The sequence below is a fragment of the Trachurus trachurus genome (assembly GCF_905171665.1).
Source record: "Trachurus trachurus genome assembly, chromosome: 14".
Taxonomy (NCBI): Eukaryota; Metazoa; Chordata; class Actinopteri; order Carangiformes; family Carangidae; genus Trachurus; species Trachurus trachurus.
Window position 1 is genome coordinate 1,737,885 of NC_139903.1, and position 288,358 is coordinate 2,026,242.

Sequence of the window (288,358 nt, forward strand, 5' to 3'; positions counted from 1 at the left end):
AATCCATCTACAACAACAGTGCAGTTTGTACATCAGCATCGAAACACAACGCCCCCCCCCCCCCCCCCCCTCTTTTACCCCCCCACACTGATAATAGATGGTCTATTTTCCTAACTGTTCCTCTAAATGTCTAAAACGTCGACCGACCGTCGAGCGTATGGATTTTCAGCTGTTCTGTTCTGTTCTGCTCTCTGAATGGTACTCAACTCGTCCTTCCCTTTAGCGCATAACTCTGAATGAATGAATGAATGAATGAATGAACGAATGGGGCGGTTAACAGACCCAGGTAGCAGGTTGCCATAGAGACCGATCATTTGTGTGTTATTTACAGCTAACAGCACAGCAGCAGGCTCTGGACACACACACACACACACAGAGAGAGAGAGAGAGGGAGCGTGTTGTTAATCAGCAGCAGCTTTTTACAGAAAAACATGGGACTTGATGATGTCACTGGTTATTTCTGGGGGCAGATTGATTGATTGATTGATTGATTGATTGATTGATTGATTGATTGATTGATTGATTGATTGATTGATTGATTGATTGATTGATTTGTGTGTTTGGGTGACTTTGCATTCAGTATTACAGCTGTTTCCAGGTGGTGGTGCTTCTTCTTCTAATTCTTCTTCAGAAAACCAGCTTTAACGCGTAGATGTAACCACATCCCTGCTCATTTCTAAATCTAAAATGGCCATAGGTGTACATAGCGGCGCCGACAACATATCCAGTGCAACCTTAACAGTGTCTATTATTACATACAGAATATTTTTTACACAGACGTAACCTCTAATACTCCTCCACATTTTCTCTTTTGCCTTTCAGCTTCATGTTTGACTAAAGGCCTTGTGAAAGGGAGACAGAGAGCCATAGAAATAAGATTTCAAATCAGGAAATAGATTAAAACCCTCAACAAATATATATATATATATATATATATATATATATATATATATATATATATATATATATATATATATATATATATATATATATAAATATATATATATATCAATGCTTTTGGAGATTGATCTGTTGTAAAAAAGAAAAAAGAAGACAATATTTTCTGTGATTTTGAATACATCAGCTTATTGATCCTCTTTGATATAATAATTTTACTCGATCCTTTTTGTACATTGAACGAGTCAAGAAAGTAAATATTTTTCTGTTTGTTGGTTTGTGTTTGATAAAAAAAAGGTAGATGTGTTGATACATTTAGGAAGTGTTACACATGTTTGTCTTGTGAAGTAAATGTACAAATTTTACGAGTCAATGGGGGGTGGGGTTGGAGGGGGGGGGGAGTAGTATGGAGCTACATTTGTGTCTTTATTATTTAATCAAAAGAAAAGTTGATTTTTTTAATTGAAATGAAGTTTGTTTTGATTGAAGTGAGTTATTATTTGATTGAAAATAGCTTTTTTTGTTTAATCAACTTTTTTTGATTGAATAATAAAGACGCAAAAGACACAATAAAGCCATAATATGGCTTAAATACAAAAAAAATCCCCCCAAAATTTTTTCAGTCAAACAAAAACTCGCCTCAATCAAAAAGAAAAAAAACTTTTCAATCAAAGAAAAAAAGGGTTCAAATGCAATTTGTTTGGTCTCAAATATTTGGTAACACTTTACTTAAGTGACAGAACAGCTGTCATAAACATCAATGAATAGGCTACTTATGACAGCTGTCGTTAAGTGTCATTCGGTAAGTTATGTCACTTTTGATGCAAAGTTGACATTATTTGAGATGTTTTTGTTCTGATAACTTGACATAAAGACAATTTAAACTGTCATAGCAGACCTAATGGCCAAACTTTAAAAATCATGTCAAGTTCTCATAACAAAAACATCTCAAATAAGGTCAACTTTGCATCAAAAGTGACATAACTTACCGAATGACACTTAACCACAGCTGTCATAAGTATTCATTGATGTTTATGACAGCTGTTATGTCAATCTTATGAATACCTATTCAAGTAAAGTGTTACCAAATATTTTTTTTGCATTCAAACCCTTTTTTTCTTTGATTGAAAATAGCTTTTTTGTTTAGATCAACTTTTTTTTTTTTTAATTGAATAATAAAGACACAAATGTAGCTCCATAGGGGGAATCCACGCGAACGCTCACTGTGTTTTGAAGTTCTGTAAACGGAAAGCAGGAAGGGAGGGAGGGAGGGAGGGGGGAGTCAGGTGAGACAGGTGAGGGTCCGTGTGTCGTCTCAGAGTGACCAAAGCAGAGAGAGAGAGAGAGAGAGAGAGAGAGAGAAAGAAAAAAAAATGACAACAAGAAGTATTTTCAATTAGTTACATTTTCAGTAGCACTTGTTATCCAACTCATAGTACTTCTTCTTGTATTTGAAAGGTATCTTTTGTAAAGGTCAAGGCTTTGGATCCCGTGTATATTGCTGTGAGGATTTTACTGGTCACTTTAAAATAGAAACCAAAACACACACACACACACACAACTACAGACACACACACACACACACACACACACAGACACACACACACAGTAAAACAAAAAAAAAGTTGAATCTCTGCGTGAAAGTGAATCTGCCAGAGCCCGATGGAATTGCACTACCCTCCTACTGGTCGATAAAAAGTCTATTTTGTATAAAATACATGCAAATATTATCTTTAAAGATTAAGGGCAGATCATGTTTCACTGGTATACTATATGGCTATGGCTTTCATTGAAATCTGTTATGTTCGTATTTCAGTTATGTAAATGTAATCCAATGTAAAAAAAAAAAGAAAAACAAAAAAAAGAAGAAAGAAAGAAACAAAAAAAAGAAACAAAAACTAAACGAAAAACAGACAGAAACGCTGAAAATGTTTGTTTCAAAAAAAAAAAAAGCCAATAGTTTGTATTACTTCTGTATTACACCTCTTCTGTAGTCAGTGTCGATATTTTCACCTATTTGATTAAATGTTGAATTAAGTTATCTGTGTTGTTCTTCAGCATCCTGTTGGTAACATCTTGGTTGATGTTTTTTTTTGTCATCACTGGTTCAAAGTGGAAATTCGGAAGAACTGATTTCTCTTTAGTTCAGACATCTTACACAATAAAGTTTTCTGTTTTCCAACGCTCAGCTCCCCTGGCTTTTTATTTCATTACTTCATTTATTTCAATTAATTTAACATTGTTGCTTAGTGCACATTATGTAAAAAAAGAAAAGAAAAAAAGACTCATAACACTTCAGCCTGTGTTTCTGTGAAGTGTTTAGCAGCAATTAGCTTAGCTTAGCTTAGCATACAGAATTAGAGCAGAGGTGAAACGAGCACTAACACCTCCACAGCTCAGTGAATAACATCTTATATAACATGTTATATAGTCTATCCTTAACACAGACACATAACTGCCTCCAAGATTAACACACTAACACACACACTCATATAGCTGTGTGTGTGTGTGTGTTCAGCTAAAGCCGGGTGTCAATTAGCGTAGCTTAGCATAAAGAATTAAGGCAAGGAGGGGAATCACAAAGCTTAAAATTACACCCACAAGTGTAAAGCCGGTTAATGACCTGTTATATAGCATGTTAGAAATGTAACATGTTGACATTTTTAGATTTATTTACAACAGTTTATGATCTTTTTTTTATTGATTTATTGATTAAAGGGATAGTTCACCCAAAATTCAAATTGCACTCATTATCTACTCCCCCTCATGTGGACTAAGGGCTGGGAGAAGTTTCAGAGTCCTCCGTGTCTTCTCTGAGTTACAGGGGGTCTCGGCGTAGCAGTGCATGTCCATATAACGGTTGCAACTGGATACCAACTGTCTTCATAACAAAAAGACACACCAAAAAACATCCAACGACCAGGGTCCGCTACAAAACAAGCTTGAAATATAGACTTATTTAACTTTTTTCGGGACAATTTTGCATTTCGGACATTACATACGAGCAGCATGGAGGTATTTGGATGTTTTTTGGTGTGTCTTTTTGTTACCAAGACAGTTGGTATCCAGTTGCAACCGTCATATGGACATGCACTGCTACGCCGAGACCCCCTGTAACTCAGAGAAGCCACGGAGGACTCTGAAACTTCTCCCAGCCCTTAGTCCACATGAGGGGGAGGAGATAATGAGTGAAATTTCAATTTTGGGTGAACTATCCCTTTAAGGATTCACTACTACTTTTTTTTTTGTTCCAGTGCAATTCACAGGTCTCTGCTCCGCCCGGTCCGGTCCTTTCAGTTAATAACCTGTAATATATCATGTTAGAAATGTAACATGTTGGAATTTTTGATTTATTTATTACAGTTTATGATCTTTTTTATTGATTTATTGATTGATTGATTTGCAAAAACAGATGTAGGCTATGTACTGTTGGTGATGGAGTGATGAGTGAGTCAAAGATGCATATACAATACATATACAATAATAATAAGACATAAATGAGACTGACGGCTGCTGCTGGTCAACATTGATCTTTAATTCTGCACATGCTTATCAATTCAATTCACCAAAACATCTGAAGGAATATTTAAGGCTGTAGATAGAATAGAATTAAATGATACAAAAAATCTGGGCAACAAAGAGGGAATTAAGTTAGTATGCTAAAAAATACAAAATATAAAATTTCATACTTAAAAAAATTATACCTTATCAAATGTTGCGTATTTTTTTATATTTACAATGTCAATAAAACACCTCAGAAAAAGAAAACAGTTCAGAATTCGCCTTTAAGAAAAGTCTCATAAATAACAAGTTTAGATATGAACAAAGTAGTCTCATTTCACATTTGTTTTTTTTGTTTTTTTACACTCCCATTTGATTTTCCTGTTAAAAGAAGAAGCTCTAATATTCTTTCAATGTTCGGTCCTAAAAGAGAAAAATTCACCAAAAACCTTTTTTTTTTTTATTGTTTTGTTTCTATGAAGAGTCAATTCACCAAAGTGGTTCAAGGAGAAAAGATGAGGAGCCCCGAAGCCGACCAGCGTTCACATGACAAACTATTCACACACACACACACACACACACACACCTGCATTTCATTTTCTTATGTGGTCTGTAAATGTCTCCACTTCACACTGCTCCTCTGCGGTTGTTGTGCGTAATAACATCACACGCTACGACTCCACTCCACCGCTGCTGTTGGAGACTGAAGCAGCTTCAGAACTGGAGCCGACTGACGGAAAAAGACAAGAATGATGACGACGACACATTGGTTTGAAATAACTGAGGCCCAAAATATTTTACAGTATGGATGTGCCTTTGGTTTAGATGTTTAGAAGTTACGAGTGGCCGTTGTAGTGACTTTCACAGGTAAAACAGGTCGGAGAAACACGAGTGGGTTGCCTGGAACGCTACAAAGTCGTAAGTTGTGACTTGTAGCTGTAATTTACGGTTTCAAAATCCTCTGTCCAGACAAAATTATCAGTTTTTGTCTTCGCCATGTTTTGGTAGGAAGGTCCTACTGTATGCAGTGTGGCAGCCGCCTGGCGTGCATACAACACCGACTTCCACAAACTTTTGCATCAGCGTAGATTTGGGTCCGTGCCGATGTTCCCACATTTCTAAGATTTTCCTCTAAATGAGTCCCTAACATGTGTCTAACCCTAACTCTAACCGCCTGAATGTGTCTGAACTGCACCAACCGACCGGAGGTTCGTCAACGCGAGGCCTCTGTGCTACTGGATAAAAGGTTGGTTTGAGGTGTAACTGGCTACCAAACAGGGAGAAAGGGGATGAAATTGATTGCAAATTCATGAAAAAGGATATGTGGAAGCATAGAAATGACCCCGTAGATTTCTCCCCCAAAACGCTTGTCTAACACGGAATAAAAAGTGAGAACACAACACCACTTTTGTGTTTTCAGTTCAGATGGTTTCCGTGTCAACAGCCTCAGTCTCAGAGCGGAGGCGGAGCAGTGAAGCTTCAGTGGTGTGTGTGATGTGGGAAACACAACTTCCTGTTTCATGAGAATTCCCCAAACAAACTGAAATAGTGCAAGAAAGAAAAAAAAAGAAAAGAAAAAAAGAAGAAGCTGTGTTTGATAGAAGAAGGTCCCGTTCTGATCTAACAATCAGAGGATGTGAGGCGGTTCACAGCTGGGCCGCTTCTAGTTCTAGTTCTAGCTGAAGCTCCTTGTGGATCTGAAATGTTTCACATTTTTTTGCGAGGGCTTTGCAGGGAGAGGACGAACCCACGCCGACCTTTCAGCTGACTGATCTGATCTCCATGGCGACCTGCTGCTCCGCCGTCGTCGCGGCCGCCGCCTCAGGCTGCAGCAGCAACATCAGCCAGGTTCAGTCACTGGACACACACACACACAACATTTAGAGCCAAACCCAATCATTTAAATCTGGTTTAAAGGGATAGTTCAACATTTTGGCAAGTTGGCCCATTGCCATAATCCCTATAGTCATAGCAGTAGGTTCGTTACCTTTAATTGTCGGTGCAAGCTGTTTTTAGAACGGCGGAGCAGAGCCGTGAGCTGCTCAGAGCTACGCTACGGAGGCTCATTATGGGATTTCTTGGTTTCCCTCATCAAACTCATCAAATACACAATCCAACAACTCCACAACGCTCTGGTGGACAAGTTGTGACCTGCACATTCACCACGCTATGAGATAATAACACAACGTTACCACACAGAGTTGTTTTAGAGGGAAATTCATGCAAAACCTCTGATGCGCGTTGCCTTCAGGGACAGTTTTTCATCATCAGTCTCTGTATTTCCCTCTAAAACAACTCTGTGTGGTAACGTTGTGTTATTATCTCATAGCGTGGTGACAACTTGTCCACCAGAGCGTTGTGGAGTTGTTGGATTGTGTATTTGATGAGTTTGGTGATGAGGGAAACCAAGAAATCCCAACCATGCTATCATGAAGACACCGTCATCACGTGGTCGTCAGTGTTTCTATCTAAGGAGGAGCTGGAGTTCCACCAGTGCAGCTCAAAACGAAGAAGAAAAAGAAGAAGCTAAAAGATCCCAGCCCACCCCTCCCCCAACACACACACACACACACACACTGACACACACACATTCCTAGTTCATTACCACATCATCTTCACCAGGACCTGGGAATCCATCCACACTAACCCAGTTTCAGCCAGAACCAGGATTCACTTGGCTACCACTTTGTTTTTCCTTTTTTTTGTATGTTTTTTTTGTTCCAGTGCAATTCACGGGTCTCTGCTCCGCCCGGTCCGATCCGGTCTAGTCCGGTCCGGTCTAGTCCGGTCCGGTCTAGTCCGGTTTGGTCTGGTCCGGTCCGGTCTGGTCCGGTCTAGTCCGGTTCGGTCTGGTCCACACCTCCACTGTGTCTCTGCTTCACATCCGCTGGTCCAGTTTAAATTCTAGAGATTGGTCTCATCATCATCATCATCATTGGTCCGGTCCAGTTTTTTAACATAAACAGAGTCAGATCTAGTTCAGTCCAGTCCGCGGTTTGGTCATCTGTGGTCCAGTATCTTCATCATCATCCTCATCATCATCCTCATCATCATCCTCATCCTCGTCGTCATCGTCCAGTTCTGGTCTGGTCTGTTCTGGTCCGGTCTGGTCTGGTCTGGTTCTCAGGCCTGCGGACTATAAAAACTCCACATAGTTTTCCGGGATGAGTCCGGTGCGGCCGTCCAGCGTTCCCTCCAGCCAGCCCGGCTCCCTGGAGGCGTGGACTGGAACGACACAACGAGGAAACGTTCAATTAGAAAAAAAGCTGGAGACACACAGACACAAACAGACACACACACATGGTTTTCACAAGGAAGAGAAGGAGAAAGAGAAAGAGGAGGAGGAGGAGGAGGAGGAGGAGGAGGAGGAGGAGGAAGAGGAGGAGTGGGTGTGAAAACTGGACAAACTGAAAACCAGTTTATCAGCTGCTAAGAAGTGGACGACAGTCTGGACTCAGGTGAGTTTCCTGCGGCGTCGCCGAAGGCGACAACGATCTGACGACTTCATTTTATTAAAAGGAATAAAACACAAAGAGCTCAATGTTTAATTCCCTTAAAGGGATAGTATCATTTTAAAACAGCAGTGGTTTGGATGACGATCTTAACCCAAAATACTTTTTTTTTTTTTTTTTACTGTTTCTACATTTGCTGCTTTCTGATCAGACACTCAGGTTTAATTTAGTTTTATGTTTTATTTTCCTCTGGCACGACGGAGTATTAGGGCCACATTGAGGAAAAAAACACAGACTTAGAGAATAAAGTCGTAAATTTACAACTTTATTCTCTAAGTTTGTGATTTTTTTTATTTGTCAATGTGGCCCTAATACTCCGTCGTACTCTGTAACATGAAATAATAAAATAATAAAGTTGTATTAATTAGCATCTTAGCTCGTATTAGCTTTGTTTTGGTCTCCACCAGCTGTCTGCCTGTTTAGATGCTAATTACACATCAGACACATTATATACATAGATTATTGATTAGTTTATCTTTAAAGACAAACAAATGATCTACCTTATTAGTCTAGCTTTCAATTAAATCTCACTTATTTATCATTTTACTTTGCTTTACATAAAAGACACAAAGTAAATAATTATGATGAAAACATGGATGAATAAGTAAATAATAAAACCATAAAACATAATGAAACCATAAATAATAAAAGTGCTATAGAAATAAACATTGGTTGGTGTTAAAGGGATAGTAGCATTTTTTTTAAAGTGGGGTTGTATGATCTACAAATAGCCCCTAAGTACTTTAATTGCAGTAGAAGACTCTCTGCACTCCTCCCGTTAGCAACGTTTTACGGGAAAAAAATTACACAGTTCCATTGTTCACTATAATATAATTTTTTCCAGCCCTTCAAAGTGCAGGAAAAACACAGTTTTTATTTGGACCGAACCAACTGTTGATCGGCGGGCGCTAACCCTGGGCGGAGGGATACGTGAGTGCAATTAAAGTACCCCACTTTAAAAAAATGCTACTATCCCTTTAATGTTGTGTGAATTGTGTGCACTTGTTATCAAGTTGAGAAGGATAAGTAGTTCAGATGAGAAGTTGTAATTTCTAATCATGGAGGTGGTAACGAGTGGTTTGTTCTGCAGAGAGCTGGGATGTTAAACATGTTGAAGTGGAGGAGGAGAGGAGAGGAAAACACAACAAACAGGCAGTGGAGTTAAAGTATGTCGTGGTGTTGTTGTGTGGAGATCCACTAAAAAAAAAAAAACAGCAGGAAATTAAAGAGGAACATCTCAGCAGGAGTAAATAAAGAAACCACGGCTACCGCACATCAAAGAGAGGAAAACACACAAACTACAGTCAACTGAGCTGAACTTCATTGATTACGGAAGCGTATTACATTCACTTGAGTCATTTATTTTTTGGTTTTGATTTTTTGAATAATTTTTTCTGTTTTTCTGACTAATTATTTTCTCTTTTTCATGGTAATTTTTTTCCTCTTGTTTTTCGGGGTATTTTTTTTCTGACTTAGCTTCCCGATTTCAAAATCCCGTGAGAAGCTGTAACGTACAGTAAGGACTGATTTCAAAATAAAGGTGCTCCATCAGACTGTTCTGTAATAACAGGTCGTTTCCTTTCAATATAAATCAGAATTTACTGGGAACACAGTGACAATGAGACTGTATATTTTGTGGAGCATATCCATGGATGTACAGTATGTTAAACAATGTAAAAGAAAGCGCCTTTACTTTACGCCTCATTGTGTTATTATGAGTTGTTCTTTTATTTTGAAGGATGTTTGTTATACGCTCCCTGATGTGACGTGTGTAGCTAATGTCCCGGGAAAAGTTTGTTGATGCTTCTATGTGTTTGAGTCTGGAAAATAAACCAATGGTGGAACCTGAACCAAAGTGGAGTTTGAATAAAAATCCTTAACAAAGTATCTCATGGATCTAAGATGTAATAGATACGTGATGAAGTGGAGGTTTGACCGCAGCGGTTAAACGTTACTTGCAGGTGGAGGAGCTTCTCGCGGGATTTTGAAATCTCGTTAAGTCAGAAAAATATTACCCCGAGGAAAAAAATGGATGCAGATGAACTGACACACACAGAGACACACACACACACAGACACACAAACATACAGGGGTGTGTGGAGAGAGATGCCTCTGTGGGGATTACATGTCCCCAAGGTCACACTGTGACCCGCCGGGCTCAGGTGACACCGCTCCACATGACACAACTCAGTCTTTACCCCTGAGATCTCTATTTAGGGTCTGAGAGTCGGCGCACGACCAATCCTGAGTGTGCACTGCAAAAACTCACAATCTTTCCAAGAATATTTGTCTTATTTCTTGTCAAAATGTCTAATTTCTAGTCAAAACTAAACTCTTTTCACTTAAAATAAGATGCATTACCTAATAATGAACTTGTTTTTAGATCATTTCACTTGTTTCAAACAAATTTTCAATTGAAATAAGTAGAAACTTGCTCCACTATCCGATTTTTCTACTCATTTCAAGTGAAAATCTGCTTGAAAGAAGTAAAAAGTGTCTAAAAACAAGCTGCTTTTTAATGTGATGAGTCTTATTTTACGTATAATGAGATTTGTTTTGACTAGAAATAAGACAAATATTCTTGGTAAGATGTTTGAGTTTTTGCAGTGTGTGTGTGTGTGTGTGAGAGGGGAAACTACATTTTTCTGCAGGGATTTACAATGCACCACAACAGTTATTCACTTCAGCTGTTCAGCTGCCCTGGCATGATAACTCAGTGTTTAGCTGCTTAAGCGTTTTACACCGGTGCCAGTCGTCGGTTCCTCCGGTGGAAACATCAACATGATTCACAGTTTTAGGAGCTCACGAACGGAGAAAAGTGAAATTAGGCAGGGAGAGGTGATGAGCTTCGTATATTATGGAAAGGAAAATCTTTTTTTTTTTTAATCTAAAAGCGACTGAAAAATAGAAACAATATTTTCAACACTTTCCCTGAAACGAAGCAGCAAACGACTCCTCCATCTGAAAGATATTAAGTTCTTGCCTGCGTGCAAAAAAAAAAAAAAAAAAAAAGCAGCTCGTTGCACTCGGCTGCATCTGTTACAGTGCAGGCGTCTCGCCAAAGTCTAATGTGCAATAAAAGCAAGTGCATATCTGAGCTGGATAAAAACACACTTAGAAAACAAAACACACACACGATTTCTCCCTAAATATAAAAAAAAGAAGCTTCTGCTGCGTCTCATCTCTGTCTTGTTCCTCTGGAGGAGAAACTTTAGAAAGTGGGGGAGAAATGATGGGGAACCATTACATTTAAAAGTGCAGAGGAGGTGGCCAAGGGAAAATGGTGTTAAAAGCCTTTTAGTAATAACTTTTAGAGCCAAACCCATTGACCGATTGGACAACTTTTAACATATTTTCAACCCTGGCGATGAAATCTGGCAGCGAGGGCGAAATAAATTAACTCCAGCAAATTCCCCCCGAGCAGACTGACTTCTTCTTTCTTTTTTCTTCTTTTGGTTTCGACAGTTAATTGTTTGTTTTTACACAAACACACCGACCCACATTCTTTCCTCCTCCTCCTCCTCCTCCTTCCTCCTCCTCCTCCTCCTGACTGACTCACCGTTGTCGAAGACGGTCCCAGCGATGAAGGACAGCTCCGAGTCGTGCTCGGCCTTGCAGGCGTACAGCGCCCGAGCCTTCCTCCCCACCAGGCTGCACAACAGTCAAGACAAGACAAATGTTTTAGTTATACAAGTTCCTCTTTTAGATTTCACCTTTAGAAATAAAATACTAAACTGCACTTGAAGTTACAGCAGCCTTTAACTTTATATGTTGGATTAAATAGAAATAGAATTAAAGTTTAATTAAACAAAATCTCATTGTTAAGTTGTTTGTTTTTAATGTGTCTGATACATTGATCTGCTGTTCTAACTAATTCACCTTGTTAATGTGAGATTTCATTTATGAAATTGACCTTATTATGTGTATTTTTGCTTATTGATTGATTAATCAATCATGATTATGATTATGTGTCTCTCTTTATTTGATTGTTTCATGAGCACATATTCTGAGTATTTGTGTATTTACTTATTATATATTATTATTTTTTCTGTCACAACTCTTTGGAGCTATTATTATTATTATAAATAACAGTGGGAAGATTGAGGTTTAGGCACATTAAGCTCAACGGCTGCAGCCTATATCCTGTCAAATCATTCAAAAAGCAAAAGCAAATGAATGTACATGTCTGCTTGTAATATATGATCAAATAGATGTAATGAAAAACTACATAACCTACAGTCAATACAGCATTCAACGGTCTAAAAACAGGGAAAATGAACAAGAGTGATGTATTTATAGACAAAAAATGAAAGACAGATTAGACAGATTTCCTTGCAGCTCTGATAAAAGCGCCCGAGCCTTCCTCCCCACCAGGCTGCACAACAGTCACAAAGACAAATGTTTTAGTTTTACAAGTTCCTCTTTTAGATTTCACCTTTAGAAATAAAATAAAATACAATAAAAAAATAAAAAAACTGCACTTGAAGTTATACAGCAGCCTTTAACTTTATATGTTGGATGTAAAAAGCAGTTTTATTTTATAGGAGCAGAGCCACGTGGCTTCACTTCATACATGATAATGGATGTTGTCAGTGAGTCTCCAGTGATGTGATCCTCTTGGACTGTTATAGATTTCATGTTCTTTTTTTTTTATTGGACACACAGTGACCATGAAACTGACATTTAAAACCACACGGTTCTTCTCCTGCACGTCTTTGTTTTGTATCCTAGGACTCTGAACCTCTGAGTCTCCAGCTGCATCATGAACAGCGGCATCATGCAACAGTTTGGCCTCAAAAGGTCTGATAATGTGAACAGAAATGATCTCCAAAAGACATAAAGTTAAAGGGATAGTTCAACATTTTGGCAAATTGGCCCATTGCCATAATTGCTATAGTCATAGCAGTAGGTTCGTTACCTTTAATTGTAGGTGTAAGCTATTTTTAGTACAGCGGAGCGCAGCAGCAGGCTGCTCAGAGCTACGCTATGGAGGCTAAGGGAATTTCTTGGTTTCCCTCATCAAACTCATCAAATACAAAATCCCAAAACTCCACAGCGCTTTTGTAGACAAGTTGTGAGCTGCACAACCACCGCGCTATGAGATAATGACGGAACGATACGAAACGGAGCCGTTTTCGAGGTAAATTCATACAAAACCGCTGATGCGCGTTGCGTTCAGGGACAGTTTTTCAGCAAGCAGTCTCCGTATTTACCCTGTATTTACCTCGAAAACGGCTCCGTTTCGTATCGTTCCGTCATTATCTCATAGCGTGGTGGTTGTGCAGGTCACAACTTGTCTACAAAAGCGCTGTGGAGTTTTGGGATGTTGAATTTGATGAGTTTAATGAGGGAAACCAAGAAATTCCATTAGCCTCCATAGCGTAGCTCTGAGCAGCCAGCTGCTGCGCTCCGCCGTACTGAAAATAGCTTACACCTACAATTAAAGGTAACATTTCACTTAAAGGGATAGTTCAACATTTTGGCAAATTGGCAATGGGCCAATTTGCCAAAATGTTGAACTATCCCTTTAAACATGAAACACTCTTTTTCAATATTTTAATCAACCTCAGTGTATTATTGTAGTTTTCTACAGTTTCAGAGTGAAAAAGGGAAACAAAGCAGCAGCAGCAGAAGAATGGGAAACTAAGGAGACTTGAGCTCTCAGAGAACTTTGACCAAGGAATCAGACAAGAGATTTACTATTTACACACTGGGAGAGTTTCTAAAGGGGGAAATGAAAATGTAAAAGATGAAAATGTAAACATATAGGCTATATAAATTGTTTAAAATGTAAAGGGAATGTGTCATCTGTAACTTTTGCAGATCATTTCATCTTCCACTTGATGAACTGTTTAACACATTAACAGACATTTGGACCAAACCTTTGCATCCTGTATGTGTTCACTGCAAAAACTCAAACATCTTACCAAGAATATTTGTCTTATTTCTAGTCAAAACAAATCTCATTCTACTTAAAATAAGACTCATCGCATTAAAAAGTAGCTTGTTTTTAGACACTTTTTACTTCTTTCATGCAGATTTTCACTTGAAATAAGTAGAACAATCTGATAGTGGAGCAAGTTTTTCTTCTTTTTCAAAAAACTTGCTTTCACTGGCAGATTTTTCTACTTATTTCAAATAAAAATTAGTTTGAAACAAGTGAAATTATCTAAAAACAAGTTAATTTTTAGGTGAGGAGTCTTATTTTAAGTGAAAAGAGTTTAGTTTTGACTAGAAATGAGACATTTTGACAAGAAATAAGACAAATATTCTTAGAAAGATGTTGAGTTTTTGCAGTGTTTGGGTATAGAAGCGGTGTGAGCTTTTGCGGCTGCACAGTAGCGGCGGCGGCGTTGGAGACGAACCAGCTGTTAACGGCTTCTGCTGCTGCAGCTCCACCAACACGACGACGACGACACTTGAAGCTTGAAACCTGAAGCACTGAAATGTCGTGACAGACACGGTTCGTCTGCCAAGGCCGCGTTAGATGACCGACTGCACCCGAATACGCTACATTTTTATACCAATTTAAATAGAGGAGCTTATATAAGAAGAAGCTGGGGCTGTATAAATAGGGTTAGGGGTATATCGATCCCCCACGAGGAGCGGTTCGGCTTTTACACTCTCTCCTTTCACTAAGGGGAAGGTCAGAGGTCACGCTGCTCTACATGATCTACATGCTGCCTGCTGAGCCGCTGAAGGACTCTGCAGCTTCTAGGTTAAAGAGCTTTTTCTTCAATTACCTTGCTATTTCTAATGAGGGCTACTTGACTGAATAACTAGTGTATTAACATATTGCTACCAGCGTTCAGTAAATGACTAAACGGCACTTGACGAAGGCTTGATTTTAAATTCCCTGGCGCTGCTGCAGCCGCTCTGCAGAGGAGAGAGAGAGAAAGAGAGAAAACAAATACGTCGACTCTTTTCTGGTTCTTTTTCTTTCATTCTTTCTTCTCTCACATCAGCACCGTGTCGTCTGAGCAGAGTCACGCTGCACGCCAGCCAGGCTCTGCTCTTCATTTACAAAGCCTCCGTCTGTCTCATACGATCTCCTCTGTGGTTGTTGGAAACTCACATTCCTCACTTTCCTGTTTCAGCCGTGGAGCTCCTCAGGGTTCAGTCTGAGGATCCGTTACTAAGCCTCGTTTAGAAACTAGAACTAGAACCTCTCCTCGTTTCGCTGACGACACCTTATATATATATTTCTACACAGCGTTACAGGACGTTAAAGGGATAGTAGCATTTTTTTTAAAAAGTGGGGTTGTATGATCTACAAATAGCCCCTAAGTACTTTAATTGACCTCTGGCTAAGCCCCGCCCCCTCCACTCACTCGGACAAACAGTCAACATTGGGTGACAGTTGCTATGGCAACAGCTGTCACTAGGAGACATTTCACAGGAGGCAATTGATGATTTTTGGAGACAGAAAGATTAAATATCATCTGGAAGTCACCAAAACTTCACTTAGCTTTACTGCTATGGCTGCCGGTTGCTGCGAAACGCCGATAGCGACGGGCTAACTTCTGTTAGCCTGTCTATGGAGTTTTGCTTTATATGTTAGCATTAAGCTAGCGGGCTTTATGCTTAGTTGTGATACTGGCTAACATCTAAACATCTCTGACAATATGTTGCCTCAAATACGTTGTTGACTTAACTTAGAACAGATGTAGACATCCTTGTTAAGTTTATCCACGTTTAGTTGGTGTTGTGGTCTACTGCATAACTTTATCCAGAGCAGACACTTCTCTCGGTTGAGATGTGGCTGGGAAAAGGTAAAAAAATCCCCCCCGTGGCCTCTCAGGATACCTAGTGTCGGAGTTGCATGTGCCCCATGAACACCGTTTGACCATTTTAAACTTAAAATGTCAAGAAAAAACATATAAAAACGAATGAAAACTGACTAACTGCAATGCATTTCAATGGACGTGGAAGCAGAGAATGTCCGAGTGTATGGGCTAGCTATGCTCACTGTGATTGGCTCAACGTGTTTGGGGGCGTGGCTTAGCCATAGGTCAATTGCAGTAGAAGACTCTCTGCACTCCTCCCGTTAGCAACGCCAGCCCATAATAGCCCTGCCCAGAGATTTACAACATACAGTGTTGTGAACAGACCCAAAGAAACGGCCTATTTTCACGGCCTAAAAGAGGTTTTACCTGAAAAAAAAATACACAGTTCCATTGTTCTCTATAATATAATTTTTTCCAGCCCTTCAAAGTGCAGGAAAAACACAGTTTTTATTTGGACCTAACCAACTGCTGATCGGCGGGCGCTAACCCTGGGCGGAGGGATACGTGAGTTGGTTAGGTCCAAATAAAAACTGTGTTTTTCCTGCACTTTGAAGGGCTGGAAAAAATTATATTATAGCGAACAATGGAACTGTGTATTTTTTTTCAGGTAAAACCTCTTTTAGGACGTGAAAATCGGCCGTTTCTTTGGGTCTGTTCACAACACTGTATGTTGTAAATCTCTGGGCAGGGCTATTATGGGCTGGCGTTGCCAACAGGAGGAGTGCAGAGAGTCTTCTACTGCAATTAAAGTACTTAGGGGCTATTTGGAGATCATACAACCCCACTTAAAAAAAAAAATACTATCCCTTTAAGTCCAGGTAGGTCGGACACAGACTGCCTCAAATTTTACAATGAAAATCTGGTTTACTGACGGACTTCAGTCCATTTAAAAGAAATGAAATCTTTCTCATCATTTGAGGGTTTACTCGGAGGTTTCCAAACCTTTTTTGATTTCACAGCTCCAGTAGATCTCAGTAGCTCCTGCCTCTCTCTCTCTGCGCTGGCTTTGTTTTCATCTTTGTGTAAATTTAAACACAACCAAGCCGTAGCTCTGTAGAACTGTTGTGTGTATATCAAAGATAAACTAACTCCCTCTGAACCTCCGCGGCGTCTTAAAGGGAGCTGATAAAAGTCTTTGTGTTGTTGTCAAAGCCGGATGAGAAGCTTCATTCTCAGATCTGTCACTGCTGCTGCTTCTTCATCAATGTGAAGAACTGATCAAATACAGAGAAGATGAACACACAAAGCTTCTTCTCATCATTATAACTCATCACACATGTATGTGCATGTACATGTATGTATGTTCAGAGCACCAAATGACTGGAATCACCTCCCCATGTGTATCAGATCTTCTCCATCTCTCAATTGCTTTAATCATGCCCTGTCTTCACATCTTGGAATAACTTGCACTGCAAAAACTCAAAATCTTTCCAAGAATATTTGTCTTATTCATAGTCAAAATGTCTCATATCTAGTCAAAACAATCTCATTCTACTTAAAATAAGACTCATCACATTAAAAAGCAGCTTGTTTTTAGACACTTTTTACTTCTTTCAAGCAGATTTTCACTTGAAATAAGTAGAAAAATCTGATAGTGGAGCAAGTTTTTCTTTCTTATTACAAGCACAAAAAACTTGCTTTCACTGGCAGATTTTTCTACTTATTTCAAGTGAAAATTTGTTTGAAACAAATGAAAATGATCTAAAAACAAGTTAATTTTTAGGTGATGAGTCTTATAGAGATTAGTTTTGACTAGAAATGAGACATTTTTACAAGAAATAAGACAAAATATTCTTGGAAAGATTTTGAGTTTTTGCAGTGTGTTTATGTTTTCATTGAATCTGTCACCACATCTCACTGAATACCTGTCGTCCAAACCCGGTTGCAACTTGTCTGATTGATTTCTGTATGTCTGTCCTGTTTCCTTTTTTTGTATGTGTACTTTATTTTATTTTTTATTTTTTTATTGTATTGTTCTGTTTCCTTTTATTGTACTGTGATGAGTTGTGTTTTATGTTGATGTGAGGTGCGTACAGTAGGAATCCCTCGAAAACCAGTTGCGACAACTCAAGGGGTTTATCCTGCTGATAATAAACAACTTAAAGCAGAAGTAAGCGATCCGGTCGTTTTGGCTAATGCTGCGTTCCAGGTAGGCTTTTGAAACCGTAAATTACAGCTTCAAGTCACAACTTACGACTTTGTAGTGTTCCAGGCAACCCACTCGTGTTTTTCCGACCTGTTTTACCTGTGAAAGTCACTATAACGGCTAGGGGTGTCAACAATAATCGATTCGGCGATGCATTGCAATGCGGGACATGCACGATTCAGCATCGATGCGGCAACGTGCCATAATCGATTATGTCACTGTTTATTTTCTGGCCTCAAATAAAGTTGTGAAGTTTCAATTACCTCCGGGGGCGTTTCCGGAGCAACGACATGCGCAGCCTAGCTACAGGCTAAGCAGCAGCACCAGCAGTAGCAGTGTTGCCGCTGGCTTTCTTTTTCCTTTTTTTTTTTCACCCGCGGTCGGGTCGAGAATGAATTAATTAACGCTCGTGAGTCCGGCCGTGTTGGGTCCGAGACTCAACAAGCCGGTCGGGTTTTACCGTTACTACAGGCAGTAGCTACGCCCGTTTATCACCAATAAACACAGTAGAGGAGGGTGAGTGACTGAGCTCAGGCTGGGGGGTCTCTGATGCAGAGAGAGAGAGACCTGCCGTGCCGTGTAAAAACAACCACAACAGAAAGTGTCACGACTTCCTGTAACGGGCCCTTCAAAATAAAAGCCCCGTAGTCTTTCATATAGTTAAGTCATATTGATTTTGAGTTAATATTGACAAGACACGGCTCCAAAGGTTTGTTTGTTTTTTCCTGCGACCAATCGACCAATGAAATTTTGGTTTGAAAATCCCATATCCAATACCTGTACCATTCAATTTTATTTTATTTTATGACATTTATGTCAAAGATACAGGAGAGTGATAATACATAGCAGCCGATAAAATCTGTTGTTCAATATTTCATGACTGATGAAAAATTTGCCATGTTGTGTGCAGTAGAATTTTGATGCATTGCAATGCATCGCAATGCATCGGAGAATCGAATCGAATCGAATCGTTACCTGCTGAATCGTAATCGAATCGAATCGTGAGGGCAGTGCCAATGCACACCCCTAATAACGGCCACTCGTAACTTCCGACCCGTGAACTCGTACCAGATCGAACTGGTACGACTTCACAGGTCGGAAAAACACGAGTTACGGGCTGCCTTGAACGCACCATAACAGTCCTCGTCCCTACGTCACCACATTCACGGCGTCCCTTGGCTGCACACACAGCCCTGCATGCCGTTCTCTCTCCTCATTGGATAAAAATTGTAGGATACAAGGAAAGTTTTCTCCTGGGCTCAGAGCAGAGCAGAGTGACTGACAGACCCGTGTTTCAGACCAAACACTCTATAGAAGTGATTGCTGTCGGAAGATACAACTATTTAAGACTTATATTAACACAGGGTTCCTACAGCTTAAGCCAAGTTAAATTTAAGACTTTTTAAGACTTTTTTAAAGCCACTTGAAATGAAATTTAAGACCGACTTCACAATAAACACCAATGCAGAAAAAAAAAGAAAAACCCCACATCAATTACATAGGGTTAGGGACAATTTTACCCACTTTCCTATGTGATCGAAGGTAAAGTGACTGCTACATGAACATTGGATTGTGTCTCTTTCCAGCTGTCCTTTCAAAATAAATGCATAAAAAGTCCGAAAAAAAAAAGAAAACACTGACTCTGGAGCTGGTGGCGGTGAGAGATTTAGTGGTGACGGCCGCCACTAACTTCTCCATGTCTATGTTACCAATTATTTTGAGATTTGAGACCAATTACAATCATAAAATCCCACTTACCATGTGTTAACATTTTTAAGACCTTTGAAAAATTGATATTAGACATTTTAATGCCAATTAAGGCCTTGTTTTTAGATTAATGAATTCAATGCCTTTTAAGACTTTTTAAGGATCCGTAAGAACCCTGTAACACAAAAATATCGCTTACTTCTGCTTTAAACAACAACACGTAGAAACTGTGACCGACCTGATGGGAGACGAGTCGCTGGAGGCCGAGGACACCGGCTGAGGACTCGACGGAGCCGAGAACATCGGCCAGGAGGGGGAGCGAGGAGACGTGGGGCTGGGGGACGTCGCACTGACACACACAAACACACAAAGTCACACATGTGGTTTTATTATTATATGGTTAAAAAACGAAAAAATACACGTGCATATTACATTATAAAAGGGAAAGGTGAAATCCGGCGATCTGATTGGTTGTTAACCGTGGTATAATGAGCATATACCACGGCTACAATTCTAAAGCCTTATCACAGCGTAGGCTATCACTCCGCCTCAGGCACACTGCAAAAACTCAAAATCTTACCAAGAATATTTGTCTTATTTCTAGTCAAAACATATCTCATTCTACTTAAAATAAGACTCATCACATTAAAAAGCAGCTTGTTTTTAGACACTTTTTACTTCTTTCAAGCAGATTTTCACTTGAAATAAGTAGAAAAATCTGATAGTGGAGCAAGTTTTTATTTCTTATTACAAGCACAAAAAACTTGCTTTCACTGGCAGATTTTTCTACTTATTTCAAGTGAAAATTAGTTTGAAACAAGTGAAAATGATCTAAAAACAAGTAATTTTTAGGTGATGAGTCTTATTTTAAGTGAAAAGAGTTTAGTTTTGACTAGAAATAAGACAAATATTCTTGGAAAGATTTTGAGTTTTTGCAGTGCACGTATGACTGGTATGAATGGGAGTTTGTCATGTATCTATGACAACCGACTGTTGCAGTCCGTAGCAAAAGACAGTTGATGTTTTTACGATGTTAAAAAAGTAGTGTAATTGACATGTTGAAGGTGAACTTTCACCTCCAGAGGGTTAACAATGGTAGAGGGGACTGAGCAGTGACAGAGGAAAAGACCAGATGCAGAGCTACTTGGAGCTAACGGCTGGACAGCTGGGAACAGCTTTTTATTGGATAATATGTATTTCTGGTTGAATAAAACTACATGAAATTGATTGCGTATTCCTCTTTCATATTGACATTATTGTTAACCGTTTTATAAAAGCAATATATCACTCCAGTCCGTAGTATATTGCTTAATTATAGACATCTGGACAGACTGTAAGCAGCTGTGAAAAGTAAGACCTTGTTTTCTCACCTGGCCGGGATGCTGCCGCGACTCTTTGGGTTCAGCCTGCAAACGGAAAATTCAGACATTACAACATCTACAGTGAGAATAAACCAGCAAACTGCTTTACAATAGAATTAACGTTTAAAAAAAAACCCAGAGCATTTACATGTAGGTGGAAGGAGGAACTGAGCCGTGATGAGGATTCACTTCTCCCACTGACGTCTCACACCTGGTCTATACTGTAGATAAACTGATGTTTCTCTTTGTTAAGTTGTTTGTTTTAAGTGTCTGACACACTGATCACTCTGTTCTAACTCATTTACCTTGTTATTGTGAGATAAATTATGAAATTGACCTCATTATGTATATTTTTGATTATTCTGTCTCTGTTCTATTTATGGTTATGTGTTTCTCTTTATTTGATTGGTTTCAAAAGCACAAATTCTGAATATTTGTGTATTTACTTATATATATATATATTATTATTTTTCTGTCACAACTCTTTGGAGCTATTATTATTATTATTAAATAAATAAATAAGAGTGGGAAGATTCAGGTTTAGGCAGATTAAGCTCAACAGCTTCCGCCTATATTCTTTCAAATCATTCAAAAAGCAAAAGCAAATGAGTGTACATGTCTGCTGGTAATATTTTGCACGTATGATCAAATAGATGTAATGAAAAACGACATAAGCTACAGTCAATGCAGCATTCAACGGTCTAAAAACAGGGAAAATGAACAAGAGTGATGTATTTATACAGAAATAAAAAACAGACAGATTAGACAGATTTCCTTGCAGCTCTGATAAAACTCTTGTGCGTCGTGTTTCAAGCCCTGAGATATTTTCTTTCTTCTGCTTCTCTGTTAAATCTCCGTTCTGCACGACGTGAAGCAGAAAACCTGAGAAAACCTTAAAAGCCGAGAGCTCAGTGTTCGACACTCAGAGCATCTATTCATGCAGCCACTTGCCTCATTATAAAAACCTCTAATTGAAGACAATTACATCTGTAATTCTCCAAATGAAATCTACTGAACAGAACAGATTCTTTTTCCTCTTCATTGTCCAAATGCTTCAAAAACGACTTTTTCTCCCGACCATCAGGGTTTAATTTAAGACATAAAAGCAACACATCTCTGACCTGTGGATGTAATTAACTCATCAGTCTGTCCAGTTCAAAACGCACTCACACTTTCTCCTTTAATCTCTGACATTTGGTTATAAAACGTGAACTAAACGGTGCCGTTTGTTTGAGCTAAAGCTGCTAATGGAGGGGGTTTTTGCACTCAAGTCTTTCAACCAGATGCACAAATGAAAAGTTCGATCGAAGAATCCAAGAAATCAAGCTGTGTAAACACACCGACGTGTTTCCATCCAGTTGCAACTGCTTATTCAGCAACATCAGCATCCAGGCTAATGGCTGCAACTTCAACTCATACTGTATTCAGCTTTTTTCTTTTCTTTTTTTTGTTTAATCTGTTTTATTCTGCACCAACTGAGCGACGTATATGAAGCTGAAGGCTCCACTGTGTTCAGATCTGGCTGTAAATGCATCATTGAGTGAGTTTAGTGGAGCTGTTGTGTGAATAACTGGGTTACTGAAGCAAACGAGTGAAGCTTTGAGCCGTAAAAACTAAAATAATCATGAGCTGAAGGAGCTGCGGTGAGAAAACCACTCTGGAGATAAATACAGATATACAAAATCACACGTTAAATAACCACGTGATAAAGGACGGAGGAAGAAAATGATGTTTCTCAGTCAGTGTCACAGGCAAGATGATGCTGCGGATGTGGAATAATATGGTTGCCGTGGTGACAGCGTTACAGTATAGTGTATATCCTCAGATGGGATTTGTCAGAACGGTCACTTTACTTAAATAACCAGAGTTTATATTCAGTCACGAAGACGACGAGACGACGGCGATGAAACGTTTCCATCAGTCGACATCACAATGACTTTAACTTCACACGTTGCCGTGGCGACAAGCATAAACAGAGGAGGAGGAGGAGGAGGAGGAGTAGGAGGATGAAGTGTGTGTCTGAAGCCTTGAAGACCTTGGAGTTTCTCTACCACGAAGGACGAATTAAACGACGATGGAGTTCAGATTCTCAACGATTCAACAAATATATGAGGAAGAGTTCATTTGCAAAAGCAGATACGTAAGTGCCATTTTGAAAAAGATGAGCTGATGCTTTTGAATTATTCTTTGCATAGTGTTGTTTTCAATAAAGCTTTATTTTTTTGAGCTACGTATGTTTTGTTACGTCTCATCTCCTTGGTCAAAGCCAGTCAACTTTGGTTTGACTGATACTGTATCACCTGGTGTAAATAATGCAATAATTAAAAATTGTTTAGAAAATCTTTTAAAAATTGAGTTGTCTGCTTTTGCAAATGAAATTCTCATATTTAACTGATAAAAACAAAAAATAAATACTGTAAATTGTTATATAATATTGTTAGCTGCTTTCAAATGACCAGCAGGATCTCATGAATAAGACCGTCAGTCAATGAAGCTCATTAAAGACCTTTTCTCATCACTGTCTGACTCGTCGTTCACATTAACAGATTAAAGGATAATTTCCGTTTTTTAACAACCTGGACCTTATTTCTAGCATAAAATATGATCATTTTACTCACCCAGATAACTTTGGTGTCATTTGGAGTCGTTTTGACGAAATTAGCCCCAGTGGAGCGGCGCGTATATCCGTATAATGCGAGAACACGGGGCAGCGCAATGCAGCCTCTTAATAACACATTATCCGCCGCAAAACTCCTTCATTTCACCAATATTTAGTTGTGATAGGCTAGTGCTATTCCCCTCTGAGTCCGGGGTTAGCTGTTATCAACATCCGGGGTCAGTAGGTTGACCTACTGACCTCTGACCTGGATGATGTCATCTCTGAGCTTGTTGCTAGCACTAATGCTACGGTTGGTTTCTGCGTGTTTCTGACTTGTCAGAACAAAATGAGCAGCTGGATGAAGTTCAGCTTCCACAGGCTTCCTCTCCTCAACCTGGACTCACTAAAGCTCCGGCTAGTTGAGATAAAAATGGACCCGAATGCCGAAGCAGAATGATTATTATCAGAATGAGCCGCGCGGCGCTCAGAGATGACATCATCCAGGTCAGAGGTCAGTAGGTCAACCTACAGACCCCGGATGTTGATAACAGCTAACCCCGGACTCAGAGGGGAATAGCACTAGCCTATCAGAACTAAGTATTGGTGAAATGAAGGAGTTTCTCTGCAGATAATGTGTTATTTAGAGGCTGCATTCTGCTGCCCTGTAGACTCCATTATACAGATATACGCGCCGCTCCACTGGGGCTAATTTCGTCAAAACAACTCCAAATGACACCAAAGTTATCTGGGTGAGTAAAATGATCGTATTTTATGCTAGAAATAAGGTCCAGGTTGTAAAAAAACGGAAATTATCCTTTAAATCTCTTTGATTAGTGGGATTCTGTTTCCTTTCTTAAACTCAGCTTCAAGAAAACACAGTAAAATGTTGTTTTTATTATTATTATATTAAACTGTCATCTTGAATGATCCATCACCGCTCGCTGCTTCCTGTTTCTCCTCCTCCTCTAAACCACTCATCCTCTCTCCCTCCGTCCAGAGAGATCCAGCTGATAATAATCAATACCTGTTAACTACTCTGGCTCTTATGGTGTGAATCAAACACACACTCACACACACAAGCACGCACGCACACATACATGCACACACACACTTCCTGTTTGTCTCTTTATTCTCATGTGTTGGCAGTGGAAGCTGATCTCTCCTCCTGACAGGACGTTCATTCACTCTGTCATAATACACCTACAGTACCTAGTGTGTCTGTATTTACAGTATCTGACACACACACACACACACACACACACACACACACACACACACACACACACACACACACACACACACACACACACACACACACAACAATGGGAAGAGGCAGGTGTTGTCTGGGTGTTTTGCTTCTGTTGTTAATCACATCTGTTTCTACAGTTTCTCACTGTGCAGACACTAAAAGCAGGAATGCATCGCCGGCTGTTGGTTCACTCAACCTGCAGAGGAAACAAGTTCCATAATGATGAGCAGCTCTACCAACCCGTCATTATATTAAACTCCACTGACGAGTCGGGCTGGTTAATAAACTCAGCTGCTTCTCTACACAAACGAACATGTACACTGCAAAAACTCAAAATCTTTCCAAGAATATTTGTCTTATTTCTTGTCAAAATGTCTCATTTCTAGTTAAAACTAATCTCTTTCCACTTAAAATAAGACTCATCACCTAAAGAATTAACATATTTTTAGATAATTTTCACATTTTCACATTTCACATTAAAAAGCAGCTTGTTTTTAGACACTTTTTACTTCTTTCAAACGTATTCACTTCTTAATAAGAAAGAAAAACTTGCTCCACTGTCAGATTTTTCTACTTATTTCAAGTGAAAATCTGCTTGAAAGAAGTAAAAAGTGTCTAAAAACAAGCTACTTTTTATGTGATGAGTCTTATTTTACGTATAATGAGATTTGTTTTGACTAGAAATAAGACAAATATTCTTGGTAAGATTTTGAGTTTTTGCAGTGTAACTGTTTAAAGCCAACGGAGCGAGCAGCGCTGACATTTCCCGTTCTGTTACTTTACACCTGAACGCTACAGTACTACAGCCTCTTTTTTATTTTTTTTTATTTTATTTTATTCCCACTAATGCAAACACAGCATCTTTTGCAGCAGCGGTGCAACAACAGTTCAGCACCGAGCTGCTGCTGCTGCTGCTGCTGCTGCTGCAACAACACAAACCTCGTTTTCATTCACAAATTAACTCCAGTCCTTTTTTCTTCTCCTCCTGATCGATGTTGACCTGCTGCGAACGCTGCTGCAGCTTTTTCAAATTAAAAGCCTCTCTCTCTGTCTTTCCTTTTGTTATTGTAAAGTGATGCGGATAAAACTGGTATTTCTTCTTATTGAAGAGAAGAAAGCGAGAGTGGAAAAACAGTGAGTGTGGCCCCGCGTAGGAGTTTCAGTGGATTGTTGGTTTTTGTATTAGTGACTGGTTTTTATTTATTCCAGCTCTAATTCATCTGAAAACTGAGACTTTACTGAACCTTCAGCTGTTTTAGATGAAGATTAACAACTCATTTATCAGCTCGTTATGATCAGACCGACTGTTTATGTGGCTTTTATCCGTCTTCATGCAGACAAGTTGCATCGTGCAGCTGCACACGGTGGTGATGCAGCAGAATAATTGAAATGATATTTACAGGAGAAGGTTGAAGACGACGGGGAGCAGAAAAACTTTCTCAGGACTTAATGTCACCAAAACAAACCAATCAGAGAAGACGTAGAGCGTTGCCATGGCTGCAGCTTTAAGCGTTTTCCTACTAACCAAACCAACAAAAAGCAAAAAATAAACTAAAATGTGATTGAGAAACCCATTTGCAGAGGTCGTACACGTGAAACCTGGTGACTGGCACCGGTGTGTGTGTGTGAGAGAGAGAGAGAGAGAGAGGGTGTGTGTGTGTTATGTAAGTGTGTGAGTGTGTGAAGTCTTAAGTGTTACGCCGACGGGAGGAAATATTTCTATGACAGGTTTTCTACAAAACGTTCTCGTCACTCACTGCAAAAACTCAAACTCTTTGCAAGAATATTTGTCTAATTTCTAGTCAAAATGTCTCATTTCTAGTCAAAACTAATCTCTTTCCACTTAAAATAAGACTCGTCACATAAAAAATTATTTGTTTTTAGATCATTTTCACTTGTTTCAAACAAATTTTCACTTGAAATGAGTAGAAAAATCTGCCAGTGAAAGGAAGATTTTTGTGCTTGTAATAAGAAAGAAAAACTTGCTCCACTATCAGATTTTTCTACTTATTTCAAGCGAAAATCTGCTTGAAATTAGTAAAATGTGTCTTAAAAACAAGCTGCTTTTTATGTGATGAGTCTTATTTTAGGTAAAATTAGATTTGTTTAGACTAGAAATTACATTTTTGACTGGAAATAGGACAAATATTCTTGGTAAGATTTTGAGTTTTTGCAGTGCTGGAGGTTTTTTTTTTTTTAAATATCTTTTCTTCCGTGCAGCCGTTTATCTTTACAGATGTTTCTATCTCTTTATCTCTGCTTCATTCACCACTCGACTCGCTCTTCTTTTTTTTTTCTCTTCTCTCTTTTCAGTCGAAGGCCAAACAGACACGAGGGGTAAATTAAAAATAGTTCACTAACGAACACCGTGCAGCCAGGAGGAGGTGTTTAGGTGTTTAGGTACATCAGGTCAGAGGTGGAGTTCTGTCTGTTACTAGAAAGAGTCACGAGGACGCGGTCACGGTGTGTGTGCACGCGAACGTGAAGGAATGTTCAAGGTGTGAAAACCTCCAGGTATTTTCCACCTTCAAAAAAGAAAAAGTGCAGAAAAAAACCCATAAAAAGAAGCGTGAGCTGGAAAACACCACGTGACGATGAGGATCCTCCAGAGACTAAGTCGTTAACCTCTGATCTTTGTTCCTCTCCGGTGTCTGTGATGAAGGCCTGCACGCCGACGCCGGCTTTTCTTGGAAAACTATGTTTGGCTCAGGTCTGACTCTGCAGGACTGAGAAAACATGAGCTCAAGTCGGCAGCATTTTTTTTTTTTTTCTGCTGTAAATGGGCTTTAATACATCATCGTCTGCTTTTCCCCCCGAGACGCTCAGACCGAGACCTCAGCACGTTGGTATTCACTGTCGTCAGAAGCACGGATTTGGGATTTTGTGGGAATAAATCAGGAATCAAAAGCAGCAGAGGTCGAGTATGAGTTGAGTTTTAAAAACTTTTACATACTGCATTACCCACAATGCCACTGGACAGCGTCTCTGTCTTTCCTTTAACAGCATCAGCTGCTGTTCATGGTTAAACAACGACGTAGTGAAGCTTTAAATTGGAGCGAGGTGACAACAGGAGACTTTAACAACTCAAACTAATGCGCTCATAAAAACAACACAACTCTTTATTAGATTCACAACTGAACCTGAAGGAGACAAAGAACTCTTTGTCTGCATCTGTTGTTAGTCAACACTCACACACACAATCACTATCACCGTTTAGTTTTAACCTCAGTTAGGCTAATTATCATCAACACTTAAAAACCATCACTTCAGGTGATGCTGTGGTTTAATCTGATTTAAGCTACTGTAACACAATGTTACACAGTGTTAAAGGGATACACCAACATTTTTTTTTTGTGTCTTGCCTCACTCCCGAGTCCATGACCAGCAGATAGACACCATCCTTTCCACTGTGCGTGCAGTAACAAGGGAGATAGAGCCGTATCGCCGTAATTATCTTAGCTCAAACACTGGAAGTGTATGGGTAGTGTTAGCCTGCCTCCTACCTAAAGTCGCTAATTAGCTTAGCTCAAACACTGGAAGTGTATAGGTAGTGTTAGCTTACCTCCACCTAAAGTCGCTAATTAGCTTAGCTCAAACACTGGAAGTGTATGGGTAGTGTTAGCCTGCCTCCACCTAAAGTCACTAATTAGCTTAGCTCAAACACTGGAAGTGTATAGGTAGTGTTAGCTTACCTCCACCTAAAGTCGCTAATTAGCTTAGCTCAAACACTGGAAGTGTATGGGTAGTGTTAGCCTGCCTCCTACCTAAAGTCGCTAATTAGCTTAGCTCAAACACTGGAAGTGTATAGGTAGTGTTAGCCTGCCTCCACCTAAAGTTGCTAATTAGCTTAGCTCAAACACTGGAAGTGTATGGGTAGTGTTAGCCTGCCTCCACCTAAAGTCGCTAATTAGCTTAGCTCAAACGCTGGAAGTGTATAGGTAGTGTTAGCCTGCCTCCACCTAAAGTCGCTAATTAGCTTAGCTCAAACACTGGAAGTGTATAGGTAGTGTTAGCCTGCCTCCACCTAAAGTCATCAGAGAAACTCTTCAGCAACTCTAAAGGGAAACCGGCGGGCCGATCTTGGTCTCAGAGCTGACAAAACTCTCCGGTAAGGCATCTTGAGCGGTCAAATGCCGCTAACGGGACGAGATCGGTCAAAACGGAGGGTTCAAGCAAAGACGCTTTATTTTGGTTCTAGCTAGCTACATCGAGGGTAGGTTAGCTTCCTGTTTCAAAGTAAAAGCACAAATTCTATCGTCATGGTTTTCTCTATGTAAAGGGCAACGGGTGTTTTATTTTGTGAAAGTAACCGGAAGTGCGTTGGTCACAACGGCTAGCTTGAGTAGCGCCGAATTTGTCACACACGACACACTGTTGATCTAAACGGCTACTTTCTCACCTAAACATGTTTGAAATGTGGATAAAGTGATATATTTACAGAGTTTAGAGCTAAAATGAAATCAGCTTCTGACTGCTGATTTCAGCTCGGGTAGGAGGCAGGCTAACACTACCTATACACTTCCAGTGTTTGAGCTAAGCTAATTAGTGACTTTAGGTGGAGGCAGGCTAACACTACCTATACACTTCCAGTGTTTGAGCTAAGCTAATTAGTGACTTTAGGTGGAGGCAGGCTAACACTACCCATACACTTCCAGTGTTTGAGCTAAGCTAATTACGGGCGATACGGCTCTATCTCCCTTGTTACTGCACGCACAGTGGAAAGGATGGTGTCTATCTGCTGGTCATGGACTCGGGAGTAAAGCAAGACACGTTAAAAAAGAAAATGTTGGCGTATCCCTTTAATGTTGGATTCATCAGAGCGAATGTCTTAGTGACCTGTGGAGGTTCAGACTGGAGCTGATGTGGTTTCTGTCTTATCTGAGCTCTAGCAGAGCGTCTACGGGCCTTAAAGCATTTAAACACATCTGTTTCCATCAGTCCGTGACATCACCTCCTCACCTGTGAGTATATTCAGATTAGATACAGATGTCACAACACCTCTTCTTCTCCTTCTCCTTCTCCTTCTTCTTAAAAAACATTTAGTAAAGGCATGTTACGTAATAAAAACCACATTTGCTCCGGTTCAAAACAAAGCAACACGACTCCGTCCTCTCCTCTGCCCCAGATTCATCTTTTATTTAGTCACAGATTTCCTGGGACAACGTGGCTGTTTGTGCAGCAGAGAAGGATTCCTGCTGGAACGAGTCCTCATCTGATTTTTCTATTTTTGGATCCAAACAGAAGCAAAAAAAAAAAAAAAAATCCATCATGTGAAGGAACCACGCCAACCTTTTCAAGACCGTTGAGACTGAGCTCAAAGACACATCTCTATCTATCTATCTGACAGAGAGTCTGCTTCATTAACTCATCCTGGACCAGCTAGCGACTGACAGACGACGTCTCTCTGGTGCGTGAAAATAATAAAACGCAGCAAAGTGCAAAGAGCGCGCGGCTGCCTTCAGGGGTCTGTGACTCTCTGATCATCACACATAATGGACGGATAAGGAGATGTGTGTGTATAAAACACTCGACAGCACTCAGGCGTGACCTTCAGAGCAGAGGAAATAAAGCGAGAGCCTTGTGAACGTCTCATTTCACGCTCCACATGTGGGTTTTTCTTTTTTTCTTTTTTTTCATCATGACCAACAGGTTTCTCTCTGTAAAAGTCTGAACAGCTTCTCTCTCCTTCTCGACCTTCGTCTCATTTATTTATCTATGTGTCAGTCATCGGTAAATGTAAATACTGTACATGTTGGCTGATAAACACACATGTTTGAGTTGTCGATTCATTTAAGTGTGTGTGTGTCTGCTCTGTCAAGTCCTGGTTTTGCGAAACTTCATGTCTTGTTTTAACAGTAAAAGACGGTGGATTTTAAACTAACGAGACGTTTTTGAAGCAGCTGCATAGATGTGAACGTTTCCTTCCACTGCTTCAGCCTGCACCTTTTCAATCTTTTTTAATATTCATGAACTAAGTTTGAACTAAGGGATGCATTATTAATGATCGTTGATTGATTGTGATTCATGCTTGACTGTAAATAATTTGTGCTAAAGATTGAATAAAACTAACTAACTAACGTTTACTTCCTGTTCCTGAGTCATGACGCAGCACAAACACAGATACAGCTGAGTCATCTCTGCTACAATCAGTGCACGACTGTCTCTAGTGAAGGCAACGTGCACTCCTCATCTCTGCACTGCTAATATTACAATATAATATATGGAATCTTATATCATATAGAACAATAATATTATTATATACAATATATAAAAAACAGCAGATTCCTTGATGATCTTGATGTTATACAGAAACAAAAGTGAAAATGTCTTTTAGGTGCTTTAAAACATTGATCCTACACTGCAAAAACTCAAAATCTGACCAAGAATATTTGTCTCATTTCTAGTCAAAACAAATCTCATTCTACTTAAAATAAGACTCATTACATTAAAAAGCAGCTTGTTTTTAGACACTTTTTACTTCTTTGAAGCAGATTTTCACTTGAAATAAGTAGAAAAATCTGATAGTTGAGAAAGTTTTTCTTTCTTATTACAAGCACAAAAAACTTGCTTTCACTGGCAGATTTTTCTACTTATTTCAAGTGAAAATTTGTTTGAAACAAGTGAAAATGATCTAAAAACAAGTTCATTTTTAGGTGATGAGTCTTATTTTAAGTGGAAAGAGATTAGTTTTGACTAGAAATGAGACATTTTGACAAGAAATAAGACAAATATTCTTGGAAAGATTTTGAGTTTTTGCAGTGTATAATTCTGATCCAGTGTAAAAGGACTAAAACTGTACAACTGTGGTCTCTACTCCGTCATTAGAATCAGACTATGACCTGATAGAGACAAAGAATAAACGACTGACACAATATTCAATCAACGACTATGAGGAAGGAAGAGAAAGTAAAACAGGATGAGGAGGAGGAAGGAGAAGAGCAGTAATCAGTATTTAAGTGCAGCCATGTTGGTGACAGATTGTTCTAGTAGGACTGTTGAGCTCCTGTGTGTGTGTGTGTGTGTGTGTGTGTGTGTGTGTGTGTGTGTGTGTGTGTGTGTGTGTGTGTGTGTGTGTGTGTGTGTGTGTGTGTGTGTGTGTGTGTGTGTGTGTTGTGTGTGTGTGTGTTGTGTGTCTGGATGAAGACACATGTTGTCAGAGCAGGACGAGCTCAGACCTGTGAGTTATGTAAACTGCTCCTCAGACTGAAGAGAGAAATCAAAGACACGCAATTTGTGCAACTGATACTCAATAAGTGTGTATGTGTGTGTGTGTGTGTGTGTGTCTGTGTGTGTGTGTTTTGTGTACTTGCTTCCAGTCTGACCCGGGGGAGTTCAGCTCTGTGCTGCAGATATTTCACAGATACTTTTGGGATTTAAACCGACAACCTTCCAGTCATGAGACTCTTTCTGCTTAAGCTCTCAGCTGCCACATACTGTATGTGTGTGTGTGTGTGTGTGTGTGTGTGTGTGTGCGCGCTGACGTGTGTGTTACGTGCTGCAGCATTCCTGTGCCTCTGAGTATCTGTGTGCATGAAATAAAAAATGTGCGTGTGCATTCCTGAACCCGTGTGTGTCTGTGTGTGTGTGTGTGAGCACCTTTGAAGTTAATGTTTGCACATGTGAGTGCACACACACTACGCCTGTGCATGTGTGTGTGTGTGTGTGTGTCCACCCACATGTGTCCAAACTCCCGAACATCTGTCTCTCTCTCTGCAGCTTTGGTTTATTTTCTGACAGAGTTTCTTCTGTAAATACACAACTTTTTTTCTTTTTTATTGTTGATTTTATTTCCACAAATATCTGAAGGTTTTAATCTTTCTACATCTTTCACAGCAGCTCAAGGTTAATAAGTTTCAAACTATAAACTAAGGGTGTATTTGTATTCGGATTTGGATTCAGGCTTTTTAAAAAAACTTCAGATTCGTATTCGGGAAGAAACCGGAAGTGGGCGCACTGACTTCAGCCGAGCTAGCCGGTTAACTTCTGCTTTAGCTCTGGGCTAACTAGAACGGGAATAAAATTATTTAATCGTGCGGCTCTTCTAGACTTTCCAAACGTAATCGGACTGAATGGATCAAATTCTGGTAGAGAAACGAGTCGTTTCGCGGGGGTTGTGACACTCAAATAAAATGATCCACCGTTTTATAGCCGCTTCTTTTCCCATTATTGTCTATGAGAAAAATGCTAAGTTGTTGAACGGTGACCCTGGAAGTATTGGTGAGCACTTCCTGTCTACTGTGATGCAATGCATGCTGGGAGTTGCTGTTTCTTAGCAACCCTAACGTGAACTAGACACAGATGAAACAGGGTGACTCAGTGCTGCAGCTCGTGTTTGGCGCTCTACTGGTGTTGTGCTTCTAAGGCGGCGCACCAACGTTAAGGTGCATTAGCGCCAGAATCATCTGGTTATGAGCTGCTCCTGATCCAAACGTTTATTTTTCTTTAGGAAAAAGCTCCCGAATAATGAGGAGAAATTTCGGACAGCAAAACTATTCGGGATCAAAGAATTATTTGTGTACTTCCGAATACGTATTCGGGTTCAGGTACACCCCTATTCCACGGACTTTTGCGTCACCGCATGCACGCAGATTTCCTCCCCAAAAAGCTCATCTTAACGCAAAATAAAAAGTGAGAACGCAACGCCACTTTTGCGTTTTCTGTTCAGATCGTTTCCGTGTAAATGTAGCCTTAGTCTTTCTACATTTTTCACTGCAGTTCAAGGTTCATAAGTTTCAAACTATAAACATTAGCCTCTGATTGGTTAAACAATCTAGTTTTTTTAACCTATTATTTGCTCTAACTACTTCCTAATGAAGCTGTAACGCACAGCAGCGGTGTGTGTGGTGAGCTCTAGGTGTGTGTGTGTGTGTGGGACTCACAGCGAGCTGGGTCTGATCTGCCGGGGGTCCAGCTCCCCGTCGTTGCTGGTCAGACTGTGTCGGGGCGTGCGGCCTTGGCTTTGGCTGCTGCTGCTGCTGCTGCTGCTGCTGTTGCAGTTGGCCGAGGAGACGACGGGCGGCTGCAGCTCGCCCACCGAGGCGTTGACCACGCTGTTCCTCTTTTCACCTGCAAGAAGGAAACACAAACAGTACCACAAACATTTGTTTATTGCATCAAGGTTTTTTGACTTTGTCAGGAACTTCTATTTAAACAAATTAAAACCTTTTTTTCACTAAATTCTAAAACGCTCTGGTTAAAATTATTACATTTGTGTTGTTAGGGTCGGTTATAACGATAAGAACAATAATGAGCGAATTAAAGCAGAAGTAAGCGATCCGGTGGTTTTGTCTAACTTCCTGTCAGCAGATGGAGTTAGCAGTCCCCGCCCTCGTCCCTACGTCACCACATTCACGCGCATCCCTTGGCTGCACACACAGAGAGGACTGCCCCTTTATGCCGTTCTCTCTCCTCATTGGATAAAGGTTGTAGGATACAAGGAAAGTTTTCTCCTCGGCTCAGAGCAGAGCAGAGTGACTGACAGACCCGTGTTTCAGACCAAACACTCTATAGAAGTGATTGCTGTCGGAAGATACAACTATTTAAGACTTATATTAACACAAACATTCACCTTACTTCTGCTTTAAAACTGAAATCATAAGTGCATAACCAACCTTTTCATGGATAAGGAACCTAACAACGTAACCAAGAGATGAGAAACAAATGGGCAATAAATAATAGTTTTTACTGTGTTTTACAGCTGATTTAAGACTGGGGTCAGAAGAAGAGAGAGATGAGATGGCAGCAGAAAGCCGACACCAGAGGAAGGTTAATCCAGTGTGATGTGTTTGTTCTGCAAACGGCCACTTAGAGACAAGACGTGTCTCTGAACGCATCCACCTGCTGATCAGTGTGAACTCCCTCCTGTCATCATAGCTACAGTGCTGCTCCATGTTTCTGCTTTGCTCACTGCGTCGACCACATGGTGACCTAAGGTGTCGGCCGACTGTAACTGGAGGGGAAGGAGGAAACAGATCCCAGATCAGAGGCAGCGCTGCTCAGCTCAGCTCACCTTTCTGTGAATGTGTCGGCGTGTGGAAGAGTGTGAGAGGCCTCTCGCTGCAGGACGGCGCTTTGCTCTCGCTGCTTTTCCTCCTGGAGAGGTTGAGCTGCTGGTTGGTCGGAGCTGCTGCTGCAGAACTCGGCACATCCCTGAATATCTGCACAGATGTTGATGTTGAAGCAAAGCAAAGGTCAAGATATTAGTTTTTCATCTGTATCTGCAGGGTAATGTGGGTTTTATATCTTGAAGAGGAAATATTTTCTCTTCAGACTTTTCTATTAACTTTATACATCTCCATCTATTTTTGCAGAAAACTGAACTTATCCTAAAGAGGAGCTACAGTCAGTCCTGTCTCTCCTCCTCTGTGTCTCTAACCCTCCTCTCCTCCAAGTGCATTTGTTTTCAATGAAGACAAATGCACAGAAATCAATCCATGTAGCGGTGGATAATAATAATAATAATACAAAACCTCTGTGGTCAAAACATTAAATGTATGTATGAACAATTTGCAGGAATTCACTTTGTTTCATTCCAGATTGATCTGGACCAGTTTTTCAGGTATACTGTACATGTACAATAAATTATAGGGATGAATTTGTGAAATAAAGACAAAACTGTTCCCGGTTTCCAATTCACAAAATATAAACTCATGTTCTGTTCTCTTCAGACTTCTCTATTAACTTTATAAATGTCCTCTATTTTTGCAGAAAACTGAACTGTACTGTAGGTGGAATAGAAGGCAGAGAGCCTCCATTCTCCCTGGAACTAGTTACAAGTCATTGATTTAACCAGCACTACAGTAGGACTCTGGAGCTGGAGCTAAGGGCAAAGACAGTGACACACAGAGCTGTGCTTCAATGTTAAACACACACACACACACACACACACACACACACACACACACACACACACACACACACACACACACACACACACACACACACACACACACACACACACACACACACACACACACAGAGCGAGGCAACAATATGCCAGACTGTGATCTGATCCAGAAACAGAACTAAAAAAAGCAGCTTGACATGTTAAACCAGCTGCAGCATGAGCAGCTTGATGTCACTGCTGAATCATTCTTCTCTTCTCTCGCTCTCTGAGAAGAAAGAAAGAAAGAAACAAACTATATAACATATAAATTCTGTTTGAGTTTTCATGTTAATATTAATTCCAGGATTCAAGCAGCAGAACTTGGACCCAGACGTCCTTTCAACCTCACACCACGACGCCGTGGCGCTCTGAAATATACTTTATTTTTACTCCCTGAAGTGAGATTGTGTAAAAAAAGAAATGCTTTAAAACCTCAAGCTGTGATAAAAATGTACATGCACTGGATTTCCCCCCTCTCACTAATTATATATCTCAGCGTGGATATTTTACTGCACAACGAACACCGCTCGGTTCATTTCAGCCATCATCATCATCGTTGTCGTCTCCACATCCGTTCATCTATCTCTCAAATAAAAACAAAACGCTGCAGTAGGAACCACGCTTAAAAGCAGTTCACTTGTTACTCAGTTAGTCTCTTAAAAAATGTATTTCAGTGCCTCATTCAATCTATGGAATTATTCCTACTTTTCTATTATTATTACTCGTGAAATAGGAATTGGAGAATTTTAAAATGTTTAATCGTATTTTCAGATTTCAGATTTATTGGGAACAGTACATATTAATGAACAACTGTTGTGTAAATATGTGGGATTGTAGCCAAGTGGCTCATTTCCATCCCCAGTCCCATTGGCAGTTTGATGTGAAACATAAAAACAATGAAGAAAGAAGCACAAGAGGCAGGACTACTGTACGACAATAGACAATGCATCATGATGACACCTTGACATCTTACACACACATACATGAACAACACACGTATGTTAATTGGCCGAAAAAGCACCAAGGGAACAAGAGAGCACAGAACAGTCAGAAAGTGCTGCAGTGCTAATTAAAGTGCTATGTGCTAAAGTGACGAGTGCAAGATTAAATTAAAATTTTGTATCATGTATGACTTCGCTTTTCTTTCCATTGACCATATAGGACCTTTCTAAAACGTATTACACTTGACCTGGTCTATTTAGATGTGTGAACTGTGTTTCTGTGTTGTCTATTGTCTATTCTATGTATCACCCTTGTATAGTAGTTTGTGTGTCTGTGTTTCCTGTGTATTTTTTATATGTTATATGTTGTTGGGACTGCAGATGTAAATGAGCCGTGAGCTAAACCTGCTGCAACCATCTCTTCATTCTCTGCAAATGATTCATGTCATTGCACAACCGTCCCTTAATAAACTAAATAAACTAAATAAACTAAACTAAACCCGTTAAACACTCTGAGGTTGTTGCTGCTGCAGAAAAGCAAAAATAAAATGATATATATAAGTAGAGTCACATGAAAATATTTACTACTGCACATGAGCAGGAGGGAGGAAGGATAACACTTCTATAGGAGTGTGTGTGTGTGTGTGTGTGTGTGTGTGTGTGTGTGTGTGTGTGTGTGTGTGTGTGTGTGTGTGTGTGTGTGTGTGTGTGTGTGTGTGTGTGTGTGTGTGTGTGTGTGTGTGTGTGTGTGTGTGTGTGTGTGTGTGTGTGTGTGTGATGCTGGAGTCTCCGGTAGTAACGCTGATCTATCTGTTGCCATGGAGACATATGTAAGCAGCTTGACTGGGCCAATAAGCTGCTTGGATCTAAAGGAGGATGGAGGGTGAAAGTGGCTTTGAAGTGTAGGTACAGTATATAGAGCTGCAGTGTGTGTGTGTGTGTGTGTGTAGCAGGTGTTCAGATAGAAAGTGTTAGGTGCATTAATTGTTGGTTTAATGCGCATTTACACAAAAGTTAATCCCTTTGACAAAGCAGAGGGATTAATTCAAGCCTGTACCACGTCGCCACACACACACACACACACACACGACTGTGTTGTGTTTTTCATTATGAGACGTGTTCACTCACACACACACACACACACACACACTCTCGTACCCTCTCGTGGTGCTCGATGAGGATCTCCACCACGATGTTCTGGAACTTGATGTCCATGATGGCGGCCACGGTCTCCTCCTGCGGCCGCAGCAGCGTGGGGCCGAACACCACGCCCAGGTTGGCCACGGTCATCAGGTTCTGCTGGTGGTGACTGGCCACACTGTGGAGGGGGTGGGGGGGTGACAGAGAGACACACAGAGAGAGAGAGAGTGTTAATGTCGTTAATGTTTATCAATTATTATAAAACGGAAAGGTGAAATCCGGCGATCTGATTGGTTGTTAACCGTGGTATAATGAGCATATACCACGGCTACTATTCTAAAGCCTTATCACAGCGTAGGCTATCACTCCGCCTCAGGCACGTATGACTGGTATGAATGGAAGTTGTTGTCATGTATCCATGACAACGGGCTGTTGCAGTCCGTAGCCAAAGACAGTCAGTGTTTTTACAATAATGGACTAAAGTAGTGTAATTGACATGTTGAAGGTTTAAACTTTCACCTCCAGAGGGTTAACAATGGTAGAGGGGACTGAGCAGTGACAGAGGAAAAGACCAGATGCAGAGCTACTTGGAGCTAACGTCTGGAGACAAGGGACTAGTTTTTCACAGTGAGGCTATTTTATTGGATAATATGTATTTCTGGTTGAATAAAACTACATGAAATTGATTGCGTATTCCTCTTTCATATTGTCATTATTGGTAACCGTTTTATAAAAGCAATATATCACTCCAGGCCGCCAGGTGGTCTATGCTCATTATACCACGGCCTGTCGTGATATAATGTTTAAAAAATTAATTATGGACTTATTCTGTTCTCACCAACCTTCCATTAACCCACTTACTCTCATTGTGGTTTATGTTTCTACTGTTTATTGTTTGGGTGTCTATTTTGTTTTTAAAGGGACAACCAGGAGTTTTGTTAAAGCGAAGTGTCTTCACACTACATTTATGAGCCTCCGCACCGTGAAATTCTTTGACCGGCACAAGACAGACTCATGTTTTCATTCATCAAGAATTAAAGTCAGAGGTTGGAAGACGATCACATACCGTCGTAGTTCCCACCATAAACGGAGATTCGGCGGCGTTATTCTCATGACTCGCCACGAAACCGAAAGTAAAGAAACGCTGGTCGGCTCGCCCAGCATTTCCACCACCACTAATAATAACAAAATAACCATAGAGACAAAACCATAGATTTATCTAAAATGGACCATTAACAAGTGGTAACGTAGATTCATCCACATTAATATGAGACTTTTTTATAACCAAATAGAAACTCCTCGTTGTCGCTTTAATGTTTTATTTTGTTTGGAAAATGTAAAATTGGTATTTTCCATAGTCCTTTTACTTTTTTTTTTTTTTGCTTTCTTTTATGCAAACAGGTGAACAGGTGGTGCTTCCTGCAAACATGTCCTTATACAGTACACTCCACCAAATGTAAAAGGTTTGGCACATTTACACATAAAACAAAACTTTACTCTCTCTTCAACTGATCTGAAACTTTAATGCCAATAACTTTATTGAGAGAAAGACACCGAGAGAGAGAGAGAGAGAGAGAAGCATCTTCAGTCATTGAGATCTGTCTTCTTTCTTTCAATGACTGAGAGACATGAAATGAAATATCAAACTTTAATAAATGAGGGTGAAGATTTAAATCTATTGTCCAGGAGGATATACTGTATATCAGTGTTGTGTTTCATTAAAGACATTTACTCGAGACATTAATGATATAAACACAGGCGATGCTTCAGGTGTAATCCCATAATCGCCGTACAGTAGGTCACAGAGCACCTGCATCTGTGTTCACCTCCGTGTTGTATAAACATGGCCGACGTCCCGTTCCTCACACATTATTTCCTGCTGCCGCCGCCGCTACAGAAGAAAAGCCTGATAAAGCCACGGGGCTTAGATGTGGGTTTAGAGTGAAAACACAATGCCAGTTGGCTGCATTAGAGGAATTATTACCCATAAGCCAACACTGTCATCCTCTGTGTTTTTTTTTAATTTATGTATTATAACTCGAGGGGGTGCAGCAGCTCGTGGCGTCCAACTAAACAGTCAACCTGTTGGATTCTGAGCAACAATGGAGGCAGAGCAGAGAGAGAGAGGAAGCTGTTCTGGATTGGATTGGATCATATATATATATATATATATTAGGGGTGGGAGAAAAAATCGATTCACATAAATATTGCGATATCTTTTTTGCCGATTTAAAAAAAATAAAAAAATAAAAATTCCAATTTTTTTTTTTTTTGAATTTTTTTTAAATATTGTGCAATGTGCATTTGTTAGCCTTTTTTTTTTTTTTACATACAGAGAGTCCAGGTTTTGAAAAGGGTTATAAGGGTATAAAGTTCACTTTATAATGGAGTATGTTAATTTATAGGCTCCTACAATATTTGTGTACAGATAAATGTTAAAAATAGAGACTAAAAATCGAGAGAATCGGCAATATCCTAGAATCGCAATTTAAAATCGAATCGCCATCCAAAAAATCTTAGAAGAATCGAATCGGGAGAAAAGCGTATCGTCCCAGCCCTAATATATATTTCCCAATTGAGCAATGCATAATTCCACATACGTTTTACATCACCTTTGATTTTCTCTCTCTCTTTTTCTGGTTGTTTTATGTTGTTCTTCACATGACTGTAAACTGAATTTATGTTGAATGCTTATCTTAACAAATGTATGTTGAATGTTTATCCTGAATTTTCACACAATATTGATTTTCTCTCTTTTTTTTCTCTTTTTAATTGTTTTATGTTGTTTTTTTCATTCTGTAAATTAAATGTATGTTGAATGTTTGTCTTTAGGAGGACCACTTGACAAGCCCTTAGGGGTTTTTTGGTTTCTCCGGCACATTTGCTTTATCTACTGTATACTTTGTATGTCTTTTTGTTGTTGTTGTTCCACTTTTTTTAATATGCTGTTTTATACATCTTTTATGTGCTAATTAAAGCAGAAGTAAGCGATATTTTTGTGTTAATATAAGTCTTAAATAGTTGTATCTTCCGGCAGCAATCACTTCTATAGAGTGTTTGGACCAAAACACGGGTCTGTCAGTCACTCTGCTCTGCTCTGAGCCGAGGAGAAAACTTTCCTTGTATCCTACAACCTTTATCCAATGAGGAGAGAGAACGGCATAAAGGGGCAGTCCTCTCTGTGTGTGCAGCCAAGGGATGCGCCTGAATGTGGTGACGTAGGGACGAGGACCAATAGATCCATGACGAGGGCGGGGGCTGCTAACTCCATCGGCTGACAAGACGTTATGGTGCGTTCAAGGCAACTCGTAACTCGTGTTTTTCCGACCTGTGAAGTCGTACCAGTTCGATCTGGTACGAGTTCACCGGTCGGAAGTTACGAGTGGCCGTTATAGTGACTTTCACAGGTAAAACAGGTCGGAGAAACACGAGTGGGTTGCCTGGAACGCTACAAAGTCGTAAGTCGTGACTTGAAGCTGTAATTTACGGTTTCAAAAGCCTGCCTGGAACGCAGCATTAGCCAAAACGACCGGATCGCTTACTTCTGCTTTAACACTTTGGTGTTTACTACATAACTCCATATGTGCTCCTTCACAGTTTTGATGCCTTCAGTTTGAATCTACAATGTAGAAAGTAAAGAAACACCAGTGAATGAGACGGTGTGTCCAAACTTTTAGCCTATGTATAAACAAAGAGCTTGTTGGTGGAGTCGACTGCTACAACAGATTTATTGAACCTCTTCATCTGGAGAGCTCATCAACATCTGCGCTGAGGCTAAAAGGCCCTCGAGTAACAGAGTGAAAACCAATCAGCAGCCTCCTCTCGTCTCCTCAGGAGGAGGCAGTGATTTGGTGAATTACAGGTCAGTGGATCGAAACAGACGTAAAAAAACCCAAAAAAAACTGAGATGAACAAATCACTTAAAGGGATAGTTCAACATTTTGGCAAATTGGCCCATTGCCATAATCCCTATAGTCATAGCAGCAGGTTTGTTACCTTTAATTGTCGGTGCAAGCTGTTTTTAGAACGGCGGAGCAGAGCCGTGAGCTGCTCAGAGCTACGCTACGGAGGCTCATTATGGGATTTCTTGGTTTCCCTCATCAAACTCATCAAATACACAATCCAACAACTCCACAACGCTCTGGTGGACAAGTTGTGACCTGCACATTCACCACGCTATGAGATAATAACACAACGTTACCACACAGAGTTGTTTTAGAGGGAAATACAGAGACTGCTTGATGAAAAACTGTCCCTGAAGGCAACGCGCATCAGTGGTTTTGCATGAATTTACCTCTAAAACAACTCTGTGTGGTAACGTTGTGTTATTATCTCATAGCGTGGTGAATGTGCAGGTCACAACTTGTCCACCAGAGCGTTGTGGAGTTGTTGGATTGTGTATTTGATGAGTTTGATGAGGGAAACCAAGAAATCCCATAATGAGCCTCTGTAGCGTAGCTCTGAGCAGCTCACGGCTCTGCTCCGCTGTTCTAAAAACAGCTTGCACCGACAATTAAAGGTAACAAACCTACTGCTATGACTATAGGGATTATTATGGCAATGGGCCAATTTGCCAAAATGTTGAACTATCCCTTAACTTCCCACTGGAAACACTTAAGTCTTATGTCTGTGAACCTGTGCACTGACTCTGGGTCTGTAATTACAGCAGCTCCGACGACGTTGTTTCCTCCAGAAAAAGAGCTGAACCTGAACACCTCTCACCTCCGCTCCGCCTCCAGGGATCAGAACGACAAGAAGAGACGATCTGATCTGCTGCGTTTCTATTTTCAGGCTACGCTGCTTTAATGCATGTGGTCAAGAGATTATTACACTGTACAACTGTACATGGAGGGAGAACTAATCCTTTCTGCAGATGGACAACAACAGGAAGGAGGAGAGGAGGGGAGGAGAGGAGGGGAGGGGAGGAGAGGAGAGGAGAGGAGAGGAGAGGAGAGGAGGAAATAGGAAAGGTAGAGGAGAGGAGATGGGGAGAGAGGAGAAGAGAGAAAAGAGGAGAGGAGGAGAGAAGAGAAGGGAGGAGAAGAGAGGAAAGGAGAGGAGATGAGAAGAGAGGAAATAGGAAAGGTAGAGGTGAGGAGAGAAAAGAGGAGGATGAGAGAGGAGAGGAGATGAAATAGGAGAGGAGAGGAGGAGGAGAAGAGAGCAAAGAGAAGGGGGGAGAAGAGAGAAAAGGAGTGAAGAGGAAGAGGAGAGGAAATAGGAAAGGTAGAGGAGAGGAGAGAAAAGAGGAGGATGAGAGAGGAGAGGAGAGGAGAGGAGAGGAGAGGAGAGGAGAGGAAGAGAAGAGAAGAAATAGGAAAGGTAGAGGAGAGGAAAAGGAGAAGAGAGGAGATGAAATAGGAAAGGTAGAGGATAGGAGAAGAGAGGAGATAGGAGAGGAACAGGAGAGGAGAGAAGAGAAAGGAGGAGAAGAGGAGGAGGAAGAGAGGAGAGAAGAGGAAGAGAGGAGAACGATGAGCTCATGTATCTGTATCCAGATGTGTGACATGTTAACCTACGTGGCCAGATGTTTCATCAGCAGCTCCAACATCTGTCTGTTCTTCTCAGGCAGCCGATGAACCAGCGCGTGAATCTCTGTCACTCTGGCCTCGGGGTTGTCCAGCTCTGATCAGAGGGAAACACAGAGAGAAGAGGGTTCATCAGATAAAAGCTTTATATATAGAAAGATAAGAAGTGATACAGATTTTTCTCTTTTCTTTTCTTTTTTTTAAAGATGAAACTATTTATGTGACGTTGTGTTTTCATCCTCAGTGACGTCGTTGGAGCTGATAAACACAGACAGAGGAGTGGACCAAAAAAACAAACACTCTGTCTCTTTCCTTTTCCTTCGCTCCCGTCGTCACTTCACTTGGTTTGTTGGAAATAAGATAAATAAATAATAAAACATCATCATCATCAGCTGCTCTGAGTCTGGATGTGATTATCACCACCGTCACTTAGAAGACACAGACTGAGAGACAGACAGACTATACACAGACTAGGAGGGTTATTAGTCACAGAGCGATGGATTCAACAGCAGAGAGGAACAGACAGACAGACAGGTTACAGATTAGGGCTTTGACATCGAACTTCATTATTCGAATATAATTTGAATATTTAAAGGGATAGTTCAACATTTTGGCAAATTGGCCCATTGCCATAATCCCTATAGTCATAGCAGTAGGTTCGTTACCTTTATTTGTCGATGTAAGCTATTTTTAGAACGGAGGAGCGGAGCGGCAGGCTGTTCAGAGCTACACTATGGAGGCTAATGGAATTTCTTGGTTTCCCTCATCAAACTCATCAAATACAAAATCCCAACACTCCAAAACGCTTTCGTGGACAAGTTGTGAGCTGCACATTCACCACGCTATGAGATAATAATAGAACGTTACGAGACAGAGTTGTTTTAGAGGTAAATTCATGCAAAACCGCTGATGCACGTTGCGTTCAGGGACAGTTTTTCAGCAAGCAGTCTCTGTATTTACTCTGTATTTACCTCGAAAACGGCTCCGTTTCGTAACGTTCCATTATTATCTCATAGCGTGGTGATTGTGCAGGTCACAACTTGTCCACGAAAGCGTTTTGGAGTTTTGGGATTTTGTATTTGATGAGTTTGATGAGGGAAACCAAGAAATTCCATTAGCCTCCATAGTGTAGCTCTGAACAGCCTGCCGCTCCGCTCCTCCGTTCTAAAAATAGCTTACACCGACAAATAAAGGTAACGAACCTACTGCTATGACTATAGCGATTATGGCAATGGGCCAATTTGCCAAAATGTTGAACTATCCCTTTAAAAAAAAAAGATATTTGAATGAATATGGGGCAGCTCTAAATATTCGAACCTGTAATAATGTAATGTGTTTGCCTGAAAATGTAGTTTTCAACCCAGATTTGAGGCTTTTTTCAGCCTGTTGAAGTTGTGAAACGCAGCTCATTACCCTTGATCACCTAGGGCTCCTGTACTGATGTTACTACGTCGTTAGCACCTGACGCCTGTTCACACGTCTTAACTGAAAAACAATGGCGGAGCAAAAGGCTGCGAGTGCGACAACCACGGAGGGAGAAGTTGAAATATCCATTGTACATTCATTTAGGAGTGGCGGGCCGCCATGATCAAAATATTATCATAAATATTCAAATATTAATATTAATAAACATACAAAATTCGAATATGATTTTTTGGGCAAATGTCAAAGCCCTATTACAGACAGACAGGTTAGAGACAGACAGGTGAGTGAAGAACAGCTTCTCTCAGTCAGACCACAGTGGGTCGATACAGAGTCACAGCAGATCAACCCAGAGGCCCGACTGTCAGCACCAGCTAATACACTCACAACCACACACACACTCACACACACACAACCAGCACACACATAAATTCAGAGCGGACAGGCTCCAACATACACACACACAACACACACAACTGTATATAATCACACACACGTATATTAGTCCAGTAATTTTAAGCCAAAAAAGGGGTCAAAGGGAGAGCTGGCCAGCTCGATGGGAGGACTGGGTGGTAGACTGACTATATGAATGGGATATATTTGGGTCTTTTTCTAAACTTTTTCTTTTTCTAAAGGGCTTTTTTTCCCTCACTCAGGTCATGTTGAGGATACAAAATCAGTTGAGTTTGCTTCTGTTGCAATTTGTTCAACCTTTTTTCATAAAATGACTGGACTACATAGGCCTATACTACGCACAAACGTCTCCAGAAAGATGCAGGAGCATGAAGACAAGACAGCTCCACTCCACCATCGTCCACTGTAACGGATTCTCTGGTGTTCACCATTTCACACACACTTTACTGAAGCACACACTCCTCAACACACACACACACACACACACACACAGGCTGGGCTCTATCCAGCAGTGTAAAGTTTAGATATCAAACTAAATCTAACAGCATTGATCGAAAAGTTAATGATTATTTTCATTATCGATTAGTTGTTTGGTCAATAAAATGTTAAAAATGTTGAAAAACATCAACCAGTGTTTCTCAAACCACCAGACGACATCGTCCTCAAATGTCTTGTTTTGTCCACGAACCAAAGAGAGACTCAGTTTATTGTCATAAAGGAACAAAGAAACCAGAAATATTCACATTGAAGAAGCTGAATCAGAGAGTTTGGACTTTTTTTCTTTAAAAAAAACTACTCAAGCTGATTATTAGATGATCAAAATAGTTGTTCGATTAATTTAACAATCAATTATTGTTCGATTAATCGGGGAGAGAAAAAGTGTAAATAGAATATGAAGTTGCATTGATCCACTTTGTGTTGGATTCATCCAGTTGTTTCATTGTGTCTCATTCTGACGGTGTAAACATCTGGAGCTGACTGACACCAAGTCCAGGGCCGTTGTATAGGGGAGAAAGGTGATGATAACTCTAGGGGCCCAGCGCCCAGTGGGGCCCATAAAAAACCCCAGTAGTCTAATCTTTGTACGACTGATTTATTCTGCGTAAGACCCTGACTAATACTCATAGTACACTGTAAAAACTCAACATCTTTCCAAGAATATTTGTCTTATTTCTTGTCAAAATGTCTCATTTCTAGTCAAAACTAATCTCTTTCCACTTAAAATAAGACTCATTACCTAAAAATTAACTTGTTTTTAGATCATTTTCACTTAAATTCACAATAAATCTGCCAGTGAAAGCAAGTTTTTTGTGCTTGTAATAAGAAAGAAAAACTTGCTCCACTATCAGATTTTTTCTACTTATTCCAAGTGAAAATATGCTTGAAAGAAGTAAAAAGTGTCTAAAAACAAGCTACTTTTAATATGATGAGTCTTATTTTAAGTAGAATGAGATTTGTTTTGACTAGAAATGACATTTTGACTAGAAATAAGACAAATAATCTTGCTAAGATACTTGAGTTTTTGCAGTGTAATGCTGCATTAGCATCAAAACAAAGAAAGCTAAATAAAAAAACGATAATACATACGTAGTCTAAGAAAAAAAAAGGAAAAGTTAGGGGAGGGGCCCACTTTAGTATTCTTTAAGGGGGCACAGAATTCCTAGCAACGGCCCTGTCCAAGTCCATGAGAATGAAAGTGGACGGAGTGAAATGAGTTGTTCCATCAGTCATTGAACAGAAAGCTGAGTCTGCAGCCGCAGCACAGAGCTGCTCTTTGTCTCTGAAACGTCTTCCTCTCTTCTAACTTCCACACATTCGTCTTCCCTCATAATCATCACGCTTCCGCCGCCGCACGTCACAAAACGTCAAGATCTAATTTCATCTAATTCCATCCGTACCTGCATCAGAGGAGATTACTGCAAATGAATCGTGACGATACAAACGAGGACATTTGCTCTATTTCCTCAAAATTGATGATTAAACACAAACACAAACTCTGTAAACACACACCACCAGCCACTGTCTGTATGAGTCAAACACACATTCATAAAAACCCACAGTCTGAGTGTTGAGTTAATCCTGTGGTCAGCGGCCGCGCTGCAGACTCACAACTCCAACAAACCTGCGTTCATCACTTCTTTCCTCTTTTACCTTGAATTTCAGCTCCTTGGACCAAGAAATGAAATAAATAAACTGTGTGTGGCTTCATGCATCTGAATAGAATCCCCAATAGAGATGTCAGTCACCATTAGCCTTGTTTTCACAATTAATCGTGGTATTAAAGCCCCAGTGTGTAACTTATTTGGCTTTTTATTATCAAAAATCAAATATGTCTTTCATAAATACTGACATCTGCCCGATTTCACGTGAATGCAAAATCAAGAATACGTTCAGATATGCAACCGCACCGCTAGATGGGTGGGATTCCTACACGTTATACCTTTAAACACCACAATTAATTAATCAGAAAGGTTCCTAAATACCGTTACTTTCAAAAAAAAAAAAAAAGATGTTGGAACCATATCAGCAGATGTGGCGCCAAAATAAAAGTAAATGCACAGATACTGGTCAATTTAACTAACATAACATTGAATTGGTAGGAATTTAACTGTTAGCATGTCATTTGTAATTAAAAATAAATAAACATAATTATTTGGTATAAATGACAATTTATGTACAATTTACTGTATCAAACACTTCCCCTGGGGGATTAATAATTGGTCATATTTTAATACAGGGGTTCTCCACTAGTCTCACTCTGGGCTCCACATTTTCCCATGGTCATTAAGTCACGACCCACTTTTATAGAATTCAACCAAGATTTTTTTAAAGCCTTTAAAAACTCATTTATCTCTTTATTGAGCAAAGTGCATTTCAGGGCACATGAATGAAACTGAGGAGTTACCATGACAACTGCATGTACGGAAGTGAATAAAAAAATATCAAACTGCACAAAATGGAGACCAACAAAACGATATATTTGACTTCTAATGCATCTCTGCATTCAGAGCATATTCACAAAAGTGAATAAATATCAAATTGCACAAAATAAAGACCCACAAAACAAAACAAGATTCACTGCATTCAGGCCACATTAATAAGAAACTGATATCTTTGCATTCAGAGCAAATGGAGCAAATAATAAGAAACTGAGGAGGACCATTACAACTTGTCTCGTGTGCCTTTCAAAATAAGTTATTTTTCAAAATAAAAGACATGTCCAACATCAGATGTACATTAAATATTATTAACTTTTTTGACCAGCTGTCCGCGACCCATCCAGAACGGGTCTAGACCCACTTTTGGGTCCCGACCCACAGTTGAGAACCACTGTTTTAATAGATACTTGAGATATTTTGTGTAAACAGCGAAATATTTTGACTATATTTGATTTTACACATTCATAGTGTTAATAATAATACAATTATTAATAATCGTGATAATCGTAACACCGTGATTATTATTTCTCTGACAATAACCGTACCAATAAAATGTATAATGGTGACATCACTAGTCCCCAAATAAATCCTGTTAAACGACAATATTCCTTCTCCCTCCCTCTGCTTTGGGCTGAGGAGGAACCAGCTGCATCTCACTCAGGCTGAAGCTGCATAATGATTAAAAAGCAGCTCCGTTGTTCTGAGTTTATTGAGTTTTATATACGTATAATAAAAAACAACTAATCATAATTTAACCTAAAAATCAGATGTGAAACAGAAAAAAAAGGAGCTTGAAAGCATGGCTGTGTCTGACTTCATTAAAGTTTAATTTGTGCATCTCTCAGGGCGAAATGGGCTTTTGATTATGTATGGAGAACATACTTTTACAATCAGAGCCAGGAAAGCAAACAAACACACACACACACACACACATATAGAGTAAATGAAGCGTGCTCGTCACATCTGTGGAGCATCGGCTGATCTCCAGACAAACTGCAGCAGCACCGCCACCTGTTCTACTTTCTTATCATTCATTATTTATGTTTGACATCTCCTGGCCTGTGGAGCCTACAGAACAAACTGTACAAATATAAAATATCTACAGTAGCGATGTCACCATTATACATTATTTTGGTATGAATGTGTAAAATCAAATATAGTCAAAATATAACTACTCGCTGTTTACACAAAATATTTGAGGTATCTATTAATACATGACCAATTATTAATCCCCCAGGGGAAGTGTTTGAAATATTCATGTCATAAATTTAATCATTTTTTTGCTTTGAGTGGTCCAAGAGACTAGAAAAGCCTTACAGCCTAATTTACCAATTCCATGTTATGTTAGTTAAATGGACCAGTATCTGAGCATTTACCTTTATTTTGGCTCCACATCTGCCGATATGGTTCCTACATCATCTTGTTGGGGAATTTTTGGGTATTTAGGAATCTTTGCGATTAAAGCAGAAGTAAGCGATCCGGTCGTTTTGGCTAATGCTGCGTTCCAGGCAGGCTTTTGAAACCGTAAATTACAGCTTCAAGTCACAACTTACGACTTTGTAGCGTTCCAGGCAACCCACTCGTGTTTTTCCGACCTGTTTTACCTGTGAAAGTCACTATAACGGCCACTCGTAACTTCTGACCCGTGAACTCGTACCAGATCGAACTGGTACGACTTCACGGGTCGGAAATACACGAGTTACGAGTTGCCTTGAACGCACCATAACGTCTTGTCAGCCGATGGAGTTAGCAGCCCCCGCCCTCGTCATGGATCTATTGGTCCTCGTCCCTACGTCACCACATTCAGGCGCATCCCTTGGCTGCACACACAGCCCTTCATGCCGTTCTCTCTCCTCATTGGATAAAACTTGTAGGATACAAGGAAGGTTTTCTCCTGGGCTCAGAGCAGAGCAGAGTGACTGACAGACCCGTGTTTCAGACCAAACACTCTATAGAAGTGATTGCTGTCGGAAGATACAACTATTTAAGACTTATATTAACACAAACATTCACCTTACTTCTGCTTTAAATGGACCAGTATCTGAGCATTTACCTTTATTATGGCTACACATCTGCTGATATGGTTCCTACATAATCATTTTTGGGAAGTGACGGCATTTAGGAATCTTTACGATTAATTAATTTTGGTGTTTAATACCATGATTAATAGTGAAAACAAGTCATCGTGACATCCGTATAATCTACAGTTTTCACAAAGCAACTGAGTCAGTCTTCTGCTTCCTCCAGCTCTCTGCTGTTAATCTGCTGTGGTTTAATGTCACAGTGAAGCTGTTTCATACGAGACACAGTCCACAGCTTTCATCTCAGCTACAGGTGATCACAGATTACAGGCTGAGAGTCGAGGAAACAACGTGAGCCTGCAAGGCATCGCTCTGCAGAAACCTCCACAATCATAACGACGAATGCAACAACACAACACAACACAACACAACACAACACTGGCTGCTTCCATTCATGCACACAAAGCACTGAATTATTGACGCCAGTGTTTCCATCAATGGGAGCGAAGCAGCAGGTCTGTTGCTAAGTGGAGAGATGGAAGTCTGAACTGTTAACGTGCTGCTGCTGAACGATCGGTGTGTGTCACGGTGCACTGACCAACACCGACTTCCTCCTCTTTGCAGCTTAAAGGAGAATTCCGGTCATTTTTGACCCCTAAATCGTTGTCCTGATGGTCACCCAGTGTTGGTTGGAGCAAAAAACGCGACTAAAATTGATGCAGGCAAACCGGAGTTACACCATGAAAACATGGTATATTTATATGTATAATATGTTGTATACTTTTATAGATATATAGATATATATGGGTTATTATAATGTGTAAACTGCAGAATGAATCTATATGCTGTAGAATGAATGTATATGCAATATGATATGAAGTGTAAGTTGATTGTGAAATAATGTATACATATATAATATGTATATATGGATGCAATATGGTTTAGTATGTGATGACTTACTAACAAAAAAATGGATAAAGCACAGTAACAAAGTGGAAACGCTCACTCTGATTTTGTTTTGTTAGGTGAGGCGTATTGCTCACTTTTATTTTCTTTGTTTTTAATTTTAGTTTTTTTATATAATGTTTCTGTTTTTTCTGTATAATTTTTGTATAAACTTTGTGTTTTTGCATGTAGTCACTAGGGGTTGCATGACTTCAGATTTTTTAAAGTCGACTCTAATGTTATGAAAGTCGAGTCGACGTCGACTAGTCGCTGATGACGTCATTCATATTTTTCCCATCATAACTACACTGCAAAAACTCAAAATCTTTCCAAAAATATTTGTCTTATTTCTTGTCAAAACGTCTAATTTCTAGTCAAAACTAAACTCTTTTCACATAAAATAAGACTCGTCACCTAAAAATGAACTTGTTTTTAGATCATTTTCACTTGTTTCAAACAAATTTTCACTTGAAATAAGTAGAAAAATCTGCCAGTGAAAGCAAGTTTTTTGTGCTTGTAATAAGAAAGAAAAACTTGATCCACTATCAGATTTTTCTACTTATTTCAAGTGAAAATCTGCTTGAAAGGAGTAAAAAAAAGTGTCTAAAAACAAGCTAGTAGAATGAGATTTGTTTTGACTAGAAATAAGACAAATATTCTTGGTAAGATTTTTGAGTTTTTGCAGTGTAAAATCACAGGAGGAGGGAAATGCTCTGTATTCACTGACAGACAGCTCATGCACAGAAAAGTAAACGGTGGAGCAGTGCAGTGGTGATGTCCATAATATCTCCGACCGTTTATTTTAGTAAAGAAATCATCACAACCAGGACAAAGTGTTAGTTTCTCTCTGTGATGGGATAGTAATGTCTTTCTGGGATGTTTCAGAGTTGGGCTATCTGAGGTGATGGGCTACAGTACATGCAAAAACACAAAGTTTATACTGTTTCTACTCTACACTATATGAGTTCAGTGGTGTCTCTAAGGATTCCAGCCATGTACCATAGATATTTGATTGTTTTCTGAGTGTTTGTTGTGGTTGAAAGAATTGCCCCCATGGGTTAGCGTTGTTGCTATCCCTAGCGCCGGGTAGCCATGGTGTAACTTTTTTTTTTTCTTCAATGTTGTCGTCTATGTGCCTTAGTGTCTTTCTCCCATGTTTTTAGTCCATTTGTTGTGTGTTTGTCTTCCTTGTTTTTCAATTCATGTGACTGTCTACCATCAAATAGGACCACAGTGGAAAAAAGCCTTTAGGCTTTATTGTGTTTTTAAATCCTTTTGAACACTTGTCTAATGTTGTTCAATAAAGTTTTCAATCAATCAATCAAAAACTCCGATTTGCCTGCATCAATTTTAGTCGCTTTTTTGCTCCAACCAACACAAGGTGACCATCAGGACAACGATTTAGGGGTCAAAATGGCCGGAATTCTCCTTTAAGTTGCATGAAAGCAGCTCCAGTTCCTGATGAAAGCAGATCAACATGAGCACTGCAAAAATTCAAAATCTTACCAAGAATATTTGTCTTATTTCCAGTCAAAATGTCATTTCTAGTCAAAATAAATCTAATTCTACTTAAAATAAGACTCATCACATTACAAAGTAGCTTGTTTTTAGACACTTAAAGCAACTTTTCCACTTAAAATAAGTAGAAAAATCTGACAGTGGAGCAAGTTTTTCATTCTTATTACAAGCACAAAAAACTTGCTTTCACTGGCAGATTTTTCTACTTATTTTAAGTGGAAAATGTGCTTGAAAGAAGTGAAAATGATCTAAAAACAAGTACATTTTTAGGTGATGAGTCTTATTTTAAGTGAAAAGAGTTTAGTTTTGACTAGAAATTAGACATCTTGACAAGAAATAAGACAAATATTCTTGGAAAGATTTTGAGTTTTTGCAGCTCATCAGGGACGGTGGATCTGAGTGGATCTCTGCAGGATCTAAGTAAGCGGTGATGTGATGTGATGTGATGTGATGTGATGTGATGTGATGTGATGTGATGTGGGCGCCGCCGAGCCGCCGTCCGAGGTCAAAACAGAGTTTACTGCAGCACGACGAAGGCGAAACTTTCAGTTTACCGGTTTGTCCACATACCAGCCCTCATCCCATCCAGGGTCCGGGGCTCTGGAGAGTGGGAGGGAGATCATCAACACAAGATACTAAAATAAAAAAATAAAAAAGTAGTGTACAAAGGGTGTGACCTTAAAACCAGGGTGAGGAGGCGTCGCCCCCGTCTGCAGGCGAACAGCAGTAAATCTCCTCTATAAAAGGTTCAAACTCAGAGACAGAATGAAAACCAGAGACAATCAGGACATGATGAGGAACAGAAACTCACTGCAGCAGCACGGCAATCAGTGCATTTCCTGCTGGATTCTCAGTTTCCTAAACTTAAGAGTTTGACTTCAGGTCTAAATACTCAAAAATAAATAAATAAAAACCACACCGCAAAAACTACAAAATCTTACCAAGAATATTTGTCTTATTTCTAGTCAAAAATGTCATTTCGAGTCAAAACAAATCTCATTCTGCTTAGAATAAGACTCATCACGTTAAAAAGCAGCTTGTTTTTAGACACTTTTTACTTCTTTCAAGCAGATTTTCACTTGAAATAAGTAGAAAAATCTTTCTTATTACAAGCACAAAAAACTTGCTTTCACTGGCAGATTTTTCTACTTATTTCAAGTGAAAATGATCTAAAAACAAGTAAAGTTTTAGGTGTTGAGTCTTATGTAAGTGGAAAGAGATTAGTTTTGACTAGAAATCGGACATTTTGACAAGAAATAAGACAAATATTCTTGGAAAGATTTTGCAGTGCAACAGGTGAAGAAGGTAAAATGTCAAAACAGTAGTAGTGAAATAAAAAGTTGCAAGTTTTCAGATGGGATCGGCTCCATGTTGTAAAGAAGAGCACGCACGCACACACGCACCGCCGCACTGCTGTCAACTGTTTCAACTGATAACAGGAGATAAAGATGGTGTGTGGTGTTAAAGTTTGCTGAACCGGCCGCGTGACTTCTATACGAACCGCAACAAACACATCGCTCAATTATAGGTTGATACTTGTTGTTTACAGGGACTCAGGGAACTGGTTCTGGGACTTCGTCTGGTTGAAGTGTGGGAAACATAAACATGAGGTACAATAAGTTTAGACTAAACTTCATGTGTCACTGCTGCTGCTCGTCAACGTGCCGAGTCATGAAACAGAAACTAAAAACCTACACTGCAAAAACCCAAAATCTTACCAAGAATATTTGTCTTATTTCTAGTCAAAACAAATCTCATTCTACTTAGAATAAGACTCATCACATTAAAAAGCAGATTGTTTTTAGACACTTTTTTACTTTCAAGCAGATTTTCACTTGAAATAAGTAGAAAAATCTGATAGTGGAGCAAGTTTTTCTTTCTTATTACAAGCACAAAAAACTTGCTTTCACTGGCAGATTTTTCTACTTATTTCAATTGAAAATTTGTTTGAAACAAGTGAAAATGATCTGAAAACAAGTTAATTTGTAGGTGATGAGTCTTATTTTAAGCGGAAAGAGATTAGTTTTGACTAGAAATGAGACATTTTGACAAGAAATAAGACAAATATTCTTGGAAAGATTTTGAGTTTTTGCAGTGTAAAGGTGGACGCATGGATGGATGGATGGATGGATGGACGGAGGGATAGAAGTCTTTACAAGCAGAGAGAGTGAAAGATGAAAACAAGTGGAAACGTCGGAGCGGAGGATCGGAGGCGAGAGATAAGGAAAGATTTAATTAAGGAGGAGAAGGCAAGCAGAGAGCAACACTAATGATCTGAGACACGGTGATAATTACTGTATGTGTGTTTTTCCTGTTGCCACATGCCTGAGAGAGAGAGAGAGGAGGGGGGGGGGGGGGGGTCTTAAATCCAGGTGGCACCATCCTCCCTCCCTCCCTCCCTCCCTCCCTCATCTTCTCCCTTTCTTACATTCCTCGTTTTTCCACTCCATTTCCCCTCTCCTCTCCCCTCCTTTCTTTTTTTTTTTTTTTTACTACACTGCAAAAACTTAATATCTTACCAAGAATATTTGTCTTATTTCCAGTCAAAATAAATCTCATTATACGTAAACTAAGACTCATCACATTTAAAAACTAGCTTGTTTTTAGACACTTTTTTTTTTTTTTTTTTACATCTTTCAAGCAGATTTTCACTTAAAATAATCTGATAGTGGAGCAGGTTTTTCTTTCTTATTACAAGCACAAAAAAACTTGCTTTCACTGGCAGATTTTTCTGCTTATTTTGAGTGAAAATGAGTTTGAAACAAGTGAAAATGATCTAAAAACAAGTTCATTTTTAGGTGATGAGTCTTATTTTAAGTGGAAAGAGATTAGTTTTGACTAGAAATTAGACATTTTGACAAGAAATAAGACAAATATTCTTGGAAAGATTTTGAGTTTTTGCAGTGTATACCTCCGCCTCTGCTGCTGCTTCACGCTGCTGCTGCTTCACGCTGCTGCTGCTGCTCGCTGTTCAAAAGCAGGAGGAGAGATGAGGAGAGATTTGTGAGGGTGGAGCTGGACAGGATACGTGAAAGAGAGGAGGAGAGAGGGAGGAGGGAGAGAGGGAGGGAGAGAGGGAGGGGCTGAGAAAGAGAGTTCAAGCGAGGACAGTGTCCTCACAACACCTCGCTGCCTCGGCTCCATTCAGCCTCGTATAGGAAGACACACACACACACACACACACACACACACACACACACAAACTCAACACACTACAGTAGCTGCGTCCTCTGGCACGCAAACACACGCACACATTCTTGCACATATGCATTCACACACACACACACACACACACAGTTCATAAAGTTCACAATATGCAAATGCACACACCCACATACAACGATAGATAGTGATGAATGGTGGCGGGAAAGGAGAGGAAGGAGAGATGAGACACAGTAGATCTCTGTGATACACTTTATGATTATTACTAAACCATTATAGAATGAGCTGCTATCAAACCAGCTGCTTTGGCATTTCAAACCCCACACACACACACATGCACAGATGCACACATGCACACTTGCACACTTGCACACACACATTAAGACAGATTTTCTCCCTCTCCGTCCAGTTGGCTTCACTATGGGACACGCGGTCATTTCCTGCAGTTTCCTTCCCCCCGTCAGCTCTCAGCCCGTCTGCAGGCCGAGCCACTGACAAACAAAAGAAAACAGGTCACTGACACATCCTGTCAGACCGGACTAAACCGGACCGGACTAGACTGGACCGGATTGAACCAAACTGCACCTGAGCGGCAGGTTAACAAACCGAAAGTTCAAACTCTCTAAATAAAAACAGAGCAGAAACTAAAACCTACACTGCAAAAAATCAATATCTTACCAAGAATATTTGTCTTATTTCTGGTCAAAATGTCATTTCTAGTCAAAACAAATCTCATTCTACTTACAATAAGACTCATCACATTAAAAAGTAGCTTGTTTTTAGACACTTTTTACTTCTTTCAAGCAGATTTTCACTTGAAATAAGTAGAAAAATCTGATAGTGGAGCAAGTTTTTCTTTCTTATTACAAACACAAAAAACTTAGGTGATGAGTCTTATTTTAAGTGAAAAGAGTTTAGTTTTGGCTAGAAATAAGACAAATATTCTTAGAAAGATTTGAGTTTTTGCAGTGTATACACCGATCACATAGAGAGGAAGGCCTGTGGACGACACCGAGATGTAGAAACTCTTCATCCAAATAAAAAAAAAACAGCAGCTTGTGCTTGTGCAAAAGTTGATTTTGTTGCCTAGGAGCCACACGAGAGGAATCTAATACGCTGAAATGATTGCAGTTGGAGAGTTTAGGCAATCTGTCTTGAAGACAGCTGAATGTGGAGCGTTATGAAATTATTATTAATGGTGGTGGTGAATCGATCCGCCCATCAGCTGCTGCAAACCGCCCAACAACAGCTTCAGCTTCAGTTTATAAGTGTTGCAGCTCATAGGATCACATGAAGGTAAAAACATAAAACACAGAAACATATAGTGACATAGACACGCGTCAGTATAAATAACAATATAAAGTAAATAGCATGTGCATGGACTGTGATCATAGAAGAAATATGAAATATAAGAATGTTATCACTGCAAAAACTCAAAACCTTAACAAGAATATTTGTCTTATTTCTCATCAAAATGTCATTTCTAGTCAAAAGAAATCTTATTCTACTTAGAATAAGACTCATCACATAAAAAGTAGCTTGTTTTTAGACACTTTTTACTTCTTTCAAGCAGATTTTCACTTGGAATAAGTTGAAAAATCTGATAGTGGAGCAAGTTTTTCTTTCTTATTACAAGCACAAAAAACTTGCTTTCACTGGCAGATTTTTCTACTTATTTCAAGTGAAAAGTACATTTTTAGGTAATGAGTCTTATTTTAAGTGGAAAGAGATTCATTTTGACTAAAAATATGACAAATATTCTTGGAAAGATTTTGAGTTTTTGCAGTGATGGCACTGAATAAGATAAAAAAAAATCCAAGATAACACTGTTAAGAACACAGTGGTCAAGTGTAAAGTGCATCAGATAAAGTGCGTCAGTCTCACGAGGAGGAGAGTAAAGTGCTAACAACTTTAGACACTGAGGACAGAGCAGTGGCCGATACAGACTGAAACAACAACAAGAAGCTGCAAGCACTGCGCCGCCGCACTGCAAAAACTCTAAATCTTTCCAAGAATATTTGTCTTATTTCTTGTCAAAATGTCTCATTTCTAGTCAGAACTAATCTCTTTCCATTTAAAGCAGAAGTAAGCAATATTTTTGTGTTAATATAAGTCTTAAAGGGACAACGAGGAGTTTCTATTCGGTTATAAAAAAGTATCACGTTAATGTGGATGAATCTCCGCTACCACTTGTTAATGGTCCATTTTAGATAAATCTATGGTTTTGTCTCTATGGTTATTTTGTTATTATTAGTGGTGGTGGAAATGCTGGGCGAGCCGACCAGCGTTTCTTTACTTTCGGTTTCGCAACGAGTCATGAGAATAACGCAGCTGAATCTCCGTTTATGGTGGGAACTACGACGGTATGTGATCGTCTTCCAACCTCTGACTTTAATTCTTGATGAATGAAAACATGAGTCTGTCTTGCGCCTGTCAAAGAATTTCACGGTGCGGAGGCTCATAAATGTAGTGTGGAAACACTTCGCTTTTACAAAACTCCTCATTGTCCCTTTAAATAGTTGTATCTTCCCACAACAATCACTTCTATAGAGTGTTTGGTCTGAAACACGGGTCTGTCAGTCACTCTGCTCTGCTCTGAGCCGAGGAGAAAACTTTCCTTGTATCCTACAACCTTTATCCAATGAGGAGAGAGAACGGCATAAAGGGGCAGTCCTCTCTGTGTGTGCAGCCAAGGGATGCGCCTGAATGTGGTGACGTAGGGACGAGGACCAATAGATCCATGACGAGGGCGGGGGCTGCTAACTCCATCGGCTGACAAGAAGTTATGGTGCGTTCAAGGCAACTCGTAACTCGTGTTTTTCCGACCTGTGAAGTCGTACCAGTTCGATCTGGTACGACTTCACGGGTCAGAAGTTACGAGTGGCCGTTATAGTGACTTTCACAGGTAAAACAGGTCGGAAAAACACGAGTGTGTTGCCTGGAACGCTACAAAGTCGTAAGTTGTGACTTGAAGCTGTAATTTACGGTTTCAAAAGCCTGCCTGGAACGCAGCATTAGCCAAAACGAAGCTTACTTCTGCTTTAAAATAAGACTCATCACCTAAAAATTAACTTGTTTTTAGATCATTTTCACTTGTTTCAAACAAATTTTCACTTGAAATAAGTAGAAAAATCTGCCAGTGAAAGCTAGTTTTTTGTGCTTGTAATAAGAAAGAAAAACTTGCTCCACTATCAGATTTTTCTACTTATTTCAAGTGAAAATCTGCTTGAAAGAAGTAAAAAGTGTCTAAAAACAAGCTACTTTTTAATGTGATGAGTCTTATTTTAAGTAGAATTAGATTTGTTTAGACTAGAAATAAGACAAATATTCTTGGTAAGATTTTGAGTTTTTGCATTGCGTCGCCTCATCAGGTCAGACCAATGTGGAATATGAATCTATCGTATGAAAACCCTACACACACACACACACACACACACACACACACAGCAGGTGGGACACACACACACACACAGCAGGTGGGACACACACACACACACACACAGTGGTTTTGCTGCTCAGCAGGTGAAGCGTCTCTTGGCGACCGGCAGCTGCTTTAACAGCGAGTCGAGTCGTGACCTCGTCCACACGTGAGCGTTCATACGATGCTTTCATTATCACAACCGAGTCGTCTTCACAAAGAGGAGCCAGGATTAAAACTAAAATCATTTCTTAATCCATTTACAAACGGAGAGCTGTCAACCTGTCGTCTTAAACCAACAGCAGACAACAGACAACACGCCACCTGAGCATCCTGCTGCTGCTGACAGCTCCCCGGATGTCTGTCCAGATGTGTGTTAATGTGTTAAACAGTTCATCAAGTGGAAGATGAAATGATCTCCAAAAGACATGAAGTTAAACATGAAACACTCCTTTTATCAATATTTTAATCAATATCAGTGTATTATTTTAGTTTTCTACAGTGTCAGAGTGAATAAAAATATATATTATATAGTTTAAAGCAGAAGTAAGCAGAATGTTTGTGTTAATATAAGTCTTAAATAGTTGTATCTTCCGACAGCAATCACTTCTATAGAGTGTTTGGTCTGAAACACGGGTCTGTCAGTCACTCTGCTCTGCTCTGAGCCGAGGAGAAAACTTTCCTTGTATCCTACAACCTTTATCCAATGAGGAGAGAGAACGGCATAAAGGGGCAGTCCTCACTGTGTGTGCAGCCAATAAGGGATGCGTGTGAATGTGGTGACGTAGGGACGAGGGCGGGGACTGCTAACTCCATCTGCTGACAGGAAGTTAGACAAAACCACCGGATCGCTTACTGATAGCTTTAAAGTGTAAAGTGAATGTGTCGTCTGTAACTTTATGTCTTTTGGATCATTTCAACTTCCACTTGATGAACTGTTAAACACATTAACATTACGTGCAATTCACAAAGCACATAATCCTCTGTTTAGTCGCGACTGTTTATTCAACCTAAGGTGGCGTTAGTTAGAAATCCTGTTTGCAGTGTTGTTACCCAGGTGCAACACATGAGGAGAGTTAGTGTAGTGTGTTAGTGTGACACATGAACACATTAACAAATGAAGGAGAAAGACTCACTGGCAGCTTTGATGAAGCTCCTCTGGTACTGGTAGGTCATGAGAGGAGCGGGCAGCACCCTGCAGACACACAGAACAGTTTTACAGTCGTCTGCTTTATCCAATCCAATCCAATTTTATTTATATAGCACAATTTATACAAACACAAGGTTTCCAAAGTGCTGCACAGCAAGATAAAAATACAATAAGTAACACAACAGAAGCACAATAAAAGAATGGACACAATAAGATAAAATAAAATATGATAAAACAAAATTAACTTTACACACATAAATCAATCTAAAGTTTAACCAACGATTGTCAAAGTGAGGTCTGGGGACCCCCAGGGGCCCTTGAAAGGGTTTAAAAGGGGTCCCAAACTTTTTCTTGAAATTTGACCACTTTACCAGAATTTGTAATTTTTTTTCTAGAATTTTTTTTCTAGAATTTCTTTTTACTTTTAAAAAAAAAAATCTTGCCACTTTTTCTAGAATTTTTAAAGCTTTTTATTTTATTTTACCACTTTTTCTAGATTTTTAAAAACTTTTTTATAAAGAAATTTTACCACTTTTTCTAGATTTATTTATCTTTTATTTTATTTTATTAGTTTTTGCTAGATTTTTTTAAAACTTTTTTTTTCTTCGAATTTTTACCAGTTTTTTATAGAAGTGTTTTAACGTTTTTGGGTGAAATTGTATGATTTTTTTCCAGAAATTTCTCTACAACATTTTCCAAAAATTCACGCCATTGGCTCTGATTTGAACGCACACTGACGCCACATCCAGTGGGGGTCTGTGATCTAATTTGTGTCACTTTAGAGGTTCTTGATGTAAAACTGTTTGAGAAGCAGTGATGTAAACAGCGGTGAATGGACTCTGCTCTCTCTGCAGCGGTGGGAGCTCTAACAGCTGGACGTCGGCTCGGCGCTGCGGGAGGAGGAGGAGGAGGAGGAGGAGGAGGAGTGTGTAGGCGCTCTGCTGCTGCGAGGGCGAGCCGTGTTACAAGTGTGAATCTGCCCATTTACTGTGCTGCTAACATATAATCTTATCCACATGTGAATGTTTGTGTGTCCGTGTGCAGTGTAGATTCATTCAGTTACAGCAAACTGAGCACAGCTGGAGCTCCCCCTACTCCCCTCCTTTTATCCCTGCAGGCCTTCCTGTTGCCTCGTTCCCTCGTTACCGACTCTTCAGACGCTCCTGAGGAAATGTGATGTAAATGTCAGGAGGCCAGCGGCTACAGCTACAGCTACAGCTACAGCTACAGCTACAGCTACAGCTACAGCTACAGCTACAAGCTACAGCTACAGCTACAGCTACAGCTACAGCTACAGCTACAGCTACGACTGCTGCAGCAGAGAACTGAAGATCTGAGAGAGCAACTCCTCGTTTTTTAAAATAAAAATCAATACAATGCAAAAACTCAAATACTGTATCTTACCATGAATATTTGTCTTATTTCTAGTCAAAACAAATCTCATAATGCTTAAAACAAGACTCATCACATTAAAAAGCAGCTTGTTTTTAGACACTTTTCAATTCTTTCAAGCAGATTTTCACTTGAAATAAGTAGAAAAATATGACAGTGGAGCAAGTTTTTCCTGCTTTCACTGGCAGATTTTCCTACTTATTTCAAGTGAGAATGATCTAAAAACAAGTTGACTTTTAGGTGATGAGACTTATTTTAAGTGGAAATAGATTAGTTTTGACTAGAAGAAGATAAGACAAATATTCTTGGAAAGATGAAGTTTTTGCAGTGTAAAACAGGTTTAACAAGCAAATACAGCAAACACTGCATGAATAATAAAAGGTGCAATTAACAATCCAGGGCTGGAGATACAAGCTGAGGCACAAGAGAATGAAAAGAGCAGGAAGGTGCAGTAGTTCAGAGACATGACGAGTCCTGATGCACTGGGATCAAAACTAAACTCTTTAATCCCTCAAACACTGAAACAACTTGATGACAATGTGCATCAGATCTGCTGTCGTTGTTGTCGTTTGAGCCTTTTCACACAAACCTGAGATAGTGCTTAATGGCGCTGGTGATCGTCTTAATCTCCCACTCCGGGTTTTCCAGCTCCACGTCTGCGCACGTCTTCGGATCTGATGGATAAAATATGAAGATTAAAACAATATAGAGGAAAAACACAAATACGTTAAAGCAGAAGTAAGTGATATATTTGTGTTAATATAAGTCTTAAATAGTTGTATCTTCCGACAGCAATCACTTACATAGAGTGTTTGGACTGAATCACGGGTCTCTCAGTCCCTCTGCTCTGCTCTGAGCCGAGGAGAAAACATTTATCGTATCCTACAGTTTTTATCCAATGAGGAGAGAGAACGGCATGCAGGGCTGTGTGTGCAGCCAAGGAACGCCGTGAATGTGGCGACGTAGGGACGAGGACTGTTATGGTGCGTTCAAGGAAACTCGTATTTTTCCGACCGTGAAGTGGTACCAGTTCGATCTGGTACGAGTTCACCGGTCAGAAGTTACGAGTGGCCGTTATAGTGACTTTCACCGGTAAAACAGGTCGGAGAAACACGAGTGGGTTGCCTGGAACGCTACAAAGTCGTAAGTCGTGACTTGAAGCTGTAATTTACGATTTCAAAAGCCTGCCTGGAACGCAGCATTAGCGAAAACGACTGGATCACTCACTTCTGCTTTAAGATAAGTTTTGACTGAATGTGATTTATGTAGTATATATGTACAGTATATAACATGTTTAAAAGGACATTTATGTAGTATATATATATATGTTTTTGTATGTGGGTCAGTGACAAATAAGTGTTGGCAAGATGCACAATTCAGAAATATCTTTAAAAATTGGCTTAAACCATTTATTTTCCTGTATACAGTCAGATTTTTATGAAAAAATAGCGGTTACACCACTTCCATCATGTCATTGACCCATGTAGTATTTACATGCTATATATGTATATGGATGTGTATGTAATGTATGTATATTATATATTTATATGGACATTTGTGCAATAATATAAAAATATATGAACTGTGATGAGTTAAAAAGGGGTGAGATTTCTTTCTTTTTTTAAAGTGTTTAAAATTCTTCCTACTCACTTTTCGAAATTGTGTGTAGGTATAGTATACTATGATCTGAAGATACTTTTTTTTTTTTTAAATTTAATTTTAGACATGTTTGAAATAAATAAATAAATTCATTCATTAATAAATGAGTATTTACCCATGGCCTGGCCCAGTAGTTTCTGCACCCTGGAGTTGACGCCGACGATTCTGTACAAGCCCTGCTCATCGATACCTGCAGAGGAGGAGGAGAGTTACACATCAGTCTGATTCAATTCAAGTCATTTAAGCATTTATATTAACATTTATTATTCTCTGTTTTTTTAACATGTTTATTTATATTTATTTCCATACATGTCGCCCGTGTAAAAACAATAATCCTGGCAGCCGAGAGACACAGAGCAGAGGCGTCATTACACACCATCTAAATGTAAATGTGTTTGCAGAGGAGGACCGAGCCGTAATGGAGGCAGCAGATCAACCAACACTGTGACATTTCAGAGGAGTGTGTGTGTGTGTGTGTGTTTAGATCCTGCAGACGACCTTTGACCCCCTGTCATTTCAAACCAGCCTTTCTGCACTAAACTATGTTTTTCCTACCACTCACACACCTCAACACAACACCTACACGTTTTTATCTATTGAGACTCTTTAGATTTATAAAATTATTATTGTGATTATTGTAACTGATTTCATAGAACTAGTTAATAACATTTGTGAATGAGTTCAGTGCTGATCAATCAACTTTTGTGAGTTTATCACAAACTCACTGATGCCATGTATGTAAATATTATTCAGTTTTACAATGAATGTCATTGTAGGATTTAAAGGGATAGTTCAACATTTTGGCAAATTGGCCCATCACCATAATCCCTATAGTCATAGCAGTAGGTTCGTTACCTTTAATTGTCGGTGCAAGCTATTTTTAGAACGGCGGAGCAGAGCCGTGAGCTGCTCAGAGCTACGCTACGGAGGCTCATTATGGGATTTCTTTGGTTTCACCTCATCAAACTCATCAAATACACAATCCAACAACTCCACAACGCTCTGGTGGACAAGTTGTGAGCTGCACATTCACCATGCTATGAGATAATAACACAACGTTACCACACAGAGTTGTTTTAGAGGGAAATACAGAGACTGTTGATGAAAAACTGTCCCTGAAGGCAACGCGCATCAGTGGTTTTGCATGAATTTGTCCACCAGAGCGTTGTGGAGTTGTTGGATTGTGTATTTGATGAGTTTGATGAGGGAAACCAAAGAAATCCCATAATGAGCCTCCGTAGCGTAGCTCTGAGCAGCTCACGGCTCTGCTCCGCCGTTCTAAAAATAGCTTGCACCGACAATTAAAGGTAACAAACCTACTGCTGTGACTATAGGGATTATTATGGCAATGGGCCAGTTTGCCAAAATGTTGAACTATCCCTTTAAAGATGCGAGGCCTCGACTTCTGTCTCTTTTAGTCTCATTTCACATTCATGAGAAATGTTACATGGGAGGAAAAGGTTGAAATCTTAAATTCAACTCTTTCAAACTGATGTAAACTATGACGAGTGGCTGAGGAGAGTTTGTCTTCTGGTTTAATAGACGCTGACGGCTGATGAGACTGTGTGTGTGTGTGTGTGTGTGTGTGTGTGTGTGTGTGTGTGTGTGTGTGTGTGTGTGTGTGTGTGTGTGTGTGTGTGTGAAGAACAATAGACGATTTGAAAGAATATGTGACCTCCTCAAAATAAAAATCAAGTCGAGAGAGAGAAAAGAAGCTCCTGAGTTGATGAAAACATTATTGAGTAGCTTGTTTTTCTGGCGGCTGCTCGTCGCTGCAGAGCCAGGAGGAGCTTTTCATTTTTTATAAAAGTCTCTGTGAACTTTGGACGAGATAAAAATAAAAAATAAAAAAAAACATTTCATCTTTCAAAACAGCAAATCCTGAAAGCTGACCTCTTCATCAATGACATACTACTGTGAATAATTTGCATTTTATATTTGGTTTTATATATTAAACATGCACGGTGCTGCAAAAAAATCTGATGTTTTCTAAAATATGAATCTAATGAGTTACAGTCTTTTTTCTTTATTAATCATTTGGTTTAGAAAATCTGACATATATATAGGCTACATAGTGAATAGAAATTCTGTTAGAATAATCCTCAGATATCCTGAATATGTGATTATATTACTGTATATGAACACGTTAAACAACTCCACCATCGCTCTGACAACGTGCAGCTGGTACCTCGAGTCTCCACGGCGTAGATGAACTTCTTCATCACGTTGAAGCCGATGACGTCGAGCTGAGCCACTGAGGAGAGAGAAGAGAGAGATCACAGAGGAATGAGTCAGAGTCAGAAGATGAAGAAAAGAAAAAAAAATCTTCATTTTATATTTAGTTTGATTTGAAAAACAGAATAATCAAATTATTTTGTAAATGGGTTAAATTGGAAATAATGCAGTGTGGATGTGTTTCTACGCTGCCACGGTGACTAACAGAGTGAATGAGACTTACGGCCTTCAGCCTGGTTGTCTCGGTTCAGATTGTAAACCTGCAGAAAAACAGAAAAACAAAAAACACACACAAACTCCCTATTAATCATGTTATTTAAAGCTGATGACAGGACAGAGACACATGAAGCTGCTGCTGCTGCTGTTATTACTCTACATCCGTCACGAACGGACCGAGACACAAGAAAATATATATATATGTGTTGACTTTATGGTCGTTATTATTATAATCTATAAATTTAACATGAAGATTCACATGAAAACACAGTGAAGTGTTGATGAGTGTTCAGATGCTGCACAGTCACAGCTTATTGACTCTCAGTATTAAAGGGATAGTTCAACATTTTGGCAAACTGGCCCATTGCCTGCCATAATCCCTATAGTCATAGCAGTAGGTTCGTTACCTTTAATTGTCGGTGCAAGCTGTTTTTAGAACGGCGGAGCAGAGCTGTGACCTGCTTTTTAGAGCTACGCTACGGAGGCTCATTATGGGATTTCTTGGTTTCCCTCATCAAACTCATCAAATACACAATCCAACAACTCCACAACGCTCTGGTGGACAAGTTGTGACCTGCACATTCACCACGCTATGAGATAATAACACAACGTTACCACACAGAGTTGTTTTAGAGGGAAATTCAGAGACTGTTGATGAAAAACTGTCCCTGAAGGCAACGTGCATCAGTAGTTTTGCATGAATTTCCCTCTAAAACAACTCTGTGTGGTAACGTTGTGTTATTATCTCATAGCGTGGTGAATGTGCAGCTCACAACTTCCACCAGAGCGTTGTGGAGTTGTTGGATTGTGTATTTGATGAGTTTGATGAGGGAAACCAAGAAATCCCATAATGAGCCTCCGTAGCGTAGCTCTGAGCAGCTCACGGCTCTGCTCCACCGTTCTAAAAATAGCTTGCACCGACAATTAAAGGTAACGAACCTACTGCTATGACTATAGGGATTATTATGGCAATGGGCCAATTTGCCAAAATCTTGAACTATCCCTTTAAAAGAGAACCAGAGAGAGAGAACATCAGGAGCGTCCACGTCTTGTTCCAGCCTGCGGTGACTTTATGGACGTTAATTACATCTGCATGTTTGAATGTAGACATGAGGTGTCTGGACATGAACCAGCAGCGCGCACACACACACACACACACACACACACACACACACACACACACACACACACACACACACACACACACACACACACACACACACACACACACACACACACACACACACACACACACACACACACACACACACACACAAAGCCTCAGGGTGAGTAAGCTGCTGTAGATGAAGACGTGCTGGTGGGACCGGCTGTCAATCAAACGGCTCTGATCCGGTGTTTCCTATGGAGCTACATCTGTGTCTTTATTATTCAATCCAAAAAAAAGTTGAACAAACTTCACTTCAATCAAAAGCAAAATATTTCAATCAAAGAAAAAAAGCATTTTAATGCAAAAAATAGGCAATATTTGAGACTCAAAAAATTGCATTTGAACCCTTTTTTTCTTTGATTGAAAAGTTTGTTTGTTTTTGATTGAGGTGAGTTATTATTTGATTGAAAATATTTTTGGGGGGATTTTTTGTATTTAGGTCATATTATGGGTAGGATTCATCCACATTAAAGCAGAAGTAAGCGATATGTTTGTGTTTATGAGTCTTAAATAGTTATATCTTCCGACAGCAATCACTTACATAGAGTGTTTGGTCTGAAACACGGGTCTGTCAGTCACTCTGCTCTGCTCTGAGCCGAAGAGAAAACATTTCTCGTATCCTACAAGTTTTATCCAATGAGGAGAGAGAACGGCATGCAGGGCTGTGTGTACAGCCAAGGGATGCGCCTGAATGTGGTGACGTAGGGACGAGGACTGTTATGGTGCATTCAAGGAAACTCGTAACTCGTGTTTTTCCGACCTGTGAAGTGGTACCAGTTCGATCTGGTACGAGTTCACCGGTCAGAAGTTACGAGTGGCCGTTATAGTGACTTTCACAGGTAAAGCAGGTCGGAGAAACACGAGTGGGTTGCCTGGAACGCTACAAAGTCGTAAGTCGTGACTTGAAGCTGTAATTTACGGTTTCAAAAGCCTGCCTGGAACGCAGCATTAGCCAAAACGACCAGATCACTCACTTCTGCTTTACTGTAATATGAGACTTTTTTATTGTCGCGGAATTTTTCGTTCTGCCGCTGGAGAAACTCCTCGTTGTCCCTTTAAATCAACTTTTCTTTTGATTGAATAATAAAGACACAAATGTACTGTAGCTCCATAGTTTCCCTCCTCCTCCTCCTCTTCATCACACTATGTCTCTATCTGCTCACTGCTGCTGGTGTTGGTGTGGTCAACAGGTTGTAGCAGCAGCAGCAGCAGCAGCAGCAGCAGCAACATTGATTTTCTCCTCTTGGTTCATTGTTCTGAGGCTTAAAGTGGCTGAATTACCCTGTTTCACAAGAAAGACATTAGGGAGAACGGCTGTTTCTCCTCCTTTCACAATCCCATCCATCATCTCTCTGTGTGTCTATGTGTGTGTGTGTGTGTATGTGTGTGTGTGTGTCACACTCCAGCTGATTGGAAACCACTGGTTTATTACAGCAGGTCACAAACCCTCAGTCAAACCAGATGCTACTAAATATTATTCTCATTTTATTTTATTTGATTTGATTCTTTTAGTTCTGTTTGTTTTTGCTCAGCGGACATGTCGTCGTCGTTCCTCCTCTCCTCTCCTCCCTCATCATCTCTCTCTCTCTCTCTCTCTCTCTCTGTGTGTTTGTGTCGCCATCGGAGCGAGCGGTAACCGTGGTAACCTACCGGCTCTCTCCCGTCCATGGCCTCCATCCACAACCTGCGGTCTTCTTCTGACAGCGCCTGCATGGTGATCACGCCCGGCCTTCACACAGAGAGAAGCCAAATGAGCTTATCAAAATATCAAGGCTGGTTGCAAACATTGTCCGTTAACATGCAAATACACACTCTGCAATCACACACACACACACACACACACACACACACACACACACACACACACACACACACACACACACACACACACACACACACACACACACACACAGTTTCTACTTCAGGCTTCAGTTTAATCGGTTTAATAAATTATTCTTTTAAAAAGTCAGTGTGTTTCTCATCTTCAGCCTGCAGATCTCACTCTGATTCAAGAGTAAAGCAGCTATAGTATGTTGTATATTCATCTATGGGTTTATGTCTAAGGTGTGAACATGGGATGCATTTATAGAAAAGTAAAAAAAAAAAGAGAAGAATCACATGATCGACAGTTATTTCTCCATGAAAGGATGAAAATACAAATTTACACAATCTGATGAGGATTAGATAGATAGATAGATAGATAGATAGATAGATAGATAGATAGACAGATAGATAGATAGATAGATAGACAGATAGATAGATAGATAGATAGATAGACAGATAGATAGATAGATAGATAGATAGATAGATAGACAGATAGATAGATAGATAGATAGATAGATAGATAGATAGATAGATAGATAGATAGATAGATAGACAGATAGATAGATAGATAGATAGATAGATAGATAGATAGATAGAACAAACTAGTGCAAAGTCAAAAAAAAGTGTGATGTGTGTAACTGTGTGTAGAAAATAAAGTGTGCAGTGACTGTAAGTTATGACCACACACACACACACACACACACACACACACACACACACACACACACACACACAGCATCATCAGTCATGTCCTGTTGGTTTTCAGTTGCTCCTGTACAGTTGTTCACCTTCAGCTGTCATCACACACACACACACACACCTGAACACACAGTTCAGTGTCGTTCAATCGTGACACAACACCAGCAGCCAAACACACACATAGACACACACATACACACAGGTAGATACACACACACACACACACACTCATAAATCCAACCTCAATAATAAAAAAAAAAGTACAGAAAAATATACACACCTTTAGTGGAAGGTGCACAAACACAAACACACTAACAAAGTCACGCACACACACACTTGTTGCTGTGAATAAAAGCACAAGCGTGAGAGCAGGAAATAAACTTGTGTAATGATGACGAGGTGAGGAGCTGATTGGACGGTGGGAGGGAGAGCCTGAGGGACACACACACACACACACACACACACACACACACACACACACACACACACACACACACACACACACACACACCTTACACACACACACACACACAGATCTCAACCCAGCTGAGCAGCGCCCTCATGTGGATGCTACCTGTCATTACACCGTGTAGAACACCTGAGGCCTCGTGGGCTTTTTCAGCTCTTTTACCAGGTTGAAGGGAAAACTAAAAGCATTTGAGTTTTTATTTTCAGTTCATTGTACACAATATTTTTGTGTATATGTAATTTTGGTTTTAGTAGTACTTACATAATACAATTATGAATTACATTTTGTGCAACATCTACACACTTCTGCTTGTGCAACTGGGTGTAATGGGCATCGTGCAACACAACCTGGCACTTTAAACTGATGTGCACTTTAGGGCCTTGTGCAATACTATCTCATCTGGCACTTTGATAAATACTCTTATAGGACATCATGCAATACAACCTGGTACCTATGCACTTCTGCACTATAGCACTTGTCACTTTAAAGGGATAGTTCACTCAAAATTGAAATTTCACTCATTATCTAGACCTGTGCATATTCTCATTTGTCCAGGTCATAGTATCTCAAAGGAGGTTAAATCGAAAGCAACTGGACTTAGTTATTTGTCTGAGAAGACGTTTCACCTTCATCCAAGAGGCTTGAACTGATGAAGCCTCTTGGATGAGAGGTGAAACGTCTTCCTAGACAAATAACTAAGTCCAGTTGCTTTCCATTTAAGAGACACTCATGATCTCCTCCCCCTCATGTGGACTAAGGGCTGGGAGAAGTTTCAGAGTCCTCCGTGGCTTCTCTGAGTTACAGGGGGTCTCGGCGTAGCAGTGCATGTCCATATGACGGTTGCAAATGGATACCAACTGTCTTCGTAACAAAAAGACACACCAAAAAACATCCAAATACCTCCATGCTGCTCGTATGTAATGTCCGTCTTGTATTGAAGCCCCGAAATGAGAAATTGTCCCGAAAAAAATTAAATAAGTCTATATTTCAAGCTTGTTTTGTAGCGGAAGCTTCTTGAAGCTCCTCTTCCCAGTTCGTCCAAATTTGGACGAACCGGCCCTGGATGTTTTTTGGTGTGTCTTTTTGTTACGAAGTCAGTTGGTGTCCATTTGCAACCGTCATATGGACATGCACTGCTACGCCGAGACCCCCTGTAACTCAGAGAAGCCACGGAGGACTCTGAAACTTCTCCCAGCCCTTAGTCCACATGAGGGGGAGGAGATAATGAGTGAAATTTCAATTTTGGGTGAACTATCCCTTTAACCCAGCATTTATGCATTTTATCTCCCAGAAACTCTTATGGTCCCCTACCTGTGGAATGTGTTTGTCAATATGTTTTACATTGTCATAGTCGTCTTGTTGTCTACATTATCATGTGTATTGCCATTGAACTGTTTTTATGTTTATGGGACTCCGGATGGAAATTAGCACTTTTGCTACAATCTGGCACATTTACATGTTTTTATGTCCATTAACGTGCACTGTCCCATCCAAATAAACAAATAAAGTAAATAACAGAAGATCCAATTATTGTTTATTTTTTTGTAATTAATGAATCAAACATCCTGAGTTGTGATGATTCAGGATTTCATCATGATCGATCCAAAGTGTCTGAAACACCGTGAGAAGGAAAACATGGCCGCTGCACCGACGACACAGACACAGATGAATGTGTCGTCTCCATGTGAGAGGAAGGACTGACACACACAGACACACACTCACACAGACAGACACACACTGACCTGTCCACCCCCTCCACATCGAAGCAGAACCTCTTCTCGATGGAGTCGGTCTTCCTCCGGGTGCAGGACTTGAGCATGAAGCTGTCCTCTTCTCCCTGACAGACACACAGTCACAGAGAGAAAACGACCACATCAAGACACAACAGCAGAATGATCCTCAACCTGAACATGGACCACTTTGAAAGAATGACTGAGCCGTTCTCTTCCTACAAACTAATTTTAATAAATTTGTGTGTGTTTTATACTGTTTTTCGTGTTTGTTTTTTGTGTTTTATTGATGTTTTTAATTGAATTCCACTCTGACTTGCTCTATTTTATGATTTTTAAAGTGTAAAGTGTCTTTGAGCATTTGTAAAAGCGCTTACAAATAAAATGTATCATTATTATTATTAATGAACTTTAATTTTCATATAAAGAATGACTCTCTCTCTCCTTCCTCTTGTGTTGAAGAGCGACAGTTTCTCCCTCACGTCCAATCAAAACCACTGAGATCATTTAGGTAGAAACACTTCGTCATCAACATGAATGTTTTGTTTTGTTTTATATACTGTAGAGACCTGTGGCCGGATTTAATAAACGTCTTAGAGCAACATTTTAGTCTTAAGAGCTGAGAATTTGAGGAATTTAAACTTCAAACTGAAGAACAAAATCTATTTATCAACTTCCTCCAGTCTAAGAATCGCTGCTCGGGGAGAAGGAGAGTTTTTCTATATTTGTTCTGCAGTTTTCTTTTTCAGTTTTCAGTTTGTTGACTCCAATTTAAATATATATACATATATGTATATAAATGCTGCCTGTGCATATGTTGCACTGACTTGTTTGGTGAAAAATAAAATAATAAATGTTTCAGCAGCATGTGTGTGTGTATCTGCAAATATTTCTGTGCATGTGAACAAACTGAAGAATTCTCTACAGTTTGAACTATTTTAGTTTTATAGCAAAGCTAAAGATGCGAGTGCTTTTCATTCTGTTCAACGCTGTGTAGTTATCTGGTTTTATGAATGAAGTGTGAACTGTTTGGTGCAAAAGTTTGATTTTGATAAAGCGTCGTGGTTTTGTGAATTGTGTTCTAATAGCCTAGTTTGCAAAATTGTGTTTTAGCGATTGATAAAAAACCTTTATTAAAGGGAGAAAACCCCGACTCACCATTTTCCCTCCTGACTTGGGGTCAAACAGCACCATGGTAACGCGCTTCGGCTCCCGGTGGTAGGTACAGTAGTACTTCACCCAGGTAGAAACAAACGAACCTGAGGGAAGAGACAGAAGAGAAGAAAGAAAGAAAGAAAGAAAGAAAGAAAGAAAGAAAGAAAGAAAGAAAGAAAGAAAGAAAGAAAGAAAAGGAAATTAAAACCATTAGCAGAGGATATACAGTAATAAAGGAAGTGAATGAATAAAAACAAAGCAGTGATGTCAGCTGGGAGGAGGAGGAAGTCTGTTTCCCAGCTGGATGCGTTGCCATGGCAACCGCTCAGAGCTGCTGTCACGTCTCCAGCGAATCAGACGTGACTTCATCAACTGTCGGTTCGTCATGGTTTGTTTGTTCTCCTGCTCTGGCAGCGTGTGTGTGTGTGTGTGTGTGTGTGTGTGTGTCTATGTGTGTGTGTTATACCTCGATACACACATGATCATTCATGTTTCCATGGCGCTGCAGCGTCGTAAACGTGTTGCTCACTTATGTCTTCATTGTAAAACACACTCACACACTACAAAAACTCAACATCTTACCAAGAATATTTGTCTTATTTCTAGTCAAAATGTCATTTCCAGTCAAAACAAATCTCTTTCCACTTAAAATAAGACTCATCACATTAAAAAGCAGCTTGTTTTTAGACACTTTTTACTTCTTTCAAGCAGATTTTCACTTGAAATAAGTAGAAAAATTTGATAGAGGAGCAAGTTTTTCTTTCTTATTACAAGCACAAAAAACTTGCTTTCACTGGCAGATTTTTCTACTTATTTCAAGTGAAAATTAGTTTGAAACAAGTGAAAATGATCTAAAAACAAGTTAATTTTTAGGTGATGAGTCTTATTTTAAGTGGAAAGAGATTAGTTTTGACTATTCTTGGAAAGATTTTGAGTTTTTGAAGTGCATACGGAAGCGTGTTGCATTCACTTGAGTTATTTATTTTTTGGGTTGTTTTTCGGGGTAATTATTTCTGTATTTCTGACTAACATTTTTCAGTTTTTCGGGGTAATATTTTTTCTGACTCAACGAGATTTCAAAATCCCGTTAGAAGCTCCTCCACCTGCAAGTATCGTTTAACCGCCGCGGTCAAACCTCCACTTCATCACGGATCTATTACGTCTTAGATCCATAGATCTGCTCCACAAAAAATACAGTCGAGTTGAGCTTTCACCGGCATGTTCGATTTTCAAAGGAAAACCCGACTCATCATATTGTCACTGTGTTCCCAGTAAATTCAGATTCATATTGAAAGGAAACGACCTGTTATTACAGAACTCCTCCTCAGACTCAGAGAGAATCACTCAGTCTGATGGAGCACCTTTATGTTGAAATCAGTCCTTACTACAGTTACCTGCAGGTGGGATTTTGAAATCTCAACAGCTAAGTCAGAAAAAAATTACCCCGAAAAACAGAAAATGATTCAAGTGAATGCAATAGAAACACACACAGACACACAGACACACACACAGCTACGTACGTTTCTCCTGGACGAACAGGTATCCCTCCATGGTGTGCTGACTGACGCTCTTGTGATCGTGAGGATTCTCCTTCATCTTCCTCATCAGACTCTCCACCTCCGACCTCGTGCTCTCAAACCGGTTTCTTGTCTGTCAGGACAAAACACAAAGATTTTCCTTAAAATTTCTAATAATCTAAAAGTTATTGGGTTTTTTTTATTGTAGTGTTTTTACTCGATCTTTTGCATAAATTGTTTTCAGTTGAGCATCAGTCACAGTGAGTCAACCTTCCATCAAACCATCATTAGTTCAACTAGTTCATACATAGATCTAAAAGGTGCAGGCTGAAGCTAGTTACAGTAGCTTATAAATGCCTACTACCCTTTAATTCATTATTTCAGTAAAACCATTAGAGCTCTTCCTGGTTTCAGAGTAACGGAAAGAAACAAGTATCCAATAATTAACAAATGAAGACAAAAAATAAAGTAAATAAATACATAATTAAACAGTATTACAGTTGCAGTCAAAACCCAATGAATCAATCCTGTTTATCTATCATGCTATGTTTTAATCTATTTTTAAATTTGTGTGATGTTTTTGCTTTGTTTAAGATCCTCTGTCAAGCTGTTCCACAGAGATACACATGCTTTTTAATGTCGTATTTATTTATTCTTGGTTGTTTTAAGTGAAGTTTCCCTCTCAGCTCATACAGTATCTCCCCTAAAAGCTCTTGACCGGAGGAATCCATCATCCTGTGTTTCTGAACTGAACTCCTTTCAGCTGCTTCACATCTGCAGTGTTATTATTGTGTTTTCTCCCCTGGCCGACTGACTGACCTCAGATCTGTGTGGCCACTGACTGAACCTTCAACATGAACGTTGTAGTTGTACATGAGGGTGAAACAGCAGCAGCAGCAGCAGCAGCAGCTTCCCCTCAGCGGAGCGAAGCCGCTCCAAACTAAACCGACTCTACACACCATTAACACTCGTTACTCTACATACACATGAATAAAAACTTCATCTACAGGGAATAAAACATCTGGTTGAATCATCTGCATCCTGTACACTGTGTGTGTGTGTGTGTGTGTGTCCTTACGTTCTGGATGCTGATGGTGAGATCGGTCTTGAAGTGGTTGAAGTCCTTGGCCAGCTCGTAGCCGTGGTGATAGTAGGTGAAGAGGCCTTGGAGGAAGGCCAAGAGCTGAGGGAGAGGAAACAGAAAAACCATGAGGACATGATGGAAGAAGAAAGGAAATATAGATGTAAAGGAAGAGGTTGAAAACGCTGCAGGAGGAAGAGGAGAGATGAAGAACAAGAGGTTGAAGGTGGAGTGGAGGAGAAGAAGTGGACTCTGCAGCTTCAGTACAGACATGCATACTGCACATATGATGCTGCAGACCTCCAAAGGTTTATTCATTTATTCATTCATTCATTTTTTCATCCACACTTTGATTCTACAAATATTTTCGAAGACGAGTGTTGAACCTCTGGGTTTTATTATCATGTATTTATTATGTATTTATAACCTGATATTGACCGAATGTTTTGCTCTCATGTTGTTTATTCATCTCATATCTTCTGCTCTGCCTTTATAGATTATAGATTATAGATTAGATATACACTGCAAAAACTCAAAATCTCACCAAGAATATTTGTCTTATTTCTAGTCGAAACAAATCTCATTTTACGTAAAATAGGACTCATCAAATAAAAAGTAAGTTGTTTTTAGACACTTTTTACTTTTTTCAAGGATATTTTCACTTGAAATAAGTAGAAAAATCTGATAGTGGAGCAAGTTTTTCTTTCTTATTACAAGCACAAAAAACCTGCTTTCACTGGCAGATTTTTCTACTTATTTCAAGTGAAAATTAGTTTTGGAACAAGGGAAAATGATCCAAAAACAAGTTCATTTTTAGGTGATGAGTCTTATTTTAAGCGAAAAGAGATTAGATTTCACTAGAAATGAGACATTTTGACAAGAAATAAGACAAATATTCTTGGAAAGATTTTGAGTTTTTGCAGTGTAGGGATCAGATATCTGGGCTGTTTGTGTAGATTTTCTTGTCTGTATATTCATATCTGAGTTATGATGTCCTTCATCTGTTTTGATGCATCAAAACAATGGCCTGACGTCTGTTTTAAAGGCTCGTACTGTTATGTATGAGTTTGGGATGAGAATATGTTTTGCATCTGACATGTCGTCACAATTGTTTGGTTGCATATTTATTTACTTTTTGTACAATCATTGTGCTTAACATGCTGAACTTTACATGGCTTCTCCTCAGCACAAACTGTTGGCCTGAAGAAGGTCGCAGCACGGAAACGTTGCGACCATTAAATCGTATCACAGTGTATGTGTGTGATAAAAAAAAAAGTGATCCGGCTATGAAATACAATGTTAAATAATTATCTTCAAGCAGAAAAAGCCAAACAGAGACAGTGAGTGTGAGTTTCTTTCTTTGTTTCTTTCTTTCTTCCCTACAGAGTTACATAAAAGTGGGTTTATGTGGCGTGTGTGTGTGTGTGTGTGCAACAAATTGTCTTTATTTCCGCTGCAGCTTCCACCGAGGAGCCCCGGAGCAAGGCACCAGCACCACATCCTCCACATCCTCCACACCGCTGCTCGCTGCTCGCCAACAACACAAGACTGAAGACTGAAAAACGCAGCTGCTCTATGTGTGTGTGTGTGTGTGTGTGTGTGTGTGTGTGTGTGTGTGTGTGTGTGTGTGTGTGTGTGTGTTTGTGTGGACATGTCGAAGTGAGAGAATGGGAGACAGACGCTGACGCTGCAGAACAACAACACGTGCGCTCTGCTGAGAAAAACCTGAGGGAGAAGAAGCTGAATAATAGAAAGCAGCGGAGCGTCGTCTTACTGGGGTGGGAGGAAAAATCGATTCACATAAATATCCTGATATCTTTTTTGACGATTTTTAAATCGATTTTTTTTTTTTTGTTGAATTTTTAAAAATATTGTGTATGTGCATTTGTTAGCCTTTTTTACATACAGAGAGTACAGGTTTTAAAAGGGTTTAAAGGGATAGTAGCATTTTTTTTAAAGTGGGGTTGTATGATCTACAAATAGCCCCTAAGTACTTTAATTGCAGTAGAAGACTCTCTGCACTCCTCCCGTTAGCAACGCCAGCCCATAATAGCCCTGCCCAGAGATCTACAACATACAGTGTTGTGAACAGACCCAAAGAAACGGCCTATTTTCACGGCCTAAAAGAGGTTTTACCTGAAAAAAAATACACAGTTCCATTGTTCGCTATAATATAATTTTTTCCGGCCCTTCAAAGTGCAGGAAAAACACAGTTTTTATTTGGACCGAACCAACTCAAGTATCCCTCCGCCCAGGGTTAGCGCCCGCCGATCAGCAGTTGGTTCGGTCCAAATAAAAACTGTGTTTTTCCTGCACTTTGAAGGGCTGGAAAACATTATATTATAGCGAACAATGGAACTGTGTATTTTTTTTCAGATAAAACCTCTTTTAGGCCGTGAAAATAGGCCGTTTCTTTGTGTCTGTTCACAACACTGTATGTTGTAAATCTCTGGGCAGGGCTATTATGGGCTGGCGTTGCTAACGGGAGGAGTGCAGAGAGTCTTCTACTGCAATTAAAGTAGTTAGGGGCTATTTGGAGATCATACAACCCCACTTTAAAAAAAAATGCTACTATCCCTTTAAGTTCACTTTATAATGGAGTATGTTCATTTATAGGCTCCTACAGTATTTGTGTGCAGATAAATGTTAAAAATGCTAAAGACTAAAAATCGAGAGAATCGGCAATATCGTAGAATCGCAATTTAAATCGAATCGCCATCAAAAACAAAATCGTAGAAGAATGGAATCGGGGGAGAAAAGCGTATCGTCCCTTAGCCCTACTGTACGTCTTACCGGCTCCACAAAGTCGAACATCTTCCTCTCCTGCACCTCCTGCACCTTGAAGACGTACTCCAGAGACACCTCGTAGAAATGCTGCCGCACGTTGTCCACCTGGTTGTCGGCCTGAGACGGGACGGAGGAGGAGGAGGAGGAGAAGACGGATTTAGTTTAGTTTATTTATTCACACCAATACAGAATAACAAGAATAGGACACATTAAAATACATGGTAACACTTTACTTGAATGGGTATTCATCAGATTGACATAAAACTGTCATAACCATGACATAACAGCTGTCATAAACATCAGTGAATACTTATGACAGCTGTGGTTAAGTGTCATTCGGTAAGTTATGTCACTTTTGATGCAAAGTTGACATTATTTGAGATGTCCTTGTTATGAGAACTTGACATCATTTTTAAAGTTTGTCCATTAGGTCTGCTATGACAGTTTAAATTGTCTTTATGTCAAGTTGTCAGAACAAAAACATCTCAAACAATGTCAACTTTGCATCAAAAGTGACATAACTTAGCGAATGACACTTAACCACAGCTGTCAGAAGTATTCATTGATGTTTATGACAGCTGTATGACAGACACACACATGCATACATACTAGACAGTGAGAGTAGAAACACTACTCATCTTAAAAATAATATACTAAAAAATCACAATGCTAACAATAATGTTAATTAACGAGACAACATCAAATCAAATCACTCCAATATTAACATACAGTCACTTAGTAGAACATTTTTAAGTCTACATAAAAACATTTTTTTAAGTCTACACACTGCAAAAACTCAACATATTTCCAAGAATATTTGTCTTATTTCTTGTCAAAATGTCTCATTTCTAGTCAAAACTAATCTCTTTCCACTTAAAATAAGACTCATCACCTAAAAATTAACTTGTTTTTAGATCATTTTCACTTGTTCCAAACACATTTTCACTTGAAATAAGTAGAAAAATCTGCCAGTGAAAGCAAGTTTTTTGTGCTTGTAATAAGAAAGAAAAACTTGCTCCACTATCAGATTTTTCTACTTATATCAAGTGAAAATCTGCTTGAAAGAAGTAAAAAGTGTCTAAAAACAAGCTGCTTTTTAATGTGATGAGTCTTATTTTAGGTAGAATGAGATTTGTTTTGACTAGAAATAAGACAAATATTCTTGGTAAGATATTAGATTTTTTGCAGTGCATATGTGACCAATCAGAAGAGGACAGAGGACAGAGGACAGATGTGGAGTCTTACTTCATGCAGATGTGACTCCTTCTTCCTGGCCGAGAGGCTGAGATGTTTCTCCAGCACCGCACAATACTTCTCTGTCTCCTTGTCATATTTCTTCTTTGCTTCCTGTAAAAGAGAGAAAAAAAAAAAACATAATGATCCTGTGGGATTCCTTCTCTAATGTTTAATAAAGTTTAAAGGGATAGTTCAACATTTTGGCAAATTGGCCCATTGCCATAATCCCTATAGTCATAGCAGTAGGTTTGTTACCTTTAACTGTCGGTGCAAGCTATTTTTAGAACGGCGGAGCAGAGCCGTGAGCTGCTCAGAGCTACGCTACGGAGGCTCATTATGGGATTTCTTGGTTTCCCTCATCAAACTCATCAAATACACAATCCAACAACTCCACAACGCTCTGGTGGACAAGTTGTGAGCTGCACATTCACCACGCTATGAGATAATAACACGTTACCACACAGAGTTGTTTTAGAGGAAAATACAGAGACTGATGATGAAAAACTGTCCCTGAAGGCAACGCGCATCAGTGGTTTTGCATGAATTTCCCTCTAAAACAACTCTGTGTGGTAACGTTGTGTTATTATCTCATAGTGTGGTGAATGTGCAGCTCACAACTTGTCCACTAGAGCGTTGTGGAGTTGTTGGATTGTGTATTTGATGAGTTTGATGAAGTGAAACCAAGAAATCCCATAATGAGCCTCCGTAGCGTAGCTCTGAGCAGCTCACGGCTCTGCTCCGCCGTTCTAAAAACAGCTTGCACCGACAATTAAAGGTAACGAACCTACTATGACTATAGGGATTATGGCAATGGACCAATTTGTTGAAAAATGTTGAACTATCCCTTTAAAAAAAACATCTGATCTGATTAATTCATCTTAAAATGACTAATTAGATCAGCATCAAACATCTGTAATCGACTACCAGAGCTCTGAAAACAGCAGAGCGAGGTAGAAAGCTGGATTCTCTGTTTAGCTTTCACATGATATTTTCCGTTTGTGCGGAGCGACGCTGCAGCTCTGGGGGGAAAACAGCTGCTTCTACAACAACAGGCTGCTTCATCCGAGCCGAGGTCAGCGACAGGAGAGAGGAGGACAGATGGATGGATGGATGAGAAACCAGGGACAGATACTGTACAGCCAGAGAAAGAAAAAAAGAAAAAGAAAAACCAACAACAGAAAGAAACTGAAAAGCGTCCAAGAGGAGAGAGAGAACAAAGGAAGCCGTTGTTACTGTAGTTTCTGCTCCGAAACACGTTTTTATTTATTGGCTGCTCGCTGCTCGGTGATTATTATCGGTCACGTTCGGATCATTAAAGTCTAATCTAATCCAAACCGACGGAAGGAAGAGATGGGAGCGGACAGATACAAAGAGTACAAAGAGATGGAGAGAAGTGAACAGAGGGAGGGAGGGGCAGATCAGAGGCCCTGGGGTGATATCAACCACACATCTGCCCCGCTGCTCTCTCCTCTCCATGTTATTGGACTTCTCTCTTTATCCAGAAACTCAACAAGTGGTGAAACAAACCGGATTCACTGGCACTTTATGAAAAAATAGTTTGTAATTCCACTTTTTAAACATAAATAAATCACTGTTCCTTCCATAATATAATATAATATAATATAATATAATATAATATCATATAATATAATATAATATAATATCATATAATATGTGTTTAGGAAAAGTCAAGTCTTCACGCTTTACTTGAAACATCTGTTTGTCTACTGACATTTCATTTACGATCCGGATTGTTTTTTTACAGATGTTGGAATAAGTGATATGATTAAATTCCTGACGACTGAATAAACGTCTGCAGAGAGAAAAGAAACCTGCTGGGTGACCAACGATCCGTCGTGTTTCTAATTTAACTTCCACCGATCTGTTCTCCCCGTCTGGTGATTCCCCCGCTCTCATTGGGAAGATATTTGTGGAGGAAATAAAATTCCCAGATCCGTAAAAAAGAAAAAAAAAAGGAGGAAATAATGTGTCATCAGTCTGCACTCAGACTAAACTCATGATGTCATTTTAAATAACAGATATCACCATGAAACTTCCCAAGTTTATCACTCACATTAAGACAAATATTTTTTGTATTACAAGTTTTGTCAAATTGTATGTTTAAATATGTAAATGAGGCAATATCTGATGAAATATGCGCTAATTTGCATGTATTTTCAGAACAGAAATCTGAACAATGGATAAAGCTACTTTCAAAATTCTTGTTTTATTTTGTTGACATATTAGAGTCAGAAGTTTTTACAGAGGAGGATTTTGGATATCTCTTTTTATCACTCTGTAAATGAGAAAATACTGTCACCAGCCCTAAAAAAAAATCAAATTTCGCCCTGTTTTTAGTAATAAAATGTTGTATAAATGAGGCTGTGAATGATATATCAACAATCCCCTCTGTAAAAACCTTCAGAATATAGAAAGGGATCAAAGTGGAAGGTTTGGTGTCTGTAAGTGCTGCTGAAGTGGAGATTTTGGGCTCAGAGTCTGAGTCTGAAAAACTCTTTCTGAGAAAACGGCCTTTAAAGGCTTGGACTGTAAAACTACATAGGTTGTTAATGTAAATCCTACTTTTACGATTTGTTGCTGATACGGAGGAAATGACATCATTGTTCAGGAGAGAGAGAGCTTTACAATGACACCTGACATGACATGGGTCAGACTTTAACTTTTGGTGAATTTAGGAGAAATCTACCGACAGAAGAGACAAAATGAGGTCAAATAACCACCTTAAAGTGGATTTTCTACCATTTCTTATGACTTTTCTGAAAGAAGACATGTTAAGGAAGAAGAATAGCCCATAATCTCTCTTTAACAACAGCAACAACAACCAGTGGAGCAGCGGTGGAGGAGGAGGAACAGGAGCAGGAACCGACGGCAGCTGCAGAACGCATCAGAGACCAGGATGATGATGATGATGATGATGATGATGATGATGATGATGATGATGATGATGATGATGATGATGAACATTCCTCCAAACAACAACGAGGCCTCTGTTTAAACTCTGACTGACTGACTGACTGACTGACACGGTCGCCGTGGAAACCGCTGTCCGCACTGCTGTGACAACGGCTGCAAAACTCAACTCAGAGACTCAGAGTTTCTCCAACATCACTTCATCCATCAGGGACCGGTTTATTCTACTGAAGGTGTGTGTGTGTGTGTGTGTGTGTGTGTGTGTGTGTGTGTGTGTGTGTGTGTGTGTGTGTGTGTGTGTGTGTTTTTTAGAAACCTCAGAGTTTATACAGGAATCTTGAAGTTAATTCTAAAACCTTTTTAAGACTTTTTCAAGACCTTCTCAATATTTTTCAATACCTCACCGCCGCTTCAAGCTGTAACCATTTATTCATGTGACACTTTTAACTTAACATCAACAACAGGATAATAGATAAAAGGCTAAGTTTATCCAGAAAAAACATTGCTCCACTCTCAAAAAACCAAAAGAACAATCTTCTTTTCTTTTTAATGTACCGGTCCATCTTTGTTTTTTAATAAAATGAATAAATTCACACACTTTCACAATGTTTTTAGGACTCAAACTCTTGGACAGCTAATTCAGAAAAAAATACCCTCAAAATTTAAGACTTTATAAAGTTGTGAAAATACTTTTTAATACTTTTTAAGGGTCTTAATTTTCCCCAAATTGATTTATCACCTTTTAATACTTTTCAAGACCCCGCGGATACCCTGAACCTGCCTTGGGACTGCGGCTGAAATTTAAGTAGTTGTGCTAAAAAGTCCGGCACATTTACACTGATGTTTAATGCGTCAGTGTTGATGAATGTGCTCTGTCCCAATTCAATAAATAAAGAAAGGAAATGAAAAGTGAAATTGTGTGTGTGTGTGTGTGTGTGTGTGTGTGTGTGTGTGTGTGTGTGTGTGTGTGTGTGTGTGTGTGTGTGTGTGTGTGTGTGTGTGTGTGTGTGTATGAAACATAAATCACACTTTTTCCATCACTTCTGTAATAAAAAAAAATTAAAAAAAGTCCCTTCCGTCCTCGGCCAGCAGGTGGCGGCGTCTCACTGCGTCGTCCCAACAGACTGACCAACACTACTACACACTACTACACCGTCATGCCAACAGTAACCAGGAAGTCCCAATGAAACATCTTCTTCCTCTCTTTTTTTTTTTTTTTTTTTAAATGTAGTTTGTTTTCATGCTGTTTTCTTTTTAAATGTTTTATCTTCATGTAAAGCACATTGAGTTGCCTTGGTATGAAATACGCTATAATAATAAAGATGCCTCGCCTCATCATCATCATCACCACCTTCATCAGCTGCCAACGCTTCAACCTAAAAACCTCGTTATTATCTCATTTATCTGAATGGAAGTTACAAACCAATGAATAATAATACAGACAAAAACAAAACCACATATATAATATAACACATATATAATTCATTCTTTCTTCATTTCCAAGCACTTCTCATGAAAGTAGCTTTAGTTTTTGTTAATTAGATCCCCATTAGCTGCTGCACAACCATCCATACAGCAGACAACAGCAACACAAAACACGAAAAAGCTCACATCTCATTTACAAACTGTACTTAAGGTACGAAGAAACAGAAATCACGCGTTGTTTGTGACATGGTAACACTTTATAATAAGTAGCTACACACTATTAAGCATTAGTTAAGCATTAATAAAGACTGAATTCTTCATTTATAACACATAAATACAGTTAGTGCTGATCAATGATGAGTAAAACATTTTAACTGTGTTTATAAACTACATACTAATGAGTATCATGTGTTATAAATGATGAATTCAGTATTTATTAATGCTTAACTAATGCATAATCGTGTGTACTTGTTATAAAGTGTTACCGTGACATCATGCAACCGTTTCTGATGGACAGAAAGACACTCCTCCTCCTCCTTGTATTAATCTGCTTACTGTCAAAGAGGCTGCGCTACCTAATAGCATCAAAAACCTTTAGTAAAGACGTCTTCTCTGAAAAACCATCCCAACTTAACCTCACACTGCAAAAAATCAAATATCTTACCAAGAATATTTGTCTTATTTTTAGTCAAAATGTAATTTCTAGTCAAAACAAATATCATTAGCCTATACTTAAAATAAGACTCATCACATTAAAAAGCAGCTTGTTTTTAGACACTTTTTACTTCTTTCAAGCAGATTTTCACTTAAAATAATCTGAAAGTGGAGCAAGTTTTTCTTTCTTATTACAAGCACAAAAAACTTGCTTTCACTGGCAGATTTTTCTACTAATTTCAAGTGAAAATGTGTTTGAAACAAGTGAAAATGATCTAAAAACAAGTAAAGTTTTAGGTGATGAGTCTTATTTTAAGTGGAAAGAGATTAGTTTTGACTATAAATTACATTTTGACAAGAAATAAGACAAATATTCTTGGAAAGATTTTGAGTTTTTGCAGTGCATCATCAGTCCCAAACAACTCAGGCTTCACACTCTGCATCCTCTGGAATAAAAACTACCAGGCTTTATCATATAACGGACAATGAAACACGAAATTTAGATACAGAAACTGAAAGCAGCAGAGCAGTTTTACTACTAAAACAACCAACAAAACTGACATCACTGCACCAGTTTCCCCAGAAATCTCTGCAGCTTTGGATCAAATCAGTTCAGTATTTATTATTAAAAAGCAGCTCAGTGAATTCAGTGTGTCTGGTTATTTGCAGCTCTGTCGGAGCTGAAGGTGAGACGACGGTGAAACTAGATGAAACGGTGCCAGCAGCCAAGATGTAGTGGCTTCTTTTAGGGCTAAACTGGGATTAGTGAATCTCTGGTCGTGACCCGACTGTACAGATTATACCTTCACTTCTTAATCCACCGGCCGCCACCGTGTCACAATCAAACAGCGACCTGTTAAATATAAAGGGGGTCGGATTAGAACGGAGTATACGGTGCTGATAGATACCGTGTTAAATACAGCGTGAATCAGTCAAACCCCCCGCGGCGACGCATCCAGCTCCTATAGCTAATGACAGAGCACCATGACCTCATCTGGAGAGATTACTGCACAAAACACTGGGACGAGGGGTCAGACAGAACATGTAGAGTACAGGAGAGGAGGAGGAGGAGGAGGAGGAGGAGGAGCAGGAGGAGGAGGAGGTCTGATTAGTGAAAACTCATCCAGAACAAAAAGGACTTTATAATGTTGTCAAACAAATGGATGTGTTCATATATACTGTATATGATCTGAAATAAGACTTGAAATAGAAACTATCTCATGTTATAACAACAGTTATAAAACGGAAAGGTGAAATCCGGCGATCTGATTGGTTGTTAACCGTGCTACTATTCTAAAGCCTTATCACAGCGTAGGGCTATAGGCTATCATTCTCGAAGCTCCTCTTCCCGGTTCGTCCAAATTTGACGAACCGGGAAGAGGAGCTTCGAGAAGCTTCCACTACAAACAAGCTTGAAATATAGACTTATTTAATTTTTTTCGGGACAATTTCGCATGTCGGGGCTTCAATACAAGACGGACATTACATACGAGCAGCATGGAGGTATTTGGATGTTTTTTGGTGTGTCTTTTTGTTACGAAGACAGTTGGTATCCATTTGCAACCGTCATATGGACATGCACTGCTACGCCGAGACCCCCTGTAACTCAGAGAAGCCACGGAGGACTCTGAAACTTCTCCCAGCCCTTAGTCCACATGAGGGGGAGGAGATCATGAGTGAAATTTCAATTTTGGGTGAACTATCCCTTTCTAAGCCAATCGAGTGCTAGCATGCCTGAATGCGTCGTCCTGGAGACGCAGCAGCCTGTGGGAAGGGGGGGGGGGGGGGGGGGGGGGGGGACATAAGGAACGATCCGATTCGTCTTCACTGCAAACACAGAGTCAATGAGTTCACTCAGATATCTATGAATGTGTTTATATATGTTTTTATATGTACTATATGACTATATAGAGAGATAAAGATTAGTAATCATATGTTAGAATAAATCTATATGTATATAAATATAATAATATATTAGAATAAATCCAGTTAAATAACTCATAAATTAATTTACTGTATAGACTATAATGACTAGATAACTTGATAGATAATTTATGAATAAGGGGTGGGAGTAAATACGTTTTACTTCTTCTCACTCCTTTTCGGATATGAAACAACATTATTTTATTTTATTTTGTTCATGTGTTGTCTTTGCAAAGTTTGTATTTGTTATGTCTGTCCATTTCTGTATTATGTTTTATTTATTTTAACATGTCCGAAATAAACTTAAACTAAACTAAACTAAACTGTGTGTAACGTTTCCATGGCGACCTGTTCCCGTGGTCAAGGTACAAAACATTTATCCCGAGGGAAACACAGAGACAACAGCTAATGGAGGAGGGGGGGGGGGGGGGGGGGGGGGGGGTTGGGGCTGGAGACCCCCCGGGGAGGAGCAGTGATTCATGTCAGGATTATATAGATATAGTAGTAGTAGTATATTCCCTCTAATCTCCAATCCAGGTCACAGACGGCGACACACAGGAGAGGAGACGCTGAAACATCTATATGTTATATATATATACACTGCAAAAACTCAAAATCATTCCAAGAATATTTGTCTTATTTCTTGTCAAAACTAATCATCACTTATCACCTAAAAATGAACTTGTTTTTAGATCATTTTCATTTGTTTCAAACTAATTTTCACTTGAAATAAGTAGAAAAATCTGCCAGTGAAAGCAACGTTTTTTTTGTGCTTGTAATAAGAAAGAAAAACTTGCTCCACTATCAGATTTTTCTACTAATTTCAAGTGAAAATCTGCTTGAAAGAAATAAAACATGTCTAACAAGCTGCTTTTTAATGTGATGAGTCTTATTTTAAGTGGACTTAGATTTGTTTTGACTAGAAATAAGACAAATAGTCTTGGTAAGATTTTGAGTTTTTGCAGTGATACAGTATATGTTCATGCAGCTGCACAAGCAACATGTTACATCACTGAATTACAGCTGAACTCAAGCACCTTTTAATGCAAACTGCACTTTATACTTTGTATTTTTCACTCTACTTATCTACATATTTATTTGTACTCCTTCCTTTCTTTTAACACTATTTATCTATTTTCATTCTTATCTGCCTCAACATTGCACGGCGACAATGTTGGAGAAACGAATGCAACACAATGTGGTTCTGTGCACACACAGCTGTGTACAGTATGTGAATGACAATAAAACTATTTCAGTCTCAAGGACACGATGATGCATCTGATTGTATTTGGTTTGTTCCACCATCTCATTCTAAACACAACAAAGCTTTTAAGGGCGTTCGTACCGATCTGATAATAAATTAAAAACATGTGCTGCTGGTTTTTAAAAAGGTCACATGATGAAGATGATGAAGAACAACATGGAGGAAGTAGCTATAAACACCGAGTCTGTCAACACTCTGCAGACAAACGGCTGTGACATCATGAACTTCACTTCCATGCACTGCAAAAACTCAAAGTCTTTCCAAGAATATTTGTCTTATTTCTAGTCAAAGCTAATCTCTTTCCACTTAAAATAAGACTCATCACATAAAAAGCAGCTTGTTTTTTGACACTTTTTACTTCTTTCAAGCAGATTTTCACTTGAAATAAGTAGAAAAATCTGATAGTGGAGCAAGTTTTTCTTTCTTATTACAAGCACAAACAACTTACTTTTACTGGCAGATTTTTCTACTTATTTCAAGTGAAAATTAGCTGAAAACAAGTTCATTTTTAGGTGATGACTCTTATAGAGTTTAGTTTTGACTAGAAATTAGACATTTTTACAAGAAATAAGACAAATATTCTTGGAAAGATTTTGAGTTTTTGCAGTGTGAAAGCTTTTATAAAACTGATGATGAATTATAATAATGTCTCGTAGTTCAATCTAACACATCTGTTAGATCTAAATCTAAACACTTTATCATGTATTGATAAGGTGTAGGCTACTGACAGCAGCTGGTGTTATTAATGTGAAGCAGCTCTCTCCTCCTCCATCTGCACTGAGAGGACGTTATTGATTATTGATCGACTGGTTTCTCACCTTGGCTGCACTGATCTGTTCCTTCCTGAAACGCTCCAGAGGCGTGATCAGCACGTCGTTGGCGTTCTCGATCTGTAAACGCACACACACACAAACACACAAAATGGTTACTCATATTATTATTTTCTTTAAAAATTAATAATCAGTCATTTGTCTTAAAGGGATAGTTCAACATTTTGGCAACTTGGCCCATTGCCATAATCCCTATAGTCATAGCAGTAGGTTCGTTACCTTTAATTGTCGGTGCAAGCTGTTTTTAGAACGGCGGAGCAGAGCCGTGAGCTGCTCAGAGCTACGCTACGGAGGCTCATTATGGGATTTCTTGGTTTCCCTCATCAAAATCATCAAATACACAATCCAACAACTCCACAACGCTCTGGTGGACAAGTTGTGACCTGCATATTCACCACGCTATGAGATAATAACACAACGTTACCACACAGAGTTGTTTTAGAGGGAAATTCAGAGACTGATGATGAAAAACTGTCCCTGAAGGCAACGTGCATCAGTGGTTTACATGTATTTCCCTCTAAAACAACTCTGTGTGGTAACGTTGTGTTATTATCTCATAGCGTGGTGAATGTGCAGCTCACAACTTGTCCACCAGAGCGTTGTGGAGTTGTTGGATTGTGTATTTGATGAGTTTGATGAGGTAAACCAAGAAATCCCATAATGAGCCTCCGTAGCGTAGCTCTGAGCAGCTCACGGCTCTGCTCCACCGTTCTAAAAACAGCTTGCACCAACAATTAAAGGTAACAAACCTACTGCTATGACTATAGGGATTATGGTGATGGGCCAATTTGCCAAAATGTTCAACTATCCCTTTAAGGAGGAGTGGTTTCTGATCAACCAATCAATCAATGTCACATATTTATCTGTTTAAATATGGTAAAACTCCCTTCCATCCCATCAGCCACCTGTCGTCATGGTAACTCACCATCCTCGTCCTCTCGTCCTCCAGGTTCTGTAGCACGGCTGCAAACTCCTGAAGAGACTTGGCTGAGGACCGAGACATTGGCAGACGGAGGGGAAAGAAAGAAAGAGAGAGAGGGAGGGAGGGAGGGAGGGAGGGAGGGAGGGAGGGAGGGAGATGTAAAAAGACAAGACACAATTGGAAAGAGAAAGAGAGAGAAAGAGAGGAAAAAGTTAGAGATGTGAGACACACATGTAGCAACAGGTGACGAAGGAAATAAAACATTGAAGCTGCAGTTCAGACTTTAAAGGGATAGTTAGTTCACCCAAAATTGAAATTTCTCTGAGTTACAGGGGGTCTCGGCGTAGCAGTGCATGTCCATATAACGGTTGCAAATGGATACCAACTGTCTTCGTAACAAAAAGACACACCAAAAAACATCCAAATACCTCCATGCTGCTCGTACGTAATGTCCGTCTTGTATTGAAGCCCCGAAATGCGAAATTGTCCCAAAAAAATGTAATAAGTCTATATTTCAACCTTGTTTTGTAGCGGATGCTTCTCGAAGCTCCTCTTCCCGGTTCGTCAAATACAAGACGGACATTACATACGAGCAGCATGGAGGTATTTGGATGTTTTTTGGTGTGTCTTTTTGTTACGAAGACAGTTGGTATCCATTTGCAACCGTCATATGGACATGCACTGCTACGCCGAGACCCCCTGTAACTCAGAGAAGCCACGGAGGACTCTGAAACTTCTCCCAGCCCTTAGTCCACATGAGGGGGAGGAGATAATGAGAGTATAAATTTCAATTTTGGGTGAACAATTCCTTTAAAGCTTCCAGCTCGTTCCTTCGTTCGCTGGCAGCTGAAACACAGCTACGAAGATCTGGGCCAACGTTTCCACTTCGACTGCCTCTGTCCCTGTATGTACAACACACACTGTACTGTACACACACACACACACACACACACACACACTGTACACACACACACACACACACACACACACACACACACACACACACACACTTTGCACACACTCACACGTCATTCTTTAGACTCAGTGGATGTGAAAACAGAAAGAACAGGACTGTACATATGGAGCATGTGCTGCACTGACATGTTCAAAAATCCACATGCATCTGCAAACACAGTGCAGCTCTGGGTTATTTCTTAGTGTTGCATGACAGAACACACACGCACACACACACACACACACACACACACACACACACACACACACACACACACACACACACACACACACACACACACACACACACACACACACACACACACACACACACACACACACACACACACACACACACACACACACACTCTGCTCCAGACTTCAGGCTACAGGAGTTTGATCCGACTGTAAAAGAAGAGGGAGCTCAGGACTGTGGAAGGAGTTTATGAAACACAACAACAACAACACAACCTTTGATAAAAACTAATAAAATGCAACTCAAACTGTGTCTGAATAAATCCCACAAAATGATCAAGATGAACCACCGTGAAATAGAAACCAGTAAGAGGCGGTTTATAGACACTGGTGTATGAGGAACTCTCTTCCTCTGTGTCTCTAACCCTCCTCTCCTCCATGTGCATTTGTTTCCAACTTTTTCTTGAAATTTTACCACTTTTTTCTAGAATTTTTCAACTTTTTTTTTTGAGAAATTTTTAACACTTTTTAATTAATTTATGTTTTTACTTTTTTGAGAAATTTGACCAGTTTCTTACAGAATTTTTTTTTAACTTTGAGAAATTTTACCACTTTTTTTTTAAATTGATTTTGAGAATTTTTTTTCTAGAAAATATTTTACTTACTAAATCTTATCACTTTTTTCCAGATTGTTTTTATTTTTTTTGAATTGTTATCACTGTCTTTATTCCACTTTTTTCTAGAAATGTCTCAATATTTACAATATTTCCACAAATTATCCATTCAGGTCATTGATTTAACCACCAGCACTAGGACTCTGGAGCTGGAGCTAAGGGACACATGGAGCTGAGTTAAGGTGGAAATCCTACAGAGTTAAAGGGACAACGAGGAGTTTCTCCATCGGCAGAAGTCTCATATTAATGTGGATGAATCTCCGTTACCACTTGTTAATGGTCCATTTTAGATAAATCTATGGTTTTGTCTCTATGGTTATTTTGTTATTATTAGTGGTGGTGGAAATGCTGGGCGAGCCGACCAGCGTTTCTTTACTTTCGGTTTCGTGGCGAGTCATGAGAATAACGCCGCCGAATCTCCGTTTATGGTGGGAACTACGACGGTATGTGATCGTCTTCCAACCTCTGACTTTAATTCTTGATGAATGAAAACATGAGTCTGTCTTGCACCGGTCAAAGAATTTCACGGTGCGGAGGCTCATAAATGTAGTGTGGAAACACTTCACTTTTACAAAACTCCTCGTTGTCCCTTTAAGGTGGAAATCCTACAGAGTTCCTCTTTAAAACACATGTCATCTCTCACTGATCTGCAGTCGATCAGTCTGGACTGAAACTACTGGATGAATTCAGCTTTGACGTTAGTAAAACTATAAAAACTTTATAGTTTTAGTCTTATAGTCTTATATCTATATCTTTAGTCTTCATAGTCTTTATTAATCCAGTATCTTTCATTTGTCTATGTTAACTTGTCTTTCTTTTTTCTTTGTCTTTCTTTCTTTTCTGTTTTTTATGTTGTGAATTTCTGTGTCTTCTTACTCTGAAGACCACCACTGTTGTTGCTGTTTTTTACATAGGGGAGGTATTCTTATAAGCCTGTTTTGGCTTCTACCTCTCCTGCACAATGTTTCATTTTACTATTTTCATTGTTTATGCAGGTTTTATAATGTGCAAATAAAAAACTAAACTAAAACAGCAGTGGTGTGGTGCAGCGGCCGAGCAGCAAGCTGTTCAGGAAAGATAGTTAGAGACGGTTAAACAACAGACAGAGGGAGAGGCTGCAGCTCTGGGTGTGGTGCTGGTGCTGGTGGTGCTGGTGGTGTTTGGTGTTTGGTTGTGGACACACAGGGAGCTGCATGAAGCCTGGATGAGGTCATGGAAGTGAGAGTTTGTTCTCCGTGTTGCACATTAACAACGTGTCCTCTCATGTCCAACACTCAATCACCGTTTAATCACAGAGGACGAAGGAACACGGACAGTTTGATCTGTCTGGTCTGTGCACTGCAAAAACTCTACATCTTTCCAAGAATATTTGTCTTATTTCTTGTCAAAATGTCTCATTTCTAGTCAAAACTAATCTCTTTCCACTTAAAATAAGACTCATCATCTCAAAATGAACTTGTTTTTAGATCTTTTTCACTTGTTTCAAACTAATTTTCACTTGAAATAAGTAGAAAAATCTGCCAGTGAAAGCACGTTTTTTGTGCTTGTAATAAGAAAGAAAAACTTGCTCCACTATCAGATTTTTCTACTTATTTCAAGTGAAAATCTGCTTGAAAGAAGTAAAAAGTGTCTAAAAACAAGCTACTTTTTAATGTGATGAGTCTTATTTTAAGTAGAATGAGATTGTTTTGACTAGAAATAAGACAAATATTCTTGGTAAGATTTTGAGTTTTTGCAGTGTGGATGAAGTTTGAATGAGCAGAAACTGGATTATTTAAACGACCATGATGTGAACAACGTGTACTGGGGTTGGTTCTTGGCCCGTGGTCGCCGTGGTGACGACAGATAGATGAACATGAGGAGGATTCGTTGACTCATGTTCGTCTCTCTCTCTCTGAACAGGCTCGGTGAGGAGTTCATTTTCAGCTGATGAGATAATTTCTGCTTCATTAAACCAGATGAAGCTTTAAAGATTCACTGGACATGACCTAATGTTATTTTTGGGGGGGAAATTAGGATAAATAGTGATTCAAATACAAAGATCTTTATCTTCTTCATCGTCTCTAGACTGAAGTAAAAAGAACTGAGCAGTGAAAAATGTCAGTTTCCATTTGAGTGTCACAAAACGACCAAAGACCAGAGTTTTGTAGCAGAAGCTCCTCTTCCTGGTTCATCCAAATTTGTCGAACCGGGAAGAGGAGCTTCAAGAAGCTTCCGCTACAAACAAGCTTGAAATATAGACTTATTTAATTTTTTTCGGGACAATTTCGCATTTCGGGGCTTCAATACAAGACGGACATTACATACGAGCAGCATGGAGGTATTTGGATGTTTTTTGGTGTGTCTTTTTGTTACGAAGACAGTTGGTATCCATTTGCAACCGTTATATGGACATGCACTGCTACGCCGAGACCCCCTGTAACTCAGAGAAGCCACGGAGGACTCTGAAACTTCTCCCAGCCCTTAGTCCACATGAGGGGGAGGAGATAATGAGTATGAAATTTCAATTTTGGGTGAACTATCCCTTTAACAGGCGTCTCTCTCTCTCTCTCTGCCAGGACAGAGTTGGGTTTCACAGACGGTCGGCACCAGACTCACCTATGCAGATCTCATCGTCCGTCTCAGCGTCTCCGATGCACTGGAACTTAAACTCGTTGAGAGAGTCGGCGAACTTCCTCTTGGCCGTCGACAGACCTGAGATCAGAGAGAGAAGAGGAGAAGAACAAGGTTAGGGTTAGGTTTAGATTTTATGGTTAAAGTTGTTCAGATGGTTTAACACAAGCAGAGACTTTAGTACGACTATTTGAATTATCTGGAACTTATTGAATCACATCACAGAAACCAAAGAAACAACAAAAAGTTCAGCTCAACTGAGACCGCACTGCAAAAACTCAAAATCTTACCCATAATATTTGTCTTATTTCTAGTCAAAAATGTCATTTCTAGTCAAAACAAATCTCATTCTACTTAAAATAAGACTCATGACATTAAAAAGCAGCTTGTTTTTAGACACTTTTCACTTCTTTCAAGCAGATTTTCACTTGAAATAAGTAGAAAAATCTGATAGTGGAACAAAGTTTTTCTTTCTTATTACAAGCACAAAAAACTTACTTTCTTTCTTTCTTTCACTGGCAGATTTTTCTACTTATTTCAAATAAAAATGTGTTTGAAACAAGTGAAAATGATCTAAAAACAAGAAAATTTTTAGGTGATGAGTCTTAATTTAAGAGAAAAGAGATTAGTTTTGACTAGAAATGAGACGTTTTCTCAAGAAATAAGACAAATATTCTTGGAAAGATGTAGAGTTTTTGCAGTGTGAGACGAGACCAAGACCTTATAAAGACCGGTCTGGACTACAACACTAGTTAACGCATTCATCATCAGTTCATTATGATCTGAGAGCTCGTACCAACAAGTTTTCCCTCTCAACACACTCACACACACTCACACACACACACACACACACACTCACAGCAACATGAAGGAGAAGAACAGTGTGTGTTAGTGAGAGTGAGAGGAAAACGCCTGAAGACGATGACGAGTCAGAGAGAGTGAGTGGATCCCCAGAGGCGTCGGCGATGAAGGACGACAGCTCCTAACATTCACATGTCTGTGTGTGTGTGTCTGTGTCTGTGTGTGTGTGTATCTGTGTGTGCATGCGTGTGTGTCCTGAAAAGTGCAAAAAGTTCCATGTAGCTTGCGCCACATCACCCGGGACAGATGGACGCCTTTCAAATAATACATGAGGCGCTAAGAGCTCCGAGGAGACAAGACACTCACTGAGTTTGGCTTCCTGTCCATTTAAACCCAACGCAGGGTCACCTCCACTGCAACACACACACACACACACACACACACACACACACACACACACATAGAGTCTCAGCGTGAAACAAGGGAAGAACCTACTGAGACAGAGAAACTGTGAGTCTGTCATGGAAAATTGCAGCAAACACACGACCACACAGGCTACAATGGATCTAAAATGAACATTTATTTATATTTATATATTTTATATTGATGCTTTGGCTAATTTCCTCCTGTATGACCATGACACAGAGAGACAGACTTAACACTAACACTGACAGGAACAGTACGATGTGGTCAATCCCTGCAGAGAAGGACGGGAATGTGCACGGAATATTCACAAGAAAAGTTGATTTTCAGTCGGGTTGCAAAGGGGCGGAAAATTTCCAGTAAATTTCCAGAAACTTTCCATGGGAAGTTAAGTGGGGGAATTTTGGAAATATTCCAAATTGGAACAAACTGTATCATGTAAATATTTTTGTTTTGCCATAAGCAGACATCCATGCAAAATAATACAAATAAAGACATGACATTTTAACAGATTTATTTGTGAGTAGAACTTTATCAAGTTTTAATTCTTGTACGAACAATCAATTCTTTTACTGAACAACAAAAAGAGGCGTGGCCTCTATAGCCCTGCAGTAGCAGTGTGCTGTGTGCATGTGATTGAGGAATAGTATAGATATTCAAGTGTACTTGCATTAAATCTGGTTCTTTTAGCCAAGATTATGCTACAATATATTTCCCCAACTATATTTGAGATCCCTGTTGGGCCAACCTTCAATTTTGTAAATTCAGATATTCCCGTTAAGTCCCATGGAAAATTTTGCAACCCTAATTTTCAGTGAAAGATTTTTATGAAATGAAGTGAAATCCAGTGCGAGAGGAGAGGAGAGGAGAGGAGAGGAGAGGAGAGGAGAGGAGAGGAGAGGAGAGGAGAGGAGAGGAGAGGAGAGGAGAGGAGAGGAGGGGAGGAGAGGAGAAGAGAGGAGAGGAGAGGACCGACCCAGAGAGTCAGGGAAAGGACAGAGAGAGAAGACGGACGGAGAGAAATTGGCCGTGTTCATGTAAATACCACAAGTCCTCCATGCAGATCTGTGTGTGTGTGTGTGTGTCTGTGTGTGTGTCAGCTCCTCTGTCTGAGTCACCGCGGCTCTGAAGCATCAAAATAAAGCGAAGTCGTCCGACCAGAAGGAGACCACACTCCGACCTTCGGGGACAAACTGTGGTTTCAGAGCCGTCGGTGTCCGGGGGAGAAAATAAAAACTACTTTCATTCAACTTCAACTCCGTTTCTCACGTTGAGTCACATGATGATGATGATGAAATGAAAACTACTGCATGAAGGAGAGAAGCCTCGACGTGGAGCTTTGACCGTTTTCCACTCAGCCGAGTCATCAGAGTTTTGTTTGCAAATAAACAGAAGAAATTAAGTCTCTTGTTTATTTGTTCTTAAAGGGATAGTTCAACATTTTGGCAAATTGGCCCATTGCCATAATAATCCCTATAGCCATAGCAGTAGGTTCGTTACCTTTAATTGTCGGTGCAAGCTGTTTTTAGAACGGCGGAGCAGAGCCGTGAGCTGCTCAGAGCTACGCTACGGAGGCTCATTATGGGATTTCTTGGTTTCCCTCATCAAACTCATCAAATACACAATCCAACAACTCCACAACGCTCTGGTGGAAATCCCATAATGAGCCTCTGAGCAGCTCACGGCTCTGCTCCGCCGTTCTAAAAAAATAGCTTGCACCGACAATTAAAGGTAACGAACCTACTGCTATGACTATAGGGATTATGGGCCCTTGGGCCAGTTTTGCCAAAATGTTGAACTATACCTTTAAGGGTTCAGGTTTGAGTCTGTGTTTCTGCAGCAGAGTGAGACCTCCTCTTCCTCCTCTTCCTCCTCTTACTCCTCCTTTAAACTGCTGCGTTTGCATCCAGAAAACTCAGCACCTGGCAAAGTCGTCACTGAGCGACCGAGTGACTCAACAACAAGAGGGAGGAAGCTCTGCAGACCACTAACTACACTACACAACACAACACAACACAACACAACACAACACAACACAACACAACACGCTGCAGCAGTCGGTCGCTCACAATCAGCATCATCACACAATGACTGAGGCTGCACAACAACACAACAACTGAACACACCCGACTAGGGATGTCACGATTATAAATTTTCTTGGTACGATTATTGTCAAAGAAATAATCCCGGTGTTACGATTATCACGATTATTATGCATTAATTAATTTCACAACACTATTATTGTGTAAAATCAAATATAGTCAAAATATAACTAATTATTTAGACAAAATATTTGAAATATGACCAATTATTAACCCCCCAGGGGAAGTGTTTGAAATAATCAAGTCATTAATTGTCATCTATACCAAATGTTTAAGTTAATGTAAAATCTTTTTTTTAATTATTACAAATGACACTCATCTCACACATTTAAATTCCTACCGATTGAATGTTACATTAGATAAATGGACCAGTATTTGTGCATTTACCTTTATTTTGGCTGCACATCTGCCGATATGGTTCCAACATCATCTTTTTTGGAAAGTGACGGTATTTAGGAATCTTTACGATTAATTAATTGTGGCTTTTAATACCACGATTAATTGTGAAAACAAGTAATTGTGACATCCCTACACCCGACCCAACACGATCAAGTGTGCAATGCGTCCTTCAATCTGACACAAACTGTGACTCCAATCATCTTCTCTCTACATCCCAGCCGACCACGGAGCGACAACAGCTGTGGCTCAGACACGTTCACACTCATCATCCAATCTTATTTTACTTTACTATCACTCCATCATATATTATAATTTATTTCCCAGCATGCCTCTGTGCCACGCCAGCAGCTGCAGACAATCATCAGACCAGATGTGTCACTTGCAGCAGCATGTGGTGTTGATTTCTGATCCAACACTGATACTGTCGGCACCGATAAGTGGAGCGACGAGTGTTCAGAGTTAATGAAGTCGTTATTTTATATTTAACAAGAATTTTAAAAGACTTCATCACTTGACTGTGAAGTTCAAGAGACAAATCCACGACGCTCTGATGATATACACGCCTCAAAAAAACATTTCTTCCGTCAATCATTTCTCCACTTTAATAAAACCAATTGGTGTTGTATTTTATATCGTTGGAAAGCCTCATTAGTCTCCTTTACAATGAGGTACAACTTGTAAGGATCGTGCATTTGTGGAAAGAGCAAAACGGATAAATGGGTGGGTAGCGCCGCCAAAAAATGTGCCAAAATCGTTGTAAAGGTGCAAATCACTGATTAGGCTTTTCAATGATATAAAATATAAAACACCAATTGGTTTTATTTAAGGGGAGAAATGATTGACTTAAAAATATCTCAGAACTTTTTTTGAGGAGTGTATGTTTCAGTATCTGTATTTTAAAACAGTGGGAGATTGTTCGCTTGTTCACGAGGACTTTGATCAGTGGTTAATGTAAAATGCAGAAACACTGAGATGAGTTCATGTCCAGTTGTAGAAAACTAAATCTAAAACGTCTGAAACCACTCACTTCATTTTTCTAAACTTACATCACTTCTGCAAATGTTCCTGAACTGACTCTTTACACGCACGTGAAAAACACCTTCAGAAAAATAAATTCATGTTACAGGAACAAGAAATCACTGCTATGAATCATACATCTACTTTCTACATTGTGTTTGTACAAAACAAACAGTTCACATGAACTCAAAACGAACATCTGGACATCCTGAGCTTTATGTTTCAACTTCATCAGAGAAATATTTTTAATTTAGCACGAGGTTCGAACTTTTTATGAACTGAAATCCATCTCATGCAGAGCAGTGAAACATTACTAAAGCACGTTTAATGGACTTCGCCTCGTGTGAGTCTTATAAAGGTTGGCAGAGGCTCGTTAGGTTGGACGGCCGTTATATTTTATAGAGGCATTAAAACGTGCAGCACTCAACACAAGTTTATTCATCAGTGAAATCAGGTTAAACAAAGGTTAAACAAGGATTAAAAACCTAGAAACACCAGAGTGAACACAGTGTTTGTCTGCAGGTCGACACAGACCGAGCCGATGTTCACCGAGTCAGTGGAGAGACGACGGGACCGAGGCCAAACCGTTAAACTTCAGGCCACATCTGGATCATGTATCATCAATTTCACTTTTTCTCCCTCAGAAATCTGCTGAATGTTGTTTGACACTGACGACGACGACGACGACGAAGACCGGCTCGACCCAACACGTCTTCTAGTTCGTCTGATAAGTTACTGACCTTATTCTGGACGGGTTAAGATTCATTTGTGGAGTTACATACAGTAGTGTGCAAAAGGTTTTAGATTTAAATCTGAACTCTCCAGGTCTGGAGAAATTTTGAGAAATTTTACCACTTTTTCTAGAAAATATTTTACTTTTTTTTTTTTTTTTTTAAGAAATCTTACCACTTTTTTCTAGAGTCTTTTTATTTAAACTTAAAAGGATAGTTCACCCAAAATTGAAATTTCCCTCATTATCTCCTCCCCCTCATGTGGACTAAGGGCTGGGAGAAGTTTCAGAGTCCTCCGTGGCTTCTCTGAGTTACAGGGGGTCTCGGCGTAGCAGTGCATGTCCATATGACGGTTGCAAGTGGATACCAACTGTCTTCATAACAAAAAGACACACCAAATCTCGCGCGATTTGCGCCGGCATCAGTGCGATTACTGACGAGATTTGGACGAACCAGGAAGAGGAGCTTCGAGAAACTTCCGCTACAAAACAAGCTTGAAATATAGACTTATTTAATTTTTTTCGGAACAATTTCACATTTCGGGGCTTCAATACAAGAGGGACATTACATACAAGCAGCATGGAGGTATCTGGATGTTTTTTGGTGTGTCTTTTTGTTACAAAGACAGTTGGTGTCCATTAGCAACCGTTATATGGACATGCACTGCTACGCCGAGACCCCCTGTAACTCAGAGAAGCCACGGAGGACTCTGAAACTTCTCCCAGCCCTTAGTCCACATGAGGGGGAGGAGATAATGAGTGCAATTTCAATTTTGGGTGAACCCTATCCCTTTAAAAAAAATCAATTATTTCTAAAAAAATCTTTATTCCACTTTTTTCCAGAAATTTCTCTTCAAGAATTTCCACAAATTCACGCGATTGGCCCTAATTTGAACGTATACATTGACTAAAAAAGTAATGTTCTTCAGTGTCATAACAAATATGTGTGTATTTCTGGTTTTTGCCTCTGTGGTCTAATTTGCATCAGTTTAGGGTCCTTGATGTAAAAAAGTTTGAGAACCACTGACTTATTAAACCAGCGCCGTTACTTTGAAGTTGTTTTAAAGTTACAAATGGAGCTGAGTTAAGGTGGAAATCCTGCAGAGTTCCTCTTTCAGAATAGTTCTTTTTGAGTTGTTGTCATGCTGCAGGATAAATATGGGACCAATCAGAGGATGATCCTGCATAATGGAGGAGAATCTAAACATCTGAAGGACCTCAAACTTTTGCACAATACACGTGCATATACATATAACATAATATATTATAACGCAGCTCCATGTGCACACGGTGGCTAATACTGAAGGAGAGTCGGTCCGTCCAGATGTGTTCACTTCACTTCCTCCCAGTAATATAACGTGCTGCTGCAGTAATTGAAACCTGTTGCAGTGAAATGAAACGATCGTTATCTCATTACACATTACACTCGCTGTGAAATCAGCTGCCACTTGTTTGACATCGTTACTGATGAAGACGTAATTTGGATTTGACAGGGTCCATGTTGTATTTATATATATGAACATGTAACGTTACCTCCGTCCCCGTGTGTGTGTGTGTGTATGTGTGTGTGTGTTGGCTCCTTCATCACTCTGACTTTAGTTTTCTCCTTTGGAAACAATGACTTCAGGCTGCATGGCTGTGAAGTGTTGAGTGGTGTTTAGTTCGCTGGCAGCAGAAACTCTGTGATGAGGTAACACACGACGAGGTTTTTCTTTTCTTTTCTTTTTTTCTTATTTGGCTTCTCTACGTGTAAATACATCACGCGTGTCAGATAAATCAGCCTCAGTGTTGTATCACTCCCAACGCCGCCACGTTCTCTATAGCTAGAGGTTGCCAACGGTGATGCACACACACATACACACTCAGACACACATGAGTAGCTTCATATGTTTGTACACGAACACACACGAACACACACACACACACACACACACGAGTCACACACACTTCAACCATGTTTTCAAATCAGAACCACATTGCTGCTGTTATGATTCAGCCTCACGTTGCCAACACAAATTCATTTCTACAAAACACAGAGAGAGAAAGTGTCTGCTCACACATTCACATTCAGACCTCTGCTTAAAGGGATAGTTCAACATTTTATGCAAATTGGCCCATTGCCATAATCCCTATAGTCATAGCAGTAGGTTCGTTACCTTTAATTGTCGGTGCAAGCTATTTTTAGAACGGTGGAGCAGAGCCGTGAGCTGCTCAGAGCTACGCTACGGAGGCTCATTATGGGATTTTTCTTGGTTTCCCTCATCAAACTCATCAAATACACAATCCAACAACTCCACAACGCTCTGGTGGACAAGTTGTGAGCTGCACATTCACCACGCTATGAGATAATAACACAACGTTACCAGACAGAGTTGTTTTAGAGGTAAATTCATGCAAAACCACTGATGCACGTTGCCTTCAGGGACAGTTTTTCATCAAGCAATCTCTGTATTTACCTCTAAAACAACTCTGTGTGGTAACGTTGTGTTATTATCTCATAGCGTGGTGAATGTGCAGGTCACAACTTGTCCACCAGAGCGTTGTGGAGTTGTTGGATTGTGTATTTGATGAGTTTGATGAGGGAAACCAAGAAAAGAAATCCCATAATGAGCCTCTGTAGCGTAGCTCTGAGCAGCTCACGGCTCTGCTCCGCCGTTCAAAAAATAGCTTGCACCGACAATTAAAGGTAACGAACCTACTGCTATGACTATAGGGACTATGGCAACGGGGGAATTTGTCAAAATGTTGAATTATCCCTTTAAGCACCTTTGCAAAATCTTTGAACATTACACTAAGCACAACTTCTTTATTGTATGGTAGTGAATGTGAATGTGGTTTAATGTTGGTGTGTACTGGATGTTTTCGTATGCATTGTTTTATTGTAGGGTTGTGCTTCATGTTTTATGTTGGACAACAGATGGAAATTAGTTCCTGCTAAATCTGGTTTATTGTAAATGATCAATGAAAGCACAACATTGTCCTTAAATAAAATAGACGGTTAAAGACGTGACACACTCACAACTATGCACAGTCCACATGAATAAAACCAGCACACAGAGCTACAACAGCAGCAGCAGCAGCAGCAACATGCCATCAGTGGTATGACGGCGTAGGTCTGAAGTTAATCTGATAAAAATCAAACATCTGAGGGAAAATAACTGGAATAGTTTGAATATGTAACATCAGAGCTGCAGCTGGAAGACGGAGAGAGACAGAGAGAGAGGAGCATTGTTGCTGCTTTCCACATGGTTGTAGCTCATGGTTTACTGTCACTGCTGTTTAGTGTGTGTGTGTGTGTGTCCATGTCCAGCAGGAAGGACAGCAGAGGACAGTGACAGCTATAAATAGGCGACCCTGTTGACACCCGCCTCTCCGGCCTCTTCCCCTCTTCTCTTCTCTCGCACTTCGTTCAACAGAATTCCCCTCGTTCTTCCCTCTTTCACTTCCTCCTGAGATAAAGACTTTATATACACACACGCACACACACACACACACACACACACACACACACACACACACACACACACACACACACACACACACACACACACACACACACACACACACACACACACACACACACACACACACACACACACACACACACACACACACACACACACACACACACACATCCAAGTCACCAATGAAACATAACCGAAGCGCTCGGACATTAAAATCCATTCTGACACACATTCATTACTTTCATACTCACATATCAGGTCAATGAATTCATGAGCTCAGTTTCATTCACATTTACTACAAGAATTCAGAACGGAGGTAGTGAGCACTCACCCTGAACAGGGCCGGTTCTAGGCAGGCATATATGAGGGGGCAGTCAGAAATGTGAAGGGGGCATCATGTGAACACATCATGCTCCAGCACTTTTCTTTCTCTGTGCTTATAGTAACTTCATTGAATTGGGTTGTTGGCTATGTGTCCAACGGCAACCTGGAGAAGTGGATTGCACTTTGTCAGGCCTCTACCTTCAGACCTGTCCAACTAGGGGCCGGGGGGCCAACCAGGGTCTTAGAGCCCAAATGTTTTACTGTTGTAATGCAAAGAGCCACATTATATGGGGGGGGGGGGGGGGTGCATATACCTGAAGATGCATTGCAAACCCAGAGGGGGTGAAAAAGGTGAGTAGCTGAATACCTGTAGGTGGGTCTGGGGGCATCCCCCCCAGAAAATTTTTGTGATTTTAAAATGTGAGTGAAGCATTCTGGTGTACTCTGAGAAGAGGAGGGGGGGAGACAGAACATTTTAGAAAAGAACACTGTCCCTTTTTCGGCGGATTTTTGTGCTACTGCAGATAATTTTGTCAATTTGTAGGATTAAGATTATTAAGAGTAAGATTATTCTTCTTTCTGCTCCCTTTTGTTGAGATTTGGGAGGTTTTTGTTTTTATTGTAGCTTTGTTAAAATGCAAGATAATTTTTCTGACTGATTTATTGCCCGATGCCGTGTAGCTATCTCGCTTTCTTCCCCCCGCCCTCCGCCTTCGTTGTCACTTTGTTGTCGCTCCACAGAGCACATGGCTAATTAATATGCACGTGCTGACCATATATGGTTGTGTCTAGGCATTCCGGGGACGGAGGTGCGTTCACGTGCGCAACTGCGCACCGTTCTTGGATCCAGTTTGATTTATCAAAGAGAAATTGCTGAGAGTTGTGCACGCACAGTTTGATAGATCTGAAAAAGGTGTAAATATTTTGGGTGTCTTTTCGCCATAGGGCTAAGCAAAACATTTAGTAGCAGCAGTTTTACACTGCTTACTTACAGTTTTGATAAATGAGGCCCCAGGCCCTAAGCCCAGAGCCCAGACGCTCACAGATGCAGCTCTCCGCGGCTCATCCGCGGCGCTGTCCGTGGTGCTGAAGGTGACAGGTTAACTTGACAAACAAACTGCAACATAGTTCTGTTTGTTTATCATGTGTGTCAGTTTTGTTTGTGGCTTGATAGTTTAGTTGTTCAGATTAAGAACATCACTCCCTCATCAAACCGGTGATAGGCATGCTGAAAAGAAAAGAGAGAGAGAGACGCGCCTGGGTATCGCAGCTGTAAAAAAAAGAAAAAAAAGAAAAAAAAAAGGGACGCGCGGAATAGCGGTATCAAAAAGTGTCGGACTACCAGCATGTCTAGATAGAGGGATGTCTGAACCCCCAACTTAACTTATTTCTCTTTGGTAATATACACATTTGTTGAGTATATTAAAATGTGCTTTCTCAACTTCTAAAATTTGGATTTGAGGGGGCAAGACATTTATTTGAGGGGGCACTGCCCCCTCTTGCCCCTGCGTAGAGCCGGCCCCGACCCTGAATCTCAAAAAAGGAGAAAAAAACTCTCATGTGGAGGTGCACGGCCAAGGCAAACAAGAAGAGAAGAGAAAACCAGCACCCTCCAATCAGCTCCTTTTAACTTTTTATTGTAGGACAGGCAGGCAGGACAGCAATTCGACCGAAGTCTTTTTCAATGTCGACATTGAAAAAGACTTCGGTCGAAACGTCTGTCCTGCCTGCCTGTCCTACAATAAAAAGTTAAAAGGAGCTGATTGGAGGGTGCTGGTTTTCTCTTCTCTTCACATTTACTACAAGAGCCAGATGTTTAGGCTACAGCTGGACAAGAAATGTCCTCAGTGTCCTGATAATTAATAACTTATAATCACAGAGGTGTTCATAGTTTCCATTAGACAACAACATATCATATTCCTACATATGTTTATACTGTATTTATATATGAGAAGCTAAAACATCTCTTTCAGTTGAATATATTTGCATTTTCTTTATTTCTTGAAAAGGCTCATGGGCAACGAGACGAAGAGCGATGTATATAGTTGAGTACTGAAAGTCATTTTAAATAGTTTATTTATGTGTCACACCTGTGTGGCAGGTAACACCAACAGGAAGGACGGTCTAGTCTTTTTTTTTGTAGGCTATTTGTCATTAAATGTGGCTTGTAATCGCATATAGGATGGGCCACAGTGGCATCATGACACGAAAAAAAATAAAGGGAACACTTAAACAACACATCTTAGATCTCAATTAATGAAATACTGCAGTTTAAAATCGTTATTCAATATATAGTAGAGTGTGTTGAGAACAAAATAACATAAAAATGATCAATGTAAATCAAAATTATCATCCCAGGTTGATTTCACACAGATGTGATATAGCTACTTGGAGTTACAATGTGTTGTTTAAGTGTTCCCTTTATTTTTTTGAGCAGTGTAGTACTTCTGTGTCTTTATATTCAACTGTCCTGGAGTTATGTTTATGTTCTTTACTGTATGTTTAGTTTTATGTCTCCATCTTAACTCCAAGGGAAATTCTTTAAATGTTTTCACACATGGGGCAGAAAATATGTTTCTGATTCTGATACTGAGAGTTTAAAGTTAAAATCATTTCATACAGTAATAATCCATTTTAAAGACGGTTTGAAGCAGAAATATGAAAAGAAAATGAAAGTAAACTGACGACTTGTCCACTACAGTGATGTCCTCAAGTGTTGTGTCGTTGGACATCAGCTAATTGACAACTGTCACAGATACGTCACACAACATGTTATCAGTGTTTCTGTCTGCAGCTCAACAACCACATTTGAAGGGCAGCGGACACACACACACTAACACACAGCACTGTAAGCTACACAAAAAGGAATCTGTAATTAACCACAAGTATCCAGCAGAACTCTACAACGCCTGCTATGTGTATTAACTCACAAACACGCACACAGACACACACACAGTGCAAAGAATGGGTCTGTGTGATATCAACAGGATATCCAGCAGTAGCTTGAACTCTGCAGTAGCTTTGTTCCACCAGGCAGCATGTGAATAGAAACTCTATTCATCAAGTGGGACAAACACACACACACACACACACACACACACACAGAAACACACACACACACACACACACACACACACACACACACACACACACACACACACACACACAGAGAAACACACACTATTCATCTGCGCAGACAAAGACAGATTTCTCCTCCGTCTAATTCTTTACACGACCCAGAGAGGAGAAGAATTCACCGACTCATGAAGTGAAACTGAGTCACAGTGAAATCACAGTTACAGTCCGGACCAGTTCTTCTTCTTCATCATCATCATCATAATAATATTAATAATAAGCAGCAGTGATGCCGTTTCCATTGTCACAGGACCAAAACAGAGGAATGTGGCATTTTAACTCGATTTACGTCCAGATGTGGCCTCAGATGAAACATCTGGCAGCAGCAGCAGCTCAGCTCAGACTCAGCTGGTGAGAAGAATTTATCCTAAAGTTATTTAACTTATAAAACAAATGTGTTTCATTTCATTCACTAAAACAATTTCCTGTTTAACAGACTTTATGAAGCGGTGGTTAAAAACAAAGTTATGGGATGTTTCTCAAATATGTCAGACTGGATTCCTACACTTCGACAAATACCGTTTTGTTTTGTTGTTAATATTTGATTCTACAGTAACACAGACTGACTGACACTGGGTTTTAAAAAGTCAGATAACAATATATTAGTTAATATTCACATCGATACCCAGATAAATAAACATAGCAGCTGATTATCTAATCATCTATCTAAATTTTGGTCAAAATGCAGTGAATGAAAACTTATAAAAACTGTAAAAGAAACTAGAAAAAGCATTTCCAAGAATGGAAATGGTGTGACTGCTGACAGCAACTGAACGCTGTTGCAGAATTAGCAAATAGTGCAAGCAGTGATCACCATACAAATGTTTGACCAAGGTCGGAATTGAACCCACAACCTCATGGTCATTAGACTTCCACTCTGCCTCTATAGGCCACAGTGCACACACAGTTGCAGAGACTGTTGTCTGTTAATGATCTGCACACTGTCAACATCAAGAAAGCTTGAGAGTCAAGCTTGAATGACTTAGAATGAAAATTTCTGTGAATTTCAGGCTGAGAGCAGCAGTTTCAACATGAAGCAAGTTATCAGAAGTCAACAGAGGACAACTGGGAAAATAATTCACTATAATTGTTGTTGAGGCAAGATTTGAACCAGCAACCTTCAGGTCCCCAGACCAGCAAGCTAACCACTAGGCTACAGACAGAGTTGTGGAGAACTCTCAGCATTGGGCTGAATGAGAGCAGAGATAAATAGTTAAAAAGAGAAAAGTAATGTCGATAAAGTTCAAAAAAAGCTGCACGTTTTGATATATGAATTGTTGAAATAGCACAACACCTAACACACTAACCATATGGCCACAGAGAACCTGAGTTACAATGAGCTTTATACTATGAGGAATCAAAGACTGTCCAATGACAGCTGAATAATTGGAATCAAAAGTCAAGCAATGATGTGAAATGACCGGGGCAGGAATTGAACCCATGACCATATGATCACTAAACCTTTACTCTGCCACTCGGCTACAGAGAGCACACTGCTTTCAAGACTGTTGTCATTCATTGTTATGTGATGATGTGCTGCAAACTGGTATGAGTAATCAAGGAGATAACAAACACCTGTAACCAATTGAAGGCGGGGGAGGAGAGCAGAATTCAACATAACATAACAAGAGTTCTTCCCTTGGATTCGAACCAGTGACCTTAGGGTTGGCAAGCAGCCACCCTAACCCCTACACTACAGTGGAGTTGTGAAGAAGAGAGATTGAGACTTTGATGAATGTGAGATTTTTCAATGATGCTTAAAATACAAAGAAATGAGTATAGATTAGCCACACCAAGTAAGGAGAGGACTTTTTTGTGACCTGTGACTATTTTTTGGTGAATTAAAATGAATTAAAAAGCACTTAACAGCAAGTTACAAAGTTGAGCTCCTTCTCCTGCTGCTGTGAAAAAAATGCATTGAGCTGAATGAGAGCAGAGAGCTCCCTGGCTGCATTTAAAAAATATTTTAAATTATTATCTAAGTCTCTTTGCATTTTTGACCAGAATTTTAGCCAGAAGACAAGTGTGGCTACAAAACAGGAGAAAATAATTTGTCTAGAGTTTAATTTGTGGCCGTGCTGACAGTTTAGCCAGAAAAACTCTAGAATGTTTTTTTTGCCTCTATCCACTCTGACACCACTCTGGCTCTGCTCGTTAGACGCAATACACACCCATTATAAAGCTGAAAAAAATCAGAAAAAGTTAAATATTTTAAAAAGTATAAAGAGTTAAAAAGAGAAAAGTAATGCCAATAAAGTCCAGAAAAAGCTGCACGTTTTGATATATGAATTGTTGAAATAGCACAAAGTATGAAGGACTAGAAGAAGACCGTAAAAAGGCGGAAGAAAATGGCCAAACAGAAGAACAATAGTGTGACTGCTCAGCAGTCACACTAACTAGTTGTTATCTGTTCTCAGCAGCATAAACTGTATTTTGGTCATAGATCTTCTATGGCAGCTTGAGACATTTAAAATCTCTGTGGTCAAAACATTAAAAGTTGATCATTTGCAGGAATTCACTTCATTTTTCACATTTTAGCTCTTCCAGTAAAATACTTTTAGTACTTTTTGGTCAAAATGGAGCTAAAGTCAAACATGCTTCATGAAAGAACTGAGTCTGTGTGAGTCGGAGAATAAGGTGATGTCATCTCTGTCCAGTTTTCTTTTTACTACAAACAGTGATGTTAAGTTTGTGAATCCTCTGGTCATGCAGCTCAGCTCTGGAGCAGAGCTGCTGCTGCTGCTGCTGCTGCTGCAGAGAGAGAGCATGATGAGGTCACCTTGACATTTAGCCAGGAGGAAACAATAAGTCACTGACTCAGAGTGTGTGAGGGAGAAAAGACCAGGAAGTGGAGATGGCTGCTTTCAGCCGTTGCCATGGTGAGTTCAGGTTGGGGGGTAAAAAGCATATGGGGTCAAAGAAGGTCGGGCGTCAGACTGTCCACTCTGCTTCACCAGAGGCTGCACAGCGTCGTGTCTCACTGCAGGTTGACGACTATTAGATTAATCATAAACTATTTTGATAATCTACTCATCAGTTTGAGTAGTTTTTAAGAAAAAAATCCAGATTCTCTGATTCCAGCTTCTTAAATGTTCTGGTTTCTTTGTTCCTTTATGACAATAAACTGAGTCTCATTTGGTTTGTGGACAGTTTCGCTGTAGCCTATATATCTCATTTTTAGACTAATCTGATGTTTGTAAAGTCTATAAAACCAATGATTGGACAAACATTACTATTTCTGTGTGCACGTTTCTAATTAGTCATGGTTATCATAGATTAGCCGGGCTAACGGTTAGCTACCTGTTTAACTTTAATAACTCAGTGACTCAATAAACGCTCCATGAAAAAATATTTTCTCCAGCGGATATCTGAGTTCCAACATGACTGAGCTAACTGGAGTAGTTTCATGTCGTGTCCCACAACGGGAGGGTTTTAACAGCTGACGTCCTGCCGTTAGCTTAGCTACCGCCGTTAGCTTAGCTACCGTTAGCTGTCCCTGTCAGCTGAGCCACTGATGCTTTCTAGACACCGTGATTCCCCCAAAACTGAATAAATTCAACACATAGCAACACAAAACACACACACATAGTAATGTTTCTTCAATCATTTCAGATTTGTCTAAACGGTGATAGGGCGTGAAAAATATGATAGCCTATAGCTAAACTCTCGTTACAATTGTTCTCTTTCAAATTACGTGCTGGTTTTCTACCCGGAAGTAGAATGTAAACAACAAGGTGATTTGTTCTATTGTTCAACATATTTTAACATTTTATTGACCAAACAACTAATCGATTAATCGTTTAAATAATCAGATTAACAGATTAATCGAAAATGAAAATAATGGTTAGCTGCAACCCAGAAAGAGTCTCATCACTCCTTTGTTGTGTTGTGACCACAGCAGAGCAGATCTGGGTGATTAAGGTCATATATATCTGAGCATGAAGCTGCTGTAGATCCGTTACTGAGCCACAGTTCAGCTCCATCATCCTGCTGTAACACGACCCGGCGGCGCAGCTGGAGAGCAGCAGAGAAACGCAACAACTGTCCAGTGATATTAAGTCTGTAGTGTCTCTGGCCTGTGGTCCGCTCCCCGAGGGCTCAGCAGAAAGTGGGTTAATGTTTGGAGGTTAAAGGTGGATTACTAAGCGCACAGGAATCAGGCAGTTGGAATGTATATCGTATTATATATCGTGTCATGGATGTTGTTCATTTAATGTTTGACTTGCAGAACGATCGAGTCTCCGTGTGTTTTTCCAACCGAGCACGAACAAGAACGAAGTGTTAAATGTTTTGTTGTAGCACAAGAAGAGAAGTCGTTTCCAAGATCGTTTCAGCGCCGCGGGAGTTTGCATTGGACACGACGACGGCAGAGCAGAGACGTCACCGTGGAGACCGAGGCCGAGGCCGAGAGAGGAGTTAGGCTATATTTTATCTCATCACCTACCAGAAGGCAAACATGGCCGCCTGCACCGTAAATATGTCGTCAGGACAACCAGCGGCCAAGACGCCTGGACCAGCTCCAGACCCACACACAGATCTACATGAACACACACACACACACACACACACACACACACACACACACACACACACACACACGGGTCTGAACAGGATTTCTTCTGAATAACTGATACTGCACTGCAAAAACTCAAATATCTCACCAAGAATATTTGTCTTATTTCTAGTCAAAATGTCATTTATAAGAAACATCACATAAAAAGCAGCTTGTTTTTAGACACTTTTTACTTCTTTCAAGCAGATTTTCACTTGAAATAAGTAGAAAAATCTGATAGTGGGGAAAGTTTTTCTTTCTTATAACAAGCACAAAAAACTTGCTTTAACTGGCAGATTTTTCTACTTATTTCAAGTGAAAATTAGTTTGAAACAAGTGAAAATGATCTAAAAACAAGTTAATTTTTAGGTGATGAGTCTTATTTTAAGTGGAAAGAGTTTAGTTTTGACTAAAATTGAGACATTTTGACAAGAAATAAGACAAATATTCTTGGAAAGATTTTGCAGTGCATTTTATCACATTAAAGTACCAGGCATTTGCTGTGTGCATGGGTCGCCATGGTTACCAGCAGGCTGCATCCTCTGGAGACCGTGAATGTCACAACACCAACTACAACAACCGTCCATTCAACAGTTTACAGTCGTTCACCACCAACAAACCACAGAGCTGCAGCTAAAAGTCTCCAGAAACGACCAGATGCAGTTCAAAGTGAAGCTCAGTCAACTTTAGAGAGTTTATTTTAATCCAACACTGAAACGTCAAGTCAGTTTATATATCTATGACTTTTATAAAAACTGTAAAAGGAACTAGTTGTTATCTGTAGACACTGTCAGCAGCAGGAATGGTACTTTGGTCAAAGATCTTCTATGGCAGCTTCAGACATTTAAAATCTCAAATCCTACTCCTTTTCAAACATACAAAGGGTTTTATATCGACTAGTGCTTCAAGTGTATATTATTCACATGTTTGAAATAAAGTATTCATTCATTCATTCATTCATTCATGGTCAAAATATTAAAAGTTGATCATTTACAGGAATTCACTTCATTCATTCATTTTTTCCCAGTTGTATTCCAGATTGATTACAGGTAGGCTATAGTATATTAATTTACAAGGATGAATTTGTGAAGTAAAGACAAAATTTTTTCCAGTTTTTCCAATTCACAAAATATAAAACTCATGTTCTTTTCTCTGCAAACAGTAACTTTATAGATTCCATCTATTTTTGCAGGAAAATGAGTCTGGTGTCTCCTCCTCTGTGTCTCTCTTTTTTTAACTTTTGAGAAATTTTAACACTTTCTTCAAGAATTTTTTAACTTTTTTTTTATATATAAATTTATGACACAAGTTTCTTCCAGAATTTTTTTTTGTACTTTTGAGAAATTTTACCACTTTTTTATTTTATTTGGTTTTTTTTCCTTTTCTCCTTTTTTTTCCTAGATTTTTCTTTAAACTTTTTTTTGAGAAATGTTTACCTTTTTGAGAAATTTTTGAGAAATAGTTTTATTTTATTTTATTTTATTTTTTAGAATTCTTACCACTTTTTTCTAGAATCTTTTAAAAAACTTTTTTTGAACATTTTTATCACTTTTTTACAAAAAAAAACTATTTTTTCCAGAAATTTCTCAACAATATTTCCACAAATTCACGCCATAGGCCCGATTTTAAACATATGCATTGACACCGGGTCGGAGGCTCTGATCTTACAAGGTTGGTTTTCAGCCAATAGACGCTCCATTCTCCCTGGAACTAGTTACTAGTCACTGGTTTAACCAGAACTAGGACTCTGGAGCTGGAGACAAGGGACACATGGAGCAGAGTTAAGGTGGAAATCCTACAGAGTTCCTCTTTAAGCTGCAGAGTCAAATGTTATTTCTCTGTTTCCATGTATGTTTTACTCCTCAATGTACTCACCACATCAACTAGGCTACAGCTGTTGCAATACACAGCAACTCAATACACACACACACACACACACACACACACACACACACACACACACACACACACACACACACACACACACTCTCTCTCTCTCTCTACATACCTCTCAATCACACACTAACTACTGCCAGTTGTATAAATACTGGTGCTGCTGGTGGTTGAACTACAGTGGGACACACAGACCTGAGGTCAGTCACACCCACACTGAGCCGCTCGCTGTCAGTTTCACATCCAACACTCATGTGACCACAAAGAGCAGCGGGAGGAGGAGGAAGTGACATCACATTAAAGCGACAGTGTGATGCTTTAGTTTAAAGGATTCCTGAGTTTATGACTTTAATTAACAGGAGAATCAAAGAGACAGAGACATTTATTCATTCATTCATTCATAAAAACACCGACACATTCTGGATCAGTCGCTGCACTGCAAAAACTCAAAATCTTACCAAGAATATTTGTCTTATTTCTAGTCAAAATGTCATTTCTAGTCAAAACAAATCTCATTCTACTTAAAATAAGACTCATCATATAAAAAGTAGCTTGTTTTTAGACACTTTTTACTTCTTTCAAACATATTTTCACTTGAAATAAGTAGAAAAATCTGATAGTGGAGCAAGTTTTTCTTCCTTATAACGAGCACAAAAAACTTGCTTTCACTGGCAGATTTTTCTACTTATTTCAAGTGAAAATTTGTTTCAAACAAGTGAAATTATCTAAAAACAGGTTCATTTTTAGGTGATGAGTCTTAATTTAAGTGGAAAGAGATTAGTTTTGAGTAGAAATGAGACATTTTGACAAGAAATACAAGAAATATTCTTGGAAAGATGTTTTCGCAGTGTGCGTTCGCCAGCAGCAGCTCTGTGCTCCGTAAACAACACAGACACCACCACAACACTGAGATGTGATGGGACTCCCTGAACAGGGGCACTCAGTCACTTGCCCACATTTGGAACCACTTATAAAAGCAAACATGGGCCAACACATGACACAGCAGTGGGGTTGACAAAACAAACACACACACATACACACACACACACTCACTGACACACATGCACACAATGGAAAAACACTCCCAGTGTCTATCTCAGCAGATGGCTTTCATCACATCTGATTGTGTCGGTGCGGCGAACGAGGGAGCAATGTGTATGTGTTGTAAAACATCACTGTAATTAGCTGAGAACAGTAAAAAAAAAAGAAAAAGGAAAAAAAAGAAAACCTTTTCATTTCCACACAGAACAGAACAAGCCGCAATCTTTCATCCCGCTAAACAATCTAAAAACAACACACACACTGCAAAAACTCAAAATCTTTCTAAGAATATTTGTCTTATTTCTTGTCAAAATGTCTCATTTCTAGTCAAAACTAATCTCTTTCCACTTAAAATAAGACTCATCACCTAAAAATGAACTTGTTTTTAGATCATTTTCACTTGTTTCAAACTAATTTTCACTTGAAATAAGTAGAAAAATCTGCCAGTGAAAGCAAGTTTTTTGTGTGCTTGTAATAAGAAAGAAAAACTAAAGTAAAAAGTGTCTAAAAACAAGCTACTTTTTAATGTGATGAGTCTTACTTTAAGTATAATTAGATTTGTTTTGACTAGAAATGACATTTTGACTAGAAATAAGACAAATATTCTTGGTAAGATTTTGAGTTTTTGCAGTGCATAGCCATACTATGTACAAAGCACACACCCCTGTTGCATCTTCATTCCTGTTTAATGAGTGTGTAACTGCCCATCCCAGAGAGGAATCCCAGGGAAGGAATTTAAGGAAGAGACAGAAAGACAGAAAAAGGAAAAGAAAGAAAGAGAAGGACATAGAGAGAGACGGAGAGAGAGAGAGCAGCTCCATGTTTGTTCCCGGTGGCTTTTCTTTGCCCTGTAATAGTTGAGTGCTCATCAGAAACTGGGTGAATGGTGGTCCGAGGCCAACAGAGTGATTAACAATGGCTAAATAAAGCCTGGGAACAAAAAGACTGCAACAATGACTGACACACACACACATACGAGTCCCAGCTAGAATAAACTGCTGCAGTCGGACGGAGGAGTGGAGGCAGGAAGAGACGGAGGAGGAAACAGGAGGAGGAGGTGGAGGAGGAAGAGAGTCGTAGAGTTTTAGAGGCGAGGACGAAGGGATGTGAGAAACAGCTGTTAGAGGAGAAGGAGGAGGAAGAGAGGAAGAGGAAGAGAGGTGTTGAACAGGTGAGGGCACAGGAAGGACAGAGGAGAGAACATCAAACATTTAAAATAAGTGGATTAAAAATGACATGTTTAATGAGTCAATCTGGTTATTGAATAAACTACAACTTTATAGTGATAGTAGGCTAGGCTACTTAAACATCATTTCACTAAGTTTTAATGCCCATAAACACAACAACAGTTTATGATTTAGGCTATGTGGAGCAACAAATCAGCCCGACAGACTAATGATCTCATTCATTTCTTTATCAATTCATCTTTCTTTAAAAGGTTGAGTCTGGAGTTTTTTGCCCAATAATAAACGCTATAGACTTAGCTATAGGCTACAAATGAAATCCAGCTCAGTCAAAGTCAAAAGTGTTTCTTGTCATTTGTACAGTGGAAAGGTGAGTTTCCCTGACAATGAAATTCTTACTTTGCTGGCCTGTCCACATCACAAAACAAAACGCCAGCAATTATAAAAACTAGGTATAAAAAAGCTCAGGGCTGCTAGCTGCACTAGCTGTCTCTGATGCTAACGAGTGCTAGCAGCTAGCACGTCTCTCTCTCTCTCTCTCTCAGCAGCAGCAGTTGTCATGACAACAAAGACAAAGAAATACAGTTTGAGTGAAGCGCTGGAGCCGCGGACCGATTCCCCACCGTCACCGACAACTAAAGCCTCGACCGGTAACAAGTATTAGGGCCGTTGTGGTGAGCTAGAGCTAGCTCGATGCTAACTTCGGCTAGCGGTAGCGGTTAGCATCCGCCGCTAACACTGTCTTCCCAGCTAACCCTAACCACGACGGCTTAACAACATAACATCGGAGGCTCCCGGTGTTGGTGACGGTCGGCTATCAGCCCACGGCCCCAGAGCTTCACTCAGACTGTATTTCCTTTGCTTTGTTGTCATGACAACCGCTGCTGTCAGGGGGCAGGAGGCTACACAGCTTAGCCCCAGAGGAGGGGCCCAGTTTCAATGTTTTGTTTACAAACTGCAACGAACAAAACTCCAGACTCTACCTTTAAAAATATTGATAATTTATTTTAAAAATCTGTTAGCCTATTTCTTATTGAATTTTTTTCCCCGTGTAAAAAGTCAAACATCGACTTCTCATATTTCAGAACCCAGAATCAGTTCAAATTTGATATTTTTGATCTATAAAATGACTTTAATTAAAACTGATGAGGCTATTAATCAAAATATGATCAATGGTCGTGATGTAACAACAAGCATGACGTCTGATTGGTTGATGATGATGATGATGTGCAGCTTTGGGACAGAGAGGGAAAAACACTGTTGGTAGCCGACATCACATCTCCTGTTCAGCGACCGTATCCTAGCAACGGGCACAAAGCCGCCAGGCCACACAGAGCAGGAAGTTCAGTCACTGGGTTTGTTTTTCTCTCTCTGCTACAGTGTTTTCACCTCTTTTTCTCCTCTCATCCCTCTCTTTACTCCTTCTTTCTCTCCTTCACTGCAAAAACTCAACATCTTTCCAAGAATATTTGTCTTATTTCTTGTCAAAATGTCTCGTTTCTAGTCTAAACTAATCTCTTTTCACTTAAAATAAGACTCATCACCTAAAGATGAACTTGTTTTTAGATCATTTTCACATGTCTCAAACTAATTTTCACTTGAAATAAGTAGAAAAATCTGCCAGTGAAAGCAAGATTTTTGTGCTTAGGAAGAAAAACTTGCTCCACTGTCAGATTTTTCAAATGAAAATCTGCTTGAAAGAAGTAAAACATGTCTAAAAACAAGCTACTTTTTAATGTGATGAGTCTTATTTGAAGTAGAATGAGATTTGTTTTGACTAGAAATGACATTTTGACAAGAAACAAGATAAATATTCTTGGAAAGATTTTGAGTTTTTGCAGTGTTGTTTCTCTCACTCTGTCAAACTCAGCCCCTCCCTCCCTCCATCTCTCCCCCTCCCTCTCTGCCACGCCTGTTGCTGACACAGCGAACAGAGACGACCAGGGAGGTTTTCCTCTTTTTTTCTTTTTTTTTTTGTCTGTGGGGTGAAATCATCCTGCGACCGTCCGTCCATCCAACTGACCGACCGACCGACCGCCGGCTGCTGCTGCTGGAAAAATAAATCCACAGCAGGAATGTGGGACGATCTGAGTGAGGAATCCGAGCGGCTGAGGACACAACGGGGCCAGAAATGCAAGAAATGCCCCTTTTCAGCTCCGGCTAAATAAAAAAAAACTCTACTGACCCGGTAATTTTAAAGAGGAAAACACTGAGTTTTTCAGCCAGTTTTACAACATTCCTGTGAAGTGAGGAGAGGCCATAATTAGACAGAGAAACCAGCGGCGGCGGCGGTGGTGGTGGTGGCGAGTCCCCGGTGTCGTTGACTCTGATAAAAAAGACTGAGAGGAATTCAGATTATTGACTGTGGATGTCATCGGTAACTTCATCATCACCCAGCTCACTCTCACTGTGTCTAAACCTTAAACATGAAAATGACTCATGAACAACTGGACTCAGGCTTGTGGTGTCTATAAATGACTCTGCTGACCTCTGTAAACTGGAGGTTTGTGAGGTCATTTTTCACTATTTTCTGGCAATAAGGATAAAATAAAGTGTGCCAAAAAATCGAATCACATAAGAATTGCAATTCTCATTTAATACGATTCAGAATCGATAAAAAATGTCCCAAAATGAAAAAAAATGAAACAAATCTGCTGGCTGTCGGCCTCCATTTCCTTAGAATTTAAAAGGCAGCATGTTTAACTGCACTATTTTTTTTAAATAAAGAGGCACTTTTAATTTTGTTACTTAAGCAATATGTTATAGGCTATTGCTTTTATGCAACAGTTTCAACAATTCCATCTAAGCATGGATACATGTTTAAAACTCAATAAATGTGAAAAAGACACTGTAGTCATTCTGTCTTGCAGAGCAGACTGGAGTAGATCATGAGGATCCTTTAACACCGACAGACTGAAGCAGAAATCATTAGGAATTGTAGTGTATTTTCTACCTCCTAATTTGTAAGTAATTTACCCTGAGAGTTACTTTTGTGTTTAGTAGCCTATATAATCCACTTCAAATTCTTTACTTTTATCTTTAGAATTGTCTTTCATTTCCAGGTGTGTTCTTTGTTTGCCTGAAGGTAAATGACTGTTATAATAGGAAACAAGGTTTTGTTTAGACTGAACACTATACGTTAGGTCACTTTTTCTGGACACGTGTATTTGGTTTGCTTTTCTCATGTTTAAGTTAGCCTAAAGGATAACTGATTGGTCAGGATGTCAAATACCAGAGGGTAATTTGGACAGGTTAGGTATTGTTTTAGTTTATGACCATCCTGTACACATACATTCTTCTGTTTAGAGAGGTGGAGTTTTAGAGTATATAAGGTCTGGACTTTTGGCCAAGACCCAGAGGTCTCATATTTGGCTCCGGAGACTTCTCGAAGATTCGGCTTTTTGACACTGTATCTTTTTTGCAATAAACTCTTTTTTATCATCTACAAAGAAGACGTGTCAGAGTGGTCATTATTTCATCAGCATCGACATCGAAATATACCACAGAATCAAATCGGTTTGAATCGAAAATCCATTTTGAATCGAATCGTAGCCCCAAAAATCAGAATCAAATCTAATCGTGAGATAGTAAAAGATTCCCACCGGCGACTGAATGATGATTAAAGGTTTAAAGGTTCAGAAATGGCCGTTTGTTCTGTTTGTCGCGCCTCCTTCCACGAGTTTCCATGAGTTTCCGCACAAGTTTAGGCTCCTACCCGAGTAAGGAAAACTAATGTGATTGTTATTTGGTTGTTATCGAGCGGGTGGGATATTTAATGTTTGGGGCGGGACCGAGCTCAGTGTGTGTATGTGTGTAGCCTATGTGCGAGTGTGTTTAGCTAACATAGCTAACTGTTAGCTAGTAGGCTTGCTACATTATAGCTTGCTAACTTAGCTAGCGAGGCTAAGTGATGGAGGAGAGAGGAGTAGAGATGGAGGAGAGTTTGTGTCATGAACAACTTGACTCAGGCTTGTGGTGTCTATTTGACTCTGTAAACTGGAGGTTTGTGAGGTCATTTTTCACTATTTTCTGACAATAAGGATAAAATAATAACCAGGCGACTGAATGATGATTAAAAATAATCATTAGTTCGCAACAACTCTTGATTTAAACGTCAGCTGTTTCTGCTTTTATGACAAGTTCAACACGGCATTTCTCCTTTTTTTCTGTCATGTTATCAAGAAAGACATCCAGAAATAAAACACAGATAACATGTATTTATATTTATATTTATATATAGTTGCAGCCCTGAGGGGCGACTGATACTGATACTCACTCCCCCCTTAAAAAAAAAAAAAGAAAAACAGCAAAAACAACACATCTAATAGCATTACTCCCTGATAAGACAGCGTGAGTCAAGCTGTGAGGCCGCGCTGCTCTTAAAAACAGGAAACAGTGAGAGAATATATGACCTTGTCTTTACACAGAGCAGCTGACGACACACACACACACACACACACACACACACACACACACACACACACACACACACACACACACACACACACACACACACACACACACACACACACACACACACACACACACACACACACACACACACACACACACACACACAGTGGTGGACAGTAACGGAGTAAATTTACTATATCCAGAGGATTTGTACTTTACTTAAGTATTAGATTTCTTTGGTACTTATTATTCTTACTTGAATACATTTTCAAGACAAATATTTTTAATATTTTTTTATTTTTTATATTTGTTAATTAGTAGGAAGGCTGAAAAGTACTGGTTACTTTCAGGTCTTTTTCTAAAATCCTACTGGACACAAGCTGTGTTTGTCAAAGAAGGAAACCCTAACCCCTAAAAGCAGCACATCAGTGCAGCTGCTTTTGTAACGGATGTGCACTCACTCCACCCATGAAAGACGTGCTAACCAACCTGCCAAGTGGTTGTCAACCTCTTGGCGAAGAGGTTAGCATCGTCGCCTCAGGTGCGAACCCCACCTAGGGCAGGCCGTGAGAAACACAACGCAGAGGGCCAGATATGACATCGGCTACACTTTTAAAGAGTTCATTCTCACAAACAAGAGTTAAAAGCTCCTTACATTCATTTAGAAACAATTAGAGTCATTCATTGATGTGAAGAATAAGACATTTACTCTGACTCTGACTTTTACTTAAAGCAGAAGTAAGCAATATTTTTGTGTTAATATAAGTCTTAAATAGTTATATCTTCCGACAGCAATCACTTCTATAGAGTGTTTGGACCGAAACACGGGTCTGTCAGTCACTCTGCTCTGCTCTGAGCCCAGGAGAAAACTTTTCTCGTATTTTTTTATCCAATGAGGAGAGAGAACGGCATGCAGGGCTGTGTGTGCAGCCAAGGGATGCGCCTGAATGTGGTGACGTAGGGACGAGGACTGTTATGGTGCGTTCAAGGAAACTCGTAACTCGTGTTTTTCCGACCTGTGAAGTCGTACCAGTTCGATCTGGTACGAGTTCACGGGTCAGAAGTTACGAGTGGCCGTTATAGTGACTTTCACCGGTAAAACAGGTCGGAAAAACACGAGTGGGTTGCCTGGAACGCTACAAAGTCGTAAGTTGTGACTTGAAGCTGTAATTTACGGTTTCAAAAGCCTGCCTGGAACGCAGCATTAGCCAAAATGACCGGATCGCTTACTTCTGCTTTAAATTCATTTAGAAAAAAAAAAAATTATAGTAATTCATTGATGTGAAAAATAAGAAATGTACTCTTACTCTTACTTAGAGTAAATTTAAAAGCAAGTACTTTTTTACTCTTACTGGAGTAACATGTGGACTGAGATACTTTTACTTGTAACGGAGTACATTTTGACACACACACGGACACACACACACACACACACACACGGACACAGTGACAGAAACGCAGCTCGGTCGCAGCCGTTCCAACACAAACAATGGAAAAAGAACATCGTCTCATATCACCGAGTCGAGAGCTTGTTAATAAATCAGGAAACCTTGTTCACACATTTTCCATCGGCTCTGCCCAAACACTTTCACTGCAGTAATGACCCAGTGTGTGTGTGTGTGTGTCTATGTGTTTGTGTGCAACATAAAACACGAGAAAACACTTAAATCCTCTGAAAAGGCCATTTCCACTTGAGCTGTGCAGAATAAAAAAGAGAAAAGGCGTGTTGGGCACATGATGCAGCAGAGGAAGACGGACGGAGAGAGAGAGAGAGAGAAAGAGAGAGATGAAACCACAGTAACCAGATTAGTGCCAGTCTCCAAATAGCCTTCATCCACTTCCTCTTCCTCCGCTCGGCACAAACCTGTGACCTCTGGTCCAGACAACAACACACACAGAGAGAGAGAGAGAGAGAGAGAGAGACTCTGACCTTCACAGCTCAGAGAGATACCGACGCCACGGCAACGAGTACTCCAAGTAATCTATTACATCATCCACGATAAAAACACGTCGATGCCTCGTATTTATAAAACCTCTGCTGTATGATGACAGGATAGATAGATAGATAGATAGAACGATAGATAGATAGATAGATAGATAGATAGATAGATAGAACGATAGATAGATAGATAGATAGATAGATAGATAGATAGATAGATAGAACGATAGATAGATAGATAGATAGATAGATAGATAGATAGATAGATAGATAGATAGATAGATAGATAGATAGATAGATAGAACGATAGATAGAACGATAGATAGATAGATAGATAGAACGATAGATAGAACGATAGATAGGTAGAACGATAGATAGATAGAACGATAGAACGATAGAACGATAGAACGATAGATAGATAGAACGATAGATAGATAGATAGATAGAACGATAGATAGATAGATAGATAGATAGATAGATAGATAGATAGATAGATAGATAGATAGATAGATAGATAGATAGATAGATAGATAGATAGATAGATAGATAGATAGATAGATAGATAGATAGATAGATAGATAGATAGATAGATAGATAGATAGATAGATAGAAAGAAAGAAAGAAAGAAAGAAACCAAAGTGGGAACAGAAGCTGACTAAATAATCGTGACTAATGGCAAGGCAATTTTATTTGTATAGCCCCTTTTTACAAACAGTTTGTCTCAAGTCCACTAATTGAAAAATTAATCAATAGATTAGTCAACAACAATAATAATGGTTAGTTGCAGTCGTACTGTAAAACTAAAGAAAAGCAGTTTAGGTGTTAGGAGCTAAGCAGAAGAAAGCGAGGGATCAGAAAGGAGCAGCGTTCATGTTGAAACAGTTTGGTTTCTGGACAGAAAGTCTGTTTTTTTTCTTTTCTTGTTATTTGTGATTTCATTTTAAACTTGGCTGCTGTGTTTAGATTCACACTCTGGACTCTGGACTCTGGACTGGCATCACTGTGTTTTATCATCACTCCCTGTTGGTGGTGAAGCAGCTGAAGCAGCAACAGCAGCAGCAGCAGCAGCAGAGGCCAGGTTCTGTATTAGTGACATCTGGATCTGGATCTGGATTATTTCAGGTCATTTCAAAGGCTCCGGTCTGAGAACAGACTCCCAGCTCCCTCCATGTTAAACATTAAAGGGATAGTGTAATGGGACTATGTATGTCCGGATATATGTAATGTCCGTCTTGTATTGAAGCCCTGAAAAGCGAAACTGTCCCGAAAAAAAGCTCCTCTTCCTGGTTCGTCCAAATTTGACGAACCAGGAAGAGGAGCTTCAAGAAGCTTCTGCTACAAAACAAGCTTGAAATATAGACTTATTTAAGTTTTTTCGGGACAATTTCACATTTCAGGGCTTCAATACAAGACGGACATTACATACGAGCAGCATGGAGGTATTTGGATGTTTTTTGGTGTGTCTTTTTGTTATGAAGACAGTTGGTATCCATTTGCAACCGTCATATGGACATGCACTGCTACGCCGAGACCCCCTGTAACTCAGAGAAGCCACGGAGGACTCTGAAACTTCTCCCAGCCCTTAGTCCACATGAGGGGGAGGAGATCATGAGTATGAAATTTCAATTTTGGGTGAACTATCGTTTTAACAGTCGTGACCTTCCAGATCCAGATCCACATGGCGGCTGCATGAGTCAGTGGATCTCCGGGACCTGCAGCCGGCGGAGGAGGAGAGACGCTGTTGTTGTACGTTTGATGCAAACAAGTCGCACATGAGTGACTTTATGACAGCAGCTCTGACCCGTCTGCTCTTAAACACATCACATGGCTGATGGAGGATCCGTGGGATGCCAGTTGGACAGCGTGGCAGCAGCGATGCCAGCTCCCATTCCATCCCAGCGCTGGGATAAGAAGCCAGAGCAGCGGCTGCCAGCGAGATGTTTGTCCCGCTGCCCGTCTTCTCTAAGACGACACAGACAGGACACGAACCCTCTGAGCGAGACGTTAACCAGGAAATAAATCAGCGCTGCTCTCTAACAGGATTGGCTAAAAATCCTCCCTGACCTCATTCCATCAACTCTTGTGAGACAGATGGAAAAAAGGATCAGACGAGGAGGGAGCAACCAAAAAAAAAAAAAGAGAAAAAAGAGTGAAAGTCGTAAACGGAGCTAAAATGAGAATCTGGGATGATCCAGCTCTGACTCAGCAGAGAAAAGACTTTGGCTCTGGTGCAGCTCGGTCACGTGAAGCCATGTTAAAGCTGTGTGTGTGTGTGTGTGTGTTGTTGTTTTAAGATATTCCAAAATATAATGGCTTGTAAATGAATAGTGAAAACTGGTCGTGAGCTGAGGAATTTCCAACGTGGCCGGATCATAAAGCAGAGTTACTGCTGCTACTGTGGAGCGGTGAAGCCACATACGGTGTCAATGTGGTGAGAGAGAAACAGCAGAGAAATGAAACATCAGTGATCTGAACTCATCAGTGAACCAGAGCTCCAAGACATTCAGATTATTGGTAATAATCAATAACTCTGCTGCAAACATGTCTGAACTTACAGGATCTTTTTAACTGAGGTTTAAACATCACGCGTCTTTAACAGACGGAGGAACTAAACTTTTATATTATATATTTATATTATATTTATATTTATACTTAAAAACCGGGGACGTATTCTTCATGTGCACTGCAAAAACTCAAAATCTTTCCAAGAATATTTGTCTCATTTCTAGTCAAAACGAATCTCTTTCCACTTAAAACAAGACTCATCACCTAAAAATCAACTTGTTTTTAGATCATTCTCACTTGTTTGAAACAGATTTTCACTTGAAATAAGTAGAAAAATCTGCCAGTGAAAGCACTTGCTCCATTGTCAGATTTTTCTACTTATTTCAAGTGAAAATCTGCTTGAAAGAAGTAAAAAGTGTCTAAAAACAAGCTACTTTTTAATGTGATGAGTCTTATTTTAAGTAGAATGAGATTTGTCTTGACTAGAAATGACATTTTGACTAGAAATAAGACAAATATTCTTGGTAAGATATTTGAATTTTGCAGTGTGGGTTAATTTGCTCGTCAATATTTCTTCTCAAACTTTCATCATGAGTCAGTGAATGTTACGCGGTTGTTGCGTGATAAGACCTGTGTCTCTCACCTCCCTGTCTCGTCTGCTGCTGCTGCTCGTTGAAGACACAGCAGTGAGACTGTACGTGCTTTCACGTCGAAATCTCCAAACCAGAAACGTCTTTAAAGGGACAACGAGGAGTTTTGTTAAAGTGAAGTGTTTCCACACTACATTTATGAGCCTCCGCACCGTGAAATTCTTTGACCGGCGCAAGACAGACTCATGTTTTCATTCATCAAGAATTAAAGTCAGAGGTTGGAAGACGATCACATACCGTCGTAGTTCCCACCATAAACGGAGATTCGGCGGCGTTATTCTCATGACTCGCCACGAAACCGAAAGTAAAGAAACGCTGGTCGGCTCGCCCAGCATTTCCACCACCACTAATAATAACAAAATAACCATAGAGACAAAACCATAGATTTATAGAAAATGGGCCCATTAACACACTGCAAAAACTCAAAATCTTTCCAAGAATATTTGTCTTATTTCTAGTCAAAATGTCATTTCTAGTCAAAACAAATCACATTCTACTTAAAATAAGACTCATCACATTAAAAAGCAGCTTGTTTTTAGACACCTTTTACTTCTTTAAAGCAGATTTTCACTTGAAATAAGTAGAAAAATCTGATAGTGGAGCAAGTTTTTCTTTCTTATTACAAGCACAAAAAACTTACTTTCACTGGCAGATTTTTCTACTTATTTCAAGTGAAATTAGTTTGAAACAAGTGAAAATGATCTAAAAACAAGTTCATTTTTAGGTGATGAGTCTTATTTTAAGTGGAAAGAGATTAGTTTTGACAAGAAATGAGACATTTTGACAAGAAATAAGACAAATATTCTTGGAAAGATTTTTAGTTTTTGCAGTGCGGCGGCTCAGTGCTTGCAGCTTCTTGTTGTTGTTGTTTCAGTCTGTATCGGCCACTTCTTTGTCCTCAGTGTGTAAAGTTGTTAGTACTTTACTCTCCTCCTCCTGAGACTGATGCACTTTATCTGATGCACTTTACACTTGACCACTGTGTTCTTAACAGTGTTATCTTGGATTTTTATCTTATTCAGTGCCATCACTGCAAAAACTCAAAATCTTTCCAAGAATATTTGTCGTATTTCTTGTCAAAATGTCTAATTTCTAGTCAAAACTAATCTCTTTCCACTTAAAATAAGACTCTCACCTAAAAATGAACTTGTTTTTAGATCATTTTCACTTGAAATAAGTAGAAAAATCTGCCAGTGAAAGCAAGATTTTTGTGCTTGTAATAAGAAAGAAAAACTTGCTCCACTATCAGATTTTTCTACTTATTTCAAGTGAAAATCTGCTTGAAAGAAGTAAAAAGTGTCTAAAAACAAGCTGCTTTTTAATGTGATGAGTCTTATTTTAAGTAGAATGAGATAGTTTCAACTAGAAATAAGACAAATGTTCTTGGTAAGAGTTTGAGTTTTTGCAGTGCATTAACAAGTGGTAACGTAGATTCGCACATTAACGTGAGACTTTTTTATAACCAAATAGAAACTCCTCGTTGTCCCTTTAACAACACCGGGAAAAGTCCCTAGATTTAGCGAGAAAGTCGCCACGTTGGCAACACTGCTTTGACTTTCATATTTCCTATTTCCTATTTCCCACCAACGTGATGACGTGACTCCTACGTAGGCTACTAGGGCTACGCGTGCACAGAATGAATAATCCGCTCCATTCAGCCGTTTATCTGCGGCATCAAGCTGATTATCGGCCGTCGTAGCGTCTAGACTCTTTCAATCCGATCAGATATTTAATCAGATTCAGATGAATCGGATCCGCTAAGGTGTTTAGGATGGGATGTTTGGACCCATGTAAAGGCAACAGGGACACAAACATCACATAGACAACGACATGAAACGATGTGTGATATTGATCAGATATTGATCAGATAGTGAGCTGAGAGAGTGGTTTGATTATATAAATAAATAAAACGGATGATTTCAGCCCTGAAGAAATGTTTATTAGATCTCTGAAGAGAACAAATTTGTGTATGTATATATTGTATTTTTGTTTCTACTTTATCTTTATCCCCCCCCCCCTTTTATTATTAATATTCCCCTTACTATTATTATTATTATTATTATTATTATTATTATTATTATTATTATTATTATTATTATTATTATTATTATTATTATCATTATTATTATTATTATTATCTTAATTATATTTTTTATTCTTATTTTTCTTTCTATTTTATTTTATTCATTTATTTTTCATTTTTCCTTTGATGTTTTTCACTAAAAAATGTCATAAATGTTGCAGGAATGTGCCAGTGACTGATAAGATATGTGCTGGAATATGAACTTGAATTCTGCAATAAAGTATTTTTAAAAAAAAGATATTGAGCTGCTGAGTTAGAGTTGGTAACAAGACGACAGAGACACAGCAAAGGAAACAAAGCGCTGTTCAACACATGAGGGATAACCAACAACTAGGTGTGTTATAAGGGTTTAAGTAAGATGTGGAGGCAAAGAACCAACCAACGCCAACTTTGGTTTATCATTTTAAAATTATTTTAGTTTGAACGGTTTTGATGCAAAATATTATACGCCGAATATTTTTGCATTTTCGTGTCTTTTAGGAAAACCATGACATGCAGCTGAAAGCTCCACCGACAGACAGACAGACTGATCTGTGGTTAATAGGACTTTATTATAATAATAAGGTTTCAATAAAACTGGTGTTGTATTTTCTTTTTATCATTTGTCATAAATGTAATATTTAACTTTTCAGAGGTCACAGGAAACCAGATGATATTTTTGGCCGTTTTCCACTGTTTCCCACTTTAAATATAATAAAACAATGTTGGATCAATCATTGAAGGAAATAAAGAATACATTCTGTGACTACGTCCAGACATTGTGAACAAACAGTGTGAGTGTGTAAAGTTTTCCCAGGCTCAGTGGACGAACGCCCTCCTCACTTTCCTTTCTGGTCTCGTTCAAACAGGAAGTGCCAAACAAGAAGAGGAAGAGGAAGTAGGTTCTCTCTCTGTCCTCTTGTTTTCCAGCCAGAAGAACGAGGTCGGAGCCGGAGCGCTGCCATGGGAACATTCTGGGAAATTATAGTCAGGAAATAATGTGTCACGTGTTCCTGTGGCATCACATCGCTCCGTTTCCTCCCGACGCCTCTACCTCTTACAGCAGAGCACCTTTAACTTTAACAACCGGTGGAGTTTCTACTTCATCTATAACCAGGGCCGTTGCTAGGAATTCTGGGCCCCCTTAAAGAATACTAAAGTGGGCCCCTCCCCCTAACTTTTCCTTTTTTTTTCTTAGACTACGTATGTATTATCGTTTTTTATTTAGCCTATACCTTGTTTTGATGCTAATGCAGCATTACACTGCAAAAACTCAAGTATCTTAGCAAGAATATTTGTCTTATTTCTAGTCAAAATGTCATTTCTAGTCAAAACAAATCTCATTCTACTTAAAATAAGATTCATCACATTTAAAAAGTAGCTTGTTTTTAGACACTTTTTACTTCTTTCAAGCAGATTTTCACTTGAAATAAGTAGAAAAATCTGATAGTGGAGCAAGTTTTTCTCTCTTATTACAAGCACAAAAAACTTGCTTTCACTGGCAGATTTTTCTACTTCTTGTGAATTTAAGTGAAAATGATCTAAAAACAACTTAATTTTTAGGTAATGAGTCTTATTTTAAGTGGAAAGAGATTAGTTTTGACTAGAAATGAGACATTTGGACAAGAAATAAGACAAATATTCTTGGAAAGATGTTGAGTTTTTACAGTGTACTATATTAGTCAGGGTCTTACGCAGAATAAATCAGTCATACAAAGATTAGACTACTGGGGTTTTTTATGGGCCCCACTGGGCGCTGGGCCCCTAGAGAGTTATCATCACCTTCCTCCCCTATACAACGGCCCTGCTTCTAACAGACAGAAAAACATGTTCCCATTCATCATAAACTCAGTTTCCTGTTGTTATTGTCGTTGTCTTCTCATTGTGATTTTATTGTCACCGTTGTCTTTAATCATGTGAAACTGCAACTACTGCTGTAGTTGTAAAGCTTTTAATTGAATTGTTGTCATTGAAGGTGCTGTTTTGTGTTTGAATCAAATTTAGCTCGAGTTAATTCTGGTTCGGCTGAGTTAAAAATAAACTAACAAGTAAAAGAATAAAAAAGACTTGTTTGTACGTTATTAACCAGACATTAACCATCGTTTGCAGCCTTCGTTTAGACGCAAACGGAGAATTCGCCCCTGAAAACGATTCTTTCTAAAAACTCCGGCCAGAGTGGAGATTGGACTTGTGTGCACGCAGTTATTTTTGTAAGCGGAGAGTGTAGCGTAGTCTTATACTTTCTTCACTAAAAACCACGTGACAACGATCAGTGCTGTCATTGGTCAATATCTTTTCAGGGGAGACCTGTTAAAGAGCGTCATGTTTCCATGGTAAGAGTTGAAAAAGAAAAGTAAAGAGAAAAACCTGTAGAAATGGAGAGACTACATCATTTTCTATGTCGTCTGCTTGTTGGTCGCGGTGCTTCACAGCAGCGAATCAGAGCTCGGAGCGATACTGAGTCTGATTGCTGTGATCACACTGAGCCAAACGGACGCACTCCTCCTCGACCAGTGTATGTGAGAGAAAACAGAGAAGTAACGAAGGACAAAAGGCGTCAGACAGAAGAACAGAGTCTGGGAGAAGATGAACATTCAAATGTCGGACAGAGACAAAGAGTCAGTGAACGCAACACGGCCACACGGCGACCGCCGACCTTTAACTCAGCCACAGACAGTGAATACAGAGAGACAGGGAATCATCTCATGGTGCATTCAATGCCATCTGACATTACATTCACCAGCCAGTACCCCCCCCCCCCCCCCCCCCTTCCTCCCTCTCCCTTCCTCCCCCTCCTCCCTCGTCTGACTCTGCTGGAGGAATCGGAGGAATTCACAGAAATCTGCAGCTTCAAACAGAATCCAGGAGCAGGAATAAGAAATTCTACTTTGATGTGTCTGTGGGCACGAAGACGGAGCATCTCTCTGTAAACCCCCCCACACCCCCTCCCCTACACCCCCCCACACCCCCACCACACACACACACCCACCACCAGCCTCTTTCTCTCTGGCTCAGACTCTCTCTCTCCTCAGTGGCAGTGAAATATGCATTTCATTTCAGATTATTTTGGCTCCATGAATCAACCGTCCTCGGCCCCCCACCATCGACACCGTGACCCCACCCAATGCCACCACAGCTCTGCTATTATCTGTCTTATACATTTCTTTTTGCTGTTTTGCTGTCTGCTGCTGTAAATGTCCCTGTTGTGGGACAAATAAAGGATTATCTTATCTTATCTTATCTTAACATATTTTACTAAAAGTAAAAGCACTCATTCACAAAGAGGCTTCTGTTTGAATTTCCTTTGGGACCAATAAAGTATCTCTGAAGTCTAAGTCTATACTGAAAGGTAGCTGCTGGAAAATAAATCTATTGATAATACCTGTACACAATTGCATATTTACTGATACACAGCTGTTGCTTTATATCTCATGTATTTGTTATCAATAAAGTATCTAGTCTAATAACATGTGACAAGTTCTTGATAATTATATGAAACTGATCTAAATCTACAAAGTAGCCAAACTCAAATATGTAAATAAATCTGAAATGTATTGTACCTCAATACTGTACAGTAATGTAGTTAAGTCAATGACAACCCTGGACCTGCAGCCAGAGCCCCATGCAGCACCTCGGAGCTCTAATCTCCTCCTCCTCCTCCTCCTCCTCCTCCTCCTCCTCCCTCTTCCTCCTGCTCCTCAGGACAATCCTATTAATTCACCAACGTGTCCTAAACTAACCTAAACTCTCAGTTTCCCAGAATGCATCTGCACACGAGAGACAGAGAAAGAGAGACAGAGAGAGAGACAGAGAGAGAGGAAAAACTCTTTTGTCATGTTGGTAATTGTGAAAATGTGTTGAACTGTGTGTGACCATAGCTACAAGGCCCTAAACAAAGTGTGTGTGTGTGTGTGTGTGTGTGTGTGTGTGTGTGTGTGTGTGTGTGTGTGTGTGTGTGTGTGTGTGTGTGTGTGTGTGTGTGTGTGTGTGATCATGCTGCAGTGCACACGCATGCATGTGTGAGCAAGCTGTCTCCGACACCTGCTGCAGCCCTGGGGGGGGGGGGCGAGAGCTTCACACTCACATCAGAATGTGTGTGAGGTGAAAAGCCACACACACTTCGTCTTATTATAATAAGTTAACACTAATATTTCATTTACTGTGACATGTTACAGAAGGAAGACGAGTGACGAGTGCACTGTGATATTTCACCACTTTTTGTTTCCTTCTACTGATGCAACCGTTGTGTGATGTCATGTATTTGTATTATACTTTAGTTTTTATTTGCTTTATTCGTGGACAATGGGATTATAGATGGAAATCTGACATATTTACAACTATGTTATTAAATATGCAGAGTCCCATTAATAAAGAAATAAATTAAAGAGACTGAGAGGAGAGACGCAGCAGAGACTCAGAGACTCAGAGACTCAGAGTCAAGAGTTGGGTTTTCCCAGCTCAGGATTAACACACAGCACTTAACATGCCACAGTCGCCGCGTTGCATCACTTCACTTTGGATTCTTCACATGAAACTTCACAAACTAATGAGTCTAATGTGGTTGGAGGCAAAAACACAGTTTTACACCTCTGACTGAATCATGTTATTCACTGTCACTGTCACTGTCTACACTTCAGCAGGAAGAGAGTCTGCTCATTAGAGTCCACAGTGACTGTTCAATCAAAACCTTTTCATTCAGACTACAGTTTATTCTAGGAAAGAGAGGAGATACGAGCTAAGAGGGAAACTTCACTTATAAATACGACATTAAAAAGCATGTGAATCTCTGCTGCTGACAGAGGATCTTAAACAAAGCAAAAACATCACACAATTTAGAAATAGATTAAAACATAGTATGATAGAAAGCTATAAACAAGATTGATTAATTGGGTTTTGACTGCAACTGTAATACTGTTTAATTATTTATTTCTTTTATTTTTTGGCTTCATTTGTTAATTATCAGCTACTTACTTCTTTCCGTTACTCTGAAACCATGAAGAGCTCTAATGGTTTTACTGAAATAATGAATTAAAGGGTAGTAGGCATTTATAAGCTGGGTAGCTTCAGCCTGCACCTTTTCTATGTATGTATGAACTAGTTGAACTAATGATGGTTTGATGGAAGGTTGACTGACTGGGATTGATGCTCAACTGAAAACAATTTGTGTAAAAGATGGAATAAACTACTACTACTACTGAAACTGGCTGATATTTAATAGTGTGTCAGTAATTAGCTCTAATTCTGCTTCACTTCTGGACAATGAAACAGAACAACGGTCCATTTATTTAGGTCATGAAGCTGCAGCCATGTTGTTGAGACGGTAAAACAACCTTCATCATTATAGAGAAGAGGAAGAAGAAGGATCCACGGACCAATTAGAAGAAACTAGAGTCAAGTTATCCTCCGGAGAATAAAAATAAAACTGTACAACTGGAGGAAACTGAGTTACCTGGACTGTACTTTACATTTATAAAGTGATTTATTATTATTACAGCATGAAGCGAGTCTCAGTCTGAGCTCTTCCTCCTCCTCCTCCTCCTCCTCCTCCTCTCAGCCTCATTCTTCTCTCCCAGTGAGAGACTGAAAGCAGCCTGAAGGCACCATTATACGCATTATTAGCATCCAACCACACACACACACACACACACACACACACACACACACACACACACACACACACACACACACACACACACACACACAGTCTGGTTCTCTGTTCCTAGCCTGTTAGTGTGTTGTGTGTTAGTGTGTTACAGATAAGACAGTGAGTCCATATTCTCTCCTCAGAGTCTGTCACAGTCTTTTGTTAGTGCAGCCATTACTCCTTCTCTCTCTCTCTCTGCCCCCCCTCATCCCCCTCCTCCTCCTCCTCCTCCTCCTCTGTGTGTGTCAGGAAGCATCACAGCAGCCTGAGGGGGGGTAGAGAGGGGGTAGAGGGGTAGAGAGGGGGTGTATGAGGGGCGAGTGGCTGCTGCTGCTCAGCGGTTTGTCAGTTTGACTCAGTGACACAAACAGAAGAAACAGAGAGAAATAAAAAACGACTGTGTGGCTCTGAGGTTTAAAACCATGACAACAAACTGAAAGTGAAACTGCAGCTGGTACCAACACACACACACACACACACACACACACACACATTCAGAGGGTACAGTGTGCACGGCTTTGAGCCTCCAGCGAAGTGTGTGTGTGTGTGTGTGTGTGTGTGTGTGTGTGTGTGTGTGTGTGTGTGTGTGTGTGTGTGTGTGTGTGTGTGTGTGTGTGTGTGTGTGTGTGCGACAAAACCCTCCATCTTTAATATTGTTAGAGCTGATTCACTAAAGTCTCAACACTGCAAAATCTTTCCCAGAATATTTGTCATATTTCTTGTCAAAATGTCTCATTTCTAGTCAAAACTAAACTCTTTCCACTTAAAATAAGACTCATCACCTAAAAATGAACTTGTTTTTAGATCATTTTCACTTGTTTCAAACTAATTTTCACTTGAAATAAGTAGAAAAATCTGCCAGTGAAAGCAAGTTTTTTTGTGCTTCTAATAAGAAAGAAAAACTTGCTCCACTGTCAGATTTTTCTACTTATTTCAAGTGAAAATCTGCTTGAAAGAAGTAAAAAGTGTCTAAAAACAAGCTGCTTTTAATGTGATGAGTCTTATTTTAAGTATAATGAGATTTGTTTTGACTAGAAATAAGACAAATATTCTTGGTAAGAGTTTGAGTTTTTGCAGTGCATCGCCACAGTGTTTGGCTCAGGAGATGAAACCTACGTCTTGTCACCAAATGCAAATAAATGACAACAAATACAAGTGTTTCTAGATTTCTGAATGAATGAACGACATAAATAACCAACAACATACAACAAAACATGAATGTTTGTGTCGTTTACTTTCACTCAAATCTAAACAGACACATTCTGTCTTGTTGCTACACGGTGCACTTTGCCCAAGACGAATTTCCCCTTTTGGGGACAATAAAGTTTATCTAATCTAATCTAATCTAATTCCCACTGTCAAATATTCTCTCTCTCTATATATATCTGTATATTAAATATTCACTTATGCATGGTTGGTTGTGAATGTTGCTGAACACTGAGATGCTGTTGCAGAACCACAAACTGTGACCAATAAGTTATTTATAGATATGTTAATGTGCAAAAGCTGAATAATGCAACTAAAATGAACTAAAGCACACATTTTTAGTTAGTGCATGAAGGTAAAGCAACATTTCCTCGTCCTATTTATTAAAAAAAAAAACTACACTGCAAAAACTCAAATATCTTACCGAGAATATTTGTCTTATTTCTAGTCAACATTTCATTTCTAGTCAAAACAAATCTCATTCTACTTAAAACAAGATTCATCACATTAAAAAGTAGCTTGTTTTTAGACACTTTTTACTTCTTTCAAACATATTTTCACTTGAAATAAGTAGAAAAATCTGACAGTGGAGCAGGTTTTTCTTCCTTATGACAAGCACAAAAAATCTTGCTTTCACTGGCAGATTTTTCTACTTATTTCAAGTGAAAATTAGTTTGAAACAAGTGAAAATTATCTAAAAACAAGGTGTTGAGTCTTATTTTAAGGGGGAAAAGATTAGTTTTGACTAGAAATTAGACATTATGACAAGAAATAAGACAAATATTTTTGGAAAGATTTTGAGTTTTTGCAGAAAGTGCATACAGTAAAGACAGAGAGGCAGCAGCAGATCACAGAGAAACCACAGAGATTCATCTGAAGCAGAGTTTATAATAGAAGCAACCAGTGACATCATCACCCTTGTGAAACGCCCACACAAGAGGTTAAATAGTGAGTCTCCACACCAGATAGTTGGACCAGTCCCAGCCTGGTCAGATGCTACATGAACTGATGAAGCCTCTTGGATGAGAGGTGAAACGTCTTCCTAGACAAATAACTAAGTCCAGTTGCTTTCCATTTAACCTCCTTTGAAATAGAAGCAGAGTTTCAGGTTTCAGGCTGAGCAGCTGAAACAGAGGAAACGTTGGACTTTACTTGTCGCTGGTCGGGTTGAAACCGTCTAATCACTCGTCACTTCGCTGCAGAGGAGATGAAAGCTGCAGCGTGATGGTCTGTTGACACCGACACTAACCAGCTCTACGTTGCCGTGGTTACTTTCTACATCGTTTGCTTTTGTCACCGTCTGATCGTCGTGGGACTTTCTCTCCTCGTTCTCATTCTGTTTCTTTCTGTGTTTCTCACTGAATAATAATAATATAACAGAATAAAGCAGCAGCATCTTGACAACATTTAAACGATCATTATCTCTGTTTCCATTCATTCTCATTTCTGCTGTTTACTCACTGACTCCACTTATTTACATGATCTCCTTCGTCCTTCGTCCTCTTCCTCCTCCTCCTCTTCACAGAGACGAAGCCACAACTCAACAATTCACTTTAACAAAGTATTTATTTATGTCGGCGTTGTGCAAGGCTTCGAGTTTAGAGCTGAACAAACTGGATGGTGGATTTCATTTAACTCTCAGTGTGAGACATCAGCATCTCTGACTTCAACATCTTGAAGAATGAATGACGACTTCAAAGTCTAGAAGACATTTTAAAAACATCATTATCATCCATTGTTGCAGCGTTTGTGGTTTCTTTCTTTTTGAAGCTCTGACTCTTTAAATAAGAGATGAAGCGCCGTCATGTGACATGAACATAACTCTACACAACAACAACAACACCGCCTGCAGAGGAGAAATCAATAATCAAAGTGATAGATGGAGTCCTAGTCCTTCACCTCAGAGCAGCTGAGCTGAAACAGGAAGTCACCGTGTTGTGAGCTGAATGACACAAGAGAACTACAGTACTACAAACATGTCATTTCTGAGCCAGTACACTGCAAAAACTCAAAATCTTACCAAGAATATTTGTCTTATTTCTAGTCAAAATGTCATTTCTAGTCAAAACAAATCTCATTCTACTTAAAATAAGACTCATCGCATTAAAAGCAGCTTGTTTTTAGACACTTTTTACTTCTTTCAAGCAGATTTTCACTTGAAATAAGTAGAAAAATCTGATAGTAGAGCAAGTTTTTCTTCCTTATTACAAGCACAATAAACTTGCTTTCACTGGCAGATTTTTCTACTTATTTCAAGTGAAAATTTGAAAAAAGTAAAAAAATATCTAAAAACAAGTTCATTTTTAGGTTATGAGTCTTATTTTAAGTGGAAAGAGATTAGTTTTGACTAGAAATGAGACATTTTGACAAGAAATAAGACAAATATTCTTGGAAAGACTTTGAGTTTTTGCTGTGTATTGAATATTGCTGAATAAATATCTATGATTATGTTGAGAATAATCTTTCATAAATTAGATTTAAGTCCCTGAGCTTCAGCTAAAACACACAGACTGTTGAGGGTTTACAGTCCACAACAATAATAAACTATGGTCTGTTTGTCTTCGTCTAGAGAAAAGAAAAGACTCGACTGCTGCATCGTTTTCTGCTTAATGGGACAAAGAGACAGAGAGAGACTCAGTCCAACACAGAGCAGAGTCAACTCCTCTGACCTCAGATCAGCTCATTAGTCCTTAATTGGCCCATTGCCATAACCCCTATAGTCATAGCAGTAGGTTCGTTCGGTGCAAGCTGTTTTTAGAACGGTGGAGCAGAGCTGTGAGCTGCTCAGAGCTACGCTACGGAGGCTCATTATGGGATTTCTTGGTTTCAAACTCATCATACTCATCAAATCCACAATCCAACAACTCCACAACGCTCTGGTGGACAAGTTGTGAGCTGCACATTCACCACGCTATGAGATAATAACACAACGTTACCACACAGAGTTGTTTTAGAGGGAAATACAGAGACTGTTGGTGAAAAACTGTCCCTGAAGGCAACGCGCATCAGTGGTTTTGCATGAATTTACCTCTAAAAAAATAATAATAATAGTAAAAGTATTCATAGTAGAATTAAAATATAAACTCATACATGTCTTCATACATCACACTCTCTCTCACCACCTCAACAGTTCACAGAATCCCTGAACTCCTGCTGGTTCCTGAACGTCTCATCTGTAAAAATCCTCCTGCGCCACCACAACATAAAGACCCTATACACTTACAGGCACTTACATTAACCCCCCCCCCCCTCCCTGGTGTTGTAGCATTAATGTGATCTCCAGCCAGAGCCAGAACCATGCCCCCCCCCCACCCCGACTTAACCCCCCCGTGCCACCTACCCCCCCCTCAACCCCCCAACCCCCCGAGACAACGACACCAGACGCATGAAAACGGATAATAAAGCAACACAACCACCAGCAGACCAGACTAAGCCTGAGTGTTGGCTGGATTTACATTAGGAGACCCCCCCCCCCCCCCCCCTGCCCCCCTCCTCCTCTACCCCCTCTACCCCCTTTACCCCCTTTACCCACTCTATACCCCCCCCCCCCCCACCACTCACTCTGCAGCCCCTCCCCCACCTGAATCTGTGTATAATATACTGTTACATGAAATGTGTGAGGTTCAGATAAAGAGCAGCAGACGACAACGTAACCGGGGATTAGAGATTCTTAGTGGGGGGGGGGGGGGGGGGGGGGGTGATGGGGGGTTATTTTAGGAGCAGGCGGGATAGAGCGGATGGAAGCTGAACACACACACACACACTGTTAAAAACACACACACACACACACACCCTCTCTCTCCGTGCCAGTGGACTGTGGTTTGTTTGGGTTGGAGCTCTGGAGACGACCCCCCCCCCCCCCCCCCCCCCTCACACACACACACACACACACACACACCCCTCCTCCTCCTCCTGCACGTGCGGCAGCGTCACTGGCACTCCAACGCACCGTCCAACACAGGGTGAATTTTAACAAAGTGTTTCTGTGTGACAGTGAACGCATCGTGCACCGCCTCCTCCTCCACCAAAACTCTAAATCTTTCCAAGAATATTTGTCTTATTTCTTGTCAAAATGTCTCATTTCTACTCAAAACTAATCTCTTTCCACTTTAAATAAGACTCATCACCTAAAAATTAACTTGTTTTTAGATCATTTTCACTTGTTTCAAACTAATTTTCACTAGAAATAAGTAGAAAAATCTGCCAGTGAAAGTAAGTTTTTTGTGTTTGTAATAAGAAAGAAAAACTTGCTCCACTATCAGATTTTTCTACTTATTTCAAGTGAAAATCTGCTTGAAAAAAGTAAAAAGTGTCTAAAAACAAGCTGCTTTTTAATGTGATGAGTCTTATTTTAAGTAGAATGAGATTTGTTTTGACTAGACAGACCTACAAACTCTGGAGTAGTGAAAAAGGTGACAACATACAAAACTAAAACTCTCTTCATTCACTTCTACTACCCTGGTTGACATAACCACCAGTTTGCAAGTGTGCTAGAAATATTCTGGGTAAGATTTGGAGTGTTTGCAGTGTGGCTGCATCTATAAAGCTGTTCATGTGTTAAACTGCTGTTGTGTTACATATATATATATATGCTGTATATTGGAATATAGTTTGAATCCCTGCAGCAGCTGGAGAAGAAGTGGAGGTGGTGGAAGTTGAACAGTAGCTGGTTTCCTTCCTCCTGGACCACAACAATAAAACACTTCTGTAGAAACATGAACAAGTTAAACAAGTTAAAAAAACAACAAAAAAAACAGGAAGTTGTTGTTGAAGTTGTTCAGAAACGATTCAGTTCAGTCAAAAACCTTCTGACTGATCTGGTGTCGTAACTTCTTCTTATCATCTCATCATGTTAATGATCAATTATCAACATCACACAGACTCGGTGACATCAGCATCACTCACATCCGACCAACAACAACTGGACATGAACTCTAGTTTCCTGTTCTCTGATGTTCCACTTTATCTGCTGCAGGTTCGCTCACATTCACCTTATTATTATTCTGCTGCTTCATAACAATTGGAACCAAAACAACTGAATAAAAGAGGCTAAAAACATTTTTACTTCCCAGTTCGTACCTGTGTTCAACGCTGTGAGTTCCACTGATGTGGATGCAACAACAGAGATGCAGGTTCATTTAAAGATAATTTCCCTGCAGCTAAATGATTAACAGAATACAACGAACTCTAAAGATGAACACTCTAGGGATGCACATGATTAACTGTTTAAATTCTGCAGAGTTCCTCTTTCAGTTCTCCCACTTTCAACTGCACTGAGCTCTAATGTTCATTTCTACCATGATGAGTTCTAGTTGGACTAATTTCATCTCAGCCTTGAAACCTGAAACCTGACGACGACACATGAAGCTTTGCATCTCAGTGGACGACGGACGTGCAGCAGAACACTGCAAAAACTCAACATCTTTCCAAGAATATTTGTCTAATTTCTAGTCAAAACTAATCCCTTTCCACTTAAAATAAGACTCATCACCTAAAAATTAACTTGTTTTTAGATCATTTTCACTTGTTTCAAACACATTTTCACTTGAAATAAGTAGAAAAATCAAAACGTTTTTTGTGCTTGTAATAAGGAAGAAAAACTTGCTCCACTATCAGATTTTTCTACCTATTTCAAGTGAAAATCTGCTTGAAAGAAGTCAAAAGTGTCTCAAAACAAGCTGCTTTTAATGTGATGAGTCTTATTTTAAGTATAATGAGATTAGTTTAGACTAGAAATGACATTTTGACTAGAAATAAGACAAATATTCTTGGTAAGATATTAGATTTGTTGCAGTGGACAGAGCTGCTGTCTCTGCAGGACACGTAGGACTGTAGTGTCTCAGGTCACTGCTCCGTCTTCAATAATTCAGAGCCTCCGTTGGCGTCTTTCTTTTTAAAACCCGTCTCACATTCACCTCTAACTCCGTGTCGCTGCTGCAGGAATATAAAAAACTGAAGCATTAACTTTCTACTCAGCGTCTCAGAACACTATTATGGTCTGTTCTGTTCCACCACCACCAGCCGCCTGCTGCTGCTGCTGCTGCTGCTGCAGACCGATGTCCAGTGTGATGACTTCACCAGCACAGAGGGGGGGTTAGCTCATGTCTCGTTGTTATAAATATAACACACACAACACAAGCCCTGGCAGCAGCAGCAGCAGCAGGATGAGGCCGGGCCAGGCCTGCAGTCACACACACAGGCTGAAACAATGGAGGAGCGATGTGATGTGATGTGATGGAAAGCGTTGCACTGCAAAAACTCAAAATCTTACCAAGAATATTTGTCTTATTTCTAGTCAAAATGTCATTTCTAGTCAAAATAAATCTCATTCTACTTAAAATAAGACTCATCACATTAAAAAGTAGCTTGTTTTTAGACACTTTTTACTTCTTTCAAGCAGATTTTCTCTTGAAATAAGTAGAAAAATCACAAAAAAGCACAAAAAAAGCACAAAAAACTTGCTTTCACTGGCAGATTTTTCTGCTTATTTCAAGTGAAAATACGTTTGAAACAAATCAAAATTATCTAAAAAAGTTCATTTTTAGGTGATGTGTTTTATTCTAAGATAAAAGAGATTAGTTTTGACTAGAAATGAGACATTTTGACAAGAAATAAGACAAATATTCTTGGAAAGATTTTGAGTTTTTGCAGTGTGGAGCCTCCTGCATTTCATTTATACGCTGCACTCCTTCACTCCTTCACTCGCCACGCTGCTGTAAAGGTTTTCTCTGCAAGCACTTATCGCTTTTTATTAACACGGAACAGAGTTAGTTCAGATGAAGGGGGAGAGAGGAGGAAAGGAGGAGAGGAGGAGGCATTTCCATGTCAGACTGACAAAAGGAAACGAAGGGGGACAGGAGGATGGAACGAGAAGAAGGTGAAGGAAGATGAGATTAATGTGTTTATAATAAAATATGCACAACCACAGAGAAGAGGAAGAGGAAGTGGAGGAGAAGAAAGAAGAGGAAGAGGAAGGTCAGGTCTCTGAAAGCTCCTGTTGAAAGTTCCCTAAAGCTGTGATAAAGATCTTCTTCAAGGTCGACGCAACATTTTACAGCTTCATCATGATGATGATGATTATTATCTTCGTCTTAACCAGCATGCATCACTTCCATAAAAACACTCTGAGCCTGAACTATGTGGAATGAAGATGTTTTATATATTTTTATGTGGATGTTTATGTAGTCTTAATATACGCTAGATATTTACAGTTGTGCTCAGAAGTCGACATATCCTGGCAGAATTTGTGAAATACCGGCTACATTTCAGAAAATATAACTGATAAAGCAACAAAACGTCTTTTTATTGAGAGTCAGTGGCTGGGCAAAGCCGTTTGTTATTATCACACAACTGTGTTTGATCTTCTTGAATCCTAATGAGACGTGCAAACACCAAAATGGCTCCTGATATAAAGTAAAATCCCCTCTGAGTTTGACCCTGAACGCAGCATGAAGAGGAAACGTCGACGTTAGATTTCACTGCTGACTCAGGATCAGTTTCTGTCCAACACACTGGAGCTGCAAATCAAGTCAGAGACGACAAAGAGACACTGTTCTGCTGCTCACAACAACAACAACAACCTGCTTTAAAGGGATAGTTCAACATTTTGTCAAACTGGCCCATTGCCATAATCCCTATAGTCATAGCAGTAGGTTTGTTACCTTTAATTGTCGGTGCAAGCTGTTTTATTTCTTGGTTTCCCTCATCAAACTCATCAAATACACAATCCAACAACTCCACAACGCTCTGGTGGACAAGTTGTGAGCTGCACATTCACCACGCTATGAGATAATAACACAACGTTACCACACAGAGTTGTTTTAGAGAGACTGCTTGATGGAAAACTGTCCCTGAAGGCAACGTGCATCAGCGGTTTTACATGTATTTCCCTCTAAAACAACTCTGTGTGGTAACGTTGTGTTATTATCTCATAGCGTGGTGAATGTGCAGCTCACAACTTGTCCACCAGAGCGTTGTGGAGTTGTTGGATTGTGTATTTGATGAGTCTGATGAGGGAAACCAAAGAAATCCCATAATGAGCCTCCGTAGCGTAGCTCTGAGCAGCTCACGGCTCTGCTCCACCGTTCTAAAAATAGCTTGCACCGACAATTAAAGGTAACGAACCTACTGCTATGACTATAGGGATTATGGCAATGGGCCAATTTGCCAAAATGTTGAACTATCCCTTTAACCTCACACACACACAACCTCCAGAACCAGAGGGAGGACTCAACACTGTAACTGGCTCCTCTCTCCTCTGACTCACTGCAGCAGCTTTGATGTGAAAGGAAAACAGCTATTTTATCAACAGCATGTGTCAGCATGTGTGTGTGTGTGTGTGTGTGTGTGTGTGTGTGTGTGTGTGTGTGTGTGTGTGTGTGTGTGTGTGTGTGTGTGTGTGTGTGTGTGTGTGTGTGTGTGTTCCTGCCTGATCTAAGCCACACCTGTCGGGATAATCCAGCTTCTCCTTTAAGTGCTTTGGTAACATTTCAAGAGTGAAAACCTTCAACCTGAATCCGACACCTGCTGCTGCAAGTCCAGACACACTAGACACACCTTCACACACACACACACACACCTTCACTAACACACACACACACACACACACATACACACACACACACACACACACACACACCCTGACAACTCAACCCTGTGGCTCCATGAATCAGTGTTTCATTCCCATGATGCTCCGGTCTGCAGCTTCCTGTTCGGATACCTGAGCATCACATGACATCATCACTCAGGGAGGTTTTACACCTCAGAGCGTCAGAAAAATAAATGAATAAATACAAAACTCTGCAAACAAAGTCGTTTTTTTTAATCTTGTGACACTTAACGACATCCATCTGACAACCAGTAAGAAAGAAAAACCTCTGACAGGTCGGTTACACACTGCAAAAAAAGAAAAGTTGGATGAACTCAAAATTTCAAGTTGGCAATTAAACTAAAAGGTTGAAGTTTTGCTTTTGAGTTTGAGTTTGCTCAACTCTGAATTCTGATTTTAGTCAACTGTAAGTTGTACAAACTTATAATTTTACCTTTTAATCCTCCTTACTTCTGCTAACTCTCCTGTTTGGTTAAGTTATAGCAGAATAATTGAAGAGAAATTTAAAATTGCACACTTGTTCCAACTTCCATCAAATTTCTTAACAATACTGCTTGAGTTTGTGCAATAATTCTTATAGTGCTCTTAATATGGTGAATTTATGAGGTGTATGTATGTTATGTCATGGTATATGTGCAATATGTAGGCTATTATGTTATGTATTTGCTGGGTTGGTATGGCCGAGGTTGTTTGTTGTCATTGTGGCCGTCAAGGCATTTACGGCAGCTACAGAGTCCAAGACAAATTTCCCTGAGCGGGACAATAAAGTTTATCGTATCGTATCATACACTGCAATAGTTTATAATGTAACTCAACTTCATCATTTAGAACCAATAACTTCTAATCAAATGTATAAATAATTACAGATGCAAACATCAAATCTCTTCTCACAGGAACAAGAAAATACAAACTAATGAGACTCAACTGTCCCAGTCCCAGTAGTCAACTATACTGAGTCATCTATCCAAGACCTGCACACACACACACAGAGACAAGCATACACTCATATGCACACGCACACACCTGCACATAGCATGCAGGAAACCTTTTGACCTTCACCCCCCGGGGGCCGACAGACAGCAGCTAATTAAAAACCCTGTGAACAGCAGAGTTCCTTCACATTCAGACCTGCAGCCTCACATTCCTGTTTCTCCTGTTGCCATGGAAACACACAAACAAACCTGAATCCATCCCACTGACGGGGAGGTACAGTGTAGTTACAGTTACAGTTACTCTGTCCTCCCATCTGCTATTAAAACTCTTCTAATCAACCCATCACCTGCAGCTGTTTGCACCGATCAGGTATCTGTGTGTTCAGTTTAAAGGGATAGTTCACCCAAAATTGAAATTTCTCATCTCATGATCTCCTCCCCCTCATGTGGACTTAGGGCTGGGAGAAGTTTCAAGCCCCGAAATGCAAAATTGCCCCGAAAGAAATTAAATAAGTCTATATTTCAAGCTTGTTTGTAGCGGAAGATTCTCGAAACTCCTCTTCCCGGTTCGCCATATTTGGACGAACCAGGAAGAGGAGCTTCCGCTACAAACAAGCTTGAAAAATAGACTCATTAAATTTTTTTTGGGACAATTTCGCATTTCGGGGCTTCAATACAAGACGGACATTACATACGAGCAGCATGGAGGTATTTGGATGTTTTTTGGTGTCTTTTTGTTACGAAGACAGTTGGTATCCATTTGCAACTGTTATATGGACATGCACTGCTACGCCGAGACCCCCTGTAACTCAGAGAAGCCACGGAGGACTCTGAAACTTCTCCCAGCCCTTAGTCCACATGAGGGGGAGGAGATAATGAGTGAAATTTCAATTTGGGGTGAACTATCCCTTTAACAGCATTCCTCAGAGTTCACCCTCTTCCTCCTCCTCCTCCTCTTCTCTTCTTCCTGCTGGTTTCTGATTGGAGGAGGAGGAAGCCGAGGCTCCGTTCAAGAACATTCTTGGATGGAGTTGGTTTTGGGTTTTGGTTGGATAACAGGTGAGAGGAACCGGATCAGAGCGGCTGCAGAGCGAAGCAGCTCAGCGTCACGTTACAGCCGACCTCAGGTTACACTCGGCTTCTATTACCGCTTCCATTCTCTGCTCTTTCTTTTAGTTTTTAATGCACAGAAAGAAAGATGATTAAACACTAATAATAAACATCTTGAAACAATAAGATGAACACAGCTGGTATCAAGTTGCAGATCTGCATGTTTGAATGTGATTTTGTGACATGACAAAAAGTGCAACTCACACAACTTTTAAAAAATTAAATTATGTGGTTTTAGGGATTTTTGACTCGAGTATTAATTTATTGCAGCAGCTTGAAGCTCCGTTGGACTGTGGATGTGTTTCTGAAGAAGTGGCTCACTTCTGTAGAAACTTCATGTTTCCTGTTTGAGATGAATTCATTCCGTCTCACAGCGTCGTCTAATAATATATATACAGATATATGTATATATATATTTATATAACCACCTATACTGTAAGCCTGCACTGACATGCCAGAGCTGCAACCACACGTGCTGCTCTCACTTCTGCAGAGAAGTGAGTCTGAGTGTGAGTGAGTGGACGTGATGAAGCTGAGGATTGAAAGGTGTCGATCCAACTTCCTCCTTTTTCAGTTTCATCTGCAGCTAAATGAGAATTTATTTATTTTCTGTAGAAGTAGTGGTTCCTCTTTCACTTCCTTCCAGCATCTCTCTATCTGTACCTGTGAATCTCTACACCGTCACCGTCCTCCATCTCTCTGTATTTACTATAAACCCACTCATCTTCTTGTCTCTGTGTATCTGATTTCACAGGATAGAAATAGAAACCTGCAGACCGGAGGGAACAGGATGCATCATCTCTACAGACAGACATGATGCATCCTCACAGTGAGGCAGCAGCAAGTCACACACACACACACACACACACACTAGTGTAAGTGACACCAGAGTGTGTGTGGACGGGCTGAGCAACAGAAGTTCACACACACCATAGACTAGACTGTATGACACACACACACACAGAAAGGTGAAATCCGGCGATCTGATTGGTTGTTAACCGTGGTATAATGAGCATATACCACGGCTACTATTCTAAAGCCTTATCACAGCGTAGGATATCACTCCGCCTCAGGCAACGTATGACTGGTATGAATGGAAGTTGTTGTCATGTATCCATGACAACGGACTGTTGCAGTCCGTAGTAAAAGACAGTCGATGTTTTTACGATGTTAAAAAATGTAGTAAAGTAGTGTAATTGACATGTTGAAGGTGAACTTTCACCTCCAGAGGGTTAACAATGGTAGAGGGGACTGAGCAGTGACAGAGCTACTTGGAGCTAACGTCTGGACAGCTGGGAACAGTTTTTTATTGGATAATATGTATTTCTGGTTGAATAAAACTACATGACATTGATTGTGTATCCCTCTTTCATATTGTCATTATTGGTAACCGTTTCACTCACTCTAAGGGCCTCCGCTTCGCGTCGGGCCGAACAACGCCCCTTAGCCGTGGTAGAATGAGCATATACCACGGACTGGAGTGATATAGGCCTATTGCTTAAAAAAAATAATATATATATAGTATATACACACATACACACACATGTACATCACTACATCAGTAACATGTTGTATGATGTAGAACTCTTCCTCGCTGCATTAAAACACACACACACACACATATTTCTGTTGTGTGTCTTTGTCCCTGTGTGACGTCTGCAGAGGAATGTCCTCACACAGGGACACACTCCCCCCCCCTCCCTCCCTCTATAGGCAGCTATAGAGAAATAAGGCCACGTCCTGGCTTTTAAACACAATTGTAAAAGACAACGGCGACCCCCACCCCCACATCTCAGTGAGTCACACACACACTGACAACAACACACACACACTCTTCTCTCCTCTGCCCCTCGGCGACTCCTCTCCTTTAAAAGAGGCTGGTTCCCTCCATCAGCTATCATTGACAATTAGTTATGGTCTGTGTGTGTGTGTGTGTGTGTGTGTGTGTGTGTGTGTGTGTGTGTGTGTGTGTGTGTGTGTGTGTGTGTGTGGGTGTGTGACCCTCATCTATCAGCACAGTTGACAGTTGAACCACTGAATGACGGCCATTATCTTTCTGACTACACACCAACAGAACGGAGGGAGGGAGGGGAGGAGAGAGAGGAGAGAGAGAAAGAAAGAAAGAAAGAAAGAAAGAAAGAAAGAAAGAAAGAAAGAAAGAAAGAAAGAAAGAAGAAGAAAGAAAGAAAGAAAGAAAGAAGAAGAAAGAAAGAAAGAAAGAAAGAAAGAAAGAAAGAAAGAAAGAAAGAAAGAAAGAAAGAAAGAAAGAAAGAAAGAAAGAAACTGCTGTGGCAGTTAAAGGGATAGTTTAGTCAAACATTTAGTCAAATTGGCCCATCGCCATAATCCCTATAGTCATAGCAGTAGGTTCGTTACCTTTAATTGTCGGTGCAAGCTGTTTTTAGAACGGCGGAGCAGAGCGGCGAGCTGCTCAGAGCTACGCTACGGAGGCTCATTATGGGATTTCTTGGTTTCCCTCATCAAACTCATCAAATACACAATCCAACAACTCCACGACGCTCTGGTGGACAAGTTGTGAGCTGCACATTCACCACGCTATGAGATAATAACACAACGTTACCACACAGAGTTGTTGTAGAGGGAAATTCATGCAAAACAGCTGATGTGTGTTGCCTTCAGGGACAGTTTTTCATCAAGCAGTCTCTGTATTTGCAGATGGGCCAATTTGCCAAAATGTTGAACTATCCCTTTAAAGGTTCAGTTTGCTTTGCAGTCAGACAGAAACGAGGTCGTTATGGAGACGGTGCTAATGGAGGGGGCTGTTTTTAACCAGGACCAGGCCTCACACACACACACACACACACACACACACAGGCCTGAACAACCTGTGTGTGTGTGTGTGTGTGTGTGTGTGTGTGTGTGTGTGTGTGTGTGTGTGTGTGTGTGTGTGTGTGTGTGTGTGTGTGTGTTTCAGGGTCAAGGCCTCTCACATCTGAACTCAACTTCTCCTCCAACGTCTGACTCAATCTGCTCCGACCAATCAGAACGTTTCAGTCCAAACCGAACCAGAGACTTCTTCCTCTTCCTCCTCCTCCTCCTCCTCCTCCTCCTCCTCCTCCTCCTCCTCTTCCTCCTCCTCCTCCTCTAACTATCAATAAACTGGGTCTATTTCAGTCAGCTCAGCCTCTTCCGGTGCCTAATGGTCGCAGCTCGCCACACGACCACAGCTTCCGCGCTTCAACTCCCGTTCTTCTAACCCGGCTGCTGCTGCTGCACATCAAACCCTCTCTCTCTCTATCTCTCTCCCTCTCCCTCTCCCTCTCTTTCTCTCTCCGTCCGCTGTCAAATAAAGTCAAAACAAACATAGTAAACAGTAGGGCTGGGACGATATGCTTTTCTCCCGATTTGATTCTTCTACGATTTTTTGGATGGTGATTCGATTGAAAGTGCGATTCTACGATATTGCCAATTCTCTCGATTTTTTGTCTTTAGCATTTTTAACATTTATCTGCACACAAATACTGTAGGAGCCTATAAATGAACATACTCCATTATAAAGTGAACTTTATACCCTTATAACCCTTTTCAAAACCTGTACTCTCTGTATGTAAAAAAGGCGAACAAATGCACATTGCACAATATTTCAAAAAATTTAAAAAGAAAAAGAAAAAAAAAATCCCCCCCCCCGATTTTTTGAAAAAAAAATCGATTTAAAAATCGTGAAAAAACATGTCGCGATATTTATGTGAATCGATTTTTTCTCCCACCCCTAGTAAACAGAGCAAACAGCTTCAGGTTCTCTCCTCCTCTGTTTTATTTCACGTCTTCTCACGGTGGTTTCTGGTTTCAGAATGAAGAGCTCATCATCAATCAACTGACGACTGAATTTAACTAAAGTAATTACATGATTTAACTGTAACACATTGTTTTCTTGGGTCACACAACTTAAACTTCTCTCTCCTCCTTTGTCTGCTCTCTACTTTCTATCTTTCTGTTTTTCTCTCTGTTTCTGTTTCTGTGTCTTCTCTTCTCTCCATGTGTCTTTGTCTCCGTCGTTCTGGTTCATGCTCCATCTGGCAGCATCACCACACAAACACACACACACACCCCTATAGTAGTAAACCACACACTGGTGGTCACTTGGTCTGACATAGACATGTTAAATAATATATACTGTAATATAATATAAGGATGCACCGAATATATTTGGTTATTAATAACTAAGTGCTCCACTCAGATGCTCTGTTGAATTAACACCTGCAGAAACCTTTAACAAGACAAAGAGGATTCACACATGCACTTATTCTCATGCTTCAAAATGTTTCATTCAGACCTCACTGAACAACCACAGCTTCAAACTATCACATACATGTGTATTATTAGATTATAGCACTGTTTTATTAATGCAATCACAGCTGAGAGAGTGCAAAACATCTGCTCTTCTCTTTCCTTTTTTTTTTTTTGTTACTTTGGGCTAACTTTGAAAAAGGTTTTTGAAGCTAAATGTGACGTTTTTAAGACTTTTTCACAACTTTTGAGTCAAAAAACTTTAACAAATGCAAATATTCATGAAATATATTCACAAACAGAAACATCTACAGGAGGATTTCAGGTCCCAGATCCTGATAATAATCTGCACACCTCCCAACATTCAACACCATGCTCAAAACACACCTCTTTAAATGAGCTTTTTCTGTGTGTTATACTGTTTTATTGCTGTTTTTTAACTGAATTTCCGCCCTGACTCTGCTTTATTTTATGATTTTTAAAGTGTAAAGTGTCTTTGAGCTTCTGTAAAAGCGCTTACAAATAACATTTATTATTATTATCATCAACAGGCCTGAGCGTCACGTTGCTTTATGACTTCATGTCTTCAACACACAGTGATGTATAGCGATGATTATATATATACTATATATGAGGGGTCACACTGGACCAACTGACATGAACTGTCGGTGTGATGTGATGTGATGTGATGTGATGTGATGTGATGTGTCGGTGTCGTGGAGACGGTTTCCGTGGCAGCAGCAGACGAGGCTCAGGCTGTAATTAGTGTTAGTTTGGCTGATTGAGCCGTGTCGTCGTGTTGGAGGTGAAGCTCGGAGCTCAGAGCTTCTACAACGTCTCTACAACGTCTCTACAACATCTAATGACAAGCTGCTGCTGCCACGGGAACGACATCTGGCTGACACACACACACACACACACACACACACACACACACACACACACACACACACACACACATCTGTGCATACATGTGAGTCTGTGTGTGCAAAAGCATCTGTCACCTCAGTGTGTGTCCTTCTCACATCGACACGTCCAATGCAACTTTGTGGTTTTCAAAGCCTAAACTGAAACACTCGGTGTGTCTGTGTCTGTGTGTGTGTGTGTGTGTGTGTGTGTGTGTGTGTGTGTGTGTGTGTGTGTGTCTACATGTTTAATTACTACATAAACCCGTCTGACACCCACGAACAAGATGGAGGAGCTGTGAAAAGCTGAGCAACAAAAACTAATGATTTTCTGTCACTAATTACAAATGAAGCATGTTGGAGATCTCTGATTAAAGTTTCACTCATAATATTTCATGTTGTTAGATCTGTATAACAAGCAGAGGTCACGTGAACGTTACAGATGTAATAAACTCGTTTTGCTCTTATTGATCTGTTTTCTTGATTTGATTTGATTCTTTTATTCAAAGAGGACAGAAAACTTTATGCACGATCATGATGAAGATGATGATATGTTGGTTCTACTGTCTGTCCAAAATATTAAATAAAAGAATGAATATATAACATGCAGGACGTTGTGCACTCCCTCAGTGTTTCCTCCTCCATCAGCATCACTGCATCAACTGGCTTCATTCTAACAACATCACCATGTGTTTTAGTTTCTAACCTTTGAACCATGGAGCCACATACACACACATTCAGGCGCATCCCTTGGCTGCACACACAGAGAGGACCGCCCCTTTATGCCGTTCTCTCTCCTCATTGGATAAAGGTTGTAGGATATAAGGAAAGTTTGGATCAACTGGCTTCATTCTAGCATCACGATGTGTTTTAGTTTCTAACCATTGAGCCACTTTGACCTCCAGTCACCAGTAGAATCACTGCATAATAGCCGATTAAAAACAAGATTGTATTGTATTGTATTTGTATTGTCCAAATAAAAACTGTGTTTTTCCTGCACTTTGAAGGGCTGGAAAAAATTATATTATAGCGAACAATGGAACTGTGTATTTCTTTTCAGGTAAAACCTCTTTTAGGCCGTGAAAATAGGCCGTTTCTTTGGGTCTGTTCACAACACTGTATGTTGTATATCTCTGGGCAGGGCTATTATGGGCTGGCGTTGCTAACGGGAGGAGTGCAGAGAGTCTTCTACTGCAGTTAAAGTACTTAGGGGCTATTTGTAGATCATACAACCCCACAAAAAATGATACTATCCCTTTAAATAAAGTTATTACAACAACATCCCAACATCTCCTCAGACCTGCTGTGGCTGCCTCAGTGTGTGTGTGTGTGTGTGTGTGTGTGTGTGTGTGTGTGTGTGTGTCAGCAGAGGGCCGACGACACTGAGCCGCTCGGACAGAAAAAAAAAAAAAAAAAAAAAGATCACACAGGAAAATTTGCTGATTTGCTCTTTGTGAGGCCGCCGCACCCTGTTACAGTGGCACAATACAATACAAGCAAATGACTCTGTGTGTGTCAGTGTGTGTGTGTGTGTGTGTGTGTGTGTGTGTGTGTGTGTGTGTGTCAGTGTGTCAGTGTGTGTGTGTGTGTCAGTGTGTGTGTGTGTGTGTCGGTGAAGCGAGCGCTCGTGCTGTTTGATTTCTGGATCTCACCAACAGACAAAAGCAGACTTGTCTCTGACAGCGAGACGTCAGCTGACTGAGACAGAGGACTGACCAAACACAACACACACACACACACACACACACACACACACACACACACACACACACACACACACACACACACACACACACACACACACACACTTCACAGCTGCCGGTGCTGTTTCTGCAGAGCTGTGTGTCACTGATTCACGATCTGTTCATTTTAAAACCAAAACTTTAAAAGGGATAGTTCAACATTTTGGCAAATTGGCCCATTGCCATAATAATCCCTATAGTCATAGCAGTAGGTTTGTTACCTTTAATTGTCGGTGCAAGCTGTTTTTAGAACGGCGGAGCAGAGCCGTGAGCTGCTCAGAGCTACGCTATGGAGTGTTTGTTGCTGTGGGGCAGTTAAAGGGATAGTTCAACATTCAACAGTTGTTTTAGAGGGAAATACAGAGACTGTTGATGAAAAACTGTCCCTGAAGGCAACACACATCAGTGGTTTTGCATGAATTTCCCTCTAAAACAACTCTGTGTGGTAACGTTGTGTTATTATCTCATAGCGTGGTGAATGTGCAGCTCACAACTTGTCCACCAGAGCGTTGTGGAGTTGTTGGATTGTGTATTTGATGATGAGTTTGATGAGGGAAACCAAGAAATCCCATAATGAGCCTCCGTAGCGTAGCTCTGAGCAGCTCACGGCTCTGCTCCGCCGTTCTAAAAACAGCTTGCATCGACAATTAAAGGTAACGAACCTACTGCTATGACTATAGGGATTATGGCAATGGGCCAATTTGCCAAAATGTTGAACTATTCCTTTAAAAATCCACCTCTGAACCCTGAACAACTTTAATCACACATTTCATTTCTGTGTAAGTTCAGTTCCTGGTCAACTTGGATATTATATTTTACACTCCTGTACTTTTCTGTCACGTGACGGTCGGTCTGTCCATGACGGGGCAATGTGTCTGTTTTATTCTACTGTCTTTTATTTATCATATTTATTCACTTTACCTTTTATTCTCTAGGTTTTAACATCGTTGTCCTCTGTCTTATTCTCCTTAATGATCAGCTGAGCTCGCCTCATGTCAAACAGCGAGCTGATAATAATATCAACATGAGCTCATCTCTCTGGGTAAATAATCTGACAACGGTGACGTCGTCGTGTTGTAATGTTCCTGAGAAAAGAGTCTGAAGTGTTTCTGCTGCGTCACCGTGTCCTCATCCTGCAAACAGCCCACCATGACATCATCATCATCATCATCATCATCATCATCATCATCATCATCATCATCATCATCATCATCATCATCATCATCCAAACGCTGTCGGCCATCGTGTTGTTAGACCAACAAATGGTTTGTTAATGATGAATCTGAAGTAAACTAGTAAAGTTCCTTTGTGCCAATCGCAATCAGCCTTATTAATAAATGACTGTCTCCCATGGTTACTGTTGCCTGGAGCTTTAATGTTGGACTGTATGACTGAATGTGCTGCTGTTTGTGTAACCTATTTTGTGTGTTTTTCTGGCTGCACGTCACATTGCCCCCCAGGGAGATAATACAGTCTACTACTACTACTACACTGCAAAAACTCAAAATCTAACCAAGAATATTTGTCTTATTTCTTGTCAAAATGTCTCATTTCTAGTCAAAACTAATCTCTTTTCACTTAAAATAAGACTCATCACCTAAAAATGAACTTGTTTTTAGATAATTTTCACTTGTTTCAAACTAATTTTCACTTGAAATAAGTAGAAAAATCTGCCAATGAAAGCAGGTTTTTTGTGTTTGTAATAAGAAAGAAAAAGTTGCTCCACTATCAGATTTTTCGACTTATTTCAAGTGAAAATCTGCTTGAAAGAAGTAAAAAGTGTCTAAAAACAAGCTGCTTTTTAATGTGATGAGTCTTATTTTAAGTAGAATGAGATTAGTTTTGACTAGAAATAAAACAAATATTCTTGGAAAGATTTTGAGTTTTTGCAGTGTACTACGACCACTAACCCTGACACAGTCTGTGTGACTGAGTAAAACCTCTCAGCTCACATCAACTCTGTTAATCAATCAACTTTTCAAAACGTCTTTACCTTCACTTATAATCTACATTCTCACCGTACTAGACACAGTAATAATCTATAACTCTATATTAACCCTTTACTCGCACATCACACCATCAGTTTAATCCTGGATGTCCCATATATGAGAGGTCCTACTACCTCCTTCTCTAAGATCCATTATCTTCTTATTCACTCTTTAAAAAGCAGCTAAAAATACATCTGTACTTTTCTCTCCATATCCCACATCCTTACTCTGTCTTTTTATGATCTCAGTCTATGAATTTTTAGTCACTTTGTTCTCTATCTCCTCATTTTGCTCATATAACGTTGATTATCTACTGTATGCACTTTATCTCCTTTTTTTCTCTCTGTTTATTTGTTAGCCATAGAAATTAGTTTTGTTGTAATTAGTGACAGGTGTAGAACGTATGTACGAGCCAATCGGCTTCGTTCCCTTGCACCATGGAATATAAATGTGTGCTAAATAAATGAACAAACCTGAACCTAATCTCAGCACAGAACTACAGTCTCACTACTATTCATTCATTCATAAAACCAATCATCTCTGACAACACAGCAGCCGGTCACACACCTGCTACACAACATATACACACACCCAGGCTGAGCTGATGGGATGGATGTGTTGCCGACAGCCTCAGGTGACACAACACAACACAAAACACTCCTATAGTCAACGCACATAGACACATTTTGCACACAAACTTCTGCATCTGAGCCTCCGGTCAGACTCAGCTGTGACTCAAAACCACATGAACCAAAACATTATGAAGCTGCTGCATGTTAGTCAATCACTAACACACACACACACACACACACACACACACACACACAGACTTACATTTGAGGGCCTGGATCAGAGCCTTCCCGTCCTTGATGAGCTCCTTGATGAACTTGTTGGTCTTGTCCAGCTCCATCTCGTGGGACTTGAGTCTCTCTCTGAACTGAGGACTGTCCAGGTAGCAGTCGCTGAACTCCAGGGCAGGTAGACCCATCTTCTCCTAATAAACCACAACCAAGACCAGAACCAGGACCAGCAGGACCAGAACCACCGGTCTGGACTCAACCTGCACCACCAGGCAGCAGGAAGAGGAAGAGGAAGAGGAAGAGGAGAAGGAGCTTGAGCTGCTGCTGCAAATGATGGAAAATCCAATTAGACCATGTCAACAACGGTGTGTAGCCCTGTGCGTGCGTAATGCGTCTGCGTGTGGAGAGTAGACAACCTTGCTCTGCTGTGCTGAACACTGAAGTTGTGAGTCCTCCTCCTCTTGTGTGTGTGTATGTGTGTGTATGTGTGTGTGTGTGAGCTGAGGAAGTCAGAGCATGTTGTAGTGTGAGTCGCTGCTCGCAGAGGAAGAGGAAGAGGAAGAGTCCGCCGGTCTCTCAGGTGAAGAAGCTCCTCTGCTGCTGCTGCTGCTGCTGCTGCTCATTCTGGACCGGACTGGACCGGTGCTGCTGGTGCTGCTGGTTCCGGTGGGGGGGTTTGGGGGGGTAGAGGGTGTAGGGATGGAGGAGGAGCAGCAGTAGAAACGCACCGTGCACCGTGTTTCCTCCTCTAGTAGACAGACTCTCAGCTCCTCTCCGCTCCGCTCAGCGCAGCGCCGCAGCTCTCTGACTCTACCCAACCTCCCCAACACGGTGCCAGACCCGGATCAGGATCAGGATCAGGATCAGGACCAGCGCCTGTGAAGGAAAGGCCGCTCCACCAATCAGCTGCGACCGGTGACACGCTACCGGTGCAAAGATAGGAGGAGAAACACGAGGAGAGATCACTCCGCTGCTGCTGCACCGTGTGGGTGGAGACTCACACTGCAAAAACTCAAATTCTTTACAAGAATATTTGTCTTATTTCTTGTCAAAATGTCTCATTTCTAGTCAAAACTAATCTCTTTCCACTTAAAATAAGACTCATCACCTAAAAATCAACTTGTTTTTAGATCATTTTCACTTGTTTCAAACAAATTTTCAATTGAAATAAGTAGAAAAATCTGCCAGTGAAAGTAAGTTTTTTTGTGCTTGTAATAAGAAAGAAAAACTTGATCCACTATCAGATTTTTCTACTTATTTCAAGTGAAAATCTGCTTGAAAAAAGTAAAAAGTGTCTAAAAACAAGCTGCTTTTTAATGTGTATGGTCTTATTTTTAGTATAATTAGATTTGTTTTGACTAGAAATGACATTTTAACTAGAAATAAGACAAACATTCTTGGTAAGATTTAGAGTTTGTGCAGTGCACAGCACAAGGCAAGGCAAGGCATCTTTATTTATATAGCGCATTTCATACCAATGCAACTCAATGTGCTTTACATAAAGACAAAACAACAAAAAAAGAACAGCATAAAACAGCATAAAAACAAAAAAAGAAAATAGAGCCCTCTATTACTGCTAATAAGACGGATTATTGATCATTTACACACCTACTATGAATTTATTTCATTATTCTAATCCGTCATTATGAATCATTATCATCATCATCATCATCCTAGACTGCATTGTTTTTACACATCTATGGGTTTTAATCTGAAATGGCATCAAATTCAGCAAAAACTGCAGCCTAGGGTTGATGTAGCTACACTTAATACTCAAAAAACAAAAAGTGGGATACTGAATGCCATGTGGGCCTACAACTAAAAGTAAATGCATTTGCTGTGAACACGTCATCTGGTTTTTTATTTTTTATTTTTTTGGTTTTAAATAAACTGCAACAGCAATGTGAAGTGCAACAACAAGGGTTTTTTGTAATTATGCAGGATTTCTCTAGAGGTCAACAGAAGCTATGCACTATTATAATTATTTATATATTTAATCTTCTATTATTAGATGTGTCATGAGTGTGTTTGTAGGCTACAGTACATGTCTGTCTCTAGCTGTCATATCTATTTTATGTGTATTTATTGTCTGCAAGGCAGCTACTACCATGACAAATTTCCTCTCGGGGACAATAAAGTTTATTCTATTCTATTCTATTCTATTCTATTCTACTATAGATCTGAAACAGTTTATTGCTCTTAAGCAGGTGCTTAGTTCGCTGCTTATGTCTTGAGCGGCTCTGCTTATAGGCTGATAGAATTAGGGTTTTTTTTAAAAAAGGTTGTGTGTGGAGCATCACTTCTTCCAGATCATAGACGATCTTCGTGTGCAGCGCGCGCCTCGAGCCCTCGAGCCCGGTTGGTTGGCGGGAGGAGGAGCCGCTGACGTCATTTCAGCCGAAGCGGGGGATTTCTGCAGAGATGAATGTGTGGTGGTGGAGGATTAAACAGAAGCAGCAGCTGCTCTGTGTCTGTGGCGCCCTCTGCCGGCTGCACGCCGCACTGCAGGAGAGAAGGAGGGAGGGAGGCTTTTATTCTGAAGCCCACACAGGAGAAAGAAAAGGAACAGTTCACCAAAAAATGAAATTCAGTCATTAGTGCCTCCCCCTCATGCTGATGAATACTCTGGAGTAGTTTTTTATTCCTCAAAGTGCATCTGGAGACCTGGGAGGCCGGTTCCTAGTCCAACCAGAACTTTATATGAGAGTAATAGGACCCGACACAAAAACGTCCATAAAACTACACAACAACCATTTAATATTCCTCCACACTGCTCGTCCACTGCAATCCAAGTGTCTTGAAGGGAGATAGTCCAGAGTTTACTGGAAACTACCTCATTTAGGACATTTTTACAGCCTCAACAGTCCAAACTCTGGACTATCTCCCTTCAGGACACTTGGATTGCAGTGGACGAGCAGTGTGGAGGAATATTAAATGTTTTTTGTCTAGTTTTATGGACGTTATGTGTTGGGGCCCTATATAAGGATTTCGTTGGACTACGAACCGGCCTCCCGGGTCTCCAGATGCACTTTGAGGAATAAAAATCTACTCCGGAGTATTCAGCATGAGGGTGAGTCAATAATGACTGAATTTCATTTTTTGGTGAACTATTCCTTTAATGTGTTGTTGAAAAATGAAATGAATGAATGAAAAGTTGTTTTGTTATTGTTTAAGTATCTGGTCAAAATATAAAGATGCATTTCCATCATGATATTCACAAATTACTTTATGACTATGACTGACACAAAAGTACACAATTGTGAAAAAGCAAAATAAAAACAAAAAAGCAACATCCCAAAGTAAAAAATAAATAAAACAAAAACATAAAATAAAGAGATATATGTCAACTTCACATTCACAAACTCTCCTTGCATGGCTGAGCCCATCACCTGCATTGATCACTGATCACCTGTGATCAAACTTGATTGTGATTGGTTGATCTTTATCCAGTTTACTGATATTTATATCATGAACTTTATATCAAAAACTCACATCAGTTCTGATTAATGAGACATAAACGAGTGATTTTAGTGCATTGATTTGCAAAAAATTGTTCTTCACTCTTTTGCACACAGAGCCGCTCCCTGCATGAGCTCATGTCCAGTTTGTGTAACTTCAAAATAAAAGCTCTGTTCTGGTCTTAAAGAAAAAACTGAAAAATAATTCCTCTCTGCATGTATTTACGGATGCTGGTTGATTTTAATCGGAGGATGTTTTATGGCCATCAACATGTTGTTAATTACATCTTCTGTCTTTGCTCCTCTCTGATGTCGTCCACTGCATCAGAGAAAACATTAATATCGTTATCAGCAGCTAAATGCACTGCAAAAACTTAAAATCTTACCAAGAATATTTGTCTTATTTCTAGTCAAAATGTCATTTCTAGTCAAAACAAATCTCATTGTACCTAAAATAAGACTCATCACATTAAAAGTAGCTTGTTTTTAGACACTTTTTACTTCTCTCAAGCAGATTTTTAATTGAAATAAGTAGAAAAATCTGATAGTGGAGCAAGTTTTTCTTTCTTATTACAAGCACAAAAAACTTGCTTTCACTGGCAGATTTTTCTACTTATTTCAAGTGAAAATTTGTTTGAAACAAATGAAAATGATCTAAAAACAAGTTCATTTTTAGGTGATGAGTCTTATTTTAAGTGGAAAGAGATTAGTTTTGACTAGAAATGAGACATTTTGACAAGAAAGAAGACAAATATTCTTGGAAAGATTTTGAGTTTTTGCCGTGCATATTTCTATATATGACATGATGAGAGCTGCTCTCTTCTCCACAGCTCCTCTAGACTTCACCTCATGTCTCTGAACTGATCTCTGCTCTGTGTCTGTTCCTGCAGTGTTTCTGTCTACATCACAACCAGAAACACATGCCTGCATGTTCCTGTGTTTTTGATACACATGAGTCCAGTGTTTAAGAAACTGTGGAGACTGAAAACGTAGATTTGTAGCTGTGAGGCAGCAGCTGGAGGTCTGGACTGTTCTGTTGTCTTGTTGTTTCTCAACATCTTTGTCACACTCAACTAATATTTCATCACTGAACCTCTTTAACAGGACACGGAAACTGTGTGTCGTCGTCCTCCTTGAAGCATCGAGGCACAACACGACACTGGAGATGCAAAAATTCAAAATCTTACCAAGAATATTTGTCTTATTTCTAGTCAAAATGTCATTTCTAGTCAAAATAAATCTCATTATACTTAAAATCAGACTCATCACATTTAAAAAGTAGCTTGTTTTCAGACACTTTTTACTTCTTTCAAGCAAATTTTCCACTTTAAATAAGTAGAAAAATCTGACAGTGGACATAGACGCCACCAGCCTCCCTATATCCACAGAATTAGCTTTAAAAAAATAAATAAAATCTGAAAATACTGAATTTGTCTGACTTACACTTATCTCATATAACGCAGATCTATGCTTTTGATGTGATATGCAGCCTGCCTGGCTCCATACAGCAGCCTGGCATCTGGCGTATGGAGTCAGGCTGCTGTAGCGCTTCACTCCCACCATTTCAGTAGAAAACGCTGTAGTACCTCCTCCAGGCCTGTGTGGAGTGTGTGTGGCTGTAGCACTGCCACACAGAAACACTAACAACAGAGAAGAAGACAGAAAGCTTCCCCGCAGTATTCGATCCAGACATTATGGATTAAATGTTGACTGGGAGTCGTGTCAGTGCAAATATGACGATCGATAATGATTTAACGGGCGAAATTCAGCTGCAGTGTCCGAGGGACCGAGTTAGTCAGACGCTGTTGTTAAAGCAGATATCAGTGGAATGTTTTTGTTAATATAAGTCCTAAATAGTCCTATTTTCCGTCAGCAATCACTTACATGAAGTATTTCAGCCTAAACACGAGTCTCTCCGTCACTCTGCTCTGCTGTAACCCGAGGAGAAAATTTTCCTTGTGGGATACAAGTGTTATCCAATGAGGAGAGAGAACGGCATGAAGGGCTGTGTGTGCAGCCAAGGGATGCGCGTGAATGTGGTGACGTAGCACGAGGACCAATTGATGCCTGACAAGGGCGGGGGCTGCTAACTCATGGTGCGTTCAAAGAAACTCGTACTTTGTGTTTTTCCTTCCTGTGAAGTCATACCAGTTCGATCTGGTACGAGTTCACGGGTCGGAAGTTACGAGTGGCCGTTATAGGGAACTTTCACAGACAACAGGATGGTAAAAACACGAGCTACGGGTTACCTGGAACGCTACCAAGTCGTAGTTGTGACTTGAAGCTGTAACTTACGGTTTCAAAAGCCTGCCTTGAACGCAGCATTAGCCGAAACGGCCGTGAAGCTGATATCTGCTTTAAGTTATGTCCATAGACTGAAGCTGTAGGCTACACAGCGGTGTGTCTCGGTACAGGTAGAGCAGGGGGGATATGACATCATCCAAATACCTCCATGCTGCTCGTCTGTAATGTCTGTCTTGTATTGAAGCCCCGACATGAGAAATTGTTCCGCCGGTCAGTGCAAATCACGTGAGATTTGCACTGACACAGGAAGAGCAGTGAACTGAGACACTGGGAGCTTCCGCTAGAAGCAAGACGGACATTACATACGAGCAGCATGGAGGTATTTGGATGTTTTTTGGTGTGTCTTTTTGTTATGGACAGTTGGTATTCATTCACAACCATTATATGGACAAATACTGCTGCGCGGACCCCCCCATAACTCAGAGAAGGCACGGAGGACTCTGAAAATTCTCCCAGCTCTTAGTTGACAATGAGGGTGAGTAGATAATGAGTGAAATTTTAATTTTGGGTGAACTATCCCTTTAAACAACAAATCAAGTTTCCTATTGAGACAATAAAACGTCTGAATCTGAATCTAAGAAGTTAAAGTGATAACTTATTTCATTCTTCATTCATGTTTGATTTATGAGAATAAAAAATGACAACAGCTCTGTTCACACGTTGAGCAGTGAGAGACTTAAAGCAGAAGTGAGTGATCCGGTCGTTTTGGCTAATGCTGCGTTCCAGGCAGGCTTTTGAAACCGTAAATTACAGCTTCAAGTCACAACTTACGACTTTGTAGCGTTCCAGGCAACCCACTCGTGTTTCTCCGACCTGTTTTACCTGTGAAAGTCACTATAACGGCCACTCGTAACTTCTGACCCGTGAACTCGTACCAGATCGAACTGGTACCACTTCACAGGTCGGAAAAACACGAGTTACGGGCTGCCTTGAACGCACCGTAACAGTCCTCGTCCCTACGTCACCACATTCAGGCGCATCCCTTGGCTGCACACACAGCCCTGCATGCTGTTCTCTCTCCTCATTGGATAAAAACTGTAGGATACGATAAAAGTTTTCTCCTGGGCTCAGAGCAGAGCAGAGTGACTGACAGACCCGTGTTTCAGACCAAACACTCTATAGAAGTGATTGCTGTCGGAAGATTTTTTTCTTTATGTGTCTTTGTGATAAGTTTTATTATCTATTATCCAGATTCCTGGGCTCTCCGCATCTCCTGGTGAACTGAGGGAACAAAAACAAACTGTTTCCAAACACACACACACACACACACACACACACACACACACACACACACACACACACACACACACACACACACACACACACACACACACACACACACACACACACACACACACACACACACACACACACACACAGAAGCAGCTCGGTGCTGTTCAGGTGAGAGGGAAAGTAGGTCAGACGAGTCTTAAACTCTGTGTCACGGATATGAAACTACAGAAAGAGCTGCAGCTTTACACTGTACCTTTATACAGAGAAGAGCCTCAACGACCCTTCATCATCATCATCATCATCATCATCATCATCATCATCATCATCATCATCATCATCATCATCATCATCACCATCAGAGTCGAGGCGGCTGCTGCTGCTGCTGCTGCTGATGTGAATAATTCACCTCGACTGCAGACGACGGATGTTTATTGTCGTGTGAGTGTGACACAGACAGTGTGAGAGTGTGTGTGTGTGTGTGTGTGTGTATAAATAGATGCACAGACTGGTGTGTTCCTAGAAACCACAGTGGATTCAGATCTAAAAATATTTAATTGTGTGTGCACTGCAAAAACTCAAAATCTAACCAAGAATATTTGTCTTATTTCTAGTCAAAATGTCATTTCTAGTCAAAACAAATCTCATTCTACTTAAAATAAGACTCATCACATAAAAAAGTAGCTTGTTTTTAGACACTTTTTACTTCTTTCAGGCATATTTTCACTTGAAATAATCTGATTTTTCTTATTGCCCGTGTATCTGCAAGTTTTTCTTTCTTATTACAAGCACAAAAAACCTGCTTTCACTGGCAGATTTTTCTACTCATTTCAAGTGAAAATTTGTTTGAAACAAATGAAAATGATCTAAAAACAAGTTCATTTTTAGGTGATGAGTCTTATTTTAGGTGGAAAGAGATTAGTTTTGACTAGAAATGAGACATTTTGACAAGAAATAAGACAAATATTCTTGGAAAGATTTTGAGTTTTTGCAGTGTGTGTGTGTGTGTTTTCATTTTTTCATCTGGTTTGTTCTGCACATTTATAAAGTGACATCATCACACGCTTCAGATCCTGAGGCCGGTCGAGTCTCAGAGAGAGAGAGCAGCCATTACTGTTACTCACTCTGACATCTGAGAGGTAGAGTGACTCTTTACTGGCAGTCAGAGCCAAAGCTGACTTTTGACCTTTGACCTTTGACCTTTAACTCCTATTTCTCGTAAGAAAGTGAAGTTAACTTTCTTTTTTTGTCTCAGTAGAGCAAGATGAACAAAGATGTTGCAAACCCACAAACATACCTACATGCACACACACATACACACACATACAGCGGCATCATGCAAAAGTTTGCCCCCCCCCCCTTTGGTCCAAATGTCTGTTAATGTGAACAGTTCATCAAGTGGAAGATGAAATGATCTCCAAAAGACATCAAGTTAAACATCACACATTCACATTCACATATACAGTATATATATATTTTCATCTTTATAGGGATAGTTCTAAAACAACTCTGTGTGGTAACGTTGTGTTATTATCTCATAGCGTGGTGAATGTGCAGCTCACAACTTGTTCACCAGAGCGTTGTGGAGTTGTTGGATTGTGTATTTGATGAGTTTGATGAGGGAAACCAAGAAATCCCATAATGAGCCTCTGTAGCGTAGCTCTGAGCAGCTCACGGCTCTGCTCCACCGTTCTAAAAACAGCTTGCACCGACAATTAAAGGTAATGAACCTACTGCTATGACTATTAGCAATGGGCCAATTTTCCAATTTGAAAAATGTTGAACTATCCCTTTAACATTTTCAAAACAACAGAAAAGGAAAAGGTCCCTCAGCAAAGGTCTGGGCCCCCTGCAAAGTCTCCTGGGTTTCCCATTCTTTTGCTGCTGCTGCTTTGTTTCCCTTTTTCACTCTGAAACTGTAGAAAACTACAATAATACACTGAGATTGATTAAAATATTGAAAAAAAAGAGTGTTTCATGTTTAACTTCGTGTCTTTTGGAGATTGTTTCATCTTTCTCTTGATGAACTGTACTTATACTTTGTGCATAGATACATAGTTGCATAGTAAAGCATGTTGAGTTGTGCAGTTTTGTGTCAGACTCATTCTGGGAACTGAAGTCATCATCTCCTTTGTGTCGGTTTCTGGTGTTTATACTGTTGCTCACCAGTGTCTCCAGGAGGACGCCGCTGTAAGAATGTATCGGTGATGATACATCGGTCGTTTCGTCCCGCTGCGTGGACACTTGCGTCACTCAGTTTCTCTCTCTGGATTGCAGCGAGGTCATTTTTAGTCCTGACGTTGGCCCGTTAAAATGAGTCGTCTGACGTTGTTGGAGGAGAGGAGAGGAGAGGAGAGGGGAGGGGAGGGGGATGGAGTACAAATATAGACACTCACACACACACACACACAAGTCCCCGCGACTGAAAAAGACAGAGAGAGAGAGAGAGAGAGCTGGTTTCACCTAAACCGCTGTTAAAAAGAGGAAAAGAGGAGGCCATGTTGGCTCAACAGACTTCATCTCAGGTAGGAGCCACGATCGAGCTGCACGCTTTCTGTTTCTGTGGAGACAAACCAACATAAAACACCGATACTGAGGGATTAATCAAAGGAATCGTGTGAATGAATGAACTGAAATGAACTTGTTTTTAGATAATTTTCATTTGTTTCAAACTACTTTTCGCTTGAAATAAGTAGAAAAAAAGTTTTTTGTGCTTGTAATAAGAAAGAAAAACTTGCTCCATCAGATTTTTCTACTTATCTCAAGTGAAAATCTGCTTGAAAGAAGTAAAAAGTGTCTAAAAACAAGCTGCTTTTTAATGTGATGAGTATGAGACTTGTTTTGACTAGAAATAAGACAAATATTCTTGGTAAGATTTTGAGTTTCTGCACTCCACTGCAAAAACTCAAAATCTTTCCAAGAATATTTGTCTTATTTCCTGTCAAAATGTCTCAATTTTAGTCAAAACTAATCTCTTTCCACTTAAAATAAGACTCATCACCTAAAAATTACCCTTTTTTTTAGACATATTTTACTTGTTTCAAACAAATGTTCAATTGAAATAAGTAGAAAAATCTGCCAGTGAAAGCAACTTTGTAATAAGAAAGAAAAACTTGCTCCACTGTCAGATTTTTCTACTTATTTCAAGTGAAAATATGCTTGAAAGAAGTAAAAAGTGTCTAAAAACAAGCTACTTTTTAAATGTGATGAGTCTTATTTTAAGTAGAATGAGATTTGTTTTGACTAGAAATGAGACAAATAATCTTGGTAAGATTTTGAGTTTTTGCAGTGTGTGCATCATCACAATTTTAAAAGACGTGTCCGTTAATCAAACATATTTATTCCTGCAGAACTTTGCCCTACTTTAACCTGAGCATCACACACACACACACACACACAGGTTCATCTTCCCTCCCACGCATCTGCCCTCTGACACACACACACACACACACACACACACACACACACACACACACACACACACACACACACACACCAGTTTGACGTCATTCCCAGCGGCAGCTCTGTCCGTCCGAAGGTCCCTGTGGACCAGTCGGCAGCAGCAGCAGCAGCAGCAGCAGCAGCAGCAGCAGCAGCAGCAGCAGCAGCAGCGCTCCTCTACTGGTCCCGGTCCTAAAACAAGCTGTGAGTGGGCAGAAGAAGCAACATTCCTCCTGTGGCTTCGCATGTCTGTCTTTCACTTTCCTTCTCTTCCCCCCTCTCTCTTCCCTCTCTTTTCTCTGTTTCTTCTGACATTCCAGATGTGGCTCGATCTGCAGCTCTGTCAGACACAGCAGCTTCAACTTCTCCTTCTCCTCTATCTCTATTTCTTTTCGGGGTTTTTTCCCCCTGACAGCTCCTGCTGCTCGGGGATCTTTGGGATTTGGACATTTTGTAGCTTCAACATGGATTTGTTTTGTTTCTGGAAAAGTTTTTAAAGGAAGCACAAAGTCCAAGGGTAAGAAAGAAAGAAAGAGAGAAGGAGAGATGTCTGACTGAGTGGAGGGTCCAGAGGGGTTCATTATGTCTGTGTTCTTATACTTAAAGGGATAGTTCAACATTTTGGCAAATTGGCCCATTGCCATAATCCCTATAGTCATAGCAGTAGGTTCGTTACCTTTAATTGTCGGTGCAAGCTATTTTTAGAACGGTGGAGCAGAGCCGTGAGCTGCTCAGAGCTACGCTACGGAGGCTCATTATGGGATTTCTTGGTTTCCCTCATCAAACTCATCAAATACACAATCCAACAACTCCACAACGCTCTGGTGGACAAGTTGTGAGCTGCACATTCACCACGCTATGAGATAATAACACAACGTTACCACACAGAGTTGTTTTAGAGGGAAATGCAGAGACTGCTTGATGAAAAACTGTCCCTGAACCAAGAAATCCCATAATGAGCCTCCGTAGCGTAGCTCTGAGCAGCTCACGGCTCTGCTCCGCCGTTCTAAAAATATCTTGCACCGACAATTAAAGGTAACGAACCTACTGCTATGACTATAGGGATTATGGCAATGGGCCGATTTGCCAAAATGTTGAACTATCCCTTTAATAGAAAACTTCATCTTCACACCGCTGCAGGTTTTTGTCCTGGCATGTGCAGCATGTAGAGCAGACAGACAGACAGACTGTGGGGTTGTGCACACTGACTGATCTCAGGTGTGAGTTACATCATCATCATCACTCATCTGGAACTTCTGGAAACGATTAAAAAACCTGAGAGATGTTAGAAGTCAGAAACAAAACAACAAGTCTGTTCATGTGGTGGAGAATCCCCGGCTGGTTTCATCCCTCCATTAAAAAACAGAACAGAACAGAACAGAACGCCTTAAAAGGAGGAGGAGGAGATACACTGCAAAAACTCCAAATCTTTCCAAGAATATTTGTCTTATTTCTAGTCAAAACAAATCTCATTATACCTAAAATATGTATATTTATACATATACATACACAGTTACACGTAAAAAAAAAAAAAAAAAAAAAAGTAGCTTGTTTTTAGACACTGTTTACTTATTTCAAGTCTATTTTCATTTGAAATGAGTAGAAAATTCTGATAGTGGTTTTTCTTTCTTATTACAAGCACAAAAAACATGCTTTCACTGGCAGATTTTTCTACTTATTTCAAGTGAAAATTTGTTTGAAACAAGTGAAAATTATCTAAAATCAAGTTAACTATTAGGTGATGAGTCTTATTTTAAAGGGACAACGAGGAGTTTTGGAAAAGCAAAGTGTTTCCACACTACATTTATGAGCCTCCGCACCGTGAAATTCTTTGACCGGCGCAAGACAGACTCATGTTTTCATTCATCAAGAATTAAAGTCAGAGGTTGGAAGACGATCACATACCGTCGTAGTTCCCACCATAAACGGAGATTCGGCGGCGTTATTCTCATGACTCGCCACGAAACCAAAAGTAAAGAAACGCTGGTCGGCTCGCCCAGCATTTCCACCACCACTAATAATAACAAAATAACCATAGAGACAAAACCATAGATTTATCTAAAATGGACCATTAACAAGTGGTAACGTAGATTCATCCACATTAATATGAGACTTTTTTTTTTATTGTCGTGGAATTTTTCGTTCAGACGAAACTCCTCGTTGTCCCTTTAAGTGGAAAATGATTAGTTTTGACTAGAAATGAGACATTTTGACAAGAAATACGACGAATATTCTTGGAAAGATTTTGAGTTTTTGCAGTGTGGTGGAGAATCCCCGGCTGGTTTCATCCCTCCATTAAGAAAACAGAGCAGAACGCCTTAAAAGGAGGAGGAGGAGGAAGAGGAGGAGAAAGAGGAGGAGAAAGAGGAGGAGGAGTTGTGGTCTCAGACTGGTTCAGGTGAACAGTGAGTTTCTCTCTCCACAGCCTCCAGCAGCAGCAGCAGCGTCTCTCTTCTTCCTCCTCTGAGTCTCCGTGTCTCCGTGAACGATGTCTGACGTCACCGTCACCCTGCTGCCGTTTGGACCAGCGGGCGCCGCCACCGCCGCCGCCGCTGCAGCAGCAGCAGCAGTGGACCGGTCCAGGTTCGAGCCCCGCACCCTGACCCGGCTCTACAGCAGGAACGGAGGAAACCACCTGAGGATTTCACCTGACGGGGCCGTGAGCGGCGCCAGGCTGGAGAACGACCCCTACGGTGAGGATGATGTCATCACCATGACATCATCATCATCATGACATCATCATGACCTCTGCTGTCTGTCTGGCCTGTGATTGGCTGAGTCTGCTTTTGGTGGTAGCACAGAAACAAGATTAAGAAGAGACTATCCTAGTTGGGTTTAGTTTAGTTTAGTTTAGTTTAGTTTAGTTTGGACTGCATTGGTTTGGTTTGGTTTAGTTTAGTTTAGTTTAGTTTAGTTTGATTTGGTCTGCATTGGTTTGGTTTGGTTTGGTTTGGTTTAGTTTAGTTTAGTTTAGTTTGGACTGCATTGGTTTGGTTTAGTTTAGTTTGGTTTGGTCTGCATCGGTTTGGTTTGGTTTAGTTTAGTTTAGTTTAGTTTAGTTTGGTCTGCATTGGTTTGGTTTGGTTTGGTTTGGTTTGGTTTGGTTTGGTTTAGTTTGGTTTAGTTTAGTTTAGTTTGGTTTGGTCTGCATTGGTTTGGTTTGGTTTAGTTTGGTTTAGTTTAGTTTAGTTTAGTGTGGACTGCATTGGTTTGGTTTGGTTTAGTTTAGTTTAGTTTAGTTTAGTGTGGACTGCATTGGTTTGGTTTGGTTTGGTTTAGTTTGGTTTAGTTTAGTTTGGTCTGCATTGGTTTGGTTTGGTTTGGTTTGGTTTGGTTTAGTTTGGTTTAGTTTGGTTTAGTTTAGTTTGGTCTGCATTGGTTTGGTTTGGTTTGGTTTGGTTTGGTTTGGTTTAGTTTAGTTTAGTTTAGTTTAGTGTGGACTGCATTGGTTTGGTTTGGTTTAGTTTAGTTTAGTGTGGACTGCATTGGTTTGGTTTGGTTTAGTTTGGTTTAGTTTAGTTTAGTTTAGTGTGGACTGCATTGGTTTGGTTGGTTTGGTTTGGTTTAGTTTAGTTTAGTTTGGTCTGCATTGGTTTGGTTTGGTTTGGTTTGGTTTAGTTTAGTTTAGCGTGGACTGCATTGGTTTGGTTTGGTTTGGTTTAGTTTAGTTTAGTTTAGCGTGGACTGCATTGGTTTGGTTTGGTTTAGTTTAGTTTGGTTTGGTTTGGTTTGGTTTGGTTTGGTTTAGTTTAGTTTAGTTTTGTTCGGTCTGGTCTGCATTAGTTTAGTTTAGTTTGGTCTGGTCTGTATTGGTTTGGTTTAGTTTAGTTTGGTTTGGTTTGGTTTGGTTTGGTTTGGTTTGGTTTAGTTTAGTTTAGTTTGGTTTGGTCTGCATTGGTTTGGTTTGGTTTGGTTTGGTTTGGTTTAGTTTAGTTTAGTTTGGTTTGGTCTGCATTGGTTTGGTTTGGTTTGGTTTGGTTTAGTTTAGTTTAGTTTGTTCTGGTCTGCATTGGTTTAGTTTAGTTTAGTTTAGTTTAGTTTAGTTTAGTTTAGTTTAGCTTGGACTGCATTGGTTTGGTTTGGTTTGGTTTAGTTTGGTCTGGTCTGCATTGGTTTAGTTTGGTTTAGTTAAGTTTAGTTTAGTTTAGCTTGGACTGCATTGGTTTGGTTTGGTTTGGTTTAGTTTAGTTTAGTTTGGTCTGGTCTGCATTGGTTTGGTTTGGTTTTGGTTGGTCTGGTCTGCACTGCCTGTCTGACCTGTGATTGGCTGAGTGTGTTTTTGGTGGTAGCACAGAAAAAAAGATTAACAAGAAGCTGAGAAAAACCCTCCACAAACGGCTGCTGCTGCTGCTGTTCATTATGGAGACTTTTAAAGTTTAATTGGAAGTTCTAACGTTTTATTGATGATTTAAAGTCGTCATGGTTGTTAAAATAATGATAGACGATGGAGAGAAGGAGGGAGTTTACTGTGGGAAATCAGAAAAGGAAGGAAGTTAAAGCTCAGAAGAACTGAAACCTCCTGAACAGAGTTGGTATTTGAACTCAACAGTTGGGTTTATGGTCATAAATACTGAGCCTGTGTCTAAAGAATCTCATGTTTAGGCTACACCAGGAGAGAGATGAAGCAGGTAGACGATCCTTCAATACCACATCCATGACCCCTGGACAAAATTTAGACATGGGTTTCAAAATGTTTAACCCCTTCCTGGCCAGTTGTTTTAGCTGCAAAAAACACATAATTTCTATAGGGCTCTATGGGCTTTAGGACTGGTGACAGTATTTTCTCATTTACAGAGAGATAAAAAGAGATATCCAAAATCCCCTTGGTGAAAACTTCTGACTCTAATATGTCAACAAAATAAAACAAGAATTTTGAAAGTAGCTTTATTCATTGTTCAGATTTCAGTTCTGGAAATGAGTGCATATTTAATGAGATATTGCCTCATTTACATATTTAAACATAAAATTTGACAAAACTTGTAATACAAAAATGTATTTTATCTTAATGTGAGTGATAAACTTGGTAAGTTTCATGGTGATATCTGTTAGTTACATTTTTTTTTTTTTACCTTAAAATACATTTAAAAACCCATAGGCGGAGGCGGACATTTTTGTCCACTTGAAGGGTCATGGATGTCGTTAAAATGCATTACGGGTCCAAAAATGGGACTTTCATTCTGAAATTTGGGACATCCAGAATTTACCCAGAGATAAACCTCCTCACCAAAAACCAGGCCCCAGTGACCTTTCATTTGACCGTGGGGAGGGGGTTGGGAAAGTGTGAGAGGTTGGAGATGTAGGCTATCTTCCACTTCTGTTTTATATATATATTTTCTTATTGTGTGTGTGCATGTGTGTGTGTGTGTTGCAGACGTGCTCAGGCTGAAGGCCGTGAGTGTCGGTGTGGTCGTCATCAAAGGTGAGAAGACAGGACGATACCTGGCCATGAACAAGAGCGGACTACTCTACGGATCAGTGAGTTCTTTTTCTGTTAATAATACCGTTGTTATAAGTTATTTTATTTATTTCTTTATTTTCATTCTATTCTATTGGAGCAGCTGTGACACCATAATTAATAACGTATTATTCTATTTGAATGTTCCCAGACTCATTGAAGTGCTTGTACCTAAAGTTTAAGGAGCTTTTCTGATCCACAGCTATTTTCATCCAATCACATCATATCCATCAGATCAATTACTCACTCCTACAGTTTCATTTTGACTCAGGTTTTTTTTTTTTTTTTTTTTTTTGGGGGGGGGGGGGTTTATTCCACAACTGCAAAACAGTGGAAAGTCACAGAACTAGTGGAGTTTTCTGTTTAACCATAAATCACTGTGAGTAATAACTTGTCGTTAGGAAACATGAAGCAGTTTATGAGCAACGAGCCGTTTAGGAATCAGGAAGTTGTCAGGTAGATTATTATTGGGATCTGCATTACACTGCTGTGTAGCTGTAGCCTATCCACCTTTTTCCGAACGTCAAAACGTAAGCCGGTTTTGCTCTTCCGGTGCAATTTTATGTTTATGTTTCCATGGTTTCGGTAGTCACGTTAAATGCATGGATTTTCTTTTTTTTTCAATGAAAATCTGTAAAACGCATGGATCATCACACAAGTTGACATTTGTGTTAAAAGCCAGTGTTAATAGATAGTAGCCTACATGCGCTTTTAGACCGCAACTATGACAACGACTGAAAACCATGGAAACGTAAACGTACAATTCCACCAAAACCGGCAAAACCCGCTTCTGGTTTTGACCATAGATGACGTTCGGAAACTTTTGGATAGTGTCTAGTCTAGTTTAGTTTAGCTTAGCTTAGCTTAGCTTATTTTAGCTTAGCTTAGCTTAGCTTAGTTTAGTTTAGTTTGGTTTGATCAGGGGCCTGTTGTTCGAAACCTAGATAAGGGATTAAGCCGGGATATGTTGGTTATCCTGGCTGAATTTAGCCTCAAGTCGGTTGTTCGAAAGCTGGATACCTTTATCCTGGTCAAGTTACTATGGTGATTTATTCTCTGCAGCTAGCCTGCTCCAGACCAGGCTAACAGCCAGGCTAAGTTGATTCTGTTGTCTTTATCTGTGAAGTCAGCAGTCACTCTGATCAGAAATCAACGTGTTTCATACAGTTTATTCATGTTCTTATGTACATATTGGCCTGATTTCTAAACAAACTAAATACATTTACAATAATCAAAAAACATGAAACAATATTTATTAGGTTTTTTCTTTTCTTTTCATAATTAGGCCTATTCATGTGCTTCTCACACTGAATCTTTGCATCTGCCAGTGCTCCCTGCTTCTTCAGATGCAGAGCATACAGATGTCTGATGGTTTGTGAAATCTGTAAAACACATGAGCACAGAATTGTGCAATGTTCTTCAGTCAATACTCACTATTTTAGATATCTGTGACCCATCTATGATATTTTCTATGACCACTAGTACTACATGGCTTCTCATAAAAAGCGATGGAGCAAAAATAGCAATAGATTTATTTTTATTTTTATAAAATATGTTACAAAATACAGTATATTGGCCTAAATATTGGTTGAGGGAAGAAAACAAGAATACAATTGTTTGAGCAGGCACCTTCCAAATAATTTATACACCTCATTTGAACATTGTTATCGGCAATTTATTGAAGCACCAGACTGCATAATGTTATTATACTTAATTAATTTTCACTTGTTGCACTTTTGGCCACTTGTATTTGTGCTGTATGAACTTTACTTTAGATGATAAGAGATTTGTGCAATGTATCAACTTCCACTGCTCATCATTAAGGCAAAGTGCACAACTGTTAATTTGTGAAAGGAACTTAAATTGTGATTATAATTTTGGATTAGGCTATTTCCACATTCAATCAGTCCACTTGTCCACTGCGCTCTCTCTGAGCTTTATGACAGCGGCGGTGCTTTTTTTTTTTTTTCTAAGAGGTGTGTCACCTTACGTCAAGATCCGCTGTTGATTGGAGGAAAGTGGCCACACCTGTCCTCTCATCGGTGAATCTGTGATCAATCTCTGTGGTCTACTGACGAGTGAATTAGTTCCACCTGGCTTGACAAAGCCGCTCCTCCTCAGCCTGGCTCGGCGTTCCAACAACCAATTAAGCCAAGATGGACTTATGAGACTTTGTCCAACCTGGCTTTCCCACTTATCCTGGATATCTTTATTCTACTTTCAAACAACAGGCCCCTGGTTTGGTTTGGTTTAGTTTAGTTTGGTTTGATCTGGTTTGGTTTAGTTTAGTTTATTTTAGCTTAGTTTAGTTTAGTTTGGTTTGATCTGGTTTGGTTTAGTTTAGTTTAGTTTAGTTTAGTTTAGTTTAGCTTAGCTTAGTTTAGTTTAGTTTGGTTTGATCTGGTTTAGTTTAGTTTAGTTTAGTTTAGCTTAGCTTAGTTTAGTTTAGCTTAGCTTAGTTTGGTTTGATCTGGTTTAGTTTAGTTTAGTTTAGTTTAGCTTAGTTTACTTTAACTTAGCTTAGTTTGGTTTGATCTGGTTTGGTGGTGGTTTAGTTTAGTTTAGTTTAGTTGATGAAAGAAAAACAAAAATAAGCAAATCAAACGAAACAAACAATTACACATAAATGACTAATTAAAGAAGGCGTTCAATAGACTTTCAGATTGAGAAGCTGTAGGTTGAAGCATACTTTATATCACCTCAACTATTACACAACAGGTTATGTTACACTATGCAATCTACTGTTTCATTTTTATAAGGCACCAGTGTTCATTGTTCTGAATTATATGAGTTTATCATCATAGTTTGTGTAAACTCATAGTGATGATGATTTAAGACCTAACCCTCCCTCTCTCTCTCTCCTCCCTTTGGGTTTTCTTGTCGCAGCAAGCTCTGAATGACGAGTGTTACTTCCTGGAGAAGTATGAAGAAAACCACTACAACACGTATCGCTCTCAGAAGTACGGCTGGTACGTGGCGCTGAAGAGGAACGGCCAACCCAAGGCCGGGGCCGACGCCCACCTGGGTCAGAAGGCCGTCCTCTTCCTGCCCCGGCCTGCAGCCGCCGTGTGATATGAAACAACACGGACGTAATGGACACGCTCACTGAAGTCTTTAAATGTACACTGCAAAAACTCAAAATCTTACCAAGAATATTTGTCTTATTTCTAGTCAAAACAAATAGAATATGACTCATCACATTAAAAAGTAGCTTGTTTTTAGACATGGAAAATGGTAAATGGTCTGTATTTATATAGTAATGAAAATAAGTAGAAAAATCTAATATTGGAGCAAGTTTCTTATTACAAGCACAATAAAGGTGCTTTCACTGGCAGATTTTTCTACTTATTTCAATTGAAAATTTGTTTGAAACAAGTGAAAATTATCTGAAAACAAGTAAAAAATTTTTAAGGTAATTAATCTTATTTTAAGTGGAAAGAGATTAGTTTTGACTAGAAATGAGACATTTTGACAAGAAATACGACAAATATTCTTGGAAAGATTTTGAGTTTTTGCAGTGTAGAATAATAATGAAACGTTAAGAAGAGGATGAAGAAGATTTTACAGTCTGTTTGTTTATTATCAGACTGTTTCAGCTCGTGTTCCTAACTCATACATGATTATCACTGGGATGTGAGGTAATATCCAGAGCACACATACTGTATACACAACACACACACACACACACACACACACACACACACACACACACACACACACACACACACACACACACACACACACACACACACACACACACACACACACACACACACACACACACACACACAGAGCCTCTCAGAACATATCAGTGTGAAACAGATTTGATAAATGAGCGTTCACTTTGAACCCTGGTGTGAAATACCACTGCAGGGAAACAGACATGGAGCCTTTTTTTTTCTTTTTTTTTTTACAAAGAAAGAGCTTCACAAATAAAAACCAGTGAGGCAGAAAACATTACATAAATGGCCAACATCTGGATGGGACTGAAACTCTTAAAACTGCAGTACATGAATAATAAGAGAACGACTCGACAACCTGCTTTTAATTTGTTAAAACCTCTGTTTAATGATGTATATTTTTATATAGTTTATATAGTTATACTGAACCTGGGTCAGCTGACAGTGTTCAGTTTGAATGTGAAGACTTAGTCCAATTAAGTTATGACTGAAGAAAAAGAGCAAAGTTTGTTGGGTTTTTTAACTTTTAGTTGAACGAGTCAGATTCGGACCAAACAACACACTTTCTGTTTGTGTCACTTCCTGTCCTCTGGTGCACTGAAGTGACACAAACTTCTTCTCTCTGGCTTCAACAAACGTCCAACAAACTTATTCCTCCTATTACTGTAACATTTCACTATGATAAATTACTAGTGTGAATATTTATTGCTATAGAGTAAGTTAATCTCACTTTCAAAATAAAGTACACACATACTGTATAGCTAATGGTAAGCAAAAACAAAAAAAAAGTTATTGTGACCAACTTTTCACAAAGTAATACATATTGTATTAAATCTATTTAAATGAAATGTGCATTATGAATGACTGAATTATATGTTTTATATGATCACTGTTTCAAACTGTGCATTTAAATAAATTGTTTAATTTACACGTGATGTCCAGTGTCTAATAATACAGCTGTTCACTGCAAAAACTCAGAATCTTACCAAGAATATTTGTCTTATTTCTAGTCAAAATGTCATTTCTAGTAAAAACAAATCTCATTCCACTTAAAATAAGACTGAAAAACAGAGGGTTTTCTCTTTTTTCTCTTTTTCTTTTTCTTTAGAGGATATTAGATTCATTGAGTTGACTGACGTCTGCACAGAAAAGAGTCCTTGAGGCTTCACAGAACCATAACACTGTTCAAGTGGAGGACAAATTGTGTCTCAGCATCAACGGATCGATTTTCTTTGATCACAAATGTTCAGATTTAAATCACAATTTCCTTTATTCTACTTTTTACTTTATTCATTTGAAGATACATTTTAAGATAAGATAAGATAATCCTTTATTCGTCCCACAATGCACTGCAAAAACTCATCATCAAAGTCATTTCTAGTCAAAACAAATCTCATTCTACTTAAAATAAGACTCATCACATTAAAAAGTAGCTTGTTTTTAGACACTTTTTACTTCTTTCAAGAAGATTTTCAGTTGAAATAAGTAGAAAAATCTGATAGTGGAGCAAGTTTTTCTTTCTTATTACAAGCACAAAAAACTTGCTTTCACTGGCAGATTTTTCTACTTATTTCAAGTGAAAATTAGTTTGAAACAAGTGAAAATGATCTAAAAACAAGTAAATTTTTAGGTGCTGAGTCTTATTTTAAGTGGAAAGAGATTAGTTTTGACGAGAAATGAGACAAATATTCTTGGAGAGATTTTGAGTTTTTGCAGTGTTGTCAATCAGCGTGTGTGTGTGTGTGCGTGCGCGTGTGTGTGTGTACGCGTGCATATCAACATCTGTGTTTGTGAGAACAAATCCCCTCCTGACCTGCAGGTGTTCACCAGAGATACATTCCTCCTACGCCGCTGTGACGTGATGTGATGTGACGTAGTAGCGACGCTCGGCCACCAGGTGGCAGCGTCGCTCTAGGTTCGGCGGTGTTTTGTTTTCCAGTGGAGCTGCCTGGCACCGAGGAGGAGGAGGGCATGCATCAACCAGCAGCTCCGATGTGTTTAGACTCTGGTTTATTACCATTACATGTTTAGGTCTCCCCGAATCCCTGTAAAAATAAATCATGAGTGAAGGAGGTAATCTAAGAACACGGCACACAGCTGTAAACACGAGTCCAGACGGCTGCAGGTGCTGCAACACGGAGACAGAAGGACACACAGGGTCACACTGGAGGATGAGTGGGACAGGCAATTCAATGAATGACAATTAAAAATGTATAAAGTTATAAAATGTTAAAAAATAGCAATGCCCTTTGCTATTTATTATCTGTCCTATACATTTCTTTGCTGTTGTCTGCTGCTGCAACCTCGTAGATTTCCCCACACTGCAAAAACTCTAAATCTTTCCAAGAATTTGTCTTATTTCTTGTCAAAATGTCTCATTTCTGTAGTCAAAACTAATCTCTTTCCACTTAAAATAAGACTCATCACCTAAAAATGAACTTGTTTTTAGATAATTTTCCATTTGTTTAGAACGTATTTTCACTGAATACAAGTTTTTGTGCTTGTAATAAGAAAGAAAAACTTGCTCCACTATCAGATTTTTCTACTTATTCCAAGTGAAAATCTGCTTGAAAGAAGTAAAAAGTGTCTAAAAACAAGCTACTTTTTAATGTGATGAGTCTTATTTTAAGTAGAATGAGATTTGTTTTGACTAGAAATGACATTTTGACTAGAAATAAGACAAATATTCTTGGTAAGATATTTTAGTTTTTGCAGTGCATTGTGGGACGAATAAAGGATTATCTTATCTTATCTTAAAATGTATCTTCAAATGAATAAAGTAAAAAGTAGAATGAAGGAAATTGTGATTTAAATATGAACATTTGTGATCAAAGAAAATCGATCCGTTGATGCTGAGACACAATTTGTCCTCCACTTGAACAGTGTTATGGTTCTGTGAAGCCTCAAGGACTCTTTTCTGTGCAGATGTCAGTCAACTCAATGAATCTAATATCCTCTAAAGAAAAAGAAAAAGAGAAAACCCCTCTGTTTGCACTGGTATGAGCAGATTAACCTCTCACTGGGCCCCGGGGCCTCGAGCTGGAGTCGTTTGTTGTTGGGCCCCTACTCAGAGTCAAAGTCGTGTCACGTCCAGGTTTTTGCTTCTGTTCCAGTAAATCAGAGCAATCTGACATTCAGCATTTCCTCCTTTGATGTTTATGGATGAAGTGTGTTTGTTAGAAACAGATTATTGGCAATAAGAAGCTGAAACCCTTCATGGTTTTAAAGAGGCTGTTTCTCACCTGAGGCCTTAAAACTTGAGCTTGGTGCAGAGTTTCTCTTCAAGAACAAACCTGAGATCCGTCGATATAGACGTATACAGCGTGCACAATCATTAGGCAAGTGAGTATTTTGACCTTATCATCATTTTTATACATCATTTCCTACTCTAAGCTATATAAACTTGAATGTTTGTTGGATTTAAGCATAATGAGGTGATGTGTATTTGTGTAATGAGTGAAGGTGTGGCCAAAAGTGATCAACACCGTATATTAAGATGTGCAAAATGATTATGCAACTTCTTTACCTCAGACAAAATGGGCCAAATAAGAGATTTAACTGACCTTGAAAAATCAAAAATTGAAAAAATATCTTTCAGAGTGGTGGAGCATTCTTGAATCGCTAAATTAACGTCAAACGTTTTGTTGCACATCGTCAACAGGGTCGCAACAAGAAATGTGTGGAGAGAGAAAGACGCAAATGGCTAACTACTAAGTACCTACTATTATAAAACGTAAAGGTGAAATCCGGCGATCTGATTGGTTGTTAACTGTGGTATAATGAGCATATACCACTGTAGCTACTATTCTAAAGCCTTATCACAGCGTAGGCTATCACTCCGCCTCAGGCAACGTATGACTGGTATGAATGGAAGTTGTTGTCATGTATCCATGACAACGGACTGTTGCAGTCCGTAGCAAAAGACAGTCGATGTTTTTACGATGTTAAAAACTGGACTAAAGTAGTGTAATTGACATGTTTAAGGTGAACTTTCACCTCCAACAACGGTAGAGGGGACTGAGCAGTGACAGAGGAAAAGACCAGATGCAGAGCTACTTGGAGCTAACGTCTGGAGAGGTGGGACTATTTGTTTTCACAGTGAGGCTATTTTATTGGATAATATGTATTCCTGGTTGAATGAAACTACATGAAATTGATTGCGTATCCCTCTTTCATATTGGTAACCATTTTATAAAAGCAATATATCACGACAGGCCGTGGTATATGCTCATTATACCACTCCAAGGGGCGTTGTTCGGCCCGACGCAGAAGCCCTGACGAGTCGATCACCGAGTGCAGTAGAAAAGTAAAGAGTCCAGTGACGTTTAGTTCCTAAACTGCAGCAGCTTTTCTGACTGTGACAGTTTGATCAACTCAACCTTGTTCATCTCCCTGTTTAACACTCACTAGTTATAGTTAGAAACAGAGAGGAACTCTGATGCACTCGGTGATCGACTCGTCAGGGCTTTCCCCGCAGCTAGGAAGCAGCTGGAGGAGATAAGAGTGGGTGATTTGTGTTTTGGTCTCTTTTCAATAGAAACCAGGCAAAGCTAGCAGGTGTTTGATGCCTCGTATTATGGGATGGGACCCTGTTTGTGCTGTTGATGTAGTTTGGTGCTGTTCTGAACATTATTTGTGGCTATGAGCGGCATTTTTTGATGGCGGTCGGCTGGTGGCTCCATAGACAGCAGTGTTTTCTATCTGACTGTCGCTACAACTAGAGCAGTTTGTGTTCGGTGAACTTGTAAACTTGGTTCTACTCTTCTACTCGGTCTGACGGTGCATTAGAGCAGGGGTTAAACTTACAGCGGAGTATCCCTTTAAAGGGATAGTATCTTTTTTTTTTTTTTTTTTTAAAGTGGGGTTGTATGATCTACAAATAGCCCCTAAGTACTTTAATTGCAGTAGAAGACTCTCTGCACTCCTCCCTTTTATTTGGACCTAACCAACTGCTGATCGGCGGGCGCTAACCCTGGGCGGAGGGATACGTGAGTTGGTTAGGTCCAAATAAAAACTGTGTTTTTTTTGTTTTTTTTTTTCAGGTAAAACCTCTTTTAGGCCGTGAAAATAGACCGTTTCTTTGGGTCCATTCACAACACTGTATGTTGTAAATCTCTGGGCAGGGCTATTATGGGCTGGCGTTGCTAACGGGAGGAGTGCAGAGAGTCTTCTACTGCAATTAAAGTACTTAGGGGCTATTTGTAGATCATACAACCCCACTTTAAAAAAATGCTACTATCCCTTTAAGACTTTTTCTTATTGTGACAGATGACACCGGCAGCAGCACGATGATGCAGAGAGAGAGAGAGAGAGAACTCCACTGACCCCGATCGAGTATTTTCATCACATTTTCTGGAGCGATGGCATTCTTCAGCTAATCCACGCTTAATGTCGAACGGCTGAAACACACAACACACAACATGGCCTGAAACGCTGTTTCAGAGTTCACTCTGCTATGCCAGGAAAAAAAAAGAAAGAAAAAAAAAAAAAAAGATCCTGCTGGAAGAAACTCTGGAACGTGGTTTAAGATGTTTGGGAGCAGCCGAGCTGATTCATGGCTCCAATAAGTTCCATATTACTGAGGGATTGAAGCGGAGCTGGCAGAGAAACTCCCCCGCAGGATTACTGCTCTCCAAGGACCAGGTGTGTGACTAATCACTATTTCAAACTGACCAGTGGGTTTACATGTCTCATTTAACATCGCTTCATTCATGATGAAGCATTTATAACGTCCTCACAGATCACAGCCTGATTATCTAGTTTATTAACTATTAAATCCTCATTTCCATCCACTGGTTTGTTTTTCTTACAATAATCCTCAACTTCTCAGGTGAAGAAGTATCAACACCTCTGGACTTCTGTGTTAGATTAAACAGAACACACTGCAAAAACTCAAAATCTTACCAAGAACATTTGTCTTATTTCTAGTCAAAACAAATTTCATTCTACTTAAAATAAGACTCATTGCATTACGTAAAAGCAGCTTGTTTTTAGACACTTTTTACTTCTTTCAAGCAGATATTCACTTGGAATAAGTAGAAAAATCTGATAGTGGAGCAAGTTTTTCTTTCTTATAACAAGCACAAAAATCTTGCTTTCACTGGCAGATTTTTCTACTTATTTCAAGTGAAAATACGTTTGAAACAAATGAAAATGATCTAAAAAGAAGTTCATTTTTAGGTGATGAGTCTTATTTGAAAAAGAGTTTAGTTTTAACTAGAAATGAGACATTTTGACAAGAAATAAGACAAATATTCTTGGAAAGATTTTGAGTTTTTGCAGTGTAGTAGTGAGTTTTACTGTAGGTACCAAGATAATATTACATACAATACAAACATAATCAGTGGTTTAATTCTGCATTATGGCAGATTTAACCAACAACAGTGTAAAAGACAAACCAGAAACAGCATTAAAATCTAGACTTTATGTTCTTGTTTATGATTTATTCTTATTTTTATAAAAAAAAAATATGGATTTGAGTGTACAGTCTGACTTAAATTAACTAGAATATAAAATACATGTTTTTACAGTGCAGTATTGAAAGTAAAAGGTCTGAGTTGAGTTCTTCCCCCTTCACCGGCCTCACTGGCCTTTTAAAACCCAGGGTGTACTGTAATATTATATTATATTTTTTTTATTGTTGAAGAAATCAACAATATTAACAGAAAAGTAATAAAATAAAACTGAAGGTTTGAGCAGAAATGAGACGTTGGAGGAGATGGAGATGCTGCTGCTGCCGACGACTGGACACAAGACAAGACGGAAAAACAAACTGTGAGTCTTACACAACCTGTGACCCCGCATTTACAGGACTTTCCACACACACACACACACACACACACACACACACACACACACACACACACACACACACACAAACCTGCTTGGCCATTGGCCCGCAGGGTTGTACAGGGCAGGAAGGGAATCATTCACTGTAAACTGAACAAGGACCGGCTTCCTCTGGGAGTCCCCGAGCCCGACTGCAGCCAAATCCATGCAACACAAACCACTCTAGCAGACACACACACACACACACACACACACACATTACACACACACACACACACACACACACACACACACACACACACACACACACACACACACACACACACACACACACACACACACAGGGATCAACGTGTACACACCCTGGAACTGGGACACATTCTCTCATCTGTTACTCGTCTCTCTTTCCTCAGCTCCATCTTTCTCTCCTCTCCCTTCCTGTCCGTCGCTCAGTTTTCCAGTCTTATTGCTTTCTCTTCATCATTTTCTCCCCTCCTCTCCTCCTCTTCTCTCCTCCTCTTCTCTCTCTTTCTCTGCTGGTATCTTTCCATATTTACTTTTTTACTGTAAACCACCTTATCTTCCAGTATTTTCCTTCGCCATATCTCACTGGATGGATATATTTCCCCACACTACAAAAACTCAAAATCTGACCAAGAATATTTGTCTTATTTCTAGTCAAAACTAATCTCATTATACTTAAAATAAGACTCATCACATTAAAAAGTAGCTTGTTTTTAGACACTTTTTACTTCTTTCAAGCAGATTTTCACTTGAAATAAGTAGAAAAATCTGATAGTGGAGCAAGTTTTTCTTTCTTATGACAAACACAAAAAACTTGCTTTCACTGGCAGATTTTTCTACTTATTTCAATTTTTAGGTGATGAGTCTTATTTTAAGTGGAAAGAGTTTAGTTTTGACTAAAATTTAGACATTTTGACAAGAAATAAGACAAATATTCTTGGAAAGATTTTTAGTTTTTGCAGTGCATTCTCTCCTTTACAGTAAAACCCTCCTGTCGTCCTTCTGGGTCAAATTGACCCAATCTGTTCCCTTCCTCCATCCATCCATCCGTCCTTCTTTCTTTCCTTCCTTTCTCCCTTCCTTCCTTCCACAGTCCTTTTCCCCCTCCTTCCTTCCTTCCTTCCTTCCTTCCTTCCTTCCTTCCTTCCTTCCTTCCTTCCTTCCTTCCTTCCTTCCCTTCATCCTTCCTTCCTCTTTTGACCAATTGACCTTATCTGTTCCCTATCCCTCCATCTTTCTTTCCTCCCCTTTCCCCTTCCTTCTTTCCTCCTTTCTTTCCCTTCTTCCTTCCTTGAACAAATCTGCCCCCTCCCTCCATCTTTCTTTCTTTCCTTCCTTCCATTTTCCCTTCCTTCTTTCCACAATCCTTTTCCCCTTCCTTCCTTCTTCTTTCTTCCTTGAACGAATCTGTTCCCTCCCTCCATCTTTCTTTCCTTCCTCTTTCCCTTCCTTCTTTCCACAATCCTTTTTCCCTTCCTTCCTTCCTTCCCTTCGTCCTTACTTCTTCCTTCCTTTTTTGACCCAATTGACCCAATCTGTTCCCTCTCTCCTTCTATCTTTCCTTCCTTTTCCCTTCCTTCTCTCCTCCCATCTTTCCCTTTGTCCTTCCTTCCTTCCCTTCGTCCTTCCTTCCTTTCTTCCTTGACCCAAAATAGATGCACAATGCACTAATCAGATGGACAAGTTGTGGTTTATATCAGTTTAAACCACATCAGTTCATATTAAATCTCTACTAATAAGAGTTCATTCATTCATTTCTAAGAAGGATTAAAGGAGGAGAAGAGGAGATCCTGCTGCTGCTCCACTCCTCCACTCCTCCACTCCTCCGTCCGTCGCTCCATCGCTCCTCATCCTGTTCTGGTTCTGGTGGCCTCATCATGAAAACAGAGATGCTTTGTCAACATTACTGTATGCATGCTATTCCCTTCACCTTTCTCTCTCTCTCCCCCCTACACACACACACACACACACACACACACACACACACACACACACACACACACACACACACACACACACACACACACACACACACACACACACACACACACAGAGAGAGAGAGAGACAGGAACGGAAACAGGGGATGCATATCCGTCAGCTGATCCAACTGGAAACGCTGACACTGGTCTCCCCATCTGCTGCTGCTCTCTGAGACAACGGGGAGGAAGAGGAGGGAGAGGAGGGAGAGGAGGGAGAGGAGGAAGAGGAGGAAGAGAGGGGGAGTAAAAGAGGGGGACAGGGAGAGCAGGAGCAGGAGGGAGCTTTTCTTTTCTTTTTTTTCTTCTTTTTTTTGACAACCCAGAGATTTGCCCGGATGCTTGTGGTTGGCCCTGCAGCAACTGTTTTCCTAATAGATGATTTGTGCTGGATAGACACATTCTCAGGGGGCTGCAGCCTTCTCCAAACATGCAGCAGCAGCAGCAGCAGCAGCAGCAGCAGCAGCAGCAGCAGCAGCAGTCGACTGCAGCCGGAGAAACTCAACAGTCATATGATAGATAAATAAATAAAAAATAAGAAAAAAGAGGAAGAGGAAGAGCACTGCAAAAACTCAAATATCTTACCAAGAATATTTGTCTTATTTCTAGTCAAAAAAAGGAAAATCTCATTATGCTTAAAACAAGACTCATCCCATTTAAAAGTAGCTTGTTTTTAGACACTTTTTACTTCTTTCAAGCAGATTTTCACTTGAAATAAGTAGAAAAATCTGATAGTGGAGCAAGTTTTTCTTTCTTATTACAAGCACAAAAAACTTGCTTTCACTGGCAGATTTTTCTACTTATTTCAAGTGAAAATCTGTTTCAAACAAGTGAAAATGATCTAAAAACAAGTTAAGTTTTAGGTGATGAGTCTTATTTGAAGTGGAAAGAGATTCGTTTTGACTAAAATTGAGACATTTTGACAAGAAATAAGACATTCAATAATTCAATAAGACATATTCTTGGAAAGATTTTGAGTTTTTGCAGAACTGTAAAGGAAAGAAACAACCTGTCTGTGTGTCTCTTGGGTGTTTGACTTTGTCCATGTGTGTATGGAGGTACATTTGTGTCTTTATTATTCAATCAAAATCAAAAAGTTGATTTTTAAACAAAAAAGATTTTATTTCAAATCAAAACAAACTTCATTTCAATCAAAAAGAAAGAGAAAGAATTTGAATGCAAAAACATATTTGAGACCCACAACACTGCATTTGAACCCTTTGTTTCTTTGATTGAAAAGTTTTTTTTTTGATTGAAGTGAGTTATTATTTTGTTTAATCAACTTTTTTTGATTGAATAATAAAGACACAAATATCCTACCCATAATATGGCCTAAATACAAAAGATAATTTCAATCAAATAATAACTTACCTCAATCAAAAACAACTTTTCAATCAAAGAACAAAAGGGTTCAAATGCAATTTTTTGGGTCTCAAATATTTTTTTTTTTGCAGTTTTTGCATTTTGCATTCTTTGATTGAAATATTTTGCTTTTGATTGAAGTGAAGTTTGTTTTGATTGAAAATAGCTTTTTCTTTTGTTTAAATCAACTTTTTTGGATTGAGTAATAAAGACACAAATGTACCTCCATAGATGAATAAATAAATAAATAAAGAAGAAGAGGAGGTAGAAGTGTAAAGGAAAGAAACAACCTGTGTGTCTCTTTCTGGTGTTTGACTTTGTCCATGTGGCTCTGGTTTAGATCTTCTCTCTGCCACTTCACGGTGGCATATGAGCGGCTTGTGAGTCTGTAAACTGAGAGTCGCTGCACCGGTTTGGGCATAAAGATAAAAAAAAGAAAAAAAGAAAGAAAAAACAGAGTGAACCAACCAACGCTGCTCCTGCTCAGAGGTCGGATGGATTCATCTTTTATCCATTTACCAACAGGCAGCGCTGCACTTGTAACTGAAGCAGTGATGTGGTCAGGGTCTTTTTCTTTCTTTTTTTCTTTTTTTTAGTGCTTGTCCTGAATGATTTGATCAAAGGCAAGTTTTTTTTTTTTTTTTTTTTTTTTTAAAGCACGTGAGTTATGTGCAGAGCAGAAACCAGAAAACATGGGGAATGCATAAGAAGGAGGAGGAGGAGGAGGAGGAAGCACCAACAGTCTGATGGTTGTGTAGCTCCTCATACAGGCAGAGCTCCAGTTCCCAAACACTGCAAAAACTCAAAATCTTACCAAGAATATTTGTCTTATTTCTAGTCAAAATATCATTTCTAGTCAAAACTAATCTCATTATACTTAAAATAAGACTCATCACATTAAAAGTAGCTTGTTTTTAGACACTTTTTACTTCTTTCAAGCAGATTTTCACTTGAAATAATCTGATAGTGTCTGATAGCAAAACTTGCTTTCACTGGCAGATTTTTCTACTTATTTCAAGTGAAAATTAGTTTGAAACAAGTAAAAATTATCTAAAAATAAGTAAATTTTTAGGTGATGAGTCTTATTTTAAGTGGAAAGAGGTTAGTTTTGACTAGAAATGAGACATTTTGACAAGAAATAAGACAAATATTCTTGGAAAGATGTTGAGTTTTTGCAGTGAACCCAGTTTAGAACCAGGCGGATGAAATAACAGGTTCAGAACCTGTAAGAAGTCGGTTCTCAAGGGAACTAAGAAAAATAGTTGGTTCTTCCCTGGGAACTGTGACATCAGTGTGTCTTATTACAGGATGTGAAGACGAGCAGGAAGGAGGAAGAGGAGGAGGAAGAGGAGGAAGAAGAGGAGGCAGCGACTGGGCTTAATGAAGTAAAGTCATTCTGATCTCTGGACTTGATGGTGGAGGCTGAGTTCACTCCAACACCAGAACAGATCATAAAAAAACTAAAGCAAAAATGTAGCCACTGCTGTGTTAACTTCCTCCTGAGTAACGCAGAGTAATGTACGGCCACTTTGGTTCCACTTAAACTGGTGGTGTCGAGCCATGTCCTAGCAGGTGAATTCTCTCTGTTGCCTTCAGGGTACCGTTATCCCCTTCCTATGTGTAAAACAAATCGCTTTTCTAAATCATTCGTCCCCTCTGCACTCAGACTTTTAAATTCTTCATAGGGTTTTTTATTCTTTTCTTTATTTCTTAATTCTTAAAGCAATGTGGTTTGTAAATGATTATACAGTATAGGCTATCACACAAGCTTTTATATTATTATCCATCCTAAGCTCCATGTTGTCTGATGTGTTGTATTGACTATTTATTGTGGGCCATGTAGGCTATATGAACCACGACAACCTGCTGCTCAAAACTAATTGCCCCTTGTGGGATTAATAAAGTTTTTTGAATTAAATTGAATTCAATTGTGACTGCTGCTGGTTCGACAGGAAGCACCGAGGTCCTGAGACTCCAGAACCAGAACCAGAACCAGAACCAGAACCAGAACCAGAACCAGAACCAGAACCAGAACCACTGTGTCTGTCTGAAAACACCCTGAGAGAAAGAGTCTGACATCAACCCAAAGACCAACAAACCAAACACAGGCCTCACGCTTTAAAGCTTTTTAACAACACAACACTTCTCTAAATGTTGAAGCTTCTTTCTAGTTCACATTAGGTCTGAGTTCAGACGCTGTTTCAGGAAGATGGAAAAAAAAAAGTAAAATAATTTAGATCCATCAGCAAAAAGTTTTAGTTTTTTTTCATGAGCATATTGCATCATATTTTATTTATTTGACTATTAACCCAGATTACAGTCTTTACTGAGAGACATGTATGATTATCAGAGGTTGCGTTGATACTGAATCTGTGTCGCATCTTTATAAAAAACTTTCAAACAAAAGTATGAAAAACCAACAAAAAACTAAAAGTCTAGTTTGATGTATTTCATTGATGTATTTGCATCTGGGTTTTTACACGTTTCCTCTTAGTTAGTTATGTAAAATGTAAAACCCGTCCCCAGATGAACCTGAACCTCCACCGTCACAATCAACCACTCACACTTGGTTTTTCTTTTTTGTTTTTTTGCTATTGTCCTTAAAGCTGTGAGAGAGAGATGATAAAATATGAGGTGATTGTCGCCCATGTCTCACCTGCACTCACACACACACACACACACACACACACACACACACACACACACACACACACCCTTCACCTCAGAATCTCACAAGTCTGTGAGTGTGTGACTCTGAAAATCGCTGCTTGTGCTTCCGCAGATACGGGAGAGCTGTCATCCATTGTTTTAGTTGAGTAGGCGCACACACACACACACACACACACACACCTTGTTGAGACCGGAAACTGGCGTGTCTTCTCAGCTGTGATGTCTCACATACACACACACAGACACACACACACACACACACGCACACACACAGACCAACTGCAGCGATGACGCCTGTACAAGTCAAAAATATCCTGAATGGAAGAGTTAGTGATGATGAAGTCATTCCTCGTTCGGCTGCTGCAGACTTTAACATCCTGGAAAAAAAAAAGTTACACACTGTGCTGACATTTATGCTCCGGCCATTATTTAAAGGGATAGTTCAACATTTTGTCAAATTGGCCCATTGCCGTAATCCCTATAGTCATAGCAGTAGGTTCGTTACCTTTAATTGTCGGTGCAAGCTGTTTTTAGAACGGCGGAGCAGAGCCGTGAGCTGCTCAGAGCTACGCTACGGAGGCTCATTATGGGATTTCTTGGTTTCACCTCATCAAACTCATCAAATACACAATCCAACAACTCCACAACGCTCTGGTGGACAAGTTGTGACCTGCACATTCACCACGCTATGAGATAATAACACAACGTTACCACACAGAGTTGTTTTAGAGGGAAATTCATGCAAAACCTCTGATGTGTGTTGCCTTCAGGGACAGTTTTTCATCAACAGTCTCTGTATTTCCCTCTAAAACAACTCTGTGTGGTAACGTTGTGTTATTATCTCATAGCGTGGTGAATGTGCAGCTCACAACTTGTCCACCAGAGCGTTGTGGAGTTGTTGGATTGTGTATTTGATGATGAGTTTGATGAGGGAAAAGAAGAAATCCCATAATGAGCCTCTGTAGCGTAGCTCTGAGCAGCTCACGGCTCTGCTCCGCCGTTCTAAAAACAGCTTGCACCAACAATTAAAGGTTACGAACCTACTGCTATAATGACTATAGGGATTTGCCAAAATGTTGAACTATCCCTTTAAGTTGCTACAACCCTTTATACGTCCCAGATTACTCAGCGTCCTCCAGGAAGCTGCTGCTGCTGTGGTTCCTTTCTCCTTTCAGCTGAAAAACACCTTTTATTAGCTCTTAGTCTTTCAAAGTATCTGTGACGTCTTCGACTTCCAAAGAACGAAGGAAAGAATCTACTGTTCATTTACTGAACTATTATTCACTTCCATCCCACGATGACGACAACAAAACAGAAAAAAAAAAAAAAAACAGGACTCTAGAAGCAGCAACAACACCATAACTGGAAATAAACCACTGATTTCCCAGAGAGTGGACTAAAAACAATGATGGTGGGACTGTTATGTTATTATTAATAATGAAATAAAAACGTCACTTCAGTGGAATATGGAACAGGAAAAACAGGATTTACTGTAATTATATCTGTACCCAAGGGTGCAACTTTGGGTTAAAAGATCTCGGTGAATACATGGATTTCTTTTTAAAGCTAAAAGTTTCCTAATATGGGAAAAAGTGCAAAATCATTAACTTTGATAAAAGGACAAGGCTGATTTACCTCTTTATTTTGGTATTCCCATATTTGTTTCAGTAGTAAAAGGTATTTCAGTCATTTACCGATGTTATTCTAAAGGAATTTTTGCACCACACCTCACCTTGTCATTAATACAATGAGAAAAAAGATTAATATTTACTTCAGAGAGAAAAGCCAATCAGTTTCTACCAGCACATTTACTCTGTAGCCTCCTAGATTTACCACTGTAGCCATTAGAAAACTACCAACCAGCTGATTTAAGACGACAATTCACTCGTTAACTCATTGATACGACTGTTTCCTCCTTTGCACAGTTTGGTTTTTTGTCCTTTTATATGATGAACCAACTATTTCAACTTGTTTCTTGGCCTCGTGGCTCTTTTCGTTCTGTTTCTGAGCAGAATAATATGGGCCTGACCACTTTATGACCGGTTATATTGGCTGGATGGATCTGTTATAATCCCCTTAACCCCCCAATAAATGACGCCGCTTCTTCTCTCTACAACCAAGAGGCCAAACTTCAACAACTTTAACACGAACACCAACATATTCACATTCTGCTCCTGTTTGTAAAGCCTGCAACTGCAAGTTAAACCACATAACTTAAAAAAAAGGTATGTTGACTGTGATCAAGGAAACGTCGGGAACTCTTCGATTTACAGGCCGGTAACCACGTGATAACTACGTAACAAGAAATAGCTAAGACACAACGGTCAGTTTCATGGTAATGTCATGTCAAGTCCTTTGCAATTGACCATTATTTCTGGGCTATTTCTACACAATCAATCATTATTTCTTATATATTTTTATATATCTCATATATTTCTCAACATTGCTATGAAATAAAACATTATTTCTAGGCTATTTCTTGACATTATGACACAATTACTTGTAATTTCTTGGCTATTTCTTTGCATTATCACATAATAAGCGGTCTGTAAATTAAAGGGTTACTGAAACGTCTTCCTTTGCTTTCAAGCTAAGTCGTGTACAAGTCTATAAACACACACACAGGTCTTTGAGCTGCAGACGAAGGTGACCACTATTTTGAGATTTTTCTTTAAACTTTTTTTTGGACAAATTTTACCACTTTTTTCTAGAATTTTTTTTTTTTTTTTTACAGAGAGAGAGAAATTTAACCACTTTTTTTTTTATAGATTTTGCTTTAAACTTTTTTTTTTGAGAAATTTTACTAGTTTCTCCTAGAATTTTAAAAAAACTGAAAATGTTGCCAATTTTTTGAGAATTTTTTTTTCCTTTTTTTTTTTTTTTTTTTTTTTTTTAGAATTCTTACCACTTTTTTAAAGAATAAAAAAAAATATATTTTTTGGGGAAAATTTGTATCACTTTTTCTATATAAAAAGTATTTTTTCCAGAATTTTCTCAACAAATTCACGCCATTGGCCCTAATTTGAACATATGAATTGACTAAAAAAGTAATGTTCTTCAGTCTCAGAACAAATATTTGTGTGGCGGTGTTGCCATGGAGATGAGAGCTGGGACACCGGGTCGGAGGCTCTGATCTGACAAGGTTGGTTTTCAGCCAAGAAGATGCTCCATTCTCCCTGGAACTAGTTACTAGTCATTGGTTCAACCAGAACTAGGACTCTGCAGCTGGAGTTAAAGGACACATGGAGCTGAGTTAAGGTGGAAATCCTGGTTCCATGGTTCCTCCTTAACTCTAATATATTCACCGCTTCCTGTGAAGGTCCAGCGGGCCCTGATGTGTCAAGGCCGCCCGTCATGATGCAAAAAGCATTACAGTATATCCTCTTTTCATTTCCCTGGAAGTCGTCATGGAACCGTTTAGTTCTTATTCTGGCAGCAGCGACTGCGTAAGCAAAACCATCACACCCACTCCTCTCCTCTCCGCTCCGCTCCGCTGCCCAGTCAGTCGCCTTTCTGGGAAACAAAACGTCCAAGTTTAACCTCTTATCTCTTCCTCTTCCCTTCCCTTCTCCTCTCCTCTCCTCTCCCCTTCCTGTCATTCAGAACATGAAAAAAAAAAACTCAACTCCAACTGAGGGGGAAAATAGATCGCTGAACAAACGGCTCAGGTCTATTTATGGCGAATGCCGCACATTCCACACACCTCAGATATCTCCCAGTGTTTGGTTGTGGCTGCTGCGACCATGTCACTGCAGGATGCTGCGGCTTCCTCTCTCTTTTCTTTTCGATCTTACTCACTCCCCCGTTTTTTATTCTGTCCCCACTTCCTTTCCTTTCTGTTTTTTAAGCAACATCCTTTTTGGTCTCTCCATGTGTGTGTGTGTGTGTGTGTGTGTGTGTGTGTGTGTGTGCGTCTACACCCATAGACCAGAGGAGCAGCTATAATTGTTCTCTCGTTCTCCAGAAGGAATGTCTAAAAGCATACCGGCCTTTTGAAGTGGCCCATTGTCTGTTGACCTCAGTAGGTGAGGAGGTGACGGAGGGGGAGAAGGGGGGAGGAGGAGAGGGAGGGAGGGGTGGAGACGGATGGAAAAGAAGCAAATAGGACCGAAGAGGAAGAGATGACGAGAGATATGTTACATATATGAATAAATCGTTGCTGCAGTGAATATTTACGTAAGCTGCAGGGTTTCATACATCGAGGTCAAATATCAACACAACTTTTACTTTTACTCTTATTTCAGCTTTATTGGTCAAGTATCTGCACGCATACAAGGAATTTAACTCTGGTTTTGCATAACTCTTTGTATTTACATATACAAAGACGTACAGAACAAGCTGCAATAAGTTAAAGAACACAAAAACAGTTAAATAAAGTGGTCAGTGGCCACAGACTGTAGCCTACTGTACAAGAGCAAGTAGTGCAAACAGACAATAAGGTAGTGCCATGAGATAAATGATAAATACTGGAAAAATATGAATTTATCCAATGTACAATGTACATATCATTCATACTACATAGCTACTTATATTATGAGAAGCTATGTAGTATGAATGATGTGTACATTGTAAGTTTGACATGTCTATATATTTATATATTATGCACAGCAGAATTTGTATTGACAATATTTACAGTGGGTATAACAGTGGCAGTGTGTGATTTGTAAAGATTGTGGCGAGAACTATGGAAATATGGAAAAATTGAAAAATGAAACTCTGGTTAAACTTTGAGTTCTTAAACATGACCAGAAAAACGTTTAAGTTGAAACACAACTGAAATGTGTCGACACTGAACAACTTCTACAACTTCTGCAGCTTTGCAGATACAGAAAGTAAAAAGTTTTCTTCAATGAGCTGGTGAGATGAACCTGTTCTCTCAACAACAGATAATTGTCGAAGCTGCTGCCACAAACAAAACTAACCAACAAACACTTCTCTTCTTCACTGAACATGTGATGAACCAGATGTATAACAAATGACACCAGGTTAAAAATCAAAGTTGTAACATCAACTCAGTTTTCCTCTGAGGTGAAACCACGTGATCCGAGTCCAGATGCGGCAGCGTCAACGTCATTTAATGTCTGATTTATAAAAGGAAGCTGCTGCTGCTGCAAACACACTCTCAGTGTTGTTTTACAGCTTCATGCCGTCGCCCCCGGTGACGGTGCAGGTATCTGCCCCCCGGGGGGGTCAGACCTCAGAGTCTCCTCCGGTTATTTTCTGCCCCGGCCTCCTCCTCCTCCCCCTCTTCCTCCTCCTCCTCCTCTTCATCATCCTCCTCCTCTTCATCATCCTCCTCCTCCTCCTCCTCCTCCTCCTCCTCCTCGCCTCCCAGAGACTTCTGTCTGTATAATTTAACTAAAAATGGACGCCAAGAACTTCTGGCTGAAAATAGTTGCGTCAGTTACTGTAACACAACAGTGGGAGGGTGAGTCAGGCGGCGCGCGAACACGACCGACGAGCGACCGCGCTGGAGAAACACACAGCTGCTTTCCCCTGGTTCCTGACTGACTGCATCATGGTTCTGGGTCTGGTCCAGAGATGAAGGTTTCCCGTAGAGAGAGAAACAAGTCAACTATCTCAGTTTGAGTCACGTGTCCAGGAGTGAAGGCTGCAGCAGGAAGTGACCGGGCCTCAAGTCTCAAGTCAAGTCAAGTTAAAGCAGAAGTAAGCGATCCGGTCGTTTTGGCTAATGCTGCGTTCCAGGCAGGCTTTTGAAAGTCACGACTTACGACTTTGTAGCGTTCCAGGCAACCCACTGGTGTTTTTCCGACCTGTTTTACCTGTGAAAGTCACTATAACGGCCACTCGTAACTTCTGACCCGTGAACTCGTACCAGATCGAACTGGTACGACTTCACAGGTCGGAAAAACACGAGTTACGGGTTGCCTTGAACGCACCATAACGTCTTGTCAGCCGATGGAGTTAGCAGCCCCCGCCCTCGTCATGGATCTATTGGTCCTCGTCCCTACGTCACCACATTCACGCGCATCCCTTGGCTGCACACACAGAGAGGACTGCCCCTTCATGCCGTTCTCTCTCCTCATTGGATAAAGGTTGTAGGATACAAGGAAAGTTTTCTCCTGGGCTCAGAGCAGAGCAGAGTGACTGACAGACCCGTGTTTCAGACCAAACACTCTATAGAAGTGATTGCTGTCGGAAGATATAACTATTTAAGACTTATATTAACACCAGGGTTGGGAGGGTTACTTTAAAAATGTATTCCAGTACAATTACAAGTTACCTGTTAGAAAATGTAATTAGTAACTTACTCTAAGTACCACAAAATTAAAGTAATGTAACGGATTACATGTAGTTACTTTTGGATTACTTTAATACCAAACATGCAAATTCAGTCACGCAGCCATCACGCATCAATCCACGCAGAGGAAACAGGAAATGAAACGCACCGAGCATCCGCTAAATTTCAAAATAAAACACAATGGATAAACTCTCGATTGTAAATCATCACTTTATCAACATTAGTGACAGCCGCGGCACAAACCACGAGTTAATACACACTCAAACCGAAGCAACAATAATGTTAACTGTACTCAACAAGCTAGTATTACAAGGTCAACAGATATGACAGACAACCAGCTGTGTGTGTGTGTGTGTGTGTGTGTGTGTGTGTGTGTGTGTGTGTGTGTGTGTGTGTGTGTGTGTGTGTGTGTGTGTGTGTAAAGAAGAGAGGGAGAGAGAGAGAAAGTCTGTAACCTGCTAGCTGTTAGCTACCGTAGCTCAGGCGTCGGTCTCCCCCCGTCAGGTAAAAGCTGCCGTTTATTCCTCAAATGAAGCTCATTACGTTGTTGAGCCTCTCCGGTACAGTTATCCATCACTGCTGTTGAATTAGCCGCTAAACTGCTGGACGCTAAAACCGAGGGGCCGTCTGTGTTTACAATTCACGAAAGCAACGTGAACTTACGTACCGCTCACACTCAGTAGAGTCATTGGTAGAGTTACGCAATCAGGCTGCGTAGCCTCAGCCACACACACACCATACAGGCAGAAGAGGCAGAGCAGCTCTGTCTGTGTGATCACCTCTGAAACTACAAAGAGACGGCGAGTGGCTTCTACGGCCGCTCTATAGCCTGCAGGTTGATTTTTAAAATGTGAAGTAATCAGACAAGTAATCTCCGTTTTTATCAAAAGTACCGGTAATCTGATTACGGGTTTTTTTTATGTACTTGTAACGGACTACAGTTACCCTTTTTTTGTATCCTGATTACGTAACGCCGTTACATGTAGTCCGTTACTCCCCAAGCCTGATTAACACAAAAATATCGCTTACTTCTGCTTTAAGTTAATTTAATTTAAGTTGAGTTGAGTTGAGTTGAGTTGAGTCACTTTATTATTGCAATTTTACCTGCAGAATCTGATCTTAATAAAGTGTAAATACAATATACTGTATTAGTAACTGTCAGTTAGCATCATTGGCCAATTTACCCAACCTGTTTAAATAATAAGACAATCTATCTATCTATCTATCTATCTATCTATCTATCTATCTATCTATCTATCTATCTATCTATCTATCTATCTATGTATCGACGTCCAGGTTTGAATCGAGTCTCAACTCTTTTATCTTTTGTCAAGTCAAGTCACAAGTCGTCAAAACAGAGACTCGAGTCTCCATCTCTGGATCGCAGGTTAGAGTCCTACAACTTTATAGGAGGAGAGGATCGGATCAGACCAGAGTTTGATATTACAGTAAACTTTCAAAGTTTCTTTTAGACCGGTGAGTGAAATCTGACTCTGTACTGTAGCAGCAATACAACCTTCAAACAGCTCTGTGCTAATAACGTTGTTGATAGAAGCTTTATACAGCCGAGAGGCCACACAGCAACAACAGGTCTGGTTTTCTGCTTCTGTCTGTAACGTCTCCTTTAGTGCATCACGTTAAACCACATAACTAGAAATAAGTCTGTTGACTGTGATCCAGGAAACGTCTTGACTTGCTTTCATGCGAAGTAGTAAAGAAAATAATTTGAGCTTCAGACAAAAGTGGAGCAAACACAAGGTGAAAACTATTATATGAAGTCAAAGGGAACTATAATAAAGACATTTGGACGATATCAGTTTTAAGATCATCGTCTTTTTATAAGTCTAACAGACAAATAGTTTCCTTTGTTATACTGACTGAAGTGTTGGTCTCACGGTGCGCGCACACACACACACACACACACACACACACACACACACACACACACACACACACACACACACACACACACACACACACACACACACACACACACACAATCAAATTTATGAGGATGTGAATATCTGTGTTTGTGTTACAGCGGAAAAAGCTTTTAGGAAAACGTCTCGTCCAAGCAGCTTTTGCAATCATTCCTCCTCCTCCTCCTCCTCCTCCTCCTCCTCCTCCTCCTCCCTCATTCAGAAACACAACACAAAGTACTTGCTCCTCTCTCTCTCTCTCTCTCTGCCATGGCCCAAGGCACACAGTGTACAGTTACTCACATCCCCAGGAAACGGAGGTATGACATCACCTTATTATCTCCTGTGGGCCCATGGGAAGACCGGAGGGGGGAGAGACTGAGAGGGGGAGGGAGGGAGGGAGGGAGGCTGAGTGAGAGAGAAAGAGAAAGAAGAAACAACAGAAACAAAGTCCAAGAAGAAAAGACAGAGAGAGAGAGAGAGAAACAGAGACATGAGGCCGAATGAGGAGAGGTGTTTCCAGATGTGTCCAAAGTGATTCTGCGTCACAGCTAAATGTGACAAATGGACTGTTTCTCTGTTACACAACAGCAGCTTGAAAGCTGTTGCTGTCAATCACACACACAGTGGCGTGCACGAGGGGAGGGGGCCCAATTGTTGAAAAACGCGTGCTAACGTGCCCTCTAGGAGCTAAAATGCGTGCTAAAGTGCCCTCTTGAAAGCCAAAACACGTGCTAAAGTGCCCTCTAGGAGCCAAAACATGTGCTAAAGTGCCCTCTAGGAGCCAAAACGCGTGCTAAAGTGCCCTCTAGGAGCCAAAACATGTGCTAAAGTGCCCTCTAGGCGCCAAACCGCGTGCTAAAGTGCCCTCTAGGAGCCAAAACATGTGCTAAAGTGCCCTCTAGGAGCCAATACGCGTGCTAAAGCGCCCTCTAGGAGCTAAAACGCGTGCTAAAGTGCCCTCTAGGAGCCAAAACGCGTGCTAAAGTGTCCTCTAGGAGCCAAAACGCGTGCTAAAGTGCCCTCTAGGAGCTAAAACGCGTGCTAAAGTGTCATCTTGGGGGCCAAAACGCGTGCTAAAGTGCTCTCTAGGAGCCAAAACGTGTGCTAAAGTGCCCTCTAGGAGCCAAAACGCGTGCTAAAGTGTCCTCTAGGAGCCAAAACGCGTGCTAAAGTGCCCTCTAGGAGCCAAAACATGTGCTAAAGTGCCCTCTAGGAGCCAAAACGCGTGCTAAAGTGTTCTCTTGGGGGCCAAAATGCGTGTTAAAGTGCCCTCTAGGAGCCAAAACGCGTGCTAAAGTGCCCTCTAGGAGCCAAACCGTGTGCTAAAGTGCCCTCTAGGAGCCAAACCGTGTGCTAAAGTGTCCTCTAGGAGCCAAAACGCGTGCTAAAGTGTCCTCTAGGAGCCAAAACGCGTGCTAAAGTGCCCTCTAGGAGCCAAAACGCGTGCTAAAGTGCCCTCTAGGAGCCAAACCGTGTGCTAAAGTGTCCTCTAGGAGCCAAAACACGTGCTAAAGTGCCCTCTAGGAGCCAAAACGCGTGCTAAAGTGTCCTCTAGGAGCCAAAACGCGTGCTAAAGTGCCCTCTAGGAGCTAAAACGCGTGCTAAAGTGTCATCTTGGGGGCCAAAACGCGTGCTAAAGTGCTCTCTAGGAGCCAAAACGTGTGCTAAAGTGCCCTCTAGGAGCCAAAACGCGTGCTAAAGTGCCCTCTAGGAGCCAAAACGCGTGCTAAAGTGCCCTCTAGGAGCCAAAACATGTGCTAAAGTGCCCTCTAGGAGCCAAAACGCGTGCTAAAGTGTTCTCTTGGGGGCCAAAATGCGTGCTAAAGTGCCCTCTAGGAGCCAAAACGCGTGCTAAAGTGCCCTCTAGGAGCCAAACCGTGTGCTAAAGTGCCCTCTAGGAGCCAAAACATGTGCTAAAGTGCCCTCTAGGAGCCAAAACGCGTGCTAAAGTGCCCTCTAGGAGCCAAAACGCGTGCTAAAGTGCCCTCTAGGAGCCAAACCGTGTGCTAAAGTGCCCTCTAGGAGCCAAAACGTGTGCTAAAGTGCCCTCTAGGAGCCAAAACGCGTGCTAAAGTGTTCTCTTGGGGGCCAAAATGCGTGCTAAAGTGCCCTCTAGGAGCCAAAACGCGTGCTAAAGTGCCCTCTAGGAGCTAAAACGCGTGCTAAAGTGCCCTACAGGAGCCAAAACGTGTGCTAAAGTGCCCTCTTCAGTGGCAAGGACGTGCTATATGTGCCCTTTTTTTTTCCTTTTCGCCCCTGCCCTTTCAAAAAGTCTGTTCACACAGACACACACACACACACACATGCACACTCAGTCAGGACCTTCTTTATGAGGTATGCATTGAAAACAGAGGCCGGTGGAAAACAATCACTGCGGTCGGTGTAATAATCCTCGTTATGTGTGCGAGCTCAGAGAAAGAGGTCAGGTTGAGGAAATCAACAGAGTGCTGGATTTTATTACTCACACATGACCAAGAACCACTCATTATCTGGACTGACACTGCTCTAGGACCCAGCAGCCTCTTTTCTCTCCTCTTTTTGGAGAAGAAACTTTATTAGACTCGTTGTTGTTCATCCATCAGTCTGTGAGTGTGAAGCAGGAAACAGACAAAGACACTGATATCATTCATAATGTCACAACGTTACGTAACCTGAAGTTCAGACCTCGACAGGTTTAGACACTTCATCCTGTGATATTCACACTGAAACTTGTTATACCCATGGTTATGATACTGAATTTAAAGGGATAGTTCAACATTTTGGCAAATTGGCCCATCACCATAATCCCTATAGTCATAGCAGTAGGTTTGTTACCTTTAATTGTCGGTGCAAGCTGTTTTTAGAACGGTGGAGCAGAGCCGTGAGCTGCCCAGAGCTAGGCTACGGAGGCTCATTATGGGATTTCTTGGTTTCCCTCATCAAACTCATCAAATACACAATCCAACAACTCCACAACGCTCTGGTGGACAAGTTGTGAGCTGCACATTCACCACGCTATGAGATAATAACACAACGTTACCACACAGAGTTGTTTTAGAGGGAAATTGAGAGACTGTTGATGAAAAACTGTCCCTGAAGGCAACGCGCATCAGCGGTTTTGCATGAATTTCCCTCTAAAACAACTCCACAACTGTGACTAAAGGATGTCGTTCAGTGAAGTGAAGTTATCATCAAGTTCAACTCACAGATAATGATGTTAAACTGCACCAACACTGATAAACTTTAGATACTGACTCACTCTGCTCCTCCAGACTCAAACTGCAGCGACTTCACTATAAACACTGTTGGATCAAATAAACAACATCACAGGACTTATTATTATTAATGTGAACATGGAAACGGGAGCTCTACGGACAAAAACACGCTGCTAAATATAGAAAAGACAAACGACACATTAACGGTTTTAAAAATAACTTTGATTAACGTCATCTGGGTGGAAATAGACAAAGAAAAGAAACACAAGTTCATAGGAAAATTCATCACCTCCAGTTCGATTGTGTGTTTGAATCACACACACAATGAGAGGAAATAACTGTTTGAACACTGCGTCAGTTCAGAGTCTGGACCGACCACGACGCCGCTCAACTCTGAGGAGCGGTTCGACTTCTGACTCTTAATCTGAGACTGCAGCTTCGTGTGTGATGCAAGACAGACAAGTCAACACAACGGAAAGTACAACCACACACACGCACACACACACACACAAGCTTTCAGATGCCACCAGCTGATTTTAATATGATGATGATAATAAAACCACAGAGTTGATTGATCGTCACACTTAAACAACTCTGATGTTTCCATTCAGAGAAGAAGTTCAACATCATCATCATTATAAAAACTGAAATAAAAACAGGTCAACACCTACAAACCTACAAACCTACAACTGTCAATCAAACACACACAACTGAGACACCACTTCCTGTTTGGAAACTGTTGTCAAAGTGGAAAATGTACAAACGTTTAGTTCTGTGTTACACCGACTGAGACCGGTCTTCGTCTCACACCTTCAAGGTCTTGGTCTTGGTCTTTTTTTATGTTTTTATCCACAAATGTCTCTGTGTCACTGGCTCACTTTGGTTTATAATAATAAGAATAAGAATAAACTTTATTTCTATAGCACCTTTCAAAACCACGGTTGCAAGGTGCTTCACAGAATACAAAATACAATATCAGTGAGATAATAAAGCAGTTAAGATGAAAATTAATTATTAATTAATTATTATGAAAATATACAGAAAACAGTGAACAAGCATAAGATAAAATAATGGAAATAGATAAAACAAAGATCAAAATATGTCAAAAACATTAAGATTATTGTATATTATTATACATACTGTACTGTATATTGTATATTATTATTATTAGCATCAGAGCTGAAACAGAAAAGGCACGATCTCCCTTTGTCCTGAGCTCAGATGGACAACTAACAACATCAAGACACATCGTTACACTGCAAAAACTCAAAATCTTACCAAGAATATTTGTCTTATTTCTAGTCAAAATGTCATTTCTAGTCAAAACTAATCTCTTTTCACTTAAAATAAGACTCATCACATTAAAAGCAGCTTGTTTTTAGACACTTTTTTATGTCTTTCAAGCAGATTTTCACTTGAAATAAGTAGAAAAATCTGATAGTGGAGCAAGTTTTTCTTTCTTATTACAAGCACAAAAAACTTTCACTTTCACTGGCAGATTTTTCTACTTATTTCAAGTAAAAAAAATGTTTGAAACAAATGAAAATGATCTAAAAACAAGTTCATTTTTAGGTGATGAGTCTTATTTTAAGTGAAAAGAGATTAGTTTTGACTAGAAATTAGACATTTTGACAAGAAATAAGACAAATATTCTTGGAAAGATTTAGAGTTTTTGCATAAAGTGATGGTCTTGGACTCGGACTCATGTTTTATGTTGATTATTAGCATCAAGTTAAGTGGTTAAACCTTTTATTAAAAGTGTGAGAGAGATGAACCGGATTTATCCTGATTTACTCTCCACTTGAAAGATGTAAACTGATGTGAGTAAACGTCAGAGAGTGAACTGTGTGTGTGTGTGTGTGTGTGTGTGTGTGTGTGTGTGTTTGTGAAAGTGCAACACACACATAATTTAAAGGGCATCGAGTGACGCTGACACACTGACACACACACACACACAGAGCGGATGCGTCCTCGAAACACAGGAAGAACCAGCGTGATGGTTTTACGTTGCAGGTGTTTTGACCTGTGTCGTTTCTTCTTGTGTCGTCGTTGCTTCGTCCGACTCTTGACAGCAGCTCAGATATACAACACGTCAAACTACAGATCGTTTACTCCTCCACTGCTCTGTGGTCGCTGCAGCACACAGGAATTTGCATCATGTAACATAAATGATGCAAAAAGTAAAGCAGTAAAGCAAAGCTGTGCACTTACTGTGAAATAAAGCAGGTATTTGGACCAGAAAAGTATGTTTTGCATAATTTGTCTATAGAGAAAAGATCCCTGTGTGCACAAACAGGCAGATATGCAGATAGATACAGTGGTAAAGGATAGAATTTGTACTTTCTGTGATCTCAAAGATGTGGAGAATGAAATGCATTTTGTGTTATACTGTCCTAAGACTGTTGTTCAGTAAGGTCAATCAGTCAATCATATCAATTACATCCGGTTTGCCTGTCCACCTGCTGGTTTATACCAACATCCCTTGCTTTTTCTTTTAGTTTTTAGTATGTTTTTATTTGAACTTGGATTATAAGTATTTTAAACTATTTATTGCACCCTGCACTTTCTTTCTTTCTCTTCTCTTGGATATGTGTTTGCCTTTGTTACTGTTTTTATTGTATGTTATGCACTGTGTATGTATGTATTGCATGTACAAGGCAGCTGTTACAACTCCCTTGCCCAAGACAAATTTCCCCTTGTGGGTCAAATAAAGTTCATTTGATTTGAAGGTCAACTGAATGTGTGTGGTTGGACGACGTGGAGAAGCTGAAGCGTCTTTTTCAGTTTGATATATTTTCATAGAGATGAAGACGATTCTTCCTGAGGTCCACGTTGCATTAAATCAAACAATTGCACCATTACAGCATTTATACGAAGAATTACATAAGATTATTCATCCTAAACATATTAACATGATTATAGAAATGTATATAAAGTAGTAGCTACAATGTAAATGTGTTAACATGATAAAGAGAAATAATAGAGTTTTTTACATGATTATAGAAGAGTTATGTGTCGTATGTACGATTGTGTGGCAGGTAAAGCCAACAGGAAGTTGTCTACTGTCTAGTTGTTGATGTTCTTAGTAAATGTGTCTTGTAATCCCATATGGGACGGGCCACAATAAAATATTCATTCAGTTCAGTTCAGTTTACTTTATTACCCGTAGGTAGATTTGTTGTGTAACATTGATGACAGCACTGCAAAACTCAAACTCAAAATCTTTCCAAGAATATTTGTCTTATTTCTTGTCAAAACTAATCTCTTTCCACTTAAAATTAGATTCATCACCTAAAAATGAACTTGTTTTTGGATCATTTTCACTTGTTTCAAACGTATTTTCACTTGAAATAAGTAGAAAAATCTGCCAGTGAAAGCAAGTTTTGTGTGCTTGTAATAAGAAAGAAAAACTTGCTCCACTGTCAGATTTTTCTACTTATTTCAAGTGAAAATCAGTGAAAGAAGTAAAAAGTGTCTAAAAACAAGCTGCTTTTTAATGTGATGAGTCTTATTTTAAGTAGAATGAGATTTATTTTGACTAGAAATGACATTTTGATTAGAAATAAGACAAATATTCTTGGTAAGATTTTGAATTTTTGCAGTGAGGACATACAGAAGACGAGTTAACACACAGCACCAAACAGACATGGGCACTTTCATTGTTCACTGAGCAGAGTTAAAAGCACATAAGATACGACAAAGTTATGATACAAGGGAAAATAAAAAGGTTTAAAAACCATTTTTAGTAAATATAAATAAATAGATAAATAACAACGAGTCACAGGAAAGGATAGACCTCGAAGTGCATTAGGACTTATTTACGTAAAAGAGAAACAGCAGCAGGGACAAAGCTGTTCCTACAGCGTGTGGTCCTAGATCTCAGGACTATTCATTCATTCATTCATTCATTCATTCATTCATTCATTCATTCATTCATTCATCCATTCAATCATTCAATCATAGTCATCATTTTTAGTCAATGAGTCTTATTTTAAGTGAAAAGAGGTTAGTTTTGACCAGAAATTACACATTTTGACAAGAAGTAAGACAAATATTCTTAGAAAGATTTCGAGTTTTTGCAGTGCAGGCTCCCAGAAAGAAAGAAAGAAAGAAAGAAAGAAAGAAAGAAAGAAAAGATGGAGGAAGGGAGCAGATTGGATCAGGGAAGGAAGAAGAATGAAGGGAAAGAAGGAAGGGCAAAGGAAACAGATTGGGTCAAGGAAGGAAGGATGGAGGGAAAGAAGGGAGGGAGAAAAGAAAGAAAGAAAGAAAGAAAGAAAGAAAGAAAGAAAGAAAGAAAGAAAGAAAGAAAGAAAGAAAGAAAGAAAGAAAGAAAGAAAAGGAACAGATTGAGTCAAGGAAGGAAGAAGGAAGGAAGGGAAATGATGGTGGGAAGAAGGGAGAAAGGTCCAGGAAAAATGGTGAACAGATATATTAATACTGTAGCAGGTTTATAGGAGGAACACTGGACAGTGAAGGCATCGCTGAGACATAATCCTATTGTCCACTTCCATATCGACTGAGACGTGTGATGGAGCAGCAGCAGCAGCAGCAGCAGCAGCAGCAGCAGCAGCAGCAGCAGCAGCCGCGGCCGCTGGGATATAAATAGCTGCAGGTCTATTTATAGCCTAATGGACGGAGAGATGGATGTAACTCCCCTCAATGTCACTGAAGCTCGATGACATAACAGGAGCCGGAGACGAGCGGCTGCTGCTGCTGCTTTATGCCGTTAGTCGTCAAGGAGAACGTGGTCGAAACACTGAGTGACACACACACACACACACACACACACACACACACACACACACACACACACACACACACACACACACACACACACACACACACACACACACACAACCTGCATGCTTCTGCAGCGACATCAACCATCGACATTATCTTCATCTTCGTCTCTCATCCTCTCAGTTTAACCTCAGTGAGCTGCAGCACAGCAGCGTTTTCTCTCCCCCCTCCTCATGGTAACGTCCACTCACTCATTCATGCATGCATCCATCTGTGTGTGTGTGTGTGTCCTAAATATAGCTTTGTTTCCTTGGTAACACCTGAGGATCATACGAATGCCTTTAGTGCATCAGCGACCCTTCCTCCTCCCCCCTCTCCTCCTCTCTCCTCCTCTCTCCCATCAGCGTCTTTGTCAATGAAGATGTGATATTTCTGAACTCATTCACAAACACTGCACTTTACACACTTCACCTCCGACTCCCAGCATCCATCTGTGATCATGTAAAGTGGGATGCTGCGCTCCAGAGAGGAGGAGGAGGAGGAGGAGGAAGGGGGGGATGTGGGGGTGGGGGGGATGTGGGGGTGTAGAAGGGCTCCATTATTCCAGCTCCTGCCTGCATGCTGCTTTGTGTGCAGCTCAGCAGCTGAACGGAGGCAATCAGCCAACCATAACAATCCAAAATGGCTTTTCTGCCTCATCCACAAGTCTAGAAGCGTGCTGCCTCCGGTCGGGGCTATCCCCATGTGCAGTGTGTGTGTGTGTGTGTGTGTGCATGGGAATCCAGGGCCATGGCTGTGACTGTGACAGCGGAAGACCCCATTGAAAAGAAGTGGAGTCAGCCACCGCGACCGGAGGGGCCCCGAGCCCGTCTGATCACGCAACGTCAGCCGGCTGCACACTGCAAAAACTCTACATCTGACCAAGAATATTTGTCTTATTTCTAGTCAAAATGTCATTTCTAGTCAAAACAAATCTCATTATACGTAAAATCACATTAAAAGTAGCTTGTTTTTAGACATTTTTTACTTCTTTCAAGCAGATTTTCACTTGAAATAAGTAGAAAAATCTGCTAATGGAGCACGTTTTTCTTTCTTACTGTATTACAAGCACAAAAAACTTCCTTTCACTATCAGATTTTTCTACTTATTTCAAGTGAAAATACGTTTGAAACAAGTGAAAATGATCTAAAAACAAGTTCATTTTTAGTCAATGAGTCTTATTTTAAGTTAAAAGAGATTAGTTTTGACCAGAAATGACACATTTTGACAAGAAATAAGACAAATATTCTTAGAAAGATTTCGAGTTTTTGCAGTGCAGGCTCCCAGAAAGAAAGAAAGAAAGAAAGAAAGAAAGAAAGAAAGAAAGAAAGAAAGAAAGAAAGAAAGAAAGAAAGAAAGAAAGAAAGATGGAGGAAGGGAGCAGATTGGATCAGGGAAGAAAGAAGAACGAAGGGAAAGAAGGGAGGAAAGAAGGAAGGGCAAAGGGAACAGAATGGATCAAGGAAGGAAGAGGAAGGAAGGATGGAGGGAAAGAAGGGAGGGAGAAAAGAAAGAAAGGGAACAGATTAGGTAAAAGAAGGAAGAAGAAAGAAAGAAAGAAAGAAAGAAAGAAAGAAAGAAAGAAAGAAAGAAAGAAAGAAAGAAAGGGAACAGATTGGGTCAAGGAAGGAAGAAGAAGGAGGGATGGAAGGAAAGAAGGGAGGGAGGAAAGAAAGAAAGGGAACAGATTAGGTCAAGGAAGGAAGAAGAAGGAAAGAAGGGAGGAAAGAAAGAAAGAAAGAAAGAAAGAAAGAAAGAAAGAAAGAAAGAAAGAAAGAAAGAAAGAAAGAAAGAAAGAAAGAAAGAAAGAAAGAAAGAAAGAAAGAAAAGATGGAGGAAGGGAACAGATTGGGTCAAGGAAGGAAGAATGAAGGAAGGGAAATGATGGTGGGAAGAAGGGAGAAAGGAGGGAAAGAAGGATGGAGGAAGGGAGGAACAAGGAAAGGAAAGGAGTGGAGAAAGGAGGGAAGGAGAGACAGAAGGAAGGGAGGAAAGACGGACCGTTCGGACAGCAGACTGGGTCAGTTTGACAACAGAAGGGTTAAACACCTCCTTTATTTACTTGTGTGGTTTAGAAGTTTCCTCTGTCGTATTTTTCTATCTGTGATGTCGGATAACTGAAATAAAACCACTGAAGGAGGATCAAATATAACATTTTTCATGGTTTTATCTCCACCAGAGGAGCGTTCTCACTGTTTATACGTGGAAAAACTGTGCACGAAAATCACTTTCCACTTTTTCAGATTTATGCATCTGCAGCTCAGATGACACTTCCTGCACAGTTAGCATCCATGTGATGTAAATTCTGTCGTTCGCCGTCAAATTTATGAATGGACATCTGTGGATATTTTTTGCTTATGCAGACACCCGGTGTGGTGTAAAGGAGCGGATGTAGCTATACTACGCCACAAAAAGAGAGGAGAACACACACTTTCACTGCAGTGGGAGTGTGTTCAGTCAGTGTATAGAAAGTCAAACGTCTGTGCAGGACAACAAGGAGAGAGAGGAGGATCGGAGCGTCTCACATCAAACCTGAGCTTCAGAGTTAAAGGATAATTACTGTTTTTTTTTTCACAATCTGGACCTTATTTCTAGCATAAAATATGATCATTTACTCACCCAGATAACTTTGGTGTCATTACAAGTCACTCCGATGAAATGCAGACTAGAGACTGCTTGAGGAAAAACTGTCCCTGAAGGCAACACGCATCAGCTGTTTTACATGAATTTCCCTCTAAAACAACTCTGTGTGGTAACGTTGTGTTATTATCTCATAGCGTGGTGAATGTGCAGGTCACAACTTGTCCACCAGAGCGTTGTGGAGTTGTTGGATTGTGTATTTGATGAGTTTGATGAGGTGAAACCAAGAAATCCCATAATGAGCCTCCGTAGCGTAGCTCTGAGCAGCTCACGGCTCTGCTCCGCCGTTCTAAAAATAGCTTGCACCGACAATTAAAGGTGACAAACCTACTGCTATTATGACTATAGGGATTATAGCAATGGGCCAATTTGCCAAAATGTTGAACTATCCCTTTGAACACTGGGATTAGAAACTGCACTGTCCCATATTCCAGGTTAGTGCAGCCTGTGATGGGAAGTTGGGAACACACTGGTCCATGAACAGGGAGGGAAACACAACCAGAACGACGCCGACGTTTCCTGCTTTTTAAAGCACAAAAACAAACAAACTTGGTTTGGATTTAAAATAGCATCTACTTGGTTAAGGTTAGGGGACCTGTGTCACCATGGTTACCAGAATAAACCACCACCGGGGTTAGGGAAAGGTTGTGGTATAAAAAAAAAACACTGACTGTTTGTCGGTTGGAAACAGAAAACCACCGTCTGCCATGTTTAAAGGGCCTGTTCTGTGCTGACCCATAATGCACTGCTGCTGCTGACTGACACCACACTGCAAAAACTCAAAATATTTCCAAGAATATTTGTCATATTTCTTGTCAAAATGTCTCATTTCTAGTCAAAACTAATCTCTTTCCACTTAAAATAAGACTCATCACCTAAAAATGAACTTGTTTTTAGATCATTTTCACTTGTTTCAAACTAATTTTCACTTGAAATAAGTAGAAAAATCTGCCAGTGAAAGCAAGTTTTTTGTGCTTGTAATAAGAAAGAAAAACTTTGTTCCACTATCAGATTTTTCTACTTATTTCAAGTAAAAAAATGCTTGAAAGAAGTAAAAAGTGTCTAAAAACAAGCTGCTTTTCATGTGATTTTATGTATAATGAGATTTGTTTTGACTAGAAATAAGACAAATATTCTTGGTAAGATTTTGAGTTTTTGCAGTGCACTCGTCATTACTTAGGTTTTTCGGCTGATACTTCAATTTCCTTGGGAGGAAACAGATTTTTACTGAAGTTTCTGAAAACGAGTAGAGGGGTTACTCTGCCCTCTCTCTCTCTCTCTTTCTTGCTGTTTTTCCATCATCACAAATCCTCTCCCTCCTTTGGTCTCTGTAAAAAAAAAAATAAAAAAAACAGCCCCAGTTAGTGTGTCGACATGAAACATGGAGCGTGTGATGCCGGGTTTTAGTTGGAGAATCGACTGTTGTAAAACAAAACGGCCCATGTGGAGGAGGCTCCTGGAAGCAAAAAAAAGGGGCAGATGGCAAAGTAAAGTAAAGGAGGAGAGTTTTTATATAAGAAGAGTCTGAGACGGAGAAACGGCCGTTCGTTTGCTGACTAATCGCTCACTGAGAAACTTTTTGCACATTTAAACACGGCTGACCTCAAAATACAGGACAGCTCTTCCTGCTTCAACACATCTCATCATGTAGCCGATGTATATTAATGTTGGTGTGTCTTGACATTTATCTGATCAGTGGAAAAGCAAAGTGGTTCTTTGGAGGCACCAGAGTTGAACCAGTTAAAGGCCCCATGCTGTGCACTTTTCTCTGGGTTTATTTACCTGCTGATATCCCTAACAAGATGTATCATTGGTTTTGAGTACCTGTGATCTGCTTAATATCGTTTCTACCGCCCCTTTCTGTTGCCTCTTTCTGGAGCTCTAGCAGGCACAGGTCATTTGGCCAATCAGAAGAGAGAATGAGAACCTCTCCTCTGATTGGCCGACTGTTTTTGAGTGGCATGTGGTCGGGCCAATCACAGGCAAGTAACTGAAACCTAAGCTGCATTCACAAAAATTGAAAGAAAACAACTGGTCACGGTGGGCGGAGTTACCTTGTGTGTGACATCACAGAAAGGAGGAAGTGCTATCTGCTCGTCTTAAAGAGACAGTTCCTACAAATGGGCGGTGTGTGTTTCTCTGTTTATGACCAGTTTGATGCATGGGGCAGTTTATACGTGGCCCAGAGACCTCCCCAAGCACCAAAAAATAACCAAAATCACATTACGAACTAGAACTGGAGCCAGTTTGGTGGAAAAGAGGTCGACACTGGTGGTGACACCAAGTTGTTACCATGGTTACACAAGCAGATACTTTAGTACAACTATTTGAATTATCTGGAACTTATTGAATCACATCACAGAAACCAAAGTGAGACAGAGACACAGAGACATTTGTGGTTAAATGATGTGACTGCAGCTGTGGTCTTCACCGAGACAAGAGTAGCCTACCACCACAACACTAATGTATGTTATTCGACCACATGTCATTGGATATAAACAAACTAAAAGTCAGATTGTTGTGTAGTCGATTCACGAAATTCATCCTCAGATGAAACCAGACGAGGTGCGATGATGATGAGAAGCCTCAGCTCCTTGGCAGCGTCTCAGTCCAGGGAGGAGAGGAAGAGACGCAGCGGGGAGGTTAATGCTAACATAGAGAGACACAATGAACTTCTGCTGAGAATCCAATAAAAGACAGTGAAGTGAACTCTTCTTCCTTCCTCCAACCCAGACCAAAAGAAAAGAAAGAAAGGAAAAAAGAGGCAGAATCATCCAGCATAGTTTATCAGGTGATATTATTGCCTCTCTAACCTGTCGCTGTTTGTGGAAACGTTGGTGCTGTGGCGGAGTTTATGAGCGCTGTTAGTGCTCACACTGCAAAAACTCAAAATCTTACCAAGAATATTTGTCTTATTTCTAGTCAAAATGTCATTTCTAATCAAAACAAATCTCATTATAATTAAAATAGGACTAATCGTATTAAAAAGTAGCTTTTTTAAGATACTTTTTACTTCTTTCAAGCAGATTTTCACTTGAAATAAGTAGAAAAATCTGATAGTGGAGCAAGTTTCTCTTTCTTATCAGAAGCACAAAACACTTTCACTTTCACTGGCAGATTTTTCTACTTATTTCAATTGAAAATTTGTTTGAAACAAGTGAAAATGATCTAAAAAACAAGTACATTTTTAGGTGATGAGTCTTATTTTAAGTGGAAAGAGTTTAGTTTTGACTAGAAATGAGACATTTGGACAAGAAATTAGACAAATATTCTTGGAAAGATTTTTTTGCAGTGCAAAGTGTCCATGAAGAGTTCAAAACTTCAACATTTACAAGCTGAACAAGTGTCAGGGTGCAGGGTGCCAGCCAGCGCTTGTTTGTATCTGATCTGTGGCTTTTGCTTGTGCTTTTGCTTGTGCTTGTGCATGCATGTGTGTGTGTTTGTGCACAGTGTGTGTGTGTGTGTTGTGCAGTCCTGTAAGGCCCCTGGTATCCAGCAGAGGAATGCAGCAGTCTCTTGAAAAGTAGTTATCAGCTAATGAGAATTCCACTCGGAGCAGGAAGGAAGGGCTTAGAATGTGTGTCCCTCAGCGAATTGGGGCGAATGTTAATCACGATGCCTTTAAGTGCACACACACACACACAGAAACGCACACACACACACACACACGCACATGCACGCTTGCTTGCATGCATGCACACACAGGAGTCTAGACCGCGGAGCAGAGAGAGAGAGAGAGGAGGAGGAGGAGGAGGAGGAGGAGGAAGATGGGCAGAGGGAGAGGATGTTTTTAAGAACCAGGCTTGGTGTTGTCTTCGTGGTTTGGAACTAATTGGTTTCAGATGGAAATCAGCGCGCGCAGAACTTGAGAAAGGCCTTAAAGGGATAGTTCAACATTTTGGCAAATTGGCCCATTGCCATAATCCCTATAGTCATAGCAGTAGGTTCGTTACCTTTTAATTGTCGGTGCAAGCTATTTTTAGAACGGCGGAGCAGAGCCGTGAGCTGCTCAGAGCTACGCTACAGAGGCTCATTATGGGATTTCTTGGTTTCCCCTCATCAAACTCATCAAATACACAATCCAACAACTCCACAACGCTCTGGTGGACAAGTTGTGACCTGCACATTCACCACGCTATGAGATAATAACACAACGTTACCACACAGAGTTGTTTTAGAGGGAAATTCATGCAAAACCGCTGATGCACGTTGCCTTCAGGAACAGTTTTTCATCAACAGTCTCTGTATTTACCTCTAAAACAACTCTGTGTGGTAACGTTGTGTTATTATCTCATAGCGTGGTGAATGTGCAGGTCACAACTTGTCCACCAGAGCGTTGTGGAGTTGTTGGATTGCACTGCAAAAACTCAAAATCTTACCAAGAATATTTGTCTTATTTCTAGTCAAAATGTCATTTCTAGTCAAAACAAATCTCATTGTACTTAAAACAAGACTCATCACATTAAAAAGTAACTTGTTTTTAGACACTTTTTACTTCTTTCAAGCAGATTTTCATTTGAAATAAGTAGAAAAATCTGATAGTGGAGCAAGTTTTTCTTCCTTATCACAAGCACAAAAAACTTTCACTGGCAGATTTTTCTACTTATTCCAAGTGAAAATACGTTTGAAACAAGTGAATATTAGTTCATTTTTAGGTGATGAGTCTTATTTTAAGTGAAAAGAGATTAGTTTTAACTAGAAATGAGACATTTTGACAAGAAATAAGACAAATATTCTTGGAAAGAAATCCCATGAACCTCCGTAGTGTAGCTCTGAGCAGCTCACGGCTCTGCTCCGCCGTTCTAAAAATAGCTTGCACCGACAATTAAAAGGTAACAAACCTACTGCTATGACTATAGGGATTATGGCAATGGGCCAATTTCCTTTCTTCCTTCCTTCCTTCGTCACCTTCCTCCCGATCTCTAGTGTCAGCTCGTCGACCACTTCTCTCTCCTGCAGTTTGTTTTTCCTCACTGTTCCTCCTCCTTCAATCTCTTTCTCTCTTTCCCTCTTTCTCTCTCCTTCTCTCTCACTTTCTCCTCGTTCTTGCCGTGAAGGACACCAGGCCTCAGGAGATCCTGTCCCTCAGGAAGAAAGCAAAGCGTCCCCCCCCCTCTCTCCCTCCTTTCCCTCCCTCCTTCTGTTTTTTCATAACCTATTATTTATGTCTGACAGACCTCCTCCAGACAAATGGCTGCCATATGGAGAAAGAAAGAAAGACAGAAAAGCAGAGGAGAGGGAGGGAAGGAAGGAAGGAAGGAAGGAAAGAAGGAAGGAAAAAAAGTCTTTGCATCCTCCCGTTCGAGTTTTTTCTCCACGGATTTTTTGAAACGTTGATCAAGTTTGTGACGTTTTTTTTTCTTTTTTTTAAGACTTCCTGTCGGACGTGTCGGTGTCTCGTGCCACACGGACGGACGAGCGGCCGCCGACTGTCTGGTGCAGCTGATGGAGAGATCAATCCTGGCTCATAGTTAAAGAGATGTAGAGCCGCCGTGGGCCGTAAACCTGCAGCAGCGCTCTCCGGTCCGCGGGGAAACATCTCTCACACAGGTGAAGCCTCGATCTGGTCCGAGGAAGCAGAGGAAGAACTCTGAGTCTGAGTCTGAGAGAGATATATCATAATAATAATAATAATAATAATAATAATAATAATAAAGACCATGTTGGACAATTCTGCACCATTATATTTATTTCTACACTGCAAAAACTCAAAATCTTTCCAAGAATATTTGTCTTATTTCTTGTCAAAATGTTTCATTTCTAGTCAAAACTAAACTCTTTTCACTTAAAACAAGACTCATCACCTAAAAATTAACTAATATTCACTTGTTTCAAACTAATTTTCACTTGAAATAAGTAGAAAAATCTGCCAGTGAAAGCAGGTTTTTGAGCTCCTAATAAGAAAGAAAAACTTGCTCCACTATCAGATTTTTCTACTTACGTAAGTGAAAATCTGCTTGAAAGAAGTAAAAAGTGTCTAAAAACAAGCTGCTTTTAATGTGATGAGTCTTATTTTAAGTAGAATGAGATTTGTTTTGACTAGAAATAAGACAAATATTCTTGGTAAGATTTTGAGTTTTTGCAGTGTAACAGTGTAATACGTGGATGCTGAGGTGGTGGATGAGAGAGACAACACAACCCACTGCTCTGACCATGCACACACACACACACACACATATTGTAGAGACGGAGATTTAAATACAATATCTCACTTTTTAAATGCTGGCAGCGATGTGTTCAGAGTCCTGTGAGTCTCCAACCAGCAGGTGGTTTCAGAGATGAGCTCACTGCAACGAGCCAATGAGAGATCTAACAGCTCGGTGCTGATCGCTTCGTCTAATGTTGATTATTCTCAGTCTCCAACACTGAGCTGTGACCTCAGACCACAGCACGTCCAACCTGAGACACAAAAACAAGAACTTAGGTCCAAACCAGTTTCTTCAGCTTCTTCTGCACTGCAAAAACTCAAAATCTTTCCAAGAATATTTGTCTTATTTCTTGTCAAAATGTCTAATTTCTAGTCAAAACTGAACTCTTTTCACTTAAAATAAGACTCATCACCTAAAAATGAACTTGTTTCAAACAAATTTTCACTTGAAATAAGTAGAAAAATCTGCCAGTGAAAGTAAGATTTTTGTGATGTAATAAGAAAGAAAAACTTGCTCCACTATCAGATTTTTCTACTTATTTCAAGTGAAAATCTGCTTGAAAGAAGTAAAAAGTGTCTAAAAACAAGCTGCTTTTCAATGTGATGAGTCTTATTTTAAGTAGAATGAGATTTGTTTTGACTAGAAATAAGACAAATATTCTTGGTAAGATTTTGAGTTTTTGCAGTGTGCAGAAAAATCCAGAGCAAGTCAAAGAAGTTCAACCTCCTTTTCTTCAATTAGCAAACAACACAAAAAAGACCTGAACAGCCTGAGAAGACCAAGAAGTCATCATACACATCACCTGTCACATCAAACCAGTATTTGCTTCTTCACCACAGAGTTCAGCTTCACATCTGGACTAAAACACAATTAAATGTACAGTTTAAGCTAAATTTAAAACTGATGCTGAAGCCGTTTCATTTTGAAAACACAGCTGGAGAAGAAACTGAGAGCTTTGGGAACCAAACCAGAGATTCACACAGTCGGTCCTGGTTTTGGTTGGTGAGCAACATGATGATGATAACTCACCTGGTCGTCTTCGTCATCGTCAGCAGCTGTTCAGGAGGTCAACTCTGTCTCTGCTGTCGCTACACAGCCATAGATATATACAAGAAGACTAGATGACTCACCCGCCGCTGCTGCCCAATGACACAGCGTATAGCCACATGGCGGCCATCTTGGGTTCTGCTATAATGACCAGAACTTGCTCAGTTTTTGTCCGATTTCCAAACGGTTTGATTTTTTATGAACGTCGTCTATGCAGTTATGATGCAGCATACTTAAAATCACGGATCATTTTAATCATGTACTTTTTTTAAAATAAAAGTAACATTATATTGACATTATGCAGATAGTTAAAGTAATAGCTACATACTGATTTATTTTTCACAGAGTTATGAATCGTTTTTTTAGTGCAGAAGACAGGATCACCTACTGTATCTACTGCACTGTAACTGCAGCCAGAGTCAGAGCAAGTTACCCGTCCTCAATATGGCCGACTGTGAGCTACGCCTGCGTGTAGTCCATGGGGCGTCTACCTACCTATATTCTGGCCCAATCCCAAACTAGTCCCTACTCACTACCACTTCACTACCGAGTGTCACTCCAAATGGAGTTCCACTCCCAGCTGCGGAGGGCACTCCTGATTAAGGGGGAGGGTATAAACCTAAAGCCAAACAAGTGGGACGCCCTCGCTACCTTACCGGAAACAGGAAAGAACCGTTATCATGGAGACGCGTTGCCTGTGCTGCAGCTGTCATGCCGTTTACCAGTTTAAACTCAAGACAATTCAAAGTGCTTTATATAAATTAAGAACAGGCATGAGGACAGAAGGTAGAAGCAAAACAGTGCAATATGAAGGACAACATATTTACATAGGAATTGGAATGGGTTAACTCAAGAATAACATAATAACATTTAAAATCAGCCTCCCTATACCCACAGCATTACGCTTAAAAAAAGAAAAGAAAAAGAATCTGAATTTAAACTCAATTTGTCTGACTAACATTTATTTCATCTAATGCATAGATCTATGCTTTTGGTGTGATATGCAGCCTGCTGGTGCCTGGCTCTATACAGCAGCCTGCATCAGCAGCCTGCAGCAGCGTGACAGCTCAGCCTTCAATTTCTAAATCCCTCAGTTTATTTTTTACACATTAGTGACCAAGCTCATCGTTCATTAGTTAATATTCATCCTCACGTAGACTACTGTTCTCCTCACTGCGCTGTCGGACCACAACCCCCCCCCCCCGCTCCGTGTCCGAGCCCGTTCGGGACCGGAGACGGAGCAGAGACCCAGGTCCGACTTGTCCCTCTCTAAAGCAGAGAATGAGGTCAGCTTTACTCCAGTCAGTCTTCACTTGCAAACAGTCCACAAAGTTGAAAGAGTTTCTGATCGTTGTCAGTTTGTTCCAGGCGACTGAGTTTTTTTTTTGTTTTTTTTTTACCCAGCTTGTATTTAGGGCCGGCCTTTATTTGTCTGTGTAAACAATTGAATACCGGCTATTATTTGAGGTAATCCCGTATGCTATTATAAAATAACTTAAAATCAGATCTTTAATCATTGATAAGTGTGCGTCTCTCCCCCAACTCTCCCAACAAAAATCCCCCCTCCCTCTCAGAAAATAGCCGAGTTCCGACGTCCACGGATAAAGGTGTGTGTTTGATCTAAAATACTTGGAAGAAGTAGACGGAACTACACTTGAATGACGTTTCCTCCATTGTCCGGACGTAATTTCTGCTGCAACCAAATATTCTTGGTAAGATTTTGAGTTTTTGCAGTGTCTTCGTTCTTCTCGTCCCCCCATCCCTGGATCTCTCTCTTCCTTCCTTTCTTCCTTCCTTCCTTCCTCCATCTCTCGTGTAATAGCTCCCTTGTTCCCAGCGGACAAAACAGCACCTTTGTGGCCTCTCTCTCTCTCTCCTTCCCTCCCTCTCTCCCTCCATCTCTCCTCCTCCCTTTCTCTCTCTCTGGGAGTGCAGCAGCAACATTTAAAGCAGGAATAGGGAAATTGTAAACAGCAGGTTTTTGGGGCCTGGAGGCTGAGGCCGGTCCGGCACGGCTCAGAGCCCAGCGGAGCAGAGAAGCAGCTCTTTGTTACCGGGCGGATTAGTGGAGGAGACCAGGGTTGGATTGCCACCTCCTGCACACACACACACACACACATACACACACACACATACACATACACCAGCACCTCTAATCACCACCACTAGTGAAACACACCCACTCAGACACACATAAAGTGGAACATAATGCCACCTGCCTGCATGGATGTGATCTTTACGTCTATACGATGTATTTATGACGATGTGCTAATTAGTAGCCTATTACACCACAAAAACTCAAAATCTTTTCGAGAATATTTGTCATATTTCTTGTCAAAATGTCTCATTTCTAGTCAAAACTAAACTCTTTATACTTCAAATAAGACTCATCACCTAAAAATTAACTTGTTTTTAGATCATTTTCATTTGTTTCAAACAAATTTTCACTTGAAATAAGTAGAAAAATCTGCCAGTGAAAGCAAAAACTTGCTCCACTATCAGATTTTTCTACTTATATTATTGAAAATCTGCTTGAAAGAAGTAAAAAGTGTCTAAAAACAAGTTACTTTTTATAAGTGATGAGTCTTATTTTAAGTATAATGAGATTTGTTTTGACTAGAAATGACATTTTGACTAGTAATAAGACAAATATTCTTGGTAAGAGTTTGAGATTTTGCAGTGTTGTGTGCAAAGAGGAAGCAGACCAGGCTCTTAGGCCGAGATCTAGAGAGAGGATCCACTGTTCCAAACTAATTTTCACTTGAAATAAGTAGAAAAATCTGCCAGTGAAACAAGTTTTTTGTGCTTGTTGTAATAAAAAATGAAAAACTTGATCCACTATCAGATTTTTTTACTCATTTTTCAAGTGAAAATCTGCTTGATAGAAGTAAAAAGTGTCTAAAAACAAGCTGCTTTTTAATGTGATGAGTCTTATTTTAATTATAATGAGATTAGTTTTGACTAGAAATGACATTTTGACCAGAAATAAGACAAATATTCTTGGTAAGATATTTGAGTTTTTGCAGTGTAAAGTGGAACATAATGCCACCTGCCTGCATGGATGTGATCTTTACGTCTACGATGTGTTTATGACGATGTGCTAATGAGTATTAGTCTGTGTATTTGTTGTACATTATATTATATCAACGTACAGTCGCTGCTGCTGCTGCTGCTGCTGCTGTCATCTGGGAGAAGAGGCCATCTGCGCTTAACATTGCGGTTCAATAAGGACGGGAACATTTCTCTCCATAATTAATGAGCCGTTACCTGCCGTCTGTCTCCAATCTCCCTCCTTCTCTCCCTCCTTCTCCCTCTCCTTTTCCTTCTCTCTGTCTTTGTTTCATTGTTTGGATTAGTTTCGCTTTCTCCAGTTTCCTGTGCATTCAGTCTGTGTTATTCGACACATCTTTTAACCACCACACGACAACGGAAAACAACTTAATTCAAGGAAACAAAAGTTTTTGATGAGGAGAGGGAGCAGCAACAGCACATGTGGCAGCTGTGGACTCTAACACAACACAACAACTGAACTAATTCATGAATAGAAGACGACAGAGAGACTTGTCTGGGTGTTCTGTGTGTGTGCTACACTGCAAAAACTACAAAAAATGAAAACAAGAGTCAAGTCCTCAGTGTGTGTAGATGACTTGACCTCTGTGACCTCTGTGGTCCCAGCTGCAGTGCAAAAACATAAGGAAAAACCATGTGTATTTCATGTAATATAAGATTTTTTATGATGTTATGTTGTGAATAAAAGCATTTATTCTTATAATCTGACATCATATAGACACTAGGAAGTCTAGTAGTCGCCTATACTGTATATCCATATGACATTGTGTTAGTTTTAAAGGGGAACTATGCAAGTTGGTCACTTTTTTTGCTGTTTTGGTTGCTTTTTCTCTCTCCACGGAGCTCCCCCTACAGTTTCGGTGTGCATGTTTGTTTTACTGTCGCAAAAACTCACAGCTAACCCTCCTCCCTCCTCCACCTGGCCATGTGCAATTGTTTTTACAATGAAGCCGGCGAGAAGCCAATCCATGGAGCGATATCTAAGGTGAGTAACATTAACAAGAGTAATCGCTATACCATAATCCTTATAGTCATAGCAGTAGGTCCGCTACCTTTAATTGTCGGTGCAAGCTGTTTTTAGAACGGCGGAGCAGAGCCGCGAGCTGCTCAGAGCTACGCTACAGAGGCTCATTATGGGATTTCTTGGTTTCCCTCATCAAACTCATCAAATACACAATCCAACAACTCCACAACGCTCTGGTGGACAAGTTGTGAGCTGCACATTCACCACGCTATGAGATAATAACACAACGTTACCACACAGAGTTGTTTTAGAGGGAAATTCATGCAAAACAGGGACAGTTTTTCATCAACAGTCTCTGTATTTCCCTCTAAAACAACTCTGTGTGGTAACGTTGTGTTATTATCTCATAGCGTGGTGAATGTGCAGCTCACAACTTGTCCACCAGAGTGTTGTGGAGTTGTTGGATTGTGTATTTGATGAGTTTGATGAGTTTGAAACCAAGAAATCCCATAATGAGCCTCCGTAGCGTAGCTCTGAGCAGCTCACGGCTCTGCTCCGCCGTTCTAAAAATAGCTTGCACTGACAATTAAAGGTAACGAACCTACTGCTATAATGACTATAGGGATTATGGTAATGGACCAATCTGCCCAAATGTTGAACTATCCCTTTAATGCTACTGCTACGTTTCCTGCCTTATTTGGATAAGTGGGGAGCATAGATACACTCCCATTCTCCCTGCAGCTAGCCATTTAACCATCACAGTTGCTGTGAAGCTGTTTAATTAAGATAAAAATCTTAGCGTAGTTCCTCTTTAAAACTGTAACAGCGTCGAGGCCTCTGGTGTCCAGACGGCTCCACAGTTTACGACTCGGCTCGTTGTGTTGTCGTGTGGACGGACACAAACTGAGACACCGAGTCTCTCCAGCGGCCTCGATGATGAAACACGGATGAACGACGATGACGACGATGATGAAACACAAGTGTCGCTGATCTTTGTTGTCTTTTCTGCAGCTGTTGTGGTTACATTTTTACTTTTTAAAGCTGCAACGTTTGCTGTTTCTCAGTCGTAGTGTGTTGTTGTGCAACTAATTCAAGACAGTTGTGTATTGTATTGTATTGTTTTGTATGTACACTGCAAAAACTCAAAATCTTTCCAAGAATATTTGTTGTATTTCTTGTCAAAATGTCTCATTTCTAGTCAAAACTAAACTCTTTCCCTTAAAATAAGACTCAAAATCTAAAAATGAACTTGTTTTAAGATAATTTTCACTTGTTTCTAACATATTTTCACTTGAAATAAGTAGAAAAATCTGCCAGTGAAAGCAAGATTTTTGTGCTTGTATAAGAAAGAAAAACTTGCTTCACTATCAGATTTTTCTACTTATTCCAAGTGAAAATCTGCTTGAAAGAAGTAAAAAAGTGTCTAAAAACAAGCTGCTTTTTAATGTGATGAGTCTTATTTTAAGTAGAATGAGATTTGTTTTGACTAGAAATGACATTTTGACTAGAAATAAGATAAATATTCTTGGTAAGATTTTGAGTTTTTGCAGTGTAGGAGCGGTGTGAACACCAAACAGCCATTTTACTACAGCGAGCGTTTTTTGAATGTCAAATATCAAATACATCCTGTAGTACTACAGCTCGCGGTTGTAGTATTTCTAAAGCGTGACAGCTTAAAAAGAATCACATTTTAGAGGGATATATTTATCATTTGTCATGTGTGTGAATATCTAAGGGAGGGTTTTATTGGTGTTCTTTGGCAGATTGAGAGCATTTTGGAGAGAATCCGCACCTTGACAGCTTTTTATTTACACCCATTAATTAGAAACACAGTAGGTGTCTGCCTTCGTGCCAGACCGCTCAGCTGAGGCCTTAAATCTCGGCACGATGGCGGATCGGTTTACAAAAGGGCCGTCCGTCAGCGCTGACCATTGTTCCCCCGTTTTTAACTATCCATCAGTACCTTTGTATAAATCACAAAATGACATTTCCTGTCTTCTGAAGAAATCCCCCGCATGTGGCTGGAAGGTGTGTGCCCTCAAAAAAAAGAAAAAAGAAAAAGAAAAACACACTTACACACACTCACACACATGCAAACGGGTGAGATCGATCAAACGCCTGATGTGCGTCGACCGTGGAGAGAATGACAACCTCATGTTGAAGATTTAGCGCCGAGCTGGAAATGCAAAGTGAGGCAGGTTAGTGTGGCTCTTTGATGAGAGATATGAAATGGCTTTTGAGGGTTTTCCTTTCTTTGACTTTTATGTCTCTCTCTCTCTCTCTCTCTCTCTCTCTCTCTCTCTCTCTCTCTCTCTTCCATCCTCTGTCTCACTCTTGGTTTTTTTTTTTTTTTTTTTTTTTTGCACTGAACTTTTCTCTCTCCACAGTCTGCCTCTCCCTGTGTGTGTGCTTTGAACTCCTCAAACTGTTCTTTTGAAGGGCAGAGTCATAAAATGTCCTTTTATGCAGCCCCGCTCTCTTTGATGGGGTTGTCACTTTGTACAATGCTCCACTCTGAGCCGCGGAAACTTCAGACAGGCCCGACCACACCCACGCAGACGCACCGACGGACGGACAAACAGACCGACGGATGGACAGACAGACAGACATAACGACCTCATGCAGGCCGGGATCGAGGCTTGATGCCTTTTGCACTGGTTTTGTGGTAGGAACTATAAGGTCGCTGAAGGCAAAACTGTGGGCACAATATTATCTACTGGACATAAATTCCTCTGCGCACAGAATAGTGTCAGTGTCTGTTGCCATAAATTTGGTGAATCACGTGTTTTGGACTATAGGCCTACACACACAATCCTCTGAGTCGGCTGCCGTGCAGTCTAATGCAAATGTAAACAGCTGGTGGTGCTAACTCTCCTGTCAGGTGTTGCTGTAGAAGAAGAAGAACGTACAACTTAACAAACAAAAAGTCATTTTGTAAAACATGACTTAAATTATATAGGCTAACATTCAGGTCCATTAATTTAACAGTCTCATTATCATTCCTCACTGATCTCAATATTATCTAGGCTAATGATTTCTACCGTGGGAAAGGATGAAAGTGATATTTCAAGATTTTTAGCTTTGTTTGCATTGACGTTCATTTAGGCCTATAGGCCTATATTGCAAACTGAAAATGTATGAAAATGCACATTATGAGCCTTTACTGGGGTGCAGTTGTGAACTCATATGTCAATGTTTAAGTAGAGACAATATACTACCATACTGGCGTGGAACGTTGGTGCTTGTGTCCAGCTTTGAGCGTTTGTCTTTGAGCTTCTAGTTTCTGAGATTCTAACTTTAGCTAGCCTCTAGCTTTTAGAGTATGGCTTTGCTTCTATAGCTTAGCATTAGCGTCTAACCTCTAGTTTTGAGCTTTTGGCTTTTAGCTTAACTATCCTCTAGTTGAGGCTTTATAGCTTCTAGTGTTTAGCTTCTATCCTCTAGTTTTGAGCATATTAGCTTCTAGCTTTTAGCTTCTAGCCTCTAATTTAGTTTTGAGCATTTAGCTTTTAGCTTCTAGCCTCTAGTTTTTGAGCGTTTAGCTTCTAGCTTTTGAGGTTTTAGTTTCTACCTTTTTTTGAGGTTTTAGCTTCTATAGTTTAGGTTAGCTTTGAATTTCTAGACTAGTTTTGAGCTTTTGGCTTCTAGCCTTTAGTTTTGAGCTTTTAGTTTCTAGCCTCTAGTTTTAAGCTTTTAGCTTTTAATTTCTAGCCTCTAGTCTTGAGCTCAGTAGCTTTTAGCTTCTCTATCTGTGAGCATCTACCTCCTGGCTTCTACCGTGGCTAACAACCAAATCCTGATAAATGATCACCGTCGTTTATCTCAGCCTGTGTGTTTCTAGTCCACAGTCACAGTGCATCAAAAGCCCTGGCAACCAAAGGCACAGGATCTGGTATGTGGTAATTGCAGACTACATGATTTGCACTTAACTGACTAAAACGTTTAAATCCTTGAACATGTGAGTTGCAGCGACTCTGGATCGGCCCGGTTTCCAACCCAGAGTCAGACAGCCTGTTTAGGAGTTGTTGGAGCCACGAGCTCGGCCCCAAACCACCACACATGTTTATCATTGGAGCCTCTGTTGTGGTGTCACACCCTGTGAATAATGCAAATTCTGTCTTTCGTCACCTGTTTTTTTTTTTTTTTCTTCTGTTCACCCATGGCTCCTGTTCACTCTCACCATCTGTTTTGTCTTGATTTGGCCTTTACTCCATCTTTGATTTTGCAGGGTTTCTGTTTAAAAGAAAATAAAGCTCTGGCACCGTGACTCCTGAATTTCTTTTGTGTGCTGCTCGACAGACTCGATCTCGTAGCAGCTAGAGGCTCGTGTGTAATAACTCATCGTATCATATTTTGTGCCCTAACTTTGTTCTGGTCTGTAGAGTGGCTTTACCAGACGTTCTGCATTTGTACGACCCACCGGGGTGTAAAAAATATTGTCCCGCAGGCTCGTACAGTCCATGTATCATGTCCTCCGTCCTCCCTATGTTCGGTTTCCCAGTCGTCAAACAGTGGTCATTACAGTCTGGGTTGGGTTTCCCCATAAGCATCCCAACACTGAGAGCATCTTTGTTCCATTGTGAAGCTCCGAGCACTGAGAGGCTTTTTGGGAAGCTGCAGCCCGACTGTTCCCAGGATCCTTTTCACCTGAGCCGCAGAACAACAGGGGGAGAAACTAAGGTGCAGCACAGAGGGAGGCTGTTAGAGAGCAGATACACAACCACACACATCTACAGTGAGTGCATGTAAAAAAAGAAAAACACATTATTTATATCACACGCACAGTTTTAACAAAGCAGCTGTGGACGATGATTTGAGAACGTCAGTTATGATATTGTTCCGATGCTCACACTGCAAAAACTCAAAATCTTACCAAGAATATTTGTCTTATTTCTAGTCAAAATGTCATTTCTAGTCAAAACTAATCTCATTATACTTAAAATAAGACTCATCACATTAAAAAAGTAGCTTGTTTTTAGCCACTTCTTACTTCTTTCAAGCATATTTTCACTTGATATAAGTAGAAAAATCTGATAGTGGAGCAAGTTTTTCTTTCTTATTATACAGCACAAAAATCTTGCTTTCACTGGCAGATTTTCTACTTATTTCAAGTGAAAATAGATAAAAAAAAATTATCATTCATTTTTAGGTGATGACTCTTATTTTAAGTGAAAAGAGATCAGTTTTGACTAGAAATGACATTTTGACTAGAAATAAGACAAATATTCTTGGTAAGATTTTGAGTTTTTGCAGTGCAGTGAAGGTGATACAGAACCAGACACATCTACAGTGCACGTACAACACATTATTTATATCACACGCACAGTTTTAACAAAGCAGCTGTGGACGGTGATTTGAGAAAGTCAGTTATGATATTGTTCCGATGTTTAGAGCCAATTTTTCTGATCCTGTGCAGCTCACTACAGTGATATCACTTTGGTTCCTTTAAAATAAAATCCACCAAAGAAATGCACTGCAAAAACTCAAAATCTTACCAAGAATATTTGTCTTATTTCTAGTCAAAACAAATCTCATTCTACTTAAAATAAGACTCATCACATTAAAAAAAGTAGCTTGTTTCGACACTCTTTACTTCTTTCAAGCAGATTTTCACTTGAAATAAGTAGAAAAATCTGATAGTGGAGCAAGTTTTTCTTTCTTATTACATCACTAAAAACTTGCTTTCACTGGCAGATTTTTCTACTTATTTCAAGTGAAAATACGTTTGAAACAAATGAAAAAAAAATCATTCATTCATTTTTAGGTGATGACTCTTATTTTAAGTGGAAAGAGTTTAGTTTTGACTAGAAAAGAGACATTTTGACAAGAAATAAGACAAATATTCTTGGAAAGATTTTGAGTTTTTGCAGTGCAGAGCCAATTTTTCTGACCTGTAGTCTCCAGATCTGATCCTGTGTAGCTCACTACAGTAATATCACTTTGGTTTCTTTAAAATCAAATCCACCAAACAATAAAATAATAACCATGATCATGCATGCAGACATTTTTTGAATTTTACTTTCTCAAATATAACTTAGGACCATTGGCATTGTGCAAAAGTTTGGGCACCCCTGGTCCAAATGTCTGTTGATGTGAACAGTTCATCAAGTGGAAGATGAAATGATTTCCAAAAGACATACATTTAAACATGAAACACAAAGGGAAACAAAGCAGCAGCAGCAAAAGAATGGGAAACCCAGGAGACTTGAGCTCTCAGAGAACTTTGACCAAGATATCAGACAAGAGATTTACTATTTACACACTGGGAGAGTTTCCAGAGGGGGACATGGAAATGAAAAAGATGGAAATTTACATAGTTTAAAATGTAAAGTGAATGTGTCATCTATAACTTTATATCTTTCGGAGATCATTTCATCTTACACTTGATGAACTGTTCACATTAACAGACATTTAGACCAGACCAAACTTTTGCACTGCAAAAATTCAATATCTTACCAAGAATATTTGCCTTATTTCTAGTCAAAATGTCGTTTCTAGTCAAAATAAATCTCATTATACTTAAAATAAGACTCATCACATTTAAAAAGTAGCTTGTTTTCAGACACATTTTACTTTTTTCAAGCAAATTTTCCACTTTAAATGAGTAGAAAAATCTGACAGTAGATCAAGTTTTTCTTTCTTATTACAAGCACAAAAAAACGAAGTTAATTTTTAGGTGATGAGTCTTATTTTAAGTGGAAAGAGATTAGTTTAGACTAAAATTTAGACATTTTGACAAGAAAGAAGACAAATATTCTTGGAAAGATTTTGAGTTTTTACAGTGTGCATGACACTTTATAGTCTGAATATATATTGGTACATATTAACATTGGGTTTCCTTTTGTATCACCTATGTTTTTCCTTTTCTAGCAATAATGAAACTTTAACCTTCCACCTCTGCAGCTGTGAACAGCTGTGCTGGTGGTGAACTCCGGGTTTACTGCTCACGATATGTCGAGGTGTGCGTTTATTTGTAATATATTACTTTTTGCTTCGATCGAGGTGGAATAATATATTGCATGAGAGAGCCCGCGGTCTTAACCCGGTGCCAGGAAAGCGAGTCTTTAAGAGAAAAAAGAAGAAGAAGAAAAAAAAAAGGAACATTTACTTGACAGGACGCGGCTAACTTCTGAAATATCCATCACCCTCGCATTCAGAGTTCAGCGGAAGTGCTGTCAGGGTTGAGTATGTGAAACAGATTTCTAGGACAAGATCTCTATACAAACATCATAAGGCCTCTGCTCTGTTAAACCAGTTTGATCATCAACCTGTTTTCTCGCTGAGCACATGTCTTCGTGTGGGTTTGTGTGGCTTTGGCGTGTATACGTGTCTTAGTGTGTGTGTGTGTTCAGTGAGAAGGTCTAAGCGGATGTAAATCACCCCGTCAAAAGTGAGCGCTGTGAAAACATCCTGAGTGCACACTGAGACACACACACAAGCACCAACAGCACAACTGTCCGTGGGAGATGAGTAATAAGTCAGCTGGTGGAGTAAAGTGAAGGAAAGTGTGAGATAAATAGAAAGAATAATAAGATTAAGATTACAATCAGTGGGTTTGTTTTGTCTCTTGGAACAAAATATTAGTTTCAGAACACACATCAATGAATCACAGTCATTTCTGGCTGAGGGAATGAGTCAGATGTCAAAAAGTAAATCAACAAACCACATGACCAACATCCTTCACAGATAACCTTTAAGTTTCAACCTCAAAACCCTTTTTTTTTTTCTTCTTCTTTTTTTTTTTTAAAGAGCTGACACCATCATCGTATCATCAGCTATAGTCTATCACTGCAACGTTTCCATCCTCCTCACCTCGGAAACTTTTTGAGTTTAAGGTTTCCTGTGTTGCAAGCAGATGACAGAAAGTGCTGCTGCTGCTGCTGCTGCTGCTGCTGCACCACAGAGCTAAATATAACACACACACATCTGTGGTTAAAAAGGCCTGAGATCGTGCAGATAAAGCATTACTTTGCTGTGAAGATGTGACATTCTCAGTTATTGTAAGACATGGGAGGACGGTGAGTGGCCTACAGTATAAGGTGAAACATGTTGAGGAGTTTTCTACCTTAATATTAAGTTTCTCCCTGATCATTACAGACCTGTAATTTGAGTTATGACGGGTTTAGAAAGTTCCTCAGTCATATAACATACAGAGAGGCAGAGAGAGCGTTACAAACCGAGTGGAGATGGTCAAATAAATTCTACCTTTAAAGGGATAGTTCAACATTTTGTCAAATTGGCCCATTGCCATAATCCCTATAGTCATAGCAGTAGGTTCGTTACCTTTAATTGTCGGTGCAAGCTGTTTTTAGAACGGCGGAGCAGAGCCGTGAGCTGCTCAGAGCTACACTACGGAGGCTCATTATGGGATTTCTTGGTTTCCCTCATCAAACTCATCAAATACACAATCCAACAACTCCACAACGCTCTGGTGGACAAGTTGTGAGCTGCACATTCACCACGCTATGAGATAATAACACAACGTTACCACACAGAGTTGTTTTAGAGGTAAATTCATGCAAAACCACTGATGCGCGTTGCCTTCAGGGACAGTTTTTCATCATCAGTCTCTGTATTTCCCTCTAAAACAACTCTGTCTGGTAACGTTGTGTTATTATCTCATAGCGTGGTGAATGTGCAGCTCACAACTTGTCCACCAGAGCGTTGTGGAGTTGTTGGATTGTGTATTTGATGAGTTTGATGAGGGAAACCAAGAAATCCCATAATGAGCCTCCGTAGTGTAGCTCTGAGCAGCTCACGGCTCTGCTCCGCCGTTCTAAAAACAGCTTGCACCGACAACTAAAGGTAACAAACCTACTGCTATGACTATAGGGATTATGGCAATGGGCCAATTTGCCAAAAATGTTGAACTATCCCTTTAAACAGCGTTACAGCTGCTACCCGGCTGCTCTTTGTGTTTCAAACTTTCTTCACTTAAAAAAAAAAAGTATTTCTAACAAATCTGGGTCACATAGCTAATATATGGTCCCGTGGCTGTCACTTTGCGAAATAAGAAAAGTGCTGTCGAGAAACAATCAAGTCATGGGTCAGTGGGTCACACACACACACACACACACACACACACACACACACACACACACACACACACACACACACACACACACACACACACACACACACACACACACACACACACACACACACACACACACAGCAACAGGCTGCACCGGCCTCAGAGGAAGAAGAGTAGGAGGGCAAAGACAAATGCTCATCGCTTGACTGCCCTCGTGTCGACAGTGGCATCTCCGACTGTCACCACCCTGAGTGGCACACACCGGGGGTGAGGGGTCAGCAGGGTGAGGAGGAAGTGGGATGTATGTGGGTGTGTGAGTGTGTGTGTGGGTGTGTGTGGGGCTGTAAACCTCCTCAGCAGAGGGGGGCAATAAAAAGGCAGGACTGTCTGCAGGATCGACTCAGAAAGAGCTCCGGTCATTTCAGCTCCTCATCAGGAAGTCTGAACAAAAGTCGTCTTAGTATTGATACCGTATGCTTTGTTTTGGACACAGTGACTAGGGTAAAACATTTAAATAACAGATATCACCATGAAACTTCCCAAGTTTATCACTCACATTAAGACAAATATTTTTTATATTACAAGTTTTGTCAAATTTGATGTTTAAATATGTAAATGAGGCAATATCTGATGAAATATGCGCTAATTTGCATATATTTCCAGAACCAAAATCTGAACAATGGATAAAGCTACTTTCAAAGTTCTTGTTTTATTTTGTTGACATATTAGAGTCAGAAGTTTTTACAGAGGAGGATTGTGGATATCTCTTTTTATCACTCTGTAAATGAGACAATACTGTCACGAGCCCTAAAAAAAAATCAAAATTCGCCCTGTTTTTAGGAATAAAATGTTGTATAAATGAGGCTGTGAATGATATATCAACAATCCCCTCAGTAAAAACCTTCAGAATATAGGAAGGGATCAAAGTGGAAGATTTGGTGTCTGTAAGTGCTGCTGAAGTGGAGATTTCTAGCTCTCATTTTGAGAAAACGGCCTTTAAAGACTAAGATTCCATAGATTGTTAATGTCAGTCATAGCCTAAATTGATCAGTGCATGAAAAAACAGTGTTTTTGCTTGTATAGTCTGACCTATTAATGTTGCAGGACAGAGGCGTTTCGATGCTTCATGGACCAGGTGATGTTGTTGGGGCGTTGAAGCAGAAACCAGAACTGAAACTGTGAAGTTCAGGTGGTTTCTGAACTTCCTGAGGAGGCGACGTAGAGGAAAAAGATCCACGGAGCTGCTGAAGGTCCGACTGTCTTCTTCAGTTCATAATATTAAAGCAAATAATAATACTGAGCCCAGCATATGAGTGCAATGGAATTTCGTTGTATCAACCATACAATGACAATAAATCTATCTTATCTTAAGCAAATAAAGCATCTTTTTCTGTGAGTTTTAACCGTATAAATATATTACGAATGAATGAATGACTGAGTGAAAATACAAGACAACAACGCAAAATAAAACAACAACGAAACTTAACAATTATTCATGTTCAAAAGGAGTGCGAAGAAGCTGAAGCTACTTGGTTTACAAGTTATTTTAAAACACTAATGTATGACAGCCTTCAGAGTAGCAGACTAACTAACTTATATTCAAATCGCCTTGTGGTCAATGATTTCATATGTTACTAATGCAGCTGATCATGATTTCATTTGAAATGGCAGGAAATTACGACAGAGTATTAGGGTCACATTGACAAATAAAAAAATGAAAGTCGACTTTATTCTCGTAATGTTATGACATTATTCTCGAAGTCTGTGTTTTTTTTTGTTTTTTTTTTCTCAATGTGGCCCTAATACTCTGTCGTAGGAAATAATGAAAGGGACATTTTATTTTGAAGGGACGGAGGGTTGAGGACAAACTACTGTTGTCTATATTTTCCAAGTTTATATTTCTTCGTACTCCTTTTCGCTCATGTAAACTGAGTTTATGAATTTGTAGATGCAGGTTACTGTTTTGTTTTGTTATGTTTTCATTTCTTGCTGTTCACTTATCATTATTATTATATATATATATTTAAATTCATTTTTACATTGTTTACATGATTGAAATAAAGATATCAAAAGATATGAAATATGTCTGTATGTTCATGTGGATTCACCGGCACAAGAAGAAGGAGAAGAAGGAAAGTGTTCTTGAGGCGTTTTGACACTCGGCTCCATCGGCTTCATTAGAGGAGGAAGTGGAGATGTAGATGAAGGTGAGTGGGGGATGGGATGGAGGAAGGAGGAGGAGGCCTGTGAGTGACAGAATAGAGGATAGGTGGGTGGGGGTCTGGGGGGTGGTGTGTGTGTGGGGGGGGGGGGGGGCAGTGAAAGGTTATTCTACTGTTAGTCGGTGGCTGCAAAGCTGCAGAGCTGCAGAGCTGAAGCCACGAGGCTGTGACTGACACATGGACAGAGACCACTAGCAGGGGGTGGGAGGGGTCGAGGGGGGGGGGGGGGGGGGGGGGCAGACAATAATGGTGGCAGGATGCGGGTGTGCTGCATTGACGAGCGTGTGTGTGTGTGTGTGTGTGTGGGTGTGTGTGTGTGTGTGTGCCACTGGAGGCTATGTATGCGTGGTCTCCATGTTGTTTCAGGTGTCCATTCACCCCCAACCAGCAGCCAAACAGCAGCAGCAGCCCTGAGGGGTGGGGGGGGGTGGGGGGTGGCAGCTCATTAGCCTGATCAAAGACTCCACTTCCCCCTCCAGTCTAACACACACACACACACACACACACACGGACACACACGGACACACACACACTGCTGTGTTTACCTGGCTAATCCGAGGTTAATCTGCCTGATGTGCAGGATGTGGAGATCAATTAAGGAAATGAAGGTGTGGTGATGAAGGGAGGAGGAGGAGGAGGAGGAGGAGGAGGAGGAGGAGGAGGAGGAGGAGGAGGTGTATGGCAAGACATTTTAACATTTAAAAGCCAGACTGGATATGTGTTGCAGCAGATATCTGTAATTTAGGTTTTGCCTCGTCAAAAAGAATATTCCCGATATCCGCAACTACGTTCTTTCTATAGTCTATAGACGGATTTCAGAAAAAACAGTAACACTGCCCTTTTTTATGAATATAGCCTACACATGATGCAAATGTATACAACTTATGTGTCATTTTTAAGGTGGACATAAATATTCAATAAATGTTTCTCTGAAATTTTCCCTGTTGATATGACATATGATGTACACCGACCATATTATATGATAACAAAGAAAAAAAATCCATTGCAAGTTGTCTGAGATTTCATGTTTTTTATGCAAATTAAACATTTGTTCTCTAAATTCTAAGACGGTTGCATATGTATATACATTAAAAAAAAAAGGCAGTGAGCCTCCACTATATCCTTGCTCTGACCCTAGACTATAGATCTAGAAACTTAATTTCCTCATCTTTGATTGCCTACTTACAAAAAAACTTGGGGAAAATGGTCCAACGACTGAGCAAGATAGGCAATTTGGCGGCCATTTTGATATGCAAATTAGAAGGTATAATTCTATAATTCTATAATTCTATAATTAAGTTGCAGATATCCACTATGTGAATTACAGATATCTGTAACTAAATTACGACTAGTACTAATTCCAGTTTGAGATATCTACAATTTGATTCTGACTAGTCATAATTCCAGATCAAGATATCTTTAATTCACCTCAATTAAAGATATCTATAATTAAGTTTTGACTATAGGCGAAATGAAGTTGTAGATACCTTGAACTGGAATTAAGACTCATCAACTCACACAGCGGATATCTGCAAATGAATTGTAGATATCTGTAATGACAAACCCCATACACATGAACGGCAAAAGTGACGTCATTTGTCCTAGGAAGAATGTAGTTGTGGATCTGAAATGTTCTTTTTGACAAGAGGCAAAACTGAATTACAGATATCTTGAATGAAAAATCCAACTATTCAAAATGTAGTTACGACGAGTCAGAAAGACGTTGTTGATATCTACAATGTTAATTCCGGAGAGTCAAACTTAGCTTTTAAATGTTACTGTAAATCCACTTTGCCATACAGGTGAGGCTCAGAATGAAGTGTCACGTTTCCAGGTCGATGATGATGACAATGATGATTCTTCTTCTTTTAGAGACTAAACAGTGAAAGATACAAACGTTTTAGTTTTTAAAAAAATGATCATAATAATCTGTTTGTGCAGAACTACGGTGGCTCATTGGGGACAAAACTCAGAGATATATTTTTAGATAAATAAAGAGACTGAGAAACTGCTGGGGTTTTTTTTTTCATGTGATGAATAGAAATGTTTCTAGTTTATGACTTTTATTATCATGTGCTGTAAACTTTGGTAACCTTTAATTTACAGGCCACTAATTAACATGTGCTAATGTCAAGAAATAGCCAAGAAATAACAATTAGTTGCATAGTAATGTGTGGGACAGTATTGTATTATGCACTTTTTTCCCTGCTGGGCCCCTTCTGGACATTAATGTAATGTAATATGCAGTATGTTGCACCAGTTCTGCGTCAGTATTAATCTGCTTTAAACAATATCTCGTTTTTATTTATAACTATGTTATTATGACAATGACAATAAAAGTCTAAGTCTAAGTTTAAGTCTAAGAAATAGCCTTGAAATAACGGTCAGTTGCATAGTAATGTCATTTATTTCATTAAGACAAAAGATTAGGGCTTTCTGGGCTGTTTCTACACAATCAATCGTTCTTTATTGGCAATATTTCTCAACATTACTATGATATTGACCATTATTTCTAGGCTATTTCTGGACATTACTACACAATTAATTGTTATTTCTTGACATTATCACGTAATTAGTGGCCTGTAAATTAAAGGGTTAGCTAAACTTATTTCCATTATGTGCATATATGCTGCTTATAAGCTTCTTATAAATGTGAACTATAACAGGGAGTTAAGTGTCTTGACGATGATCACGAAAACTGAGATGAGTCATTTTAGTGAGAACTGCATTATGTGAAAAAAAACATGGAGCTTGCACTTTTGTTTTGTTTTTTCTCATTGAGTATTAGACCCTGATTCACATCCTGTATTGACTGGTGCTGCGTTCAGGGACCGACCACCTCATCCTGCAGCACAACAAAAGAGTCAGTGAGTCAAAGCTTCGCTGCGGAGCCACATCCTCTCGGCTCGGGAGGAGGTCGTGTTATATTAATCAGAGGCGTGTGAAGCACAGTCACTACACTCACATCTGGACACCAAACACACACCAAACACACACACACACACACCAACTCCCAGGAGTGAAAGCAGCTTCACTTACACCTCTACAGACTGAAACACCACCATCGTCCAGTTTAGATCCATTAAGCAAAGTGAAAGACACACTGCAAAAACTCAAAATCTTTCCAAGAATATTTGTCTTATTTCTTGTCAAAATGTCTCATTTCTAGTCTAAACTAAACTCTTTCCACTTAAAATGAGACTCATCACCTAAAATGAACTTGTTTTTAGATCATTTTCACTTGTTTCAAAGTAATTTTCACTTGAAATAAGTAGAAAAATCTGCCAGTGAAAGCAAGTTTTTTTGTGCTTGTAATAGGAAAGAAAAACTTGATCCACTATCAGATTTTTTTTACTTATTTCAAGTGAAAATCTGCTTGAAAGAAGTAAAAAGTTTCTAAAAACAAGCTGCTTTTTAATATGATGAGTCATATTTTAAGTAGAATGAGACGTTTTGACTAGAAATAAGACAAATATTCTTGGTAAGATTTTGAGTTTTTGCAGTGCAGAAGTTAAATCAACTAAACAATGAATCAAAATTGGATTTTAAACAGGTTTAAGTTAAAAGATGGTGGTTTGTGTTGATTTACAGGTTCTGGTTTTGTCTCGAACTGTTGAAAAAACTCCAAACAAAAGATTGAGTTTCATGTTTTGAAAGAAGATGATCTGTTGATAATGGATGACAGTAGATCAAAGACACTTTACTCTGCCTCTACCAAGAACTGAAGCACTTAAGAGACCTGTAACTGAAAATAAAAGAGGCTTAATTGTAAAGAAATCTATAAAAATCTTATATCTTATGTTATTATCTTGAACTGTAATACTCTGTAAAATCTTGAAGGGATAGTTCAACATTTTGTCAAATTGGCCCATTGCCATAATCCCTATAGTTATAGCAGTAGGTTCGTTACCTTTAATTGTCGGTGCAAGCTATTTTTAGAACGGTGGAGCAGAGCCGCGAGCTGCTCAGACAGAGTTGTTTTAGAGGGAAATTCATGCAAAACCGCTGATGCACGTTGCCTTCAGGGACAGTTTTTCATCAACAGTCTCTGTATTTCCCTCTAAAACAACTCTGTGTGGTAACGTTGTGTTATTATCTCATAGCGTGGTGAATGTGCAGGTCACAACTTGTCCACCAGAGCGTTGTGGAGTTGTTGGATTGTGTATTTGATGAGTTTGATGAGGGAAACCAAGAAATCCCATAATGAGCCTCCGTAGCGTAGCTCTGAGCAGCTCACGGCTCTGCTCCGCCGTTCTAAAAACAGCTTGCACCGACAATTAAAGGTAACGAACCTACTGCTATAATGACTATAGGGATTATGGTAATGGGCCAATTTGACAAAATGTTGAACTATCCCTTTAATGTAATGATTTGAATGAGTTGAACTTATTTTGTATTTATAATATTGTTTCGTATTTTGTATTTTAATAATTTAATTCTGAAATGTAACTGTAATATGCTGCGATTGTTATGTATGAGTGTCTGGAAATCCCCTATCCATAATAAAACCAAAACCAAAATATTCACCTGCACTAACAGCGTTAACGTTCACTGTTGTTAATCACCTAAAGTTTAATTGAATAATTCCTCTAAAACAACATCAATATTAAACATTAAAACATTAATGCATAATCCCATTAAGGAATTCACCACATTCAGCCAGGTTGTATATTCTCATTCACAGCATCGTACCACAATCAGTCAGAGAATCTCCATCATGTCACTCATCTCAAGCAAAAGCAAAGAACTGACTTGTTGACACCCAAAGATGTGAACATTGACTAACTATATTAAGCCAAGATGTGAACTTTGAGTAAGCCGCTGTGTGTCATTGTGAATGTGTGTTATTTTCTTCCAAATGTATGTTTAAAAGAGCAACAATAAAATACCACATAAAAAAGAACAATTCTATACACATTTATACAATTGCCCTTTACGGTAACACTTTACTTGATGCCTATCTAACGCATAACCATACTTATAATGAGTTATAATGCAGTTATAACACTGTATAACTATAGTTATAAACACTCATAAATGATCATAATGCTTTATAAGAATATCATAACACACTATAAAGCATTTTATCATGACTTATAAGGTCAGGTATTATAATACGTTATAATTGTTAGTAACTGGCTGACAATGCCCACAATTATAACACATTATAAACATAGTTATAATGTGTTATAATTGTCTTATAAACATGTATAACTATCATTATAAACACTCATAAATTATCATAAGACTTTATAACAATAAGCATAACACATTATAGAGCATTATATAATGGCTTATAAGATCTTAGTATTATAATAGAGTTATAATGCTGCATGTGTTATGCTTATTGTTATAAAGTCTTATGTGATTTATGAGTGTTTATAACTATAGTTATACACGTTTATAAGCCAATTATAACACATTATAACTATATTTATAATGCATTATAAATGTGGGCATTGACAGCCAGTTACTACCGATTATAACGTATTATAACACCTGACCTTATAAGTCAAGATAAAATGCTTTATAGTGTTTTATGCTTATTGTTATAAAGCATTATGATCATTTATGAGTGTTTATAACTATAGTTATACAGTGGTGTAACTGCATTATAACTCATTATAAGTATGGTTATATTGTGTTATAGAGATAGGCGTCAAGTAAAGTGTTACCACAATGTTTTATTAATGTACACTGACTGACTGTCCCTTTTTAAATGAACTAAAAATGAAAATGAAACTGAGCAGCTGCAGCTGGTTCAGACTCAGAGGAACTCGTCTGTCTGTTTCTCTGTCTCTGTCACGTCAGCGTCGTCCACTCAGACATTTAATAAAAGTCCAGCGTTGCTCCAACATGTGAGTCTGTCCCTGTTCCCATAACCCCCCCGCCCCATCGTGCTGCTGCTGCTGATCTACGACGACTTCACATCTGGCCCGAGGTGCAGAGAGAGTCACACCGTGGGCAGATTCCTGAGAACATGAGACTGAGACTGAGACTGAGATTTTCCACCTCCCACTTCATCCTCCTCTTCCTCCTCTTCCTCCTCATCATCTCCAGACCGACGATGCCTCACAGGAAGTCGCTCTGTCTCCTCTTCGTCTCCTCTCCTCTCCTCTCCTCCCATCCTTCCCTGTTTCCTTTTTTATGTTTTATGTTTTATTTGTTTGCACAGTTAAAAAATTACACAAGTAAAAGTAACAATTATAACAATTTGAAGAGCAGGAAGAGGCGAAAACTCAAAGAGCTTATCACATGCCTCCACCTAACAATAAAATATTATATCATACTTAAGAAAACAAAATATACAAATGAGCAATCAGAAAAATATTTAGATGATAGAAATAAAAGAAAATATTACACAAAAATAATAATAATCAAAATATATCAATAACAATAAGGAATAACAATTAAGAAACCAACAAACAAACAAAAACGACTAAAGGACAATACAAATAAAACAAACAAGAAATAACTTCAATTTGGCAATTGCACAAAAGGATAAAATAAGTGTCATATCAGTACATCCATTACTTATGCCAGTTTCATTTACAAAACAAAATTTAAATGGTGTTTCAGACATCCTTTATAACCTTGTAGATGAGCATTTTTTTCCTTCCTTCCTTCCTTCCTTCCTTCTTTCCTTCCTTCCTTCCTTCCTTCCTTCCTTCCTTCCTTCTTCCTGCTCTGATCATTTTATACTCCTCTCATCTTCCTCACCTCCTCTCCTTTGAGGGGCCGGCCCTAGGATGTTGGTGGCCCCCTAAACAAGGTTTTTGTTTGTGGCCCTGCACTCTAAGCACAAACACCAAATCACTGGTTAAAACTGAATACAGACGTGTTTATCCCTCTGAGGTTTGAGGCCATTTTCTCAACTTTTACATATTTTCTTAAATGTATCTTTTTAAGATACTTGCAGATGTAACAATACTCAAGTGTTTTATGTCTAAATATTAGAACCTCCGCTGTAAGCACACTGAGGCCAGTTTGTCCTACAACACTGTAGAAAGAAATAATTTAGGCCAAATGCTGGAAATTTGAGGTCTGCTTTTTGAAAAATGTCAAATCCCTTGTGAAAACACTCCTTCAGTCATGAGAATGAACTGTTTTGGTGCTTGAAATAGGATATGAATACAGTAATAGATACGTGTAGAAAACAAGAATAAAATGACATTTTGTCAGATTGTTTTTTGAGCACAAATGTTGTCATTCTGCCGTTCTATTTTCACCAAATGTCTCAAATGTGAGATAAAAGAAGCTGAATATTGACTTCACATTACATATAAAGCTCATAGCTGCACGTGCAGACCTCAGGATGTTTAAATGACTTGATGAACCCCGGTACCTTTCTGATCATGTGGCCCCCCACCTAACGGCTGTGGCCCTAAACAACCGCATAGAGGGTTTATGCCAGCGGCCGGGCCTGTCCTCTCCTTTGATCCTCACCCTCTTCCCATCCTCTCATTTACCTCCACTCCTCTAATCCTCTTGTCTTCCCTCCTCTGAAGAGTTTATCTAAACTTGTCATCAGAGTATCTGTGAGCTGATGATCAGCTATTATAACTCCCGTCCCGTCTCTGTTTCTGCCTGTTTCACATGAACAAAATGAGGATTTCTCAAACAAACTGTGGGTTTCAGATTTGCCTCTCAACTTCACTAGACTAGATGTACAGTATCTCTGGACCTGATAGATTTACTTTCTGTTCTTATTTCTGCAAATAGCAGCAGAGAAAAGATCAAGAAAACACATGAAATTAGACAAATTAACGAAAGGAAGAGAAGACATATAACAATTAAAAGAAAAATAAGCGGCAAAAGAAAAGAAAAGCGAGCAAACAGAGAAATCACATTTATATAAACTGCAGTTTTTTATTGGTCTCATGGAAAATCAGGCCCATTTTTGATTTTTTTAATAACCTTAATTTAAACTCGGAAATACATTGAGGAGCAACCTCATTTGCAATACAGCAGAGACAAAATACAAAATATTTGAGGATAAGACATAGCACAAAACGTTTAAAACATAGTATGTATATAATGTATCTACATTTACAGTTTCAACCAAATTATAAAAATAATTTGAGAAAAATTGATACATTAATGGTCAATAACTTACAGTCATTTTGAATTTGTTTTTTAACTTGATCCAAAGTATGTTTTTTTCAGTGTAAGTTGATGAATCTAGAGCAAATCTCACTTTTCACAGTCTTAATTGTACGGTTAACGAGCTTATACGTTAGCATGCCTTTATCTCTACAACAACTCTGTGTGGTAACGTTGTGTTATTATCTCATAGCGTGGTGAATGTGCAGGTCACAACTTGTCCACCAGAGCGATGTGGAGTTGTTGGATTGTGTATTTGATGAGTTTGATGAGGGAAAAACCAAGAAATCCCATAATGAGCCTCCGTAGCTCTGAGCAGCTCACGGCTCTGCTCTGCCGTTCTACAAATAGCTTGCACCGACAATTAAAGGTAACGAACCTACTGCTATGACTATAGGGATTATGGTGATGGGCCAATTTGCCAAAAATGTTGAACTATCCCTTTAGACAGCGTTACAGCTGCTACCCGGCTGCTCTTTGTGTTTCAAACTTTCTTCACTTAAAAAAAAAAAAGTATTTCTAACAAATCTGGGTCACATAATATATCGTCCCGTGGCTGTCACTTTGCGAAAAAAAAAAAACCTCAAAATCTTTCCAAGAATATTTGTCTTATTTCTTGTCAAAATGTCTCATTTCTAGTCAAAACTAATCCCTCTCCACTTAAAATAAGACTCTTCACCTAAAAATTAACTTGTTTTTAGATCATTTTCACTTGTTTCAAACTAATTTTCACTTGAAATAAGTAGAAAAATCTGCCAGTGAAAGCAAGTTTTTTGTGCTTGTAATAAGAAAGAAAAACTTGCTCCACTATCAGATTTTTCTACTTATTTCAAGTGAAAAATCAGCTTGAAAGAAGTAAAAAGTGTCTTAAAACAAGCTACTTTTTAATGTGATTAGTCCTATTTTAATTATAATGAGATTAGTTTTGACTAGAAATGACAATTTGTCAAGAAATAAGACAAATATTCTTGGTAAGATGGAGTGGATTGGAGTTTTTGCAGTGCACATAATGAAAATAAGTCTAGGTAACGCTTTAATTTACAGTGATAATGTCAAGAAATAGCCAAGAAATGACAATTAATTGCGTAGTAATGTCTACAAATAGCCTAGAAATAACAGTCAATTTCATATTAATCTTGAGGAATATTTCCAATAAAGAACGATTGATTGTGTAGAAACAGCCCAGAAAGCCCTAATCTTTTGTCTTGATATGAAAAACATGAGATTACTATGAAACTGACCGTTATTTCAAGGCTATTTCTTAGACTTAGACTTTTATTGTCATTGTCATAATAACACAACAATGAGATATTGTTTAGAGCAGCTTAATACTGACGCAGAACTGGTGCAACATAGTGCATATTACAATAAGGAAGAAAAACTTGCTCCACTATCAGATTATTTTAAGTGAAAATAAGCTTGAAAGAAGTAAAAAGTGTCTAAAAACAAGCTACTTTTTAATGTGATGAGTCTTATTTTAAATATAATGAGATTTGTTTTGACTAGTAATGACATTTTGACTAAAAATAAGACAAATATTCTTGGTAAGATATTAGATTTTTTGCAGTGTAGGGATTATGGCAATGGGCCAATTTGACAAAATGTTGAACTATCCCTTGAAAGTCACAGTTTGGGTTATTGTAAGGGAACATATCGATAACCAGTTTATTATTATAATTTATTATTATTCTTAGTTTGAAGCAGCCGACAGTATAGAGGCCGACTGCTGCTGCGTTTGTCCCCTGTGACCTATAACACATCCTGTTATCTGGCTCATTTCTGCCTATCAATATGTTAAATCAGCCCTAAACAACCTGGATGTGATTAATAACCAGTGCGTGGGCGGCTGCTGACAGTAGGAAACCTATCTTTAGTTCAGTAATGTATGACTGTGTGTCAGCCGCTCCGTTAGATAACCGAGGCCACGTTAACATGTTCACCATCAGCAGATACAAATGTGGCTCGGCCGCTTTTTTAGATTTCATCGGTGTCAACGGTTTAAAACATGTGATGCAGCTATTTTAGTTCAGGTCTGTTTCCACGAGGTGTTCATTTTGTCACGTAATAATAATAATAATAATAATAATGTTCCACTGTTTTCTCTGTGAGGAGAAAGTGACACAACACCCACAGCCGAGCAGACGAGCCGACGCTGAATAATTTCATCAACACAGTCGAGTCGAAACCGTTTTGCAGGAACAAAGTGATCAAACATTGAGATTATCATGTTTAAAATCTTATATTTGATGCTTCAGACTCAAACCACAGTGAGATATTTATGCCTGATGACTCATAAACCATGTTTCCATCCACTTGTCAATTTTATTATCTGAAGATCGATAAAAATATTGATGCAAATAACGCCGGTTCAAGTGCGTTTTCCATCTAAGAGCTTGAAATCGAATAAAAAGCTGCGTGTAATGACGTCGTGCTGCTTTGCGATCAAATTGTTTTCTTACAATTTAAGGTGTTTCCTTTCATTTTTGTACTAAATCGCAAAACAGAAGGACGTCCATCCTTCATCTTTAACCGACTATCTGCTGCACACAGGCCAAGTTGAGTTGGTAAATAGACAAGTTCTGCAAATAACTGTTTCTGTCGTATAAACTTTGTATCGATTAAGGGAAAATCTGATAAAAATCGACCGTATTAACGTTTTATCGATATTCATGATATTTTTTATTCGATATCGCTTAATGTGAATAGAAACGTGCGGATGGAAACATGGTAATAGATTCAGTTTATTGAGTGCAGCCGAGCCGACGCTGAATAATTTCATCAACACAGTCGAAACCGTTTTGCAGCAAAGTGATCAAACATTAAGATTATCATGTTTAAAATCTTATATTTGATGCTTCAGACTCAAACCACAGTGAGATATTCATACCTGATGACTCAAAAAACATGTTTCCATCCACTTGTCGATCGAATTATCTGAAGATCGATAAAAATATTAATGCAAATAACACCGGTTCAAGTGTGTTTCCATCAGTGTATTGAATTGTTTTATTGCAATTTAAGGTGTTTCTGTTCATTTTTGTACCAAATTCTGTTTAACGACTGTAAACGCTGATGGAGAGAACCAAATGTAAAAAGTCAAAGGTTTTTCTTTCTCTCTCCGTGAGGCCGTCGTCTGTTTCCACCGGGGGAAAAAAAAGAAAAGAGTTGAGTTGAGTTTACCTTCATGGATCTTGTCTGTGATGTGAGCTGGAGGAACCCTGCTGGGTGACGGGAGGAGAGGAGAGGAGAGGAAAGGAGAGGAGAGGAGAGGAAAGGAGAGGAGAAAAGAGGAGAGGAAGAGGAGAGGAAAGGAGAGCTCCGGTGGAAGTCGACCTTTGACCTTTGTTCAGAGGAGTGACAGGACCCCGACTGCACTCCGACCTCGGGGGAACGACCAATCAACTGGAGCGTGACCGGCCGTCAGGGGGCGTGGCCCCGAGGAAACGCTCACATTCTGGGAATTCCAAGTGTCGCTGTGAGCACATATCATCCACACACACACACACACACACACACACACACACACACACACACACACACACACACTACCATATATTACAGTTTTTCTCAGTCTCTTTGGTGCTATTCTCAGATCAGAATGAAAGTTCTCATAACTATTAGTTCAACCTCCACAACATGTAGTCATTTGTCCACATCATAGTAGCAGTTTCTCCTTCCTCTGAACAAATTGCAAATGCTTTTGGACATGTATCAGTTGCTCTCATACAATTCTCTGCTGTTTTACAACATTATCATTTGTTTATGTCATGTCAGTCAAAATGAACTATACTTTTGAACACTGAATAGTCTTTCCCTATAAAACTAATAGTCCTCATTTCATTGCTTGAGTCATTACATACAAAATTGTTGAACTAGTTTTCAAAATCTGTCAAACTAGTTTTAAATGTTGGGAGAAGCTGTGAATTCAATTATTCAAACATTTACAGTAAGGAACAACAGGTATGTATGGTATTGGACAGTAATTCAGCACTAAACAATCTGCACTGCTGTCATTGTGTCGGGCATTACTGTAAGCTACAGTGGGACAAGAACTTTTTACATTTACATTTAGACTTACAGCTTCACTAGAGAACAGATTTACTGTATTGTAATGTATTACAACAACCACAGTAAAGATTTCCCATCTTTACAGTACGGTACTGTACTACAGCATTTTACAAGTAGGAAGCACTTTGACAGTATTGTATACTACAGTAATAATGGTTGATGCAGTACATGTACTGTACATTACTGTAATTTTACTCTGCATCACATAGGATTACAAGACAACCTGACAGAGGTGGAAGAGACTGAGCCCATTACAAACAATGGCATAAGGTTGAAAGAGATACAATGTAAGGATGACATTACTGTATCTTTGGGAATATTGAATCTGTTTCAATTGCTACAATTGACAGACTGATGTAGATGAAAATGTGACTGGAACGTCTGGATGTGCAGGAATGATTTACAGTACTCTGTAGGTTCAGTTACTATACTGCAACATTGTTTACGTAAAGTTGTACCCAAAGAGTGTTTCTTATGTTTGTTGTAGATGACTGTAGTGTATTTTTCCTTTGCACAACGCTGTGAACAAATCAGAATTGCAAAGAGCATATGCAGTAGAAATGTGAAACATACATATTCAGTATCTCCACTAAATACAGTAATGTGTAACTTTACTGTAGTTTTCACATGGCTGTACAAGTAGTGTATAGTGCTGTCTGGAGCATTTTCAGGTATCATCACTTTTTGCATTGGAAAACACTTAGAGAATAAAGTGTCCTAATGAAAACATGACAAAGCCATTTGACTATCTTGTTCATAAACGATGGTGTCAGGACTTCTCATTCTGACGACACTGACAGTTTCATTGACATGAGTACTTGCTTTTGAGGGATTGACAATCCATTTTGAGCAAGTGACGCACTTTTGTAGGTCATCCACTAGGTTTTGCAGTTTGTGATAATTGTTCTGAGAAATGCACTAACTGTTGTGCAAATGTTAAGAGTGATGTGAGAAAAGCACCAAAGCGACTGAGAAAAACTGTAAACTATAAAACTATTGCACCTGGAAGCTCATCTATGGCAAAAAAAAAAATTGCCATAAGATTTCATTTTATCCCACCTAATACTTTAACTCGTATGCAAATTAAGACTTTACGGTAACACTTTAGATTAGGGAACACATATTCACCATTAACTAGGTGCTTATTGATAGATAGATAGATAGATAGATAGATAGATAGATAGATAGATAGATAGATAGATAGATAGATAGATAGATAGATAGATAGATAGATAGATAGATAGATAGACAGATAGATAGATAGATAGATAGATAAAACGATAGATAGATAGATAAATAAATAGAACGATAGATAGAACAATAGATAGATAGATAAAACGATAGATAGATAGATAGATAGATAGATAGATAGATAGATAGATAGATAGATAGATAGATAGATAGATAGATAGATAGGTAGAACGATAGATAGAACGATAGATAGAACGATAGATAGATAGATAGATAGATAGATAGATAGATAGATAGATAGATAGATAGATAGATAGATAGATAGATAGATAGATAGATAGACAGACAGACAGAACGATAGATAGAACGATAGAACGATAGATAGAACGATAGATAGATAGATAGATAGATAGATAGATAGATAGATAGATAGATAGATAGATAGATAGATAGATAGAACGATAGAACGATAGAACGATAGATAGATAGATAGATAGATAGATAGATAGATAGATAGATAGATAGATAGATAGAGTTTCATAGTAATGTCATGTTTTTCATAAAGACAAAAGATTACACGTGCTTTTCTGGGTTATTTTTATGCAATCAATCATTTCTTGGCTATATTTATCACGTTACTATGAAATTGACTGTTATTTCTTAGCTATTTCCAGACATGACGCAATTAACGGCCTGTAAATTAAAGGGTTACCGATTTTACGTATCAAACGTAGAGTATACTATACTAAATAAGATGCACTGTCTTAAATTAAGATACAATAAACCCAATGGTAATGTGTTAAATGTTAACAATAACACATTTAAAGCCAATGTATTAAATCTGAACTCTATATATAATGCAGCACTGACTTTATTCACCTGTAGGGACATTTAAAGCGACAGTACAGTGATACATGTTACAGTAATAGGTCTGAGATATAAAGTTAATTTCCACTGTGGTGTTGATGTTTTTACATTTTCTTTTTCTTGCTGTACCAGTGTCTGTTCTCCCACCTGTGTTTCCGCTCATGTCTAATCTATAAATATATATCATCTCCCTTTAAACCTCTCATCTGATTCAGATTAGAAAAAACTTTCATTATACACAGTTTTGAGGGGAAAACCCCTTTAAACAACTGGGAGAAGAAAGGCAGAGTAACAGTATGTGGTGAAGATCTGTGAAGTGGCAGAGTAAACTGAGGAGTTACTATTCACCACAAACACTTCATATATGAACGCCTGTGAAAATATTCAAACCATTTTGAACTTTGCACTTTCACACACGAAGTAAAACTCCTCAGACTGAAGACACTACAGGTGAATAGGGTAAAAAATTTAACTAACATGTATCACCATGAAACTTCCCAAGTTTATCACTCACATTAAGACAAACATTTTTTGTATTACAAGTTTTGTCAAATTTTATGTTTAAATGTGTAAATGAGGCAATATCTAATGAAATATGCGCTAATTTGCATACATTTCCAGAAGAGAAATCTGAACAATGAATATAGCCCCATTCAAAATTCTTGTTTTATTTTGTTGACATATTAGAGTCAGAAGTTTTTACAGAGGAGATTTTGGATATCTCTTTTTATCACTCTGTAAATGAGAAAATACTGTCACCAGCCCTAAAAAAAATCAAATTTCGCCCTGTTTTTAGTAATAAAATGTTGTATAAATGAGGCTGTGAATGATATATCAACAATCCCCTCTGTAAAAACCTTCAGAATATAGAAAGGGATCAAAGTGGAAGGTTTGGTGTCTGTAAGTGCTGCTGAAGTGGAGATTTCTAGCTCAGAGTCTGAGTCTGAAAAACTCTTTTTGAGAAAATGACCTTTAGATTGTTAATGTAAATCATACTTTTGTGATTTGTTGCTGATAAAAAAGTAAATGACAATTTCTGGAGCCTACATCATTGTTCAGGAGAGAGAGAGCTTTACAATGACACCTGACATGACATGGGTCAGACTAACGAATTTAGGATAAATCTACTGACGAAAGAGTCAAAATTAAGTAAAATAAAAACAACTTAAAGTGGATTTTCTATCATTTCTTTAGACTTTTCTGAAAGAATACATGCTAAGGAAGAAAAATAGCCCAAATCTCTAAATTGATCATGAAAAACAGTGTTTTTGCCCGTAAGTTTCTTGCCTAAAGTGAATATTTTAAGATTTCAGTGCGTTATATGAGAGACGTGTTACATCCAGGCCGCACTACACATGATGGTTTTCTCTGTCACTGGGTCGTGGATCATTATAATAATTTTGTCTAAATGTGAAAATCTAAACTCTTAAGCTGTGTGTGTGTGTGTGTGTCTGTTTGTGTAGTTTGGCACATCCAAGAGTTTTAATATGGACGACGTTGTGCATCAACCTCTAATGTGTTTTTCAATTTGCCCTCCTCCATGTACGGTTCAGATTAGAGCGCTGCAGTCCCGTCCTGTGGTGCTGCTGGCTAACATCACACTCAACAACACACACACACACACTGCTCTTAACACACATGCACTTACACACACACACACACACACACACACACTCCGACACAGTCTCGACACTGACCCAGACAGAACCAGACCAGGCTACACACTAATTACATGCCTGAAATTAGACATAATATCAGCCAGCCGCTTGACTATGGAAACTGTGATGGAAGGCCAAGTCAGGGATGTGTGTGCATGTGTGCATGTGTGTGCGTGTGTGTGATTTCTGCTTGTGCTGTATGTTGTTGAATGTTTATAGCTGTCCTTCCTTCTGTGCATGTATATTTAGGTTTCAGAGTCAGAGACAAAAGGAGAACACTGCAAAAATTCAAAATCTTTCTAAGAATATTTGTCGTATTTCTTGTCAAAATGTCTCATTTCTAGTCAAAACTAAACTCTTTTAACTTAAAATAAGACTCATCACCTAAAAATTAACTTGTTTTTAGATCATTTTCATTTGTTTCAAACACATTTTCACTTGAAATAAGTAGAAAAATCTGCCAGTGAAAGCAAGTTTTTTGTGCTTGTAATAAGAAAGAAAAACTTGCTCCACTATCAGATTTTTCTACTTATTTCAAGTGAAAATCTGCATGAAAGAAGTAAAAAGTGTCTAAAAACAAGCTGCTTTTTAATGTGATGAGTCTTATTTTAAGTAGAATTAGATTAGTTTTGACTAGAAATGACATTTTGACTAGAAATAAGACAAATATTCTTGGTAAGATATTTGAGTTTTTGCAGTGAAGAAATAAAGTCAAAATGCAGCGTATTGAGCTTAAAGAACTTTTAAAAAAAAGTCGATCTTCTGCTGCAACAACAACATGAACTGAACTTCTACATCATCTGATGCATTTTGTAACTACACTGGTTAAATCACAAACACTGTACTTCTCTACTTTCTGCATTAAAAAAACATCATATCTAATAATTTTCCATTCTCTTGCTGCAGCCGGTTCATCAGTGTGGGGTCTGTCTATTTGCTGGTGTCTTCGTCTATTCTCAGTGCAGCTCTGTGCTTCTTGCTTTAATGTTTCTGTGTGTTGTCCTTTTCTTTTTCTAGTTAAGTTGTCAAAGGACTTATATGAACAGAATAAAGGCTGCAGGAGATGATACGTGCATTTTTAACAGATCGATGTTCTCCCATCCCTGACTTCTGATGTCACACAGCGCTCTAAACAAAGTTATTATAGCAACGTTTTGTTACTCTAACGTTATTCATCTGCTATTGTTAATGCATTATCGGCAGCAGCTCTAACGTTAGCTAGTTGTCAGTGCATTAAACAATACAAAATAAGTTTCAAAAAAATACAAATAACATAAAATAAAAGGTACACTGCAAAAACTCAAACTCTTACCAAGAACATTTGTCTTATTTCTAGTCAAAACAAATCTCATTCTACTTAAAATAAGACTCATCACATTAAAAAGTAGCTTGTTGTTAGACACTTTTGGAGCAAGTTTTTCTTTAAAACTGTGTTTGAAACAAGTGAAAATGATCTAAAAACAAGATCATTTTTAGGTGATGAGTCTTATTTTAAGTGGAAAGAGTTTAGTTTTGAGTAGAAATGAGACATTTCGACAAGAAATTAGTCAAATATTCTTGGATAGATTTTGGGTTTTTGCAGTGTATAATAGCTTCAGTTATCTTATGCGCCGTTTCCCCTCCTCAGCTTTGCCGATTGAAATGATGAAGAAGCACAAACTTCATACGGTTCGCCATGTTTGTTAATTTACATCTTGCTCCCAGAATTCCTTGCGCTGCCTCAGATGTTTTGGCGTAACTTCCCTGGAACGATACAGAGTCATATAAGTCGTAAAGCTACGCTGCTGGTTTCAGGATTCACCAGAGTTTATATATAGGCTAGTTGTGATCATATGAAGACGTGGTCAGTAGTGCTCCAGGCCTCCGTCCGAACTCCCATGATGCACTGGGAGCGTCGACCACCCATAGGAAAAATGTATCATGGTGTTTTAATGAGAAGGTTTTATTGATCCCTGCAGAGAGATTCTCCCACTGCTTCCCCCCTCACACTCAGGAAGTTGAGAGGTCAGGGTCAGAGCATCGTCCTCCACACACACACACACACACACACACACACACACACACACACACACACACACACACACACACCTCCAGGTTTGGGTTTTAAAGGCTTTAAAGGGGAATTGCCTTTTTTTTTTTTTTACATTCTGGACCTTATTTCTACCATAAAATCCGATCATTTCCTCCCCCAGATAACTTTGGTGTCATTACAAGTGGTTGTGATGAAATGAGCTCCAGCCGAGAGCCGCGTATATCCGTATAATGGAGTCTACAGGGCAGCAGAATGCAGCCTCTAAATAACACATTATCTGCAGAGAAACTCCTTCATTTCACCAAGATTTAGTTATGATAGGCTAGTGCTATTCCCCTCTGAGTCCGGGGTTAGCTGTTATCAACATCCGGGGTCTGTAGGTTGACCTACTGACCTCTGACCTGGATGATGTCATCTCCGAGGGCCGCCCGGCTCATTCTGATAATAATCATTCTGCTTCGGCATTCGGGTCCATTTTTATCTCAACTAGCCGGAGCTTTAGTGAGTCCAGGTTGAGGAGAGGAAGCCTGCACTGCAAAAACTCAAAATCTTTCCAAGAATATTTGTCTTATTTCTTGTCAAAATGTCTAATTTCTGGTCAAAACTAATCTCTTTCCACTTAAAATAAGACTCATCACCTAAAAATGAACTTGTTTTTAGATCATTTCACTTGTTTCAAACACATTTTCACTTGAAATAAGTAGAAAAATCTGCCAGTGAAAGCAAGTTTTTTGTGAAACTTGTTCCACTATCAGATTTTTCTACTTATTCCAAGTGAAAATCTGCTTGAAAGAAGTAAAAAGTGTCTAAAAACAAGCTGCTTTTTAAAGTGATGAGTCTTACTTTAAGTACAATGAGATTTGTTTTGACTAGAAATAAGACAAATATTCTTGGTAAGATTTTGAGTTTTTACAGTGTGTGGAAGCTGAACTTCATCCAGCTGCTCATTTTGTTCTGACAAGTCGGAAACACGCAGAAACGAACCGTAGCGTTAGCGGTAGCAACAAGGCGCTCAGAGATGACATCATCCAGGTCAGAGGTCAGTAGGTCAACCTACAGACCCCGGATGTTGATAACAGCTAACCCCGGACTCAGAGGGGAATAGCACTAGCCTATCATAACTAAATATTGGTGAAATGAAGGAGTTTCTCTGCAGATAATGTGTTATTTAGAGGCTGCATTCTGCTGCCCTGTAGACTCCATTATACGGATATACGCGCCTCTCGGCTGCAGCTCATTTCATCACAACCACTTGTAATGACACCAAAGTTGTCTGGGGGAGGAAATGATCGGATTTTATGATAGAAATAAGGTCCAGATTATTTTTTTTAAATGGCAGTTCCCCTTTAAGGATGTTTAACTAACAGAATGAAGACGATGCAGGTTGTTGTCACATCATTTCACCAAATAAAGTTGACTTTTCTTTCCACTTTTCAACATTATCTGAGACTAAATCTTCTTAATAAGACTCTGTGGACTGTTTGCTGTTATTTTGAGGCCTCGCTGTGACTCTCGACTGCACATTGCATGGAAAAGAAAATCATCTGCTGCAGAAAGCCATATGCTACTGTGCTGGATGTTGTCTTTAGGTTCGACCAGACCAGACCAGACCAGACCAGACCAGGTGAGGCCACGTTTCCTGACAAGGCCGCCCGGGAACGAAAAATAACAAAAAAACAACAGAAAACAGCAGAAAACAAACCGTCCGACGTGCTGTGGTTCTCTGAGCCCGACCAGCGCCTTTCTCTCTCACAATGGGTGTGACTATCTGGAGCCACAGAACCCATTTCCTCCTGCGTAACCATGTCAAATTATTGGTCACAAAAATGTCCTTTCAAAATGTCAAACGCTCCTGAAAGACACGATGTCGACGTAATGTGGGATAAAGTCTGAGGTTTTAAGTTTTTCGGGGTAAAAACAGAAAGATTTTTCATCTTTATTCTGTAGATTCTGACCAGACCAAGAACATTTGTCTTATTTCTAGTCAAAACAAATCTAATTCTACTTAAAATAAGACTCATCACATTAAAAAGTAGCTTGTTTTTAGACACTTTTTACTTCTTTCAAGTATATTTTCACTTGAAATAAGTAGAAAAATCTGATAGTGGAACAAGTTTCTTATTACAAGCACAAAAAACTTGCTTTCACTGGCAGATTTTTCTACTTATTTCAATTGAAAATCTGTTTGGAACAAGTGAAACTATCTAAAAACAAGTTAATTTTTAGGTAATGAATCTTATTTTAAGTGGAAAGAGATAAGTTTTGACTAGAAATGAGACATTTTGACAATAAATACGACAAATATTCTTGGAAAGATTTTGAGTTTTTGCAGTGTGTGAATCTAACGTTATTTACTGATGCATCTATTATTAAAAAAATAAAAAGTGGGTTTCCCAACTTCACAAATAAATGTTCGATTCAAATGAACGTGGCGGTCGTTAGGGTCCAGTTACAAAACAATCTGCAGCTCGTGTTGTTTTTCCTTTACAGGAATTTTCAGCCTCTCTTAATGGCTCTAAGTGAATTAGCTCTAATGTTTCCTATTATGGTGCAATGAGGGCAGGCCAAAGTCATCAAACTCTTTATTTTGATGGATGTGGACACACAGACTCACACAACCACACGTACACGACCCCCCCCCCCCCCCCCCCTCCCCCCTCCTTCCTACCTCTCTGACCACACACCTTTCCTGACTCCAAAGCACACAAACCAAACACACACACGCCTCCTGAGCTGCCGAGCTGCCGAGCGGCGGCCGGAGAGGAAGGAAGTCAATATTTGAGGAGCTGCTGCTGCTGCTGCTGCTGCTACCTACCTGCCGGCCGCTCGGCCTCGTGGTTCCAGATCCGCCTCTCGCTGCAGACAAACTATAGTGTTTCCCACAATGCACCTCTGAGGAGAACACGTCGTTACGTTTACTAACTGTCTCACTGTTACTGAAACTGTTTCTGTTGGTTCAGCGCCCAGAGACTCTTAGAAAGAAAAACTCAACAGCAGCAGGTAGCGATGATGATCGACTCGACCAGCAGGTTCCACACATGTTGCAGTGTGTAATGTTTTAGTGGATATTAATTAATACCTCTAATACAATTAACTTGTCAGTATTTGGTTATTTTGAACACTTTATTGAAAAGTTTGCATTCATACTAATCTGAAGTGGCCAAGTTTGAAATGAAATGAAATGTTTAGCCACTTCATCCACATGGTTTCATTAATTAGGCCAAAACACACAATACACTTTAAGTTTTTCAACTGTTTATTATGATTATTTTTAGCTTTTTTCACTTTCCGTAAAATAAATTGCCTTTTTGTTTATTTATGTCAAACTAGCTACTTCAGTTAAGTTGATGTCAATCATCTTTAACTTTTTTTTTAATGTCGCTTTATGGATGATTTCAGTTGTTTTATTTATCACTTTTAACAGTTTTTATACATTACAGATTTTGTACAATATTTTAGATAAAACGTGAATTATAATTCATATTTTATCTAAAATATTTGGCCTTTATTACAAACAACTGTTTTATTGTCATTATTTTATCAAATAGTTTTGTTTATCTTACCTGACTGTTTCAGTTTGCGTCCTCTCATTGAACCTTACTTCAACTGTTTCAATTGGCTTATGAAGAGAAGTTCTAACCCTTTTCTTATTGTAAAGTGCCTTCAAATAACTTCTGTTGTGATTTGGCATGATATAAAACAAGTTGAACTGACTTGACTCTTACTGAACCAACCATTAGCCTGTTGCTAGCCAGCTACATTCACTGTTTAACTTTTATTTATAACAGTTTATTATCCCAACACTTCACTTTCACCCATATTTCAGATTCCCATTTGTTAAAGTTTCATCCAACTCTCATTCCCACATTTAAAAACGAGTTTCATCCTGTTTGGTTTTGTATTTTCCTCCTTTTCACAAACAACTCAGTTAAAGTTTATTAGTTGTGTGTTTGTTGTCTCTGTTGTCGACGACCTGGATCGTCTCGGGGCCGTTGACGGTTCATCACAGACGATGGGATGTTTCACTGAAGCTGCATTAAGGAAACAAAGAGAAGAACAAGCCGGTGCATATTCTCATTTGCCCAGGTCATAGTATTTCAAAGGAGGTTAAATCGAAAGCAACTGGACTTAGTTATTTGTCTAGGAAGACGTTTCACCTCTCATCCAAGAGGCTTCATCAGTTCATGTAGCATCTGACCAGGCTGGGACTGGTCCAACTATCTGGTGTGGAGACTCACTATTTAACCTCTTGTGTTGGCGTTCACAAGGGTGATGATGTCACTGGTTCCCTTTTGTGCTCCAAGTGCCAACGACAGTCGTTTAAAGGACTGTCTTTGATGGAAAGTTGGTTTCGACTTCGTTAGTGCCCTATGTTGTTAAAAAAAAAAAAAAGAGAAGAACTTAGACCAGTGAACCAATGAACATCGTGTTCAGATGTGAAACCGAGGGAGGAAACACATTTGACTCGTCTTTGCATCAACATCCTCCGGTCATTTGACTAACAAACATTCAGCTCCACAACAACAACAACAACAACAGAGTTTCATACTTGTTCCTTGTTGTTGTGATGATGTGATGATGTGTAGCTACAGAGACACAGAAAGAGACGACTGCTCAACGTTACTTAACAACACAAATATTTACAGGAAGTGAACGAGGCCGACGGGGACGAAGCTGCTCTGAGATCAGCTGACGGAAGACAGGAAGTTATTCATGTGGGGGGGGGGGGGGGGGGGGGGGGGTTTGGTCTGGACATGTCTACGTACTGGAGGTTTTGCATGTTCAATGAGCCGACGTTAAAGGGATAGTTCAACATTTTAGCAAATTGTCCCATTGCCATAATCCCTATAGTCATAGCAGTAGGTTCGTTACCTTTAATTGTCGGTGCAGAGTTGTTTTAGAGGCAAATTCATGCAAAACCTCTGATGCACGTTGCTTTCAGGGACAGTTTTTCATCAGCAGTCTCTGTATTTCCCTCTAAAACAACTCTGTCTGGGAACATTGTGTTATTATCTCATAGCGTGGTGAATGTGCAGGTCACAACTTGTCCACCAGAGCGTTGTGGAGTTGTTGGATTGTGTATTTGATGAGTTTGATGAGGAAAACCAAGAAATCCCATGAGCCTCCGTAGCGTAGCTCTGAGCTGCTTGCGGCTCTGCTCCGCCGTTCTAAAAATATCTTGCACCGACAATTAAAGGTAACAAACCTACTGCTATGACTATAGGGATTATGGCAATGGGCCAATTTGACAAAATGTTGAACTATCCCTTTAAATCAGCTGTAAAACACAATAAAAACCATTTTTATCATCCCTTTTGTTTCTCATCTCTTGGTTAGGCTTCAGAAATGTTGGTTCTGCACTCGTGATTTCAGTTTTAACTCTAGTTATTGTTCTTATCATAATAACTGGGCTGAAACCGACTCTAACAACACAACTGTCATCATTTCAACCAGAGCATTTTAACATTTTGTGAAAAATGTTTGTTTTATTTTATTTAAATAGAGATTCCTTACAACGTCAAAAAGCAATAAACATGCAATAACAAATGTATCCAAATGTAAACCCTGTTAAACCGGTTAAACTTGAAGCCGTGAGCTCTGGCCTTGCTGTGCGACCTGCAGTTTGTGGGTCTGCACTGCAGCCACACACACACACACACACACACACACACACACACACACACACACACGCTGATTGTAACTGGTTAAAGAGATGTGTATTGTAAAGTGTGAGGAGGGAGGAGGGGAGGGGTAAATGACAGCTTACCTGCAACAGGAAGCTTTTGATGTAGGATGAGAGCACTCTGTCGAGCTATCGCTGTGCATTTGCATTTAAGCACACACTGTAACACCCCACACACACACACACACACACACACACACTGAACAATTACCACCTCCTCACAAAGCTATTGTTTCTTGGGAACAGTCAGGAAACAACAAGACAGACAAACAGCAATAAGACGAGTGGAGCAGATCTAGTGATAGACCTGATAAGTGATAAACAAAGAGGCTGTAATTTGATTTATTTACACTGCACTGCAAAAACTCAAAGTCTTACCAAGAATATTTGTCTTATTTCTAATCAAAATGTCTCATTTCTAGTCAAAACACATCTCATTATACTTAAAATAAGACTCACCACATTAAAAAGTAGCTTGTTTTTAGACACTTTTTACTTCTTTCAAGCAGATTTTCACTTGAAATAACTGATAGTGGAGCAAGTTTTTCTTTTTTATTACAAGCACAAAAAACTTGTTTTCACTGGCAAATTTTTCTACTTATTTCAAGTGAAAATTAGTTTGAAACAAGTGACATTTATCTAAAAACAAGTTGATTTTTAGGTGATGAGTCTTATTTTAAGTGGAAAGAGTTTAGTTTTGACCAGAAATGAGACATTTTGACAAGAAACAAGACAAATATTCTTGGAAAGATTTTTAGTTTTTGCAGTGTGAACATGTCTCTACTCTGTGTGTGTGTGTGTGTGTGTTTGTGTGAAACAGAAACAAGTTTTTTATTATTACATAACAAAGGGGTTTGTTGGGTTTTTGTTGGAGGAAATGAGAAAAAAAAAAGTGACGTGACGTTCAGACATCAACGTCAAAGTGCTGCAGGCAGATGGGACTGTCCATTATTATCCTGAGCTCACAGCAGTAGCCAGCAGATGTGGCAGGAAGGAAGGCAAGGAGGGAGGGAGGGGGGGGGGGGGGGGGAGAAGGGGGGAAGGAGGGAAAGGGGGAGAGAGAGAAGGAGGAGGGAAGGAGGCTCTGGAGAGAAATCTAGGCCGTCCCTTCCGTGCATGTCTGCCTGGATGATCACACCGAGCAGAAATCTTCAACTCAACAAGCAACAAGCCTCTTCTTCAGCCTGCAGGACACGCAGCTGCAGACAGAAACCTCCCAGTGTGTGTGTGTGTGTGTGTGTGTGTGTGTGTGTGTGTGTGTGTGTGTGTGTGTGTGTGTGTGTGTGTGTGTGTGTGTGTGTGTGATGAGAGAGCGGCTGACATGTTGTTATAGGTTTTTACACATCTGATAAGAAAGCTCTCATTGTTGTACGTGCAGGTCGACTGTAACACAACTTCACAGCTTCACTTAAACAAAATAAAAGCAAAAAAGGTTTTTATTATTGTATTGATGAGTCATCTTGTAGAAGTAGTTTAAAGGGTTAAAAAGTTACAGTTACTTCATTATTCAAATGTATTTTTAATTATTTTATATGAACCATGTTAAAGTTTCAGGTCATAATCTGTAATCTGAACCACTTTACTCACTTTATATGAATGATTTATTGTTTTATTCTGTTGTTATGTTAATGTAATACAGGTACAGTTGTCTCTTTAATCATTTCAATATTTGATATCAAATATGTATTTTTTAAGCTTTATTATCTTTTATTGTATGTGTTGTGTGTCTGTTGCAGAAATAAAGATAAAGGTATAAGCTATAGAATAAATACAGTATTGATTATTGATCTAATTGTGTTCAAAAGAGCAGCAAAGACACATTTTAAATCTCTGATATATGATATATAAAAGTATTATTGTGTTAATGGGGCATGAGGAGGTTATAGAATAAAAAAAATCAACTGTCAGTGTTTTATTTTATTTTATTTTGTATTTTTCAGACGCCATTTTGTTATTGATCAGGACCTCAGCTGGTGATCAGTTGATTATCGACTACAGATCTGAGATCAGGGCTAAATGAATGAATGAATGAATAAATGAATGAATAAACTCTCCTCTCTGTCTATAATCAGTAATCCTTAATTTGGAGGTGGTTGCCATAGGGACGTGTGCAAGCGGATAATGGGGCAACTGTTAACCTTTGACTGGTTAAAAAGCCCCCAAGCCGAGGGGGGGGGGGGGGGGTGGGAGGGGCAACACACACACACACACACACACACACACTGGGATGTCAGGGGGAGAAAAGGAAATTCACACTCATTTCCTCCGTGTGGTTTCGGTACAAATCAACAACATCCTGTCCCTTTGTGAATCCCGCTGCCCTCATGCTGCTCCGCGCTTCAGAGGAGGCGTTATAACCCCCCCACTAACCCCCCCTACCCCCTCCTAACCCCCCTCTCCTTCTCCTCCTCCTCTGTGTGTGTGTGTGTTTTTTTTTTTTTTTTACCCTGCTGCCATAGAAGCTGTAGTCATACTTCACATTGTTGCAGAGGAAGGAAGAAGGGCACGTCCTTGTTGTTCGCAATAAAAACGGCTTTTAGATGGAACCGGAAGTGTTTTTATTTATCCTGAGGAGGCCTCAACACACACACATACACACACACTGCAAAGAGAAATAAACCTCTAGACTACTGTTTTTTATTATTATTATTATTATTATTATTATTATTATTATCATCATTACAACCATTATTTTATTCTTATAGTTCCTGCTGGACTTGATTCGTTGTGTTAGACTGGTTTCATTCTAACCGACGGGCCTTGAACGCATCTCCGTCATTCTTCCCAATCAGAGCGATGATGATGTGATATCACATCCTCCAGCTTCCACTCGCTGCAGATTTAACCCACTCGCTCTCTCTCTCCTTTATTACACAACCTCATCATCATCATCATCACGTCTCCTCCTCCTCTTCCTCCGTTCAGCAAGAGGAGGAAGAGGAGGAAGAAGAGGAAGAAGAGACTCGAGCTGCTGCTGCTGCTGCATAGATAAATAAATTACCGGAGCTAAAATAAAGCAGCAGACTCTTTATGTAAATCAGGCCTGACATTGCCCTTGTGACCAATAAAAGCCCCCACCTCCTCATTCCCCCCTCTTCCTCCTCTTTTCTCCTTCTCTCTCTCTCTCCTTCTCACACACACACACGCCTCATTCGCCATTTCTTCCCATTCATAAAAATCTCGGCATCGCGCCTGCGCAATGCAATGTGCCATTCCGAGTCCTCCCCATTCATAAAAATGTAACCTCCGCATTTCAGCCCTCAACGAGCCGCTCGCTCTGCCCTCCCATTCACAAAAAAGAGAGAGAGGGAGAGGGAGAGAGAGAAAAAAAAGCCGAGGCATCTGCGCAGTTCCTCTCCTCTTCTACCCTCCCATTCATAAAAACTCACTTCCCTCCCCCTCGGTGGTTGCAACATCAGACCCAAAAGCTCTGCGTCCACAACCGCAGTCGCCTTTTACGCACCAGCGAGTGGAGATTAAGAGCCGGAGGAAGGAAGCAAGAGATTCTCTCGCTCCTTTGCTCACGATATATATTTTTTTTTTTCCTCCGACATTTGGACTTGTCAGTGAACTCAGCAGCAGCAGCAGCAGCAGCAGCGTTTCTCTCTGGAGCTTCACTATAGGATATATAAACGTGGTGCGCAACGAAGAGATGAGAGTTTTATCCTGAGAAACACAGTAAGTGACCAACCAGCTGCTGTTTTCTGCTCCTTCGCTGTTGGTTAAGTTTGTCTAGTGTGTGTGTGTGTGTGTCTGTGTGTCTATGTGTGTGTGTCTGCACCGAGCCTCGATCCTCCGCTCCGCTCCGCTCTCGATCCACGACAGAGAGAGAGAAAAAAGAGAAAACGTTCCTGCAAATTCTATTTTGCAACAAGCTGCTTCTTCCTTCGGCGCCGTGTTGTTTGCACACTGAGTCAATATTTAACCGCTGATTCGGGACCAGAAGCAGGTTGAGGAGCCGCTGTCGTGTTTTATTAAAGCACAACTTGTTCCAAACGCAGCAGCTTTTCCCTTTCCTTTCCCCCTTTTTTTATATTCTGTTGCTGGTATCGAGTCTATCGAGTCTCAGTCGCTTGAGCTTCATATATTTATACATATATATATATATATTGATACAATAAATAAAAAGCAGCAGAGTGTCATGGTTACAGTGTGAATCTGAAGCTCCGAGCCTCGACAACATGTTCGAGCCCCGGGTTGCGTGTCTCGCTCTGCAGCAGCGGCCGCCTGCTTGTCACGCCATGGAGCTCAGTGTGTGTGTGTGTGTGTGTGTGTGTGTCAGGTGTTTTTGTAATTAACTCCCCTCCACTATTTTTTATTTTTTAAACATTATTAGGATTTTTATTATTATTGGTATTAAAACAGCAGAGTTTAGTCTTTATTCTCTTCATCCAGCTTTACGCATCAAACTACGCACTTCGGTGGTGACACACGGTGAGAGATTCACCATCTGCACCGTGGAGCTCTCTCTCTCTCTCTCTCACACACACACACACACACACACACACTCAGGTTAATCTACAGATGAGAGAGGGAGAGACAGACTACGTGGTCACGGTTCCTCCTATAGAAACGCACCGAGCGGCCGCCTCGTTTTTTATGACTCAGTTCATTCACATATTGAAGGGAGGGACGCGCTCGCGCACACGCACAAGCACACGCACACACACGCACACGCACACACAGTTCCGACTTGGAGCAGCAGCTCATTATGGTCTGGATTTGACGCTCGATCGTGTCGGTGCCAGCGATGTCGCAACAGGTTTCTCAACCAGGCGGCTGCAAATGTGAAAGAACAAAAAAAAAATCAGATATCATTAATTTAAACAGTCGATATCAATAAACAGCTTCATGTGCAGTGACAGCGTTAAAATCATCACGACAAGGTTGTTTTTTAAATTATTTTTTTTATTTTTTAGGTCTTTTATTAGGAAACTTCATGTTACCTCTTGTGTAAAAAGGTCCAAACACATCGCATCCGGTTGTGTGAATAGCTCCAGTCTGGATTTGGCAGGAAGGTAACTGAAGCCTGCAGATATGGGTCAGTGGAAATGTCTGCTGGGCTGCGCCGTTTGTCTCCTCTCTCTCCCTCTCTCTCTCTCTCTCTCTCTGTCTCTTTATCCTCCTCCTCCTCTTTTCTTTTTTCTCCATTCTTGTTTTTATGTGAAATAAAAAGCTTGAATGGCCCGAGCGCCCATTGATAAAAATGGATGAAGCCGTTTTTTCATTCAGACTCATCATCCTCATCCTCATCCTCATCATCATGACTGGAGAGAAACTGATTCATGCTCCACCACCCAGAGCAGCAGCAGCAGCAGCAGCAGCAGCAGCAGCTTCATTCACAAAAAGCTGCACTTCACTTCTCACAATCAGAATCACTTTCATTCACAAAATTTCAAGATCCCTCTCTTTGTTGATTCAGAAAAGCAAAATTTACAATCTGATGATTTATTTCTCCTGTTCTTGCGTTTTTTTTGTCATTTTGTCTTTGTTGAAGTTCCCTTTCCCCTTCTCCTCTCTTTTGCTCTGCCTTGTTTTGCATCTTCAAGTCTTTTGCATGCAAGCCCCGCTCTCTCGGTGCTCCCTGCTCTTTTGGAGGGGAGGCGAGGAGAGAGCCCAACTTCTATTGTTCTAATGTCAAAGTTAGAAAGGAGGAGGTTTGAAACCCTGTTGGTATTCAAACTAAAAAAAAAAAAAATCAAGATCGTTTTAGTTTAGGAGCTCTGCTGCATCCAGAGACGTAGAGCTGCAGGGAAAGAGAAGGAGGCTGCAACACTTTGGTGTTATAGATTAAATAAGGATCTTGTCTGTAGTAAAGTGGTTGTTAATATGTGGTAGTTGTTGATATAATATGATCGATCACAGTCTGATAGAAGAGTCTCAGTCGTAAACTGTAAAAACTCAACATCTTTCCAAGAATATTTGTATTATTTCTAGTCAAAATGTCATTTCTAGTCAAAAGAAATCTCATTATACTTAAAAATAAGGCTCATCACATAAAAAGTAGCTTGTTTTTAGACACTTTTTACTTCTTTCAAGCATATTTTCACTTGAAGTAAGTAGAATTCTGGTTATTCTGATAGGGGAGCAAGCACAAAAAACTTGCTTTCACTGGCAGATTTCTTTTTACGTATTTTAAGTGAAAATATGCTTGAAACAAATGAAAATGATCTAAAAACAAGTTCATTTTTAGGCGACGAGTCTTATTTTAAGTGAAAAGAGTTTAGTTTTGACTAGAAATGAGACATTTTGACAAGAGATTTTGAGTTTTTGCAGTGTAGTTTCAGTGGATGAAGCAGCAGCAGCGGTGATGCTGAGGTTTGACCTGTCCTCACGCTCCGCTCTGCTCTGCTCTGTTCAGTCTGTTTCATTTTCTCGGCCTCGTTTCTTGATCTACTTTTCCTTCCTGTGAGAAACGGTGGAGGTTCCAGAGAGGCAGTGAACAGGGCTAAGGGACGATATGCTTTTCTCCCGATTCGATTCTTCCACGATTTTTTTGGGATGGCGATTCGATTTAAATTGCGAGTCTATGATATTGCCAATTCTCTCGATTTTTAGTCTGCATTTTTAACATTTATCTGCACACAAATACTGTAGGAGCCTATATATTAAAGCAGAAGTAAGCGATCCGGTGGTTTTGGCTAACTTCCTGTCAGCCGATGGAGTTAGCAGTCCCCGCCCTCGTCCCTACGTCACCACATTCACGCGCATCCCTTGGCTGCACACACAGAGAGGACTGCCCCTTTATGCCGTTCTCTCTCCTCATTGGATAAAGGTTGTAGGATACAAGGAAAGTTTTCTCCTCGGCTTACAGCAGAGCAGAGTGACTGACAGACCCGTGTTTCAGACCAAACACTCTATAGAAGTGATTGCTGTCGGAAGATACAACTATTTAAGACTTATATTAACACAAATATTCCGCTTACTTCTGCTTTAACATACTCCATTATAAAGTGAACTTAAACCCTTTTCAAAACCTGTACTCTCTGTATGTAAAAAAGGCGAACAAATGCACATTGCAAAGATATCGCGATATTTATGTGAATCGATTTTTTCTCCCACCCCTATAGCAGTGAACCGGTCGTAGCCTATACTAACTGTTTCTGTCTTTTGTTTTCTTGTCATTGCAGTCTTTTTGCTAAATAAATGCTGCTTTAAGAGTGAAGCCGTGCGAGGCCAACCAGCCCACACACACACACACACACACACACACACATGGAGTCCAGGGTTCCTCACCACATCCCCGGCGTGTCCTCTTCCCTCATCTCCCCACCACCACCACCACCACCGCTGGACAGCCGAGTGCCCTACAGCCGCCTGCAGCAGCACCAACAGCAGCAACTCACCATCATCTACCCCATCGACCAGATCAAGTCCTCGCATGTGGAGAACGACTACATCGACAGCCCGGCCGTCGTCTCGCAGCAGCCGCCGCCTAGCAACCACAAGACGTCGTCAGCTGCTGCGATGAGCCGGAGGATCACATGGCTGGGGCAGAACCAGGGGCAGAGCCAGGAGGCCTTCTTCCTGGGGGGCAACCACAACCACCACCACAACCACCAGAACCAGCAGCAGCAGCAGCAGCAGCAGCAGCAGCAGCAGTCGGACAGCACCACTCATCCGTGGATCTCGTTCAGCGGCCGGCCCAGCTCCATCAGCAGCAGCAGCAGCACCTCGTCCGACCAGAGGCTGCTGGACCACGCCGCTCCCACGCCGACCGTGGACAACCTGCATCACCATCACCATCACCTCCACCACCACCATCAGCATCAGCATCAGCATCAGCACCATCACCATGGCAACAACGGCCCCTCCCCCGTCTTCTGCAGCAGCAACAACAACAGCACCGTCGTCAACACCCGGACTCCTCCTCCTGGCTCCTCCTGCTTCACTTCCTCTGAATCTAAGGTGAGCTAGTAGTGCCCGTTGTTATTATTATTATTAGAGAGTGTCCGACTTTTAGCACCTGGGATACGCCAACTTTTTTTTTCCTGTGTCTTGCCTCACTCCCGAGTCCATGACCAGCAGATAGACACCATCCTTTCCACTGTGCGTGCAGTAACAAGGGAGATAGAGCCGCATCGCCCGTAATTAGCTTAGCTCAAACACTGGAAGTGTATAGGTAGTGTTAGCCTGCCTCCTACCTAAAGTCGCTAATTAGCTTAGCTCAAACACTGGAAGTGTATGGGTAGTGTTAGCCTGCCTCCACCTAAATTCGCTAATTAGCTTAGCTCAAACACTGGAAGTGTATAGGTAGTGTTAGCCTGCCTCCTACCTAAAGTCGCTAATTAGCTTAGCTCAAACACTGGAAGTGTATGGGTAGTGTTAGCCTGCCTCCACCTAAAGTCGCTAATTAGCTTAGCTCAAACGCTGGAAGTGTATAGGTAGTGTTAGCCTGCCTCCTACCTAAAGTCACTAATTAGCTTAGCTCAAACACTGGAAGTGTATGGGTAGTGTTAGCCTGCCTCCACCTAAAGTCGCTAATTAGCTTAGCTCAAACACTGGAAGTGTATGGGTAGTGTTAGCCTGCCTCCACCTAAAGTCATCAGAGAAACTCTTCAGCAACTCTAAAGGGAAACCGGCGGGCCGATCTTCGTCTCAGAGCTGACAAAACTCTCCGGTAAGGCATCTTGAGCGGTCAAATGCCGCTAACGGGACGAGATCGGTCAAAACGGAGGGTTCAAGCAAAGACGGTTTATTTTGGTTCAAGCTAGCTACATCGAGGGTAGGTTAGCTTCCTATTTCAAAGTAAAAGCACAAATTCTATCGTCATGGTTTTCTGTATGTAAAGGGCAACTGGTGTTTTATTTTGTGAAAGTAACCGGAAGTGCGTTGGTCACAACGGCTAGCTTGAGTAGCGCCAAATTCGTCCGAACAAAATTGTAAACAGCTGGTATTTAGACAAATTAACGACACACTGCTGATCTAAACGGCTACTTTCTCACCTAAACATGTTTGAAATGTTGATAAAGTGATATAGTTACAGAGTTTAGAGCTAAAATGAAATCAGCTTCTGACTGCTGATTTCAGCTCGGGTAGGAGGCAGGCTAACACTACCCATACACTTCCAGTGTTTGAGCTAAGCTAATTAGCGACTTTAGGTGGAGGCAGGCTAACACTACCCATACACTTCCAGTGTTTGAGCTAAGCTAATTAGCGACTTTAGGTAGGAGGCAGGCTAACACTACCTATACACTTCCAGTGTTTGAGCTAAGCTAATTAGCGACTTTAGGTGGAGGCAGGCTAACAATACCTATACACTTCCAGTGTTTGAGCTAAGCTAATTAGCGACTTTAGGTGGAGGCAGGCTAACAATACCTATACACTTCCAGCGTTTGAGCTAAGCTAATTACGGGCGATACGGCTCTATCTCCCTTGTTACTGCACGCACAGTCGAAAGGATGGTGTCTATCTGCTGGTCATGGACTCGGGAGTGAGGCAAGACACGAAAAAAAAAATGTTGGTGTATCCCTTCAATATGCACTGTCCCGTCTAAATAAACAAATAAAGTAAAGGTCCTAACTTCCTCTTCCTCTGCTTCCTCCTCCTCTTCCTCCAAGTCTCTGGACCTCAAGTCTGCTGCTACTAAGACGTCGCCGGCTGCAGGAGGAGGCGTTTGCTCCAGCGGCGGCCAGCTGCACCAGCAGGGGGCGCTGGTGGCGTCGGTAGCGTCGGTGATCCCGTCCTCGCCGGCGGAGAAGAAGCACCTGCTGCTGTGCGAGCGCTGCGGGAAGTGCCGCTGTACGGAGTGCACGCTGCCGCGGACGCTGCCGTCCTGCTGGGTCTGCAACCAGGAGTGCCTGTGCTCGGCGCGCAGCCTGGTGGACGCCGCCACGTGCATGTGCCTGGTCCGAGGCGTCTTCTACCACTGCGCCGAGGACGACGAGGACGACGAGGGCTCGTGCGCCGACAAGCCGTGCTCCTGCTCGCGGGCCAACTGCTGCGCGCGCTGGTCCTTCATGGCCGCGCTCTCCCTGGTGCTGCCGTGCCTCGTCTGCTACCTGCCCGCCACCGGCCTCGCCAAGCTGGGACAGAAGTGCTACGACAACGTCAGTCGGCCCGGGTGCCGCTGCAAGAACTCGCAGATCGGCAATGGCGTCATTGGCGGTGGCGTTGGCGGTGGCGCCCCCGTGTGTAAAAACGGCGGTGGCGTGGAGGCGAAAGTTGGGACTCTAGAGAAGCAGCAGCAGCAGCAGCAAGGGTCATGATACTGGACCAACACTGGCCTCGCTAGGAAAACAAACAAACAAACAGAAACTGAATGGACAGGAGGACCACACAGTAGTAACTTGCTCGCTCTCTGTGGAAAAGGACAATCCAACAACACCACACTGCAAAAAAAACTCAAAATCTTTCCAAGAACATCTTATTGTCTTATTTCTTGTCAAAATGTCTCATTTCTAGTCAAAACTAATCTCTTTCCACTTAAAATAAGACTCATCACCTAAAAAATTTACTTGTTTTCAGATCATTTTCACTTGTTTCAAACAAATTTTCAGTTGAAATAAGTAGAAAAATCTGCCAGTGAAAGTTGAAAGACTTTTTTGTGCTTGTAATAAGAAACTTGCTCCACTATCAGATTTTTCTACTTATTTCAAGTGAAAATCTGCTTGAAAGAAGTAAAACGTGTCTAAAAACAAGCTACTTTTTACAGTAATGTGATGAGTCTAATTCTAAGCAGCCTAGAATTGGATTTGTTTTGACTAGAAATAAGATAAATATTCTTGGTAAGATTTTGAGTTTTTTGCAGTGCAACCCCTTAAACTACCCCATTAATCTGCTGGAAGATGACTTATGTAAAACAAAAGGTACTTAAAAATGGCTTTTTTCCGACCGTCCGATGACGTTTGGTTTGATCGGGTGGTGAACGAACAAAATCGGGTCCGATCGGAGAGGAGTCGGCTCGTAGGAGAAGCTAACAGGCCGTTTCCTCTGGTTCGTTTGGGTTTTTTCTGTTTTTTTGTTCGTTTGTTTGTTTTGGTTTTAGTGAGAGAGACACAAGAAGACGAAGAAGAAGACACTAGATTGTGGGACTGGTCGGTGCTTGTGTTGACGGCCCAAGGCACAAAGTCGTTGTTCCTCTCTGCTGCTCTGTTATTTCTCAGCTAATTTTTTTTTTTTTTTTTTTTTTTTGGGGTAACGGTAACTAACCAGATGCTGGTTTCTGATCCTTTGGCGAGAGAGAAAAAAGAAAACGAAAAGACGTAGATTATTAAGTGATAATATGGAGATCAATATCTGTACAACCCCCACCCCCAAAAAGCACAGCCCCCCCCACCCACCACCGTCTCTTATTAGTTTAGCCATTTCTCTCCTCGTATACCTGGAGGATGCTATGCTAGCTTGGTATCGCTAACCTGTAAAAAAAAAAAGAAACAAAAACGTTTGAAATCTTTAAAAATAATAGTAATTTCCCACAATTCTCACCCAATGATAATCACTTTAGAGTGTGTTTCCTGTTTGTTTGTTTTTTGGAGGGGGGGGGTGTGGCCTATGTGTGTGTGTGAAGCCCCCAGACTCTCACCAACCAATCAGCTCAGAGGTAAATGCATGTCATGACCTGCATGCTCTAGTAGTGTAATGGTTCCCCGCCGTGCTATAGAAGTCGATGTGTCGTAGTCGAGAAACGTGTTCAAAAGAAAAACAAAAAAAACTAAACTAAACTAAAAAAAACAAAACAGAAACAAGTACACCCAACCTTCTCAGGGACCTTTAACAGTGGATCCTCTCTCTAGATCTCGGCCAATAGGAGCATGTCAGTGTCTGAACTGCTTCCTCTTTGCACACAACACTGCAAAAACTCAAACTCTTACCAAGAATATTTTTCTTATTTCTAGTCAAAATGTCATTTCTAGTCAAAACAAATCTCATTCTACTTAAAATAAGACTCATCACGTTAAAAAAAGTAGCTTGTTTTTAGACACGTTTTAGTTCTTTCAAGCAGATTTTCACTTGGAATAGCCTAAGTAGAAAAATCTGATAGTGGAGCAGGTTTTTGCTTTCACTGGCAGATTTTTCTACTTATTTCAAGTGAAAATACATTTGAAACAAATGTAAATTATCTAAAAACAAGTTCATTTTTTAGGTTGTGAGTCTTATTTTAAGTGGAAAGAGATTAGTTTTGACTAGAAATGACATTTTGATAAGAAATAAGACAAATATTCTTGGAAAGATTTTGAGTTTTTTTGCAGTGCACTTACAAAACACAAAAAAGAAAACAGCAAAGAAACATTTTAGGGGCCAAAAGGCAATCGTGAATAATTTAAAAACTCAAAAAAGGGTTAGAAAGAAATCCAATAATAATGTTTCTGCAGGAGGAGATAGAGATAGAGATAGAGATAGAGATAGAGATAGAGGGGGAGGAGCTAAGTCGTTGTGGTTGTGTTTGTATCCTGTCAATCAAAAACCTGCCACTTGCACAACCTTTTTTTAGGAAGACGCAAACCCCTTAAAGGAAGTACTAAAGCACAGTGTTAACCACCTCGGCTCAGCTAGCTCACATTACATTGGCGTGCACTACATTTAGCCCCACACACACACACACACACACACACCTCCTCCTTCACACACACACACACACACACACAGTGTCTTCATTAACTCATTATGCTGCATCGCTGCGTTAGTCAGTCACATGGTCGACCCCCTTTTTTTATTGTTAAAGTCTATTTTTATGTGGCTCTTGCATGACGACGTATACGACGTAGTGGGACTCTGCCAAAGGAAGCTTCTTTAAAGGTGCACGCCGCCCTTTAATATAAACAGACGATGGCCTTTTTTTCTGGTTCGGCATCAAGGCTTTTAGTGTCTTCGTTGCTCAATCTAACACACAGAAACACACAGAAACACTTCGGACCCTTAACTTCCACCAAACTTTGCTCTCACCTTGTATTTGTCTTTTGCACAAAAAAAAGAGGAAACACACACACTTTCACACACACTGTCCTTTTAGTCTTGAATGTATGAGGCAATATTTTCCAAACCTAGCAATCCAGTCGGACAGAAAGGTGCCAAAACTGAGAATGATTGTGTGACTGTCGGTGGGTTCAAAAAATCACAAATGTTTTGACAATATATTTAGTAATAGGAGCTATGCAGGTGAAATGTTATTTGCTGTAAATAGTTTCACAACAATTGTGTTCTTTAGAAGAGACTTTTAAATGCCCTCGAAAGATTGCATGGTACAACATTATAATAACTACAATTCAGTACAAAAAAATATATAGAGAATATATTAGATATATATTTTGAGGGTAAAGATGTTCGGATGTTTTCGAGGTTGTGAGGACGGTTTAGGTTTAGGGAAGGAAGGATGACAGGAAGGAGGGAAGGAGGGTCGGGGGTCTTAAAAACGACAGGACTTTTGATCACTATTGAGCACTTGATTTAGAAAAGTGTGCCCGGCAATAAAAAAACAAAAAAGAAAAGTTTAAAAAAAAACAAGAAGAAACCTCCTGCTGTTTATGCTAGCCACGGCTCATTAGCAGTCGAGAGGCTAAAGCTAATTCCCCCGGTTCCTCTCCGAGTCCTGAAGACTGTGGACTCATTGAATCCGCACAGGGAACACAATCTGCCCCGATCCGGATCAGCCCATTTCCTGCTGTTACTGCTCAGTGTCTCAGCTCTCTCTCTCTTTCTCTCTCTTCTTCCCTCCCTCCCTCCCTCCCTGAGAAATTGTCCAACAAACACCCCTGGCCTTGATTGACAAACACAGCTGCTGTGCATAAACTTGTCATACCACAGAGAGACAGAGAGAAAGACAAGTCTGTCTCTCTCTTTTTCTCTCTTTCTCGCTGTTTTCTTTCCTTCCTCCTCTTCTCTTTCTCTCTCTCTTTCTCTCTCTTTCTTCAGTCAGTGCCATCTTTTTTAAACCAGTGGACCTCTTCTTCTTCTTTCTGCAGTCGTTGCCTTTCTTTTTCTGTACAACTTCACGTTTTAGCTTTATCTACTTTCACACGACAACTCCACAACTTAAAAACCTGTCGTTTCCTTAATCTTCTCCTCCCTTTGCTACAATGCTGTGATTTTTACACACTCACCCCCCCTCCCTTCCTCTCCCCCCTCCCTCACCCTGAACGTGTCACAGAATTTATTTTTATTATAATAATTATTTTCAAACCCCCCGAAACACGAGCGGATCAAGTCTCATACAGCTGGGTGGGTGATGCTATAATCCACTCCTTTATTGCCTTTATTGCAAATGTCAATGTTGGGGGGGAAACAAGATCTGTGCTTTTTATTTTATTTTTTGTTTTGTTTTTTTTGTTTTTTTTTGTTTTAGATATAACAAAAAGGAAAAAAAATCTCTCATATAAAAGGTTCCCTTTATAGATATATTTATTTTGAAGTTCTATTTTATATAGTATTTATTTAGATGCCAACTTTTTTTGTTTGTGAAGAAAGCTTATGTCGAAACGGAATGTACATTGACAATGGAAATATATATTGTTAAATATACTGCGCTTGTTGTGTCTTTACTTCTTCAACACACACACACACACACACACACACACACACACAGATATATATATATATATATATATATATATATATATATATATACATATACAGCTCTGGAAAAAAATAAGAGACCACTTTCACAAATGTTTCTTAAAGCAGTAGTAAGCGATCCGGTCGTTTTGGCTAATGCTGCGTTCCAGGCAGGCTTTTGAAACCGTAAATTACAGCTTCAAGTCACGACTTACGACTTTTGTAGCGTTCCAGGCAACCCACTCGTGTTTCTCCGACCTGTTTTACCTGTGAAAGTCACTATAACGGCCACTCGTAACTTCTGACCCGTGAACTCGTACCAGATCAAACTGGTACGACTTCACAGGTCGGAAAAACACGAGTTACGAGTTGCCTTGAACGCACCATAACGTCTTGTCAGCCGACGGAGTTAGCAGCCCCCGCCCTCGTCATGGATCTATTGGTCCTCGTCCCTACGTCACCACATTCAGGCGCATCCCTTGGCTGCACACAGAGAGGACCGCCCCTTTATGCCGTTCTCTCTCCTCATTGGATAAAACTTGTAGGATACGAGAAAAGTTTTCTCCTGGGCTCAGAGCAGAGCAGAGGGACTGACAGACCCGTGTTTCGGTCCAAACACTCTATGTAAGTGATTGCTGTCGGGAAAGATAGAACTATTTAAGACTTATATTAACACAAATATATCACTTACTTCTGCTTTAAAAGCATCTCTACATGTACGACAGTCATTCTTTTCTTTTCTTTTTAACACAAACACAACTCCTTCTACTTAATGAGACTCTGATGAGGTCATCACCTGAACCACATCTGGTTTTATAGGAAGATTATAAAAACCACTGCTGGGATTAAACATTGACATTATCCCACAAAAAATGATTGATAAACTCTTCCCGAGTTAAAATATACTTACTGTGTTGTTTAGGAATAAATATGAACATGTTTTCTTTGCATTATTATTATTATTCAAGGTCTGAAAAGACTTGATATTTTTTGTTATTTTGACTAGTTTAGTCATTTTCAGCCAATAAAAGCTCTAAATGACAATATTTTGATTGTTTGGTAGTTGATAGAATAAAACAAAAAGAAATTTAATTTAATTTTACTCAAACACATACCTACATAAATAGTACACTGCAAAAACTCCAAATCTTTCCAAGAATATTTGTCTTATTTCTTGTCAAAATGTCTCATTTCTAGTCAAAACAAATCTCTTTCCACTTAAAATAAGACTCATCACCTAAAAATGAACTTGTTTTTATATCATTTTCACTTGTTTCAAACAAATTTTCACTTGAAATAAGTACATTTTTATTTTTGTGCTTGTAATAAGAAAGAAAAACTTGCTCCACTATCAGATTTTTCTACTTATTTCAAGTGAAAATCTGCTTGAAAGAAGTAAAAAGTGTCTAAAAACAAGCTACTTTTTATGCGATGAGTCTTATTTTAAGTAGAATGAGATTTGTTTTGACTGGAAATAAGACAAATATTCTTGGTAAGATGTTGAGTTTTTGCAGTGTAAAAACCAGAGAAACTGATCATTTTGGGAGTGGTCTCTTATACACACGTTTAGCTTCTCTGCATCTATTTTGTGATTATACTTTATTTACCAGACGCTAATTGATCTAATTGTTTGTCATTCTGTAAAAAAAAAAAAAAAAAAAAGTTTCCAGGCTCCAGTTATTTCACGTCAACACCTCAACTTCCTGAGCCCCTCCCCTCCCCCTCCCCCTCCCCTCCTCCTTCCTGTGTGTGAAAACATGGAGCTCTTAAAAAAAAAAAAGGAAAAACCCAAACAGGCCAAATTAAGCAGCTCGACCTTAAACCTTTAAAGAAAAACACGACACAAGTGACAGGAAATAATTCATAGACCAGCGAGTGAAACATGAGACCAGAAAGAGAAAGAGATGGTTGCTTCATATCAAGAGTGCTGTGTGTTTGTGTGTGTTGTGTGTTGTGTTGTGTGTGTTTAACTGACTTCCTCTTAGTTTATAGGGGTGGTCTGTTATAATCTGGATGTGTAACATTCCTTTCTCTCCAAAGCACCTCCTTATGAAGCTGGAGCACACAACCTTCCTGTCACAACACACACACACACACACACACACACACACACACACACACACACACACACACACACACACACACACACACACACACACACACACACACACACACACACACACACACACACACACACACACACTGTCGTCACCCCCCACCCCCCAGCCCACCTGTGCTGCTGCTGCTGCTGCTGCTGCTGTTGCCCCGAGGCGTTCGGCCCTCCCCCTTCTTGCACCTGGGAGAGGAAAGACAGAAAGAGAAAGAGAGAAAGAAAGAAAGAGAGAGAAACAAATGTAGAAGAGAAGAACATGAAGAAAAAGAAAAAGAAAAGAGGGGAAGAACAGAAGAACAGAAGAAGGAGAAGAGCTGAGCTGGCGTTTCCAGCAGCGTCGTCACTGCAAAAACTCAAAATCTTTCCAAGAATATTTGTCTTATTTCTAGTCAAAACTAATCTCATTCTACTTAAAATAAGACTCGTCACATTAAAAAGCAGCTTGTTTTTAGACACTTTTTACTTCTTTCAAGCAGATTTTCACTTGAAATAATCTGATAGTGGAGCAAGTTTTTCTTTCTTACCTACAAGCACAAAAAAAATTGTTTTCACTGGCAGATTTTTCTACTTCTACTATTTCAAGTGAAAATTTGTTCGAAACAAGTGAAAATTATCTAAAAAATAAGTACATTTTTAGGTGATGAGTCTTATTATGTGGAAAGAGTTTAGTTTTGACCAGAAATGAGACATTTTGACAAGAAATAAGACAAATATTCTCGCTCTGCCGTTTCCAACATGGCGGCTGGGTCACAAACGATCTAATTTTACAGTTTAACAACACACTAAAGTATGTTTCTGAAAACATTTTCAAGGCGGGAAATGTGTAGTGTAGTGCAGTAACATAATCTTGATTCATATTTGATCAACACGGCCTAGTTTGATAGTTTGAACGTTGAAGTTTCGGGAGCCGGCTGCATCCGTCAGATGGACCCAATGTGCATAAAGTAGAAGTGGAGTCGTGATGGTCCACACTGCAAAAACTCAAAATCTTTCCAAGAATATTTGTCTTCTTCCTTGTCAAAATGTCTCAATTTTAGTCAAAACTAATCTCTTTCCACTTAAAATAAGACTCATCACCTAAAAATTAACTTGTTTTTAGATCATTTTCAATTGAAATAAGTAGAAAAATCTGCCCGTGAAAGCAAGTTTTTTGTGCTTGTGATAAGTAAGAAGATTTTTCTACTTATTCCAAGTGAAAATATGCTTGAAAGAAGTAAAAAAAAAAGTGTCTAAAAACAAGCTACTTTTTAATGTGATGAGTCTTATTTTAAGTAGAATTAGATTTGTTTTGACTAGAAATGACATTTTGACTAGAAATAAGACAAATATTCTTGGTAAGATTTTGAGTTTTTGCAGTGCAGGTCGTAGTTTCGTTGTTTTATTTCTCGTTGCAGAATCCCCAAACTAATATAAAACACGCTGTAATCTACAGTAAAACTCTCAACTTTCTTTAACGTAATATTGGCTCCTACAAGATGGTTTGTGACCCGGCCGCCATGTTGGAAACGGCAGAGTTGGTCTGCTCTGTCTGCTGTTTCTGCTCCAACAGGTGAGATCACAGACCAACCTGCTTGTTTACCTGCCGGTCTGTCAGCACCCACCTGGGACAGCACACACACACACACACACACACAGAGAGAGACACACACACACACCTGCATTTGACTTCCTCCACACCTACATTGTCACATATATATCATCAACACAGGAACAGGAACAGGAAGTCCTCGCCGCCTCGACACAGACACAGACACAGATACAGACAGCTGAAGGAGAAGAAACCGTTTATTAGCAGACTGGATGAATCCACACAGAGGAACCAAACCAAACCAGACCAGACCAGACCAAACCAGACCAAACCAGACCGAACCAAACCAAACCAGACCAGACCAGACCAGACCAGACCAGACCAGTGAAACACAAATACTGATTTGTGCTGCGTTGAACCAGGAACACGGAGGAAACCAGACGACGGCTGCTGGATGTTTGTGCTCTGCTTCATTTGCAGCATCATTGTGCGCTATGATAAGAATAAGGTCGACACACCCACATACACACTGACACACACACACACACACACACACACACACACACACACACACACACACACACACACATACACAAGCATACATCAGCTGTTGTTATGGCAAAGTGTTTCTATACATTCTTCCGTTGCCGTTTTACGATAAACTGCTTTTTTTCCCGGATGAAACGTGATGTTTTAAACAGGTAGAGGTCACATTTTTTTCTCATGGCACAATTCAATCGGATCACGAAATAAAACTGTCAGTCCCGTTCACTTGCATGGATAGTTTTTCAGAGTTGAGGTCCCATGGCGACGTTACTTACTTCCTGCTTCCGCTTAGGCTCTCTATTGTGCTGGTAATTTCCTACACATGCAGACACAGTCACGGTGTCACACTGTTACTTGTCCTGTGAGAAACAAACAAACAAAAAAGAAGTTCAGCAGTGACGAATGTTAAAATCTGAGCTCAGAAAGTGAAACTTCCATTTCCATTTGAAGTGATGGACTTGGAAAACGAGAAGCAGGGAATAACAAGGTCAGGTGATAACGGAGGATCGGGTCGAGGTAGCTGACTTCCTCAGCTAGACTAGTTCACTTCAATTTAAGATTTACTGGGAAAACATGGGTTGATTTTGTGCAATAAGGCCACTGTGCATCATAAAGCCCCTTGGTTTCACGCTACAAACTTACATTGTTCATTGTTCATATGTTTATTTTCTGCATGACCCTCCAACAGGAGACCAAGGACTATGCAAGAAAGGAGTGATACACTGCAAAAACTCAAAATCTTTCCGAGAATATTTGTCATATTTCTTGTCAAACTGTCTCATTTCTAGTCAAAACTAATCTCTTTCCGTTTAAAATGAGACTCATCACATAAAGATGTACTTGTTTTTAGATAACTTCACTTGTTTCAAACAAATCATCGCTTGAAATTAGTAGAAAAAAGTTTTTTGTGCTGGTAGTAAGAAAGAAAAACTTGCCTCACTATCAGATTTTTCTACTTATTTCAAGTAAAAATCTGCTTGAAAGAAGTAAAAAGTGTCTTAAAAACAAGCTGCTTTTAATGTGATTTACATATAATGAGATTTGTCTTGACTAGAAATGACATTTTGACTAGAAATAAGACAAATACCCTTGGTAGGATTTTGAGTTTTTGCAGTGTATAAGGCAAAATTTACTCTACTTCATGTTAACTGTTAGTTTATGCCTATATATCTGATAACCTGTGTACAAAGATGTGAAATGTTGATGGGATAACGCAATGCAATCAATTAAAAAGTTAATAACAAAAGCAGGACGATGACAAAATGTGTGTTTTTATGTGTAATGAGGGTGGAAGGTCATTCAGTGAAAGTGTGTCAGTGGCCCTCAGGCTGGATGGGACTTTGATCCAGTTAGAGCACACACACACATGTGACCAGTGTGTGTGTCTGTGTGTGTGTTGCACTGTCACTACATATGAGATGAAACGGGTCCTGCACTGCAAAAACTCAAAATCTTACCAAGAATATTTGTCTTATTTCTAGTTAAAATGTCATTTCTATGTAGTCAAAACAAATCTCATTCTACTTAAAATAAGACTCATCACATTAAAAGTATCTTGTTTTTAGACACTTTTCAATTCTTTCAAGCAAATTTTCACTTGGAATAAGTAGAAAAATCTGATAGTGGATCAAGTTTTTCTTTCTTATTACAAGCACAAAAAACTTGCTTTCACTGGCAGATTTTTCGACTTATTTCAAGTGAAAATTAGTTTGAAACAAATGAAAATTATCTAAAAACAAGTAAATTTTTAGGTGATGAGTCTTATTTTAAGTGGAAAGAGGTTAGTTTTGACTAGAAATGAGACATTTTGACAAGAAATAAGACAAATATTCTTGGAAAGATTTTGAGTTTTTGCAGTCCTGAGCTGAAACCAGAATCAGGACTCGACTGGACCGGAGCAACGAGCTGCCACTCTTCAGCTTCAGCGTGAAGTGAAGTGAAGCTGCGTTGAGTGTAACATGTGTTAGACTAATGCTCAGAGGCCGCGGGGAGGAGGAGGAGGAGAAAAAAAAAGCAAAAAAAAAGCCACATGCCAGTTTCCTGCAATGAATAATGTTTCCCCTCAGCTGGTCGATCTCCCTGAATCCGTTTGAGATTTTCAAGAAGCGAGCTGTGATTCTGGCGCTGCGGCGCTGATGTGCATCAAGTCAGCTCAAGTAAATCCCCTGCAGTTTGCTGTTTAGATGACATATTGCAAAAGTCATTTTCACATCTGGTGTAGCGCTCAACTAAGCCTCCCCCCAACCCCAACCCCCCCACTAACACACACACACACACTCAGACACACACTCTCTCCCTGTTGTTTATTTGTTTGATTTACAGTTCGTCGTTTGCAGCAAATAGATTTTTGTAAATATAGGCTACAACGTGTGACGTGTTTGTGCATCTACAGTAGAAAACAGAGGGGGAGTGTTTCCATGGTGAATTGTTGTTGCTGATGTCAGGGTCGTATGGTGGCCCTGAGGGGTCAAACCACTGCAGCAAAGGAAAACACACAAAGACACAAAGAGGGGACAAAGTCAGAAAACAGCTTCAGCAGTTTGACACAAACACAGAACAACAGAAAGTCTTTCTCTGGGACACGATACAGCGACGGACCAGTTCAAAGAGAGGGACCGGTCACAATTAAAGCAGAAGTAAGTGATATTTTTGTGTTAATATAAGTCTTAAATAGTTCTATCTTCCGACAGCAATCACTTCTATAGAGTGTTTGGACCGAAACACGGGTCTGTCAGTCACTCTGCTCTGCTCTGAGCCGAGGAGAAAACTTTTCTTGTATCCTACAAGTTTTATCCAATGAGGAGAGAGAACGGCGAAGGACCGGTCACGATAAAGCGTGGGACCGGTCTGGAGCCTTTAGTTGTTTTTCTTCTTGACTCTAGAAGTTGTGCGACAGCTTCCTGTTAGTGGGTTTGACAATAAGCTGAGTTTGTTTGGTTTATTACAACGTCAATATCACATGATTCACATGTTATTGATCACATTAGCATTAGCATTAGCCTTTAGCCTGGTCTGTCACTTTATTGTGTCCTCCAGAAACACTTCCTTATTGTGTTGGGAGTTTTTGTCAAACAGATGAAGCCGTTTTCTGAGTTTCTTAGCACATTTGTGTCTTTGTGTGTTTTTCTAAAAGGTTTGAGTGAGTTGAGCCTTCGGGGCCACCGTAGGATCGAACTGGGACCTTCAGTCAGCGTCAGACATGACAGTTTGGTATTTTACAGCTCCTACGGCGCAGAGGAAACATAAACATGTCATATAAAAGTCTACACAACTTCCCTTTTGGACGTTTTGGACGTCATGTTGTCACCTGATCGACCGTGAGTCTGTAAGCTACGACTGATCTGTCATCAGAGCTACATGCTAATGCTAACACTATTAGCTTTTCTTTCAGTCACTTTGACAACAATACAAAGATTTTCTTTATAAACCCGAAGCCAAGTCTTAAGCTTCTACAAAACTAACAAAAGAAAAGGCAAATAATGTTGATATCAGAAGTTACACTGCAAAAACTCAGAATCTCATCAAGAATATTTGTCTTATTTCTAGTCGAAACAAATCTCATTTTACTTAAAATAAGACTCATCAAATAAAAAGTTGCTTGCACTTGCACTTTTTACTTTTTTTAAGGATATTTTCACTTGAAATAAGTAGAAAAATCTTCCAGTGAAAGCAAGTTTTTCTTTCTTATTACAAACACAAAAAACCTGCTTTCATTGGCAATTGATTTTTCTACTTATTTCAAGTGAAAATGAGTTTGAAACAAGTGAAAATGATCTAAAAACAAGTTAATTTTTAGGTGATGAGTCTTATTTTAAGCGAAAAGAGATTCGTTTTCACTAGAAATGAGACATTTTGACAAGAAATTAGACAAATACTCTTGGAAAGATTTCGAGTTTTTGCAGTGCAGGAGTTAGCTGCATTCAAATAAACAGTAGGAGGCGCTAATTCTCCAGTTTGCGAGGAATTCAACTGCTCAAAGGCACAAAATTAAAAGAGCGCTAACAAAAGATAGCTAACTGATGAAGGTAAATGGTAGATTTATGATTCTTGCGTCATTAATTTGACGAAGGCTTCACTCCACACGGATCACGTGTTTTCATCTGCTCACATCTTCATCATTAGGCTATTTATTTATTCTACGTGACATTGTTATTTTTTACTTTTCGATCTATTTTTCTATTTTCACAGCTTCCAAATTGAAAAAGGACAAAAAACAGTTGGATTGAAATAAAGTCTACTTTTAGAGACATCTGTGTGTGTGTGTGTGTCTGTGTCTGCAGGTGACTGTAGAACAGGGTGATGAGAAGGACCGTGTGTTTCAGTGTGTGTGTGTGTGTGTGTGTGTGTGTGTGTGTGTGTGTGTGTGTGTGTGTGTGTGTGTGTGTGTGTGTGTGTGTCTGTGTCTGCAGGTGACTGTAGAACAGGGTGATGAGAAGGACCGTGTGTTTCAGTGTGTGTGTGTGTGTGTGTGTGTGTGTGTGTGTGTGTGTGTGTGTGTGTGTGTGTGTGTGTGTGTGCATATGGTTTAGTTTGGGTTGTGTTCATAACGTCCGTCCGTTGGGATCTCTGCTCATATATGAGGCAGAAATGGCAAGTGCACGCTGTCTGGAAATGGAACCCCTGACATTTAGACCTGCAGACTGCAAAATCCTATCAGCTCACACCACACACACACACACACACACACACACACACACACACACAGATGTAGAAACACACACACACATACAGTATCTCCTGCTCTACCCCCCTCCTCCTCCTCCTCCTCCTCCTCCTCCTTTCCCCTCCTCTCTTTCCTCTGTGGAATTCAAAAGTAAAATGAACCTAAGTGTGACAGGACGACTTCAGCTGCAGGAAAAACACACATTTCAACACTCAGGAAGTGGCAGGAGAGGAGAGGAGCTGCTGGGACAGTCAGAGGAGGAGGAGGAGGAGGAGGAGGAGGAGAAGGAGGAAGAGGAGGAGGAGGAGGAGGAGGAGGAGGAAGAGGAGGAGGAGGAGGAGAACAGGGAGCAAAGGAGGAGCGGTGGTTCACGATCTGGTGAAACTCATTTGGTTTAAAGTTCAAGTTTGATGAAATGGTCAAAGTAAAGTAAAACCTCTGTGTGTTTGAGCTGCAAATATCAAATTAAAAAAACAAATTCTTCTTAAAAAAAAACTCCAAAAAGGCTACTTTTATTTTCCAGAGCGTCTAAAAGAAAAGAGAGAAAAAAACGGAGCACATTTTTTGCACTACAAAGGCAAAGTGCAGTAGCCTATCTGTAAAAATGCCAAACTGAGAAAAACAGCTTTTTGTGTTGTGTTTTTCATTGTCAGGTTTAAGCATCAAATTATGAATAACTACCAAGTCTATATTGATTAGATGTATTTTGTAGTTTGTCTTTCTGACCAATTTTGACCGTTTTATGGCAGATAGCATACTGCACTTTGCTTTGGTTTCACAGTGCTTTTTTGGATGGACAGCAAAATAAAAAGCCCAATAACTCTGGCAATTTTAGCAGTACCAATATCAAATTCTACCAGATTGAAGAGAATATGCCTTTACACTTTTGATTGGTCCAAAAAAAAATTGTTGAAAAAATGTAGATACTGCACTTTGCCTTTGTAGGGCAGATTTTTTTCACAGGAGAAAATATTACCCAGTTCACGGCTTAACTGTTCCTTTGAGCCGACGGAGGCAAGAGAGGAAGAAGGAGAAAGACAAACGAGGAGAAAAGAGAGATTAGCCACCTTTTTTTTTTTCGTTTTTGTTTTTTTAGTGCTGCAGTTGCCGGCCGACCAGCCAGCCAGTCAGTCAGTCACACTGCAAAAACTCAAAATCTTACCAAGAATATTTGTCTTATTTCTAGTCAAAACAAATCTCATTCTACTTAGAATAAGACTCATCACATTAAAAAAGCAGCTTGTTTTTAGACACTTTTTACTTCTTTCAAGCAGATTTTCACTTGGAATAAGTAGGAAAATGTGATAGTGGAGCAAGTTTCTTACTACAAGCACAAAAAACTTGCTTTCACTGGCAGATTTTTCTACTTATTTCAATTGAAAATGTGTTTGAAACAAGTGAAAATTATCTGAAAACAAGTTCATTTTTAGGTGATGAGTCTTATTTTAAGTGGAAAGAGATTAGTTTAGACTAGAAATGAGACATTTTGACAAGAAATGAGACAAATATTCTTGGAAAGATTTTGAGTTTTTGCAGTGCAGTTGGTCAGTCAGTCAGTCAGTCAGTCAGTCAGTCCGTCCGCCATGAAGCCAGTCATCCAGTCATCCAGTCATCCAGTCATCCAGTCATCCAGTCATCCAGCCGGGCAGCAACGAGCCAACCGACCGCTCCGTCTCATTCAGCGAGGCCACTGGCACGGCACCAAGTAATGCCACCAGACAAAGAGCTTCTGTCCTGCATCGCTTCCCCTCAGAGAGGCCGTCAGGGCCGCAGCCTCTTATCACCAGGCACTGCCAGTCTGCAGCCCCCCCCCCACCACCACCAGGCCTGCACCTCCTCCTCCTTCATTCATTCATTCATTCATAACCTTTATTTAAACTCGGAGATATATTGAGGAGCAACCTCATTTACAATATAGCCGAGATGAAACACAGAACATATGAAGACAGAAGACAAAACAATTGAGACATACATAAATATTCAGACATAACAAACATACATAAGCATAACTTACATACATACCGTAAGTGTAGTAAAAAGCAGGAGCAGTTAGAGGTAAAATATGATGTAGTTATGGATTTAAATTGCCCTATTGGTAAAAGTGAGGTAAGTTTCAGATGATTTTGCAGATTCTTCCAGGTTGTAGGTGCAACAGTAAAAGAAACTGGTCTTTCCAAGTTCGGTGTTGACAGAGGAAACCTGCAGTGTGAGCCGGTCTGTTGAGTGTGTGCGATGGGGACCTGCATTAAAAGATACTAGCGAGTTAATATAAGATGGTAAAAGACCAGTGAGAGCTTTAAAAAATAAATAAAATCCAGCCATGCAGCCACCTCCTCATGGGCCGGCTGGCTGTCAGCACATGCAAAGACCAAACTAATTAAACCAATCAAACTGTATTTTAATTAATTGAATTTCATCTCTTCTCCAAACAAATCTTAAAGGAGTTTCTTTCTGCTTGTGCACAACTTCAGTTTCCACGTCTTGTCAGCGGACGCAGATTTACAAACAACTGAGGCAGAAACGTGAAAATGTGGTCGCGGCCGCGGTCTGCTCGTCTCCATCTCCTCCGTCATTATTGTTATTAAAGGGACAATGAGGAGTTTCTCCATCGGCAGAACGAAAAATTCTGCGACAATAAAAAAGTCTCATATTAATGTGGATGAATCTACGTTACCACTTGTTAATGGTCCCATTTTAGATAAATCTATGGTTTTCACTGCAAAAACTCAAAATCTTTCCAAGAATATTTGTCGTATTTCTTGTCAAAATGTCTCATTTCTAGTCAAAACTAATCTCATTCTACTTAAAATAAGACTCATCACCTAAAAATGAACTTGTTTTTAGATAATTTTCACTTGTTTCAAACAAATTTTCACTTGAAATAAGTAGAAAAATCTGCCATTGAAAGCAAGTTTTTTGTGCTTGTAATAAGAAAGAAAAACTTGCTCCACTATCAGATTTTTCTACTTATTTCAAGTGAAAATCTGCTTGAAAGAAGTAAAAAGTGTCTAAAAACAAGCTACTTTTTATGTGATGAGTCTTATTTTAAGTAGAATGAGATTGTATTGACTAGAAATAAGACAAATATTCTTGGTAAGATATTGAGTTTTTGCAGTGTGTTAATGGGCCCATTTTCTATAAATATATCGTTTTGTCTCTAAAGGTCCAGTGTAGGCAAGGTTTACTGTTAAAATCTGAATATACTACCCATTAGTATTAACAGTAACGGGGATCTATTGCACTTCCTACTACATTCGTTCGTAAATCACTCGAACCACTTACTGAACCAGCGAGGCTTCAGACGTCACAAGTGATGTCACTCGTGCTAGATGAAGCAACAAGCTTCATAAAAGACTTCCTGGATTACATCCCATCACTACTTTAAAGTGTACGTTATATACACGTTATTTCTAGTCCATCATCTAGTCGGAAAAAAGAGATAAACGGGAGGTTGGGGGAGCGAGTCCAAGTACATAGTGACATAATTTGAGCATTTTATAAAAAAAAGTAAAGCAATAGTTACTTTCTTGGTAATTAGTTACTTTTATATCGTAATGATTCAGGTGCAAACTCAGTTACTTTTGGGGGAAAGTAACTAGTAACCATAACTAATCCCTTTTTTTTTGTAAAGTAACATGTCCCAACACTGTTATTGTCAATATGATAATTTCTTTTCTTCTTGTTGCTGAAGTGAAGAAGTGAAAGTCTGAACAGGCAGCGCTGCTCCTCAGGCTGATAAGTATTCTGCCGGTGTAGTTTGATACTTCCTTCCATTCCACAACCTCTCTCAGAGTGCGTGTGCATGTGCATGTGTGTGTGTGTGTGTGCATGTGTGTGTGTGTGTGTGTGTGTCATGGATGCGTGTCTGTTTTCAACAGGCCCTGTGGCTGCCTAAGGGGGGTGGACATGTGTAAAGGAACAGTTGCATTCCTTTCAGATCCTCCTCTCAAAAGGGAGAAAACACACACGCACACACATGCACATGCACACACACACACACACGCACACATGCACACACACTCATTCAAGTCTATACAAACTAAGCTTACAAGAACACACAACCCTAGCCCCTCTCTCTGTCCTCTGACGCTCCCCCGAGGCTCGCGAGGGGCCAGAACTGAACCAACCGACCAAACTTGGCGTCCGACCCCGGAGCAGAGGAGCGGATCGGCGCGGCGAGGAGAGGAGGAGAGGCCACGCCCACTTGGCGGCGGAGAGGAGAGGCCACGCCCACTTGGCGGCGCGGAGAGGCCACGCCCACTTGGCGGCGGCCTGCAGTGCATTCCTGGTGAGAGCATTGTCAAAGCCAAGCACTTCCTCTGGAGCCGCTCCAGCTCCACCACAATAACATTTCATACATTTATCTGTTGGCTGCAGTCGCTCTCACACACACACACACACACACACACACACACACACACACACACACACACACACACACACACACACACACACACACACAGCACTGACACATGTGCACACACAACAGGGATATTGCATGTGTGCGTGCATGTGAACGTGCACATGTGCAGAGAACAGTATTGCAAAACACTGTTTTGATTCTTTGCTCTCTTCTCCCTCCCTCTCCTCCTCCTCCTCCCTCTCTTCTCTCTTCTCTCACCACAGAGTGAACGACGACATCACCTCCACTTGTTACAGCTGATAACCTTTGACCTTTGACCTTTGACCTCTGACCTCAGATCAACTGAACTGACCATAGTACACCGAGTCGGCAACCAAGGAAACGTCACTTCCGGTCAGAGCTGCACTGCAAAAACTCTAAATTTTTCCAAGGATATTTGTCTTATTTCTTGTCAAAATGTCTGATTTCTAGTCAAAACTAATCTCTTTCCACTTAAAATAAGACTCATCACCTAAAAATTTACTTGTTTTTAGAAAATTTTCACTTGTTTCAAACACATTGACCTTTGACACATTGCACTTGAAATAAGTAGAAAAATCTGCCAGTGAAAGCCAAGTTTTTTGTGCTTGTAATAAGGAAGAAAAACTTGCTCCACTATCAGATTTTTCTACTTATTTCAAGTGAATATCTGCTTGAAAGAAGTAAAAAGTGTCTAAAAATAAGCTACTTTTTATGCGACGAGTCTTATTTTAAGTATAATGAGATTTGTTTTGACTAGAAATGACATTTTGACTAGAAATAAGACAAATATTCTTAGTGAGATATTTGAGTTTTTGCAGTGTGTGGGGGGAAAACAAACCGATTCCCCCATAGACATACGTGTGAAAACGCAGCATTTTAAACCTTTGTCTAACGCTTGTCCGCTGTCATGTCTTAGTTTGAATCACTTAGATATTAAAACACTCATCACGGGTCGATTGTTGTCCGTACATTTTAAAATATTGTCTCTTTCCCAGTCAGTCACATCCGTCTTTCTATGGAGGAACTGTGTGTCTTCCCCCACGGCTCTGACACGGCTCTAGACACTCGGAGACAATGCCTAACGCCAGGAATACACTGGGAACGGCCGCGACGCGATATGTAAGCGGGGCGGAGTTTTTTAACTGCTACACCAGGCACGGACGCAACGCGACGCGGCTTCACTGTTTGTTGTTGCAGCTGCAGCTTCACCTTGTCAAGCTGCAGTAAATCAGTGACTTTATGCATCTCAACACATTTTTACATCCCTCCTGTTACAATGGATTGACAGAACCTTTTTCACAGGTAATTTGCTGACTATGTAGGTTTGCAAGTGCAGACTATATTAAATGGTATCAATTAACTGTTTAACTACACGATCATGGATCCACAATGTAAAAAAAAAAAAAACCATAATGTTGCACTGCTACTGGCTTTGCCTCTGGTACATGAGACATTTATTTTAATCACTTTTAAACGTAATATATTCGTTTTATACACAGTTCTCTGTAGTTTTCTACCTGTTGGAGGGCCGCGTACGCCACGAGGAAATAAAATAGACCCGGTGCGAAAAAGAAGAGAAACGCGTCGCTCACATGGCCGGTGGAGGAGCTTCCGTTGACTGAATGGGCGCGAGCTGTTGCGGGTGTCGCGCGACACACGTTTCGCGTCGCGGCCGTTTGTGCTCAAAAAGCGATTTTACAAAGTTTCATTTTAGACTTGTTTTCTACACGTATCTATTACTGTATTCATATCCTATTTCAAGCACCAAAACAGTTCATTCTCATGACTGAAGGAGTGTTTTCACAAGGGATTTGACATTTTTCAAAAAGCAGACCTCACATTTCCAGCATTTGGCCTAAATTATTTCTTTCTACAGTGTTCTAGGACAAACTGGCCTCAGTGTGCTTACAGCGGAGGTTCTAATATTTAGACATAAAACACTTGAGTATTGTTACATCTGCAAGTATCTTAAAAAGATACATTTAAGAAAATATGTAAAAGTGGAGAAAATGGCCTCAAACCTCAGAGGGCATAAACATGTCTGTATTCAGTTTTAACCAGTGATTTGGTGTTTGTGCTTAGAGTGCAGGGCCACAAACAAAAATCTTGTTTAGGGGGCCACCAAAATCATAGGGCCGGCCCTGCCAGCCAGACACGCCGGTTCAGGTTCAGGCTGGAAACAGGCTACAGTCTGTACAAATGCATCCTTTATTTATTTATTTTTGTTAATGAAACACAACTTTTTATTATTTTCTTTGCCGGCTTCTGTGCAACACTTTGTGTCGTCTCTACTGTTGTGCAGCAGCATGTGCAAATGCATTGTCCAGTTTCAGTCAGATTAAGGTGTTTACATGCAGAAGAAAATCACATTATCTGGGTGTCTTAGTCGGATTTGGAGGACTACAGTAGGCCTATTAGTCGGACTAACACGTTCATTCACCATCAGAGGATTCTTCAGAAACTCAGAGAAGTCTGCTGCGTTCACACATCTGTGAGCGCTCCAGTTTCTATTCTGTCACTGCACAAACACACAAACACACACACACACACACACACTTACGTAATAGTTATGATGCACAGGAAGTCATGATTGTTGTGTGTGTGTGTGCAGCTTTGTTGTTGGACAGGAGGACGAATCAGAGTCCAGTTTGACTTGTGGTTGTAAAGCCGCTGTGTTTGTTTGTTGTTCCTTTCAGACCTGTGACATAAAGATAAATAAAACCAAACTCTGTGTTTTGTGTTTTCATTATAAATCTGTCATGTTTCTGTTTAATGTCACTGAAGTCTTTTTACAAGACTAAGGCCCTGTCCCAATTCTCCCCCTTAAAACTTCCACTTGGTTTGGAGTGCCCTCAACCGTAAATTCCCCTCGTTGAGGGAAAGTGGCTGAAAATCTTTCCCTATGGAAATGGGACACCACTAGTGTAGTGAACGTAGCGAACGTGATAACATACGTCACATGTTTACAATTCTACCGGTGGAGCGTGCTACTATTTTCATTCAGGAAAAATGTCGGCGGTTCCAGCTGTTGTGTTGCCTGTTGCGTTGGCTGTGTTTGTTTATCATCATGAACATTTTCTATTGCGCTGCCATTGAGTCCATCCTGAGATACGGCATTACGTCCTGGTTCGGTAATCTCACAGTAAAAGCCAAATCTCAAATACTCAATCTGGTCAAGACGGCTAGCAAAATCTTGGGTTTCCCTGTCCCACGCTCACCTCAAGATCTGTTTGAACAGGCCACCATTAGGTTGGCAAACTCTATTCTAGCAGATCCTATGCACGCACTCCTCCCTGTATGAGCTCCTAAATTCAGGCAGAAGATACCGAGTTCCCCTGTGCAGGCACAATCGCCTCAAAAACTCGTTCATCCCCCTGTCCATTAAATTTATGAATGAGCAGCTTGTGTGATGTTATGTATGAATGTTTGCGTGTTGTTTGCAGGCACAATCGCCTCAAAAACTCGTTCATTCATCCCTCTGTCCACTAAATTTATGAATGAGCAGCTTGTGTGATGATATGTATGAATGTTTGCTTGTCCACACATCTGCCACTAGTACTTTCTGAGGCATAGGCTATTGCACTTTAATGATTTTACTATACATGTTTTTAGTATTTCCCTGCTGCTTTTCCCTTTTTTGTCTTTGTTGTGAAGCAGCACTGCTCTCTGTCCGAGAGAAATTTCTCCTACGGGAGACTAATAAATGATTTTGACTTAAATGACTTTTATCTCAGTCTAAACAATTTTTGTAATTAGTCATGGTTATCAGAGATTAGCCGGGCTAACGGTTAGCTACCTGTGTTTAACTTTAATAACTCAGTGACTCAATAAACGCTCCATGAAAAAATATTTTCTCCAGAGGATATCTGCAGTTCCAACATGACTGAGCTAACTGGAGTAGTTTCATGTCGTGTCCCACAACGGGAGGGTTTTAACAGCTGACGTCCTGATGCTACCACCGTTAGCTTTGCTGCCGCCGTTAGCTTTGCTGCTGCTGTTAGCTGTCCCTGTCAGCTGCAGCCACTGATGCGACACCGTGATTCCCCCAGTAAATACCACACATAGCGACACAAAACACACACAGAGAGGAATAGTAATGTTTCTTCAAGCATTTCAGATTTGTCTAAACGGCGATCGATCGTGACAACGGGTGATTTCATCTTCCACTTCGTTTTAAGCCCGCATCGGACCTCACTACATTTTGAGGGCTGATTTTAAGGGCAAAATCGCACTTCCCCTTGCTCCCTAGAGTAATGGGACACCCTACCCCTACACGTGAACGCAGAATTGGGACAGGCCCTAAAACTGTTGAACATGAGGATGAATTCCTCCATTTAGCCCTAACATTAAAGCAGAAGTGAGTGATATATTTGTGTTAATATAAGTCTTAAATAGTTATATCTTCCGACAGCAATCACTTACATAGAGTGTTTGGACTGAAACACGGGTCTGTCAGTCACTCTGCTCTGCTCTGAGCCGAGGAGAAAACTTTTCTCGTATCCTACAGTTTTTATCCAATGAGGAGAGAGAACGGTATGAAGGGCTGTGTGTGCAGCCAAGGGATGCGCCTGAATGTGGTGACGTAGGGACGAGGACTGTTATGGTGCGTTCAAGGCAACTCGTAACTCGTGTTTTTCCGACCGTGAAGTCGTACCAGTTCGATCTGGTACGAGTTCACCGGTCGGAAGTTACGAGTGGCCGTTATAGTGACTTTCACAGGTAAAACAGGTCGGAAAAACACGAGTGGGTTGCCTGGAACGCTACAAAGTCGTAAGTTGTGACTTGAAGCTGTAATTTACGGTTTCAAAAGCCTGCCTGGAACGCAGCATTAGCCAAAACAACCGGATCGCTTACTTCTGCTTTAATCTGGGGGCGGTTAAATTCATATTGATTCTTCAACATAAATCAAACGTATTAAATATCTTCTCATAATAATAATAATAACTTCTAACTTCAACAGCAGCAACTGAAGCAGCTATAAAACACACAACACTACACAATCTGCTCAATAAACACAACACACAGCTGTGTGATCTTCTACAGGAGGAAACTGGAAACAAAATAAAACACCTGTTGTGTTTTTGGAGGAAACAGTTGGAGGAATCTGTGCAGATAAAGAGTCAACGATGGAAATCTGATCAACTCTTTATTTTTATAACTGTGACTGAGGCGAAAACCAGAAGGAGGAAAAGTGTCGTTTAGATCTGACTCACATATCAACCGACCTGAGAAAACAATAGTGACTTAAATCTGAACTCTCCACATGAAAAAGTTGTTTGGAAAAAATGAATGTGATCTGTGTTTTTGTCCTTGTTGTAGCAGTAGCTCCCAATGGCTGCAAGAGATTTGCTGCCAGATGTTCCTCCGTGTTTACATCGTACATCCAATGGTTTACAACGACCAACGAACATCTGGCAGCAAATCTCGCGCATGCGCACGAACATCAACAGAGCCAATGGGTGAGTAGAAAAATTGAGTGAATTATCGATTTTGGGTGAAGTATCCCTTTAACATCTGTATTTTCTGTTCACATGGACTGAGGATGAAAGACTATGCACATTATGTAATTTAAATGTAATCGAGGATGAACTGCATTTTGTGTTTCATTGTCCGTTATATGACGAAGCCAGAACAGGCAGCTTTTGTTTCAGAAAATGCAAAATGTGAAACCTGAGTTGTTTTGGGTTGATGATGATGATGAGGTAAAGTTGGAATGGTTCTTCAGAAAATAAGTCTTTACTAGAGCTACTTAATAAAAAGTTCTTGGTCAAAAAGAAAAAGTGAATTATTTATGTGAATTCCGTGTGGTTTTTGTTTTGTTTTGTCTGTGCTCTGATGATTTTGCTTGTTGTCTAAATATGAAATGTGTCTTGTAAGTAATATAAATTTCTTCATTCATTCATTCTTCAGAGAAAACTGACGAGTTAATGTGTTATTTTCTGTCCAGACAAACACAATTTGACGCCTCAATACTGACGTGAAAACAGCGCTCCGCCGTTGTCGTGGTGACACATTAGTTACCTGTATGTTATTGATACTGTCACATGACGACTCACTCGTTTCATTAAAAACACTAAAGAAACTAAAATACATGACGATGAACAGAGGAGGAGAGGAAGAGAGGAGGAGGAGAGGAAGAGGAGGAGGAGGAGGAGGAGGAGGAGGAGGAGGAGGAGGAGAGGAAGAGGAAGAGGAGGAGGAGGAGGAGGAGAGGAAGAGGAGGAGAGGAGAGGAGGAGGAAGAGAGGAAGAGAGGAGGAGGAGGAGAGGAAGAGAGGAGGAGGAGGAGGAGAGGAGGAGGAGAGGAAGAGAGGAGGAGGAGGAGGAGAGGAAGACAGGAGGAGGAGGAGGAGGAGAGGAGGAGAGGAGGAGGAGAGGAGAGGAGGAGGAGGAGAGGAATATAGGAAGAGAGGAGGACAAGAAGGAGAGAAAAGGAGGAGGAGAGGAAGAGAGGAGGATGAGAGGAGGAGGAGAGGGAGAGGAGGAGAGGAGGAATGGAAGATAGGAGGAGGAGGAGGAGGAGGAGGAGGAGGAGGAGGAGGAGGAGGAGGAATGGAAGATAGGAGGAGAGGGAGAGGAGGAGAGGAGAAGGAATGGAAGGTAGGAAGAGAGGAGGAGAGGAAGAGGAGGAGGAATGGAAGATAGGAGGAGAGGAGGAGGAGGAGAGGAGAAGGAATGGAAGAGAGGAGGTGGAGGAGAGGAGGATGAGGAATGGAAGACAGGAGGGGGAGGAGAGGAGGAGGAGAGGAAGAGAGGAGGAGGAGCAGAGGAAGAGGAGGAGGAGAGGAAGATAGGAGGAGGAGGAGGAGGAGGAGGAGGGATGGATGATAGGAAGAGAGGAGGAGGAGAGGAGGAGGAATGGAAGATAGGAGGAGAGGGAGAGGAGGAGAGGAGAAGGAATGGAAGGTAGGAAGAGAGGAGGAGAGGAAGAGGAGGAGGAATGGAAGATAGGAGGAGAGGAGGAGGAGGAGAGGAGAAGGAATGGAAGAGAGGAGGTGGAGGAGAGGAGGATGAGGAATGGAAGACAGGAGGGGGAGGAGAGGAGGAGGAGAGGAAGAGAGGAGGAGGAGCAGAGGAAGAGGAGGAGGAGGAGGAGGAGGAGGAGGAGGAGGGATGGATGATAGGAAGAGAGGAGGAGGAGAGGAGGAGGAATGGAAGATAGGAGGAGAGGAGGAGGAATGGAAGATAGGAGGAGAGGAGGAGGAATGGAAGAGAGGAGGAGGAGAGGATGAGGAGATGAAGAGAAGGAGGAGGAGAGGAGGAGGAGAGGAAGAGGAGGAGGAGGAATGGAAGATAGGAGGAGGAGGAGGAGAGGAGAAGGAATGGAAGATAGGAGGAGAGGAAGAGAGTAGGAATAGGAGGAGAGAAAGGGAGGATAGAAGGAGACAGTCATGTCCTCCTCCTCCTCTCCTCCTCCTCCTCTCTCCTCCTATCTTCCATTCCTCCTCTCTCCTCCTATCTTCCATTCCTCCTCTCTCCTCCTATCTTCCATTCCTCCTCCTCCTCCTATCTTCCATTCCTCCTCCTCCTCCTCCTCCTCCTCCTCCTCCTCCTCCTCCTCCTCCTATCTTCCATTCCTCCTCCTCCTCCTCCTCCTCCTCCTCCTCCTCCTCCTCCTCCTCCCTCCTCCATTCTTCCTGTTAACATACGTCTGTTCAGTCAATATGATGAGCAACAACAAGGAAGATCACCACGGCAACGGGGAAACAACCGACAACTCCCCATCATCTCTCACACTGGTCACACCTGTAGAGGTCAGATACATGAGAGGTGTGTGTGTGTGTGTGTGTGTGTGTGTGTGTGTGTGTGTGTGTGTGTGTGTGTGTGTGTGTGTGTGTGTGTGTGTGTGTGTGTGTTAAGGCTCGGGGTGGGGTATATCCTGGCATGTCTCACGTTGGTTCGATGTTTCCTTTTAGCTCCGCTGGCTCTCGTGTTCCCGTCGGCTGCCGACCTTTGACCTTTCCTCTTCCTGTGAAGTTCCTGTCGTCGAGCTTCTCTTCTGTTCCTGAAGGTCACGGATCTCCGAGCGAAGCCGCACACTGCAAAAACTCAAAATCTTACCTAGAATATTTGTCTCATTTCAAGTCAAAAATGTAATTTCTAGTCAAAACAAATCTCATTCTACTTAAAATAAGACTCATCACATAAAAAGCAGCTTGTTTTTAGACACTTTTTACTTCTTTCAAGCAGATTTTCACTTGAAATAAGTAGAAAAATCTGATAGTGGAGCAAGTTTTTCTCTCTTATTACAAGCACAAAAAAACTTGCTTTCACTGGCAGATTTTTCTACTTATTTCAAGTGAAAATTTGTTTGAAATAAGTGAAAATTATCTAAAAACAAGTACATTTTTAGGTGATGAGTCTTAGTTTAAGTGAAAATAGATTAGTTTTGACTAGAAATGAGACATTTTGACAAGAAATCTTGGAAAGATTTTGAGTTTTTGCAGTGCAGCCGCAGCCGCTCAGCACTGTGGGAAAACACAACAAGACACAAACAGAAGGAGCTTCATCACCTCAGATCATAGAGGAAATATATGAAATATGTGAAATACATGTAGTCCAGTCATTTTATGAGAAAAGGTTAAAGGGACAACGAGGAGTTTTGGAAAAGCGAAGCGTTTTCACACTACATTTATGAGCCTCCGCGCGCACCGTACATTTCTTTGACCGGGCGCAAGACAGACTCATGTTATCATTCATCAATAATTAAAGTCAGAGGTTCAAAGAGGTTCACATACCACCGTAGTTCCGACCATAACGGCGATGCGGCTGCGTTATTCTCATGATTCGCAACGAAGGAAACGCTGGTCGGCTCGACCAGCATTTCCGCCACCACTAATAATAACAAAATAACGATAGAGACAGAACGATATATTTATCGAAAATGGGCCCATTAACAAGTGTGGGTAGCGGAGATTCATCCACATTAACGTGAGACTTTTTTATAACCGAATAGAAACTCCTCGTTGTCCCTTTAAACAAATTGCAACAGAAGCAAACTCATCTGGTTTTGTATCCTCAACATGTCCTGAGTGAGGGAAAAAAAGCCCTGAAGAATCCCATTAGGGGAAAGTTTAGAAAAACACCCAAACATATCCCATTTATACGCATATAAAAAAAATGTTTTCACATGAATAGGGTAACTTTTTTAACCTTTAGATATCTCGATGAAAATTACTGAGTTGATTACTTACATTAAGACAAACAAAAAATGTATTACAAGTTTTTTGAAATTCTTTATTGACATGAGCAAATTTGCATACATTTGCATAAATGCCACCGTTTTGACGGCACATGTAGGAAGATGACTGCAATTTTTCAAGACAGCCACATCCTTAGTAGAGCAGGTATTATGACATGCTCCGTCTCTATTAATGCTCATGGGTAGCCTAAATTGGTTCCATTCCTTAAGTTTTTTAACTGTAATATCATATTACAGTTAAAAAATGTCTTGTTCAATCTTGTTAACATATTATATGTTAACAAGATTGAACAAGACATTTTCACCTGCTCTACCCAATGTTTAGATCAGGTGTTGTATGTATGCAAATAAGCCATACGTAATTAGATTATGCACTGTTGGCTACCTGCTCTACTAAGGATGTGGCTGTCTTGAAAAATTGCAGTCATCTTGAAATTTAAAGTGGTCAACTTGTCGGTTGACCGATGGAGTCAACTCATTCCAATTTTCATGTTGGTACCACCACAGCAACTTCATATATACATGTGCCGTGAAAACGGTGGAA

The 288,358-nt window shown here is 39.9% G+C and overlaps 3 protein-coding genes across 3 annotated transcripts; 2 read left to right on the forward strand and 1 right to left on the reverse strand.

Moving 5' to 3' along the window:
- Positions 1-7,501: 7,501 nt before the first annotated feature.
- LOC310996905 (rho GTPase-activating protein 26-like) lies at positions 7,502-153,800 on the reverse strand (the record flags this gene model as incomplete). The annotated part of the gene is made up of 24 exons (XM_083986428.1): positions 7,502-7,623; positions 11,470-11,561; positions 19,789-19,899; positions 20,921-20,956; positions 33,639-33,825; positions 34,769-34,916; positions 37,744-37,903; positions 43,245-43,350; positions 60,229-60,287; positions 62,224-62,308; positions 63,409-63,483; positions 65,482-65,547; positions 65,752-65,788; positions 68,563-68,641; positions 71,647-71,741; positions 72,793-72,893; positions 74,310-74,439; positions 75,385-75,489; positions 78,181-78,291; positions 79,420-79,521; positions 88,426-88,497; positions 89,363-89,424; positions 93,781-93,876; positions 153,647-153,800. 24 exons carry the CDS (start codon positions 153,798-153,800, stop codon positions 7,535-7,537), a joined length of 2,358 nt encoding a protein of 785 aa, XP_083842554.1. The 3' UTR covers positions 7,502-7,534.
- A 12,733-nt stretch (positions 153,801-166,533) lies between these two features.
- LOC310997304 (fibroblast growth factor 1-like) lies at positions 166,534-172,572 on the forward strand (the record flags this gene model as incomplete). The annotated part of the gene is made up of 3 exons (XM_083986980.1): positions 166,534-166,738; positions 169,417-169,520; positions 172,387-172,572. 3 exons carry the CDS (start codon positions 166,534-166,536, stop codon positions 172,570-172,572), a joined length of 495 nt encoding a protein of 164 aa, XP_083843106.1.
- Positions 172,573-254,338: 81,766 nt separating this feature from the next.
- On the forward strand, positions 254,339-261,306 carry spry4 (sprouty homolog 4). The gene is made up of 3 exons (XM_083986452.1): positions 254,339-254,567; positions 258,020-258,797; positions 260,450-261,306. Exons 2-3 carry the CDS (start codon positions 258,105-258,107, stop codon positions 261,095-261,097), a joined length of 1,341 nt encoding a protein of 446 aa, XP_083842578.1. The 5' UTR covers positions 254,339-254,567; positions 258,020-258,104; the 3' UTR covers positions 261,098-261,306.
- The last annotated feature ends 27,052 nt before the right edge of the window (positions 261,307-288,358 follow it).

Excerpts from the sequence above, each read along its gene's own strand:
- spry4 (XM_083986452.1), top strand. The coding sequence starts at position 258,105 with ATGGAGTCCAGGGTTCCTCACCACATCCCCGGCGTGTCCTCTTCCCTC. Across the intron at positions 258,798-260,449 it reads TCACTTCCTCTGAATCTAAG|TCTCTGGACCTCAAGTCTGC; the intron begins GTGAGCTAGTAG and ends TCTTCCTCCAAG.